The sequence below is a fragment of the Rattus norvegicus genome, chromosome 6, assembly GCF_036323735.1.
Source record: "Rattus norvegicus strain BN/NHsdMcwi chromosome 6, GRCr8, whole genome shotgun sequence".
Taxonomy (NCBI): Eukaryota; Metazoa; Chordata; class Mammalia; order Rodentia; family Muridae; genus Rattus; species Rattus norvegicus.
In genome coordinates this window covers 96,094,053-96,353,138 of record NC_086024.1, presented here as the reverse complement: position 1 = coordinate 96,353,138, position 259,086 = coordinate 96,094,053, and the positions used below count along the sequence as shown (strand labels likewise).

General features: G+C 44.3%; 1 protein-coding gene and 1 long non-coding RNA gene across 12 annotated transcripts; both read right to left on the bottom strand.

The window, feature by feature from the left end:
- Positions 1-33,966: 33,966 nt before the first annotated feature.
- LOC120103547 (uncharacterized) lies at positions 33,967-40,312 on the bottom strand. 2 transcript variants are annotated; one of them, XR_005506019.2, is made up of 3 exons: positions 40,056-40,312; positions 38,700-38,741; positions 33,967-37,859 (listed from the first exon to the last, which is right to left on the bottom strand). It is a non-coding gene; the product is annotated as an uncharacterized LOC120103547 (long non-coding RNA). The 2 variants fall into 2 exon arrangements; XR_005506020.2 differs by having other exon boundaries at positions 33,967-36,709.
- A 26,777-nt stretch (positions 40,313-67,089) lies between these two features.
- Daam1 (dishevelled associated activator of morphogenesis 1) lies at positions 67,090-227,618 on the bottom strand. 10 transcript variants are annotated; one of them, XM_039112261.2, is made up of 27 exons: positions 227,318-227,575; positions 195,481-195,528; positions 163,688-163,907; positions 143,113-143,202; positions 119,361-119,432; positions 113,952-114,046; positions 111,351-111,684; positions 110,461-110,571; positions 110,243-110,346; positions 108,964-109,030; positions 108,634-108,751; positions 108,164-108,302; positions 107,827-107,885; positions 104,031-104,218; positions 103,294-103,593; positions 102,901-103,008; positions 96,573-96,602; positions 95,492-95,598; positions 88,594-88,678; positions 84,475-84,581; positions 82,854-82,942; positions 81,941-82,109; positions 78,730-78,837; positions 76,835-76,895; positions 73,594-73,725; positions 70,376-70,546; positions 67,139-69,783 (listed from the first exon to the last, which is right to left on the bottom strand). In XM_039112261.2, exons 3-27 carry the CDS (start codon positions 163,868-163,870, stop codon positions 69,574-69,576), a joined length of 3,237 nt encoding a protein of 1,078 aa, XP_038968189.1. In that variant the 5' UTR covers positions 163,871-163,907; positions 195,481-195,528; positions 227,318-227,575; the 3' UTR covers positions 67,139-69,573. The 10 variants fall into 10 exon arrangements, with proteins under 10 accessions (NP_001101500.1, XP_038968189.1, XP_038968191.1 ...); XM_039112263.2 differs by having other exon boundaries at positions 227,454-227,569; XM_063261925.1 differs by lacking the exon at positions 96,573-96,602 and having other exon boundaries at positions 227,454-227,618.
- Positions 227,619-259,086: the final 31,468 nt, after the last annotated feature.

Below are 259,086 nucleotides of genomic sequence, written 5' to 3'. Positions count from 1 at the left end.
GTTATTTTTTCTGAAATAATCTGAATCTTTGGGCTAATGGCCCCAGTCAACCTTATTCTTCACTCCTGCTTCAGAGCAGGCGAGCAGAGTTTGAGTCATCTAGAGTTCCCTTGAATAACAATACCCTAGGCACCTAGACTCTGGAACCCTACCTGGGAACCCTCTACCTAGACCAGCTCATGAACATTTTCCTTTGTCAACTCAACCTTTCTGCATCTGTGAGCTTCCAGTGTACTCTCAAACATTTCATCAGCCCTAGCAGCTTGTTGGATGACCTTTGTTCCTACTTTACAAAAAGGGATGTGTATGTGTGTATACATATACTAGTATGTATTCATATATAATTGATAATTCAGTCACCAGGGTAGGAACTAGCTAACCTGGACTTACAGCATTTCGTAGAAGCCAGGTCCATCTTCACCTCAGGAATTTCATTCTCTCCCTCTTCCTCTGGCATCCTCGGCCTTCCTGCTCCACCAAATCCCCTTCATGAATGCTCCAAGCAAATTCTGTCTCTCACATGAGAGGGGGGAAAAGGTTTCCCATCTATCTTAGTTACTTTTACTTTGCTTTGGTAAGACACCACCACCAACACAACTTATAAAAGGAAGAGTTTAATTTGGGGCTCATGGTTCCAGAGGGTTAGAATTTATGACCATCCTGGGGAGCCTTTCAGTAGGCAAGCATGGTGCTGAAGCAGTAGCTGAGAAAGAGCTTATACCCTGACTCACAAACAGGAAACAGAGATAGCCTACTGGGATTGGCTTGGACTTTTGAAATTTTAAGGCCTTTTCCCAGTGACACACTTCCTCCTCCTAATCCTTCCCAAATAGTTCTACCAGCTAGGGACCAAATAGTCAAACATATGAGCCCATGGGGACCATTCTCATTCAAATAGACACACTAACTCCTCTCTCTCTCTCTCTCTCTCTCTCTCTCTCTCTCTCTCTCTCTCTCTCTCTCCCTCCCCCCCCTCTCTCTCCTTTTTCCTTTCTCTCACCAGACAAACTCATCAAAAGAATTGTCTATCATTTTACACTTGATCTAAGTCATAATCTACAGATTTAGGGGCACAAGAAAGTCATTATTTTTCTGCAACTCAATGTTTTTCCTAATCCTTTATTCTGCCTGAAAGAGTAGTTCAGATGTCAGCATAGGGAGTTCCATGTCAAGACTTGGTATACATCATTCCCCCTTGGTCACCCATCCACACTGGTGTCTAGAACATCCATCAATCCATCTCTGGCCTTTTATTCATAGTCATCCCCACTTCAGCCCTGAGTTCTGTTGTTTTGACCTAAGGACTTAACAGATGGGATGTTGTCTTAGTTAGAGTTTTACTGCTGTGAACAGACACCATGACCAAGGCAACTCTTATAAGGACAACATTTAATTGGGTCTGGCTTACACGTAGTTCAGTCCAGTATCATCAAGGTGGGAACATGACAGCATGCAGACAGACATGGTGCAGGAGAAGTTCTACACCTTCATCTGAAGGCTGCTAGTGGAAGACTGATTTCGAGGCAGCTAGGATGAGGGCCATAAAGCTCACACCCACAGTGACACACCTACTCCAATAGGACCACACCTTCTAATAGTGCCACTCCCTGGGCTGAACATATATACAAACCATCACAGATGTAAATTACAGAGAGCTTACTGAAATGAGAGAAAAATATTGAATTTGTAGCATTTGAATTATGTGAATTTGTTCCAACATTTTTCTGCTTGTCAGACCAGCTTAACAGACATTCTACCCACCCCAGGTAGGAATATCAAGGGATGTGCCATGTCCCCCAGCTCTTAGAATTACTATGTAAATTACTATGATAATTTCCAGAAAAGGCAAAGTCACAAGTTCTTAAGTCCTCAGCTATCCAGTGAACTAAATTCCAGGTGAGTGCAGTCAAGGAGTTAGTTCTTTACTTCTACCCCAGCCTTCAAGCTCACAGGTTTGATGTTTTACCTCAGTTGTTCTCTATGGCAAATAGTAGAGCCTGGTTGTTTTCAGCCAAGCTCACTTGGAAGATACAGGTCTCATTCTAGGATAGGCAAACGGAGAAGGCTGGAGACTACTTTTACTGCACAGACAGACTATTTAAGTAAAGTTTCTCTGTAGAGAGAACAGGCCACCCTCTCTGCCCCTAGCTTCAGCACTGTAGATCAGAGAGCTTGTCCAGGGATAAAGTGAGGCTTTATACAGAGAGCCCTGAAATTCTCCACGGGGGAATTAACATTATTAGAGGCAGAATGAAGACAGGTGAGTTCAAGTCTAAGGGTATTCTTAAAATCGACGAGCTTTGAGGTAAACAAAAGGCCATTCACTTCCTCAAAGATAAATCACTGGCCAGCAAAGTTATCACAGAGAACCAGGGGAAAGGGTGCATAGGAAGAGCCCTGGGCAGGTACAGTTAGTACAAACACTGACTGTAACAACCAACTTCCTGTGTATTCAGATTGTGGAGCATTTATGCATCAAAAATAACAACACAATCCCCCCCCCAAAAAAACAAACAAACAAAACAAAAGAACAACAAAATAACTGTTGCTTGCAAATCTGACCAAGACTCTTGTGGGCAGCAGGGTAAGAAGGCAAGGAGTCAACACAGGCTCCAGGAGTCCAGCAAGTGGCTAAAGGAAATTTGTTTGTTGCAGGAACAGGGCAAACCTTTATAACCACCTCCCAGCATCTCATTGGCTCTCAAGTAGCCAGATGTGCTTCTGTCTTTTTCTCAATGGCTCGCTCCATCATCTGATCAAGCATCAGTGGTCTCTAGCTGTGCTGGCAGATTCTAAGTCGGCTCAGGGAGGAAGTAGGGTGCATATGAGGCATTGTGGCTGGGTCTGCTTGGCTAAGTTCCTCCTACAGATAACAATAGAGCAATTATCAAATTTAGTGACACTGAATCATTAGGTGTGATCAGGTAAAGGGACAGAGACCCTTACCGAGACCACTGTCATCTGGGGGACTGGGTACACTCAGCACTCAAGGCAGTGCTGAGGAAGCTGAGGCTTCACACAGCAGGGCAAAAAGCCTGCGTCCGGCAGCGTCTGGCAGTCTAGACAGTTACCTAATGAGCTGGCAAGCAACACTGAGCCCCGGGCAAGTGTGGCCAGAGCCTGTGCTCAGAGCTGCTGCTGAATTTTCCCAGGATTCAACAGCTCTTACTCCCTGACCTGTGTCTAAATGCCCACTCCCAACAACAGATGCATGAAAAATTTACAAAAACAAGAAGTATAAACCGTACCTGGGATTGGAGAAAACAGAAACTGCCTATGAGAGACTGGATTCCTTTAATGTAGCCATCAGAAGTATGTTCAAAGAACGAGTTTTTATTTTGTTATGTTATTTCCCATTACCGTGTGAAGGTCAGTGTGGGATTTTAGCTCTAATGGTTCTTTTATGAACTTAGATGCTTTTGTGTTTAGTACATAAATGTTTAGAATTGCAACATGCTCCTGGTGGATCTTTTTCCTTTGATGAGAATGTAGTGTCCTCCCCATCTGATTGGTTTTGGTTTGAGGTCTATTTTGTCAGATAGTATAATGGCTTCACCTGCTTGCTTCTTTGGTCCACTTGCTTGGAATAACCTTTTCCATCCTTTTACCCTAAGGCAATGTCTATCCTTGATGGACAGGTGTGTTTCTTGGATGCAGCAGAAAGATGGATCCTGTGTTCTAATCTATTATGTTAGCCCATGTTTTTTCATTGGGAAATTGGGACCATTAATATTGAAAGGTATCAATGAGCAGTGTTTATTGATTCCTATTATTTTGTTTTTTATGGTGTGGTTTTAGCCCCTTCTTTTGATATTTGGGATTGTTTTTCTTAGGTGTGTTTAACATCTTCAGACTGAAGTTTACCTTCTAGTGCCTTGTGTAAAGTTGGACGTGTGGATACCACTTAATTTGTTTTTACTATGGAATGTATTTCTTTCTTCATCTATTGGGATCAATAGTTTTACTGTGTATAGTAGTCAGGTCTGGCATCTGTGGTCCTTTAGAATCTGTAGAATATTTGTCCAGGTCCTAATAGCTTTTAGAGTCTCCCTTAAAAGTTGGGTGTTACTCCAATAGGTCTGCCTTTACATGTTTAGGCTTTCCCCCTTTCAGTTTTTAATATTTCTTTTTTGTTCTTACATTTAGTGTTTTGATTATTATTGGTTGTGGGAATTTCTTTTCTGTATCTATTTGGTATTCTGTATGCTTCTTGGACCTGGATAGGCATCTCCTCCTTCACATTACGGAGATTTTCTTCTATGATTTTGTTGAAAATGTTTTTGTGCTTTTGACCTGAGTTTCTTCTCCTTCCCTGTTCCTATGGGTCTTAGATTTGTTCTTTTCACAGTATGCCTGGTTTCCTAGATGTCTTGTGCTAGCAGGGTTGTTTTGGTTTTTGTTTCTGTTTGTTTTTCACTTGACATTTTCTTTGAGGTATACATTTCTTCTATCATCTATGACTTGTACTCTGCTGGTGAGGCTTTTTGTGTTAGCCATTTCATCTCAGTCTGAGTTTTCTTTAGTGATCCTGTCTGTGTTTTTATGCTGATTCCTAGGCACCTGGGTTGGCGTCTTAATTTAGTGGGTATTTTGTTCTTTGGTTTGTGTTGCTTTCTTATGATCTTAGGAAAGTGTAGCAGCTGTGGGTTGTCTCACAGAGAGTACTTCTGGGTAGGTGGGTAGCAGAGAAGAATAAAGGAAGACTAGGAGAAAGACTGATGGGAGCTGTCAGAAATTGCCAAGGGAATCCTGTCCACACCAAGAGGTAGGGTCGCTAGTTAGTGTGGCCTTATATTTTTTAAAACCTAGTTTTGATAAGGGTTCTTACATGCCTTAACCTCCCTTCTAGCCTACCATCCACCAGAAGTAGAGCAAAGGAGAGGTCAATAGGGCAAAGGAAGATATGGGCCTGTTTAGAAATGGTTCTTTGGAGTGAACTCAATCTATGCTGTCAGGATATCAGCAGTTGAGTTCCCACAAATCAGCAGCAGCAGCTCAACCCACTTGCACACAACATTCACGAAGCAGCAATGGCGGTTCAGTCCAGAAGAAACCTCAGACTTCAGAAGTGGCAAGAAGCCACCTGGACACTACCAGGAGCTCTCTCGTGTGTTTCTCTCTATGAAGTCACAGCAAATGATGACAAACAAAGAACAACAAGGTGAACCAACGCCATACAGCATCATCAGCGAAAACCAGTGTCAACGAAGCCCAACGATGACTACCAGAGAATGGTAAGGCACACCAATACCACACAGCATTGTCCACTGTCTGTTGAGTTCTACTTACACCCTTTTCATACATCTCAAGGTCTCACAAACATCCACTCTAGCAAAATATCACATGCCATTTTTCCAGGCTGCTTCCTGAAAAACACCATTTGTATGTTCTCAAAAAAAAAAATCCTCCCATGTGTCTGTTACAGCAAAAGTATCCTCTCATAAGACAGTTTCCAGAAAAGCATCACACAACACAACTGAGTCTCCAAAGAAACCAGAAACTTCCACTTCAACTTAGTTGGAGGTGTGGTGGGAAGAGGGCATCCTGTAGGTAGGTTGCACCAAAGCGAACAATAATCTGGAGGAAAGAGATGGGGAATCCTAGGTCTGAATCAATATTTGGAGTCTCTGGGGAATGGAGTTGAGGTCAGGGAGAGGGGATCCTGTCAGCAGGTTGTTATTGGGCTGAGGGTATTAATGGAGGACAGGAAGGGCCATGTTAAACACCTACTCCAATCCCTTCTAGGACCTGCTGGAGGTCCCAGTTAGAAAGTATTTCTAAGTATTGGTGACTGACACAGAGGAATGGTGTGGGCTAGGAAGGTGTGGGTGTTGAGGTGTCCACAGGGAAGAGGAAAGTTTGTTCCACACCAAAGTTTGGGAGAAAATGAAAGTAGGGTGGGGGAGATGCACCTGCGACTGGCTGCTCTAGGGATGGGGTGAGACTGGAGAGAATGTAACGGAGGACAGGAAGAGGGTCTATTCAGGAGGGAAGAGGGAGGAATAGGAAGATTGCCTATTTAGGACACACCCAGCCTGGTGTGTTCACCTGAGGTGTCATATAGAGAGTGCTTCTAAATACCAATGGTTAACACAAAAGGATGGAGAGAGGGTGCTAAGAGGGTCCACAGGAAGAAAGAAAGCTGCATCTGCACAAGGGTCAGTGTAATCCCCAGTAAATGTCACCCGAGTTGGATAATATCTCAATGTAGTTTTAATCTCCACTTCCCAGATGGCTCTGAACATTTTTCATGTGTGTGTTGGTAGTTCATATATTTCTTCTTTTGAAAACTAGTCAGTATATTTGCCCATGTTTTGACTGAGTAGTAACTTTTTGTCTATATGTTTTGGAATCATGTATAAAATCTAGATAAAAATCCCCTGCGGAATACATAGGGCATCAAGATTTCTTCCCTTTCTGTGGCTTGGCTTTTCACCTGCTGACTATTTTCTTGACTTTACAGAAGGATTTTCCCCCAATAATTTATTATATTTTATTCACTTTACATCCTGATCACAACCCCCTCCCTCCTCTCCTTCCAGTTTCACTCTTACAGCACCCCCCATTGTCCCCTTCCTCTTCTCCTCACATATCCCTGGGATATCTAGTCCCAGGCAGTTCAGGTAGGGGGGAAGGGGATCCAATGGCAGGGAAGGATTTTAGTTTAATGCAATCCCATGTGTCAATTCTTGGAGTCATTTCCCAAGCTATTAGAATCTTTTCAGGAAGTCTTCACCAATGCCTACACCTTGGTGGTTTTCCCTGGTACTTTCAGCATTTTGGGTCTTACACTAAGGGCTTTGGCCCATCTTGTGTTGATTTTTGTATAGAGTGAGAGGTAAGGACTTAGTTTCATTCTTGTGTGTGTGAGTGCCCAGTTGTCTCAGAGGCTGTTGAAGAAGCTGTCTTTTTATCTTTTTGACAAATTTGGGTGGTTGTAACTATATGGGCTTCATTCTGGGTCTCTGTTGTGTTTAATTAGTCCATTTGTCTGGTTTTTGTGTGTGTGTGTATGTGTGTGCCAGTACCCAGAGAACAAAATCAAACCAGGACAACCCTAGGAGGGACAACACTATTTATTATAAGGGATCTATAGCCAGACAATGGTTCACACCTTTAATTCTAGCACTTGGAAGGCACAGGACTTTAGTGTCAACTCTTGGGAGGCATAATCTTTTGGTTTTCCTCTGACTCTCTAAAACTTTTCTTAAGGTATAAATATTATCTCAAAATCTATAAGATTTTTATGTGTCTACAAACAACAAAAACACTGCACCTACTGAGGTGATCATGAGATTTCTGCCCTTAAGTCTTCTTCTGTGTTGTGTTATACTTTTTTGGTATATGTTATGCTGAACCTGTCAAGGCCTAGAATAAATATTAAGGCTTAGATGGAATGTGAAGGCCTAGGTAACGCTTACCTGGCTAGCCTGCCACTGCAAGGAACCTTTCTCATGTTTCTGCTGTTCCTAGGAAACTTTCTAATGCCAAGATTGGTTACACATCCTGTCATGCTCTGTGCCCTTGGAAACCAATCACAATAAAGTCAATAGAACTGTCAATTAAATTGAACTCTTCTATTGCTGATGTAGGGTGTGCTAGACACAGTCAATATAAAGAAACACATGAATGAGATAAAGGGAGACAAGGAAAGAGAAAACGAAGGAAGCAATACTAAATGAAAGGAAAAGGCAAAGAATGCTATGGAGGGGGCAGGCAATAGAGTTAAAAGAAAAGAACACAGTTCCCCAATAGCAAAAAGAAAGTAATCAAAATCAGTTATGTATAATCCAAGAAGTAAAAGTAGAAACGTAATTTTTTTTAAAAAGCACTATTAAAAGCATAATTTTAAAGGCGGGAGGATTACAAAGAGAGAAAGCCAAAATGTTGGGGTTTGCTTTCTTGGTTCTCTAAAACTGGAGTCTGCCAGGTGGACATAGGAGTTGTCACTTAAACTTGGGGACTCCACTCTTTCTGACAGTTTACACTTGTGCGGAGCCTGAACTGGAGAAATGCCAAACGTTCACAGAGTTCCCTTCATTTTGGTAACTCCCTTTCTTTACTGGTGCTCTCTGCTATCACACCGATCTTTACTCTCTGTGAGGATTCACCCACCCTCCTGAGACTCCCTGATTCAAATGTCCCACGGCGGCCAGCGTTTTCACCAGAGGGTGTCTGCCAAGTGCACTGGGACTTGAGGAAGCACACACAACACTGAGATCTCTACGACAAACCAGTCTCCGTCCTTTAAAATTCACTCACGTCTGACAAGGTTCCAGGGGAAATAAGACAATTTACTGAGCTGCCATGGTCAGAGCCTCCGCGCCGGTAGGTCTGATATGCAACCTGGTCTCAAGAGGCCGATGAAACCGACAATTCAAAGAGAAGAGCAGAAAAAGGAGATTTATTCAGTGTGGGCATGTTGGGAAGAGGAACAACGTAGACCGCTGACCACTAACTAAGTCTATCTTTGGGTTTAGATGTAATTAGAAGGTGAGAATTGTACACAACTAAGCAGTCCTGGTCCAGCCCACGCCCATCAGTCTTCCCTACAAGGTGGTGTGGCGAGAGCCCAGTGAAACTTCTTTCCAGGAGGCAGGCTTCCCCTCCGGCCCGTACCAGGAACCCAGCCTTTGCCTTCTTCCAGTGCTAGACTCCTGATAAATTTTCAAGCGCTTGGAGTTCATTGTTTTAATTGTCTTATAACTAAAGGTAGGGCACACATCTTTCTCCTACCAGCATGGTTACAATTTAATTGCCTGAAATACTGCTACTTTCCAGAAGATGGCTCCATTATACAATTTTCAAAGCTGGAAACTTGTGAACCACTTGTAAAAGTGTGGTGCATTAAGCATTTTTAAATGTCCTTTAAACGTTAGTAAGGTTTTGTAGGGAGCCCTGGAGTCAACTCAAGACACCCCAAGACCAAATTCTCAGCGCAAAAAAGATTTATTTGCCCCAGAGGGACAGAAGACAGGGATAAAGGACAAAGATGAGACAGAGGACAAAGGAGAAGAGGAAGGGAACAAGGAAGAAGGGAGAAAGGGGGAAAGGAAGAGGGGTAGGGGGTGTTAGACCCAGAGGACAAAGGACTGCCTCTGGATAAAGAGGAAACAGACCTGGCCCATAGGAAAATGGCAGTTTGTAAAGGTAAAAGAGGAAACTACATTAGGATGACCTGTTTAATTTTAATTGAGCATGATAATTAGGTGAGCCAAGGATGGCTTATGATTGCTGGACTTCTGTACTTTGATAGCTGGACCTTGGCAGTCAGCCTCAGGAGATGGAAGTGACCAAATAAGGGAATAGCTTGGGGGCATGCTTCAGGAATGTAGTCTAATGGGTTTAGCTAGGCAGAGGGAATGGGGAGCCGGGCAAGGCCTGCCACACCCAAGTTTGCCACGTCTGGGTGGCTAGAGTGCGTTCAGGTATATTTTTTAAAGATTTATTTTTTTTTTAATTCTGTGTAAACGGGGGTTGGAGAAGACATGTGATGTACGGGTGCCCACGGGGCTCAGAAGAGGGCATTGGATTGCCTAGAGCTGGGGTACAAGCGTGGAGGAGAGAGGGTAACTCATGGGAGCCGTCTTCTCAGCCAGAGGATCAAACTCAGGCCATTCCAGACACCTTTATCTGCGGATCCATCTCACCAGCTCTGAGTTAGGTAATATAGTATAGATCATATCATTTTAAAATAGCCTACGTGTGCTGGAAATATTTTAATAGGAAATAACATTGAGTATATACATTAATATGCGTTTCAATTAAAATGTCTACTATAGTATATTGCTAATAGCAGGTTTTCTCGCACTCGATCCTTTGAAGGATAAGCATGGATACTGAGTGTTCAGTTCATGTTGTGCTTTAACTGATGACTTCATGTCCTTTGCTATGGGCAGCGCCTGTCATGGCAACTGAGAAACAGAGGTCAAGCTTCTCAGACTTAGAGAGCGGTATTGGGGTAGCCACTTAAGAGCATTCGTTTTGTGAAGCGTAATCTTTTCTTCAGAGATTGGAATGGAACGTTTGGCGTGGACAACATTTAGTGAATGCTGCTGTTCAGACCTTGGCTTAGACTATTTCATTCATTTCACTATCTGTGGCTTCCGTAGAGCGAGCAGTGTTCTTATCACATGGATAAAGCAAAGCGTCAGAGATGAAAAGAAATAGTTTGTTCAAGATTCCTTAGCTCGACAGTTGGAGAGCTTGGGTGTGCGGGCTGGTTTTATGTTAACTTGACAGAAGCTAGAGTCACCTGGGAGGAGGGATCCTCAGCTGTTGTCAAGCCTGTCGGCCATTTTCTTAATTAGTGGCTGACATTGGAGGGCCCAGCCCATTGTGGGTGGTGCCATGTCTAGGCTGGTGGTCCTGGATTCTATAAGAAAACAAGCTGAACAAACCAGGGGAAGCAAGCCAGTAAGCAGCACCCTCCATGGCCTCTGCATCAGCTCCTGCCTCCAGTTCCTGCCCTGCTTGAGTTCCTGTCCTGACTTCCTTTGATTATGAACTACGATGCAGAAACAGAAGCAGAATAACCCTGTCCTCCCAGCTTGCTTTGGTCAGTGTGTTTTGTCACAGCAGTAGAAACTAATAAAGACAGTGAGTAAGGTAGACATGAACTCACTGACCTTGCCCTCTGTGCCTAAAACTTAGGTCTCTTAGGAGTGTCCACTCCACCTGAGTCCACACTGCTTCCCTGACAGAACAACCACTCTGTTGACGGTAGTGAACCGACAACCTATATGAAAGCTTACATACAGACTCACCTCTTTGGAGAAACAACCTTCAAGGTCTCTGGGAAGGGGAAGTTGGCCTTTCAGACTTGTATTAGCACTGAACAGACAGACAATAGACCACACAGACTATTAGAAAGTAGGAAGGGTCAGGTGCTTGGAGATCACCAAAGTAAGGCCAGGGCAGAAGGAGAGTGTTTCAGTTACTGGTCCTTATTTTAATGACACAGGACAACCTTGTAAGGGTGACTAGGGAAGAGTCAAGTAAATACAGCATCTTGTGGGCTTGGTGGGATGTATTAAGAGCAGGAATACAAACACAGCCTCATGGAAACCTGCTACTTCTCCTTCTCTGCTAAGCATGGCCTGAGGTGGGGCCATGGAAGGTCTCTTATGATCAACACTGTGGGGTGAGAAGAGAAGGGAGAGGAGAGAGCAGAGGAAATTAATGAGGGGGAAGAAGAGAATGAGGAGAGAGGAAAACAAAGAGTAATTAAATGGGAAAGAGTGGGGTAGGGAAAGAGGGGGAGAGAGAGGGGGAGGGGGGAGAGGGAGAGAGCCAGAAAGTGGAGAATCAGATGATCAATGAAAACTGAACATTTACATCTTTGACACACAGCTAGTTTTTTGGTTCTCACATTTGAGGCAGTCTCACTGTGTAGTGCAGGCTAGCCTCAGCCTCACTTGGACAGGAATCCTCCTGTCCCTGTGTTCTAAGTGCTGGAGTTGCACTCACGCCCTGCCGTGCATTGGGGCATGAGTGCCCCTTACTGTGATCACTAAGCCGTTGTGCTAGGCTCTTACACCAGCACCTCCCCTGTGGAAAGTGACAAGTCTTTTGGAGCAGATAGGTTGAGTGGAGCAGCATGTGCTGACTACAGGACAGTAGGTTGCAGATTCATTCTCAGCTCCTTCCGTTGTTTTGGGTTCTCCATAAATTCAATCCATAAACCCAGCTAAGTAGACACAAACTATGCTAGACTATTAAAATGCACCATTATCTCAAAAAAAACCCAATTTAATTTTATTTGTTCTTTGGCTTGTGTGATTTAGCTAATATTTTTTGCATTACTGAATGTCTACATAGTTTTAAAGAGCTGATAAAAAGCTATTTGTCCATTTCTATACAGCCTACCCAATCAGATCATGTATATAAAAAGTATTGCTTAAACATGTAGGGGGTAAGGGATGGGAACCAGAGTCAAGACTGCTTTTTGATTTAAGTTGATGATCAGGATAGATGCAAGACAAAGTAATGTGCAATGGAGAATTCAGTGCTGGATACAGCGTGAGGTGGATGAGCTGAGACTTGATCTATCTTTTAAAAAGTCGGATGTTCACATGTACTAAAGCATTCAAACAGGAACAGAGGTGAACTTGAGGTCAGTGCTGACAAATGATTTCTAAACAGTTTCCAGATTAATTCTTTGCCTTTGTGTGCCAAAAACGCTAATCAGTTTTGTTCACTTTTAAATTATCAAACTGCATGTGTGACAGTCAAAATATTTGACAATCAGTGTGGCAGTGACACAGACATGGGCGTTATACTCTCAAATGTCTTTTTTTTTTTTATGCATTCTGTCTGAAGAAATATTCACCCTAATTATGGGGAAATTGGTGTGTGAATAAAAGGTAATTCCAATTCCTTCTGATCTATTAAGAGTTTAGATTTGGGGGAAACAGTATGACCAACTACTTCCAGAGATAAGATAGCTGAGGTGAACAAGAACATCCTTGCTGGGCTTGACTTCCATATCTGGAGAAGTTCTCCACACTGCTACAACCCTGTGATGAAGTTCTGATTGTTCTTGTGTTGAAGAGATGTCGAGGGTATAGTTTGAAAGAATTGCCTTTGTTTAACTATACAAGGGTATATCAATAATCATAGTAGGAGACCTCTTCCCCAGTGGAGGGGAATGCAGACTATGGGCCCTTGGGTGCTGGCTTCTCCAAAGTCAGAGCACACCTGTGCTTTGGATTGCTCTTCTAACAAGAAGAGTTCTTCAAGAGGCAGGACTGATGTTACAATGGAGAGGAAGAGAAGTGGACTCCATGTTGCCCGTTGAAGCATTTCTTAGCACCAGCCTACCTAGCCTGGAGGGAAAGGGCAGCTCTTAGCCTTGAGGAGAGTTCAGACTGCACAGTGATGAAGAAATGGGCCGTTCCTGTAGAGAAGCCACCTAGACCACTGGAAGTCCTTGTAGAAAGAATCTCTTATAAATATCACCTGTCAATAAAAAAGCTGATGGCCAATGAGCTTAGGTAGGAGATAGGAGGTGGGACACTGACAGGAAGTGAGAGGATTCTGGGAAATAGAGATAAAAGAGAGACAGGGGAAGGGGTAGGGGAGCAAGAGAGACACACTTGGAGATAGACCAAGAAGACAGACATAAGACAACAGAGAGACAGAGCTGACGCTAAGAAAGAAGTGGGCCAGAACTGAAGGGGAGATAATTAGTCACATGGTAGACATAAAAGTGTTTAAATGGGTTAAATAAGTTATGAGCTAGTCAGAAAATGAGCCAAAGCTTATGGCCTAGGCATTTAGTAATAACTAATTAATCTCAGAGTCATTATCGACGAGAACTAAGGGACCAGAAGAAAAAACGGATTTAAAAATTATTTTTACAAGTCCTGGCAAGCACAAGGAACATCCAGAGTGAGCACTAATGGAGATGGAGAGTGTGTGTTACAGCCTTAAGGTCATCCGTAACTGTGGAGACTTTCTAGGTAGGAGACCACCACCAAGAGGAAGCTTTGATCCAAGATGGTTATATGTGCACAGTAATGAGGAGTGACCATAACGCCTTATTAGGCCAGTGCCTTACCATTGACCTATACCCCCAGGCCTGGTTTTACTTGTAATTTTTGAGACAGTCTTCACTGATTTGCTCAGGCTGGCCTTGTGTTCTTCCTTCCTGGGCTTCCTAACCAGTAGAGATTGCAGACCTGGGTCTACCAGATCCTGCAGTGTGATTGTGCAAACAAAGCCAATGGCTCAGGTACCGCACGAGGCACACTGTGGTGGGTGATGTGATATTCCGTCCACACACACCCTTCTGAACCAACACCCTAATTCATCGGCTACCACAATTATTGCTTCTTGATGATGCCAAGCAAACCCTTTTCCAAGAATCATCACCCATTGGAATAAAATTCTTTCTTTATGCCCACGTCCAATGTGAAACTCATATCCAATGACTGGTCCATGTAAGGGTATGTAGATAATTTGGGGACATTCACAAAGGCCATCCCAGTTCCTGGTGGCAGGAGCCGAGGTCCTCTTTTAACAATGTCATCCACAGTTCAACTCAATTTAGCAAATCCGGCTTCCTACACTCATTTTTATTCTACAATAAGCCTCCTGTGTACAGAAATATCTGCTGTGTGTTTTTCCTATGAAACATAAGGAAGTTTCCTAGTAGGCATTTTTAAAGTCTGCATTAAAAGTATGCTATAATTATGTTAAATATCAAACCTCATGAAAACAAACATTGTATTTGGCAGCAGAATAATATTTGGCAATTACTTTAATTTTATCTCTATTTTAAGTAATTAATATGTGCTTAGCTAAATAAAAAGACTATTTTTTGTTCTTTTCAGAACATTTGAGGTTCATAAAAAGCATCATCGATGGCAATAAACTTTTACTCTGCCATGTCTTAAATTTATCTCCTACAAACTTTTAGGTTAATTTTGTAGTCCTGAGACACCTTAAGCTTTGCTGCCTTCCAACTTCATGTTTTTGATGGTCTGACTTAGTTTTCTTTTTTAAAGATTTATTTCACTGTATATGCATGCTTGTCTGCACATGCACCCCATGCATTCGGGTGACCCTAGAGTCCAGCAGCAACCACTGGGACCCCTAGAACTGGAGTTACAGCTGGTTGTGAGGTTGTTTTCTCATCTGATGATTTTGAGGTCATTGCTGGAAACAAATGGGTCATGGTTATGGAATTTTATTGATAGGCTCTGTGCCACCAAGGGGAATAGATTTATTCCTTTTTCATTCCCAAACTGGGTTACCGTAATGCCAAAGTAAGTTTTAAAACAGAGCTAGACAGGGGCTGGGGATTTAGCTCAGTGGTAGAGCGCTTACCTAGGAAGCGCAAGGCCCTGGGTTCGATCCCCAGCTCCGAAAAAAAAGAACCAAAAAAAAAAAAAAAAAAAAAAACAGAGCTAGACAGACAGGAGGCTTCTGGTGCTGCTCTGTCTTGGTCTGTCTCTGTCTGTCTCTGTCTCTCTGTCTGTCTCTGTCTGACTCTCTGTCTCTGTCTGTCTCTGCCTGTCTCTCTGTCTCTGTCTCTCTGTCTCTGTCTCTCTGTCTCTGTCTGTCTCTGTCTCTCTGTCTCTGTCTCTCTCTGTCTGTCTCTGTCTGTCTCTCTGTCTCTGTCTCTCTGTCTCTGTCTCTCTGTCTCTGTCTCTCTGTCTTTGTCTCTCTCTGTCTCTCTGTCTCTATCTCTCTGTCTGTCTCTCTGTCTCTGTCTCTCTGTCTCTGTCTCTCTCTCCCTCCTTCCCTCCCTCTCAGTTGTTTTCTGGGCGTTTTGTATTTCCTAGTGGATTTTGGAGTTAACACCTCAGTGAGTCCCAGGTGAGATTGTGGTAGAGATTTAATTGATTCTGTAGATTAATTTAAGCCTGTTACCATCTTACTGCTAGTCTTACTCAGTGAACCTATCTCCTTCTTTCAAGTGTCTCTTCACCGGTTTCAACAAGTCTTCACAGTTTTCAGATAGAAGTTTAAAATTGTTTTCAGTTATATCTGCTCCTAATTATCTCATTCCGTTTTTCTGTTTTTTTCTTTTTGGATGCGATTGTAAATGGAATTACCCTTAATTTGCTTTGACTCTTTGTTGCCAGTGCACGTCAATACAACTGAACTCTAGGTTGACCTTTAATCTGCAAGCTTGCTGAAGCTTTTATTAGTTCTGGTAACTTTCAAAGGAGGATGTATTGGTTTTTGCATGTTTGTGTGAGAGTCCGCAAATATGCCTGTGTGACACACCCGTGCCTGCGACCTAGAGATCCAAGTGAGCACTAGGACCAAAGTCACATTCCTCTCCTCGGTGAGAACCTCAAGTGTTCTTAACAGCCATCTGCCAGCCCCTGGAGTGACATTTGAGTGAATTTCTTTGGTGGGTTTGTTGTTTGTTTGTTTTTGGGAGATGGGGTTTTTCTATGTAATAGCCCTGACTATCCTGGACTTTGTAGACCAGACTGGCTCCTAACTCACAGAGATCCCCCTCCTCTGTCTCCTAAGGCTGGAGTTAAGGATTTGAGCCACTATGTTCAGCCTGTTTGTTTGTTGTTAAAGCAACCCTAGCTGGCCTGGGACTATCTAAACCAGGCTAGCCTCAAACTCAGAGATTCATGTCTTTGCCTCCAGAATGTTGGAATCAAAGATGTTAAAGGTGTGTGCTACCACACCCAGGCCTTATATATACACAAAGTCATGTTATCTGCAAGCAACACTTAGTTAACTGGTCCTCTCTGATTGGGTGCCTTTTATTTAGTTTTTAATATCTGAATGCAGTGAGTGCTCTATCTGGTTTCTGCTACTTTGTGGGTTCTTTGTTTTCTTACCCTTTATCCCACTAGTTTCATCCCCTATCACTAGATAGGAGATAAAGAAGGATAGATGGAGGGAGGGAGGGAGAGAGAGATCCCTCAATCTAATTTCTTTCCTCTTGTTTCTTCTTTAAGCACGACTACTAACAAACCACACACAAGTTCCCTGACTGACCACCAACCACCAACCATGCCTCTCTCAGGGCCTTAGCATTTATTTATACGCCCTCTGAAAAGTTCCCAGAATTCCAAACATACAATTTCAGGAACTATCTGCGGCTGACAAAACTACGCCTCTGCCAGAGCACTAGGCAAATCATAGTTAGCTGCTGTGAGCAGTCCAAAGCAACCCCATATCCCTACACCTGGGGTTAAAGCAAAAAGCACATTCTTACAGTATTTCTGTGTTAAAAAAAAGAAAAAGAAAAAGAAAGAAACATTCCAGGACCCTCACTACATATACAATGTGCTGCTTACAGTGTTCGAAACAGCAAGAGTAAAGCAGTCGTCCCTGCCTTGTTTCTCGTCTTAGGGTGCACGTGCAGATTTCCTGTGGCGAAGACAGCCTTGAGTGTTTAGTGCATATCTTTCCTCACCGTGTGTAAGCGCCCTTGACTCCCTACAATTTTTACCATGGAAGGGCTCAGCTAGTATAATTATTTTAGACATTTGCTTAAGTGATTGTGTATTTTGTCGCATGTTCTAATAACACGATTGGCGTAGTTTTGGATGTTACTCCAACCGCACATTCCTGTGGTAAGAACTGTGAAACAAAGACAATGGTGATCGATACTGTACCATTGAATTCTCTGTTTCCCACTTGGATCTCGATCTTTTCTCCGTCTGTTCTCAGCGCCAGTTTTGGCACATTTGTTTGTAATTGCTACATCGTTCTGCTGGATTAACCCTCTCATCATTGCTCCAGCATAGCTTAGATGCCTGAGAAGCAAATCGACAGATTCCTCAGATAACTTGCAGGGAGTCTGCTTCTGCTGAACTAGATCTTCCCGCCGACTTGAGGAAAGTGCAGTTTAAGCAAGCGATGGAGTTCGGGAGAGAAACGGGTCTCGGAAAGGGTCTCCGAAAGAACGCTGCGGGTCTCCGTGTCAGTCAGGATGTCTTCCGCTGCAAGAGATAGCTACCTCAGTTTAAAACAGCTTAGAGGATAAGCATGGGCTCTTCATTCATTTATCTAATGGGAAGGTCAGACTGTTTTTTGTCAACTCGAGTCCCTTGTGTGGAGCACTGAGCAGAGACGCTGGTTTGAATGGCTGTTTGCTTGGTTCTCCCAAGAACAGTGCCTGGTAAGCTACCACGAGTGAGAGCCAAGGTCACTTGCTGCATATAGAGTATGGCTTAGGGCTGCTAGGGCTGCACCATGGGCGGACTGTCTCCAGACTGGCTTCTGTTTCAGATAGGAGCAAGATCAGCGAAACAAAGGCAACAGTTTTTCCCCAGCAGCCATTTAGCAAATGTCCGGAATTCCACCCTGCTGGTCAATGTGAAGTCATGTGTCCCCCCCTAATCAATGTATGTGGGAAATTTAGGCGCACTGCTGGATCTGGGCGTGAAATCACCCCCTCCCAACCCTAAGTTATACCAAGGGGATGGGAAACTGGTATCAGAGAGATACCACAATGCTTTCTGAATTCTTCTTTAGATAAAATGTCAAATCACAGAGACCAGTAACTGGCTTTGTAATTGTGACAAATCCCAGGACTTGCCTTGGTGTTTCTCCTTTTCAATAGTAGTAAGGAAGTAAAAACTACCTCCTTGTGCCAAAATAAAGTGATGCCCAGCATATCAAACCAACAGATCATTACTTTCTCCTTTTACTGAAAATATTATTTTTTCATACAATATATCCTGTTACAGTTTACCCCACCTCTGTCTCACCCACTCCTCCCTCCTCTCCCCTCCCATCCAGATCCACTCCCTTTCTATCTCTCATTAGAAAAGAACAGGCTTCTAAGAGATAACAAAATATACCAAAATAAAGTATAGTCAGATAAAACAGAAACCATCACGTCCAGGTTGGACATGGCAGACCAGCAGGAGGTTATTTTATAACCACGTTACACAATTACAATTAGTTGCTTGCCAGTCTCTGAAATTCTCTTTGTGTTGCTGAGCACTGCCCATGGCCCAGTGCAGGCAGCTTCATGAAACTGGAAAAAACAAACAACAGTAGCAACAGCAATGCCCCCAGCCCCATCCCACCCATTAATCTGAAGGGATCTGGAGGTCCCCTCTGGCCACTGGTTGCATGATAACAGGGTCATTGTCAGGCAAGGACATATTTCAGGATCCGCATCTTCCTTAGCTGAGTGTGAACTTCCAAATCCAGGTGAATTTGATTCTAGGACGATGAACAAACATGGAGACTCTAATGGCATTGCTGGATTTAACCTTTGAAGCTATTGGAGGACAGTGGGTGGTAGGGAGGAAACTTGCATGTTCAAAATGTCAAGAGGATAAATCTAGAGATGATACCCTGTCATAGAAAAATGGAAGAGTTTGTTTTTTAAATAGCTGGCAGATGAACATTTAGAAAAATAAGGTTAGTCAAATTATCTTCATTTTGAATGTATTATATATGGGAAAGTCGTACCTACAAGGCATTGTGATACCTTGGCAAGTCACTGATGCAGTGTGTGTGTGTGTGTGTGTGTGTGTGTGTGTGTGTGCGTGTGTGTTCATGTGTGTGTGTTCATGCATGTGTGTTCATGTGTATGTTCATGTGTGTTTGTGCGTGTGTGTGTTCATGTGTGTTTGTTCATGTGTGTTCGTGAGTGTGTGGGGCCTGGAACTTAATATGTAGCCTAGAATCCCCTTAAACTTGTGATCCTTATGTCCCTGAGTGCCTAGTGCTGGGGTTACAGACTTGAACCACCACACTTAGTTTATGTGCTGCTGGGGCTTTGTGTACGCCAGGCAACCATGCTATAAACTGAGCTACCTCCCCAGCCATCAGACTAATACCTCGGTACAATTAAACAGAAGGAAGGATGCTCACACTTATGCTCTGGTTCTAATTTCCTGTTGCTGCTGTATGGAACCAGCTACCACAAACCATGATTTAAAACATTACAGCAACACACACCAAATCTTTTCTCATGGGTTGGGAGGTCATAAATCAAAAATGAATCCTGTAAGAATAAAACCTAGGTGATATATAGGTCTGACCCCTTCTGAGGGCTTCTGGTGTAAAGCCATTCTGGCTTTCAGGGGTGGCCAGCATTTTTTCACTTACAGCCAACTCATTCTAGTCTCTGTTTTCATTATCAAATTGTCTCCTCTTCTTTCTGACCTCACTCTTCCCATAAGTAAAAACCCTCACGATTGTGTCTGGTCTATCTGGAGAATCCAGAATCTTCTTCCTGTCTCAAGCTAAATAACTAAGTCACACATGCAAAGTCCCATTTACCACACAAGGTCTTCAGGATTAGGATGGGGGCCTTAATTCAGCTTACCACAGTAAGCAACACGTATTTAGAAATCATGTCCTAAATTATCTTACATACTGAGGAGGGACATGCCACCAACCAACGAACAGCCTCTTGTTGCTATTCTTTGTATCTACTGCTTAGTTTCTCTGTCACATGACCTAAATACCTATCCAGCTTAAAGAAGGCATAACCTTGAAAAGTAGGCCTAGTCCAGCACTGAACCTGTGCTGATTTGTGGTATCAAATCAAGTGAGTATTTTGACTGAATTGGAAGAAAGTTGAGCTTTAGAAAAGGTGAATTTGACTTTGGCATTTCTTCACAAGCCTGCAAAAGATGATCCAAGGGAGGCAGGAAGGCAGACTGGTTCAACATGAGTTAGTAGCCAGTGTTGGTTCAAACTTCAGGAGCCTGACCCGAAATGGTTAATTTTAGGCATATTTAAGCACAGCACAATTTGTTGAAATTTTTTGTTCTGGCGATAATGCAATCTTGCATGCACAGCAAAGCATACATACATCTCTTTGATTAGACGTTATTACATTGAAACTCCTTGTGAAGTACAAGTAACACCTTCCAGAATGATAGGTTTTATAGATTGAGAAAAACAAACTTAGGATAAGGTCTGGTCTCAAACCGCACAAAGCAAACAGCACCAGACTAGAAAGCATGTCTGTTCCCAGCATTCTGGGCAGATAACAGGTCCTGCATCCCTTCCTTTGAAGGGACAACCCCATAGCTTAACATTCCAGGTTTCCCTAGTGCTTACCTATGCACCCTACATAATGGGACAGACTGGCTGTCTTTGGAATGATTTGTCCTTCTAGTGTGTCCATGGTAAACCATGGGCTAGTAGCACAAACAGCATAGCTGTATGGAGTTGTCAGACTCATAGATAGATCATAGAGAGGGCATATTTATGATGAAAGAGTATTACGAAATCATACATTTCCATGCATTTGTAAGAAGTAGCATTTCCATGTGCCTTTTGCTTTTGTAGGTTTTGCCCAATTGCAGTAGCGTATGAAAGGACAGTATAACACTACAGCCAGGATAATGGTGCCGACATACACAAGATGGAAAATATTGTCATCTGCAAACTCCCACAATTTGCTCTCTTGTAGCCATCATCAGCAAACTCCCACAATTTGTAGCCACGCCCACTTCCCATTCCAACTCTCAGCCCCCAGGGTTGCAAATCTTTTCTCTGTTTCTACCATTTGTTATTTGAAGAATGCTACACAAATAATGTAACACAGATGCAACCTTTTGACATTGGCTTTATGACACAACAAAACTCTACGGAGTCTCCTTCAGATGTTTTTCATGTATCAGTAACAGCTCCTTATGACGGCTGAGTAGTATTCTGCCATGTGGACATACCACAGTGTATTTAACCATTCTTCCATTGGATGACATCTAGTTCTCAATGGGAGCCCGTACACGTGGGGCTTGTATCCACACTCAGGTCTAACTTTCTGTTCAAATAGAAGTTGTCTTTGCCCAGAGAAGATGTCCAAAAGTACAACGGTGCTTCTCAGTCAATGTTTGGTATTTCTAGGAATTGCCAGCCTGTGTTTCAGGATGGCCATGCTACTTCATATTCCCTCATCAGGAGGGAATATGGAGGTTTCTGCCAGTCCTTAGCAACATTTCGACTTCTCGTTCTTTTTTGACTTGAACAGTGGTGGTTGGTGTGCAGTGATATTTCACTGTGGTGATTTTTAATTTCCCCAGTACCTGGTGATGACTCTGGTCTTTCCTTATCTCACCCATTACCGTTAGTGCGCCTCTGGGGCTACGATGGTGAGGGCACAGCGACCGCAGGAGTCCCATAGTCTGCGCTAAAGTTGCCCCAATTCTCCGTCTTAGAGCCTGGGCTTCTGAGCCACTTCACTTGAACAAGCTCTCCTTCGTTACAAGTTAAACGTGTGCAAAATGCTTTATAGGAATCACTATTTTGGGTCTGAAGACATGACTCAGCGGTTAAGAGCACTGGCTGCTCTTCCAGAGGACCTGAGTTCGATTCCCAGCAACCACATGGTGGTTCACAACCATCTGTAATGGGATCTGATGCCCTCTTCTGGTGTGTCTGAAGACAGTAACAGTGTACTCATATACATTAAATAAATCTTTAAAAAAAAAGAAATCACTATTCTAGCATTTTGAACTATCCACTAGCATTTTAAAATTGTTTCTTTAATTTTTTTATTTATTGGTTGACAGTTTCATATATGTATGTTGGAGTCCCACTCACCTCTTCCTTTTATTTTCTTTATTTTTTCAACATAATGTTTTTATTGATTATTTTGAAATTTCACAAAATGCAGCCTGATCACACTCACTTCCCAGTGCCCCCATGTCTGCACCCTACCCTGTGGCCTCTCCTCCACAAAGAAAAGATCCCTAAGTCCAATGTGTGTTGCTTAAATACTCGCTGGATCATGGTCAAACTCCCAGTGGCCAGTCCCTTAAAGAGAACTGAGTCCTTCCTCACCCAAACCCCCTTCAGAAGCCATCAGTTGTGGAGAGGTTCCCTTCAGCATCCTTATCAAAAATTTTAAGAGTTCTCTTCCATGGCTTCTTATCTAGGTTGTTACTTTTGGGGGGGGAGGGGAGGGTTTGTCACCAAAGCCTTTCATGCTCTTCATCTTCCAGAAGGGCAAGTAGCTTGGGCTGCAGCCACAGTCACTCTATGGTGGGGGCTGGTCAGCAGGCATAGGATTGGCCCTAGTCAGTAATAGCATCTGGTCCTGCAGGACTGGGTCCTCAGCAGCTTGTAGATGAAGTAGATGTCGGGGCAGAACAACTCAAAACACTGGATCTGAACCCAGACGGCATCACCCCTGGTCAGCCAGGACCCACCCTGCAGGCCTCCTGGGTAGTGTCCCTAATTTTATTTATATATAAACCACTGAGCCATCTCTCCAGCCCCCATACAAATGACTTCTCACAACTCCAGGCAAAACGTATTTAGAATTGCATTTTCCCTGGCATCTCTCATGGTACAACAGAAGGACTGCCAGAGATGTGACACACCTGAGGGTGGTGGTGGTGGGGTGTAAGTGTGTAGCCAGACTGTTGCTAACTTGCTTAGTGGTTCAGCTTGCTAGAGTAAGGCCATCTGAGGTGACAGCCTGCAACAGGACATGAGCCAGTGTAAGCTACATCCTCCCAGAGGGCTGAAAGATGGACGTTACTGCCCCCCAGTTCCCAGGGGACAGCAAAACCTTCCCAACAGTCTCATGAGGCAACTGGGACTCCCAGCTGCCCTGGCACGTATGAACGGTCACTCTCTGGAGAAGCATGAACTGGCCACAATGGGACATTTTTCTCTTATGTTATCATCCACCCTCGTTTTTTTCTGCTGGGAAATCTGTGAAAATTCCAAGATAGGTCTGGTAGGGGACAAAAAAGCAAAATATGCGCACGTCTTCATTTTGCACTCAGACCTTCCCTAGGTATTGCAGTCTCAATAGTGACGGTTGAGGGGCTTCATACATGGTGGTCAGAAGGATCTCTGGAGAAGTTCCATTTGCATGTGTATGCTGGCTTCCTTCCTCCCCATGTGTGGTAGAATTAGCTTGGAGTCATCTCGTTTGGAGTAGCCATGTTTTATGCTCCCGTTGGAACCTGGGTTCAAAAGCATAAATGCATGTATAGGAAAAGCACTCACTTTAAGGCATAGCTCAGCTACTGCTGACTAGCCCAGAGGGACAGACGGACTTGGGTTGCCTCAGTTCACGCATCACTGGATTCTTCTTTATGGGCCCAGCCAGAAGTCTAACAAAACTGGAAGCAGGAGTGGGGTACCGGCCAATTCATCTTTCCCATGAAAAAGTTAAAAGAATTCCCACTAAACTTACTTGAACACCACTCAGAGGCAAAGCATTCCTAGCCCAGGGCTGGCGAAGCACATGCTCCTTCTCCTGGAGGAAGCAGGGCGTCCTCGTGCCTAAGAAAATACGAGGCTTGAGCCTATCTCCAAAGAACTATGGAATCAGGGCACCTCTAGTATTCATCTGGCCCTGGCCATTCCACAATAAACAGAGCTGAGAGTACAGAAGCAGAAGAGTGGTGTTGTTTTAAAGCACGATTGGTCTGTGGCCTGGGTGGCATGACAGCATGCACATAATCATTCACGCAGAGCCAGAGAAGCAAGGAAGTTACTTTGAAAACAACAAAGAAAGCCCTGAGTTTTGCATGCAGGTATTTTAATCATCATGGTATCTTGTTGGGGAAAACATCACTGTGTTATGTAGCTCGTAGCTCATACGTGAGAAATGAGGTGTGGACAGGTCACACAAACAGTAAGGAGAAGTCTAGAAGCTCAGCGACAGTTTGGCTCTTGGTCTCTTGCCCTTAACCACTCAGTAACATCACCATGATATCCAGCGCAAATGGATCTTCTGAGGAATTAACAGACTGGGGTTGGGGGAGGGTGATGAAAGACTGAGACAGAGGATATTCCTGGGAGTCAAAACTTTTGCTCAGTCCTGAAGGGCAGGAAGGAGTTGGGAGAAGAAGGACCAGAGACAGGAAATGGGAAGATTCTCCCAGAAAGAGAATGGGATATGCAGTCATGTAAAGGAGAGACAAGACACAAAGCCAGGAAGCTTGGCTGTGCTGTGTGCTCAAACACTGAATTTGGGTTGTACTGGGAAGGGGATGGTGCAGAATTGGAGGTCATAATTATGACTAGAGATCTTTCTGTATGCCGAAGAGAATATGACTTCAAAGCTTAGGGGAAGCCAGGCATGGACGTTCAGCAGCTCAGAGGTAACATTTGCCTTCAGAAAGAGTGTTTTGTCTCTATGTGGAATCATTGGCAGAAAATTATAACCAGGAGTAAGCAAAGAATGAAGACAAGAGATGGTGAGAGCTGCTGGGAACCAATGCTTCAATTCAGTAAGAAGAGACCCAAGTAGAATGAAACTCAGAGGAGTGACTCAAACTGGAAAGTAAACAGACAAGGGTGTGAGGACAGGGTGACAGGTGTGCCTCACACACACACATGCAAAAGTGGCCTTCACTCATCAGGATAAAACAGTGGAGGAAGGAGACAGACTAGAAAGGACAGGAGTACGACTTGGAAATGATTGCATTTGACGTCAAAACTGGGCATCCAGATGACTGTCCCAACAGAAGCCTAGTGAAGTGTGACTGGGGCTAGAGAGACACTTAGGCTCAGGAAATAGTTTCCAAGTCATTCAGTATTATTCAAGCTATGCATTCAGCCAATTTTTATTGTTTTCTCCAAATTCCCTCTCCATGATTGCTTTTTGATGCTGGAGCTGAAGCTTGTAGACCATGTTTCTAATGTGCCAGTTGGCCTCTTCTGGGCTCCTGCAATAGAAGGAGAACAGAAACTAGAGAGAGAGGGTGTGAGCCTGCTATGGCATCACTTGTTTAAGATGTGTGTGTGTGTGTGTGTGTGTGTGTGTTTGAGTGTGAGGTGTGTATGTGTGTGTAACTGTGTGAGTGTATATGTGTGAGCTCTGCGTGAGTATGTGAGATGTGTGTGTGTGTGTGTTTGAGCTCCGTGTGTGTGTTTATGTGTGGGGTGTGTATATGTGTGTGAACTCAGTGTATGTGTATGTGTGTGAGTTCTGTGTGTGCATGTGTATGAGTGTATGTATGTATGTATGAGGTGGGGGGGAGTGTATGTGTGTGAGCCCTGTGTGTGTGTTTATGAGTGTGAGGTATGTATGTGTGTGTAACTGTGTATGAGATGATTGTGAGTGTGGGTGTTTGTGTGTTTATGAGTGTGAGGTGTGTATATGTGTGTGAACTGTGTGTGAACTCTGTGTGTCTATGTGTGAGGTGTGTGTGAGTATATGTGTGAGAGCTCTGTGTGAGTGTGAGGTGTGCATATGTGTGTAACCGTGTGTGAGTGTATGTATGTGAGCTCTGTGTGAGGTGGGTGTTAATGTTTCTGTGTGAATTCTCTCTCTCTCTCTCTCTCTCTCTCTCTGTGTGTGTGTGTTTATGAGTGTGAGGAGTGTATTTGTGTGTGAGCTGTGTGTGTGTGTGTGTGTGTGTGTGTGTGTGTGCGCGCGCGCGCGTGCGCGCCACATTATACAGGTTCCTTGGGAGGCCAGAAGAGGATATTAATCTCCTGGAACTGAACTTTCAGGTGGCTGTGAGGCACTTGATGTAGGTGCCAAGAACTGAGCCTAGGTCTTTTGCAAAAGCAGCAAGTATTCTTAACCACTGGCCCCTCTTCCCAGCCATGAGCCTCACTTCACACCAGGTACAGCTCTGGGACCAGTGTTAGGAAAGCACCCACAGAGCCAACTTCGTCTTGTCCCATTTGGAAACTCTGGTTCTGTCATTTGTCTTTTCCCCATGGTTTGTACGCAGGGAACTTTTTGTCTTAGTTCTGGCTTTAATAATACAAGCCTCTTCCTGTGTTCCTTCAGCCCAAAGGTGGAGTTGTTTCATGTAGGAACCACTTTGACATACTGAGAGTTCTCTCATCTCCGCTGCCTAGTGAACGTTTTACCAACTTAACAATTCTTCCACGATAATCTCTCAGTTGATGTATCTGGTGTGGGTCTATCTCCTAGTAGACCCTGGCTGTCAGAACTCCGAGGACCATCAATATTTGTGAGAGTGGAGAGGACTAGAAAGCTGGCAGGAAATTCCAAAGACTCTGTGCTCCTAAGGAAATGAACCAAGCAACAATGAAAAATAAAACACTCAGACCATGGTAAGAGGTGGGGTGGGGTAAGACCCCCACTCCCTGATGAGGAGGTATTTAATTCAGAGTACAGACACGGGGAAGGTGTTCATGTGTCTGTAAAGTAACCCTAGTGAAACTCACGGGGTCATTTAAAATAAAGAAGAAAAAAGGGAGCAGTTAGGAAGAAGAATATCAGCAGAATTGGGAGTAAAACAAGAAAAATGTTTACAATACATTATTAAATACATGTGTGGAAATGTCATAGTGAAATTCATATTGCAATCAGTATTATATGATATTTTATATATTATATAATATATTATAATATATATAAATATATATATGCAAACATAAGAGGACATTTGGATCAGAGAAAGAGTGAAGAAAGGTGCAAGACTCCAGAGCAAAGTGGTGAGAGCAGCTTTGTGCCCTTGGAGTGAAAAGATAAAAAAGATGAAGGTCGGCAGGAGCCAGTAAGCTTGCTGGGAGGTTGGACCACTGAGAGTTCAGCTGAGGTGAGGCCATGTGTCGGGTGGAGGAGACAACAACCTTTGCAACAGAGATGAGAATGTAGTAGGGAGGTCAAGGACAGCCTGAGACAGCACAAGGCCAGTGTAAACGCATCAGTGAAGAGATGCTTGAGACTACCCTGTCCATGTGATGGGGCATCTACTCTGTCCCTGTGCTGGGGTGTCTACCCTGTCCATGTGCTGGGGTGTCTACTCTGTCCCTGTGCTGGGGTGTCTACCCTGTCCCTGTGCTGGGGTGTCTACCCTGTCCATGTGATGGGGTGTCTACCCTGTCCATGTGATGGGGCATCTACTCTGTCCATGTGATGGGGCGTCTACCCTGTCCATGTGCTGGGGTGTCTACTCTGTCCATGTGATGGGGCGTCTACCCTGTCCATATGCTGGGGTGTCTACTCTGTCCATGTAATGGGGTGTCTACCCTGTCCATGTGATGGCGTGTCTACCCTGTCCATGTGCTGGGGTGTCTACCCTGTCCATGTGATGGGGTGTCCACCCTGTCCATGTGATGGGGTGTCTACCCTGTCCCTATGGTGGGGTGTCTACTCTGTCCATGTGATGGGGCATCTACCCTGTCCATGTGATGGGGTGTCTACCCTGTCCATGTGATGGGGCATCTACCCTGTCCATGTGATGGGGTGTCTACCCTGTCCCTGTGCTGGGGTGTCTACCCTGTCCCTATGGTGGGGTGTCTACTCTGTCCATGTGATGGGGTGTCTACCCTGTCCATGTGATGGGGTGTCTACTCTGTCCCTGTGATGGGGTGTCTACCCTGTCCCTGTGCTGGGGTGTCTACTCTGTCCATATGCTGGGGTGTCTACTCTGTCCATGTGATGGGGTGTCTACCCTGTCCATATGCTGGGGTGTCTACTCTGTCCATGTGATGGGGTGTCTACTCTGTCCATGTAATGGGGTGTCTACTCTGTCCCTGTGCTGGGGTGTCTACCCTGTCCATGTGCTGGGGTGTCTACCCTGTCCATGTGATGGGGTGTCTACCCTGTCCCTGTGCTGGGGTGTCTACCCTGTCCATGTGATGGGGTGTCTACCCTGTCCCTATGGTGGGGTGTCTACTCTGTCCATGTGATGGGGTGTCTACCCTGTCCATATGCTGGGGTGTCTACCCTGTCCATGTGCTGGGGTGTCTACCCTGTCCATGTGATGGGGTGTCTACTCTGTCCATATGCTGGGGTGTCTACTCTGTCCATGTGATGGGGTGTCTACTCTGTCCATGTGATGGGGTGTCTACCCTGTCCATGTGCTGGGGTGTCTACCCTGTCCATGTGCTGGGGTGTCTACCCTGTCCATGTGCTGGGGTGTCTACCCTGTCCATGTGACCAAGCCAGCTCAGTCAGTCAATGGGTTCTCCAGGGAGGGAGCAAGGATTAAAAGGAAAAAAGACAAATAGACAACAATGTAGCATGACCAGTGCTGAGGCTGAAGCACGTTTATTTTTTCCCAGTCAGCTTTCATACCTAGGTACTTGCAGAGAATAGGGTCAGTTCTTAGATCAAAGACAAAGTAAACAAACAAGGTAATAAGCAAAGAGATCACACCAGGCAAAAGGAAAGCCACCTGGTCACTGTTTCTAGGGCCTTGTCAGGATGACCAAGATAAAAGGAATACCACACATTCCTAGGCTGAGTTTACCATGAGCTTTGTATTAGCCCAAATGTGAATATTCTTATCTGAGCCTACTTCCTGAGCACAGTGACAAGTACTTGCCAAATTTCTATAAGAAGCACCAAGAGCTTTCCACATCCGTGTGCTGGGGTGTCTACCCTGTCCCTGTGCTGGGGTGTCTACCCTGTCCCTGTGCTGGGGTGTCTACCCTGTCCCTATGGTGGGGTGTCTACCCTGTCCCTATGGTGGGGTGTCTACCCTGTCCATGTGATGGGGTGTCTACCCTGTCCCTGTGCTGGGGTGTCTACCCTGTCCCTATGGTGGGGTGTCTACCCTGTCCCTGTGCTGGGGTGTCTACCCTGTCCCTGTGCTGGGGTGTCTACCCTGTCCCTGTGCTGGGGTGTCTACCCTGTCCCTATGGTGGGGTGTCTACCCTGTCCCTATGGTGGGGTGTCTACCCTGTCCATGTGATGGGGTGTCTACCCTGTCCCTGTGCTGGGATGTCTACCCTGTCCCTATGGTGGGGTGTCTACCCTGTCCATGTGATGGGGTGTCTACCCTGTCCATGTGATGGGGTGTCTACTCTGTCCATGTGATGGGGTGTCTACCCTGTCCATGTAATGGGGTGTCTACCCTGTCCATGTAATGGGGTGTCTACTCTGTCCATGTAATGGGGTGTCTACCTTGCCCATGTGATGGGGTGTCTACCCTGTCCCTATGGTGGGGTGTCTACCCTGTCCCTATGGTGGGGTGTCTACCTTGTCCATGTAATGGGGTGTCTACTCTGTCCCTGTAATGGGGTGTCTACCTTGCCCATGTAATGGGGTGTCTACCTTGTCCATGTGATGGGGTGGGAGGTTTTGCTTTGTTTTACCTTTAAGGCACAGCAGCCCTTAATGGAGCATTAAAAGCCAGACAGTGGAGGAGACTTGGGATTACAATATGTGGGCATGTGTGGGTAGATGCAGACTTCCACAGGAGCTCAGGAGACCATGTTGTTCATAGGAATGACACTTGTGGGGAAGGGGTTCCTACAGAAACCACACAACACTGGTGTGTCGGGAGAGTGTTGGGGAGTTTGCTTCTCTCCATTATCTAAAGTTGCACACAGAAAACACCTTTAAACATGCCATAGCCAGAGAGAAGAGGCTCCCCACAGAGACTGGACTCTAGTTTTAGCCTTAGCTAAAACCACTATAGCTCATCCTTGGGTCCAAATTAATCGACAAACTCCTATCGTCAAAAGGTTTCTGAGTCCATGTGTTTTAAGTTCTTATTTAGTCTATGTAAGGAACTTCATTTCAGGGCAGCATGATACAAGAGTTCGGAGAACTCTAAAGAGTTGGTATGTAATGCTGGAGGTCTGTTTGGAACATTATTTTTCTACTTTTGGTGTCTTAGGATTGAGGTCAAGTCTGACCAGCACCCTCATGCAAGCCACTGATGAAAGTGACAGAAAACACTGTTCCTGCTAAAAGTACTAAGTTCATGAACTTTCCTAACTATTGTCTTGAAAATGCATTTTTATATAGCTAATTTTCCCTTAAGATAAAACATAATTTTAAAAATTGGTATTCACTACAGCCGGATAAAGTGCTGTTTTTCCTTAATGTTGGCAAGTAGTGATTAATTTTAGCAAAATTGCAGATTTTACTAGGTATCCTTTATTACATTCTCCCCAGGGAAAATGAGGGGTTTTATTTAAGCATATTGCTTAAGGGAAGAAAGAAAGCTGTTAAATTTGTAAATCAATTTCACATAAGTTCTGTTTACACTAATTTATCATATATTTTACACATAATGGTGCTCATTCTTTGCATTATCCATGACAACTAAAATATTTTTTCTTTACTAATTTCTATGTTTCTAGGATGGAGCTTAATCGTTGATAGATATTTTCAGATTTATCTCTTACTTTTGTGTTTCTGGTTGTAAAAAGACATTTTCATGACCAATTGAAGGGGAAATTTCTGGTTTTGTTGGAGACCCAGTAGTGTCACGTGATGTTTTTCTGGAAACTGTCTTATGAGAGGATGTTTTGCTAAGAACAGACACGTGGTGTTTTCTGGAAGCTGTCAGATCTGATGTTTTGCTGGAGCAGACACTTGAGAGGTCAGAGAGGACATGTGACATTTGAAAAGAGTGTAAGTGTAACCCAACAGACAGTGGATGACGCTATTGCATTGGTTTGCCTTGCTTTCTTTGCTGATCATTGCTTGTTCTGACTCTGTAGAGAGAAACACACCAAAGAACTTTTGGTGATGTTCTGGCTGCTTCTTGCTGCTTCCATGGTTTCTTCTGGATCGAGCCATTGCTACTGATTTGAGTGTACTGGCTGCTGACAATGAATATTGGAATCACCTCAAAGAACTACTTCCAAACATGTCCACGTCCCCCTTGTCCTATTAGCCATCTCCCTTCCCTATTTTTGGTGGGTGGGTTATAAGGAAGTTGAAGCATAAGTTAAGCATTTAAGTAGGTTTTGAAAAATATAAGCCAACAATGGATCATACATGTACTTTAAAAGCACTCCTCTAGACCTACTACCTTGTACATGGATCTTATGTTACATGTTAAACATGTTATGTTCTCATGCTAAAAGTTTGTTTTAAAATGACATAGGAGGAGGCAGAGGCAGCTCAGTGGGTAAAGATACTTGCTAGCAAGCCTTAGGACCTCAGTTGACTCCTGGGACCCACACGGTAGAAGAGAAAAAACTGACTCCTTGCAAGTTGTCCTCTGACTTTCACATTACACACATACACACACACACACACACACACACACACACACACACACACACCACACAAATAAATAAACAAACAAGCTGAAAATAAGAAATGCAAATGACATGGGAAGAACAGTAAATCTAGAAGTGGTACAGTTCTATAATGTAATCGCAGAGGCACTGGCGATAAAATGTATACATATAAATATATAGAAAGATGTAAATCCATGTAAATGATGAAGTGCTAAAAGGCTTCGTCTGATCAGCAGCGTGATTCTGCCAGGCTCTGCACTGGCTGCAATCTCGTGTCAGGGTCTGGGAGGTGAGCATCCTCGTGACAGCCTTCATGACAGTCCTCATACATCCTCATAAAGACATGATGTGGGCAAAGAGGCAGGGAGGAAGGCAAATTGAGGCTCACTTTCTAACCCATGCTAAGTTGAATTCATTCGACCTGACTAACTCCTCTCATTCAGTTTCCCTGTCTGAAAATTGGAGTAGTTGCCTCTGCAGGCCCTGGAGAGACAGTGAGGGTTACAGGTGCTCAGTGCTGACACCCAGGGAGCCAGACACATTATAGTCTCCATCCTGTAGCCTCTGGTCCTGGCCTTCCAGGTGACCATGTTGGGAGATATCAAGGGATACTTTGGTGCAACTTACGGGACATATCCCACTACCTGGACATTTTTCTTGGACTGATGATAAACTTTTAAAACATAGAACTTTAGAGCCCTGATGCAATGGGATATGAGAAAAGTAAGTCTGTGTCTGAAGCTGGGTCCGTCAAAGTGGAGGACCATCGGTGGCATGACGGACTCCCACACTGCTCTCTCACCAGAGAAACCCCCAGGGTCTGTTGCTTATTCTGAATGAAAAAGACAGAAAAAAGCATTTGAATGTTAGAATAACCAGCCTATTTGCAAGAAGCATATGAGAGCGCATTCTCTGTCAACAAGGCTTGGCTCTCAGTCTTTCACCATGATGTCGTGTTTGAGGCCTGCTGGCAGGCTTGTTTCATCTGTGTGTATCAGAGCTATGAGAAATCCACAGTTGTGCTGTTGGTTTAGGCAAAGGCTCCCTGCAGCCTTCTCCACAGTGACCGTTCTTCCCCTGCTCACATCAATTGGAGTCTCGGCAGCCCTTGACAGACTGTGATGGATTTTTGTGCTTCAGGCCTTATTAGACACACAGCACTGGTCCCATTTTTGTTTGTCTCATTTATGGCCAATCGAATCTCCTGTGGAAATCTTGTCGCCCTTCATCAGCTGACTCCAGAGTCTCTATCTGGGTCCTCTCTTGTACATTACAATCCTCATTTCTTTCTGCTTGACAACTTCACACGGGTGCCTCGCAGATGCAGCCAGCTCCTCGTTGTGCCAGCCTGCCCTCCCCGCTAAGCCTATCTTCCTGGCTCGTGGTATTACTGGTCTCTCAGCTGCACAGACATAGATCTGTTATCCTGCCTTTAGTATACAAAATATAAGGGGTGAGTAGAGGTTCAGAATAGCCGATTGATACAAACCCTTTGGCAGAGACTCCTCATTTAATTGTGGTATGTTCTCAGACTCACATGTCTTTCCTCATGAACGCCAACTTGTGCGTTCCCATCCATGCACAGCTCTGGGTGACACTGTGCTTTCTCTAGAATGTGAATAAAGCTTCGTGTTCTCTACCACATCAAGTGCCACTGCATCAAAAGTTCAACCTCTGTCTTGTTCCCTAAGAGCCCCACATCGCAGACAAATCCTTTGAAACCCACTTTTTGCTGAGCAGTTTTAGACACTGTCAGAAACATTTACTAACACATTACCAGTTAGTCTTTATAACATTTTGATGGTATTTATTTCCTCCCTCTTTGAAATAAGGAAACAATCTTAGAAAATTCAGTTAAATTGCAAAAATATTATGGTTGGGAAGAAGCATTGGGGAAATTTAAATCCAAATTATTAAACTATTAACACTAGAGCTTTTCCCTTATTTGGTTTTAGATTCATGTTTTCTCTCATGTGAAATTCTACAGTATCCATTCCATGCAACTTACATATCAAAACCTTACTCATTGCCCAAGACATGTCAAATAGCATTTCTTTCTTGAATGTCTCCTGTTGCCCTCACTTGGAGGTCCTGTGTCCTATCTTTAAGTGGCTACTTTTGGATACATTCCTGGTACTAGTGATTGGCTGAGGGTTTTCAATCTCATCTCCACTAGGCCATGGGCTTTGTAAGAAAAGCGATTATGAGTTAGTTATGCCTGTCTCCCTGGGCCTAGCCCAAAGCTAGCCTGTCTTCTTCTAATTGCTCGATGTACAAATGAATTGGCCTACAAACACAGACAGAAGATGCAGTCTTAGCACTGATAAAACATGGTGTGAATGCTCTGAGTCAGTCCCTGTATGCCACTGGACACCACAGTGTTCTTTTATAATATTAAGTGGGTAAAGATGGCCCAGAAAGCAAGCACCTTACTAAACATTAGGTTTTAATAGTAAATAGGTTGTACGGTCTGTTCATCTGAATAACGTGCTTCGTCGGGTTATGAGTGGATAGACACTGTTGCTGCCCATCTTGTCCTTATACAGATGCTATTCCACGAGAGACAGTGAGCAAGTGTCCACTAACCCCTGACGGGAAACAGAAGACCAAAGTATAGGCTTAGAGTTTTAAAAACCTACTTTTAATAAAGGCTCTCAAATGCTTCAACCTCCCTTCTAAAGGGAGAAAAGGAAGGGGAGAAAAGATGGTAAGTAGGACAAGGGGGTGCGGACTTAATTGGATGTAGTTCCTTAGGGCGTTCCAGTCTCCATTTGTCAGGATACCAGCAGTCCAGTTCGGTAATGTCAGGATACCAAGCATGAATAAGAAGCAGTGGCATAAACTAGCGGAAGCCACCAGGCCTCAGCCAAATCAACAAGAGTCAGTAATAGTGACCAGGACCAGCCAGATGCCAGGAGAAATTCTCTGCTGTGTCTCTCTCAATGAAGCAAAAGTCAACAAAGATAAAGACTCATGACCAACAAAGTGTGGCAAAGCTAGCTTTGCAAGTGTGCTGTCATTGTCCATTGGGTCCTATTTAGACTCTTTCCAAACAGCATGTGTGCTCCCATGGGTCTTCCCTTAGCACAACAACATGTGAGTCTGCTCGCATGTGAGTCTATATTACCTGACATATCCAGAAACTTCCACTTCACAAAAGTATGGGCAATACCAAAGTCCAACTTGGTGAACCAGTAAGTTCACTGGGGTAACTAACAGGAGTGTGAATAAGGAAGGAGCTACTTTCAGGAACAGAAATGATTCAAAGGAGGCAGTAGCAAAGCTCACTCCTGAGTGGATGACAGCACATGAAAGCTCAATACCCTGCAGGGAGCTCAGCAGGCTGGAGATTGTCCTTCCTGGGTAGCTGGACTGGTCTCTGCCTCTTAGGCAGATTGCCTGGTCTGAAAGTGTCACTCACTCAGCAATCTTTACTACTTGCATAAGCTTGAAGAGTGAAGAGATTATCAGTTTCAGGGACATCCTGAAGCTACTGAGTTGTTTACTTCCTGAGTTTTAAGGAGCTTCCCTACAGGAAGCAACGTATCATCTTCCTTTAGAACATCATGAGTCTTAACCAGTTTCCCTCTAAGATGGGAGCCTCTATCTCACAGGAAATGCTACATAGCATATACATCAGTGTTTTTCTCCAGGGCAATAACTCAACTCCTGTGCTAGGCAAATGAATTATGTGGTTAGTGTTAGCAACAAGACAGGCTTTTTATCTGAGTCTATGGAGCAATGATAACCAATTAATTATGAAGTCTGGAGCCATCCCTGTCCAATGTTAAAAACCCAGCAAAATGACATGTGAAACTCATGAAAAGGCACACCAATGCAAAAGTTTACCCAGCATTATACATACAGTTCAAACACTGAAATAACTCAAATGTCTACTAACTGACAATGGATAAATAGACGTGATATAATCATGTCATGGAGTATTATTAGTAATAAAAGGAACTAAAGTATTGCTATGTGCTACAACATGGATCAACTGTAAAAACTTTCGGCAGAATGAAAGAACCCAGCCAAAATGGCCATGTCTTGTATAAGTACTTACACGGAACAGCCAGAATAGCCCAAGCTATAGCTACAGAAAGTTGGTTAGCAGTTGCCTAGGACTTGAGAGGAAGGCTCCGGGTGAAAATAGAGAGCTATGCTAACGGTTCCGGATTTCCTTTTGGGGTAATGAATATTCTAATACAGACAGTGGTGGCACATGCGCAGTTTAGTGAAGGAGCCGCCTAAGGGCCGGGCGCTAACCAGCTGTGCCACTGGAGCTCAGCGGCCAGCGAGCATCCTGGAGGCCACTGAATTGCCTGCTGTAAAAGGAGCAAATTATGTGGGATGTGAAATATAGCTCCTGGAAGCTGTTATTTGTTAAGGCTGTCAAAGCAGCGGAGCAGATTATTATGGAATAGGGAGATACGCTAGCCAGTGGTTACAGCGGATGCTAAACACTGAAGCAGAAGTTCCGTACTTGGATATCAGACTTCTGCCGTCTTACTATGGATCATAAGATTAAACATTGGTTGGTTTAGATCAGGAAATGCTCTCTCTCAAAATATTTCTTTACTCTTTTGTGTCCTGAAAAGACAAAAATGATCATTTTATCATTTGTCTAATAGGGTCCTTTTATATTTTTATATTAATTTTGAAAGGCCTTTAACACAAGTGAGCCTTCTCATCTTCTCTCCACATGTATACATTTGGATGCAAACAGTTTTAAACTCATCTCAGAGCGCTGACCCAGACCGTAGGGTGAAGGCTGTAAAAAGCAGCTCTGGTGTTAACGACTGCTACATGCTATAGGCCAGCTGGGACCTCACAGAACGCTGGGCCACAGAAACGCTGTAAGTGAATGGCAGAGAAACAGTCTATAAATAGGAAGGCCAAAGATTATCAGCCAAAACACACAGATACTGGAGAGGCCACACAGAAAGCCGTAAGGGTACCATCAGGATACTGTTAGGGCAGAGTGATCTCTGCACCCACAGATGGCAGTAAAAATACTACCTTCCCCTGAGCTGAAGTGAGGGATTAGCTTAAACCTCCTTTCTCCCTCTCTGGTTTCCAGCCAGCTCTCCAGAGAGAAAAGCTGGCCCTGGAAAGATGAGGGAGTGCTAGCTCTTATCTGGGATCCCCACTTGCTCTTAAAAAGCCAACACACAGGAATGGGGTGGGTGGTTCTGGTTTGTAGAGAACATCTTGCTTCAAAGATGTTCAGAGAGCCTAAGGAAACTCCAACCCACAATACCCGGGTGTGAGCCCAGAAGAGGAGTTTGCGCTTTCTTGCCATGATTTTCAGGAGGCAGGCTGAGAGTCTTCTCCTCGCCCAAGTCTTCAGACTTCCAAGTTGCTGCGCCTGCATTTTGGAGTGAATTAATTTCTTTGAGGCAGAATTTCCCTCCTCTTTGTCTTTAACCTCCTCCTCATTGCCTCAAGCTCACCTTTGTCTCCCAGGTTTCCCCAGCTCCCTCAGGCAAAATTACTCATTTCCCACTTCCACACCCCTAAGGCTTCCTCCAGCAGAGCCTTTAAAATTGCTCAATCCTCCCTCCCCAGAGACTAAGGGCTTCAAAAATGAGGATTACAGTAGACATTTTAAAACTCCACCACTTAGCATGTCTGGTATATAGTTAAGTACTTAATGGATGTTTTTCAAATTCCACGAGTAAAAGATCCTAATATGTCCCCTGAGAATGTAAAGTGGAATCTTGGCCTAGAAGGGACAAGAAAAGAATATGGTTGAGCTCTCTCTCTCTCTCTCTCTCTCTCTCTCTCTCTCTCTCTCTCTCTCTCTGTGTGTGTGTGTGTGTGTGTCTGTGTGTGTGTGTCTGTGTGTCTATGCATGTGTGTTAGAAAACAACATTGAAGTGAATAGCCAAACCAACAAGACCAATAGTCTCTTGGGAATATCTCTGGCCCAGCGATGGATGGATATAGATAAGGTGGGTACATGGGTGTGTGCTGGGAATAATCTTCAAGTCATATGATCATGGTTGTATTTACTTATTAGGGCTGGATAGCGGAACAACACAGACTGGATGACTTTAACAACAGGAATTCACTGAACTCCATCTTTAGATCTAAGCAGTGTTGACAGGGCTGCTTTAAACACACAGTCAGATGGTAATTGGAATCGGCAAATGTGGAGCCTGGATGCTCACACAGACTCTAGCTAACCTGGCAGGCCTCTCCCAGGATGTCAAAAGATTCATGATGCCTGAGTTTGCGCACTGCACTCTGTATTCCTTAGGTTAATTGGGTACCACACATGAGAACCACCAGTAGTGTTAAAGTTGGCACCGCTCTGTAGTAACCCAGGTTGGCATCATGCATGAATCTGGAAAGGGAGAGGTGGCCAGCTCAAGTCTTGGTCCTTCTTTATAGAGTGAGACACTGTCCAGCTGAAGACGTGTGTCCCTGTACTGGGCTGGCAGGAAGGTGGCTGCAGGAGCACATCATATGGGAAGTCATGCTGCAGAGAACGGCCCCAGCTATCATGGCTGCTCCTGGAAAGAGCAATATGAGAGTCACTTCCAGGGATGGAATAAGTCGAGTCAAGGCTGGCCCTCCAGAGGTACACGTCTCTGCTTCGAGTTCTTATTTCCCTGTGTGAGGTTTCCTAGGAGGTGCTCACTTGGGATTCTTAATCAGCGTGTACACCGTATGGCCAATCTTGTGCCAAGCGACTCAAAATGTATGGGTCAACCTAGGATTTCTTATGTCAAGCATTAGGGTGTGCAAGCTACTGATATAACTGGCTGGAATGAGAGAACGTCACCTGAAGTTCTGCTGGTCTGGGGCCTCAAGAGCAGCGCTCAGCCTTTGCTTGCCTCTGTGTGTGTGTGTGTGTGTGTGTGTGTGTGTGTGTGTGTGTGTGTGTGTGTGTGTGCGTGCATATGCATGCGTGCGTGTAGAGCATGGAGACATGCAAGCTTAGGTCTTTACACCACATGTAGTGCTCAGACTGCTGGATGCAGAGCAGGTCAGTGCCATCCGCCCCCATTCACCTCTGAGCTCCTTGACACAAACTCTTCCATTTCTCATTCTATTTCAACTTTCCTTGAAGTTATAGCAAAAATGAAATTCCCCTTCTGTTCTTTCTTTTTCCTTTTTTTCTTTTTTAGTGCCTAAAGTTTTTTTAATCCTGATGTTGCTCAATGCTGCTGATGGAGTAAGGTTAGAAGGGAGCTCTTGAAGAAAGCTGCTGGGGGTGAAACGCTAAGATGTTTTCCAGAAGGTTCCTTTTGGCAGTCTATAATGAGAAAGTTATGAGTTCTATTTCTAAAAATGAACCCCAAGAGAAAAATGAGAAATTCTGTCAGAGGTTTATATTAAAGAATATTTACCCGAAAGCTGGTCATGGTGATGATGTTCTTGTAACCCAAGTACTTGGGGTGGGGTGGGAGACAGTAAGGAGTTCAAGGTTATCCTTAGATATGCAGTAAACAAGGATATACCCTAGACTATACAACATTCAAAACACACACATTTATAAGAAACCATAAAATTTAAATATTAGATATTTAAAATTCTGTTGTATCACACACACACACACACACACACACACACACACACACAAAATCCCCTATAAATTATAACATATATTTTCTTAAGCTGATAAAGTAGGATGTGGACTGGAGAGATGGCTCAGTGGTTAAGAGCACTGACTGCTTTTTCAGAGGTCCTGAGTTCAATTCCCAGAAGGTGGCTCACAACCATCTGTAATGAGATCTAATGTCCTCTTCTGGTGTGTCTGAAGACAGCTACAGTGTACTCACATACATAAAACAAATAAATCTTTTTTTAAAAAAAAAAACCCTCTCTCTAAAGAGAAATATACTGTATTGTTAAAAAAAATGATTATTTTTAGGTCGGGAGTTCCCACAGGGCTGAGAAGTCAGAAGACGAGAACTCTTGAGATGTTGCCACCCAAATCTTCAGAAAAATTGTGTCATGATTTTCACCTTCTCTGGAGCTGGGCTCAGCCCATTTGCAGGGTTGAAAACCTGAGTCTGGGGTGGAGACTGGAGGTAGGAGTCATACAAGAATTCTGTTGAACTGTTGGGAAACTGCTTAGGGCAGTCACTGGGCTTCTAGAAATGTCTATTTCAGAGATAAGGCCGCCTGTACTTGCTAATGTGGGCCAGTAATTCTAGCCATTGAGGCCAGGCAGGGGGACTGTGAATTCAAGGCCAGCATGAGTAACTCAAAAACAGAAATAAAAAGAAAAGAAAAGGCCAAGGACTCAGCTCAGGGTCTCCAGGAAGATATAGAACAGAGGGGCCCTCCGAGGCCCCTCTGAGGGCCAACGAAAGAGGTATCTGAGTTTGAAAATCCCTCTGTACTTTTCCAAACACACCTTTACTAGGACCGGGTGAACAGTGCAGTCAGAGAAGTTTGGTAGACAAAAATCTGAAGACAAGGCTGTTATCCAAAGGTGATTTCCCATGGAAACTATATTCTGAGTTTTAAACAATGAATTCCAATCTGCACTTCCAGTATCCAGGCAATTCTTCTATCTGAATGGTTACCACATTCTCGGGCTTTCAACTGGAATTGAAAATTCCCCATCCCCACTCTCATGTAACTGAAAGTCCAGAAAACCTTCCGTCTTCTCACAACTGAGAAGACAGGTGTCTGCTGCTAGAGGCCCGACTGCACTGAGTCTGAAGCTAAGTTATGTATCAGATTGGGGTCTTTACTTCATAATTGTTGGGGTTTAAATCTCGGCTCGTGTCCCGCCAGACCACAACAAGCCAACATGGTTCCACGTGGAAAGGTTTAACGAGAGAAGAAGAGTAGAAGAGGGGAGAAGTAAAGGCCGGCCATAAGCATGTGGAAGGAGGGGGGCGGGGTAAAAGGGACAAAGGGGAAGAGGGCAGGAGAGCAGAGAGAGCAAAGGGAGAGGAGGGGGCAAGCAGCTCCCTAAATAGCGTCAGGCAAACCTGGTAACTGTGGAGCAGAGCGAACCTGGCTGTTGCCAGGTAACTGTGGGGGTGGAGCTTAGACAGAATACCAACAATAATGAGCTGAGTCCGCTCCCTTTATATGGAGGGATGGCAATGGAGTGAAGGAAAAGGGTCTATCTTGGGAGCCCTGCTCAGTCACGCTAGTCTGTCTGTCCGTCTTTCTCTCTCTCTGTCTTCCTTCCTTTCTCTCTGGAGACACGGCTTTCTACATGCCACATAAGCATTCTGCCACTGAGCTACATCCTCAGCTAGACAGTTTGAGTTTTGGAGTAATCCCTTAAAGTGTTATACATTCATATTGCATAAGCCTTTTATAGATAGACATGGAGTACAAAATAATAATGGCTTGATAACACTGAGTATGTACACAGGCAAATAAATGGGCTATCCCCTGTTCATTCCCCTTATTACTGCTATATACATAAAGGAGGCTTTAGATGCGATGTGGAACCAGGTTTGAAAAAATAACGTCAATGAGAGGTGACTTGGGCTGGCAATGACTTCCAAGACTTTCTCTTGATTGAGCACAAATTGTCGCACAATGAAAGGGACTTCTTAGGTGTCACTTTCTCCTTTGCAGAGTGAAGAAGACAAGAAATAAAAGCTGCAAGGACTATATTGCCCATTCACAGCTTGCACCATAAAGACTTTAACTGGATTAGTGATATTAAAAATGTTTTCACTGTGAAAGCCCTTGGTTCTAAACAACACCCTTTGTACTTAGTGAGAAGAAAAGGCAGAGTGCCTCATATGGTTTCTAGTCTAGAAAACCCCAGGTTAGAAATCTCCATTGGTTAGACTCCTTCCTGTGAGTGAACACGGCTTCACTTTGGGTTTTCAGAACTGCTGGGTCAGCTGAAGACCTGTGTGTCAGAAACACAAAGCCGGTGGGTTCTGTGTGGTAAGAGTGAAAAGAACCCACAAAGAGTGTTGTCCAGGCTGGATCTGGCGTCCCTTACCCTGTGAGCTATCAACAATAACTACCAGGAGAATCAGAGATGGACACCAAGAACTAAAACATTAAGTGAACACTTTAGTGCCTGTGTGGTCCCCTCTGACCCAGAGTCTGTGACTGGTGCATGGCTGTCCTGTCCCTTGCAAGAACATTCCCATGTACAAGGCAGAGTGTGGCTTTTGTCCCAGAGGACTGCAGGCTCTGTTCTCATCTTTAGCTTTGTCATTCTAGAAGGGAATAGCAGAGTCAACACAGAAGACAAAAATATTGGAATAATGGCAGTGGTGTGCACGCATATGTGTGTATGGTGGTGTTGCTGTTTTGATTTGTTTTTTTTTTATTAAGTATTTGTTAAAGGCACAGAGTTTTTCCTCAGTTCCTGGATATGTTCTATATGACAGTCATTAAATATCTTCCTTTACTCAAGCCCTCATTTACTCATGTATATTATATAAGCAAAAACGTCTCCTTGAGTTTTAAATAGATTTGTATATGGGATGCTTATGACAATGCCTGGTCTTCATAAGTGGCAGCTAATGTATTATTTGTAAAGAGAATTCTCTCTTAAGGTCCAATCCTATTATAGGGCTATATTCTAATGAATTCCACCTCATACATTCATTAAAGTTTTGCAGCATGGCAAAAAGACACAGTTCCCTGGGTTCTAAATAACTCAGACCAGGAGACCAACAAAGTAAATGGTCACCATTCACCCATGTTATGACTCTCTGCGTCCTGAGGCCAAGGACGTTGCTGCACAGATTATGGCAGGGGCACAGCAGTCGCTTGTCTTTGACTGCACCTGAGGCAACACTGTAGAGAGTCCTGATGCTCGTGCCTTTCTCAGGCCTCTTCTTTAAAAAGATTTCTTGCTGATGACGTCCATACAGTGTCACAAAAATGCTTCGTTCTGTACAATTTTGATTGTATCCTGTCTGGGGTGGTTGCTATGACTCCGGTACGTGATTGTGATGACTAAGGTGCAAGTCGGTTTCAGCCAAGGATGTGCGGTGGGAATTATGAAACCACAAGCTTCCGGAAGCAGCTCAGCGCAGAGGATTTTAAAACAATGGATGACTGGAGTCTGGGGGGTGGGGCGGCGGCCTCACTCACGTAGTACATCACAAGCACATTATTAGGAATGGGAAACGGGGAAAGAACTGTTTCTGTTTTGACTTACAAACCGTCCTGGTGTGAACAGAGTTATGTCGGAGAGGGGGCATTCCTGCTGCTCTCTTGCCAGAGCATACTTCCTTCCTGTTGAGTGGAAAGTTTAGTCTTTCCTACCAGACGCAAATGCAGCATTCAGAAGCTCGGAGCCAACCTTCCAGAAGTCTCCGATCTTAGCCGATCTAAAATCAATGAGCCAAAGGCATTTGCCAACCAGCACGAATCTATTTTTTTTTTTTGTTCCTTCACATGGTTGGTTGCCAGCTGGAGTTTTCAATGGAGAGAAGAGACTTCCAAATGTAGAAGCTGTGTACACAGACTGGGAAGAGAAGATATAAGCATACAGGCTACGACCGGCTCCATGGGCCGAGGAGAGAGCCGCGTAAAACGAAAACTCAGTTTTGTGGTTCACAGGCTCAGTAGAGCTGAGAAGCTGGGAGTAAACCCTTACCCGGCTGGAGGTTTCAGTCGACAAGCTTCTCTGCACCCAAAGGCACAGGCCCACAGAGTTGTCACTGGGCCACCTTTGGAAGAGCACAAGATTTGTTGGAATGATTTCGGATACAGGACATCCTGTGCTTATTGCTCTAGGAAATATTACATAAAACTTTTGGAGTATTTTCCTCTTTCAAATTGAGATTTGTCAAGAGCGCCAGGCTGATAAGGAGTTTACTTAGGAAATGACGCAGCGAGGGACCACATAACAGGCCCCACGTGATCTCACTGGGCTTCTCAAAGTCGGTGGACAGAACTGCTGACTTTAAACAGCCCAGACACCGCCCCATCCTTTGCCCATGTTGGGATGCTCGTGCCATCATGGAAGCAGATACGTTCTTGGAAGCTCCCAAAAGCCGAGAGAGAATCTGACGGTCGTAATGGCCCAGGTCTGTTAGCCTGTACCGGAGAGGAGGCTGAGGAAGGATTAGCACGGGGGCCTGGAGTTGTAGTCAACCTGGGCTACAATGAAAGACACTTAAAGAAAAACCAAACAAAATGATGAAAGGAATGATCTAGAAACCAGAGCTCTTGGGTCCATCTGTGGACTACTGGAGTCTAATATGTCACAGGAAATTGAGACCATTTCATAGTTACCCTAATTAGCAACTAAGTGGACATGAACTAGGTCCTTCCTAAAATCAGGAAGTTAAGTGAGAAAGTCTAAATGACTGGTCTCCTTCACTTAAAAGATCTGAGGCTGGAGCCAGGGAGATGATTCAGTGCATAAAGTATTTGCTTTGTATTCATGAAGAGCTGAATTCAAGTACCTAGTACTACAAAACAAAACAAAACAAAACAAAACAAAAACAAGCAAGCGTGTCTTTATTCCTAGCACCTGGATTAAAACAGATGGGTGAGTCATGAAGGCTTGTTTCTAGCTGGAATGGAAAGCCTCAGTTTCAGAGACAAATACACTCAAAATGTCAAATGTCTCAAAAAATTAAGACGAAGATTTGTGGAACACACCTGGCACCTGTGGTCTCACATGCACCTATATGAGTGAGTATATTTACAGTACACACACACACACACACACACACACACACACAAACACATACATGCACACACACGGAGGAAGGGATATAAAAGGCTCTAGACAAAACTGAGCTGACCTGGCACATCACAATAACATGTCTGAAGAAAAAGACACCCACAGAAGACACTGGGCAAGCATCCAGTGTAGGGTGAGGTGCAGCTTTGTTAGGCCACACTCTGTCCAGGGCGTTAGCTATTAGACCTACTGCAGACTCTGTGGAGCTGGCAAGTTTCCTCCAAATCACCCTAGTTGTAAGAAATTCCTGTGGATCACATGCAGTTCCTTCATTCTTTTTATTTTGTTATTTTGTAATTAAATTGGTTTTGTCTAGATTTATTCTTTCATGTTATATGTATGTTTTGCTTATGTGTGTGTATTCATACCACATAGGTGTCCAATGCCCTCTGAGTTCAGAAGATGGCATCAGATCCCCAAGAGTTATGGCTATGAGCCACCATGAGAGGGAGCTAGAAACCAAATCTGAGACCCATGAGAGAGCACCAAGTATTAAACACTGAGCCATCTCTCCATCCTGTTTTCTAGCTTTTGAGGTAAACTGTCATTTCTCTTTTATCCAGTTCTCTTTGCATTGACAAACACACCTTTGCCCAGGAGTACAGTTTTGACCACATTCTTTGGGCATTGAAGATATTTTAACACAGGGCCATCTTATATCCTTGTTCTCTTGAAATGATCCACGTGACATAGCTACTGACAACCATGCCGATTAAGCCAATAAAAAGCGTTGATTCTTTTATTTAATGGCCAGACCAAGAGAGGTGCTCTCACCTCTGGAAAGTCTTTTGGAGCCCAAGCTCAGGGTACAGTGTTTCTAAAGGCACAGGTGTAACCGCATCAGTGCAATGGGGACGGGGAAGTACATTAGTGACAGTTGTCTAGTAACGTCTGCTTTCTTTGCAAGGCTGAGCAGTATCTTCCAGACACTATAGTGTGTCTGGACCATGGTCAAGGTCATGGACAGTTCTAGAAGTGTCACCAAGGTGAATGTGGCTGTTGGGGGTGGAAGGACTGAGAAGTGACTGCCAAGGTTGGTGTGGCCCTGGTGGGGACAGAGGCCCTGTTTTGAGCCCCCAGGAGTGTTGATGGCTGCTGTGGGCTTGACGGCTTGTTAGTGTAATTGTGAACACGTTTTACCTTCCTCCAAGGACTGTCCTCCCTGTTGGCCTTAATGACTCCATGAGAATTAAAAACAGCACGTGTCCAGGAGTCGAGGGTGTGGCTATGTCTCAGTAAAGTGGTAAACTCTGGGACCTTCAGGACAGCCATTAAGGCTATGGGACAGGGCTCTAAATATATGAGTTCAAAATATAGATAATTTCTCAACTCTGCAAAATATAAAGATGAGATATGACTTATGAGGCTTCATGAATCCAAAGGAAGAGAAGCAGCTACACTATGGTCTCACCCAGCTAGCGTATTGTCTCTGCTTAACAATGGCAGACAGAGCTCTGAAAAATTTTTTTTTCAATGTTAAGAAAAAAGATGTATGCTTGCTGTCTCTTAAGAGTTAAAGGGCTGGAGTCACAGGATACTGATTCATAAGATAATCAAAAGGAAACCTGGAGTAAATGACTGGATCGATGGATAAGTAAAATAAAAGACTGGACCTGGGTTCCGCAGGAGATGAGCTATCTAGAGAATTCTTTTAGGAAAAAAGAACTGCTTGGAAACACACACACACACACACACACACACACACACACACACACACACACATACACACGAAAGCAAGCAGAGTATAGACAGAGATCTCTTAGAATAGCAAGCAGAACACAGGTCATCAGCTTGGATCCACGATTTGACTTGAGTTCTTCTTCCTCCCCCACTCTCAGACACCCTTTCCCTCAGAATCCCTCTCCATGCCCAGGCTGGTCCTTAGTAAATGACCAGACAGGCAAAGTAACATCAAGACAGATGCACTAACTTAGTCATTTCAATTTTATAAGGGAAAATGGCTAGATTTAGCAAATAAAACACAACCTCCCCCCAGTTAAATTAGAATTTTGGGTACAGAGCATGTAAAATTTTAAGAATGTTATAAATGAAACAGCTTGAAAAATGTTCACTTTCTATCTAGAGTTAAAATTTAGCAGAGACCACGTACAGCTCAGTACACAAGGTTTCTTACTACCATGCTTTTCAGACAACCTGAGTTTGATCCCTGGAACCTATATGTTGGAAAGAGAGAACGGACTCCAGGAAGTTGTCCTCTGACCCCCACAGGTGTACACGCACGCACACGCGCACACGCACAAATGTAAAAATAACTTGAAAACTGAACAAATATCCTATCTCTTATCTGTCAGTCCTATAAATATAGATCTAAAGGTAGTGAGAGACCAGACCAACTCCAATTTTGGTCTAGGCTCCATTAGAGAATTCGACCTGAGGTTAAACAAAGAGCCTCCAGGTCGCTCACTAACAAGCCTTCACCTAGCTGTAGTCTCTAGGTCACTCCCCAACGACTACCAGTCAGGAGAAAGCAGAAGTTACAATTGTACCTGAAGATACTCACTCACTTATGAAAGTTTGTAGTTTGTCTCCCAGCACCAGCCAATCATCTTAAAGGGCAGCAAATTCTGTTAATAGCCCTCTGCCCAATCAGATTGTGCCATGGTGGAAAGCCCCTTGCATGTTTGCTTGTCTCTATAAACTCTTGCTTCAAACTGGGCTCCGGGTTTCACTCTCCTGCCCTGTTGCATCAGGGACTATGGTGTGGCCCAAGCTCGAGCTTGAATAAGGATCCTAGTGCAATTACTCTAGGTGGGCTTTTTGGGGTCTCGAAATCGGCTCAGCAGTAGCTTTGGTTTCGGCCCAACAACTCTTTGGAAGATTTTTACCTCAGATGGACATGTTTTGTGATATATATTTAGCTCTTCTCGTTAGATTCTATTCTGTGTATGCTTGGTTCAGCTTTAGGAATTCTTAGACCTGAATGGTCTTTGAAAAGATTTTACCACTAGAGATTTTTCTGGCGACGTTTGAAACCTCCTTGAGGGAGGAGAATATCAAGTACCGCCCTCCAATTGGTAGGGGCCATGGGAAAGTCCCTTACACTATGCTACTGGCAAAAGCTTCACGACTAAGAACTATTCTGGCTTTTGGACAGGGAGAGCTTAGAGGACAAAATGTAGCTAACAAGATAGATGGCCTCTTGAGAATAGCTTACAAAATTAGGATGCTAGTTGTTGCATCCAGAAATTGTGTTACCTGTTGACTCTATACTAAGTTTGGGTGGTGTTTTCCTTCACGCGGCGTCTCAGCCGGGTTCCAGAGGGAAAGTCTGACATCATATCTGTAAAATACTTGGCATTATTCCTTCTTTCATCCATCTTGAAGACAGTATTAAAAACAACTGACCACTGTCTGGACAAAGAGGCACGGCAAGATTCAGGTTTCTACACGGTTTGGATAACAGAAGAATTTGTTCAGCTCTTCAAAAAAGCAAGATTTTGCCAGATGCGAACGCTGTTATTTGGGTCTGACACACATATAAAATCAAGAGATTGAGCAAGACCATGGGGACATGGGAGAAGAGCATTAGCAGGACTCCTGCTGTGTCCAAAGCAGTTGGTCACAGTGACGGCTTCAGCTATCTCTGCCTTCGCCATGAACAGAGTAGTCAGCCTGTTAGGATGGCTTCTCAAAGGGTGCTCTGTGTCATGGTCCCTCTCTCCATGAAGGTCTTATATACTTTTTTTGCTTAGTGAGAAACATTAGATGAAATTGTGGATTGAGTTTTATATCTATTAGTAACACATTCGGTCTTTATGCCAGCACTACATCGATCTGAAGACTTGATCAAACATGCTGTGTGAAGGGGTGAGGAACCTTTGATCCTGTGTAGATGGAGGATGCCTACAAGATTACCCATCTTGTGTTAATAATTGGTGTTGGCCCAGTGTGGTTTCCATATTTGGACACCACATGGTAATCCTTGCTGTGTATCCCCACTGTTCAGATAAAGGTGGCCCTGGGACACCTTTCTAACAAGGTGTGGCTAAATCACAGGTAGGAAGTGGATATCTCTAGTCTTCTGCAACCAACTTGCTGGGCTGGCTTTTCTCTCCATCCATCCAAGCTCTTGCCAGTTAACCTATTTGAAAATAAAGCACATTGTTCTCCCATTGTATTGACATTGAAAAAAAAAAAAAACAACTGTTTCACACAGTGGTGCATGGGAAACTTTGCCACATGGACTTGTGTTTGCTTAAAATAAACCACCACCATGAATCACATTGTCTGTGTCTTTTTTTTTAAGATTTATTTATTTTATGTATATATGAATACATACTGTCGCTCTCTTCAGACACACCAGAAGAGGACATCGGATCCCATCACAGATGGCTGTGAGCCACCATGTGGTTGCTGGGAATTGGACTCAGGACCTCTGGAAGAGCAATCAGTCCTCTTAACCCCGAGTCATCTCTCCAGCCCTTTTCTCTTTAACCTTTCAAAGGCAGAGATGGCTGCACTGTGTGCCATTTATTCCCTACCCCCAACCTCAAGACAGGCTTTCTCTTTGTAGCCCTGGCTGTCCTGTCTCCCTTTGCAGCCCAGGCTGGCCTTGAACTCAGAAATCTTCCTGCTTCTGCCTCCTGAGTGCTGGGATTGAAGTTGTACACCACCACCTCCTTTCAATATGCTAGTATCTTGCTCCAAATGCTGCAAAAAACACTCAGAAAGCAAAATAAACATCTTTTGAAATTGTGTACCTAATATTTTATGAGTAGTGTAGGATGGGGGGACCTAATGAAAATATTGTTTGCAAAATTCACAGTGAAAAGTATTATGCAAAAAATTGAAATAGAGACTAAGTATGGGTTCTGGGATGGCTGCGAGTGGTAACGATGGGGTGGTAAGGGCATCATTATTGACAGGGTTGTATGGTTAGAACAAAGCTTAGAGGAGGAGGAGGAGGAGGAAAAAGGAGGAGGAGGAAAAAGAGGAGGAGGAGGAAAAAGGAGGAGGAGGAAAAAGAGGAGGAGGAGGAAAAAGGAGGAGGAGGAAAAAGAGGAGGAGGAAGAAGATGAAGAGGAGGAGGAGCAGAATGAGGAGGAGGAGGAGAGGGAGGCCCACACAAAGACTATGGTGTGGGTTAGTGCTGTTCAAGAAAGAACAGAGAAGGAATCCAATGTGTCTAGAGCAAAGGAAGGAGGAGAGAGAGTGGAAGAGTGGATGCAGTTGAGGTCGAAAGCAGGCGGTGTTTGGCCAGTGTTCAGATGCATTACAAATGTCAAAGAGGTCATTGAGGGAATTACAGAAATCACTTCCAGTGACCTGGGAACCTCTGCTGAGTTTAAACACAGCAGTGTGAATTTGTATTTTCTGTTAAATTTATTGTTTATTTATTAATTTATTACTTATTGGAGAGCATCTTGCTATGCAACCCTGGCCTCGAACTTGTTATATAAACCAAGCTGGTTTTGAACTTGCCACAAACTTAGTTTCTCCTGCCTCTGCTCCCTGAGCACTAGAATACACAGGTATGTAACATGATACCCAGTCAAGTTTGCTCACAATCTGAAAACACCTCATTGGTTGTAATGTTGAGAATGGACAGTTCAGGGTACAGGTGAGCAAGACTAAGAAAGAGGACTGTTAGGAAGGAAGGTCAACAGTCAGAAGGTGCTGAAAACTCAACCAGGGAGACAGGTGAGTTCTGAAGGAAAAGCCAATGAGAGTGGCTACCCCAGGGTATGTGTCATGTGACAAGGGAAGGCGAGCCCTCCATGAAGGACGTGCATAGTCCACCTGCTGAGTCTGAAATATCTTCTACACTTCCAAGAAGAGACATTAAGTTGGATACATGTAGGACTCTGGAAGCCTGGACTATATAAATAAACATGTACGTTTTGAATATGCACACAAACACCTACACATACCTCGTGTACATACACAATCTCAAAACTCTAACATAAACATTTGCATTGGAAAAATATTCTTAAACTCTATTTTTCCAAGTTGAACATAGAAACAAGAGAATCTCCCTCTAATTATCTGTGGTGTATGAAGAATGGAAATTGCCCTTGATTTTACTTCCCTTAACCTTCATGGAAACCAGGGAAAGGGAAAGACACTTTCCTTCAAAAGGCACGTGTTTTCTCTTGCATTTGGATGGGAAAGCACAAAGTCAACGTTGATATCCATAGATTGGGTAATGTGGCTGGCAGGGGCTGGAGGGGCACTGAAGTTGCTTCAGGTTATAACATAACTCAATGCCTTCCTCAGTCCTCCCCTTCTCCCACCCTCCTCTTGTCCCTCTGTCCTTCAGCATCAGTTTTTTTTTCCCCTCTCACTTCCAATTCCTCCTATCTGGGGCCCCTCTAACCCAAATATTTTGTAATTGTGAGGGTTAAGGAGTAGCTTGGAATATGTATTACCCAATTCTGTTATCCCTGCCATTCCAGAAACACAGCAATGTTCCACCTCTAATATAAGTAAGAAAGAAATATAGTTGCTATTAATGTGTCTATGCATTGATTAATTCCACCAGTCCGTGCTGAGGGCCCACACTTACTAGATACTTTTTTCAAACACTGACTTTAGAACAAAATGTATCAATACTGCTAGTGTGCAAAGAAGACTGGCAGATAATATACAAAATGAAGGAATAAATTGTATTATTATATTAGAAAACCTCATAGTGACATAGAGGCAGGTATGAAATACTGACTTCGTGAGGACAGGATGATTACATAGGGTGATCAAAGGACAGCACCATGAGAAAGTATCCTGAAGGGAACCTGAAAAGGACCTGAAGGAAACTATTTGGGGTGGGGAGACTATCGCCTGGGAGAATGACCCAGAAGAGCTCTGAGTTCACACATCCCAGAGGCAGCTAGGAGGCTCTGTGTCCCAGCAGTGGCCTCTCAAGCATAAAGTCTCAGTGAGAAGTGAGTTTGGTCTGGAGTCGAGGGCTGGGTAGTAAGTACAGCATTACAGAGCCTTGGACTCTTACTCTCAATGGAATGGAGCCTACTGACTGGTGGCTAGGGAACTGCTACTTTCTGTAACAGTACGTGATAAAATAGCAACCCTTCACTCTCTCTCCTCATGTCTCTCATAGTTGTGGCCAGATTGTCAATGCTAAGCCTCATTAAATACACAAGGAAGAGAGCAATCTCTGCTGGGCGATGCTCAGGCAAAGCGAGATGACAACGGTCAGGGTCATTCATACTGGCATGTGGGATATTTTGGGCACTAAGAACACAATCTTGGGGTTACAGATTATCTTTGTTTCCAATTTTAAAGCTAAGAAGGTCCATCAAAACCCATGTGTTGACTGTTCTGATCTCTACTAATTTTATTCCTAACTCAAAGAGACTTTCAAGTTTACAGTTTGGCATGGTCTTGAACTTCTTGGTACAAAGAACTACTGGTCTCAAAAAGGCGTCTACACCCTTGAAACATGTGAATCTGCCCTTTCCCAAGCAGAAAGGGGCTTTGCAGATATGACTAAGGTCATGACTGAATGGGGAGGTTTCCTGCTTTATCTCCTGGATCTAATTGAGTGGCAGGAGTCTACAGAAAAATGCCCTGACCTTGCACGTGGCAGAGGGAAGGACCTTCCAACTGTAGCTTAGTAAAGCTTTGGCTTCCCTTGGTGGATTTGGTATAAGTCAAGAAATTTGGGTGACCATTTAAAGCTGGGAAAAGCAAGGGAACATATTTGCTCCTAGAGTCTTCAGAGTCCCTGCCCTCACATTCCACTTCCCAGGGAGATCCATGTCAGATTTATGGCTGATGGAACTCTGAGATGATCAGATAATAACTGCTTATGTCATTACAGATGTCTTGACTTGGCACAACAGAAATAGGGCAGCATGTCTTGGCCTTGTATCTTTGGTTAATACTTTTTTGACTCTTCTTCAAGGATAATTATGTATACTTTGGACTTAACATTTTCTATGTTGTTCATAGGTTCTTCTCAGCACATTGACCTTGTGTTCCTTTCTCTAAGTATTCCTTACAGTTATTTTGTTCTTTCCTAACCTGCTTATAATGCTCTTTATCACCTCTAATGCAGAATTTAATCTCACTGATTCTTATACTGAATCTTATGTACACGTGTGTTACATGTGTGCACACATCTACATTTCTCACTCTGTGGAAAGACAACAGTAGTTCATGACCAAGCCACCTCAGTCACTCAACTGGGTCTCAAGGGAGGGAGTGAGGACTGAAAAGAAAAAGACAATTAGACAACATTATAACATGACTCCAGCCAGTGCTGAGGCTGAAGCAGGTTTTTTTTTTTTTTCCAGTCTGATTTTATACCATCTTAAATAAGAAGGTCAGTTCTAGGGCATAAACAAAATAGTTCAGGAACAAACAAAGCATAAATAAAGATAGCCAAAGAACAAATAAGGCAACAAACAAAGCATAAATAAAGATAGCCAAGGAACAAACAAGGCAATAAGCAGAGGCCAGTGATCACTGTTTCCATGGCCTTATCAGGATGTCCAGGATAAAGGGAATGCCACATTCCTCAGCTGAGTTTACCTTGAGCTTTGGATTAGCCCAAATGTAAATATTCTTATCTGAGCCTACTTCCTTATTCTAGCCCAAAGTCAAATTCCTGCCTGACCCTACTTCCATGTCCTGACCCAATGTCAAATCCTTGCCTAGTTTCTAGAAGCCACCCCAAAGGCTCTCCACAAGTTCACTTTGCCATTTCCCATTAAAGGCCTTAGATTTTTTAGAAGAAAGTGCTGGCTCTGTAGCTGCAGCAGGGTTGGTAAGAACACAGGTTCAAGCCTGCCAGGAGAGGCATGGGGGGCATCCTTACTAAATATGGGGTGATCAGTGTTTAAAAATCATTAAATGATAAGTTAAAAACCGATGCAAAAATGGATGGTAAATTGATGGAGGAAGTGGGAGGGTCCTGCTATAAATGAATCCTAAGACCTAAGTAAGTATGGAGTGTTGGAGCTGAACAATCATTAAAGCCTGGCTCTGATGAGGGTCATCTGCTGATGCTATGCTGATGGGGAGTTGCATAGGAGTGTATAGCGTTAACTAATTGTAAAGAAAAGCCAAAGAAAACTCCATGGAGAGACGGCTCAGAGGTTAATTGCCCTGGCTACTCTTCCAGAGGTCCTAAGTTCAATTCTTTCCCAGTAGCCACATGGTGGCTTATAGCCATCTGTAATGAGATCTGGTGCCCCCATCTGGTGTGCAGGGATACATGCAGGCAGAACACTGTATACACAATAAATGAATGAATGAATAAATAAATAAATAATCTTTAAAAGAAAGAAAGAAAAGAAATCTCCAAAACTAGGGGTTGGACTGAGTGGGCAAAATTATCCTACCACAAGGAATAAGCGAGCCTCTGTGTGTCTCTGTTTAGGACATCCTGACACTAAGAACTCAAACATCTCAAGTTAATGAAAAGAAGCACCAGATAAACACAAAGCAAGGGAAGTGGCGTCACAGTGTGGGACTCATACTCTTTGGTTCATGACTTCCTCTCCATCTTCCAAGACAACAGTCACCTGAGTCTGCCCTCTGTTCTTATCCTTGCGCAATCTCTCTTGGACTCTGATGGACTGTGTTGGGCCTGCTTTGGGGACCCGAACAGTTAATTTTGCTACCTGAAGATCCTTAATGTAATCCCATCTGTGATGTTCCTCTTCACGGGAAGGTAACTGCCACACGTTCCTCACAGTTGAACACAGATGGTTCGTGTGTGTGGGAGGGGGTGAGGGAGATGACATGGTTACTCCATGTACCAGAGAACGATTGCTCAAAAACACCAGCACCATAAAAGGGAGCAATGCTAAAGACCATAAAAAACAGAAGAACTATGACCATGGGGTTCAGCATCTATCTTAGGTCCCTTTCTGGAGGGAAGGAACAGGAGCCCATCACTACATCAGCTGACACGCGAACACTGAGGTTGTGTCCTGATGAAACATCACTGTGCGTTTATGAAGCCGACAGATGTGCTGTTATGAGGCAGCCCAGGGACCACACTGACACTCTCAAGGCAGAAAAGAATGTCTTTACTGCAAGGAACCTTTCCAAACCATGCAGCCCTGAGCTTACAGCTCTTTGTTTTATAGGCACAAAAGCCACATCCTGGTCGTCAAACTTCAGCTAGTATGATGCACACCTAGATGGGGCAAACCGCCCTATATTCTTCTATTGTTCTCCTATGATATTCATAGCTACCTGTGGCTGTGTCAGGCCACGGGGGTCCAGTTCTTCTTCTTCATCCATCTTCTCTCATCCCTGTCTCTTCTCTGTGTGCATAAGCCACCCTCGTTCTCATTCCTGTTAGTGGGGGACAGGTGTCCCAGGCTCAGTCATAGGTAGACTTCATTGTGGGGACTAAAACTGTGAAGAGCTTAGTGGTCAGGAGCACACAGCTCTAGGCTACCTGGAAAATCTACTTCCACTGCAAAGGCAGATAGACTGCTTAGCTGAGGTTGTCCCGCAGAATCAGAGGTCAGGACCTCTCATGAAACAAGGAGGTCTCTATATGACACCGAGAAAAACCTGCTGCTTCTATGCCAACAAGTTAGGGGTAATTAAAGAAAGTTTAGCCATGACTGAAAAAAACCTTGGGGGTGGGGGGAGTCCTTGGTCCCTGGTGCCCTGGTTAACTACTCTACTTACAGCCTTTTCTGGGCCATTAATCCTTTTGCTCCTAGCTCTCACTACAGAACCACACATGCTCAACTACCTACTTAACTATGTAAAACAAAGAGTAAATTCTGTTGAAGTGTTAATTTTGAGGGTATGATAAAAATCCCCTGCCCCAAGATAAGTACACTATTTGGCTCATGCCTATAGAACCACTAGGGAATGTAACAGCCCTTCACACAACTGAAGCCATGTTAGAGGCACCATTAAAACCCGCATGCATGCCTGTGGGACCAAAGACCTAATCTACCAAAGACCAGTCCATAGTTCTGGGAAAGCCCCCAAATGTGCGCTGACCTTGTTCTTTGACCTTGCTCTTTGGCTTCTGTAGTTCTGCATCTTACTAGCTGAAGTTTGACAACCAGGTTGTCATGTTGACTCCAGGTTCTGGGTCAGGATCATTTTCCTCTTATGTGTAAGGCTGGAATTGTGGGCAGGCTCAGACATGGGCTAGGGCATGGCCTCCCAAATCCTCTGATGAATAGTCTTCTGGGCTTATTTTAGGGTTTGTGAGGACTTGAGAAGAGAATAGTTAGTAATCCCCACCTTATAAACATCTCTTAGCTTAGGGAGAAGATATGGAGGCATCTCAGACATCATTTCAAATGGAGTGAAACCTTGCCAATATGGGGTACACCTGGCCCTTAGGCAAACAGTAGGAGGTTAGCCCAATTTTCACTTGTCTCATGGAAATATTTAATTTTTTCTTTAAGGACTTATTTATCCTTTCTGCCTGTCCTGAGCTTTGCGCCTGTAGGCACGGTGTAGTGTTCAATCATTTATGCCAGATTTTGGGAAACTTTGGTGGTGAAGGCCCAACTATTGTCAGAGCTCAGGATGAGGGGCAATCAATCCAAACCAAGACATCAATGCTTGGAGTAGTTTCTTAGTGAACAATGAGGCTATGTCCATATGGGCTGGCTAGGTTTCCATCCATTCAGAAAAGGTATCCATGCAAATTAACAAATATATATGTATCCGCAGTAACTGTGGGCTTCGTCTCTGTAAGTCTGTGCTCAGTTACTTCTGAAGGTGCTTCCTTGGGTTTGTATTCCTTCTGAGACTTCTCCTACCCACTTTGGGATTTACTTGTGTGCAAGTGGTGTATCTAGGATGGACAGAATGTCTTTGGCAAGATTTCCTAATGGAGAGATATAATACTTCATCAGGATGTCCCTAGATGGGTGGCCTGGTGGCATTTGGCAGCCATTTGTCTTCAGAGAGCAGCAAGGAGAATGGCTATCCCATAGATCAGGAACTCCATCCATCGTCCTCTTATTCAGGATCTTTCCTTTTTGTCTACTTGATTTTTTTTTTCTGGTATGTAGTTTGGGCACAGGAGAAATTTGGGTTCAGGCTGAGTAATCTAGATCTGGAGAGACCCACCTGGTTCTAGGGCAGCCTTCCAGGTGGCTAAGTCCTTGGGCCTCTGAGGGAATGGCCTTTTTGATGTTCTTTGTAGTGGACAATGGCTGCCTCTTTTGACCACCACATGGCCTCTAACAGGGCCAGGCTTTTGTTTGTTTTTCACTTCCTTTCTGGTAGAGGTGAGGAGTCCCCTTTCCCGATAGAGGACCCACAGAGGTGAGGGGTCTCCTTTCCTAATGTAGGACCCACAGACAAGACCTATAGCATTGCATACCCACGGTCTGTGTACCTAGTGACTTTGTCCTTTTCCCAACAAAGCATCTCAGTTACCATCTGAAGCTCAGCCCTTTGTGCTAAAGCTCCTTGGCTGGGATATTGGGCCCACACTGCCCAACACAAGATGACAACTGCAGGCCCCAGCATACCTGATTGTATTCTCAATAAAGCAGCTCCCATCTGAACAAAACAGTTCCTGTCTCAGAGCCAGACATCTGCTAGGTTAGGTCTGATGGATTGCACTCTATCAGTCACTTTCAGGAAATCATGGAGGGGCTCTGTTGGATTCTTGTCTGGCTGTATGCTGTCTGGGTTTATCCTGAAGTTTTACAGAATCAGAAATGGGGCTTTGTCCAAGAGAAGCGATCGATAATGAGTTACTCGTGTGTTGGACACCCACCACTCTGGGATCCCCCTCCAGAGTGCCTCTACTATAGGTTAGGAACAGTCCTGGCCCAAGTCAGCTTGTCAGCTTACTTCACTAACACGGTTGTAGTAGCAACAGCCTGCAAATGAACTGACCAATTAACAGAAACAGAATCAAGTCTTTTGGATAGGTAGACCTCTGGCCTCTTCCAGGGTCCCAGTGCCTAAACAAAGACTCCCTTTTCAATACTCTTGGACTTACTCATATACAAGTGGAAGATTTTCAGGAAGGTTAGGGATGATGCAGAGATAAGGGCCTTCTTTAAGTTCTTGAAAGCTCTTTGTCAATCGTAGTGGCTGTATGCCACTGGTATTAGTGTCTTAGCTAGTTCTGTGAACATGGTCTCCACAACCATCAATACCCTACTGTCACCAGAAATTCTGCACTTGTTTGTTTTAGGCATGGGATCCACAGGATGGCCAAGATTCAGCTCTGAGGCAGTGTTTGACTCCTTCCAAGTTATGCCCAAACACTGACACACAGTGTACATAGTTGGACTTTACTGGCTGTAGTGGCTAGTTTTGTGTGTCAACTTGACACAAGCTGAAGTTATCACAGAAAAGGAGCCTCAGTTGTGGAAATGCCTTCATGATATCCAGCTGTAAGGCATTTTCTCAACTAGTGATCAAGGGAGAGGACCCAGCCCATTGTTGGTGGTGCCATCCCTGGGCTGGTGGTCTTGGGTTCTATAAGAAAGCAAGCTGAGCAAGCCATGGCCTCTGCGTTAGCTCCTGCTTCCTGCCCTGCTTGAGTTCCAGTCCTGACTTCCTTTAGTGATGAATAGCAATATGGAAGTGTAAGCTGAATAAACCCTTTCCTCTCCAAATTGCTTCTTGGTCATGATGTTTGTGTAGGAAGAGAAACCCTGGCTGAGACACTGGCTGAGACTCCGTATCCTAAGACCTGCAGTATCTCTAGCAGGACTTCAGTGGTCTTCTTCCTTGCCTTCTCTGCTTTTGAAGCTATGAGAAATTCATCTTGTTACAGGACTCTTCAGACACCTCTGCTGAAAAGTCAGGAGATGAGCACTCAAGGTCTCACAAAGAATGTGGGAAAGACATTTTTGAAATCTTGTCCATGTCAGTTGGCCTGTTAAACTTCCTCTGGGATCAGTCTATTCAAAGGTAACCATGGGTTGGCTCTAGGTGCCAATGGGAGGCAAAAGAAAGCATCTTTAACTCCAGAAATGTATATTCTTGTTTCTCTGGTGGTAGGAGACTCAGAAAGATGTAAGTGTTAAGAACCAGAGGGTGAGTGGTTTCTCTCCAGTTTTTGATCTCCCCGATTTCTTGCATAGGTTGGTAGTCCTGAGTGCCCAGGATTTGGATCTGGGGAGTGTATCAAGGGAAATGACAAGGGATGAGGGATGAGTGCTTCCTGTGGTCTGTTGGTGTGTTTAGCAATCCTTTTCTTGGCTTCCCAGATCATAGGGTACTGTGAGTAGCAGTTTTTAGTAATTGGATGAAAATTGGTTCTCTGTAGAGCTAATCTTGGTGCGTTATCCTCAGGGTATTGTTTTTGCAAATGTCTCAAAACTTAAGCATAGTTTTTTGGTATCAAACTTGGTTGGAGGGGATGTTCCTGTGGGAGGGGGCAAGCTGGAATATGATTTGGAGGCTGAGTAGGATTCAAAGTTCGGCGAGCAGTGGCCTCCACAAAGGACTTGATGGTCCATAGTTTTTGTAATAGGTTTCTCTCAATTAGGGGACAGAGGCAGTGTGAATGACTAAGCAGTGAGAATATCCTGTCTCAAGTCTACTATCTGAGAGGTTATCCAGGGAGAGGGCAGTCTGTCTAGTTGTCCTTGGACAGTTGTCTGTCAAGAGGTCACTGATCCAAGAGGCTCTGTTAGGACTAAGTGGGTCCTTCCTGTGTTAATCAGAAATTTAGCAAATTTTCTCCCTACCTTTAATGTTACTATGGACTCCCGCAGGCTTACCCCAATGGAGAATAGGCATTTTTATTTTCCTTTTTGATTTGGGCACTCTTTCTTTTAGTAACCTTTCTTTCTTACAATAAGCACATTGGTCCTTTTCTGGCTTCTTCCTTTCCTGGTGTCCCCAGTTTCCCATTCTGGGATCTCTTTTATTGATCTCCATGGAAACCATCCTACTGCTCAGGCCAACCTTTTTTCTTCTAGAGTTACAGTCCTTGAAAACCCTTTGAGTAATTTCCAATAATTGGAACCTATTTATATACCCTCAAACTATTTTAACTTTTGAAGTTCCTTTTTAATGTCTGTAGCCAACTGTATAACAAAAGCAATATTGTTGCTCTCTGGTCTTTTGGTATTTCTGGGTCTATATGGGTAAACATCTAGTAAACCTCACAGAGGTGCTCCAGGAATCAAACAGATTATTGGAGGTGTTTGTATAACCTCACTTACCTTAGACAGATTGATAGGGCTTGGTGAAAACTGTCCAGAGCCTCATTACATAGGTTGCTATTGGTTTTAGTCAAGTTAGACAGAGAGGAAAATCTGCTCGCTTTGGGGCTACATTGTCTAACAGCAATTCCTTGCCTAGCCCAAAGGTGGCTTTCCTACTCTCAAGCAGGATCTTGTCCCTTTCTTTGGCTATGAAGAGGGTGGCCAAGAACTATTGTCAGTCACAGTTGTGGTCTCCCTATAGCCAGAGCCTCTCTGCATGTATGGAGAAGGGATGTAAGGTAGAAGAAACTGTCTCCCTCACACAGCACAGCTGGGGGAACCACTTCCCTCTCCCTAGCATGACCTGGCTGAACCTAGAGTGCCTGGATTCCCAACAATAGGGCATGGGTCTTAAGCTAGGAGAGTGAGTCTTCAACCAAAGACAGCAATTGGTAAATATAGGGGAAACTGGTTGGGATGATGGGCAGGGCCTCCAGTCACCACTTTCCAGATGATCTGAAGTGGCTGAGGGTAAAGAGATCCTTCATTGGACCACCTGACTCCAAGAGGCTAATCAACTTTCCATCAGGTCTGGAGTTTCCCAGGTGGGTGAGAACCAGACTTTATTCATCCTTGTCCAGAAAACCCACTTTGAAGTGTTTTAACAAGCATTTCAGTGGTGTCTTGGGACTGCTTACTCCCCCTCCCATTTTAGATCTGTTTCTCCAACTAACAGAACTGACAGAAAACACATAGAGACACAGACAGATAGACAGACAGACAGACAGTAAAGACAACCTGGGGTACCCACCACACAGACTTAAAACAGGAGTCTGGTGATGTCTCACATGGATCTCAGACATTGGAAGTAGGGCTGAGTCCAGTCTTTACTGAGTGTTCTATTCAGAAGGCACAACAAACAGACTTACCTCTGGAGGCAACAGATTCAGGCAATTTTCTGTATTTCCCCATTCTAGGATAGGGGCATCAGGAGCTTCTGATGTGGTAGGACCAGAGGTGGGAAAAGTTTGGGGGGGGGGTTGGAATATCTCAGGGTGTACTCCCCCTAGAATCTGACCATTTTCTCCTATCACCCCAGAAGAGATCTGATACTCAGTCTTTGGGAATCTTTCTGGGGCCTCCAGAACATCTCGAGGTTAGACCACCACACAGACACTCTTAAAGCTGAAAAGAAAGTCTTTATTGCTGGCCAGCAGCTGCACAGGGAACTTGCTCAATCACGTAGCCCTGAGCCTCACAGCTCTTTGTCTTATATGTACAGAAGCGACATCCTGCTGACCACACTTCAGTTGGCAAGCACAGCTAGCAAGAAGCAGAACTATAGAAGCCAAGAAGCAAGGTCCGTGCACTTAGTACATTAGTTTCCTGGAACTACACTCTAGGTCTTTGTCCCTATTTTGTCAGGTGTTAGGGCCTACGTGCTGGGGTCTAAGGTCAGATGGTGCCTCTAACATGGCGTCAGTTGTGCTAAGGTCTAAGGGCCTTTTACAGTAAAGAATCTCCACTTTCAGAAAATATACATTCCAGTGCTCAGAAATGAAATGACATTTTATACGTATATGTATATTTCAAAAGGTCCAGGAAAAACAATATGCGTATAGATATAGACAGAACATATTCAAATGAAATGATGGCATATTAACAGCATGTGTCTAGGCAAACGGGGGACCTTCATGTTGTTTGAAGAATCCTCATCTCTCCAGGGGGCTGGAGAGAAGGCTAGTAGGTCAGAGCACTCGCTCTTCTAGAGAACCTGAGTTCAGTTCCCAGTGGCTACATTAGGCTGCTCACAATTTCTAGGCACTCCGATACCCTCAGGCCCCCTCAGACACACGGCATACATCTACACATACATAAAAAAAATAAAACTTTAAAGAATATTGTCAATCCAAACTGTCACTAAGTCCCCATAATAATGGGCGTGGAGTTCGGGGCATTCAGCTTGGAAGTCTGGATACTCCAAGCCCAGTTAAAATGTGGGGCACTGGTACATTCCTCTCAATAAACAGACCTTGACAAGGAAAAAAAATGTGGGGCACCCAGTGAGGAGAACAGTGATCTGTGCGGTGAATTTGTCTGCTACTTTCTACACTTCACCTACTGTCTTCCCGGCTCGCCGCGGTGACCTCCATGCTAGTGATGCACGGGTTAGTGATGGGATACATGTATGTGCTTTTGGTGACGTCCAGATGGGCCCTGAAGGAGCAATGTCACTACTGTGGTCTAATAACAGGAACCCTGCAGTAAGCCTCATCACTGCTGAAAGGTCACATGAGCTTGGTAATTACCCTTCCACCCTGCCCTTCGCAAACACAGGGCAAGAAGCCAGGCTTCATGGCTGTGGCCGATAAACAGCAAAACCAAAATGGTTTGTTTAATTCCAGTTAGAACATTGCCTGCTATGACTTCCCAGGACCCACGGGCCACAGGCCTCAGAGGTGAGCAGACAACATCTTGCAGGGACTCTCAGAACTGCTCTCCCCTGATTCTAGGAAGGAAAGCAAGGCGCTTGAGGAACTGATGTAGTTTCAGTGCTCATGTCTGACAACAACAGAGAGAACTCTAGAGCTCAGCTCTTGGGTGCTGGGTGTTGTTGAGTTGTTGGTGCAAGGAAATGGAATAGGCAGACAGGAGGTGGGGACAGCCTTTGGTGGCATGTCCTTAGTAAGCATAGGTAGCTCCGGAGAGTAAGGGTCTCTTCGCCACAGTCTAGGGAGGGAAAGGCCAATCAGTGTCCTTTGGCACAGTGCTCCTCATGCAGCCTCTTGCAGACACTGGAGGAACAGCTTTTACTCCAACCCCACCACAAAAATGTCAGGTCACAGAGCGGCTCGACTTCAGGGTCAAACAGCTCACATTCAAGGCAGCAGTTAAAGATTGTTTCCCACAAGGGGCCTAATGAGGCTCTCTGACGTATAGTCACTAATGAAGCTGGGAAGGGAGGGGAGAGGGAAAGGGAGGCAGAGAGAAAGGGATGGGGGGAAGGGAGGAAAGGACAAAGAGAGAGGGGAGAGAGGGAGGGACAGACTGAGGGGTTTTCTTGTGAGTCTTCTAATAAGAACTGGAAAAACCTACCTTAAACTGCAATCTTAGAGGTTTATACATTGAACTGCCTGAGTGTCCGGCATACCCAAGGCCAGCCTTTTATTTCTTTTGGTTTTTAAACAGTTCAGCAATGGGATAATTGGGTTTTAGGGTCTGGGCCAAAGTCTTGAAGAATTGCTGTGTAAATGTCAGTCAAGGAAGGGTGAAAAGCTACTTCACTGGGCTTTATACTTTTAAACATTTTATCTATCTGACTGTCTATCTATCTATCCATCCATTCATTCATCCATCCATACACACACACACACACACACACACACACACACACACACACACACACACACACACGTGGTGAGGACACACGCTCAGGTGTCATGGCAGCAAGGTCAGGAGATGGGGGGCAGAGGCAGGGAACAACTTGCTACAGTCAGTCGTCTCCATCCTAGCCAGCATTAGGCATTGTCTCCTCTGGGTTTGGGCCACTTTAGGGTGTGGTGGGATCCCATCACTTTTAATCTGCATTTTTTCCCTCTTGATACCAGTGTGGATCATCTTCTTATAGGTGTTTTTTTTTCTGTGAGGTGTCCAGGTCTTTGGTTCATTTGTGGTCACTGAGTTTTATGGGGTCTTTGTACATCTGTTATCAGTTGAAAAAGCTTTCTACTAGGCGATGACTCAGTTTCATTCTCTTGACTGCTTTTCATAGAGCAGGTTTTTTTCTTTCTCTCTTCTTTTGGAGATGCTGGGGTCTCAAACTCATGGCCTGGGGCATGCTAAGAGAGAGCTCTATCTCTGGGCTGGCTGGCCAGCTCAGGGAGTTTGGATTTTTGTTTCTTTCATAGATGTTTTTGCTGGTCATCAAAACTAAAGTCAAGCTAGATTTTCTCCCATCTTTCCCCCAGTTTTTCTTACTTCTGTTTTGCATTTGGGTCTGTCTATAACTCTTTAGTTTTTGTCTTTGGAGGAGAATGCACTGTAGCCTGTACCCAGGCCATCTGTTGCATTATGTGGCCTTGGCTCCCCTTGTGGGAACATCAGCTGTTGATCTTAAGTGGCTTCTATGTCTGTTTCCTACTCACAGATCTCTTCCAAAGGCCCAGCTCTGCTCTCCTTCAATGCTGTGTTGGCCATTAGGGGGTCTCTGGTCTCTTTTAGGGGTGTCCAACCCCCCGGAGCTACATTTGGCACATGAGGGCCATAGCTATGGCCCATCACAAAAGAAGCTCATTTAAAACATAACCATATTTTCCTCTGACATGATTGTGCAGTTTCTAAGCACGATGTTTGTAAATGATGTTATTTATATAATGTCAAGACACTGCACTTGCTCAATAGATTCTAGATACAGCTTGTTGACAAGCACAGAGTAAGTTACTGAATTTTGACTGAGATGTTATCGGATCTGTCAATCAGCAATCTGGAAGCCCAGATATGCTAACACTGAGCTTTCTATCTGCAAGCATAAACTATCTTACCCTATGGTTTTCAGTTTTCTTCTGACAGCCTTACTCCCCCCACCCCCTCTAAATCTCACAGAGATTTTGTTAGATCTGTGCCTATAGACTGTATTTCATTTTGGGAGGTTCTTTTATGAACAGAGTTGTATGTTGAATTTCAAGCTCTACTTGTTTATACCTGGCACACAGGGAAATGATGGACTTTCGTGTATTATTAACCTGGTGTCCTGTAGTCTGGCTCCCCTTTTAAAAGTACCCCCTTTCCTTTATAGTTTTTGGGAGCATCCTTTCCGGGAAACACCTCCGATTCTGGAATGAACAGACAAGCCCAAGGCAATCAGATTTGGAATGTTTCTCTACTCTGAAGGCAGGGATGAGGACATGAACTACAAATGCTCCCTGCCTTAAAGGACTGTAGATTTGTCACAAAAAGGTCCAGCACGACCCTAACGGGTATGTGAATGAGCTGGGAAAGTGGCACTGGAAAGAAGTGTTATTAAGCCACTTCCCTTCCTCCTCCTTCCAGCAGCCACACAGGGAAGCAGAGAGAACTAATTAGCACAAGTATAGAGTGTGACTGTCCTCTGAGCAAAGCAGCCACCATCTTGGGGAGCGCACTGAGCTCACTTGCAAAAGGACAGTCCCAGCTAGGCTTGTTGACTATTAGGCTGTTTTCAACTTGTGGGTCTCCAGCAGGGGTTACGTATCAGAGATCCTGCATATCAGACATTTACCTTATAGTTCACAACAGTGGCGAAACTACAGTTATAAAGTAGCAACAAGGGCTGGAGAGATGGCTCAGAGGTTGAGAGCAGTGGCTGCTCTTCCAGAGGTCCTGAGTTCCATTCCCAGCAACCACATGGTGGCTCATAACCATCTGTAATGGGATCCGATGTCCTCTTCTGCTGTGTCTGAAGACAGCAACAGTGTACTCGTATATAATAAATAAATCTTTAAAAAAAAAAGTAGCAACAAAATAATTTTATAGTTGGGGCGGTGTCACCACATGAGAAAGTATATTAAAGGATTACAGCATTGGGAAGGTAAAACATACTGCTTTATGCCCTCTCGTGGAGGGTGGGAAGGCCACTCTCTCACCTGGGCATCCAGCTGCTCGCTACCCCCTATTGTATACAGCTCAGCCTAATTGCACATGGCAGGGCTGGTGGGGACAGTAGAGTATATTGGCTGAAGTCACTCCTCACTCATGCACTGTATGTGCACCCTATATACTCATTGATTCTCCAGAGTGAACTTGAACAGAATGGTACCTCCCTCCGTTTCTCCTTCGGAATTTAGAAGTGGTAGACGGTGGTGGTGGCGGCTCTCCCTGAGGAGAAGGGGTAGATGTTGCTTACGGCATCCCCTTTGAGGAGGAATTTTAACCCCACCAAGTGATATGAGCAAACCCATCTCTTCTTAGGAACTGTTTATTTTCTCTGAAAACCCCAAACCTATCAACGTTTGATGGAAACGCAGATCTCGTTCGCTCAGCAGGTTGGAACAGGACCTGAGGCCAACATGGGCTTTGAAGAAAACTCCTGGTAAGACAGTGTGATGCAGTGAGGCCGTCTCAGAAAAGGTTAAAAAAAAAAAAAAAAAAAAAAGAAAAGCAACCTTTGATTGTACTCATATTGTTTGTTTGATACCATGGAAACACAGGTGATTAAAAAAAAAAAAACGATAAAAAAGTGCCAGGGACGAGATCAAAGGGCAGCTAGGGCATTTTCTTCACTGTCTGGATAATGTCAAAACATTTCTTTTATGTGCATGAATATTTTCCTTGCAGGTTCCTGTCTGTGTATCACGTGTGCACGGTGCCTGAAGAGGCCAGGAAGAGGTGTCATACCCCCTGGAACTGGAGTTACAGAGGGTTGTGAGCCACCACGTGGGTGCTGGGAATGGAGCCCGGGCCCTCTGTGGGAGCAGCCAGTGCTCTCAACCACTGAGCCCCCTCTCAAGCCCCATTCTGCATATCAGTACTGTTTCTTCTCTGTGCATGTATGTTTCCTTTTTCTAATAGACACCCAGAGGTAGAATTATTGGTTTCCCTGCAGTAAGTGCTCTTAATCGCTAAGCTATTTATCCAGTCCCCTCAAAAAATGTTTAAACTTAAGCAAAGTTCATATCATTGGGAGGGGGCATACAGATATGGAGATGCAACACAATATAAATACAATGTAATAAGCAGAACTCAGTAATTAGAGCCCACACATGAACCAGAGGCAGGAAGTCCCAGTCTGTTACCTCGAATACCGTGAGGAAGCTGGCATCTACCCAACTACCCAGCAGGGAGCTGCCCAGCCTTCAGCCTTTCCTGTGGTCTCCACCTGATGGAAACACCTGAAAGTTTTCCCTTCCAGAATCTGGCCTTTGAAATGATTATGACCATACAAATGTGCCCAAACTGGCTTGGAGAGATGGATCCTCCTTTATGGTCCAGAGACTGGAGTGAAGATCCCAAGATTCCACGGAAAAACAGGGCAGGTATTGTGATGGCCTACAATTCCAGCACTCAGGAGGTAGAAATAAGAGATTCCCCTAATAAGTTAGGCTAGCCAGAATCAGCAAGGTAAAACTGGTGAAACTCTGGGTTTGGTGACAGCCTCAATATGGTGGAAATTGATTACTATATCAGGACTTCATATGCATGCCCATATAAGTGTAAACAAACTTGTACACACACACACACACACACACACACACACACACACAGCCTCACATATCTAATTTACAGCATATAAATCCACATCAGACTGCAGAAAATGGGCAAAGTTCTAGATGGGTCACATGATGGACTCTGCTAGAAGTGATCATCCCCCCAGCTACCGCCACGGCTGGGTGAGTGAAGACTAAACTGACCATAATGATCTGGAGCCTTCACGTCTTATCATGTCTTTACCCACATATGGAGGGCTAGCAAGGCATGTAGCCCCACACTCACGGACAGACAGGAGGCAATGGTGTGCTTGCTTTGCAGGAGGGTGGTCTGACCTGCAGATGTCTCTCCTGCCTCAACTCCAGCAGCAGAGAGCAGCTTTAGTACTGTGCAGTTACCCTGTAACTTAATGGCAAACAAAGCTGGCGGCAGGAATCAGAACACCGAGTCCGAAGATCAGGAAGGTCAGAGGGTGGCGGGCTCGATGGTTGTTTTCAGCTTGACTTCAGAATGGAGTGAGGTGAAAGGAGGCGACGTCTTCCTCCACGCAGTAGTGTTTCTCATACTGATGCACATCACGGTGTCTCACGACACACAGGTGCTGATGTTGGAGACGGAAGCTGCACCTAACTCAGACGCATGGACGTGCCCCATAAACAGTACAGAGAGAGACAGCAGTGCAGCCTGGATAGAGAAACACCGCTGCACTGGGACCTGTGCTCCTTTAGCTCCAGAGTAAGCACACTTAGAAATACATACACAGATCTGCTTCGCTGACACGCTACATTTAAACTCCATGATAGATTGCACTAAGATGTCTAACCTTGCTATTTTAATAATACATAGAAAACACATCCGTAAACCCAGTGAAGTCATCTTTATTGCATATTGCTATTTAAAAAAATGTACAGTCTCATAGCACACACGACACCTTTTTTTCCCTTGGTTCTGTAACAACAGTCTTGCATCTAAAGACTAAATGGGTCCAACTACTAAGCTAGTAAGATACGAGACATTGATTAAGTTTAGAAATTATAATGCTTTTCTTTTTTTGGCATTATTTAAAAAAATCTTTAAAATACATACTCAAGAGAGAAAAGTGACTACTTACACCAGCACCAGTCTAAAAAGTCCATTTTTTTTTTTTTGTAACAATGGCACATGAAGTTACCTGCACAGTCTTTAGGAAAATAAACCGGAAGCTGGGAAGGGCAAAGGTGGCCTACCAGGAGGGCTACATGGAAGTGAGGAGGATTCTAAGAAAGGCAAGGGGACATGCGACACAGACTTGCTCTCTGGTGTGAGTCTCTTTCCACAGTTCCAAAACTGAGCTGGACCAAACTTTTCCTGCTATCAATAGAAAAGAATATACAAAGAGGCACTTTAGATCAGGAACAGTGAAATCCATCACTCCACCCCGCTCCTCCTCCCCAGGCTGGCCCGAGCCAGGTCTGCATCGGCACCACTGCCAGGATGCTTGCAGACTGGGGTTAGCTCGGGGCTGGGAGAGTCAGCTCTGCTTTGCACCTGTGACTGCCTTAGTGAAGAGCTATTTGCTTCTACATAATGGGTAGAAAAGTTGCTAAGTATGTGATGAAGAAAAACAAAAAATGTAAAAACCACAGCTCTTGACAATTCTTAGAGCACTGTTTCACAGCTTTCACACAGCACAGATCCCTTGCCATCTGCACTAAACAATATAGTCCATAGAGATTATTTTTTAAATAGTATGGTTCCTGTGTACTATGCACACTGGTATTCTACCGTCCCTGAAAACCCCATTTAGAGTGAGAATTCATTGGTGGGCAGGGACTCTGTCTTGCTTACTACCACTATAGCTCTACTATGCCCGGTACATAGTAAGTGCTTAATAAACAGTTGATACTTTACTGAAAACCTCAGTTTAGTGAGTAAATAATATTGTAGTGCAATAGGGAAAACTACTCTCTCCACAGGAAACCCAGCCACAGAAGGACAGAAGGAGAACAAAGAGAAAACGCTAGTCCCTCCCCACACCCTGGTACAAATAAATAAAGCAAAAGAAAAGTAGTAACAGTCCTCTTTACATACCACATAAGTTAAGGATACTAGGAGTTGGCAGGCCAGTGGTAAGCGTCCATATTTTATTTTCTACTGCTCATTGTTTTTTTTTTTTTGTTTTTTTTTTTTTTTATCATTTCTCCCTGAGAGCTTTATTTTTTGGACTGAAATTGTACAGGTAGCGTCACTGACACACAATTTAAAATGACAACACGTAACAGCGATCACTTCAAATATTTTTGAGATAAATAGATCTGAGCATCCCTGTAGATACTGTTGACATTTCGTGTCCATATGAATGCCCTTTATCCCAGGACATGCAGCTCGGCCTATACAGAAAACAGAAGACACCCCATAAAGCACCCCTATGCCTTTAAGAACACTCTTCAGGGTTCTTCCACTAAGTCTCGGTGGGAAATTTCATTTGTCAGGTCTACAGAACTGTATTGTTAGGTCAGTGAGGAGGCTCTGGCAATTCTGGCCCTAACCCAGGATCCAGGAGGCATCATTTAGAAAGTGTGTTTCCAAAAAAACAAAAACAAAACCAAAGGAAGAAGTCATCAAGAGCACTTGGCAGAAAAATCGATGAAATTAGGGGGAAATTGGTGTTCAAGTTTTAAATGTATAAACGAAGTGTGAATGACACCCTACATGATATGAATGTGTGCAAGATGTTCTCAACAGACGTTTGTACCCCAGGCAAGTGTGTACCCCAACAGCAGCATCGGAACCTCAGAGCTGTTCCGCTCGCTAGTCACTCACTGATGTGGGCGCGGTGCCTCGCCCACGAGCGCTGAGCTCAGCCCAGTCTGTTCCAATTCCTTTTCCACCAGTGAAAATCGCCTCACTACATCAACTGTGGGAACCATAAAATACTTCACAAGACAAGCTTCTCTTAACTTCTTCTTTCCTCCCCCCACCCCCCTTTAAAGGAATGTCTGTCATCTGTTTCAGGAGAGAGTATTGTGCTTCTGAACAGGCATGGTGTTCAGGGAAATATGAATGCATACACAAAGAGTTTCTGGGTGCACACATTAACATGAACTTTTTAAGCATACACATAGGTCCCCGGACAACACTTAAGACTTGTATGTACATTTTCACATATATACACATACATTTACACACACATTCACACCTTCACTCACAGATGAGAGAAGAAATCGCCACTGTTTTGGATCGAAAGGCAGTGTAATGAAAAGTTCTAGTCACTCCAAAGGGCTGCTACGGCGCTTTCTAGAAAAAGATGCAAGGAAACTAAAAATTAAGTTTCGTGATTGGTCGCTCGCGGCTGCTGTCCGTCACCTGGTTGGAAATGCGTTTCCGGTTCCGTTTGAGTTTTGAAAGGTCTTTGTCGAACACCTCTCCTGAGCGCAGAGCCGAGACCAGGTCGTCAAACTCGCCACTCTCTTCACTGCTCTCCTTGGCCTTCCTCATCTTCCGCTCCCTCTCCCGCTGCTCTTTGAGCTGTGCATAGAAAGAGCCCTCTTAGGGTTAAGGTGCACTGTTTTCAGCATAGAGGAAAGGATTCTGGGGCACGCGGGAGCGAATGCATCTCTAAAGTGAGCTATGTTCAGCTATGGCTGCTAACCTGTGTGGGTGAAGTGAGGGCTCATGGGAAAAGCATCGGACAATGAAAAACAATGCTTACCGCTTCTAGGTAAGTTCCATTATAGCCTTTTTTTTGTTTGTTTGTTTTGTTTTTAAAGCATTTGAGGCAGTAAATAGATAATTTATGGCTTTTATAAAGGTTGTTAATGTCCTTTTGCAAATTTATGATCGTTTATTGAAGGACAATTATTTCTAAGGAGATAAACTCTCAGGATGCGATCGACTCTTTCAGCCTTCCGAAAGAAGCTGCTCAAGGGGACTGTGTCGTGCTTAGTCTGAGCTACCTGTGGCAGTCGACAACGCTTGATTTTCCTCTCCCTGAAAGTGCTGAGGAAACACAGGGCTGAGGCTGGGTCACAGCTGGATGCTGGAGCACCTGTCTAAAGACGACCCACTGAGACACTGAGGCAGACCTGCCAGGAGGGCCTGCTGAGGGAGCCCCTCTCACCTGAGCTTCCAGGCGAGCCCTCCGCTCCTCCTCCTCCTTCCTTTTCCTCATGTTCTCATTTTCCTGTTTCGCTTCTGTCACAGCCTGAAGAAACTGATCAAAGATCCCAAAGAACTCATCTGGCTGGATTTTGCCAGCCTCTTCCCCAAAGTGCTTCACTGCTTTAGTGAACTGGAGAAAAAAATTGAAAAAAGAAAATTCAGTATTCCAAGAGAACGGAGCTCATAGTCAAACTGAAATCTCTGGAGAAGGCTGAGCGCTCAGACACAGCCCTTCATTTAGCCCTGCATGCACCTACTCGTTTCCAAAGCAAGTGGACACTCCTGATTCCAGAGCTAAGATTCCTGTCCACTTCGTTTTAGCTGAACACCTATGAGCTCCTCATACAACTCTGGGTTAACTAGACCGTAGTAAACAGGAAGGCAAAATACTGTGCAGCAGGATACCCAAGACAGAGACTGAGAGCAAGCCCTGCAGGGGTCCGAAACCATGGCCTTTAAGCTTCCCTTTGAAGTAGTTTAATTCCACTTATTGGGGCCACGTGGGGAACACGGAAAAACAAACAGGACCAAAGACTGCTTTCTCCTACCCATAAAGAATGCTAATACAGTCTTTAACCCCCCCCCCCCCCCAAAACAGCTCTAATGAGGAAACAGCTGGCTGTGGACTCATTAATACTATCTGAAGTTTGTGGCTGATATTATTTTAGGACAATTCTACCACTCAGAAATCTTTTTAATGTCTCTTGTTCAAAGCTGACTAAAACAAAGTTAGGGCTGGATAATTTTAAAAGTTTAAACAAAATATAGAGCAATAAAACAGTATGTATGTCTCTTTAAACCTCTTAACTGTTTTTGGTTCTCTGAGGCCTGTCTGTTGTAACTTAGAGAGCTGGCTTTCCTAAGTAGTCTTGGCATGACCTGGATGACCTGAGGACAGCGCCGTTACTGTCAGCATCCTGTTCCTATGGTAAGGCCATTGATGTTGGCCCTGTGCAGCCCAGCTCAGAGATGAGGCTCCAGAGTCCACAGAACTGTGCTAATCAACTATGTTCCGATAGAACCTTCTGTTTTCTTCAGATCAGACCATGGTAAGTTTGATTCATCTTCAAGTCCGTGGTTCTAATTGACTTGATTTTTCTTCTGTTACCTGCATTACTTACATTGTTAAGGCTTCCGATATTACAGTAATATTATGCATGCTAAAGAATGTTTACTGTGTTTTTATATATAACTAAGATATGTATATTTTACATATTTTATAATTACTTTATAGTTTAAACTTTAGTTATTGTGTGTGCATACATTTCAGTGTGCATTTATGCAGTGGTGCCCATGTGGAGGTCAGAGGTCATCTTTTGGAGCCAACTCTCCTCATGGTGGGTACCAGGATGGAGCTCAGGTGGTCAGGTTTGCATGAAAAGTGGTTTTACCCACTGAGACATCTCACTGGCCCTCGAATTTTAATACATAGTTTTTTCCCCCAACCATTTTCTCTTAATGTAGAGCTGTTCTCAGTGTTTTACTTATTTGGAAATATTCTATTACAAAACAGAACCCTTTAGGGAAAAACATAACATTCTTCACACACCACATTAGAGTAGTCTAGCTTGATTCATGGTTTTATAAGCTGATCTCTAAAAGTTCTGGTATGAACAAGACAGCAATAAACAGTCTACAGCTGAGCTTCTCAAGTATTCAAGTTCACGAATTTTAAACCATCACGGATGATCTTTTTATCTAGGAATTCTAGTGAGGATGAAGTCATATATATTTTAGTTTTAGGAATCTGAGGGAACCTCAAGCCAGATTAATGTTCCCACACACAAAACCACAGAGTTTCCTGCATGTGTTTAAAAAAAAAGATAGCCCATTGATTCTGTGTTTCAGCTCCTCGATGAGGTAGGCAGGGGTCCCTTCTTTTCCAAACACAACAATGGACAGGAATCTCATGGTGGCGGTTTGGACCACACCTATGGATAGTCTGTCTTGTTCTCACTGTGCTATGTCAGAGTTGGGTCCCCAATAGTGGCTCTGTGGCACATGCTGTCTCTTTATTGGAAAGGCTGGAAGGAAATCCAGAAATTAGCTGATGTCTGTTAACATACCCTCTGAACTTGAGCTCAATTATCCACACAAAACAACGCAACCTGACCACTGAAAATGATGGCTGCTAGTCAAGTTTGAAGGAGAGACTTAAGGAAAAGGAGTATGCTGAAAGATTGTGCTGGTTAGTATCAACTTGATACAAAGCTAGCCATATCTGGGCAGAGTGGAACGTCAGCCAAGGAACAGCTTACAACAGACAGGCCAGTAGGCAAGTCTGTGGGGCATTTTCTTGATTAATTGATGTTAGGAAGCTCAGCCCACCCTTGGGCAGGAGGTCCTGGATTGATGAGGAAGCACACTGAGCAAGCCATAGGGAGCAAGCCCATAAGCAGCATTCCTCCATGGCCTCCGCTCCAGTTCCTGCCTTGAGCTCTTGCCCTGACTTCTCTTCATGATGGACATGTAAGCCAAATAAACTCTTCCTCCCAAAGTTGCTGTTGGCCATTTTATTTAGCACAGCAACAAGAATCAAACTTAGAAATGGATTGTGTAGAACTCTGTGGTGGAGAATGGACCTAATATTATCTATGAATAGTGAGAAGCTACCCAAGACTTCGAAGATAAAACAAGAGAGCATGATTAGAAGTGTTGGTTATTAGCCAACAAAACCCTTTCTCAGACAAGAAAACAAATCTTAGCAAGTATCACAATGAAATGTCTTACTAATGTTCCTTTGTAATGATGGTGTGAAGTGAAAAGCGTCACTGTTGATATGCCCTGTGTATTGGCCTCTGTCCCCTTGAAACATCCTACGCAGATATATGTGGCCTTGGTCATACCTGCTCCTAGCACTCATCTCTTACTCTGCTTCCAGAGATGAACATGTCAATCCAGTGGCAGCCAGGGCAAAGGTGCCACCATTCCAATTTGCAAGGTCTTGCTAACCAGAAGGCAACATAGGCCTAATAGATACTAAGGACTACCCTGGAGATGAAAATACAACTGTTCCACTGAACAACTGGATCTGGAAAACAGTCATCTACTGCTCATTTCCTGACTGTGATGTCCGAATACTACTCTTGATTCTTCCCAAATAGACTGCTGTCCTTTAGCACCACACAAAAGCTCAGGGCAGAAGAACCACACAAGGACGCACACAGGGAAGCTTACCAGCTCTTTAGCTTCTGCTAGAAGATCTTCTACGTCTGAGAAGCTGAAGCTCGCCAGGGTGATAAACTGGCTGACAACAGACACAAACTTGTCTCCAGGCTGCGGGGGCTGAGACTTTTGATACTCAAGTTCCTGAAACACAGAAAACAGATGCTGATGACCCAGGTTTCACTTGTGTACACCTTGTCTCTTATTCCACAAGACTCAAGTAGAAGGGCCCAGATAGCAAATGCATCATCTGAGAGATCTCCCGTCAGTTCACTTCCCCACCAAGGCCACACCCATGTTCTGAGTATTTTAACCAAGGTGATTTCTCATTCTAGCTTTAGAAGGAAACAAATACTTGATTAAAATAAACAGAACCCAAACCAAACAGTAGGATTCAAAGTATTTATGAGACTGAGCCTGCTGGTGCAGAATTTTGTTGTCTTGATTTTTCTTCATTTTGTTTGGTTTTTCTGTTTTTGTTTTTTTTTCTCCTTCCTCATCTACCAATTCTATTTACTTCCTAAGCCATGGTATCTAGGTCAGCAGAACTGCAGCTGTAGCTCAAGGCGACAGACCCATCCCCCTCCACAGACTCATCCCCCTCCTTTCTTCCTGTTCACACCAATATCAGGTCTTGGTGAATAGGCAGGTAGGAAAATTAATCTTTTGTTCATTTCCCACGTTCTCCACTACCATGGTGACGACCACACAGAGGACTGAAGTCAAATTTCGGTTGTGAAGTCAGCCATTTCGAAACACATTCTGAACAGCTACAGTTCCTCAGCATTGCTATCCCCACTGCAGAGACACAGGGAGCTTAGAGGACATTTTATTTCTTTGCTCAAAAGGTCAAGGAGCTGATCAATGACAGGAGCAGAATTTGATTGCAGTCTGCCCTCCCAGTCCTATCAATATCAGACTTGCTAAGGGGACCAGGACTTTCCCGAACCTGCTTTGGCAGAGACAGTGTTCAGCAGGAGTGTAGTGCCCGAGGGCTATGGGTTCTGGTTCAGTCTACTGCTGATACTGTTCTTAATGGCAGGCTAAACGGAATGACAGAAGCAGAAACTCAAACTGTAGCCAGCTCTGACTGAAGACATCACCACAGTTTTATACCTTGGTATAGATGTGTGAGTGAGCGTGTGTGTGGGCACGCTCCCCCCTCCCCCAAAGAGAGAGAGAGAGAGAGAGAGAGAGAGAGAGAGAGAGAGAGGGATTGTGCTGGTGTAGGGGTGGTGAACTATCTTAAAGGATATCATTATCCAATCAATCACTGTCTCTGGATTTATCTCTGACACTTCACACTGCATCACTGACTTGGACAAAACACAGTTAGGACACACGAATATCCGGGTGAGTCAAGCTCTGCTGCTTCCTCGTGTGTCCAGTTGTAGACTGACATTTCGGCTGCAGGTGCAGAGACAGGCTTCTGTCCTAGCTGGTGACTTCACTAACTTGATAAAAGCCAGGGTCATTTAGGGAGAAGGGATCATCAATGAGAAGATGCCCGCACCACCCTGGCCCGCACACATGTCTTTGGGCATTGTTTTGACTAATGATTGCTATGGGAAGTCACAGCTCTTTGTGGGCTCTGAGAGCCCTGGGCAGGAGGTCCTGGGTGGTGTGAAAAAGCAAGCTAAGCAAGCTGAGCAAGCCATGAGGGCCAAGCCAGCGAGCAGCATTGCCTCATGGCCTCTGCTTTGTTCCTGGCTGCTGTTGCTGGCCCTGTCTTGAGTTCTTGCCCTGACTCCTATTGATGACGAGCTATGGCATGGAAATGTAACTAAAATAAACCCTCTCCTCCCAAAGCTGATTTTGGTCATGGAGTTAACCATGGCACAAAGAAACCCTACCATAGACAGCTTCTGTGGTCCCTTTACTGTTAGAACAGGATGCAGTCAGTATACACCACTCAGGAGATGTAGTACAACTATGCCTTAGCAAGCAAAGCCACAGTGTGTCCTGGGAAGACCACCTTGACCTGGTGGCCTTCTGACACAAGGTGCGAGAGAGTCCATCTCCTGGCTTAGGGACGGCACAACTGCTGCTTGGGTCTCAAGAAGTCTACAGGAGAAGGAGAAGGTGACTGCTGGAGTTAGCAAGCATCCCTGCCAGGCTGGGCCTTCTCAAAATCCATGGAGAAATGTCTGGTCTGGGTGTTCATAATAGAATTGCTGTAACTCAGTCCTCAACTCCTCAAAAACATGTTCCTGATCCTTAGTGGAAACATTTTTTAATTAGTATTATGTCTTCAAGGAATTTAACAGTGTCTAGGATATAGTTTTGTGATTAAAACAAGAGAAAGGAGGGTACCTTGGCATTTGGTGATAAATTACCTACAAGGTATTTAAGGGAGGTGCAAATTTCAGACTGCTTCTGAATCAGTAACCTCACCCAGTACAGATCCAGCCAACTGGGCAGGGCTGTGAGTGTGGCTCCCATCCCTGGACTCGGTCCCTGGCAGCCACATTCGTGCAGACACTGTGATGGTGGCGTCCTAGCTCTACTGTGCTACATTCTTCTGACTCCTCTGTCTTCCACACATTCCTGTGGCTCCCTTTTATCCTCTGTACCTGGGCAGCCTCCCTCCTTTGTACCTTTTCACACCATCCTGCTTCTAAGCCATAGCTGGAGTTCATCTCCTCTAGTAGGAGCACTTCCTCCAGGACATGCCAGTCAATCACAAGCCTCCAGGCTAGCCCCAGTCCAGCCCTTTCATCAGGTTCCTCTTTGATCACCACACTTATCTTGACAGGGTCCTGCTGAGGGAACTGGCTGCTCTCATTGCAGCATTGGAAAGCAGGGACTCTGGGTCACTATGACCTTGTGCCTTGGACACAATATTCGATACCCTAGCATGTGTTTGGTGAAGACTCACCAAAGGACCAGTTTGGAAGTAGCAGAGAGGTTCCCATCAGCCTGTGGAATGTCACATCAAACGGTAATAGAACATGAAAATAGAAGATAGCCTCACCTGGTCTACTCAGTCATTCTAAGGCCTGCCTCCTCGGTGAATTGGTGACCCTCCTCGACCACTTCCGGCTCCCACTGCATCGAGCCACTCAGGACATTTGGCTGCATGAAACTGAGTTCCTACCCTGGGCACAGATTGTGCCTGCTTCTTTGTGGTCACTCTCACAGAATCATGTTTATGCTGGTCAGAGCACATGCCAAAGGCACTCCTGGGCTTGAGGTCTGCACACCAGCAAAGTAGTGAAGAGGCTGGCGGGTATGGTGGGGAGCAGGTACTCACCGTCTCCACAGCTTTCAGGCCACTCCTCAAGGTGCTGATCTCTTTGTCCAGCTCAGTCATGCTGTTGGAGAGAGTGACATCTTAGCAGTCAGCTTCCAGGAGTAATACATTTGCTTGAGATAGTTCATGCTTGGAGGCAGGCATACGTTTAGCTTATAAACTGTATTTCTGGGACAGTGGGATGGCTCAGTGGGGAAAGGTGCTTGCTGCCAAGCCTGACAGCCCCAGTTTACTCCTAAGGACTCACACAGTAGGGGAAAACAGTTAGGACTCCCAAAGGCTGTCATAGAGCATACATATGTACACACATACATGTGTGTATGCACACATGCACACTAATAACTATGATAAAATAAAAAAATCCCTACCTTTCATTCTCAGACTCACAAAAGCTACAGCATTTAAAAAATGTAACTTATGTATATAATTTTAATTTTTCTGTACATTTTTTGTTTTCCTCTGCCAGCAGGTATATTTAAGTTAAAAATAGCAGAAGAAAAATGTCTCCCCAAAATATTTTATGTCTGAATCACAGAACACCTTTGCTTCAGCTAGTTGCAGTCTGTAGAAATGAGTGTTTGACACGTCTGGGTAAGAACCTCATTCAGGGGCTGGAGAGATGGCTCAGTGGTTAAGAGCACTGACTGCTCTTCCAGAGGTCCTGAGTTCAATTCCCAGCAACCACATGGTGGCTCGCAACCATCTGTAATAGGATCTGATTCCCTCTTCTGGTGTGTCTGAAGACAGCTACAGTGTATTTATAATAAATAAATCTTTAAAAAAGAAAAAGAAAGGAGAAAAGACCCTCATTCAGTCAGGACTCTGAAGCTCCCCATGACTGCAGCAGTGTGAAGTGTACTTAGCAGCAATCAGCAGGCATTTTCTGAGAGCTGTCCGGGTTTCTTTTCATTTTACTGTCTTCTTTGTTTTTAGTGGAGAAAGATTCCTGGGCCTTTCCTATGCTTTCTGTTTCACAGCTTTTAAACATTAAAGATTAAAGCTCAATTCTCACAACCCCCACCATATCAAAGAGCTTGCCAATAGTCCATTCACTCAAATAGATTAATTTCTTGTGTTACCTACTCTGTTTCTTATACCAAGGTCTACACACAGAGAGAACAAGCCCACTCATTCTAGGTGGTATATTCATAGCAAAAGGCGCAGCCTGTCAGAAGGGAGGGAGGAGAGTGTGGGAAGCTGCCTATTTCCATCTGAAACACAGCACAAGATTTGTAGGGAAAGTTTGGCAACTTCCCATTTTATTTTTAGTTTCTTGATTTGCATAAGGACTGCTTCCCATTAAAGGGCTGCTTGGTTCCAAGGAGTGCGCATCTGTGAAGATGACTGTTGGCCCCCTCACACGGAGACCTTCCAGACCTTCCATTTGCTTCCCCTGGAGTCCTCCTCTGACTCAGGGTTACCTGTGTTCGTTCAGAAGAGCTGCTCTTCAGAAGCATTCGTGAGACCAACCCTGTGGCCTCACAAGTAGGCAGGTGCTCTACCACTCGGCAGCATGGCCGGCCTTCGGTTTACTTTTGGTTGAGACGGTTGCACTAGGTTGTCCAGGCCAGCCTTGACCTCACTTTGTAGCCCAGGCAGGAATTGCACTTGCAGTCTGGCCTCTGTTTCCTGAGTCAGAGGCCAAGAGGCCTAGCTGTTAGCTATACTCTAAGAAGGTCAGGTTTTACACAGCAGGGCCATGGGTGTTCCGAAGGATACTACAACAGTATACATTCTCTAATGCCTTCGGATAATTTGGCTGTGGTTCAAACTTTCTATGCACAAAGGTCAGAGGGAAGGAAGGAGAGGGCCACTTCAAGCGTTTACACGTCAATGCAGTGCCAGCCGAGTGGGCTGCTCTGAAGTCCAGCTGGCAGGGCCGTCCTTGTACTTACTTCACTTTCGCTGCTTGAGGAATATCCCGCAACTCTTCGCTGAGATTCAGGACCTTGGGGTACTTATTCTCCACAATGGTTATTAGATAGTGCAAGAGGGTAATGTTCCTAAGATTGAAGAAAAGGAGAACATGCAATGTCATTAATATGGTTTATATATTCAGGGGCAAGGCCCGGCATACACTCAGAATTGGTAGCGTGGCGTGAGAACAGTTGTTGAACCCATCAAGGAGAGCAGCTGTTTGCAAGTCTAGAACAACTCGCTGCTGTGGTTTTCGGTGATGCTCACTTAAGGTTTCATGCACAGGGCGCCCATTCCAGAGCAGATGCTTCAAGTGTACCGTGACTGCCATCACGTCTGTAGCATCCCTGCAGCTGTGAAATCACTTCTAATTTTAGCAGCTCTTCAGCTCTTAACTTGATGACCCTTAGTAGGTATAACAGCTGTTGGTGCCATTTTCCTGTCTGGTGATGACAGGATTGAACCTTGACTGACCTAGATCGGGAAAGGGGGTGTCTGATAATGGTATCAGGCAAAGCCGTGTTAGTCTGGTCCCGCTGTCACCAATTCTACTGCACATCATAGTCACCTGGACTCCAGATGCCTGGGCCAACACCATAATTGGGATGAGGTGGGGCCAGGCATGGATATTTGTTGAAATTCTCTGGTAAGTCTGGCTTAGACAAAGAGCTACTCATCTGTCAAAGTTGTGATGGTTACAGGTATACAAATACATTTTTAGTAACATTTCTACAATCTAGGCAGTTTGTAAGTTTACAAGGTGAAGCCGCTATTCCGCAGCCACCTGCACCAAAGCGAATCAGAGTTGCCCAACAATTTTTTTCCCATAAAATGTAAAGCATTTCCAGTGCTCTGTGGCTTTACCTGACAACACAACCCTGTTCCCAGGTCAAGGGCTCAAGTAGGTTTTTTTTTCCCCCTTATTTTTGTTCCTATCAGTATTTAGAAACGTTTCCACTAAAGCAAAACAGTGGCCAATACTTCTGGCCTCTCAGGATTCTGTGAGCTTGCTACATCTTATTATTGAAGTTTTACTGTTTATAGAACCTACCTCTCTGTCCTGAGCTTCTCTTTTAAGGGCTGAAAGTGGAAACGAAACACCACTAACTGTCACAATAATGCTATTTTCTTCATTATTTTAGAGAGATGTTTTTTTTTTTTTTTTTATTTAGAGAAATCTCCACTAACTTAATTGGACTATTTAATGTTTTTAGAAATTAAACCCAGACAAGGCTTCCACATGTCTTTGCTGTCCAAATAACACCTCATTTGCCCAAAACCACTTGAGAGTGAACAGCTGAACAGCCACACATCTGGATGGTCCTGGTGGCTACTGAATCAGCCTCTTTGTGCTGACTGCACGGTCACGTGTATAGTTGACTCAAGTGAATGCATGACTGCTCCCTGGCCAACCACTCCACTAGGGCATTGTACCTGCTGGGAACTACCTTCATTCAGAAGCAGTCAGAAGAGAAAAAAGATTGGAAATAAGTTTTATTTATTCTTTTGAGAAAACTTGTTTGTGTAAATTCTATAGTCACTTTAATAAGCAGACACCATGTAAGTACCAAATTATCAGAAGGCGAAGGATGGGTGGATACTGACTTTGCATGCGTTTGGGTGCATGCATGCATTGTGGGAAGGTGAAGAGATGGTGTCCTTTCAAAGACAGCTGCTCTTTATATGCAAATAAGAGGGTGCAGGTCCCCATAACAGCCTGCAAACAAGATCCCACCCCCAACCCTTACCCCCTCACCCCCCCCCCCCCACTCCCAAGTGGGAAAAGCACAGCACTGTGGAGACCTGCAGATCAGGGGTTAAATCCTCGACCAGGCTGGGGGGGGGGGGGTGGGACAGCAAAATGAGCCACTTGACATTGCTTTGGTTTTCTTATCTGACAACTCCTGGTAAGTAACTTGGCCCTGCCACTGACAAGCTATTGTGACAATCAAATGTGAAAGTGGTCCAAAAAGCACTGGGGGCTCCCGCTAAGGAAAGGACAGCGGGGTTTTATATAACACAACAGCACTCTGTCTCCATGATGTAAAAATAACAGCTTAACACATGGCTTGCTTCTTTTATCACAGACCAAGGGCTGCTGTACGCTATGGGCTGCTTGCTATGCACTATGCTTCACTAACCCTATAGGAAATATAGGGCAAGAAGTCTCATTAGTGAGGAGTAATTGGGGCGAGCGGTCCGTCATGCTAAAAGGATTTGGTTCTGAGAAGCTTTACCTTAGGAAGAATTGTGCAAGTTCCTTTGAAGCCAGTGAGAAGCTCAGAGAAACAAAGCTCTTGGGCAAACGAGGGTTAATGTGCGTGATGACCCTACCTGCTCAGGACACTAGGAGCTGGCACCTTAGCACTTCTAAGCAGACTGTTTACCTCAGCTGTGGTGCTGTGCACATCCTAGGACAGACACATCTTAATGAGCCTCGGGATGTGCAGCTAAATGCGACTACCTTCACAAGGCTGTTAGACCAGCCTGGCGCTGAGACATTCCCCGGCTGTCCAGTTTCTCCTCTCTCTGAAACACAGTTCTCTGTGGAGGGGAGAAACTACAGAGGTCACGAGACCTCCAGAGCAGGAAGGGCTGTGACTTGGTTTTGGCTGTGTAGAGGTCCATCAGTGGCTTCTCTTTAGTATGATACACTATACTTAAAAGTTTAAAAACTTTACATTTATTTATTTACTTAATTTTGGTGTGTATGTGTGTGTACGCACCTGAAATAGCATGTATGTTTGGGTCAGAAGACAACTCGTGGGAGTCAGGCCCTCAGTCTTGGGGAAAGCACTCTTACCCACTGAGGCACTGCACCAGCCACACGAGTTAGTTAGCTACCTTGGAATAGATCAGTGGTTCTTATCTGAGGGTTGAATATCAGATATTTACATTACAATTCATAACCAGAAAATTACAGTTATGAAGTAGCAACAAAATAATGTTATGGTTGGGGGTCAACATAACAGGAAGAACATATGAGGGAGTTGAGAACCACTGGACTAGACAGTGTCCCTATGCAGAGAAAATAGATGAAGGACCCAGGAGCCTGAGGGCTGCCTCTGCTTGTGAGAGGAACGGAAGAGCAGGAGCGTGGTCAAAAGCCCAAGGCTGCAGGGTCCAGGTGGGCAACTCACACACTCAGAGCACCCAAATGCCCCAAACGATGGAGGGGCACACACTTACTTGTCAATACTGGATTTTGTATCTGCAATCTTGTTGAGGCTGGAGATCTTGAATCCATATGCATTGCCTCTTTGTCCTTTATTCATATAATTTCCAAAAGCCAGAACCACCTCCAGGAGCTGCTTGAGGGCACTGCTCCTGAGTACCTCCTCTGAGCTGGAGCGGATCGCTGTGGAGCAAGATGCCCAGAACACACTGGTTATGGCTAAGGCTTTCGGCCTCTCTGTCCTAGAGCAACACATCTTAACAGACACTCGGGGTCACTACACTGTGACCAAGCACTTTCGAAACATGCAGATCAGAAAGCACAGCTAACAGCTGCCATGGCAGGAGGTGCCAGAGAGAATGGAAGACTTCCTTTCCTTTCCCAGCCCTTCTCAGGACTGACTCCCCAACCGTAAGCACTTAGGAACAGAACAGACAGCAGAGCAAGTCTGTTTCCAGCCTTCCCTTGCAAACTGCATTGCCTCTTGTGAGTCCGATGAGTGAATGAGTCTGCTGACAGAACTGGTCGGTTGTTGTGCATGGTTCGCCGGTGTTACATCAGGAGTTGGAACTCACGATTCTGACTCCACTGTACGTTCTGTAACTGATCTTTAGTGTCATCCACATCTCAAACATAGCAGCCTAAACTCCACCCTTAGAAAATCCTAGGAAGGCACGGCTACGAGAATGCTAATTATAGGCTCCACGCTAGGAGTGGCAAATTCATTCCTTAGCCATGTTCATGTGGTCAAAACCCCAGTCCCTAGGAGAAGCTCAGGCCATGTGCAGGAGCTCCAGGCCCCAGGCCAGGCCAGGGTGTGCAAGACAGAGACCTTATATGACCATCCATTGGCATTTCAAAAGAAGCAGTTGTTTACTTTGGGCTCTTGAGACAAACAATATTTCCTGCTAAGCGGTCTGACCTTACCTTCTACTTTGGGCTTCACTTCGGCCACACGCTCTGCAAACTTCTTTTTGAAGTACAGTGATTGCAGTCGTTGCTGGTAATGATTAATTCTGTAAGAGCAAGGTGGGTTGATTAGCACTCAGTATGAGGGCCCATTTCTCTCGAATCAGCATGGGGTATTTGGGTGACTGCCTAGGGCCCTTCACTTCAAACTTCCCTCAGGGTACCCATGGCTCTTGTGAAAACAGAGGAGATGAAAGGATTCAAAATGTAGACTCTCCACTTCCCCCACTTCTCTCAAGACTCTTAACTTTTCACAGTCTGGCCTTTGGCAAGGCTACAAAGACTTGTCCCAATCATACAGTCCTCATTCTCATTCCTGAACCTTTTGCTTTACAATCAGCTGGCTAAGCTAGTCTCCCGAAGGCCAGCAAGCTTAGCCTTCCAGATAGCGCTGAGAGGAGCCAGGGAACTGCTAGCCTCTATCTGTAGGGAAGCTACAAGAGCCTTGCTGCTCCTTGGGGTTGGGGGTGGGTGGGGTGTTGCAGCGTTCCTTCTCATGAAGCTTCTGAAACTCATGTTTAACCTGCTCATTACAGAAGGTCCAGGGGTCAGCTTCCTTTCTAATACCACCGTGTAACCCCCAAAGACCTAGGTTTGCAGCCCAGATATGCCTCTTAGTAGGTGACCCTGAGTGAGACCCATCTGGGATTCCTTTCTCCTGTGGGTAGATGAAAACATACTTCTCTTCTGGAAGTCTCTACAGTCAGGGATGAGAAAACACTTGTAAAGATCTGGACATGCTTGAGAAGCAACAACTACTTCTGGTAGTCACTAGCTTGCCTACACTGAGGGCTGCAGGGCATAGCGTCGAAACCCCAAAGTTTTCTTTTCTTCAGCAGTAGTCTCCGAAATGGCTAGTTGTGTGGGAATAATACAGAACTAAACCTGACCACAGCAGGAATGGAGAATGAGGGGCAGACTCCCCTTGGCAGTATCTACAGGCTCATGGCACTGAGGGGAAGAGCTCTGCCTCAGGGGCTACTGGTCCTTCTCTAGTATGGAATCAGTTCACTCGACCTGGAATGGCAAAGAGACTAAGCTCACATGCCAAACCCAATTACAGAGCAGTGGCTGCCCCAGGGGGTTTCTGGAAAAGGGTTCAGAAAGCTTGCTAAGGCTCCATGGGAGACTGTCATGACTGATTAGTGATGTTTGCCTGTGTCTTACTCATTGCCAGAACCTGTGATCCCACTTCCTCCTATTTTTCAACAAACTTGTCATCTCCCTCTAATTTATAATACACCTGAGATGTCAAGGTATTAGATGCTGATACTATCAAAGCGTTGGTGAGAATGACTATGATTGGATCCAGGGAACACTATAGCACGATAAGACTGGAGCACAGGGGCCCAGAGGCCTACAGGACAGCTGTGAGGATGTTTGGATGCTGGCTCATTGGGACAAGAACTCCCCCACAAGTGAGGAACACATTCCACACAGCTCATATTTGGAAAGATTTTACAACTAAAAAATGCTGCCAGACAGGTGACTGGCTCAAGCTGTTCATCTTGAACTGAGGTTTAGTAATTCCCTTACTGAGGCAAAGGGGATGTTTCATGTCCAGTGTCTTCCAACTCACCTGCTCATCTCAAACAGGAAGCGATCAGCCTTGGCCATCCGGTCCAACTCATGTTTATGTTCTTCTAGCAGGTCAATGTCGCTTTTCTCAGGCACGAATTTCAAAAGCTGAAAGTGCACGTGCACGAGAATTAAAGCAGAGGGTTAGAAAAAGTCTCTGTGGTAGGCTTTTATTCTTTCAGCTAAACATGAAATTTTAATTTTTTTTTCTTAAGTTACAAGCACTGCCAACTGGCGAGCAAGGCATAAGGAATGGTTATTTAGATGTTGACCTGATAGCTGTTTTAAATTGATCTGAGAATCATTTTCCATTCAGATAAGGACTGGTGACAATTCCCACCAGAATCTACTTCATGTGGATGCCCTGGTGGGACCCCAGAGAGTAAACCCTGTCATCAGAAGAGCATGAGTTCCAGAGACATTCAGTAACCTCGGCCGGCATGGCAGAGCAAGTGTGCGTAGTTGACAGGAACCTTGGTTCTCTGAATCCCAGAGTTCTACACACTATCTTACTGTACCATGGTGGGATGAATAATTACATTGTGTTTTTCATTCACCTTGCTTACTTTTTCTATTTCTTTAATCCCATCTTCCTTACTGATCCTCGTAGAGCTCAATGAAGGAAACAGTGGAAACTGTACTGTTTATTCCACATTTTACTTTGGAGGATGAGAATGAGAAGTGGAAGAAACAGCAGTGATACCGAAAGTTGAAAAGCTACTTCCTGTGCAGTCTGCCTGCCATTCAAAGTGCACACATTTGTGTACATTTGTGTCTGCAGGGGATTGGGTATGCATGTTATTTTCTAGATCCAGTTCTTTTTTTCCTCCCCCAAATTGAAATGATACCTTCCCTTAACAAGGTGCTCCTTTGATAGATTTTCAGACATTTGTTGGAATCTTTAAAAGGCAGCTGGTTTGGGGCTACCACAGAGAGAGAGAATGGGAATTGCAGAGAAGGCATCTTTGGGAGGTGGCATTCAGTTGAGAATATGTTCAGGGCTGGAGGAAACCAGTACCCAGGGAATGGGGGTGGGAGGAAGAGGAGCCCATGAGGGGCACTAGAGGTTCAGTTGGAGAATCCTGGGTAGCATCACAGGGCCAAGGCAAGAAGGCTTCACTATGGAGTAAGCAGCCATTGATGTCAGACATCAAGACCAAGACAGAGAACTGCCAAGTGTCCTCTGGCTTGGGCAGCAGGGAGGCTGTGAAAGTCCTCAGCAATCAGGCTTTTTTAAAAAAATTTCTTTTAAAGATCTATCTATCTATCTATCTATCTATCTATCTATCTATCTATCTATCTATCTATCTATCTATCATGTGAGTACACTGTAGCTGTCTTCAGACACACCAGAAGAGGGCATCGGATCCCATTACAGATGGTTGTGAGCCACCATGTGGTTGCTGGGAATTGAACTCAGGACCTCTGGGAGAGCAGTCAGTGCTCTTAACCACTGAGCCATCTCTCCAGCCCAGCGATCACAGTTTTAAGGAGGGGAAGAGACAGACGACAGCGGGCTAATGCGTGAACAGGAGGATACAGATCAGCTTTCATACACTCTGACTGTGCTAGGAAGAGAAGGCAGTGATGCTGTGTATGTGCGCTCACTGAAGACTGACACTTGGTCAGCTGGGGCTGAGGCTGAGGCTAAGGGTGGGAGTAGCCATCCCAGATGGGCTCCTGACAAAAGGAACAGCTGCACCAGGGAACAAGGACAGCTCCCTTGCCTCAGGAGGTGGAAGGGAAGAGAAAGGAGAGCATATGTCAAGGAGTGGAGCAAGGCCTGCTGGCCAGGTATGCTGCTTTCTAGGCATTTCTTTCCCCAGGTTCAAATGGCGACCCTGAACAGGACATGTAGCTTCATGCTCTGTGCATAGGGGACATTGTAGGGCAAGGAGGAGAGAGCGAGATGAAGGGTGTTCCTCTTCATTTTATTTTGGAGTTTTATCTTCTGAGGTAGGAAGCCCCCTTCTACTCCAGACATCTTTTCTCCAGTTTGCCAGGATTATAGCTGGTCTGTGATCCAGAAAAGGCCATGTATCTGTGACTTCCAGAGCACAGGAAGAGGCATGTGCCCCACCCCTCCACCCCGGTCCCCTGGCAAGTAACTGGCTGCACGTGGATGTTTTCCAGAGGGTGTAGCTAGGAAAGCACCTGGGAACTGATAGCCTCCGGGGAAGAATGGTTCACCGACCTCAGCTACAGCCTTAGCCCCATGGTCACCAGCGACAGGCAACATGGACTGCATGTGGCCTTCATGCTGCTCCACCCAGGGGTAAGGGGATGCTGGGAGAGACATGTGTCTTGAAGAGAGGTATGTGGAAGAACACCAGACGGAGGGACATTACGATTCGGAGGGAAAGAGGAGAGAGAGCGTGGGAGCTGAGCAGAGAGCGAGGAGCTCACAGAATTATCAGGAGAGACCAGGTCAAAATGTCCCTGGCCAGATGCTGCATCAGTGGACAGATTTTCTTCCTTGTTTCTTTGGAGTGTGTCTTATTTGCACTGCAAGCCCTTTTGGCAGGCTTTGCGATGCTTTCCCTCAATGGGCATTCTGCTGGATGCAGTTCCATAGTACATAGACCCTGGAGAATTAGAGGCATGTGACTTTGTGGATAGAGGCAAAGGACAAAAGGGTCAAAGCAGCTTCACATGGTTTGTCACTGCTGGTAGTGACCTGACAGTGGGGTCACCTGGAAGCTGGGGCAGCCGTGCAGTGAGGGGAGAAGAACAAAAGGGATCTGGAAACATCCCTGCTTGGGAGAATACTTTAAACTGTGCATCCACAGAGAACCATGGGAGACATGAAGAAAAAAAATCATTAACATTTTGAAAATTAAACCGAATGTTTAAAAAGCAGCTTGAAGAGTTGTTCCACTGGAATTGTGAGGTTGTCACCCAGGACAAGTCCAGCCACAGGTCTGTCTTGCTTGGAAGCTGTTGCCACCATCAAAAGTGCACACAGAGACAGAGGGGCAATCTATGAAAAGTGGACCTGAAACAGCCCTTTCTACACTCAGAGCTGAACATGCTCAGCCTGTAGTCATGGTTGCTGGTACCCATGGCTGACCTTCAGTGGACCTGGCTCTGACAAACACAGACCTTTAACCTGATCACCGAAACTCAGATTCTGTCCCAAGGACAAGGGAGTGGGGCGGGGTGGGGGGTGGGGGAATAGCCAGCCTTAAAGCACTTTGAGATGGCCACCACAGTGCTCAGAAACCTTCAAGTTTTAAGGGGTCAGGGTGACAGAGACAGATAAGCAGCTTTGGGACAGTCGGAGTGGCTGGGCAGAAATGCTCCAGAACGAGTCACCACTGGCTGCTTTCCATTCAGGGACCTGGCATTTGCTGCCATCTATGACACAAGATGGCAGACATGAATAGAGGCATGACTTAGCTCTAAGTGAGGAGATAGCTCTCTTACCATAGGACCGGTAGGGCTGCTTACAGCAGGCGGCTGTGCTGGGATTAATAGTGGCTTTTGTGCTTGTGGGAATGCTGAACCAAGATGCAAATTTAGTAATTAATAGTTTGCAGCGTGGTTTTTGTTCTCAGAGTGCTTGTGGGATCTTCAACACTCCCTCAAAACACCTTTCCCACACGCTCAGCAGATTTGTATGAGATAGTAAGACAGTCGGTGACCTGAAGCCTGAGGGACAAAGTCCGAGAAGGGTGGACCCCAGGCATTTAGTAGACTTGCTTCAGGATTTCATTTCATTTTCATTTATGAAAGAGAGACAGAGTGGGGGAGGGAGAGAAAGCACGACTGACATGTGACGTGGGTGCCTTTAGACAGCAGTAAGGGTGCTGGACCTCCTTGAGCTGGAGTTACAGGTGCTGTGAGGCACTGAGTCACTCTACATGGGGACTGGAAATGAACTTGGGTCTTCTAGAAGAGCAGTGCTCTTAAGCCCTGAGCAAACTCCCTATCCACTGTTGACAGCCTATGACATTCCTCCTCCAATTTTTCTGAGAAACAATGAGAGTAAGAGTCCTTTAAAGCAATGTAATTCAGAGATGAGAAAATTATCTGCTAGCAACAGTAGGTTTTCCCAGAATCCTCTTGGCTGCTGAAAGTCTGCTACTACCTGGGCTCTGAAAGCTGTGTGGCAGCTCACCTGTTCTAACATGTCCTTGGGCAGGTCCTCCTGTTCATCCATTGTTAGAATTGCTCGCTTGATTTCGTCATTGGATAACTTCAACCTGGAGAAGGCATATTTTATTTTGTTAACAAGGATTGTTACACTTTAATACAAGACCACTCACGCTGCTACACCAGCTGCCGGTTTTCAAGTATGGATTTTCTCAAATTCTCGGCAAAAGCTTATTTCCTGACAACACAGGAAACTAAAAATAGGATTTTGAAGCAGCGTAAACATTCTTTCAGGGCTCTGTAATGTTCTGCTGACATGGGGACAAGCTGCCATGTTCTATCACTAGTTTCCTCAAGGAACGTGAGAGATGAGGAAAGTGGTCTTCTCATACCCAACATCCACTCAACCCCTGACCTCATTGTATGCCAGAGCAGTTCCGGGTATGCTGCAAAAACAGATTTTGACAAGCTTAGAAGCCATATAGGCGAGTGAGGAGTTGAATGCATTAATATACAAAGCGAAATACATGATCACTTTCTAGGCCAGGGATTTTCACACATTTAATTTTATTTAATTTAAATTTGAGGCTAGGCAATCAGGGGCAATGCTGTTTGATTACTGCTCACTGGCTGGTGCAGGAGATGTAACTTGGAAGGGATCTTTACCCTTCTATGGAACCCTCTATGCATTCACTCAACCTTGCAGCTTGTGTGGGAGATGGGTTGAGCATGTGTTTCCTATCATAAGAGTCTTGCTGTTGATAGCCCAACCCTCCCAACAATTAGAGTCACCGTGGAGGTAAGGATATGTGCCCCAGTTCTTTTTCAAGGGTCTGGTGCTGTAACATATAGTGATGGATAAGAATGCTTTGGGAGGGGGCTGGAGAGATGGCTCAGTGTTTAAGAGCACCGACTGCTCTTCCAGAGGTCATGAGTTCAATTCCCAGCAACCACATGGTGGCTCACAACCATCTGTAATGGGATCAGATGCCCTCTTCTGGTGTGTCTGAAGACAGCGGCAGTGTACTCATATATAATAAATAAATAAATCTTTAAAAAAAAAAAAAAAGAATGCTTTGGGAAGTGACAATAACCACACCCAGTAAATGCCAAAATGTCCACTAGACAAGTATAATCCCCCTTATCCCCTCACCTGGGCCGCGGCGCCACATTCACTCCTGTGCTGGGTAGAGACAGACTGCCCCTGCAGACTCCTGCAGGCTGTTTCAATCCCGGCACAATCACTACTTCTCAAGCATGTGCACCAGCACACAGCAGGAAATCCACATCATTAAGTGGAACGATTTAGCCAAGTTGGTCTGGGTGACCAACAGAATACAGGAGGTCTGTACAGCACCAGATCACCTCTGTCGAGGCCAGTCCTGGATTTTAGGACATTACAGGCTCTTGAGTCAGTAAAGTGCCAGTACCATAGTGTGGGCACACAAAGCAAAGGAGACCAGCCTGCTAGGAAACGCCTACGGTCACCGCCAGAAGAGCCTCGCTTACCACTTCACTATCACTGGGTGTGTGCATCGCTGAGTGCCACAGCACGTATGTGGAAGGCAGAGGAGAACTGCGGGGATGGTTCTCTCCTTCACGGTGTGGATCCCTGGGACTGAATGCTAGTTCTTAGGCGCATCGCGGGTAAGTTACCCACTGAGCTATCTTGAGAGGGTGGGGGCAGTTCTGCTCATAGGAGAAAACTAAATGAGCTCTGTGCCTTTTCACACCAGTCTGAGGAAACTGTTTTGAGCCTTTCGTGAGAACAATGCTCAAAGCCCTGGGCTTGAATTTCACTAGGTACCCAGATGGACGGAGTCTGAGGCTGCTTGTCTTTGAAATTGTATATATTTATACTCCTCAATTTCCAGAGGCTGTCTGGACTAAACTTCCTCTCAACGTGGCCCACAAAGAGACAGGAGACTTAATGAAAAGTCCTTAAGAAAATTTATGTGTTAATGGAACACCATGCACGTGGCCTGCTGGATCAGACAAAGAAACCCTACCTCAGGAGTAAGGCGGGGAGAGTACCTGCCCCCCAGCATGGCTCTCAGTCTTCGAAGTTCTTGGTGTCATCTGTCACCCTCAGAATGAGCCTTTAATCTCTGTAATTTAAGGACCCTACTGATTCTAGCCTGTTCACTGCTCTTAGAGCTTGGCAGTGCTCTTGGTGTTCTGCCGGGTGACAACTCTTCTTGAGGCGTCTGCTTCCACTGCCCGATCTTGGCAGGAAACAAACCAGCCACCTTAAAATAGAATTTACTCCAGCTTGCTTTACTTGGGTATTTAAAACTTTGCCTGGAGAATCGGAACATTGAGGGGTAATTAGAACAAGCTAGGGATAGACAGCTAGATCAAGCCTCTCATCAGTGGGTGTAAGTCAGATCCTCCTACTTAATAAAGGAGCTTTTTGTAGTTTATGATACCCAGGTTGCCATGTCAAGAGAGGAACGGGAAAAGAACAGCTGTACTCAGGAAGTGGTCATTCTGCAATATAGACCCCACTTGAGTGAGTGTCTGTCTGTCTGACTGTCTCCTTCCTTCCTCCCTTCCTCCCTCCCTTCCTTCCTTCCTTCCTTTCCTTCCTTCCTTCCTTCCTTCCTTCCTTCCTTCCTTCCTTCCTTCCTTCCTTTTTCATGGTGTAGGTAGAGATGCCTGTTTTGGTGATTAAAGCAATCTGCATTTTAAACTGCTACATGCCATTCATATACAGACAGTAGAAAAAGTTGCTTACGCTACTGAGGAACTATTATAATAAAAAATAATTAAACTGGATTTTAGTATATGTGCTGCCGAAGCGAGCACTAAACTGGATTTTAAAACATAAACACATGGGAGACAAGTTCTTAATGGCTTCTGATTCTGAGGTACACCATGGCCATTCCATTCTCCTCATACATGTGATAGGCAGGGTACTGCTGTCCCTCCATTGAACAACTTCTCTTCCTTCTGCTCTTACGAGCGAGCGTCAGGTGACCACAGTCACTTAAGCTGTAAATACCTACTTAGCAGGCACAGCAGTCACCTGCTTTGGGTTCTAAGCCAGGTGGGCAGCCGGTTCCCCTTACCTAACTTCTGCAGCACATACGGACACTGTAAAGGCTATCCAAATACTGGGGTATGCATGTATTTGAAGACACAACATAGAGAATATGCCAGAGCCTTTCATTGCCATAGGTGTTGGTGTAATGATTCTGTGACATAAGTCCTCCATCAACAAGAGAACAGATGGACAGACAGCTGCCTTCACAAGGGAAATAAGCAGGGAGAAAAGGCACTGCATGTGCGGAAAGTCAGAAAATCTTGACATAATTTTTGATATATTTCTGGTTGTCCCTAAGTACAAAATGAAATACCAATTCCTACCAAAGGCTTCTCAGTTCTGTCAGTTCTGGCCCCCACATGTCTTACCAGGACAATAGAAAGAGAATCCTATCCAATGTTCCCTTGTAACCAATGCTCGATCCTTCTTACCTTACACTTCAAACTAAGCAAACTTAAAACCATATTAAAACACACTGCTCTCCTTGGGAACAAACCCCATTCTCTGATGCTATCATATATAAATGACCATTAGCCAAGCAGTGACCATGGGGGCTTCATGCATGTGAGGTTAATTCTCATTAGCCCACTGCAGAACTACTGTGGCCATGATCCTCACTCTATAGTTATGACTTGATTATGGCTGACTTGACCCCTAAAAGGCCCAAGACTGAACGTGAAGCTTTCCTGCCGGGCTTCACTGACTACAAATGCCCATCCCACGGTCACCTTTTACAGCAGGGTTTGGCTTTACTAGTGTGAAGTCTGCTTAGAACTGCCTTCCTTACTCTCCAACATCTCCAGTGCACACACTTTGAGACACACTTTCTCTAGCAGTCCTGCTAGAGCTTCTGTCTCGTATGACCGAGCTCTCTGTTCTTCAGTAAGGACACTCACTGCAAGCCCTGAGCTGTGCACCTTCTCTCTAGTAACAGTGTTCTGCTCCAGTCAGCCTCGAGCTGTCAAAGGCAGCAGTGTCATTCGATTTGCTTTCTTCACTGTGATTAACTACTTGTTGTGAAGATGTTGAAGGGAGCAGGGACACATGTCACTTCAGATGCTGTGATTCATGGTCTCTTATCCCTATCATTATGGGCCCATTGTGAGGCAGAGCATCATGGTAGGGAGAGCAGAGCTAAGCAAAAGGCTCGTGTTGGGATGGGACTGGGAAGGAGCAAGATAGACAGGAAGGAGCCAGAGACACGATATGCCCTCACAGATGTACCCCAGTGGCGTCCTTCCTCCAAGTGTCCATTCCCCTAGTTTACACCCACATAATCCAATTATGCATCCATCAATGAATGAATACATTGTTATGTTCAGAGCTCTTGAGATCCAATCCCCTTTTACAGTCCAGCTCTGAGCTGTGCACTGGGGATTAACTCTTCAACCATCTTAAGGGGAGAGCAAAACCCACAGCACCACCGTAAATTCTGGTGTAGAGGCACCCAGAACAGTAGCGTGCAGGCAAATGCCCCACGTTCTACTGTCTTAAGAAGTACAGACATGCTTTTGTGCATACCCTGCTGCAGCAAGTCCCTAACTGCTTTTTGTATATAATAATGAATTGCCCAGGAAAGACAGATTAAAATCTCCTAACTCGAGAAATTGAAATAAACCACAAATTAAAATGAATCCAGTTTAACTTCTTTTACTTTTACCTCAGCAAATATCTTGGCCACATAGGAGGTTTTAACAACTATTACCAAATGAGAAAACATGCACTGACATCCCGAAGGAGAGAAGGGCTCTGACATGGCTAACATGAAATCACTTACTGAGACTTGAAGTTACATTGCTAGCCTTACCATACCATTATGTTGTGCTCACTATAGTAATCTATTAAGAATTTCCATAGGCAGTCTAACTAGGTTCCAGGCAAACTGTCTTGGAGAGAAAAAGAGAATGTTTATACACATGCAGGGCTGTATTACTTTACCTTAGGCTCTGTGACGTTTGAAGTATCGGTATTTACACATCCCAGATACAAAATAATTCCTTTGATAATGGGTTGGGAAATTGGCCAGAGAGAGTTGTAACCTTCTCTGTAGCCTGCGTAATTATCCTGGCTGGCACTGAGCACTGGGATACGTTCTTTAGGAGGAATGAGGTCTCAGTTTGTACTCTCCAAGCATTTCAACACCATAGAAATTCAGAGTCATGTCTCTCTTTGTCAAGTGTTGTGTTGAAAGTGCTCTGGACAGCAAAGACACAGCATAGAGGCAGAGGGATTCAGGTTGTGACAAAACAACATCTTGAGGAGGTGTCTCAGAAGTAAAAAGGACCAATGCTTGATTCTCGGCACCCACATATGGGCTCACAAACATTCAGCATTACATTTCCACGACATCTGACAGCCTTTTCTGACTTCCATGGGCACGAGGCACGCACAAGGTACACAAACATACGTGCAAGCAAAAACAGTCAAACACACAAGATCTTTAAAAAAATACCACAACCAAACATACACCTTTCCCCAACTCTTCACTTACATTTCTAATTAGAAATGTTATTTGGGAAATAGTAACAACATAAATATATGCATCATGGAAGAAAGTAAATAGACACTCTAGTGGTGTCAACGTAAGGCAGAACCTTTATCTAACTCAAGCATGGCTCATGGTGGAAAAGTGAGGCTAAGGGGCTGGCCATTTCTATAGCTTCCACTCAGAGCACAGATGAAATGGGTGGTTCATGTTACCTTACAAGTTGTATTAAAATTCAAGGATCTCATGAAGGTTCAAGTTCTCTTTCACTAAAGGAAACACTTGCTCCTTGAAGTAATAATATACACCCAGCCAACAATTAGGCTTCTATGCTGAAACCAAGCAGCAGCTCTTTGTGTTCAAAGAAACTCAGTCTATGGCTAGTTCAGTAATAAGGGCTTCTACTTTTCATATTAGCTCCCTCCAAGAGTCACCTTACACCATCCCGGTGCATACACACCATTCTTCCCACCAGCCCAGTGCACACATGCCATTCTTCCCACCAGCCCAGTGCACACAGGCCACCTTCCCAGTCTGCAGCTTATCCTTTTAGGTCCCACTGTCAGCATCATTTGTGTCTTCCCGCACCTCTTAGCATTAGTTGTCATTGCTTAACGACATACCACAAAGCTACCTGAAATGTAGAATGACCTACAACATTGCCTGAAGTTGCAATCAAGATTCAGGCTCCCAGTTTCTTTTTTCACTTCAAGTTCTAAGGTCTTAGAATTTACAAGTTATAAGAAAGATTTCTGAACAAGGCTGAATTAGCATTTCACTGAGATTTACATATCTTTATAAAACAAAGATGTTCAAAAGGAGAATGAACTCATGTAATGTTGAAATATAAAAAGGTGACATTAGAAAGCAAAATAGAGCCAAGAGGGTACACGCCTTGAGTCCCAGCACTCAGGAAGCAGAGGCAGAAGCAGAAGCAAGTGGTTCTCTGTGAGTTCAGGGCCAGCCTGGTCTACAAAGTGAGTCTAGGACAGCCAGGGCTCTATTAAACAGAGAAGCCATGTCTCCAAAGACAAAACAAAACAAAACAAAAACAACAACAAAAAACCAAAAAACAAACTAGAGAAGCAGGAACACAGCTCCTGACTCTGTGACAGTGTGACTCAAGGGCTAAACTATGTCCATAACTAAGAGATGTCAATGAAGTCAGTTCATTTCTTAGGCTTCTGGAAAGGAAAGACCAAGGGTCAGCATCCAGTCTGAGAGATCTCTCCAGGAAAAGTAACACCAGCAAGTGTCACTTCACCCTATACAGAAGGGGCTTGTAAGACCTGTACTTCAGCAGAAAATGAATAAAACTAAACAGAAAACACGTGGTTCTAAACTAAGTGGAGAGCTGGTCCCCCAGCCATGCTTATTTAGCACCAACAGTACCTCGACAGAAGGATGTTGCAATTCTGAGCTCTCCGACCATCAATCACTGACAGCTCTTTGACTTTAAGTTTGGAACTCAGTGCGTCATCAATGGCATCTGCTTCTTTCTGGAAAGAACACAAGAGACATCCATCAAAGTCAAATGTGGACAGTCAGGCTCCTAACACAACTTTTCTTCCACATTCTCTGTACACACACACACACACACACACACACACACACACACACACACAGACACACACACACACGAACTGAGCTGAGCTGATGAGGCAATGTTCTGAAGGTGGTGCAATCAAAACGAAGGCCACTCTCTACTTGGCAGAGACAACACAAAGCTGACCACCCACATTTGAAAAAGCATTATTAAGAAGAACAAAGAGTCTCCAAGTGGAAGATGTTAAACGTGCATAAATTATCGGTGCGTGATGCTGTTCTTTTGTTCCTCAAATCTCAATGAACAGCAGACAGAAGAACTGTCACTGTGAATCAAGCTCAGCAGAGCCTTGCCATTAATGGTCCAGTCATTTATGGGGTCCATTCATCCGAGAACCATTTGCAACCCTTAGCAGTCAAGAAAGTTGAGAAATAACCCCCAAACACCTTCATGTGTAACGGGAAGTCCCCCAACGCTGTTGTTTCCCAAGCCTGACAGGAGGGCAATAGAAGGGGGGCAGTTGAGATCTGTTCAGTTACCTGAATTAACAATTGAACACTACTTGCTTATTTCAGTCATTCATGATGGCCAGATACAACTAAGATGGACCAGGCATAAAGCAATTAGATGCAATATGAGGTTTGAGGTGAGAACGTAGGCTAACTTGGTAAGTAGCCAACTTGGTTAGGGGCTATTAAAAATGCACTATGACATTTAAAAAATATAGAGAAACCAGACAGCTTTTGAATTGTGTCACAGTTCAGGAAGCAGAGGCGGTATGAATGAGGCAGTCCAGAAAGAGTTGAATCCCAGAGAGGAATTACCTAGTCACTGAATTACATTATCTAAGGAGACAATCAAGGGATTTCAAGCTTACAGTGAGCCAAAGAGCTGTGTTAAGTAAGGGTTATACAGTAGCTTACTTACCTGCTTGGAGTTATTGTTCACAAAGAACTCCTACAGCACGGCAGAGGCATAGAAAAAGCAAATCAGATACATGCAATTCAGAAACCACAGCAGCAAACAGGGAAAGTCAAAGCAGTCAAGGACATTGGTGGAGCAGGGCAAGAGGGCAGGAGATGTTTCCTGCCCTTGAAGTCCTTAGCACAAGTGAGCCAGTCTGGCTGAAGATACAGTGGAGATTGCAGTGTAAGAGAACAGGTGGCATTTGCTACACACCATTTCAAGTGCGAGCAAATCAAATGCAGGAAGGAAAGGGCTCGGAAGGACACGGAATAATAATTCTTTAAAACAACCACTGGACTCCCACTTATTTAATGTGGTGCATGCATGATTGAGAGTGTGGCTGTGTACGTGTGTGTGCACATGTGAATCTGGGCAGGAGCATGTGTATGTCTATATAAGCACACAAACACACATGATGCTCAAAACAAAGGCACATACACACATTAGGCAAGTACTCTACCACTGAGCTATATTCCCAGCCACCATGTTGAAATTTTCACTTGAAGATTATCAATTAGATTCATCATCTTGACTGAACAATTGCATTGTTAGAGGAAATGTGCTTCTCTTTGGTGGAAATATCGGTCTTCTTGCATCATAAGGAAAAGTTAAGAAAAAACAGTGTGTCACCCACAGGAGTGACACCAACACTAGTGCCCCTTCCTAGAGGGTACAAACCATGGCTGCAGGTGCTGTGTGGAGGGGTGAGGAAAAGCAGAGCATAAAAACCGAGAAGCCACTGATGCAGTTATCAGTGGCCATGTCCCAGGGGTTCAAGCATGTCAAGGCTGTTCAAGCAGACAAGGCCAATAGCTTTTTCTTGAAAGAAGTTTTAGAGAAGTCTTCAAGTAAAGACGGAAAGAAGAGCTAATGGTATGTTATGAGAAAGTGGCAGCCTCTCCTGCATACTTTTTAAGGCAGGAGAGAAAAGCGTCGGTGTGCAAAACACATTGCAGCTTTCAGGCCAACAGTGTGTACAACTAGCATTTGCTCAGCAGATTCCTTAAGGTCTCCCTGGTCTCGGCAGCACTGCCAAGGCCAATTTTACACAGATGAACTGTTTCACATAATTCTTCTGGTGGGAAACTGAATGCCCCCACCTCCTGGTCTGCCTATACAAGGAGGCCTGCTTCTCTGGAAAGGCATTTCAAAAGCAAGCTGATAACCACAACTTTTCTTCTGCCTGATATCCCTGTTTTCTTTTGCCCATTATGACTCAGACTTTCTACTGTGAAGCTCTTTAGGACTCTTCTAATAAAAACAGTTTTAAAGGCAGAAGACTGTGGTGCAAACAAAGACTATGAGGGCAACTTAAGCAAAGAGAAAAGTACTACTTTAAATAGACCCCGCTCTCACTGGCTTCTCTTCAAAAGAGAAATTTTTATGAAGCTTTTTGGAAACTCAGGTTATACCTTAAATTCATTCACACTGTTGAGAAACGAAGCCGATTTGACCTCTGGAACAGCAGTCTGTGGAATCAGGCAGTTGTGGTTTACTGGGTTTATGTCCTGGGATGGACCGGTCTATCTAGCCATTACTAGGGTGAGGGTTAAATGTAATGGCCCTCAGATTAAAATTCCTATGCAGTGCCTGACACATCTTTATGAGCCAACATTTAGAAGCAAACAGGACATAATTATTTTAGCTTTTGAACTGACAGGTCACACCCCGCACCCTGGTCTTCCTTTGACTGGGTCTGTAGAGCGGCTGGTCCATCTGTAACTTTGAACAGCAATATGCATGGCAGCTAGTCGCTAAATGGTCCAGCTTATCTTTCCAGGGAGACTGAAGAACGCCATGAGGGCTTGGCAACTGTTAGCCTTAAGACAGGACTTCTTTGAAGACCCAGTAATTAACACAGTACAAATGAAATCACAAATGGGATGGTTTCATTAGGCAGGGCACACTAGACATTATGAAACTCCCAGGCTCACGTCAAGCATGCAAGATTCTGTTTAAAGCCTATTCCCTTGGAGATCAAAAGGGAATGAATATATATATAAGCTTGGAATAGAACTAGGAGGTCGGTATTTGAATTTTCAGGGACCAATGCTTGTGAACTACTATAAACTATTCTGCAATGAAATGATGGCTCAACCTTGCATAGAAAATGAATGGATTTTAATCCTTTCCAATTCAAATATATACTAATATTTATATACAATCCTTATTTGATAATTCTTACTGTAGACCTTCAAACTACTTAAAAACTATGTTTATTTTTTTTCATTTGTGTATGTGTGTGTGGGTGTGGTGTGTGTGTATGCGAGAGTGTGTGCACATCCATGACATAGCATATGCCTGGAGTTAGAAGACAACTGTGGAAGTCTAGAGGCTCCTCCCATATAGGTTTGAACTCAAGGCCATTAGACTTGGTGTTACTTTACCTACTGAACCATCTCCCCAGCCCTACACTTAAATAAATAAGCAAATACAGCAATAATAGGCTTTGCAGTTTTTCTTGTCTTTTGGTGCTAAGACTAAAAGCCATGCTGACTGAGAGCTGGAGACACAGTTCTGTGAGAGAGCGCTCGCTTTGAATGCATGAAGTCAGAGATTTCTCCAGCATTGCAAAGCAAAGCAAACTGACATAGTTGAAGAAGGGGACAAAACTGTCTTATGACTTTTCAATGTGAAAATTAGATGCAAAAACTAACTTGAGTGTAAGAAAAAAAAGGAAAAAGTCTTTGACTATTCTTAAGAAATCTGTAGATCTGGCTGAATATTCCAAATATTCAGGACTTAAAATGTTACACTCTAGCATTGGAGTTAGAGAATGGAGCCTGGCCCAGTAGCTTTCTTTTGTTCCCTAAATCAAAGGATGATGGCTTTGGAACGTTACACTGTGCGGGGATCTTAGGCTTCTGAAGGAAGTGCTGTCCTCAGGCAAAGGACAAGGCAGAGAGAGACACCGAAGACTTGAAGATTTCCTTTAGCAAACATAGTGTCTTCAGCTCATTTCCCTCTATCTAACTGTAGATAGAAATGAACTGATGGCGTGTCAGGACGAGATTTCCCATTACAGATGTGAGGATTATTCAACTGCATCTCCATAAAACTATCACACAGCATCTGATGTTATGTATTAAACTAGTCTCTTGGGGCTGACCTGGAGAGCATGTGTAATGTAGTTCCAATGAGGAAAAGGTCTTGAGATTCAAGGAATTGACTTTCAAATGAACTTGTGGAACATGCACAGGGGAATAGCTGCGTGCTATTACACTCCACTTCGTGGGAGGCATGGGCTCGCACAGTTGGCTCTCTATATCTTTAATGCATGCACTTAAAACAAATCCCACCCTCTACAGCCTGGTGGTGTCCCAGGTGGGAGAACAAAGAGAAGCGAGAACCCAGCAGTCTGTGTCCCGAGAGTACAGGATCTGCAATATATGACTGTGGCCTTCTTCCTAGAGCTGGGGTGAGATTAAATAAGGAAATGACTACAAAAGCTCCGTGAGCACTAAAGTTTACGGTTGATGAGAATAAAAACTGTTTATATCACACCCAGTACCAGAAACATAACCAGTTCCCAATAGCAACCACCATCTTGGTCCATATGGCAGTTACTTATGGTTTATCACATCTCTGCCTTGTACTATAATTATATCGTGAGCTCGTGTAAAGGTTGAATGAATTTGAATCATCTTTGACATAGTTTATATCTAAAGGAGACAAACTAAATACCTGATGTGAATGACAGAATAGCATATAAGCTTATAAATATAGGCAAATGTATATATTTATGTAGGTGTGTGCATATATATACATGAATGCACGCATTCCCAAAGTGTCACTCCGTATTTAAATTATGTCAAAATCAGGCTCTGGTGGTCCTATCAGACGCCTGTGGTGTGATGTGTGTGTGTTCCTCTGAATGCCTGAAAATTCATCTACACAAACAAATGGCTGAAGTCCAGAGTTAGACAAGTTTCATAACTCTGGAGGAAGAAAGAGCCACCATAGAAGAAGATGGGTTCTTGGTATTCATTTGGTACTAGAAATAAGGGCAGTTGAGTTTAAGTGTGGTGATATTTGCATATTGTGTTGCCACGCCTGGAATGAACACACACAGGTCTTTGATGCTGTAGTTCTGGGATGAGGGGATAGCCTCATTTACTCTGACCTACATATTCCAATTAAGATGCCTGTAGCCTTTCCTTTCCTGACTCTCAACAATGTAAACGCAATGAAGGGGCTCAAGTTACCCTCATTTGGGAAATAAATTGATGGTTTATCTTCTATTTTTATACCAGAGTGGGAATATTTAAAATGCTCAAGAGGCGTGGTATGCTGAAATTGTCTTCTGAAAGTAGTGCTGGGAATATGGTTGATAACCCGCCCTCACCCGTCCCCCAGTGTTAAGAAGAACTGAAATGTTCTGGTCTATCCTGTCAGGGATGAGTACTGATTACTTAAACAGTGCTGGTTGCTAGGAAACGGTTACTCCGTTGAAGAGCTTTCTGCAATTGTCTCTCCCAGAACTCTTGAAAACTGTCCATATATTTGTCCCAGAGCATTTTGGCAGCATCCTCCTGCACTTTCTGCTGAAAGCCGGTTAATTATGAGGCTTGTAAACTTGGGCCTCTCAACCACCTGCCTTCATCACAAATGCAACCCACATGCTCAGACTTGAATAGAACCATGTGGAATACTTGCTGCTTTCCCTCCATTTAATACGCTTTTCTACGTTTCCAAACCTTCGCCTCAGACAACCTGGGGTGTCAAAGAAATGGGACTTGTATCCAGATCACAAGATGACTTGAATTACATGGAAATCCAGGGGCCTCTTTCCGAGGACACCAGAGAGAGAAGGAGGACACAGAAGCCAATCAGGAATGAAGTGGGCAGAGTAGCTGTAGGACACAGGCTCTGGGCACACCTTTGTTTGTTCTTTGAAACATAAGGTGCACTGTTCTCTGAACGACCCCTCACCTCCCTTTCTGTCACCTTCCCTAGCTTGGCGCATACAACACTGAGCATGGCATCTTTTTACTTATGAATCGGACTGGGTGAGGGCTTCTGTTTTAGGGCTAATAGCATCATGGCAGGCAACGGACTTTATTTTCCTAGTCTACTGAACCATCATAAAAAGGCCTGCACAGACACTCTCCCTCTCTCACAGCAGAATCCTCTGGTGAATAACACCCTGTCTCTCACGCAAATACATTAGAAACCATCTTGAAAAGAAATTCCCGGCTTCTTTCTTCTCCAGCCTCTGTCCATCTCTTCTTTGGTGCCTTTCTGAGGAGCTAAGCCAAGGAAGCAGACCAGGATACCTGCTGCTTATTTAAGGATGCTCTATCCTGCTCATTACTCACACAGGAGTGGCCACCAGGGCAGCTCTCAGGAGACCCCTGTGCACTCACTCGTTGGCCCATCTAAAGGCAGTGTGCCTATTCACAGGGCTTCTCCTTTGGCCTACCTTAAGATCCTTTCTCTCCATACTCCTGGGCTCAGTTTCCCTTCTCCAGGGCTCTGACTGATTTTGCCTTTTATCTTTTCTTTGTTTCCCAAATTCTCTACACCCAGCTACCCTGTTCTAACTTTCTGCCTACACTTGAGACCTTTGGAGAAAGCCCTCTAGAGCAACAAGAGAGTCTACACAAATGTGACCAGAGCTCATACTAGGAGGCCACCTACCAGGGCCCATGTGTGTATGCAGGCAATAGGCACACACCATGTTCTGGCTACCACTGTGGAAGGACAGTAGTAGCTTTTCTGGCTCTACTGGTATCATTACCACCTTCACACTTGCTCAGCTCGCACAACCATACTAGTGAGTCTACAATGTTCATGACGTTTGGGGAAGACTCCTCCGTAGATTCTACTTAGCTGCCAAATTATAGTTCTTACCAAACTCTAAACTTCTAAAGAGTCTGTCTAGTCCAAAAAGCATTTTTCCTCTGAGACTAACCATTTGATATTTCTGTTAACTCTGACAGCCCAGCATGGTTTCTGAAACAAATACTGCAAGGGGACACTGTCTTTCCTATGGATTCATTTTGAGTATGAACAGATAACATATAGTGCTGTCTATACATACATAAAGAAGATGTAGATGCACTACGGTAGGAAGCTTCTCCAACAAGAGTCCACATGCCTTCAAGTGGTCCACATGCATTGATAGGCCACAGGACATGCAATGCAGCTATGCTGCTTTGCAGAACACCTTGGGGAGACCAAACAGCATGGCTCCAACGCACTCATGCACCTTGGTTTCAGCAGATGGCCCAGGGACCATGCATAAGAACACAGTACTTTGGGGCATCTGGAGGGCTCATGTTGTTACCTGCTGTCTTTGGTAGGCAGAGAATGTTCTTTCTAGGTCTTCAAGGTCTAGAATTTTGAAGACTTTTGTATCATCGATTTCAGTCCATACTGTTCCTTCCAATTTGTTCTAGAAACAGTAAGTTAACAAGTTCCATGACTGGCAGTCACACAGAAAAAAGAATATGTTTTTATTTTAGAAGTACTACTACCTCAAATTTATAATTCTATAGGATGCTCCAGTGAGCTGGTTTGAAGCAATGTGTAATTTTTACAGAAACATTATTAACTAACACAGGAGCTAGGGCATCCACACTAGATGGTCAAGCTACCCAGCAGCAGGGATGTTTCACCTCTGAGGATACAGAGCTGCAGATGCCATCCACTAATCCACTAATGGGAACAAATGGCTTACCTCAGGCAACTTGGACCAGTTGAAGGATTTCAGGGCATTGGTGGGCTGGGGAATATTTTTCTTCTTGAGTGTCAGACTCACTGGAGCACCAGGAGGTGGCAGGATTCCTCCTAAGGGAGGAGGCCCTGGGGGAGGAGGAGGACCCCCAGGAGGGAGGGGAGGTGGTGGAGGAGGAAGTGCTCCACCTGAAAGGAGAGGGGGTGGTGGGGGAGGGAGAAGAGAGCCCAACCCAGAGGGAGGAAAGGGTCCTCCTGGGGCTCCTGGTGAGGGTCCTCCTGGGACTGAGGCACAGACGGCCCTCTGAAATGAGAAGACCAAGAAGAGTCAACTGAAGAAAATCCATGGAATGACTTTAAGAATCTAATCTTGTTGAAGGAATGTGCAACAAAACACCCATAATTTTGAGGACATGGTTTTCAAGGGTGGATAGATCTTGACCCTCATGTTTTTGGACACATAGGGGCCTGTCCCTGGAGGCTTTGTACCTCTCATTTCTTGCACCATCCCATGGTTTGGTTTTATGGCGTCCCTTTTCTAAGAAGCTAATGTGGTCTTTCTTTGTTCTTAGGACAATATTGGTGTCTCAGGATGTTAGTGGTTCGAGTCCACACTACTGAGATCAACTGTGAAACTGTCAGATCTCATCCCTGTAGCAGTACTGTCTATTTTAGCATTAGGCCTGGGGTACAGGAGGGTCTTGGTCCCCGTGTAGGCAGGAGGCAGGTTTCGGCCCTCACCCTGTTGAGCTCGTGGAGCTGCGCCGTGAGGTCTGCCACCTGCTGCTTAACCTGCTTGTGCTCAGTGGTCTCCTTCTCCAGCTTCTCCTTCATCTTGTTTAAGGTCTGCATCATTTCTTCCTTCTCTTGGGTCTTGGCATCACATTCTCTCTCTTTCTTCTCCAGCTTCTGTTGTAGCTCATTGTGCTCTGTACAAGAGAACAACAGGACATGAAAACTGAGTTGTCAGAGAGAAGCATTTTCTTAAAAAAAAAAAAAAAAAGTGGGCTGAGGACGACGTAGAAGCTGTGGTCAGACTGACCCAGGTATCATTCTTCTTCTCCACTGAGGGACAACTCAGAGTTAAACAGTGCCCGTGCTGGGAAAAGGCCTCATACAACTACTTTAGTAACTACATTTTGGGAAAGACTAAAGAAGAGATCTTAAAGCCATGGTTCTAAAAATGAAAAACAAAACAAAACAAAAAACAGTTTGATCAACTTCTCATGAAAAATGGTGCCTTAATTCTGAGTCCTGTCATATTGGTGGCCTACCAGCCATGATTATTGAAAAGAAGGCCCCTTCTCACATATTAGAAATGGCTCAGGGAGAAGCCCAGCTCTGGGAGATGAAATTTATTGGCTTGTTTCCTGCTAGCAGGAGAAGGGTTCTGTGCTCCAACAGAGAGCTGCTAGCAGGCCTAGTGTGCGCTGTGAAGCTGAGTTACACCCCAGCCTTCCTGCAAGGCTACCTCAACTACTCTGTGATTCTGGCAAGAGATTACCAAAACTAGTAAAAGCAAATGTTACTGTCTCCATATCCACTATCTTCAGGGTAACAGTACTGATTAGGCATGGGAACCACAGGACTGAGAGGACACAAAGTGGCTCTCAGGTGTGGTTTAATAATTTCCTTGGGTGTGGAAGGGTCAGTCAGGGTCAGAGGACGAGGAAGGAGACAGAAGGAGGCATCTCATTCAGTGTAATGACATGCATTTTGCCAAGGAATATAAAGCTTTGGGAGGAGTGATGGGTTTCGGGAATGAGAAATAGTGAGAGTTAGGCTGCAGGTTCTTATTTCACATGCTTGCCCTCAAAGCCTCTTCTTTTTATGTCAACAAATGCACTAGCGATACTGCCCACTGGGACTAAGCCTCTTACTGTCTCTTTCTGAGGTTCCCTCTTCTATGGCTCTCCAAACTGGAGTTTACAGGAAGGTGTGAGCCATGAAAATCCTTGAGTTTTGCCAGCATTCAAATAAAAAGAAGCTCCAATCATGTCTACCACTACACTGATGCCTGACTCCTGGTTCACATCTAATTCTATTTCCTTCTTTTATTTCCTCTTCATTCATCACTGACAGTTAAGAGATTCGGGACATTCCTTCCCCAGTTTCATCATTAGTCTTTGACAAGTCTGGCTATGTCTCAGATGCAGTGAGAGCTCTTAACAATTTAAGACCTCTGGCCAAACCCCTCTGCAACCAATCTATAAGGTAGGCAGGGGTGGGGGTGGGCTGGGATAGGGGGCAGGGCTTAGGAACCAGTTGGAACAAGTTCCTTGATGGTCCTGAGGTAATGGCAGGTTTGGGAAGTGCCAGCCTGAAAACTGTCTCCCAAACTGGCATCATTTACTATCCATCCACCAAGGCTTTATTGACACCTTCTCAGAGCCCTGGGCTCCATATTCTTCTCCCTCAAATATATTCTCCAACTTTAGGTCCAAACAGCTTCCTGTCTCCTCCTCTGACGCTGTCAATAATGCAATCTAACTTTGCCAGCTGAAGCTTCCAGAAAAGAACTCATCCAATCTATAATTTCTCTTCTCTTCTGTTTGACTATAACTTCACTCACCACCCCATTCTTCTCCCTGACCTTGGAGATTTTCTCCTGTGCCACCCTACCCCGAACCCTGTAATGGCTGCTGTGTAGTTAGTATGTGCGACACTATGCTAACTTTCCGTTTATTTCAATTTTAATTTATTTTTCACTGTCCATGTTGTGAAAGAGGAGATCACAGGGAAGAAGGTGGGGGTCAGACTCCCACTGAGGGCCAGTAAAATTGAAAATACCAGAGACACTAAGGTATCCCCTGAATGTATGGCTGGATGACCCAAAATCTCATGTCCCAAATGCTCTCAACTGTAAGTTCACATCTACACACACTAGAGAGCATTCTTAAACATCCACTCACCAACTGCCCTCACTGGCTTTTGGTAGCTGTGGTAAATAGCAGGACAACAGCAGCCTAGGGCACATTTTATCTTATACTTCCAGGTCTTAAAGTCATTGAGGGAAGACAACACAGGAACTTGAGTAGGAGTCTGAAGCAAAAAGCTTGCTCTGGAGGTCACAGTCAGCTACGTTTCTTACACAGTCCTGGCCTACCAGCCTAAGGATGGCGTGGCCCAGGGTGGGCGGGGCCCTCATACATCAATTATCAACCAAGAAAATGTTTAAAGACATGCCCACAGGCCACTCTGATCAGGACAATCCCTAAATGGAGACGGCCTCAGATGACTCTGGGTTGTGTCAGGTGGGCAGCTGAAGCTAACAAGAGGATGGACTGCACGCTCCTTCATCTAATTATTCTCTTTGTCCTGGTCTTAGTGCTTCTCTGCTTTCCGTCCACAGTGGGTTCTGGGATGTATACTCAAGATTCCTTGAGAGCAACGTGGGTGAATAACAGCCACAGGGAGAGCATCGGCCACAGGGACAGTTACCTTTCCACTACCTCTAGCGGCTCTGAGGAAATGGGATGTGAGAAAAAGGAGTGCTCAGGCCACCTCTTGGCCACTTGTTTCAGGACAGCAGATCCTGGATGACTGTGGCTGTATTTCCCCAGCTCTGACTAAATGACTCTGACAAGTGGAAGGGAGTCCATCATCCATGGTGAGGTGTGGGGGAGTGTGGTTGCTTTCTCAAAGGTGACTTTATTGCTAAGCTTCTGAAGGAGGGAAGCGGCAAGCTGTATGCTTCTGTGAGTGGCGGCACCAGGAGGAACATAAATGTCTTTCCCATCAGAGGCTGAGAACATCAAAAGCATATTCCACTACCACTAGTGGCTGGCCTGCTAGCACCCATAACACATATCTACAGCAGACATTAGTTTTCTACCTGGTTTATCTTCCTGTGACTGCTGTCACATTATGGCCATGGAGAGAACTGCTGGTACCAAGGTGCCTAAGCTTTTGTCCTAGGACTCTGAAGAAACCCAAACCTTCTTGCTGTATTTGCTCAAACCCTAAACACTGTAAGTGAAGCGCGGCTGTGAGGTGGGGGCTTGCATGCTCAGTGGTTTTAAAGAAATCTTAATTAATGAATTCTTTAAAAAAAAAAAAACTTGAGTGTGTGTGTGTGTGTGTGTGTGTGTGTGTGTGTGTGTGTGTGTGTGCATGCATGCAAAGGGCACACGCTGAGGGCAGAAGTAAGAATCGGTGTTCTCCAGCCTTCCATTCTGTGGGTCCTGGGGATCCAACTCAGGCTGTCAGACTTGGCAGCAAGGCCTTTACCTACAGAGCCATGGTAGGACCCTTAAAGAAAGGACCCACAACTTTAATCTTTGTTTTCAATTATAAGTTCTAAACAGCAAATGTTACAATCTTTTCTAAAGTTACTTACCAAATATAAAACTAAAGGATGGATTCTTGGGAATAGCAAGAACACTAAGTGGTTTGATTTTTAAAAGTCAATGTAAAATGCCCTAAGGTGTGAAAACCGAAAGGCTACTTGAGGCACCGGAGTGAGTCTGGAACCTTATTTCGATCTCTCTAGCACCCAGGTCTCCTAAGCAGCTTCACCGCCGCCAGGGCCGCTTACCTTTCCTCATCTTCTCTGCTTGCTCTTTCCATTGCTTAACTTCGTTTTCATTAACCAGCCTGTAGAACAGATAAAGGCAAACTCGTTACAGAAAACAAAACGTGTGCATTGCCAGACATGGTCTCCCTGGGCACACAAGCGGTGTACTGCACAGAGTCCTTGGGAGAAACCAGGGAAACCCAGATGTCACTTAGATGGAGTCATATGTACGTGAACTCATTTTGACCCCAGAACAAATTTTGACCTTCATCTCCCTCCGATGTTATGTGAGGTAGGACAAACTGAGTACCTTTCGCACCCTCATTGTCTCACAGGCAGCAAGATGAGAGGCACTCACATTCTTACGACGTTCTTAATATTAAAGTTTTCCAGAGGTGTGGAGTCGGGGTCTTGTCCTTTGTCATTCTGGATAACTATCTGCTGTATGATTCTGTCTAGCAGCAGCCAGTACTGGACTGTGTTACCACTCCTCTTGTCTGAAAAGGAAGGGAGGGATAGAAAGCCATGTTCCAGCTGTTTGTAAACTAGGATGGATTGCTGTCCACAGTAGGCCTGCACCCTTTAGAGCCCCAGACCCGATCAGGGGCACTCTCCATGTGTTGTAAGGCATGCATTTACTCTGAAACCATTTTGTTTTGAGGATTTCATGACTGCCCTTAATCTGTAAGGAAACAAACACTGGAGAGCCACAAAGCTGAGGCTTAGGGTCCCTGGTTATGCCCCAATCCGGTTAGTACTGCTGAGAATGCAGAGCGCTTTGGACACTGTCCCACGTCTCCATGGCACCCACGCCATCAGGGCACTCACAAGGCATCTGCAGGCAATGGTGCAGAATGGACATGAAGTGGGGGTAGGCTTCGCTGTGGGTGAGCCTCCTCCTGGTCAGCTCAAACATCTGAGTGGCGCTTTTTGTGTCTATGTGAACCTAGTTTGTAGGAAAAACAAAGTCGGATCAAACATCCAATTGCTTGGTTCTCCCGATAAAGGAAGATGCAAATACAATCGAACCCTGCCATCTAGGTGACAGGACAGGACGTTGACTCTGCTCTCGGGTTGCACTGGTCCCCGCCAACTCAGACCATGCATTTCAAGAGGCCACTTGAAATGTCACACCAGAACCATTATGAGAATACATACCAGTTCAAATCTTTTGGCAAATTCTAGTTCATCTTCATTTCGGAGCATTTCAAAAAAGTCTAAGTGCCTGAAAGGAAATTGAACAAAAATGACTAAGAGTGGGAAATCGAAAGAACACATGCAGAGAGGGCTCAGGATGGTTGAGTGTAGCTCCAGGCACACTGAGGTGGTGTCCTTACTTAGGAGGTAGCTACAGGGTTGGCTCAAGCCCAGGCTGACTGCACAGAGTGCCTGTCTCACAAAGCAAAGGCAGGAGACTCGGTGAGCAGTGAGTAACAGCTATAACATGTAAGGTGCCAGGGCTGACCCTCAGCCGAGAAGAAAAACAAGAAAGAGCCTTGCTGGTTTCTAGTGCTATTTCCTAAAGAAACACAGCAACAAAACTTGAATGCCTTTGCTTAAACAGAGTTTTTCTAATGAGTTAAATGAAATCATCAGAGGAAAAAGTGTGATAATTACCCAGTAGGTAATTATCAAATGAATAGATGCTTTACCAAATCTAAAAAAATGTCCAGATTCCTCTTGCCAACCGTTTTCATGGAAAACAAGGTCATATACCCATACCTGGCTTGCTGGCTTGCATTTGGCTTGGTGGTGAGTTACAGATCAGAAAAATAGTCATATCATTATTTATTTGTGCAAATTTTTACTAACTCCTTACTCTGGGTTCTACTTTCCAGAGATGATGGGGACAAACACAAAATGGTAAGGGGGATGGAAGCACAGGGAAGGGGAAGAAGTGGATAGCAGCTGGGGTGCTCTCTGTAGATAACAAGTGACCAGAGCCCTGGTGGAAGGGCGTTTAAAGACACACCACGGAGGGGTCCCAGGGCAAGAGTGGAGAAGGGCATGCTGGGGTGTGTGGATGAGGGAGGTGGTGGTGACTGTAAGCATCTCAAAGCTACTGGGGATACCTTAGAAATGGCTGCAAACGGACACTACAGAATGCCTGTTAGCATCAGTGAACAACTTCACAAGCCTGAGAGTTAGCCAGTCCTCACGACAGGACGAGAGGCTGTCATTGCCCTTACCGCCATTTTTATACGTATTAAAAACAGTGAAGTTCAGTGAGTGATTTCAGCAGGACAGATTTGGGCTGCACGAAGCTTTCTATATGCCACGCTGCTTTCCTCAGGGACAAAGTTCACCAAAGATCATAAGGATCTGAAGTGACAGGCTGTACGAGCTGCTGATGTGACAGGCAAGCTGGAAGCAGCCCGTGGGCTGGCACTTCTCCTGGCACTGCACCACCCTCTCAGGCTGTAACAGGGGGGCTTACCTGTCTAGTGTTGAATTCTCATGTTCCCTTAATTTATCTATAACAGGCTGAATTCCTAGCATCAGAAATTCGTAGCGAAGATGGAGTCTGAAGTCCAAACTCTCCTGAAAGTAAGAGGACGACACAACACACATTTACGGTTTTCCAACTGCGCAGCCACCGTGTCGGGAAAGCGTTCTTTGACGCATGTGTGCAGGGCTGCCGCGCAGGCTTCTTACCACTCCGGCTCCCTGGCTCAGCACTGCATTGATGAACGACATGATGGCAGTCTTGAGACTCACTTCATCCCGATAGCGCCCAGTGCTTTTATCCAAGTCGTTGATTAACGTCTGTCAGTGATACAAGTAGAAAAATAAGGGTCTAAAACACTGCCAAACCCACCTATGCTCATTTTAAGAAATGTTATTTTTAATGCTTGGAGGTTGATATTTTTGGTCAGAATTACACTGATTCACAGAATTCAGGTTTTCACAGGAAGTATATACAAAGTGCAGGAAACACTGCTTCCTTATCCCCATCTGAGTGAAGATATGAGGACAGAATCTCACTGTTAGTTTTGATCCTAAATGAAGAATAGTAACCTGTAGATTTTTCAGGGACCCTGTGTTCAGTGTATTCAAGAGATGGGAGCTTTCTACATAAGACACAGGATGCCAACACAGGTTTTTTTGTTTTAAATGTATTTTATTAAATGTATTCACTTTTATTGTGTTAGTGTGTTGTCTGCATGTAAGTATGTGCACCATGTGTGTGCTTGGTGCCCACAGAGGTCAGGAGAAGTCCCCAGATCTCCTGCAACTGGAATTGATGGGTGGTTGTGAAATCACCACATAGGCGCTGATGCTGCACCTGGGCCCTCTATAAAGGCAACAGGTACTCCAGGCCCCGCGCCACAGTTTTAAGTTCAGTAAATCTCAGACCCCAGACTGAACACCTGCAGACAGCATATTCTAGTTTCTGGTTCTTGAGCCTAAGAAGGAGGGAATGTTTGGGGACGAAGTGTGAACGCTCACTACTGGGGCAACAATCAAGTAATCCACCTCAGGGCCAGCAAAGGTACCAGTTTACTTAAAGACAAGAGGGGGAGTGAGAGTGCCTGGGGGCCTACCTGGAAGCGGGTTCTCTCGCTGGCATACTTCTGATAGTGCAGCATAGCCTGCAGAACTTTCTTGTGGCCCCCAGGAACCAGGCACACAGCGCCCAGGATTTCCAGCACGGCCACCTTTGTTTTAATGTTCTCTGTGCTCAGACTCTGAGCAATTACATTAATACTCTCAGAATGAGCCAGGACGTGGGCCCGGCCTTGAGAGTTGTTCATTAGTGCCTTTATACAGCCAATGAGGGAGGTATGTATCCGAGACTCGGAGGTCTCATAGTCCATGGTCTTCAGAAAGTTGAGAATACATGACAGGCCATCCAAGTCGATGAATCTGGTTACAAACCTGTCAGGAAGAGAGGTGATCAGATTTGTCCCTTTGTGCTCTTGTAACCATCCCTGATAGAAAAGCCCAGGGGAAAGGAAGTAGACTCACTTCCTGAAGAACCCAAAGGCTTCCATCAATGAGGCCTTTGTCACTCTTTGGCTCTTCCATGGCACGGACCCAACAGCCTGTCTAACGAGACTGTTAGAAAGGACCCCCATCGGAGGCACGTGTACTTCAGCTGCTACAGCGAACCAACCAAATGATCATATCTTCACACAAAGCCAGGTGTAGCAGCCGCTTAGCATATATATCTTTCCCTCCTCTTCCTGGCATTGGGGATTGAACTCACACTTGCTAAGTGCTGCCATTGAGCTACAGCCCCATCCCTAGACTCTCTCCTGTGCTCTGCTAAAAGTCATCTGCGGATCTGAGTCACTGCAGCATATCCTTGCAGCGTATTCTGGTGGATTGGCCCTAACCATGGCCACTGTAAGTCAAAGAGCAGCATCTTTCAATCCTACTGCTCATCAGATAAATGGGCTTTTATTCCTAGGTGTTTTACAGCAAAACCCTCCTTTTATATGACACGCTACTGGAATCCTAATATATAAAACCTGTTAAGAGCCAAGGCCTTATACTGTGAATTAATTTTATCACTATTATAACCTTTACTGTGGCTGATGAGGATTCGCAGTGCATGTGTGCGTGTGAAAGGCCCTGACCAGTGCAGAGATAATACACCCTGCTTCCCTGACTACCCAAGGAGCTTCCACACTCTCTCCAGGTACCCCTCAGCTTGTGAGAGTTCATGATGGGCCAAGAAAGGGCGGAGTTCGTCGTCATGACTGGATGACCCCTGTCAAATACTTGCTCAGTGCGCGGTGCGCGGTGCATGTTTATAGGCTTGCACTTTATTACTAAATACAGCATACATATATAACTCCACCCAACCACGTGACCCTTTACTTATGGCACTAGTGTTAGTGAAATGTACCTGTAAGAAGACCCCCAACACCTCACGAGTTCTGGAGACCTTAGTGGGCAGTCATGGTGTAGGAAGGACAGAGTGGAAATGGTTACCAGAGATAATTCACTCCTTGCTAGAACCCATCCATCCATCTTCCTTCCTTCCTCCCTTCCTTCCTTCCTTCCTTCCTTCCTTCCTTAAGAATGTTTAGTGCCAGGAACATAGTAATGTTTATTCCTATACTTATCAAGGATTGATGAGTCTAATGATTTTTGTTAAAGATTTATTTATATGAGTACACTGTAGCTGTCCTCAGACACACCAGAAGAGGGCATCAGATCCCATTACAGCTGGTTGCGGGGCACCATGTGGTTGCTGGGAACTCACCTCAGGTCCTCTGGGAGAGCAGTCATAACCACTGAGCCACCTCTCCAGCCTGCATCTTTATTTTTATAACAGTTTTACTGTCACGCAGTTCACATTCCATGAAATTCATTGATTTAAAGAGCACAGTTCAGTGGTCAAAAACCATCCCATAGTCTGTGTTTTAGTTACCTATCTGACAGCTGATGGGGATATGGGTTATTCCTACTATTTTATTAAAAAGCTATTTTGCATAAGACTGATAATGAACATTTGTGCACAAGTGTTTAGGGCCAGCCCTCAGTTTCCTGTCTATACACCTAGGAGGCCAGCTGCTGGGTCATGTGACAACACTATGTTTAACGCTGAGGGACTAGCTGCCCTACTACAGTCCCAAATGGCTGCATTCACATTCCCAAGAGCAATGACTAATGGTTGTGACACCCTGTGCTCTAGCATTCTCTCTCCTCTCTCTGCTTCTCCTGCCTCCTCCTTTAAAAATGTCCATCGTAGGCACCATCTGCATCTCTTTTAAAAGGAAAGCACTTATCAAACGCTCAGTGATCAAAGTAGCTACCCATGGTTCTGTTATATGCTTTTAAATTTTAACAGTCCCAGCAAAGTTTGACCATTGCAGTAAACAGGAGAGGGCAGGGAGAGGAGGGAAGGATGGAGGGAGAAAGGGAGAGAGGGAGGGAAGGAAAGAAAGAGAGAGGTAGAGGGGGAGGGAAGGAGGGATGGAGAAAAGAAGAGAGGGAGAAAGGGAGGGAAAGAGAGAAAGAGGGAGGGAGGGAAAAAAGGAGGGAGAAAGGGAGAGGGGAAGGAGGGAAAGAGAGAGGGAGAGGGAGGGAAGGAAGGAAGGAAGGAGGGAGAAAGGGAGAGAGGGAGGGAAGGAAAGAAAGAGAGGTGAAGGGATAGGGAAGGAATGGGTGCTGTGCTACCCAAGGAAAGGCACCTCATGGGCTTTGTCCTCAGTGCTGTCTTTAGACTCTCGATGGTTTTACTCCTCTCTTCTTCTTCTTCCTTCTCTAAAGCCAGCAGAGATTTTCTCTACAAAAGAAAACAGAAGTTACTTCACTATTACCAGGGTGTCTCTCTCTCTCTCTCTCTCTCTCTCTCTCTCTCTCTCTCTCTCTCTCTCTCTCTCACACACACACACACACACACACACACACACACACACACACACACAATGCCAAGAGCTACTAAGGCAGTGCCTCTCCAGCTGCCTGACGTGGCAGGTCTGAGGAAGCCTGGGATGCCTAAAATTTCCAGGCAATGTTGATGCTGCAGGAACAAGACTCTAGATAAGCAGATCGTAGTGATGTTTTTTATTTACCTATTGTTCGTCTGTGTGTGGTACTACATATATGTATATATCTATGGTTCAGGTGCCACGAAACCAGTAGAGAGTATCTCTTGAGTTCCCTGCTCTAAAACACTGCCTTATCTCTTTTTAAGAAATATTTATTTTCATTTTATGTATATGGCTGTTGTATCTGTATATGTGGATGTCATGTGCATGCAATCCCTGAGGGAGCCAGGAGAGCAGGATCCCTTGATTGCTTGAACTGCTGTTACAGATGAGCCATGTGGGTGCTAAGAACCTAACCTGGGTCCTATGGAAGAGTAGCCAGTGCTCTTAAGTTCTGAGCCATCTCTCCAACCCTAGCTGCCATATTCTCGAGAGGGTGTTTCACTGTATCTGGATGTCATATGTTACATGGTATGTGACTATGACTGTTAGTATTAAATGTCAGCTCAACAGAACCTCTAATTGTCTGGACGATAGCTCTAGGCTCACCTATGGGAGATTATCATGAGTATATTAATTGATACTGGAAGTCCTATTTTAATTGCCAGTGGGATGGTTCCCTGGGCAGGATATACTGGACTGTAAGCAAGCTGAGGACTGCCTTTTGCTATTCCGTTCCTGACTGGGATAAGACCAGCTGCTTCAAATTCCTGCTGCCTTGACTTCTGTAGCGTGATGTTTGAACCCTTGAGTCGTAAGTTCCAATAAACTGGCGTTAGGATGGGGGCTTTGGGGCTTTGTTTTTCTAAGAGTATTTTATCAAAGCAATTGGGAAAGAAGCTAAAGTACCATCTCCTGAGTCCTCAGGTGACATGAAGTCCTGAAACCCACAAGGTTTACAGTCTCTCTCTTCCTCTCATCCATGACAGCCTAGTGTTATCAGAACAGCCCCCTGACCCAGGTCCAGTCCAGAAGCTTTCACCCACACAGCCGTGGGCGGGTCTCACCTCCACCTGCTCTGTATGCACTCTCCTGTCTCCTTGGCCTTACCTGTTATCAACTCTGGTAACCGGCTGTGGACAGTAGGTGAGCACACAGAGAGATGGTTATCTATGTGACCCAACGATCCCGTGTTTCTTTTCATCTCCGTTCACAAAGCATCTGAGAGACTTTATCCTTACCATGTTTCAACCAATAGCACCAACATGAAGTATATGTTAATTAAAACCCAACTTGACTTTGTGATGAGGAAAAAGTGTCAGGTCTAAAGTGAACGAATAACTGTGTCATTTATGCGGCTGGGGGCAGGGGCGGTCTTTTTTTTTTTTTTTTTTTTTTTTTTTTTTGTTGTTGTTATTGCTCTGCTAAAGCTGTTCTTTTGTGGTGATGTGTCTTGACAGCTGTCACCGGAGGATAGTGGATGAAGAAGCTATGTACAGAAATAGGCAATGGATTTCTCCAAATCGCTGTAAGAGCCATCCTGTGGAAAACTCTGTGAATTCACGATGGCATTCAGTCCCCAGTGGCAGCTGGACTTCTCTAGAGTCCCCACTGCTTTGAACCTGCAGCTCACAATCAGGCCTTGGTCACTCCTTGCACTAGAGACTAACTTCATAAGATCATGCTGAACTCAAACTGTGCTTTACTGTGGGTCTCCCGAACGAGACAAAGGTGCCTGTGCTCCGCTTGTGAGTGATGCTGGACAGCGAAAGCGTCTGAGCAGGGAGATGGCGGTGTCTTTCTCAGAGGAGGGAGATTTATGAAGTGCCACAGAAAATTACACTGAACTCCCTTCCCTAATGAAGGGGGGATTTTTAGCTCAGGTTCACAAATCATCTCGAGAGAATTATTATTATTTTTTTTCAATAAATAGCAACAACATGAAGTAGGCATATGTTAATTAAATCAGAAGGGCCATGATTATTCCTTAATGTGAAAGCATTAGATTTGGATCTGAGATCACATTTGTGTGACAGAAATAGATGAACTTGCCATCCCAATGATGCCTTCCATTGAAAGCCTCAGCTGTTCAGGCTTTAGAACTTTCCTTTGCAGGCTGGAGAGATGGCTCAGTGGTTAAGAGCACTGACTGCTCTCTCAGAGGTCCTGAGTTCAAATCCCAGCAACCACATGGTGGCTCACAACCATCTGTAATGGGATCTGATGCTCTTCTGTTGTGTCTGAAGACAGCTACAGTGTAGTTGTATATATTAAACAAATAAAGAGAAAAGTTTCCTTTACAACTTACAGCTGCTATGGTGATAAGCCTTTATTTCTAGAGTTAGTCTCTAAATCACACAAGTAGTGCTATGCATATGGGGGTGTGGGTGGAGGTAGGGGAGGGGGGGTATTGTGATAGCCCTCAGTGTCTGCTCACACACAAGCCAGCAAAAGACAAAGTACACACTGGCAAGGGTCTTCCAGGGAAAGCTGTGCACAGACCGGCACAGCCACCTGGACCAGAACCACTTTGGTCTGAAACACTCCCTTGCTGTGAAATGGGCAAGGTGAACGCTGCATCACATCTTCCCCCAAGGCCCCCGTCCTAATGCCAGTTCTCCTCTATCATAGGTTCTTTGACTTTTTAAAAGCTGACAGGTACCTCGGGGTCCTTTAAAGAACAAAGCATTCTTGTTATGAGGCCTACGTAATGTAACATAACATGTTCCCAAAGGCGGTTTCACAGCAAGTGTGGCTGTTCTCAGCCTGGACCGTTTTTATCAGACTCTAGAGGCATTAAAGAAAGCAGATGCTTTCCCTTCCCCAGAACAGTCAGACCACAGTCTCTACAGTGTGTACCTAGGGGACAGGAAGAGTCCCATCCCCCAGCCTCTCATGTACCCCACCGACTTTAAAACCAAGAATGAGAGACTAATTGTGAGGTTATCTTTGGGTTCAGACAGATGGCTTAAACCCCTAATTAGATGACCACTTAATTTAATGACCTTGGGCAAGGTGACTTGCCTCTAGACTCAGATTCTGTGAGTAGCGTGGCAGCACTGCCTGTCATGTGAGGCAGCTCAGTAGTAGCTGCCACTGATGCTGCAGATGACAGATGATGACAATGTGGACAAATGCCTCTTCATGAGTTCCCCAAGCACAGCCAGCGCCCTGCTCCGGAGAAACTACGTACCATCGCTGTCCCCAGGGACAGTGTGTGTGTGTGGGGGGGTTGTGTTTGCTGTGTGCTGTGGGGAAGCCTCTAGCACAGATGGCAGCCAGCACTCGAGGACCAGAGGCAACCAGGATGTTGAGAGAGGACTCAGCAGGGTTTCTGCTGTTCCAGGGCTCCCTCCTTCTTTAAGTAAGCCCTCAGAGTTCTGGGACCTGGCTAACCACGGCCAGCTAATGTTCTGTATCTTTGACCCTAGAAAGATAATGCCTCGGGCCTAATGAAGAAGCATTTCAAAGCTTTGTCAGGTGTCTGACACATGAAGGAAGGCAAAGTCACACAACCTAATAGCTTTGTGATGTCCTGGGGAAGACTTTAGATTAGGAACCAAACCATTAAAGTATAATCCACTCTAGAACACTGCAAACAAAGCTGTCTGGGGAGAGGAGGAAGCAAGGAATTTGAAGAAGGTCCCATGCAGGCATATCGAAAACCCTAAAACTCAAGGCTAAGCCGACCCTAGACACAAAAGTCACTAAAGGACAAATTAATAGAACTTCCCATATCCAATGAAAGGAAAATCCACACTACTTAGTACTTCTCCACTCAGGGCAGGGAATTCATTAACTTAGCGTTTAGACATCAAACAATGCCAACTTAATTACACCCAGAGACAATCTGCCTGACAGCTCCTTTTTTCCAATAATCAGGAAGAACTCACAAACAACCTCTACGTGTAAGAAATGGTGAATGGCTCTAAATTATCATTGCTTGGGTGGATGCACAGAGAAGTCCCTGTCAGTCATCGGAACTCCCCCATTCTGTTAGCTTATCCACACTGACAGCGATGTCACCATTTCCTCACTGCTGGGGCAGCAGTGTATAGAATGGGATTTGGTGGATATGGGATACGGAACGGATTTTCTCTCCTCTTCTCTTTCTCAAGGCAACCCTGTGACTTCTTCTATAATTTGTACAGTCCTGGTCACATCTACTGGACTGTTTATCACTCAAGGTACAACAGCAGAGTAAGAAACAGAGGAAAGAAGAGGAAGATCCTGAAAGTTGAGGCCCTACAAAGCTTAAATAAGAGCTTAAATAAGATAGATCCTGGTCAGTTTTTAACTTTCCCAGTGGGAGCAGAGTAAAAGCCTAGATCACCTTAAAGGTCTTGGAGTAGTAAGACAATTCTCCATGAGGACCTGGGTGTAGGCAGAAAGAGGTAGAACTACTTTCTGTTTGATACTATCAACCTAAAGTTGGATACAACCCATTCTTAAAATCATGAGTATGCCGTGTGAGGCAAAGACCTCAACCTTCAGTTTTCATCAATGGCAACATGATTTAAACTACTAAGGCTCAAAAGCTAATGACTTATTTTCTGTCATTAGTTATGATTAGTAGATGATCTTCCAGCTGCCTGAAGTGCTAACATTTCAGAGGTCAGAATTCAGATACTGAGAGCGCATTTTAACTGACAGCCATAGACCAAAGCTTCCCTGGGGCATCCTGATTATTACATCATTTCATCAAGTCACTTTATGATTCTCCATATGAACCCATGAAATCAAGAGGCCAGGAAGGAACTAAGTTCCCAGAGAGAAGGAGATGGGTGTGAACACAATGAAGGGACAGTTCAGCCACACTACTGTTGGACAATCCTACCGTCCACAGGAGTGTTGCAAAGCTCCCGATATATCAGTCACAGCCAAGGCGAGTTCAACTTGAGTACGAGCCACATTTCAAATGACATTTCCTCTTATAACATTAAAATCAAGCATGCTTTAGTGTGTGTAGATTCTATTTAAAACACTCTAGAAAAGTCACTTCGCTAGGCAACAGTCCAGCTCCTCGTCCCCAACACCTCAAACACTGAGTGTTTGGAATGGAATTGGAAAGGTAACAGCATTCAGAAGGTCTTACTCAATCAAGCTTGTTGTGCAACTGTGTACTCTGCACTCTCTTTTAGACTGTCTCAGAATGTAATTTATACTTACAGCAGCCATGGAATTGAGCTGATCAATGTAGAACTCGGGCCAACTTGTTGCTCCCTTGTTTTCTTCCTGGTCCTACAATAAAGAAAAGAACAAAACAAAGTAAGAAAAAAATAAAAAGGTAATATGTTGCCAGAGGCCCATGCAGGGCAACACAGCTGATGGGATCAGGATGGCGGTCTGCAAAGTCACTAGAATACAGGAGACGCTTTTTTAAAGTATTGGGTCATCTACTTGAGTAGGATGGTCTTCCCAATCCACATAAGGGGGTATGGGGTAAAGACGAGCTAAAGTTTCACATGTGACAAAAAGACACATTCTAGCCACTGAGGGAGGGAGTGTACATGGGAACTGAGTTCACACCAGGGAGTAACGTACTTCCTTTAGGGACATAATGATACTGAGAAGGATGTGACACAGCTATATGTGACCCAAGAGTGAAGGAGGCTGGCCTTAATAGTGACCAGAGGCATGACCATCTGGTGACTAGGTTTTTCCCATCAGTTATTCAGATTCCAGCAGACATTAAACATTGTGAAGTAGGATTTCATTTGATGTGGCTGAAAGTAGGTTATTGACTCTGGATGGAGGTAATCAGAGGACACAGGTCAGTCCCAGGCAGTTCTCCTGCTGAGCTCGCTCAGGAGCTTTGTTAGAGAATAGAGTGTGTCTCTGCTAAAAAGAACTGAAACCCAAAACCACCTCAGCTAGATGTGTCCCACAACCCAGGCTGACCTGGAGCCAAAACAGCTGGGCCATGTGTGGGTGGAGCTCGCTGACATGGCTCAACCTCACCTCCCACAGCACCTGTCAGCTGTAGTCTCTGCTGCACAGACGCACGGCGTGCTTGGTTTCCAGGATCTCTGCTGTGCTGAGAGACACTCACTTACACAGGGCTGTGGGACAGCATTTCAGTAGGTTTCCATCTTTGCACCCCGGGAGCATCCTGATAGAATGGGTTATCCTAGGAGAAGACGCTGCCGGGGTCACACACGGCTGTATGATGCTCAAGGAGTCATTGCTGGCTTCAGTTAGTCTCAGCAGCCCATACATGCACATGCATGCATGCGCGCGCGCGCACACACACACACACACACGTCCTCGGAAGAGTGATTTCTAGGAGGAACTTTTAGTTTTAGGCTTAGACCTTATCTCTAAAAATCCCTCCCTTTCTCCATCTTTCCGTAACCCAGACTGGCCTCAACTATAGAAGCAACTGCAGAGTGACTTGGTTTCCCAGCACTGAGATTATAGCTATGAGCCAGTGTTACGCACACGCCTACCCTGTCTCTAGGCTTCCACTTCCAAGTGGGTCTACTTAGGCATCATAAAAGAAATATAGTTCAAAACTATTTTCAAGTAGTTATAAAAAGAAGGAAAATGGCTGTTTACAGGGCCACCCGAGTGGGCAGCAGGGGACGCAGAGCTGGATGAGGAGGGCCACGGGTACAGCAGTGGCTTTGAAGTGGGGCAGGATTACACTCTTGTGATTTAAAAACATTCAGAAAGCCTGATGAGTTTTAAGAACGGCTCTTGGTTATAATTTAAAATGTAAATAAAAGAGCTAGAGTGGCAGTATAAATGCTGAACCTAGCTTTCCTCTTAAAAGAAGCATTAAAATTAGCAAAACCCTGCTGTTACCAATGTATTTAACAAGCCAAAACCTTCAGTGATATTCAATGGTATCTGAACCTATAAAATGAAATAGAAGGTGCCAGCTCTTTCCATTCTCCCCAAATCAGGGCAAACTTCCAAAGCAAACAAAATCAAGTCCTATGTCCAAAGTTCCACAAAAGCCTGTCTGTTGAAAGCTCCATAGTCCTGGATACAAAACAGATTATTTTAGAAACTGGAGACTAGTACATAGAAGGAACACTTTGCACTTTTGAAATGTCTGAATAAAACTAACAGTTAAGAGTAGACACTGTAGTCAAACGAGACCCTTTTCACTTCTGATGTCTCGGTACTGAGAAAATTATACACACCACGTGTATGAACGTACTGGTTGATACTGCTCTGGGAGTAGGAGGCAGGGGGATTCTTGGAGCTCTTCCCTTTGGCAATGCATCTCCAACTGCCTGTGCAGTCCTGGTCCTTTACACAGAAGGATGCAGTGGTAGCCAGATGGAATGCAAGTCTGAGTCTGTGCTCCCGTGTGAGTGAATGCTAAAGTCTCTAGTTCTCACTGAGAAGTCAGAAAGAAACAAACCAACTCTCCTGGTGGGAGCTGGAGGGAAAAAAAGAGTGAACATTCTAAACATAGCCTGGACCCTGAGACATGCCAAGGGGAAGACACTTCTAAGTCGTGCGCTCTTCCTGACAGCACGTGTGTCCTTGCTAAAGGGAAAGTGTGCGTCCTGTGCCTCTGACATTATCCTCTGGGCCAGCTGTCTCAGTTCTGGTTCCTTCTAGGGAAGAAGCAGGTAAGACATCAAGACTGTAGATACACCTCGTGTACTGGAACCCACAGCAATACTGAGCACTGCCACAGCTCATCAGGTACCAGACCTTGTTCTAAACACTGTCTCCTCCTTCAGTCTGCTTCCCGATTCATAGTAAATGTTAGCACATTGTTCTGACCAAAGAAGAAAGGGGACAAGGAAAGACCAAGCCACAGTACTGAAGGGCATGGAAAGGGTACTGGGAGAGGATCAGGGCACATTCTCTCCTAAGCTTAGACATGAAGCGCCTCATGAGCCATGGACGACAAACGCAAGGCTGCCTTTCATTCTTAGCCATTTCACTGTAGGAGAACCAGGATACAGCAGCAGACAAACAAATGTCACCTTTCCCAAAACTTTATTGCAACTTCTACCACATGTGACATTTCTGAATGCTGGTTCTACGGTCTGATGTCTCACTCCATGTCACCTCTATTTGGCTCTCTATGCACTTTTTGAGGAACTCCGTAGTCCCTCCTTGTGCCTAATGTATACTTACCTGTGCACAGAGAGTGTCTGAAAAGCTTCTCTCTAGCCTGTCTCTTCCATCATCATTCACAAATACAGGTGGTCTTAGCTTCTAACCCCATGGCTCTGGACACTGGGACTGCAGAGGAGCACCTCCCCCAATTACTCAGCTAAGCCTCTCTCTCCCTTTTCCCTTCTCCAATCCCGTGACATTTCTCTAAGCGACAATATTAACTTATTATTGTCTGTGAAAAAGAGAGGTTTTTTTCCTCTCAAGATGTTCCTCTTTTAAGATGTAGTGAGGTATGGCAGCTCACATTTATAATCCTAGCACACGGGAAACTGAAGCAAGAGGATGGGGAGTTTGAAACTAACCTGGGCATTGCAGCAAGATCTATTTAAAAGACAAAATAGCCCTCAAGACAGGTTATTGATCACAGTTCGTGACACTGTGAAGTTCCCCTAAGTAAATACAAATCCTGGATTCATATTAAATGTTCATTTTAGTCTACCCAAAGAAGGGACAATTCATGTTAAGATCTTCTTTTGTGTCCTAGTTAGCTTTAACGGTCAACTGGACACAATCTGGGGATAATCACCATAGAATCTCAGTTGAGGAATTCCCTAGATCAAACTGGCCTGTGGGGCATCTTTGGGGGACTGCCTTGCTTGTTAACTGACTGAGGATGACTCAGGCCACTGTGGGCAGCATATTTTCTGGGCATGTGGTCCTAGGCTGTACAAGGAAACCAGCTGAGAATAAGCCTTCAGGCAGACTTCTTCTGTTTCCTGCTGTGCCTCTGTGTGATGTCTAGCACTGTATTTTAGGTTTAAATTACTGTGCTTAAGAGATCTATAGATCAAAAGTGCTTCTAACCTGTAAGCCCCACTTGCCCAGGGGCAGCTAATGTCCTGAAATGCTGGGGGCTGATGTTCATGTAAGATAACAAACCTTGTCCTTTTGCTTCTGTACAGAAGCTTGGTTGCCCTCAATTGCACAAGATGTGTGCTTGATTACACGTAGACAGGAAGTATGTACTCTCGTGGGCTTTTTCTTTATAAGCTACTAAATTATATAATTCAGCACCATACTCTGATGGGCAGCTCCAGTCTCGGGTATGGCCTTGGCCAGTAGCCACAGTCCTAGCCAGCACTTAATAAAGCCTTTTATTTATTAAAATTTATTCATGGTCGTGGAGAATCTCAGGCACTGCAGACCCATACTGCCTCTTTGGCTGTGGAATGTGTTACTTGGTCAGAGGTAATGCTCTGTGGACAGTGAGCAGGCATCCAAGCTCCTTCTTGAGTTCTTGTCTCAACTACCCTCATTGATGACTGTAGTCTAAATTGAAATGACTGTACTGTGTCATGGTATTTAATGTAGTAGTAGAATGAAAATAGAACCCGAAACACTTTCATTAATGGAAATTATCTTTAGAAGTTCTGCTAAATAATTAGACCACAAACAAGTGTCTGAATTTATTAAATTCTCTGGTTTTTGTTTGATTTGGGGAATATTTACATCTGCCACTTATTTTTCGAGAGATGGAGTGATGGGAAGGCCACCTGAAGATGGAATTCTAGACTTCCTTTTTATTGGCTCAGCTGACTCAGTGTGGGTGAGTGTGAATATACCGGGGGCTATTTTCCTTTTCTGAACACTAGGAGAGGTCAGAATGTTTCTGACGTCACTAAAAGCTCTAAGAGTGACAGTGAGACATCATGGGGGTGCAACCTCTACTGTACCTAATGCCAAACCTCAACTTCTAACATCAATAACTTGACATTAATAATAAGTGCTAATAAGAAATTAGCACTGTCCAGTGATTCAGTGGCAGAACTACTCATTGTCAACAGTCAGTCCAACTGTCACTCAGTAGCCACCCAAGTCTGTGCTGTCTTGTCATTACTGTCCTGTTTCATTAGGAAGCCTTCAAAGAGAGATAGCAGGATACTAATGGCAGAGGTTTCCTACTGGACATAGCTCGCCTCTGACACTCTGCCTTTACCTCCAGCCTGAAAGGACTATAAATCTAGATACTTTAGGAGGTGAAGATGTCCTTTCTAAGCTCGTGTCATCTCCAAATGGTACATTTTCATTCAAATCTCAGGTCAGTGTCGAGGAATCTTCCTCCATTCATTTTAAAATGCAGAAGTAACTTTGTTTTTCTCAACATCACTTTGCACGGAGAGTCGTTTGGCATTGCTGCTTAGCTTCACTCACTCTGGGATAAGCACAAATTTGCATCTTAGACTTGTCCTTCACTAGCACCTCCACCTTGACTGTGTTCTAGACATGGAGGTGAGACAGCCATCCCCGAGGCTTGCTGCAGGGCTTTGCTTTCGCATGACTGCCTCTCAATAGTGTTATTGTGAGGCCCTAAAACCACAAATCCAATACAAACCGGAACTCTGGAAAAAGTGCACACAGAACAAGTTCAGTAAATGTGAGCTGTGAGGATCATCAGGACACTGTCTAACTGGAGCCGTTCTTAGCCCTTATTACGAGACTGAACAACAAAGGATCAATCGAGTATATTTTGGCATTAACCATTCAAACAGAGAAGTCTACTAGCCTTTGAAATTGAGTTAAATATACTTTCAGAAATGTAGTCTATACTGTACAGTAACAATTACGTGGGTATGTGATACAAAAGTTTTCATTGCCTCACTTTATAGCAAACAATTAAAGGGGGACAGATATACGGAGAGGAAGAGGCATGAACACATTCCTTTCGTGGCAGCTGAAGTTTTTTATATCTGTAAATAGAATTCAAAGTAGAATCACAAAATTAAGTATATGTAAATTTCTTTGAAATTATTATAGGATCCTTCAGGAAGATTGAATCACAAATGATAAAATACAAGTGCTATATATTAGAATTTTCTATAAGATGTTCTCACTAAGGCCCAGAATAAGCTTTGCAAAAGGATAATCAGTTGTGAATGGCATGGTCTACGGTTGTTCCCCATAACACTAAGCACAGGCTGAAGCAACGTTTATTCAGCCAATTAAAGGGCACGACTCTGCAAGTTAACCGCCAAAAACCCAGAAGGTTCTTAGATAATATATGTTAAGGAAAGAAGACACTTTCCCCTGTCTAGAGTGGCTGAAACACCTTACCATGTGCAATGCTATGATTGTGTCAATGAGGGAGGAAATAGGTTAAAGTGTAATCAAGAACTGCAACCAAGGGATGTGTCAGAGTAGGTGAAGTAAATTTACCCCAATGGCTTCCATTGTGCAGGAAAGGTGACTGAAAAAAACAGTTTATTCCTGTGTAAAGGCAATGCCACTAGAAGCAAAGGATTAAGACAATGCCTCATTTAATGAATAGCCACCTTCTTGCATGAAATTGTCATTATTTCTAATTTCATGAACCTTGTTCTACAGACTAATGAATATAGTGGATGCTAAGTAACCCATCTTGTGTCTAGAATTTTTAAGAGAAAACTGGGCAGAAAGGACAGATGGATTGTATAAGTCTGTCTCCATGATCCAGGAGTCTGAGAAAACTCAAGTGAATGACGAGTTGGTGGCAGTGCTGAGAGCAGGTCCAGTGAGCAGATGGAAACAGGGGTGCACGAGGTGACTTTGCAGCCTGTCTCTTCCACCTTAAGACGAGTCTCAGTGGCACCTTCTCAGAACACACCAGCATGTGGGCCAATCAGCAGCAAAGGGTCAGCAAACTGCTCTAAAAGGCCAACAGGTGTCTCTCAGGCTATGTACAGGACATGGTCACTGCTGCTCCTCTGCCTTGTGTGAGAGGAAAGCAGCCATAACAGAAACAGAAACACACGGGAACTGCCACGGTCAGTAATGGCTTCTTTACAAAAACAGCTAAGTTGACAGAGGTGGCACACTTGTCGACATCTGTGCTGGCTGGGACTAACACAGCTTTCAAGAGGGCTGAAGCACATCAAAATCCTAACATGGTCACCAATTACATTCCATGCTTTCTCCTCTCCCTAACACTGCTTTACCTCTGCAATATCGGCCGAAGTTAGGATTGACTCAGGAAGTGTTTGGAACCTGTCAATGTTTCTAGAGAAGCATTATCTACATGCATATACAGTCTACTCCCATGCCAAACTCATCATTCTCTGAAAAAGTTCCATCCAACTTTTACAAATGGTATAATTGGAGCTTCTGGCACTGAAGACTCATAGAACATCTTAGAAAAGGGCCATGGAAAGAAAGGCTGCAAGAGCTAGAGGACCAGGACATCTGCTATGAGATTGTGTTTCCAAGAAATGACAGGGAGGCTGAATGCATGATACTACAACAATATGGCTGCCTGAAAAAGATCTGAACAATGCAAATACCAAGAGCTATGGCACCAGGGTGGGTAGAAGTCTCATCATACCCTATCCTTAGACAGAGAACTCCTGGCAACTGATGACTGCTGAGACAAGGGGGTTGAGTTTTTCTAGGAGTTTCTTAGTTGTCTATTGCTGTGAAGAGACACAATGTATAAATGAAAGCATTTAACTGGGGGCTTGCTTACAGTTTCAGGGGTTAGTCAGTCCCTGACCATCTTGGCAATAAGCAAGTAGGAGTGGTGCTGGAGAGTAGCTGAGGGCTTACATCTTATCCACAAAGAGAACCACACTGGACTTGGTGTGAGCTTTTCAGACCACAAAGCCCTCCTCCAGGGCTATACCTCCCCCAACAAGACCACACTTTCTAATGCTTTCTGAATAGCCATCACTGGAAACCATCCAAATATACGAGCCAAGGGGGCCATTCTTTTTTTTTTTTTTTTTTTTTGGTTCTTTTTTTTTTCGGAGCTGGGGACCGAACCCAGGGCCTTGCGCTTCCTAGGTAAGCGCTCTACCACTGAGCTAAATCCCCAGCCCCCAAGGGGGCCATTCTTATTCAAACCACAAGGGATGAATCTCATAACTGGTTAGCCAGTATCAAGTTGTCAGTCCTGAAATCATACATACATACATACATACATACATACATACATACACTCATAGTGGGTTGTACTTATATATTTATGCAATATGCATGTATGTATATATGTGTGTATGTATACACATGTACATATGTATGTATTTATTTGTAACCACAATAATCAAAGAAAAGAGGCCATCAATTTGAGAAAGAATAATGGGGGAGGATAGAAGAGCTGGAGGGAGGAAATGATATAATTATAGTTTAATTACAATTACAAAAAATAAAACACATTTTATAGAAAAATAAACCCAAGCTGGAACATAGTGTAGCATCATTAGCTCTTTTACGCTCTTATACATACCCCCAATTCTTTCTATTTGCTCTTCTTGTTGAGAAGATGACTAAGAGGTTCCCAAAGCTGAGCTCCCTGGACAGTTGCTTCCTTTGGTCCTTACAATACCTGCCTTCAACTCCTAGCCATGAACAAAATGTATACTCTATATGAAGCTTGCCAAGGGCAGACAGTCAACTTCAGGAAATAATCTCTCCACTGTCATGTTACAAGATACTCATATCACTGTTATTCCCAGCCCTGTTATATTTTTTGACCACTGCCACAATTACACATCAAGTACATCTGTTACCAAAATCCGGTTGGACCCATACACAGGATGATTACAGAACAGTGGCTTTGCCATCTGCCAGGAAGCCAGCACCTCCTCAGCCTCAGAACACCAGTCATTCTTCTGAAAAGAACCAGGATGACTTGTGAAGACGACTTTCAGAATGCTATAAAATGTCTGCATGCTTTTAAGGAAAGCCCATAGAATTATTTGGGTGGTCTTTGACCCTAAAGACACCCTAATGGAGTTCCTCTCATTGTGTCCCCTTGTAAAGTTAATAAAAGGTGACTGATCACTATAAGAAGGGGATCAGAATCATGCCATCTTTTGGAAACAGCACTCAAATGAGCTGAACCCACAGATATCTATCTGTAACTTGAGGCATTTGCTGGCCTTACTCTTGCCTCTTGGGAACAGCCTGGAGAAAGCCTAATCTTTCCCAGGAATAATGACCCAGCAGGTATTTAAACAATTTGAGTAAGTGACTGTACGTCCACACTGAATCTTCTCTATTGGCTGCATAGCACTGTTTATCTTCCTCAGTCATAAGTTAATCACATGCTTTCCATAAGGCCTTCTGACTTGCTCGCCCATTGTTTGCAGAGAGGACTCCCACAGATCTATTTCCATGGAAGGGCTCTTCTCACATATTTATATCAACAATGGACCACTCAGAGCAGTCTCTAAGAAGATTTCTGATCAGAATCTCTCCAAGAGGAAACAGAACAGGCCCCTGCACTCCTGACAGTCCCAGTAACAACATTTGGTACTAAAAAAGAAAGACTGTGTATAAAGTAGAGAACACAATGGCCTATGTTTTATCAGGTTTTTTTTTTTTTTTGAAACAAAAGAGGCCATATACTACACACGCAAGTGGTTTATTTTGAGAATGAAGATGCTTTGTCTCTAAAACAGAAATCTTATGTTAGCAGAATCAAGCATGGGTGACAACTGCCACGGCTAAATCTTGGACAAGACACCATGAGAAGTGTGAGCAGTGGTGGAATGTTTTTCTGGCTTCTGCTTTCTCTGCTCTTCTGTACAAAATGCCTCTTAATACACCAAAGGGATGTCTTCTAGGCTCATAAGAACACTTCTTCAGACCCTAGAACCTCACCCCTTCCCTTCTCTGGTATCTAGTAGAAAAGTCCAGTAGAGCCCAGATAACGTTCTCATCTTCCCACAGAGCCTCTGGCTAACTTGTCCTGTACTCCCAAATAAAACAGTCTTAAAGACCTCACATAAATCTGAATAAAATGTCAGCATGAACTGCTATCAAAGGTTTTACTGAGCTCATTAGTATGTGAGGGAGTTGATATTTGCCAGTTCAAAACAGAATACAAAGACCATATATATATGAAGATGAAATTCACAAAGTCAAGAGGGCAGCAATCCACTGTATCAGACACAATTTGCACTTCAGTGGGTGAAATCCTTTGATATTCTATCAAGTTTTTAACAATCCCTCAATCAATATTGTGAACCAGAGCAAAAGGGAGGCTGGAGAACATTTGGGACACTAAGAGGAGATGTTAAGCATCTCCCGCACTTAACTGCAATTCAGCAGGGTTCCTGGTTAAAAAAGACATAGCCTGTGAGGGTGAAACATGAAAGCCGCTGTGCTTGACTAATACTCTGCTGCAGGCTCCTATGCCCAAATTATCAAAGGCTCAGACTTGCCCAGGATTCTTGATGGAGAGTATCCCCTCCACCAGCCACTTCACTTCTATCAGTGTCTGTTGCCATGTCTGCCATGTGTCAGCCTCTCATGTAAGACCATCATGTTCACTGGAGGAGTCCTTGGTTCTCTATCCTCTCCTAGGACTTTATCCTCCACATATTCAGAAGATGTAAGCCTTCCAGAACGAGGCATCCAATACAGCCATGTGCTCAGTGGGTTTGGAGCTTCTGAACAAAAAAATAAAAAAGAAGAAGGAGGAGGAAGAGGAAGAGGAGGAGGGGAGGAGGAGGGAAGGAGGAGGAGAAGGGGGGAGGAAGAGGAGGAAGAGGAGGAGGGGAGGAGGAGGGGGAGGAGGAAGAGGAAGAGGAGGAGGAGGAGGGGGAGGAGGAAGAGGAAGAGGAGGAGGAGGGGGGGAAGAAGAGGAAGAGGAGGAAGGGAAGAGGAGGAGGAGGGGGAGGGGGGGAGGAGGGGGGAGGAGACGGCTGCCCCAGAATACAGCTTCTCACAGTATGGTCTGGAGCCAATGCTGGCTACAGTAATACACAGTTGATGTACTAGATCCTCTGATCTAGTTTTTAAAGTCAAAAGTCTGTGCAGACAGCCAAGCCCTGCAAAAACATTAACATTATATTGCTGAATCTGGGACCTGAGCAGTCAAGCAGAATTCCTCGATATCTTTAGACGCTAAGGGTTGAACCTGGGCCTTGCACACGCTTGGCAAGCTCCCCACCATTGAGCTACACCTCCAGGTCAGAATCCCCCTTTACCACATGAATGATCTGTAATACTGAATTAAATCTCAGATGAAATTCATCCTCCATCTTTCTGTTCTTTTACTCAGGAGTACAGAGTTCTGTCCTGAACAAGGGTAAGTCTATACAGAAATGAGCAAGCTCTGTTCTTTCCTCATCAGGAGCCATGGATGTGAGACATGGGCCCCTAGTGGATCATCCACTTGTTTTCCTAAAGCTGAGGGCTGAGAGGTTCAGAGATGAGCACCAGCTCAGCTGGAGAGACAGCTCAGTGGTTAAGAGGGTTTCCTGCTATTTCAGAGGATCAGAGTTTGGTTCTTAGCATCCATGTCAGGCTGCTCACATGTGCACGTGCGCGCACACATACACACACACACACACACACACACACACACACACACACACAGACTCACACACACACACACACCCTCCCCACAACTGCTATCAACAACAATACCTATTGCATATCAATTCTCTCCAATAGTTACCAATAATCCCAAGTAGCTAACCCCATGTTTTCAATAAGCTCCACTGTTTATGAACACCTCTTCTAAGTTCAAACTAACTGGAATCCTACTTGAAGCCCACTGGGAAGAAAGCTTTGAAGTTTCTTCCATGACAGCATGTGATGTTACACTGATCTTTTCTATACATCCTGACCTTTATTTACTCTGGTAAGCCTCATGAGAAAGTCACACTGCTATTACTTTTTAGCCAACTAGAACAGCAATAAGACCCCTCTTCCCCCTCAAGAGGTCTGGTCACTGTGGAGCAACAACACAAAGCAAGATGCCTGTATTTCTCAAACAGCTCATGCCCTGCCCTCTCCGGGTTCCTGAACAAGCCCCAGCTGACTGCTCTAAGCAGAGGCTCATGAGTCTCTAGCTGCTGAATTCAATGGGGAACATTTCCGGCTGGCAGAGCTAACAAAACAGCTCCAATCCTCACCTAAACCCAGGAGTCGAGATTTACAGTGTATTTCCCAGACTGAGACATTAGCTTCATTTACTTTCACAGGTCATTTCTTTGGCAAAGCACTGCAGCGCATGGAATTCAGCTGAAACCTGGAAGGCTGCACAGGTACAAGTTCAGCATCTGAACTTAATTCTGGATGACAATCCCCTCTCATTTTCATGACAAAGAAAAAGAAACATCGTGGGAACAGTACTTTCAGAAGTGATGCAGGTCTGTATTCCTCTATGACACTAATGTGGGCAATAATACAGAACAAATGGTTTCAGTAAGCTTGTGAAAGTCACTTTTGACCCATATGTCACCATGTAGTGCCACAGACCCAGGTAGAACATGGTCTGGTTGGAGGTTAACATGCTCAGGCATTGAACCCTATGCAGCCTGGAAGTCCAGGGAGAGGTGTCTCTGGCCTTTTCAGCTCCACATCTTGGTACCAGACTTAATGCTACTAGGCCAGCTTTCAAGAGGCTGTCAGGCAGGCTCTGGTATTCTTTAAGCTGCTCCTGGGAAAACAGTGTTTTATGATTTGCAGTATAAAGCTTAACGTACACAAAAAGGAGAGGGCCCTTTGGAAACAGTAATTAAATTACGAGGCAAATCTGGGCAATGGTGTGCATATAGAGGCATATCTCCCTCAGGGAGGGAGTGTCCTGGGAAGAACCCCCTTCATGGGTGGCTCCCTAGCATACTACTGAATTGATGATGGCATTTGGGGGTGGGGGTATAGAGATATAAAAAGCCCCTGTTGGAAGATATCACTTTGTCATTATTAGCTCTATGTGGGTAAATGGAGAAGCACATCGTACAAATGGAGGAAACAAAACACCTTTCCTTCTCTGCAGGGCAGATGGTAAGCCTGCACAAGTCACAGGTTCTGTAATGTGCAGAAGGGCAGGGTGTGTTGAACTGTAACTTGTGGAATCCTTCCGTGCATTCCCTTCCGTGATCCAGAACAAGTTTCCCAAATCACTAGGCTCTGGTAGAGGGAGGAATTCTGGGAACCCTTAATTAGAAGTGACAAAACCTAATTCACAGGGAAACATAAGACCTCTTCCTACCTTCCAGAGAGAGAACTCAGCAGCAGGTGTGCCTGACCGCTGGGCAAAACAAAAGAAACACACACAGGAAAGAACTTTCCTTGTCCTTTATCTTCCTAAGGGGCCACTTCCTTGCATTGATGTCATTCATGCATCTACTTCCTGGAGCTCGTGAGTCAGGCAGGCTTTGAGCAGTCTCTCTTGGAATGTGGGGGCCACCAAGAGTCTGTAGAGAACCAGGGAGAGTGAAAAGCAAGGAGTATCCCCTGTAAATCTGACTACTAGATTACTGAGACTGGAAAAGCTCATAGGTTAGAGATGGTTAGGGGAGAGGCCGGGTGAAAGCATGGAGTATCCCCTGTAAATCTGACTACTAGATTACTGAGACTGGAAAAGCTCATAGGTTAGAGATGGTTACGTATGCCAATTTCCCCCAACACTCACGTCAGGTACTGCCAATCAATTTCCTCTCTATTTCTTATCGAGACCGTTCATCTTTACTGATCCTTCTCCAAGTGCTTCAGGCTTCTATCTCCGGTTACTCGGTATTGGCAATCAAGATACACTCTCCCCACCCCTTACACTTGACTTTGTTTGCTGGCCATTCACCTACAGTATTAAGTATTAATATTGTATACAGTATTGAGGATACCATGAGAGGGTGTGAACTTATCAGACATGTCTCATATGCTGCAGGTGCCTTGGGATTCATCAGGGTGATAAGCAGAATTGCCAGATACTTGTGGCTTCTCAGACATAAAACACAGTGGTGTCCCTTTCTGCAAAGCTACAACTGTCACTAAGACTATTTGCTCATATTTCCCACCCGAACATATCCTGGGTTCTACGGGTTACAATGACAATTTGTTCTAATGCCTGGTGAAATTCCACACCAGTGGTCTGCAAAAGTTTAGGAATGGAAATGAGGTATGCACGTGTACTTCAATGTGCCCGGAAGTCACACTTTGAATGCTGTTCCCTCATAACCCTGCCTTTAAGCGCTCTATGGCACAGACAGAGGAACCCACAGCACAGTCAGGGAGTCCAGCCTCTGCAACTGGCACACTGACCTATACCAGCGCTGCCACAGGAACCTGCTTAGGAGTTAATGATCTGGAGTACAAGGGGAGCTGCTGTGTGTGTGGCAGCGGAGAATAACTGCTCTCTCTTGGCTTCCATCCAAACTCGATGTTCCAAGTCTCTTCCAGTGGTGGGAGCTGAGGCATAAGCAATCTTCACGTTGTCAGGCCAGGAGGCAACAGGTGTGGTGGGGGAGCTGGGTGCTGTCTCCGTAGCCCATGTCTAGATGCAGAGGAGAACATCACAGGAAGCCATCCCATTACCCCACATAACTTGGTTGTAAGTGAACAAATACAGGGGCCCCCATCCTCTTCCAGATGGTGCTATCTACCTACAGGGAAAGGCGACCCAGAGTAAAGCCCTGCTATGTGCTCAAGAAAGGGACAGGATTCACAAGGGAGATGATGGGTACCTGTCCTGTATCTCTAATTTAGTAAGAACAAAGTGTCTATAGACTACAGGGTCAACAGCCTCCAAACCTAGGGGCAGGGTGTCAAAGCAGAAGCTTGGGGTTTAGACATAAGAGACAGACAAGGAAACCTCCTGAATTTCCTTCCCTTTCCTTCCTAAGACAAGGACTCAGGCACCTCGGCCTGGTCTCAGATTCACTTAGCTGAGGAGGACCTTGAACTTCTTGACTTGAACCAGTTTACCTGTTCTTAGGCACCTTCAGCTCCCAATCTCCATTCCCCTATCCTAGTAAGTCAGAATATGGATGTTGAACTTGAGTGATACACCTTTCAACACAGTTCACAACATGGAACTATAGCCCTGGGCTCCGACATACATCCACCTGGGTAGACTGTGCATGCGCACCACTGCAATTCTCCTGCTTCTACCCCCAGCCCCGAGAGCAGGGGCACACACCACCACACTGCTTTATGGGGTGCTAGGGATTAGACCCAGGGCTTTGTGTATGCCAGGCGAGCATTCTACCACCTCTGAGAAACATCCCAGCCCAATCCCTCCACTCTTGAAAATCCAGAAGAGTCAAGGAATAGGAGGAGGAGGAAGAAGAGGAGGAGAAGGAGGGGGGGAGGAGGAGGAGGAGAAAGGAGGGGGAGGATGAAGGAGTGGGAGGAAAGGCTTTCAAAACTTTTGTAAAGAGATGGTAAAGATGAAGATTCTGGCTTCAGTTAGCATAAGAAAGAGCAGTGTCTGGCCAACAGCCACAGTGTGTGTGCACATGCTGATTTGGCACCAGTGTGTTGGCCACCACAGAGGGAACTCAGGCATCAGCAACTTCCTATGTTTCAAAATGGCATCTATCAGTCAAGAGCTTGCTAAAGGTGGAAACACTATTTGCCTGGGTAGGGACCTGAGGGCACCAGAGATCTAAAGGGTGGAAGAGTGTAGCCACACTGTGTAGCTTCTGTTGTGGCCAAAGCAAAGAAACAGTCTTGAGGCAACTGTCCATCATTACATACTTGTAATACTTCATATTTTGTATAGCTTCATGGGTAATTGAATGGAGTGCTTTTTGTTTCCTGAACCTTGGATTTTGTTTCCAAAGAGCAGTGTCTTTTCTCCTGATTTTAATTTCAACTGGATTGTGAGACACACAGGGAAAGTAAAACATTTCAATGACTTCTCTGCAACAGAAACATTCAGACTTCTGTGCAGTGCTGGACAGATTGTGCAATTTCATTCCCTTCCCTTAGGCAGTACTGCCTCTCAGGTGCACTCACTGTGGATGTGCAAATTTATGACTTGAGTAGAAAGCTATCAGACAGTTAGTACTTTTCTTTCTTTTCTTTCTTTTTCTTTCTCTCTCTTTCTTCCTTCCTTCCTTTCTTCCTTCCTTCCTTCCTTCCTTCCTTCCTTCCTTCCTTCCTTCCTTCCTTCCTTCCTTCCTTCCTTTCCACATGAAAGCCTGTTCTGTTAGCTACAGACATAACTCTGCAGAATGGAGGACTGAATTTTAATGTCACAACTTTGAACAGAGTCTGTAGCGGAGCAAGGTGCTGTACATCTGGCTCCCACTGACCATTTAAGTTGGTTAGTTACATATAAGTTACTTACACAATCAGTCCACACACACACACACACTCACACACTCATACATACATACACTCACACACTCTCATACACACTCATATGAACACACACACACCACTCATACACACTCATATAAACACACACACACTCACACACACACACCACTCATACACACTTACACACACACACACACACACACTCACACACACACTCACACTCACACACTGTGGTCTCAAAGGAACCTGAAGCTTCAGGAAGTAAACAATGCCAGGGTTGTCATGACAACAAGCACTGTTTGCATTTTGAATATATACTTTTCCTCCTGATTTTAATAGAATGTGCCTTGCCATTGTTATATTCAAATAGGCTAAACTGGCTTGCATACTTCCTGGCTGGATCCTGACAGGTATGCACAGGACAGCTACTCACACAGGAGCTGAGGCAGTGTCACCATGGTTCTACAGTTCTTTTTTTTTTTTAAACTGTGTGAGGTTTAATTACAAATAAAAGGATCACATCTTTTTATTCTCAGGAACCTCTCCAATTCCCAGGTCTTCTTGATCCTGTTAAGTATGAATAGCCATAGTTGGTTAGGCCAAGACCTGGATTTCGTCAAAAACACTCTTCAAAGCTGTTGATTATAATTCAAAGAGATACAAAACTTACCACCTCTGTTATATTAAAATAAAAACAAACCCCAACAAGACAAGAAGTTGATTTTGAAAACCCCAAATACTCATAGCTGCCTGAAGAGGAGATTTTGATCATTCCACTTAAACAGACACTGTCACACCCACGGGTCATCAGGGCTGAGATCAAGATGACTGCATTACTCATTTCCTCCCTGTCTTCTTGTGGCTCTCTGTAGTCACTGCATAGAAGCCACTCAAAGCTCCTGAAAGGTCTAAGGAGAGCCACAGGAAGGGCCGGAGAGGTCCTACAGCTCTGACACTGGGTAGCTCACCTAGTGACTCTCTGGGCTGCTGTGGGCAGCGGCAGGTCAGCAACTGTCCTAGTGACCTTTCCTATGTCCTTTTCATCATGCCTGGGCCAGACATGAGCATGTTCAACAGTGTCAGTAGGACACCCACATTAATGTCACAGGCAGTGAGGGAGATACAGCTGTCATTCTGCACTTTACACCCCCCCTTCCCTCCTGCCCAAGGACGTGCAGTTTCACACCCGATGCAAAGTTAGAGCCTTGCAGAGAGCTTCGGCAGCTTCTAGGACAGCTTATGAAGAGATCCCTATGACAAATGCAGAAGACTGACTAACCATAGCTTCCTATGGGTCCCGTTTCTCTCACTGAAAACTGACTGATTCAAAGGCATTCTGTATATTTTTCAAACAAAGAAATTTTGTTTTTGGCAATCAAGATAAAGATATTTCAAGGCAAGGTAGAGAATAATGAACTATCGAAAAATTTAAAAATGTATAATAATACATAATGTATATAAAAAAAATAAAGTAAATCACCCAGAATCTTTCCTAAAAAGCTGTCCACACGTCTGTCCACATGCCCCTACAGACTTGTGACCACTCTAATTCCATGGCTTTAGCGCTCATTTCTTAACCTCAACATTAAGTGCTGGGAGCTTTCCCTTGTCACTTAGATGTCTTGATGCACTGGGCTGCTTTCAGAGACACTGCAGAGAACACCCTCACCACTAACTCCCCTACTTCTCAGATCCCTTCCTCGAAGAGAAGTGTTCCAGGCTATGCAGACACACTCATGATTAAAGAACTACAGACGTACCTGAGGCCAATCAGGATCTCAGAGTTAGGGTCTTATTTAAACTGCATATCTAGCAACAAAGCAAGGGGAAAGCCACATTGTACACCTGCCCTGCTATGTCTCTTAGTTGCTGAAGCATGCAGAGAAGGTAGATCCTGTGGGGAGGAACAGGCTGTCGAGGTGAGTGTTAGTGGGAGGTCTTGGGGCAGCTTCTCTTTACCAGAACATGGTAATGCTGCAACAGGTAACATGGCTTTACCCAACTCACACCAGTGTACAAGTTCCTATTTCACTTGAAGCCTCTTAAAGCTCTCCTAATAGGCCTGTATCTCATCAGACACAATTAGACAGAGTGAACAGTTTAAATGAGGAGTGCAGGGGAAAGTACAGAGTGGAGGTTATGGAGGGGGAAGGATAACAGTCGTGAGAACACGGCTCAGACACTGAAGGGGACCCATCTGTGGATGAAGGATGTAAGCATGGCAAACCTCTAGGGAACCCAGGAGTAGTCAAAGCGGTAATGGGAAGTCACTGGAGTCACAGCCAGAGAGGTAGGTCTTTCTTTTCCTGTTCTGTGATGCTTATGACAAGATGGCAACCATTTGGTTTTATTGATATCTGCTTCTTCCAAACCCATTTACTCTAGGAAAACTGACATTCTTGTCTAATCTCCCCCAGAATCTTGCTGATTCTTCCTAGAGCAGACACTGTATGTACCCTAGCTAATTATACACTAACCTGGACTTCAGCAACACATTGCTTCACTGAGTCAAACGCCAGGCCCCCAGAGCCTGTCATTTCTTACTGCTTTGCAGCTCAGGAGTCTCTACACAGAACACACAGACACAGAACAGACAGTCCTGAAGGCTGCGGGGTCCGGAGATGCTTCTGGCTGGACGCTACTGTGTCCCTCATGGACTCTTTAAACTCATGAAAGCAGGGAAGGCCAAGCTCGTTATTTCTAACCAGGGTGGCTTCTGCCATGTTCTTTATCACTTTCCAGCACAAACCAAAGTTAAGCATCACAGGCTGGAAACCAAATCAAGTACTTGTGAAGAAGCTCAGAAACTGGGCAAAGGTGGAGGGTTGGCCCGAGAGATCCAGTGTCAGGTTTCGGTTATTTTGCTGGTTCCCTTTCACAGATCCTGACATCTAGTACAGTGGATACTTGAAGAGCCCATGTCAGTCTACTGCATGGCGAAGCAAATGAGCAAAAAGAAAGAAAATAGTATCTACCCTCTTCAATACCCCAGCACCACAGCCTGTGGTTAGGCAAAATCTGACCTTCTTCAGCTGGCTTGTTTGACAGCTGTGTAGGAAAGGGAGGGCTCCTTTTGTCTTTAATCCCATGACCTCAGAATATGTACCCCCTATGTCCTATTTTGATACAATCACCCCCTCTGCCCTTAAAATGCTGACTGCCCTAAATCTCCAAGAGCTGAAAGGACAGCAACCCTCCTGCCCCAGCAGCACAGTTTTCGTCACCACTGCTGTGCTGAACGGAGAACCAGAGAGCCTGGGGGCGATTAATCACCATAAACAAACAAACAAACAAACAAAGGACCAGTCATATTTCCCTCCCTTACATGGCCTAAAAATGTACTCAGGACCAGATTAGCAATATACAGAGATCAAAATGGTTGGACCATAGCCAAGATGGAGAAGAGCCCAGTCCTAGATTGAGTTAACTAAGCTAGATCAAGCACGCGCGCGTGCGCGCACACACACACACACACACACACAGATCAAGCACACACACACACACAGAGAGAGAGGGGGGGGGAGGGAGGGAGGGAGAGAGAGGTAGAGAGATGCGCATGCACACATTCAGGAACAAACACAGAAGAGGAGGAAGGCAGTGGAAATTCACCTTTCCCAAAGTGGTTCCACAAGACACACAGAAATGCAACAGGAAGACTCAACTCATGAGATTTGGGGTGTTAGAGATCAGGAGCAAAGCAGGCAAGATTAGGCACACTTGTGAACAGCTGGTATCTCCCTTGTTAGCTATATTCTCTGTGGCAGAGTATATACAGCCCAGTTGGCTCTGCAGGCTCTGGAAGAGAGCACTGCCGAGATTCTCAACACTGGGGGAATGACACTAAGGACAGAAGCTGAAGACTATTCCTATGCGTGCAGTCACCACGATGCAGTGAGCCACACTCCACTGTCACCTCTGCAGAACTCCTCCCTACTGTTCCCAGGACTTAAAACTCATGTGAACAATAAGTAAATGCAGCACGGCCAGATGCCTTTCATGGTCAGATGGTTCATTGTTTTAAAAGCTTCAGCCTAAAATCCAAAGATTGTTAACAGATGCAATTTCTGGCTAGAGACTGGGAAAAACCTCATTTAAACAAAAGGATATGTTGTGATTGGAGCTAAAAAGGAATTACCTCTAAAGATAAGAACCACAAACATTTCCTATTTGAAAACACCCCCAACTCCACCGACAGGACCTTTTCTGGACCTTTCATGCAAGTTTAAGAATTTGACAATGGATTGCTGTGTGTGCAAACCAGGACGGAGCAGCCAGCGCGGCAAGTGTGAGAGATGTGTTTGGATCTCAGCGAGGCCACAACATCCATCACTGACACTCCCCACACCAGTCAACCAGGCAAGGTTCCACTTAAATTTCTTTCTATCATTTTCATCCCAGAAATACTTTCATTGCATTTTGGCTTTCGAAATACGTTTTCAACCAGAGACTCAAATAGATAAGTTTCCTAACTCACATAGTTGATAAGCAGAGGAACCATTGCTGGAATCCAAGCTACTGCTGGAAGGAGAGACAGAGGCTGGCTGAGATCTGCCTGGCCCGGAGCTGTTCTGGCCTTGTGCATCCATGACTTCTGTTCACTTTTGCACAGGGAACATGCTGTTCGTAGTTCCTGTGGTCTGTTTCTGTTGGCTGTCATGGGCCCTCACCTTATGGCTTCACTGTGTGGGTGAATGTCTATGCTGCCCTGGGTTCTAACCTTGAGAGATGGACGTCTAAGAAGCCATAGGTGTAGCTTGCCCTCAGCCTTAGAGAAGGATGTGGTTTGGCTTACTGGTGATAAACCTGGGTTCCAAGGGAAATAATCTGTTTTAAGGCAAAGGACGGCCTCCATGGAGCCCATGCTATGAGGTGAAGAGCATATGGTTAGGTTTCTGTCATCAGTCATTCATTACACGCCTCTCAGTTGATTGATGTGTCCAAAGGCTCTGGTTTTAGACCACAGGCACAATATCGTTTTAACAACGGGAGACATTCTAGTCAAGATGATCTGGAGTCAAGAGGCTAGAAAAGTGCTTACCTCACAAGCAGAAGGTCTTGGGTGTGGACCCTCGGTAGCCACAAAGCCAAATATGACAGGTGGTACCCATAATCCTAGCACTGGGGACGCAGAGACAAGGGAGTCCCAGGGCTTGCTGGCCTGACAGTTTAGCAGAATCAGCAGGATCCAGTTTAGAGATAGACTATCTCTCAGAAAATGAGATAGAGAGTGATTGAGAGAGACAGTACATGTATACATACATACACACACACACACACACACACACACACACGCATACACATGCACAAATACACACACAGACAGACAGACACATGCACACACAAACACACACACATCCACACACACACATGCACACACAAACACACACACACATACACACACACATGCACACACAAACATACACACATCCACACACACACACACACACACGCATACACATGCACAAATACACACACAGACAGACAGACAGATGCACACACAAACACACACACATCCACACACACACATCCACACACACACGCACACACAAACACACACACACACGCACACACACACACACACACACACACACACACACACTGAAACCTGCAGAGGGGTCTTAGAAGCCAGGACAGTGAGCAGCAGCTGTAAGCCTGGGCTCATCACCATTTTCTAGTTTGTCTTCTGTAATGTAAGGGCAGGTGCTTACATGATTAACTTTTACTTGCTATCAAGGATGTAATAAAATATGAGGAAGAAGAGAACCCCCCCCCCCGTAAGCTGTCCCCACTTACATTTCCTTTTCCATCATCTGGGACATATACTCAGACCTCAATTTGCAATGTCTCATAATTTAGGGTGAAAAAGTCTACACCAGGACTAACCAAATAGAACATGTCCTCTGTTTATGGTGAAGCGGTTCGTTGGGCAAAAGCACTTGTCCCAAAGCCTGACAATCTGAGTTCGATCCCTGGGTCCCACAGGTGGAAGGAGAAAACTCCTGAAAACTGTTCTCATACCGCCAGTCACATGAGTGTCATGGCATGCGCATCCACACAATGAACAAATTATCAGTTAGTAACATAAGTAAATAATTGAAGGAAAATGATGACTTAAATTCATCTATCAGAGCAGGACTAGACACATCCTACTTTCATTCATTCTAAAATCTCTCTAGTGATGAAGCATGCTGTTTGACCTTTCAATGTAAATATCCTGAGGTAACCATGTCCAATGTGGAAGAACAGAAACGGGACACACTGATGGACCAGGACCCTACCTACGGAATGATGAGGACGTTAGGGTTATAAGCTGGGCTGATCTGAAGATGATACTGAGATGTTAGAGCTGGACAGCTCTTTCAGCAAAGGCCACCAAAAAGAAATCTGACATGGCATTTACCTGTTTTAACTGCACAGGTGGAAAATTAAGTATGCGTTACATGTTGTGGCACTCTTTGTGGTACCAGTGAGGTGTTACCACTCTAGTACAAAGTATGAGAAGAGAGAGCTGCACGCATCAGAAGAACACAGTGGCTCAGAAGCATCTGATGTCAGCTAGAGAGACAAGGAGGATTCTCTGCGGTGGGTGACACACCAGTGACCCTGGCAGAACACTGAGAGATAGCCACGCCAATAGATGGAGGCTCCAAAGTGCATCTGGCCATGATAGAAGGCCTCCCAATGCTGGTTGCTGCCATTTGTTGCTGGGTCCCTAGGTCAAGCGTGTAACCAGGGTGTCTGCTGCATGTTAGAGAGAGCAGGCTCTTTCTCTTAGGGGGTGGCTCTGACCTGGACATTTATTTAACCCACTTAGTTCAAATCTCAGATAGAATTGGGGGAAAATGCATATGGGGATGGTCTAGGAATCTGGTACAGCTTTTAAAAAATGGGAGCATGAACTTCATTCCAGTGCTCTCTGCCCAGTGATGCCCAGTACCATGGATGCAGACAGAAAGGGTTCTAGTAGTTTCGCTGCCCCCAGTGTCCTTTGCCCCATCTCCTGAGCACAGCTTTTTTTTTTTTTTTTTTCCTGGAGCTGGGGACCGAACCCAGGGCCCGCGCTTGCTAGGCAAGCGCTCTACCACTGAGCTAAATCCCCAACCCCCTGAGCACAGCTTTTAAGTGTAAGAGACTAACCAGAATGAAGGTGCAGCCATGTTCCTAGCAGTGAGCCTTGAAGGAATATAGAACTCTGCCATGGATCAAACAGTGGGTGAAACTCTTGTAAGCCAGACACCCTGACTTCAATCCCTGGGACCCACAGTGGAAAGAGAGAACATATTCCTCTGAGTATATTGTCCAGTGAACTTCACAGATGTGCTGTGGGATGTACACAGCAGACAGACAGTGTGTTCTGCTTCTCTTGTTTCTCATTGTCCACTATGGAATGCGAACTGGCTGAAGAGCTCTTCGGACTGCGGGGACAGCAAGGCCACCTTCTAGAGGCAGCAAAATGTGAAGTTTTACTACAGTATGTAAACAAAGCCATGACACACATCTATTTTCACCACCGTGCAAAAACCGCTATGGGAGGAGCATGGGAGATGCTTCTGCCTCATAGAAGCCTGTGTTCTCGTAGGTCTCAACTACACAGAGTTATGAGTAACAGTGACAGGTGTGAGGATCCTCGGGGCTGCTATAACAACATCCGAGAAGTACTTCCCTATATGGAGCCGCAAGGCTATAATGTGACACGTTCATACTGGTTTCCACAGCATAAAGAGCTGTCTGATGAAATGCGGGAGCAAAAGGACTCAGGGGTGACATTCTTCTGGTTAATTATGATTGGTGAGTATCTTACCTTTTTCTTGCTACAGTATATCTGCCACTTTTTCTCTGCTGGAAGTGCAAACATGGCCTCCCTATGTTTGTCTGTGAGGTCGAGTTCATCCTGAGAAGAAGAAGAAAACAAAAAAAGATTAGTACTACATCGATCAGTATTATCCCTATAGAGAACATTGACACTGTCTTCAAGGAGAAAAGCAATTCACCAACACACACTTCAGATGGGAGTTACTTCAAGGTGTGCTTTACGACTACTAATGTAGCATCCTGTGGCCAGACAGCAGCACCACAGGTGGACACAGCACAGCACTCCGGGTGCCCAAGATCTGGGGGAAATGGCTAGTTTGGACCTTAGCTGTTGCTAACACTATATATATATGCTCCACTGAGCGAGCTGCAAGGCTGTTAAGCCACAGGAATTTGGGATTTTCATATTAAAAATGATGGTTTGCTGCTGACAATCTTCCAGACAGGACAGTGATTATCAAAAATGGACTCTTGGGCTGACCACTGGATGACTCACACATGATAGGAATGAAAATGTACCAGACAATAACACTGAGACAGATAGAGTTTTTATTAAATGCCAAGATCTTTTCTCTAACCACTCCACAGTCATTATCCAAAAATGGATTTGTGGATGCACTGCTGTAATTTAGATTCTGAATGTCCCCCAAAGGTCCATGTACCAGAGAGCTGTTCCCCAGGGTAGAAACTAGAAGAAACATGACCTTAGGTCAGTGGGGTATACCCCCAAAGGGGATTGAGGGACTTGTCCATTTCCTCCCTCTGTCTCCTGGCCATAATGTAAATGGCTTTGCTTCGCCAAGTTCCCTTTATGATAATGCTGTCTTGATTCAGGTCCACAACACTGACGCCAAGGATCATGATATGGAGTCTCCCAAACTGTGGGAGGCATAAACCTTTTCTTTTTATAGGCTCATTATCTTAGATGAGGTTTTTTTTGTTTTGTTTTGTTTTTTTGTTATAGTGATAAAACTGATTAAGGCAGCAACAGAAATCAAAGCCTAGGTTTGGGTAATAGATTGGTACAAAGGGGAAGGAACCACAGCCAGTTTAGCTGAAGCACTGAGCTATGAGCATCACTGGGTGGGAGGTAGAAGGCCAAGGAACGCCTTTATTATTATGATTTTATGAGAATGGGTGTTCTGCCTGCATGACATGCACACCTGATGTCCATGAAGGTAGAAGGTAGCAGCTCCCCTGGAACTGGAGTTACAGACAGTTGTGAGCTGCTGCACGGGCACTGGGAATTGAACCCAGATCCTCCGGAAGAGCAGGCAGCCAGAGATTTTAACCACTGAGCCATCTCTCCAGACCTGGGAACTTTCTGTCTAATTTTGAACACGACGAGCCAGTGGGGTTTTGTGTAAGTGCCTGGTATCATCACCATAACCCTCAACTAGAATTTCCTAAGGATTTTATGTACAGACTGACATTTCCTATTTAGTTCTCATGATGAACCTAAAGAGGGCCACTCACTATCACATCTCCTTACAATAATAACCTCCACTGTAAGAGAGCTGAGGGGAGCCGAGGGGGAAGACTGGACACTTCCTCCGTCCGACACACGCTGAACAAAGCAGCTAGGGTCTAACCCAGAGCTGTGTGTCTCCAGGGTCCAGACTCTCAGCTCCTCAGCTCAGTGCTCAGAAACATTAAGCCCAAGGGGTGGAGAGCTTGGGAAGTCAACTTACAGACATTTATAACTAATGAATAGCAGCAAAGAGATAATGAATATGGAGGACTTAGAGAGAGAGTCTTGGCATCTCCATCCATAGTTAATGTGATTATTGGTATTGAGCGCCTGGTTCATTTTCCTTCCCACAGGGAAGGTTATCTATCTAGTTGAGGGCTGTACGTGGCTGGGTGTGGATAAAAGATAAAAGCTATAAATTAGGGTTCAGTAAGGTTCTGGTCTCTAAAGGCAAGTTCTCCTCCTGAATGGCTTGTGGGCGTATCTGCTGTCAGTTCTCCTCCTGAATGGCTTGTGTGCGTATCTGCTGTCAGTCATACTTGGGGACATGCAGGCACAGGTCACTGGCATCCTATCTGACATTTTACACTCCTATGATGACTTTGTCATCAAGTCGCATTACATCCTCCTTGAAAAGATTTTCCCTTTGTCTATTCACAGTGGAACCACCCAGACATATTTATGTCCCAATAACCCTGCTCGGGGCTTCTGGCTCAGCCCCTCACACATCTTCCTTGTCTTTGCAGTCTTGACTACTCAGCATGCCTGCTTCTCTTCAATCATTCCTCTTCCAATCCTGGGTGAGCACCAGAATCACCAGAGAGCTTCTGACCTCACTGACCACTAGCATGTAGGCCACATGAGAGGTGCAGCGGCATGGGCATTTCTGTTAGGTTTCCAAGGTATTCTGATGCTCTGGTCTAGGAACCATGCGTTAGAGCCACTGCCTTGAAAATAAACCCTGTGCTATGTCAAGCATCCAGTCCAGAGTCTTCATGACTTCCACGATGCCTGACAAATTAATTACCCATCCTTCAGCTGGACACTTGAAGCTTTCCAATTGAAAAACTTTCTCTCCCAGGGTAGCTTCTGATTAATTCTTCACTTTAATCTTATTAATACCTGTCCCTCCAGAGCTTCGCACAGGCCAGCTTCCCCCTCAGAATCCCACCAAGTCACTGCTTCCTCTCCAGAGCAGGCACTAACTCCTCCTATGAGCACTGGCAACGACGAAACACTCAGTAATGCCAGACACAGTGGCAGCTGCACTGCTGCCACTCCTCTCACTTGAACACAGATCAGTTGCTAGCTAGTTTTAAGGGTGAGATAAACAGTTAAGTCACCAAACCATGCACACACACTCTCTCTCTCTCTCTCTCTCTCTCTCTCTCTCTCTCTCTCTCTCTCTCCAAAAGAAGCTGTCTAATGAACAGCCAGGGAAGGAAAGAAGAACTTGTACAGAAACTTTCATTATGAGAAACATGTTTAAAATGCTGAAATTCTGGCGTGCAACTTTATATATGGGAAGTAATTATCTTCCTTCCTTTTAAAATTTCCTGTGAGTCACACCTGCTCTGAAAAACAGGGGAAACAAAGCAAACATAAATCACTTCCGAGAGATCAGCTCAAGTTAAAAAAACTGTTCAACAGTACCCAGCTTAGTTTGGGAAAATGCTCTTGATTTGAGGAAACAACACATATTAACTACATAACAGCACCGTTTTTCCTGAGTATCGGTGTGAAAAAAATGTATGAACCCTACAACTTTAAAATTCATAGTGTGAACAAAACAGTATTTGATTTTGCTGAGTTGCAGATATGACCTATTTTAATCTGTGAGAGCACAGAGGAGCTGGGGCGGACAGTCTAATGCCAAAAGAAAATATTCACAGAACAAAAAACAAATTGCTGTAGTGTTCCCACAGAGAATTTTGATCTACAATAAGGATATGGAAAAGAACACATGTATTCTGACAATAGTAGCTAACGACTATTTAACATTTTCCATATGTCTGTTAGTAACATTTTATGTAAATTAATTTATTTTAACTCATACAACAATCCCACCAAGTGGGTATTATTACTAACCCATTTTCTGAAAATCTGGGTCATGGAATGGTGGAGCACCTTGCCCCAGGCACAGAACTAGCAAACCATGGAGGCGGGACTTAAGTGCAATCAGATTGTGGAGTCTGTACTCTTTCACAGTACTGTCTAGTTCACCAGCAGGTAGGTGGGCTCACGTCGCAGAATCAGGCCTGAAGAGGCATCCATCAAGGGTCTGCTAGAAGTAAGAGACACGTTTTATTGGCAGCTGTCCCTGAGTCCAGCTTTTATTGATTATAATCTTGGGCGAGTGACGTGGCCTCTGACCTTCAATACCTTTATCTGAGGACACAATGTAAATGCTACCCCTTAGTCACCTCAGGAATTCATTCACGAAGAAAAGATAGTTTGTGCTGAGTATCTAGTCAGGCACTCAGGTAGGTTTCAGGACAGTAGGGCATCACCTGCTCACAAGGACAGAAGAGAAATTGGAGGCCAGATGAAGGATGATGGCATGCTAAGCTTGTTGTGGGAAAGTTGGTACAGCAAAGGCTTCTCCGGGTAAGTGACATGGTCAGCAGGAACTAAGCAGGCAGTGGAGACAGTGAACAGCAGCCACAAAAACCACACTCGACTTGGTCTTTATCCTTAGAGTCACCAAAGACCAGTGGTAGATTTCCAGGCAAGCCAGCAAAGATTAAAGCAGATAACTTAAATTCAGGAGTGCAGAAATACAATGTACTGGATATAGAGACCTTCACTGGTCCATTAGAAAGTTTCTCTACTCTGGCATCCTATTTAATGATGTGTCCAGAATGCATGATTCTGAGGGTTCCATCAGCAATCTCTTACCTGGTCTAGGACCAGAGCCAGGCAACATAAAGAATGCAAAGACGGGTAGATGGGTAAGACACACTGGCTTCAGGTACTTATAACTTCTACAGAGATGGATAGGGGGCTTTCCAGTTCTCTTTCTTCGCAGGAGAAAATACAAGCTGTAAGCAGGTCGGGTGCTCCCTGACAGGGCCCTTGTTGGCCTGCCTCACCTGCCTGCCCACCTCCAGCAGTTCTGACCACATGTCCTCAGCCCCCGAAACTCTGCATATGTAGTGTGTGTTCTTTCTCTTATATATTTGGTTGTGAGCCTAGCCTTTACCGGCTGAGCCATCTCTCCAGCACATGTGTGTTCTTTCTCAAGTGTGCTCCTCCCAATGCATCCCAGAGCCATCCTAGCCACCCCAGCTCTCCCAGAGCATCAGCCACCCACTTCAGATGGTTGGTCTGACTGCCCTGGGATGGCCAGTTCCTCAGTGCCCTAAAGCATTTCACTCCACCATGCTCAGGTTATCGGCAGGCCCCTCCCATTGTGAATGGTCCCTAGAGGACAGTAGATCATCTTGTTCTATTCATCTTCGCATTTACTGCCAGTACCTGATACAATATGACACAGAAGGAATGCAGGAGGAGGGAAAATATAAGGTAGGAGGAAAGAACGGTCAGGATGGGAGCTGTAAGGGATATCCAGGTGGAACCGACTGAAGTTACAGATTAAAGCCGAGGGCCTGGGAGAGAGCTCCATGGGGAAGGTCCTTGCCATGCTGGGGTAAGGGTGGTTTGAATTCCCAGAACTCATACAAAGCAGGGTACAGAGGGAAGCATCTGAACCCTGTGCTCCTACAGGGAGTAGGCGGCAGAGGCCTCAGAAGCTCACAGTTCAGCAGCCTGGTGTAGACGGTCTCAAATAAGGCGGAGGCTGAAGAAGTACTTGAGGCTGTCCCCTGACCACCACATATGCATCATGGTACAGGTGAATCTGAGCTCACACACATGCATGAACACATCACACTCACACAAAAATAACACAAGCTATTCTTGTCACTTGTTTCCTTCTAAAGCAGGATCTTTTTCAGGCTAACCTGGAACTCATTAAGTTTCCTAGACTGGCCTTATATTTGTAGCAATCCCCCTGCCTCAGGAGGGATTCCCTATAGGAGCATAGGGAATACAGATGCTTGCCTCTGTGCCCTGCTTTATATGGGTTCCGAAATTCAAACCAATTCTTTATCCCTGCATAGCAACCCCAAATGTTGGGATTACGGCATGAGCTACCATGGTTGGTTTGTAAAAGTAGTGAGAATATTGCCTTTGACGTAGCAGAGGGGCAGGAGAAGGTATTCCAGCACCTCCACATTGTCGTCAACACTTTGCACCATGTCTTTTCAATGTGAGCAGTCTTTGTTTATGTCGAATGCTATCCTCGACAGACCTGTTTTGCATTTTCCTAATGAACCTAACTTTCCATGCTCTGATTGCCTGTTCTTTTGCATTCGTTTAGTGACTTCATTCATTTTGATAATTATTCCAGAAACTGAAAGAGACAACCGTGGATTGTCGGATCACTACGTCTTATATTTAAGTAGTATCTCTTTATATAAGTTTTTAAAATAGCAGGTAAGTCTTATAGAGTCAGAAAAACCTGTTTTCTTAGGGTGGTGACTACTGTATAACTATATATTTATTAAAAGTAGTCAAACTGTTCTACAATGTGTAAATTATACTTCAATGAAGCCTCAGAAACACACACAAAAAAAAACCAAGTGTGCTGCTAAGAGTGACAGGAAGACAAACGGAATTCCTGGGGGCAGAGACAGACAGCACATCTGACATCACCAGCAGATGCACTGCCAGCTGAAACCTTCACCGAGCTCTGAAAAAGAAAGCAGCCTGTGAGGGGGAGGGGAAGGCTGCATGTCCTTCAGAGCAAGCTCCGAGTCCACCGTTCTACACACGACTTTTATTCAATACCACAAGTCACCTCAACAAAATACCATCATCTTTGAACATTTTCAAAAATTTTATTAGTATAGATGGCATTTAGGTCAATCATTCCCCAAGTCCTCTTAATAATTAATTTAATAACTTAATAGTTTAATTAGGTGATGCATTAATACTAATAAGCCTTTTTTTGCTTCTGTCAGGTTAGAGTTGTTTGTGTTGTTACTGAGAAAGGATTTCATGAAATCGGTCTCGCCTCAAACTCACTGTGCATCCAAGGATGGCCTTAACTGTGGACCTTCTGCCTGCATCTCTGGAGTGCTGAGATCACAGGGAGTACTGGATGTTGGAGACTGAAGCCAAGGCTCCGTGTTCTAGCCAAGCACTTTACCATCCAAGTGGCATCGTTGCCCTGACTTCTGTTACTAGCAGCAGCACTATGAGGAGCCCTAGTCCTGGGGTATTGGGTTTGCCACTAAGATTAACAAGTGTACAAAGCAGAAAGCCAAGAGCACCAGGTTGCGTTTGCATCTCACCACACCTCAGCCTGGATTGGCCTTCTCCTCATATAGGTCACAAAAGCTTGCTTCTTCATTTTATTCTTTTGGGCTAGATCTTTATGTTAACTGACAATGACCTAGTGAGTGACAAGAGAAAGCTTTGTGCTGACTCAGCACCATCCCTCTCCCTAGAAAGCCTGTTTCCTAAAAGCTAAAACTCACAGAAAACCCCTAAAGACTCCTCTCAACAAAGATAGAAATGGTCTTTTCACCTATTTATAAAACATGTATTTTTTTCTAATATCTTGAACAAAGACGTTTTTAAATGAAGAAAAGAACTCTGAAGGAGGGCCAGCTGTGGGAACCACAGTTCTAGGCTTAGCCCTACCAAAATGTACTATTAAGCCTGCACTCTGACAGAGTGTGGACAAAGAAATCTCACTGGCCCTACACTTACCCTTTAGTGTGACCAAGTAGCTCAAGGGAGAAACCCACATAAATCAGAAAACAATCAGCACAGAACACATCAATAAAAGGAAACACACTGATTTGCTAGATAAAGCAAAGGAAGGCATTTTGAAATAATATACAATAAAGGTCTTGAATGAGTAGGAAGATTAGTACTTTATTACAAACTCTGTTTTCCGAGATTTAAAACAAAACAAAACAAAACAAAACAAAACAAAAACCCTTTTTGAGGAGGGCGAGAAAGAGACATGTGGCAGAAAAGACTGGGACACACCAGGCAGTGGAGGTTCGGGAATGCCTTCTAAAGGGGAAAGGAGAAAAAAGAAAAAAAAAAAAAAGAGCTAGTCATGGAGAAGCACCGGGGGACACTAGAACAAAATGGGTACCCCCCTTCTTGTCGCACTTGGCTCCACCAATTCCACCCAATAACAGGAGACAACAACCATGGGGAAATTGGAAACGCCAGACAAGACACACTGTTTTCTGAGATTTTAAGTGACTGAAATGTAAGATTACATATAAGACCTTCAGCCTACTGGAGGTTCTATAGGGTGTGGTAGACCAGTAGTCTATTTCTAATGAGGTCAGCTCACCCACACAGGGACAAAAATGTACAGAGTGACAGAGGTTAGGATGTCATTTGTGCAATACCAGAATTGGGGGTGGAGAGTAAGAAAAACAAGGAAGGAGAACTAAAGCCCTTGGGGTACTCCTGCTCAGTCATTCACCATCACCATTTTGTGTGTTTATTATGTTTGTAGTTTGTTTTGTTGTGTTTTGTTTTGCTTTATAATTATCCTTGACAAGCTAACCTTCCATCTGATTGCATAGACACAGTTCAGAGAACTCTCAAGTCTATGACTCAAACAAGTCTTTACTGTCCTACAAAATTGCCCATGGCAAACAAATCCAATCCCCAGACTCTAGTCACACCCAAGTTCCTACATACTGAGTGGGCTGTAACCTTCTCTGGAGTACCTCAAGGATACACCAGCACCCACAGTGCCCTCTCAGGATGGAACCCTCTTTTCCCATAGTATGCTCTACAATACTGGAGGTCAGAGGCTAGAGGGTCAGAGGTACATGATAACTAGAAAAGACCAGACGAGGAATGTGGATACCAAGGTGTGATCCTCTGATGGGAAAAAAAGTCACTTTTATGGATGTATGGAGGAATAAATATACTATTAAACAGCAGTAACTCATTAAACTTACAAACCTCCACCCCACCGCGACCTGGGGCTGTCATACCCAAGACTCATGGGTTGCTAATATCTCTTAAAACTGATTCAGAATGACCCTGAGAACACTGTTGGGTGGTAGTAGTTGAGAGACTCCTGCTCCTAACCAGTCAGGAAGGCCAGAAAGGAAAAGGTCTATAACACAAAGCTTTCTATCCAGAAAGGCCTGGGCATGTTCACAGGTGGATCCTGAGGGATTCAGCCTATGGCACTTCTGCCAACACCCTAAGTCATACACAGACCGCCACAAGATGACTCGCCATCTCTTAGGTATGTTCTACGTCTGAGAGACAGACACATTTTCATGTGCTACAGACAAACAAGAGAGAAACCCCACAAGCAAAGGCTGACCAACAGAACACCTAGCATTTTGCTACTAATGCTTTACCGACTATTTCCTTTCTTTCCCCTCATGAGCAGACAATACAAACTCTATCCCATTTGCTAGACAAACTCTACAGCTACACCTAGAGTCCTTCATCTTTTGCTATGTGACTAGAAACCCATTGGGGTGACTTCAATTTTTAATTAATCTGATCGGCATCAGCCAGCCAGTCCTCTAAACCAAGTAACTGCTCTAAGCAGCTAAATCGTTTCCCCAGATAGAGTCAGAATTAGACTCTAGTGCAGCTTCAGTTGAGCAAGTATGGAGCACTTCTAAGCCGTGTTTTTCCAACTGAATGGAGAGACTGAGCCAGCCACAGTGACAAACTGTAAGACACCCCAGAGGCCAGTGGGAGGCTGGAGCCAGAGCTCCCTGCAGGTCCCTCCTGCTCATCCCAGTTCTGCTCTTAGGTCCAGGCCCCTCCCACACACTCAAGAGACTTGTTTGGCAGCTCATCTGACACATTTCAGCATTAACTGGGTCAAAAGACAATCCAGCAGAGGCTCTTCCCACAGCATAGTTACTTACTTACTTCACCAAGTAATATGCACTGGAGAAACTTTGTTCTCTGTGTGTGTGTGTGTGTGTGTGTGTGTGTGTGTGTGTGTGTGTGTGTCTGTGTGTGTCTGTGTGTGTGTGTGTCTGTGTGTGTGTGTGTGTGTGTGTGTGTTGTGGGGGAGGGTTCATGTGGACATGTGCACGTGTGCTTGCAGGTGTTCATCAATAAGGTGGAGCTTATTGATCCAGACAGATGGGCCAGCCAACCACTCTGGAGTCCACCGGCCTGCCCGTCCCCAACTCTAGTGCTGGCATTAAAAGCCACACTGCTGCACTGGGCTCTTAGGCTGGTGCTGGACATCTGAACTCGGGACCTCACACTAGAAGACTGAGCTACCCTCCCTAGCCCTTGGTAGGCAGATTTAGGAGTAAAATGACTTCTTAAACCTTCTTTTAATTTGGTCCCTTGCCTGCAGGGCACTCTGACATTACCATAGTAACAGCCAAATGACAAAGATGAATAGAAAAGATGACAGTAGTGGGGGAGGGGATGCAAACACATCAGCCCAAATGTATCATCACTATTCCAAGAAACAGTCGCAGAACAAACCTGTCGCTGGAGTATTCAGCAGTCACGGGTGTGTACACACACACACACACACACACACACACACACACACACACCCCACTACTTAATACACATTTCACATGCTAAGCTTTAACCACCAGGATGCACTCACACAGCATCCAGGCAAGAAGCACACATTGTGCACCCACCCTCTGGACTAGGCACTCCTTCCCGGCCCTGAGACCCCATAGTTAGGACCCTCAGATGCTGGGACATCCGCACCACCCTGCTCTCTGAAAGTGCACAGCTGCGTCTACAGCCCAGGTCTGACGTGAAGCGATAGCCACTGAGGATTAAACTCAAGTTAACTGGCAAGAGAACTGGGAAAGGGCTTTCTGGCTCCTTCTAAATTTGGTAGTTGCCCATCTTTCCAGAAAACAACCCCTATGTTTATTTCGTTGGCTTTCAGTCGCTGCATTGAACTTTGTTCTTGAATTTTGCAATGTGCAGAAGTAAGAAGCTGGCAGCTGTAGAGTGTTTTTAATGAATCCATTTAAAACTGGATAAGAGAAAATATGCAGCTTCTAAAAGGAGGGATATTTTTTTCAGCAAAGAAAATTCCAACTCTTTATCCATGAGCCAGGAAAAGCATAGCTGAAGACAGAGCTGGTCACTGAGCTCCCAGGGTGAGAATCGAGACACGGTTTTGCACGCAGAGGCACTCTGAACAGGAGGTGAGAGGGGAGGGTTGTGGGCGTGGTGTGAGCACATTCACAGGTAATCTAAAGCTGAAGCATGCCCTGCTCATGCTAGGCTAGGGTCATGGTACGGTGAGAACAAGTGGTGGTGCTGACAGCATCAGAATAAATTCTCAGAAGTTGTGTGTACAAACCAACAGATCTTCTAGCCATTGCTACAGCACATAAGGTGCTTTTAAAACACAAGGTGGGGAAATAATTAGAATGCTATACTTTTGTCTATGAGACCGTCAAATAACTTTTTTAAAAAATGAAGTACAAGAAAAAATTTCACTTGAAAGCTTACCCAAAGCCTATAATGACGCACAGAGATCAAACCAGCCCCTTGGCCGTTTAGCCCTTAAAGCTGGGTTAGTGGGGTCAAGTACAGAGCGGGTAGTCAGTACAGAATCTTGGCTATGTAATTTGCACCTGGGAGCCGAAGGACTAACTTTAGTGGTCATGTTTTCAATTATAGCCCGTAGTAAGCAGCTATACACCACTCGCAGTCTCTTTAGGTTTCATATTAGTAGAACTGATCAGAACCGAAGGGATCTAAAGCTATTTTCTCAACAGCATAATTAATTCATAGAGTTACAGTGGTGTTTGCTTGTTGACACTCTCCCTGTAGCCCAAGGCTGACTACAAACTCCATGTACAGCCAACGATGGCCTGCCTCCATTTCCACAGGCCTAGGACAGGTGCCACCCCTCCAGCCACCATTTCAATTAAACAAGAAGATGTTCTCTTTCTATGTCTTTATGTCCTCTCACCCCATCTCTTTCATCTAACATTAGGAAGAATTTAGAGACTGACAGCAACTAGACTGACAACACTGTATCAAACACAAAGGAAAAAATTATCTAAATTTAATAGCTTATTGTAAAATGTCTTATAATGATCTTGGGAAGACAAAATACTCAGGGTTGGAAGGGATAGTCTTTCCCTAAGCTTTGATCAATCAGAAGACTAGAAGGAAACTTACAAAGACATTTTGACCATAGGGAAATTTTTTAAGCAGACAGGTCTAAGCCAAAACAAAGAAATACGTAACATCTACTGGGTAACACTCTGCTCCCAGCCTTCCTTTGACTTTAGAAGCAACACAATGTTCTATTAAGAACACAGCAGACACTGGTATGTAAACACACAGATCAACGTTAGTCTCTATTATAAACCATTAGCTCCTCTCAGGGTCAGAGCGATTAGTTTATCAAGTTCTGCATTTATAGTCAACTTTACCTCCTTTAAGCCAACTGCACATTGGCAGCAGCTCACAGCATAGTGACACATACGCACACGTGCACAGGGACTTTAGCACGGTGCACACTTACATCTACACTGCCACTTCCCTCTGTGATGTAATGCAAATTATCACACTGGCTTGAGCAGTTCTTACCCAGAACACATCACGCTAATTTACTCAAAAACACAAAGTGTCATTGGAAAATCGACTCAATTTTTTTTTCCTTCACTGACAACTGACTATGTCCTTTACCTAGAGATTCCCTTTTATCCTTTATTAGTCTGTCAGTTGAGAATAGACCCCATGGGACCACAACAATCTGAATCCCAAAACCTTCCTTTGATTCTGGTTCTTGGCTTCTAGACAACTGAATGCTCTAACGGTATCCTACATATAAAATCTGATTTCCTTTGCTTGGTTACCAGAAATCTTAATGCTCCAATTAAAAAACAGTAGATCAAACTCAAGATTCCTTACAGCCAGTTTTTTCTTCTCTCCGTTTAAAATTCCATGTTCCCACCACCCAGATTCTCCCCATCTTCCAGTAGAGATGGGGAATAAGTAGCTCTTGTAAGAAACTTTCTATTCTTAGCCATGGTTTTAGTTTAGTACAAAGGCACATTTTAAAAAATAAGGAGTTAAAACATGATGCACTTTCTCATTGATTCTGATAACAGAATAATCAATTTTATTATTTAAAAGAGCTTATAATAGCCCCAGGAATAAGAGGAATGATTTCAAAAGCTTTAAAAAGGAGATAATTCTCATGGCTAGTGGGTGGGGCAGAATAATCTATATTCTCAAAAGCTTTCTAAAAAACAAAATAAACACACTCAATCACACCCCAATTTAATAGAACAACCTATATGGGAGTGTACTGCTAAAGCCCAGGTCCAGTTGTAGAATACTGCTCATTAAATCCACTGCCCCAGTCTTGGTTCTTCACCAGAACATGATGGTAAGACCCGGTCACTGGGAACACCATATAATTGGGTTATAAAACATAAAGAAATTAATCTGGTACTGACTCAGAAGCTTCCTCCCTAATAGTTAACTTTCACATGTCAGAAAATGCTATGCAAGCTTCTGAGTCATCAACAGTCTTTCCTAGCTATGGACTCTGAGAGCTACAATAATGACTGATCTGGTAAAATATGCTCATTGGTGCAAAAGTGTCAGCAATGTTACAGGAGTAACCAGGAGCTTTCTGATTGGATGTAAGGCCCACTGCCCAGGGCTGACTCAAGCCCAGTATTGTAAACCTGGCCAAGAGCACTTGGCTGGGAGAGCCTATTATTGCTTTACTAAACAGAGGTGCATCAAAATGTTTTCTAAACACATATCAGTACTCCAAGAATGTACCTTTCAAACCTCATCAGAAAAGCTTATTACCGTGGACAGTGATTAATACAGAGACTCACAGGATGAGTTAACTGTGGAGTGCTCAATCCTACGGAACGATGATATATTATGTGATAGTTTGTATATGCTTGGCCTAGGGAGTGGTACTATTAGAAGATGTGGCCCTTTTGGAGTAGGTGTGTCACTGTGGGTGTGGGCTTTAAGACTCACCCTAGCTGCCTGGAAGCCAGTATTCTATTAGTCAAATTCAGATGAAGATGTAGAACTCTCAACTCCTCCTGTACCATGTCTGTCCAGACTCTGCCATGCTCCCACCTGCCTTGATGATAATGGACTGAACCTCTGACCCTGTGAACCAGCCCCAATTAAATGTTGTCCTTTATAAGACTTGCCTTGGTCATGGTGTCTGTTTACAGCAGTAAAACACTAACTAAGACATATTCTCTATCAACATTGCTCAGGGAACACAGCAGAGAAGTAGGCACAGATTGTAAGAGCAAGACACTGGGAAGTGTCTTAGTGGGTTTCTGTTGCTGTGATAAGAACTATGACCAAACCAGTCTGTGGAAGGATAGGTTCATTTCATCTTACAATTCCAGATAACACCCCAGTGCCGAGGAAGGTCAAAGCAGGAACTAAGGCAGGAAACTGGAGGCAACAGCTGAAGCAGAAGCCCATAGAAGTGCTGCTTTCTGGCTTGCGCAGCTCGCTTTCTTCTATACTGCAGACCTTGCCCAGGAATGACAGTACCCCTGGGCTGGGACATCCTGTGTCAATCATTAATTAAGGAAATGCCCCACAGGCCAATCTTGGGAAGCCATTTTCTCCAGTAGGATTCTATCTTCCCAGGTATGTCTAGGACTGTGTCAAGTTGACAAACAAGGACCAGCACAGACAGACTAACTGTATTCAAGGCAGGCCCAGTGCACTCATGAGCTCACAGCAATGTGATTGCCTGCATAAGACCTACCCAACATCAAACCAGTCATAACCCTAGCATAGATGGAGTGGGGGCTCACGAAGACCCCTCTCTAGCTGAGGATCTTTGACAACTGAAAGCTGTGGAGATAGGAAAGTCAGTGTTCTTCAGGGACGTAGATTGACCATGCTCTAGTGGATGGTCCTACACCCATACACATATGGACAGCAATGATTAGATACTGGGTTAAGAAAAGAGGACAGGGAGTACAGAGAAGAATAGAGGGTAGTAAGAGGGATTGGAGGGAAAATGGAGGGTGGATGTAACCAAATGCATTGTACATATTGTGGAAGTCTCAAAGAACGAATGAAAGGATTTTAAGAAAGTTTCCTGAAATTGGATACAAATGCACTTTAGTAGAGACGGGAAAAGACTGAGCTATGCACATGCCAAAGAACAGTGGTGCTGGAAGAGAGACTGGGAATTTTATTCCAGGAAAACCTATCATGAAAATTGGGTGAATAAACCCTCTTCCAAAAAAAAAACAAAAACAAAAAACAAAAACCCCTCATGTTTGAGCCTGAGCTGCCCTTCCTTTGCACTGGGTCAAATGTGACAGGAAGAGGCCAATCTTTCAGAAACTGGGTCACACATGACAGGAAGCAGCCCCTCTCAGCACTGGGTCAAATGTGACAGGGCTGCGTGTTGAGAGGCCTGTCGTCACTGCTCAAGAGCATCATCAAGGGCGGTGTTGTGTCCCCTTGGGATCTAGCACAGACCAGCACTTAGCACACACTCACATCAGAATAATCAATCTATGGCTGAGTAACACACTGTCTGCTTATCCTCCAATACAAGGATGCTTGATACTTGATAATACAAGCTAATTGAGCAAGACAATTTACAGGGCTGTGTCTAGGGCTTCCCAGATGGTTAGATGAGACCATCTAAGTATGGGGTGAACACAGCTGCATCTAATTGTAAGGCACCACTGCTGTCACAGACCCGTTGTGCTCTTTATTTTCATCTAGGCAAAGAACAAAGAGTAAGAAATGGAGGGGTAAGGGCGGAGAACAGGCAGGGTAGAGAACAGGGTGGTTCAACTGGCATAACACACAGTTAGTGCCAACTGATCAGATACATCAATGAGAGACTCAGTTGTAATAATCCATGAGTTAGAAATTATCAGGAAACCTTATTTTACACAATACACATAGACCACAGACTAGAATATATGAAAAGGTGGGAAAGAATGAATAAAAACAAGTGTTGGCAAAGATGTTGAAAAGTTGATACAGATGATAGATAGATAGATAGATAGAAAGATAGATAGATAGATAGATAGATAGATAGATAGATAGATAGATAGATAGATATCAGGTAAAATGGTTTAGTAGGGTAAAGACTCTTGTGGAACATGCCTGATGATCTGAGTTCAATTCCCAGAAATCACATAAAGGTGAAAATTGATTTCACAAAGTTGTCTTTATGACTGCCATAGGTATAGCATATGTGCCCACATATACACATCACATAACACACACACTCTCTCTCTCTGTCATGCGCATGCATGCACACACGCGCGCGCACACACACACACACGCACACACACTCATTTATTAGAGAGAGAGAGAGAGAGAGAGAGAGAGAGAGAGAGAGAATGAGTGTGTCTCAGTTTGGCCACTTTAGAACAGTCTGATAGCTCTCAAAATTAAACAGAATCTTTTAGGTCTAAGCTTGTCTACTTGTAGGTCTGGACCCATGAAAGCCACAAACATTTACATGCAAAAAGTTCCATATACATGTTCATAGCATCACTTTTCATAATATTCTTGCTGGCAAAATATAAAAATAAATATCTAAAATGGATTCTTAGAATGTGATGTATCTCTAAGATGGGGTGGTTTTGGCAATGATCGGAAATGAAGAACTGGCATTCACACAATAGATGAATTTAGATATCATGATATTATATAAAAGATGCCAGTTATTAAGGTCTACACGTTGTGATTACATTTGTTCAAACTGTCCAAGAAATTCCCAAGACAGAGGCAGTTCGAGGGCTTTCAGAGCGGACGCCAAGTGACAATCAATGGACATGAAGGTTGTGTAAGGGCAACAAGAATGCTTAGATTGGTTTGGATGGTGTCTGCAGGTAGGGCTGTGTATATTGCATGGATGAACATGGTGAACAGGTAAATGCATTATGGCGAATAATACCCTAAGAAGCAGTGAGTTGAAGGTACAGGAGGTGGGCTGGTGTAGCTTGGTGGGATAGCACTTGTCCAGCAAATGCAAAGCTCTGGGTTTGATCCCCAGCAGAAGAAAAAATGGTGTGGACCAAGTGCCTCCAATTCTTACTGCCCTGCTTGTCTTATGGCCTGGCTGTCTCTTTAAAGGTTCACATGCTCATCAACCTCCTTCCCGGTTTGCTTCATTAATGAGATGATAAGGCTGTGATATGCTGTCCTGAAAAAAAGTCACTTGTATCACTTTTTAGGAATGTCACGAGTGACTCATCAGACAGGATAAGGGATAATAACCCACTCTGATAAGATGCCTTCCAGCAGATGCAGAGGGAAAAGGGGCCAGCAAGTCAGAGCTCACACAGCAAACAGATTAGATTCCAAGAAAGGGGGAAAACTGGACATTTGCTGAGAGTTTTGTTCTCAGAAAAGACTTGAATTATCTCCCATCCTGCTGTACTTAGTTGTAAACTATAATTCATCTCTCTCTCCCTCCCTCCCTTCCTTCCTTCCTCCTTCCCTCCCTCCCTCCCTCCTTCCCTCCCTTCCTTCCTTCATTCTTCCTGTACTGGAGATTGAATATAGGCCCTCTCACATGCTAACCCATACCAGTGAGATATACACAAAGCATTCCACTTATTTAAGACAAGGTCTCATTATGCTGGCTTTGAACTTAGAAGCCTCCTGCTTCAACCTCCCAAGTAGCTTGGAATCTAGTCTTGTAATACCAGATCCACTAGATACCAGCATTTTGATTTTGGTTTCTGATGTTGTTTTAGTTATCTTCTTCAATCTTTACAGAACCTCTCTCACTGAGATTGTGTGATCCTCATTTTCTAGAAAAGGAATCAAGCTCAAATTCAAATAGAACCTGCCTTGAAAGAAATTCCTCCTAGACTACAGGCAGAGCAGGCAGCCAGTTGTGCTGACTGATGAGCCAGGCCCTCTCTGCCACCACTCCCTTCCTGGTATAAGGGCACAGCACTTGTATAACTGCACAGGAGGACCCAGAGGAAAGACTTCCAGCAGCTTTGAGCCCACCTCTGTAGCCTTGGGCCTCCCCTGGCAATTGGAAGGGTTTGTGGTCTAAGTCCCTGAAGTCAGAGGTAGACAAAAATCCATCGTCACTCACCAGGACAGACACAAACCTCAAGATAATTTGTTTTCCAATGGTTTTGGCTTAAGGTTCTGGTCTGGCATTGGTTTTTTAACAACTAGCAGCTGTAGGCAATTTTCTCATACACAATAGAGACATCAATAAGCAGAGAGCGGAATTTTCTCCCTCTGAATGCAGAGAAGCGGTCTCCAAGATGTACATGGAGCTGCCACCGCCAGCTCCTGGGTAGGTCTCAATTCAGGAGTCTAAGAACAAGCTGAAGGGAGCACAGATGCAGGCTATGCAGGGATGCTAGCTCTCCCGGGGCACCACAATCCTCAAGGCCTTCAGCTACCAGGGGCGCACCTCTCCTCAGAGATACACTTTCGGTTGTAAAGCAGTATGAGCAGGAAATAAAACCAAGCCATAAATGCACCGTGACTGCCCTTCTCCACAGCCACATGGCATATGATTCACAGCCCCTCCCTGGGAGAGGACCAGGCATCCTCTGGCCATCTCGGTGACCTCAGCCTTGGCCATGTGACTAGTGGTGCCAACCCCTACAAAGAAAGACACTTTCTTAGCCTGTGTTCTCAAACGTGTTCATGTGATTTGTGTTGGCAATGGGAAGTGGGCCCCGGGGACATGCTACTTGCAGGCTTGGATACTGCTGCTTCCTTTCCAAGAACAGGACTGCAGCTGACCTGGGGAGAGCAGGCAGCATTCATGCAGGGGGAGGCTTTGCTGGTGGGACAAGAAGGTTTCAATGCCACAGCAGAGCCAGCCACCTGCCCTTCTTCCCCACCTTCAGTTCCGGTGGCAGATCATTTGCTGAGAGTCTCCCTGGCTATATTCCTCATCCCCTGTTGTTCATCTCACAACAAGCACACACACGGTCCCTGAGGAGGATTTGCTCTTCTGGTCATACTAGACCCTCCTGATCCATCCCTCTGCTGCTATCAGCAACGGAAGGCCAAGTCTAACTTCCTTTGTGTGTGTATTTTGTTTTTTTCCCCCATTTGGGATAGGGTTTCCACGTATCCCAGGCCTCAACTTGGCCTTAAACTTGCTATGGAACCTAGGATGACCTTGAACTTCTGATCCTCCAAGTCACCATGCCCAGTTTATGCAATTCTGGGGACTGAATCCAGGCATCGTGGTTAACCTTCATTGTCAACTCATTCAGACCTGGAATCATCAGGGATACACAAGTCTGAAGGTGTTTATGAGGTTGTTCTCTGAAAGATTTAACAGAGCAGGCGAGACCCACCCTCCGTGTAGGCAGCAGCAATCCATGGGCTGGAGTCCTAGAGTGATGCAAAGGAGAAACGTCCATCTCTGAGTCTCTGCTTCCTGACGTCAGACAAGGTGACTAACGAGCAGTGCCACACCCCTGCTGCCATGCCTTCCTGTCACTGTGGACTGAAAGCCAAGGAGGCTCTTCCTCCCTTAGGTGCTGTGTCAGGAATGCCAGGCAGGAACCTACAGATTGAACCAAATCCCTTACCATGTATATTCACATGTGCATGAGTATGCATGTGTGGGCATGTGTGTGTGTGTGTGTGTGTGTGTGTGTGTGTGTGTGTGTGTGTGTACTCGTGTGCTCATGTGCAGCCCAGGCTGGCCCTGAGTTCACAGTGGGACAGAGATGACCTTGAATTCCCAGTCTTCCCACCTCACTTCTCCAGTGCTGAGCTTGCAAGCATGCCCCAGCACAGCTGGTTATAGCTTTCTGATTTGAAACCTAAAATAAAGTTTTTCATAAAGTAGAGATGGGAGAGTGAATAAAATTTTCAATATCATAAAGTACAAACATGCAATCATAAGCTATCTCTTTTTATCCTAATCAACTCTGCTCAAAAATAGGCTCATTTCTCCCCGAGACTAAAATGCAAACCTCAGCTCTGCATCTTCCCTTCAGCTTCAGATCAGCTGGCTCATCTTCCCTTCTCAGTTCTTATCTGTGAAAGCTGCAACAGCAGTGTCAGTCCCCTGGCGGGCAGCGACACGCGCTATTCTCTGCACTAAGAGTCAAGCAAGAGGCCACACTCTCTAGTTCCGGTCACACAATCAACATGGTCCAATGAGAACAAACTCTACTAGGAAATGTTGGCCATGAGGAGACAGCACTCCTGTGACGTCACTGAGCACCTTTAAGAGTCAGGCACAAGACCCTACCTACTGTGGCCTATTCTGGCTTCTATATTGCATCAAACCTGAGAGGAGGTGTTTCCCCTACACTTTTCAGAAAATGGGCTCAGAAAAATCACATGACTTTCTATACACAAATAGGCAAACTCAGAGTAGTAAACCGAGGCAAGGCCTTGCTGATCTCTGCACCAGCTCTCTTTAAATTATGCCATAATGTCCTCTTGACGTGAAGATGATGAGTCGGCCTGCATCTCTTGATGAGAAGGTCCTACGCCAGCTCCACAATCTCCTCTGAGGACAGTGGCCTCTGCAGTGTGATGGTATCTATAAAAAGTTTCCCACAGCAGCTGTTACTCCAATCCTATCATTAGTCTAAGTAATGATGCTGTACTTAGGGACTAATGTCTTTCACGAAAGATCAAAGACAAGCTGGAAAGCATGGCTAGCTTTCAAATTCCACTAATACTACTGAATGGGAGTGTGTGTGTTGGGGGTCGGAGGCTAATGGGGGATACCAGAAGGTATGAAGTAGATGCACAAGTTACTTACACACTCAAAGTATGAGCCTGAGGACTAAGAATGAATTAGGAAGAGCAAGTGTGAATATACTACCTACCACTATTTGAACACTAAATGTTGAAATCCCTCTGCCTACACAAGGCACCAACCAAACCCTGGGATGTAGAGTCATACAACCCTTTTCAACATACCTTCCCCACGCCCCCCACACACACACACACTTCATATCTCAGTGAGGACAGTGAGGGTTCAGACACAGGGAGCAAACCAAGCCATCACCCTCTCCTCTTCTCCCTTGACTTATCAACCATGATAGCATGGGCATCGGAGACTCACCACAAGTTCACTGAACATGACATCCAGCTCCTCCACAGGGGGCATGGGCAGTGCTGGCTCCATTGTCTGAAGTGCAAAGTTGCTATCATTCCTAAGCCGATATGTGATTTCTGGGTGGTCATTGTTTCGGAAACAGCAAAAGATAAATGAAATCCCCCTTCCGCCTCTCTTCCTTGGGGCCATGGTTGAATTTTCTCCTATTTCTTGATATTACAACACTCTGTGAAAAGAAAACATGACATGGTTGAGTATGACAAATAAAAATTTTGAAAAATCAATGTAATACAAAAGAGAGTTCCCGTGCTTCTGGCAATGTGTAGACCCTGCAGGAGAAAGGGGTTAGGGGCGGCATCTCACTGGGAAGAGAACTCATGCCCTTCCATTCGCTTGCTGAATGCTTCCTTAGGCCACCTGTGTACCAGTGCAGTTGCAGCCACTGCACCCTGCACCACTCTCTGACCTGTCCTGCCCATGGCCACTCTTTGTAGGAAATCTCTTTTCCTCAAAAAACCACTGTTTCTAAAGCTTCTCTTTGTCACAGACAGAAACCACTACAGAAAAACCATAACCAACCAAAATGCAGAGCCCAACTCCAACGGACACATCAACAAAACACTCCCACACTTAAGGCTCAGGGACCATTGCAGAATAGGGACCAGGAAAATTTTAAGAGCCAGCGGATCGGAGACTTTACTGTGAGATTGGGTCTCCTTAGTTACATTACATCACAAGCCACACCCATCAAGTCTTGCCAACGTGACTGCCCAGATGTGAGTAGAACAAGGAGGACATCAACAACCAGGCCAACTTGCATTTGGAAAAGCCCACAAGGCCTCAGCCTGACACAGAGAACCATAGGCAACTGAGAGAAGCTGGGAATGGGAGAAGTACTCTTCCCAAAGAGCTTACCTATTGGTTGCCTAGTGCCAAACGGTCAGCCCTGAAAACACGCAACATCTGTACTCAATAGGTTATATTTAGGAACATGAGTGTATGAAGATACATACGTATATACATGCATGCAGTAACAATTGGTTAAAAAAAAAACAGACCATGAATTTGAAGGAGAGCAGAAGGGATTTATGGGAGGGAGGAAAAGGAAGGGAGAAATGTCATAATTATACTACGATCTCAAAATAAACACCAACCACAGGGAGGAAAAATCCAATGATTGATTTTTCTTTGGTCCCTAGGAAATCTCATTATCCTTTTTCACCTTAGAACTTCATAGTTTTTTCTTCCATTTATTTACTTATATTGAGGGGAGGCACGTGTGTGTCACAGTGCCTGTGTGGAGTCTGGGGACAATCTGAGGGAGTCGGCTCTGACCTCCTACCACGCACTAAAGTCAGGTCTTGTGGAAGCGCCTTTACTTGCCGCTCTTCTTGTCAGCTCTCACGCATCCTTCACTGTCCTGCTTCAAACTCTCCTTTGCCCCTGCGGGTTGACTCAGTAATACTGAATAAATGCTCAGGCATTTCTGTGGCTGTCACATGTTCAGGTCTAAGTTCTCTATGCCTGTGTCTTCCTGTTAGATAGTTATCACCGTAACTCAAGCACATGACCTGACGTACTTTGTCTAGTGCCAGAAACAGGAGTCACTCTGTAAATGTTTATCATTATTGAAGTTAATGGCAAATCAAGGGAAAAAAATATATATGATTAGAGATTTTCAAACAGAAAGACAAAAGAATCCACCAATAAAGGAAACATTGAAATTAATTATAGCATGTCCACACACTACAATATGATGAATTCATTAAACAGAACAAGACATCCAAATATATAAGTAAAAAAAAAAAAAAGCGAATCTCAAATGCCACGTGAGTATATACTCTACACTGCAGGATTACAGGGTGTTTTCAAAAGATTTATGAATATATACACAGATACTAATGTATGTATCTCAAAGTAAAAAGGGTTGGGACTCTGCCTTTCTATCTTGTACCCCTTTGAGTTTTTACCATAAAAGTATTTTTTTTAAAGAGTTGAATTGCAACCCTATTTTGTCTCAGAATTATTTCCAAGGGATACAGTCTAGTGAGAGACCAAGTTAAAGAAAGCCCACATCCCCAATGCTTGCACTACCACGGAGTTAAGAGCAGTCTCGCAGACAGGAAAGCAAGCACTGGGAGGCAGCTCAGTGAGTTCAAGGCTTCCCTCATGAGCACAGTTCAAATAGGGAGCACGGGCCCAAGTAAAAGCAGCATGGTAAGCAGGCCCAGAGCCCTGATTTACCCCTATCAGGAGGTGGGAACAGATAGGAGAAGCCAGCTCTCCACTGGCTAGCATAGCATGCACAGCAGGGGATGCACACCATGTCTCAAGCATCATGGAGGGTAAGGAAGAGTCGTGGACAGGTGACTTGCTGGGCAGCCTATAGAGCGGTGGTTTTCAACCTTCCTAATGCTGTGACCCCTTAATACAGTTCCTCATGCTGTGGTGACCCCCAACCATAAACGTACTTTGTTGCTACCTCATAGCTGTAACTTTGCTACTGTTATAAATCAAAATGTAAACACCTGATATGCATCCCCGAGAGGGACGGTACAGCTACTATAGAGAATGCCAAGCCCTTCCGGAAGCAGGGGCAGCTGACTGCAGAGATGAAATGACACCTTGCTGACAATTACTGACAAAGCAGTCTGTCCACTCACACAGATGACAGGCACTTCCTAAAAGACAAGAAAAGGCCCAAGGGGGAGGAAAAAGCCTACCTCTACCTATCCTTGAGTGATCTAAGTGATAATACAGAACAGGTTCAGAGTTGCGTTTCCATCTCAAGGTGGAATTGAAAGCCAACCGATCCCAACTGTGAGAGACCCAGGCAGCTCTCTCTATGAGAGGGGTAAAGTAGCAGTGCACAGCCGAATCCTCCTAAAAGCACCAGCACTTTCTTGACGAGGCCGGAGGTTTGTGTACAGCAGTTATCTTTCATGTTTCCTGCACTAAGCTTCCATCCTCGGGGGCGGGAAGTGTCAGGTCAGGGAGGAGGGAGTTCCTCACAGCAGTTGCCAATAATTGGAATTATCCTATGTTATTTTATGAAGGAGGAGCCGTGATAGTATATACTTAAGGAATGCTGAATTTTAATATTCAAGCTCATTTAAAAGGGCACTACACCAAAAAGTTTAGAAACACTGGGGGACGTGAGAATGAAAGTTGGGCTCTTAAGTTTGGCCTGAAGAACAATGTATTATACCGGACTGTTGAACTTAATACAAAGTAACACAGGGCATTGACTAGAAACAATTAAAAATAGTTACTTCTGGAGAGATTTTTTTTTCTGTTTTTGTCCTTAAGTTTTAAAAATAAATGTTTAAATGTCATTTAAACATTAAATATCAACATACAATATCTTGCAAATCTGTGTGTAGATATCACCACCAATTTTATGGTTTTCTCATTAATATTTTGAATAAATGTTCTTATACATAATTAAGACTTCCAAACACCTCTGGGGTGGAGCTGTCTGATATGCAGGAGTGTGCATGATTTCTGGGCATCTGCAACTCCAAGTCCTTAGGCCATGAAGGGAAGGAGGGATGCCTACAGGGCAACCATGTTGGCTCTGAAATAAAACCTGGGCTGAGACATCTAACGTCTTACTGAACTGCAGCATGCATTCCTTTGCCTAAGGTAAGCATGTATAGTGTTAAACAACTCATATGCAGTACTGGGAGTCCTCTGACAATGTTTGTCAGCTTCTGCTGTGCCCCATACACAGTGAGCACCTAAGGATTCAGACATGGGAACTTAGAGCCTGTGAAGAGCAGTATGTCAAATTACTGAAATGAAGGTAATATGGCACGTCCTGCCAGACAGCTCCAGGGAAACCGGCAGAAAGAACCCAGGGAGAATCTGCAAACAGTTCTTAACAAAAGAGCAGGGAAGTAGGCCAACCCGGCCTGGGAAACAGTGCCCAGAGAGAAAGGAGCAGGAGAGAATTAGGCAGGAATGGCCTGAGGCAGTCTATTACATCCTCAATCTCCCAAGGCAGAGCCCTGGGCCCTCACTTCCTTGTTCAAAACTCTGCTCATAGCTCCTCAGTACTATCCTAAAGTGGCTTTCAGTGCTCCGCACCGGATCTCAGCCCAATTTCCCTGTGTTTTCTGTCTTGTTACTCATGCCCTACTTTATTCACAGGCCACTCTTCATGTCCCCCGATATCTTGTACTCCTCTCAGTTTCTTGTCCCTTGTTCTCATGACTTTTGTCAACATCTTTCCACCCTGTTCCAGAGCAATTAGGCAGTGAGACACATCTGTGATGGGCAGATGGCAGCTGGAATCTGGCTCGGCATATTTTAAAGCAACTCATCAAAGCCTTAAAACAGGTACACATTCTGACCTAGTATTTCTGCTTCTGGGAATATAGAATATATCCTTAAATGTTCAGAGACACAAAGATGTTTACACACACACACACACACACACACACACAACCATTATCTAAACAGCCAAAAAACAGAAACACTTAATAAGTGACAATGATGGAAATCACCTAAAACACATTATTATAGTACAAAGATGGTGGGTCACAGTGGCCCCTATGTGAGAAGATACTCAGTGACACGGTCATAACTATAGATTTGTAGTATCACATATTTATTTTAAAAATCCACATGGATGAGCATAAGAAGGATCAAAGAAATTTATCGAAACATGAGTAGCAGTTGGCTCTGTGGCGTGTGTGGTCACTTTGGACTTTTAAGACATAGAGCCTCTAGTGTACCCCACATCGTTACAATAAAGACGTGCTATTTTCACCATTAATGAAAAGAGGGTTTTTTTTTTTAAGAAAAAATTGATGCAATTATTTACTGGCTTTAGAAGAGGGACATGAGTGTTAAAAAAAAAATGCCTGTTAAAAAGACTCAAAACAGATGTGTCAGGTCCCAAATTCCTCCCCTAGCACTTCTAAAAGAACCAAGAAGAGGAAGAAATTAACCAAGGTATGGTGATGTGGACAACTAGCTTGCCAGAACTCCTGTGGGAAGGACTGGTTGTTTCCCCTGTAATCTGTTGCAAATGGATTTTTTTATATATATAATATATAGCACAGATATCTCAAATCAACTATGAAGGCTCTAGCTTGGTATTTCTCAATCTGTGGGTCAGGACCCCTTTGGGGGTCCTGCATTTCTGATATTTACAATACGATTCAAAGCAGTATCAAATTACAGTTATGAACTAGCAACCATAATTTTATGGTTGGGGTCATCACAACATGAGGAACTGTATTAAAGGATTGCAGCATTAGGAAGGTTGAGAACCACTATGCCAGCCAATCTCTCGTCTTGTACTCCACACAGGTAGGCAGTTGGTGCACACTAGGTCAAGGGATCTCATTAAACTACAACTCTTGGTGTTTGTCTTTAGTCTGTGTCAAAATGGTAGGAACCACAATGTCTTTGGAAGCCAGGTCAGTGTCCTGCGGAGCCTGTTAACAGTAAATAAGATTATTCAGGTCAAGGTCTGTATGGTGGGTGGAGTACTTAGACTTCTGGGAAATAAAGGCAAGAAAATGAAATAGATAGAAATATGCACAGGGTAGCACCTGGAAGGTCCTAAGGTTCCCACCCGGGCTTCGAGGTTGAGAAGTTTACACACATCTTCCAGGCAGTCTTGCTAAATACCCAGCTAGACTTGTCTGAACCGTCATAGCATTTCAGGATGCCACGACTGACAGTTACAGTAATTTGTGATATTGATCTTTCTCCCCTCTTTGAAGAGTCTATTCCATGAGGACAAAGACCCAAGGCGAGTGCTGCTTAATGCCTCACACACAGACCACCCAAACATTTTGGGACAGAGGTTTTCCTTTGCGTTTTCTATGTTGATTTACATAACTCAGGCTACACAGCATTCTGGTCATATTGAAGGACCAGGAGATAGTGTTAGGACCTAAACTTCAGTCCAAGACAGTTTCCAAATTTTAAAAGGAAAACACCACCTATAAATATTAGAGTATGACGGGGTGACTAATCCTAACATGGGCAATAAGTTGCAGTCTACAACAGGTCAGAACCTGATTGAAATAATTTTAGTATAGAGCACTACTTTGCCTTGACGGCAATTTGTGCTTAGCTTCAGTAAAGCCCAAAGGTCAAGATTTCCTCACTGGAAAGCCAGTTCCTCACTGGAACCACAACTGATTAAATGCATCTTTAAATTACCCATGATGCACAGAGATAGCTGAGATGTCCAACTGGCAGCCAGTTCATCCACATATTTGGATGGCCACTTCTCAGAGCCGCATCCCCAGATACAGATCAAAACAGGAAGTTAAAGCAATCATCCACTTGACCTCTCAGGCAGGAGCCACTTGCACAGGCTCTCTCCCCCTCAAGCACTTCACTGAGCACAGATCCAACTGCTTCTCCAAGCACGTCACACCCAGAACCTTTTCCCGTCACCTCTGGAAAGATGAAGCTGAGGAGGCCGGAGCCACTGGAGAAGCTTGAGGAAGAGTTGGTTTGCTGGTAAAGCAAAGGTGTTCACACAGGAAAATCTGGCCGGCAGGGAGTGAGGTGTGGGATGTGCAGAGAGAAGTCGGGGAAGTTGCTTGCTCTGTCAGGCTGGATCCCAGGCTCCACCCTCTCCAACGTCAGGGTATTGGCCTGAGGCAGCCACCTTTCACCTCCCAACAGGATGATTTCAATAGTTTCTTCTCTCTGGCCCTTCGTGTTCAGGCCAGATGGTAGACCTTTCCTGTGCATGGCCAGACAGTAAATGCTGTAAGCGCTGTAGAAAATTTGGCCTCTGCTACAAACACTGAGTGCTGCCATTTTCCAACAGAAGCAGCCACAGACATATGTAAACATGGTGAGCCCACGTTCTAATAACACTCCACTCTAGAAAGTGAAACATGAACTTCATGTAAGGTTATAACGCCCAAGGCTGGGGATGCAAGTCAGTTGGGGCAATGCAGACTAACATGGGCAAAACTCAGGGTTTCATTCCAGCACCATGGAAAATGAGATCTGGTAGTGTACACCTGAAACCCCAGCACTAGGGAAGTACAAGCAGGAAAATCAGAAGGTCCAGGACAATGAACCACAACGCGGTGAGTTCAAGACCAGTCTCAGCTACGTGAGACCCTCTCTCAAAACAAAGATTTTTAAAAACTCTAAAGATGTTTTAGCATATCCACAAACAGTATTTTTAAAACTTTTTTGCTACCATCAAATATGTGAAAACCATTCTTAGTTCACAGAACAAAAAAGGAAGGTGGTCTGCCCAGGCAGGCCCTGGACCGCAGGCTAACGAGCTGTGATGCACCGTTGAAGGCACGCACTTCATCTACTGAGCTGATCCAAACAGTGCTCAGGAAGGCCTCACCTGATGAGTGACATTTACCTGAGACCTAAAGGATAAAGTAGGAGAAAAATGTCAGTAGAAAGGTTTCCAGACTGGAGGAGTGTGTGCACTGGCCTGGATCAGGGAGGTGACAGGCACAACTGAGTCAGGGAGAAGCCCAGGATGTGAGTAATGAGAGCTGGTGAGGGCAGAGGCCCAAACTCAGATGGCTCACACGCTGCAATGCCAGCCCCGGCCGACTGGATTTTCCTGCCCTCATCATCCGACTTCCCAAACACTGCGTAAGCTTAGGCCAACCACAAGTGGACACATGCCGCCATCAGTCCTTCGTAGTAGTTGCATGGCTGAGCCCATAGATTATTAGACTAGGCTGTTTTCCTTTTTAGGTGCACATATGTGCACACACAGGACAACTTTCAGGGATTGGTTCTCTCCATCTCCCATGGGTTCCAGGGCTTGAACTCAAGTCATCAGTAACAGCAGTGAGTGAATGTCTTTATCTTCTGGGCCATCTCAACGACCTATGCTTTCCTTCCTCATCAGACCATTTTCAGGATTCATTCCGACAATGCCACTTTTATGGGACAGGGACACTACTTGCCACACTACTGTACACACACAGCAGTGCTTTTCACATCTGTTTTTCCGCTAGTCTCAGAGATGCTGAGAGCAGGGACTAAATCTTGTTAGACCTTGGCGATCAGTGTCCTTTTAATAAATGCTTGCTGAATACAAAGCATAAGTGTCTACATGATCAGATGGCCTGACCACAACTGTCTTTGGATCGATCTGGTTTTACAACACCAGAACATTTATAACCAACGGGAGCACTGAGCACTCCTTAGCCACTAGTCAGGGTTTTGAAGCTGGCAATAGCTTTGCAGATGTGACTCACCCTCCAGGTGTTCAACATTTCCCTGGAGCAGAGCAAAAGAGTTTTGGGAAAACTGGCTGATCGCTTCTCTGTCACCTCATTCACAAATAAGATCCATAGGAAGTAGACTCACCACAAAATCCTTTAGGTAGTTCCCCAATTCCTCACGCTTAAAAAATCCTTTGCTTAAGAAAATATTTTTTTTATTCATTATCTTCATTGCGTCCCCTCAACATGCCAGACAGAGCCTGAGACATTGCTGGAGCTCCACTCTGGGAGTTCACAGCCTGGAGGACATGACGGGGACCAGGGCAGCTGGCCCGTCTCTTGAGTAGAGAGGGCATGTGTGGTTGCTGAACGAGGAAACTGTGTGTCACTTTTTGGCTCCTTTTTAATGAGATCAATCTGAAAGAAAGGATGAATTCCACCCTGACAGCTGGGCCCTCACCAAAACACTTCTCTAATCTCAGCTTTTGGCACTAGGGCAGAGAAAGAAGTCACCTCTGGGACATCCCGATGCAATCCATCTATAGCATTACCGATGACTATGGCTATGCTGAGCACAAGGAAGCAATTAAAGCTAAAGGTCTGGAGCAGGTGCACTTTGCTGAGCAAAGGGAGAAATGCAAGCCATCTGTGGTCCTGCTCAAAGTCAGACTCATTTGTGCTGCTCTTCAACAAGACAAGCAAGACCTCTCAGTACCGCAATGGTCAGAAAATAAAGCCAGTTTTAGGGGATGGAGAGGAAGATGATTAGGCTTTTTTGTTTTCTAATGGGCGAGAAGCTCCAAGTGTAAGAGCACCCTTGCTAGCACGTTCCCTTTGATAATGCCAGGGACAGCACAGGGGATACGTAACATTTGCTTTCCATAAAGCAGGACACACGAGTGCCCCATGTAAGCTGGACTGATTTGTACAGTGTTTAAATTGGTTCATCGGAGACCTCTGCCACACATTTTAAAGATGTCTGTCCATACCAAGGGAGCAGATGAGATGACTCACTGGCGATCTTCACAAGGTTTTTCTATACCTAGAGCTGGTACAAAGGAAACTAGGCCTACACAGGTGGGGACCAGGAAAAGAGCCAGCAGCACAAAGCTCCTGCTAGCCACCCACTACCCTAGGAGCCAACAGAGTTTCTGCATGTACTCACAAGTTCAGAAGGGACCTTCTGTCCTCCAGTTCTGCTATTTTAGCCAAGACACTATTTGACAGTAAATTCTCCAGTTAAAGATCTCAACACCAAATTACAAGCATTTCAAATGATCTCTGAAATTTCTGAGTCAAAATAAGTCTAAGTCACACGCACAGACAGAGGTCCAAGGGCGAACTCTGCGTGCATGAGAACCTTATGGAGGGGCGGGGCTCTGTCTCCACTCCAGCTGCCGCATCACTTGCTTTCAGTGCCTCCTCCAATGTCAGTTTAGTTTTCAGGGCACCCAATGCAGTCTGGGCTACAGCGATCCTACTCCAGACCTCTTATCAAGAACACGTGAAAGGGAAAGACAGCCTTGCTTCTTTCTCTGGCTATCCCTCTCCTCTCACATTCCTCTTGTCTGGTTTCTCTTCCCAAGGACAGCAGATTCCAAATGCCAAAGAATCATAGGATACAGTCAAAGGTTGCAGAAGCATCCGAAACCCTGCAAGTTTCAACATCCTTTCCACCAGGAAACGGAAAGGGCGTTGCAGTGGAGAGACAGCACCGCCCTTCCCCACACACTCGGTCCCTAAAGGATGTTCCATGTCTTGGAGTGGCTCTGGGAAATTCACTCAGTAGTCTCTGCTCGCTCATCCCAGTGTTCTCTAATGCAAGAAGAAAATGAGGAGGGCATCCCACTCCGATCCCACCCAGACACCTGGGAAAACAAATTCCTAACATCCAACAGCCAAGGACCCCTTGATGATTAGTACTTCTGAGTCCACTGGTCATCCAGGCAGGCACAGAAGCTAAATTGAAAATCCAAACCTATGGATTTTCTTCCTTGGGTCTTCCTTAGTTCTCTCTAAATGAGGGGGAAGGGGCCCAAATTGCACAAACACCCTCAGACCAGACCAGGACTCAACCAGCAAGTACATACATTCTTTTTTTTTTTTTTTTTTTTTTTTTTTGGTTCTTTTTTTCGGAGCTGGGGACCGAACCCAGGGCCTTGCGCTTCCTAGGTAAGCGCTCTACCACTGAGCTAAATCCCCAGCCCCAAGTACATACATTCTTAATTGTGCTTCCAAGTCCCTGCCCCAGATCCTGCCAGAAACCCTGCCCCCTCCCTCACCACCTTTCATGGGGAGAGCAGACAAGGACACCACTAGATTTTCACCCTGAAAAACTGGCAGGTCTAGTGGTATGACTCAATATGTTAACCTCATGGTTCACAGTATAAATCCCTAAAGCCAACAGAACAGTGTTCTTGGTGAGGATGTCTGTGTTGTTCACATGACAGAAACCATCGTCTGGGAGCCAGGACAGCTCAATCATCTGGGAGAGAAGCCAAACCAGAAGTGTCACAGGAGCTCTCTCTCTACCAGAGGAGTCCCAGCCTCACTGTGGAGCTGAGGCACTCACTGGGCAGCAGGCCTGCTGCTAGCCTGGGAATTGAGTCAATAGGCAAATTACAGGTGAAGGCCAAAGTTCTCCCACTGGGTCCCTGTCCTCACTGTCTCTGTAAGACCCACCTGAAGCCTGTGCAAAGGCACCTTTAAAAGTGGAGGTTACAAAAACATAAGCTAAGACTTCCTGGCCAGCTGGGTTCCACCAAAACCTCAGTTGTTTAAGAGGACAAGTTTTACTCCTTAACAAGCAAAACGATGTAGCTTTCTGGTTCACCCCAGAGCTTTCAAGAAGAGCCCAGGGTAAGACCATGCGTCACTGGGGAAGGACACATGTGTTGCAAGACACACTTGTTCCTTCCTTCCACGTTCTGGTACATGGTTGACAAGAGGGCCTCCTGAAGTCACAAACTCCAAGTCTATGGCTGGCTCTGATAACAGCCCACAGCAACCACAATGCAGGAACTTGAGTTTTAAGGACAGTACGCACAAGCAGACAAGCAGTGGTGTTGGCCACATAGAACATTAACTGGTATATGACAATGGCTGAGGAGACACTGCTAACTTCTTACTACTGGAAATAGTTCTGGCAAATTCTCAGAGAGAAGTTGAACAGATTACACATTATGTATATTCTCTTTGATGACTATGTTTGCAAACTTCAGGGCTTACCAGATAAAGCTATGCTGGAGATGCCATAAACCCTGACCCTTGAAGAAGTGACTTCTGCTCCCAGCCCTCACTGCCCTTAAGCCAGAAGCTGCTCAATCTCATCCCTTCTTGATATCCTAACAAGAGTTTATCAAGAATACATAATCTATATTTCCACACAGGCTTTCAGAGAGAAAAGCAGCTACCAGCATTCCTGTAAAACTCATTCAATGGACTCAAAATAGAAGAACGATTTGCTCAGAGGCCCTTTTACCTTCCTGGTAACAGAAAGCAAGTTTGAAAGAGCCCTTCTTTTATGACCTGTTTTCACACCAAATTACTTTAATAACTGCATTTGCAGGGGAGGAAACAGAAACATTACCTGGGGAAGACTCTTAGTTAAACTTAGCCTCCTTCAAGGAGCCCATTGTCCTCAGAGTATGGGTGACTGAGGTACTGGCAGCCCGGGAATTGTGACTTGGGTTCAAATCCTAACTTAGCCACTTACAGAACATTAGGAAAGATATTTGTATTTCCTGACTCACTTTTATCATTCAAAGAAAAGTTGTATATACTTTTGTCTCCTCTATTCTCTAAAAAAAACAAGAAAGAATTGATCCATTATATTATTTAAACCTGGTTAGATGAAACCTCAAACACAAAACCAAGACAAACATTGAGATGGTCAGAGTCTGCAGACCAACATAGGAAAAACAAAAGCTAGATCACCTCAGGTGTGAGCTTCCAAAGGAAATGACTGTTTGGTGCTGTCAGTTCCCACTCACTAAATAAAGACTTGGTAGAGCTTGATTCCCTTCCTGTCTGTAGAGAAACTTTCACAGGCATTGGGCTAAAGACTGCGCAAACGCCGTGTGCCGCCACCTTCAAGTGGGTAGCATCAGCAAGTCCTGGTGATGTTTAATGGACACAGAAGAGAGAGTGGGAATAAGATTAAGCAGTTGCAGGGAGGGAGAACTTTTATTTGTGGGACTCAGCTGACCAGACGCGTCTCTGACATCTCGGCTTGTCTCAGCGGAACACATTCCTGGAATGTCACACCCTAATCTCCACAGCACAACTGCCATCTCGAAATCAAGAGCTCTGCAGGTTGGCCAGCTGATCCACTCACTGTGGGAAATTCCCTGAGGTTTGGGGGCAGTGTGGAAAGGGGTTTAAAATAAAACTCTGCTATGAGTTGTAAAGTCAACTGTCTCTCACTCTCACCCACACTTGCATATGAACTACCAGAAGCCACACCCAGTTGAGTCACTACAAGGACACTGACATTGGCAATTCAGAGGCTATCATTCCACAGTGTCCCCAGTCACTGACCTCATCTGCTTACTATCCATTTTCTAAGTCTGAAGGCATCTCCCCTGCCTAGAAAAGTATTTGTCAATTGATCACCAAGACAGAAAATCTATTGTAAACCCTACCTTCCAAAACCCAGAGCCTCTGGAATTCATACTTTCTTTTTTTGCCTGAGAAAGATCATTCTGAACACATATGGATATAGGCACCATGTGGGACTTCAGATGTCAGAAATGTTTATGGGAAGCTACTAAGTATTTGGCTCTTTCTGGGCTTCAAATTTTGGAGTTTCAACCTCAGTTTCCCCACGACATACGGCTCAGGAGTTTGTTTTGGGCAACAAGGTAAACTCTGTCCATGCCAGCCTGACACTTATGCTTGAGAGGAGCACAACAAGGCAAGGAACCACCCAGAAACCACAAGGGAGAAGACGCAGTCACAGGATGAAATCGCAACTCCTCCCAAAGAGTCACCCTGCCCTTCACAAAAATTCCTCTTGCAAACTTTATGTAATAAAACTTCAAAAGAGGTTTCAATTTTATGCAAGCTGAAGTACAACACTGAGGCAGTAAAAGGGCCGCTTAGCCCCTCTGGCCTGTTTGGGTGAGGGCACCCAAGACACGCTTCCGCTGATGTTTCCATGTAGAAAAGTCAGCTTGTCACGTTGGTCTTCAAGGCTCAAGAAAGACGACGAGTTTTAAAAGGTACAGAGAGAGAGAGAAAGCTTTGACATGGACCCTCCCCAACTTCTTTTCAGGTTGGGAATTTCCACAAGCAATTAAAAGAGAGAAAAACAAACAAACAAACAAACTCTCAAAAATAAAATTAGAAAAATACATTACAGGGTCAGGGAGACAAACAGAAAGAAAAACCCTCAGCCCCATGACCTAATCTGCCCCAGGTATTGTCAGCTGAGCTAGTCAGTAGACAGCAGTCTACTGGTTTAATGCACTTACACTTTAGCCTCAGCTAACAAGTCTCAAATTTAACCTATAGCTATTCCTAGGAAAGTCACAGCAACCTTTTGGCAGAAAGGACACAGGGCTCTTGATTTGTGACAGAGACTCATATAGGTGGTCTGGTAAAAATTAGATGCCTATACCACACTAAAAATATCAGGAGCTCTGGGCCTGGGGCCCAGGAGCTGCTCCTGGGGATCCCATGGGTGACTAGCATACAGCTGAGCTGAGAGCCAGTGTTTGACACACTGTGCTGGGGTTACACAGAGCACGCTAAGCATGGGGGCTGATAGGAAAAGAGCTAATACATGCAGACAAAGGACAGCACACCTGATAGGAGCCATGGAACACCAGAGTCCATGCAGAACCATTTCATGATAAAACTGAAAAGAACTACATTTCTCACAATACAGACACAGGTTTTTTAATATACAGCCTTCCAAACGCCCTAGGTACGTGGATGCACAGAGATAATTCCAGAACTGCTTCACGTATTCACTGTCACATGGGTTAAGTATTTAGCCCAAGTCCTTGCTTAATAATCGGTGACTATTACTTCCATGTAGGTCTAAGTGTGCCTTGCAGTGCCTGTGGGAAAGGAGCTCAGAAGAGCATCCCGTAGTTGTCAGTGAGCTACTGAAAGTGCAGTGTTTCCAACTTTCCTCCATGACCTCATCAAAGCTTATGTCTATAGCTGAATAATTCCCGGGCCTCTCAATTGACCCTTTCATGCCGGCATTTTGTGCATACTTGAAACGCATGTCCTTAAAAGCAGATACCATCACCATCAATATTGTGACTAACAGATCTACCACAGTGGCCCACTTAGGTTTTTCTATGTCAATCCACAAATCTAAAACTTTCAATGCAATGACAGGTATAACCAAGATCAAATATAAGACGTATGTTCTCGGGACTTCACCAGCTACAGGAACGATGTCAGAAAGATCCTCCCGAGGTTGGCCTCCAATTCTGCATATCCCGAGAAGCAGCTCACAGAAAGTCTGGCTTACAGAAGCCACGACAGTGGAAGTCCTCCAGATGGCTCCAGGGATGGTTAGGAGAGAACCCGGCAAATGCTACAACTTAGTGTCTGGCTCCATTTCAGTCCTAGCTGTGCGGTGATGGGAAATTCTGAGAATTTCAAGAATACACCCTAGAAAAGGAGTCTTCAAGATGCACCCACATGGCTGAAGTTACTGATTACTTGTTATGATTCTAAGATGCATCAAATAAATTTACCTACAGACATATACACTGAGGAACACACACAGATGTGCACTCACACACATGTACACGCACACACACACACACACACACACACACACACACACACACACGTACACACACAAACACACACTTCCAACCAACGAGGAATCACTGTGCTTTAAAGCATGCTTTCAAGAAAACAAAGCCATGCGAACCGCAAAACCTCTACAGAGTGCAGTAAGACCCCGACCCTGGAGAGGGGAAAGGCAGAAGAAGCAAGCCGTAAGGTCTGGGGAGCATGCTCCATGGGCAGAAGAGCTCAAGTGTGGGGTGGGTGGGCTGTGAACATGGATCACCTCTTCCCAATAGACAATAAACACAGAAATAGCCAGCAGTGGCAAGAAGGAGCGTGTTTTCTCAATGGAGATTCCTGTCTGTGCTAAATCCTCAAGAAGTTAGTCACACAGCTAAACAAACACTCCCGAAACTACAGGAGCCAAACAGCAAGTGAAGAAGGATCGCTACTAGATTTTAGTCATCGTAAGTGGGTTACTGCGCTCTTATTTTGGCCTGGACCAAAACCAAAGCAAAATAAAAGCCTTTCTAAAGTCATCAGAAGGGAAGTGCAGAGGACGCTGACTCTACCCAGTGTGTCCTCTCCACCCAACTTGGTAATTTTCTAGATATAGGTGTGAACACTAATTGCTTTATTGGGCAATCAGTAAGACTGGACACTACACACTGTCTTCCTTGCAAAATCTGTTCTGAATGAGATGGCACAGACTGCTGTAAACCTCACGCCTGGGCCATCACCAAGCTTGCTGTATTGAACTAAGGCTTATAATTCACACTCCAGGTTCTCAGCGATATTCTGAAATAGCCAAAGTTCATAGTAAGCAGCTAAATGTGGGGACCATCAATGTAGAAATGTTACCTCCACAGTATAGAGTAAACATTAAAAACAATGTCAATATACTATAATTATATAATTTTCACTTGTCAATTATATCTGAAATTTAAAACATGACACATTTTCTGATATGTTCAATGGTCTAACTAAAATCAGAAGTCCAAGTTGCATAGTAAATATATCATATCAGAATTGTAAAACAGATATATTTGTATGAGAATACAAAGAAGTTTAACATGATATGTGATAACATAATAAACACCCAAGCCGGTCAGAGGTGGCTCCCTGAGAAGAATGACAAGGGCCCTGATGAAAGAAAGGTCTTCTCTCAGCCTCCTTGACCCAAATTTTCCTTTGACATGAGACTTGGATTAATTTTTCTATCCTCAGTTATCAAATATAAATATCAATATATCTCTGAAGTGTAACGAGGGTTTTATAATATTTGTTTTGCTTTATTTTTTAGATTTATTTACTTGTACTTTATATTTATGAGTGTTTTGCCCACATTTATGTCTGTGCATCGTGAGGTGTGCCCAGTGCCCACTGAGGCCAGAAAAAAGATGTGAGTAACTGGAGTTACAGCCAGTTCGCTGGGCATCAACGCCAGGTCCTCTGCAAGAGCAAGAAGTGCTCCTAACTGCTAGGCCATCCTCCAGCCTCTACATAGGCCTTTGAAAATTCAATAATATTCTTCAACAATGGTAAAAGTCCTGAGCCCTTTAAATCACAAAACATTTATGAAAAGAATTTTAAAAGGCATGTAGATGGAGTCCCCAAACTGGAAGATTACTACTCTCGTAGCACCCAATCAACAGTTTAATGATATCTCTGTTCAAATTCCAATGACATTTTTTCTTTGCATAAAAAGAAAAACCTATTTCAACAGAAGTGTGGACTCTCAAATGACTCTGGAGAGAAGAGGACAAAGCTGGGGTCTTACTTTCCTTCATTCCAAACTGAAGTGCAAAGATAACCCAAGTGGTGAGCTACTGACACAAAGACAGACACACAGACCAGTGGGACAAAATGCAGCCCTGAACAGGCCTTTGACACGTGATCAAGCCATGCTCGTTCCCAAGAGCACCCAATGGAAAACAACAGTCTCTTCATCAAACGGCACAGAAGAGCAACCTAGCCACACACAGAAAGGTAATGTGGGGCTACTGTCTTATACCAGATACAAAAATAAATAAATAAAAATAGACTGGAGACCCAGTATCAAGTCCAAAACCAAAAAAATAAAATAAAACAAATTGAAAGTATAGGTCTTTATGACACTGAACTTGATTACTCTTGTTGGACAAACAACAGAAGCAGTCACAGAGACACCTTGTGAAACCTGGCCTGTTCACAGTGGGCAGTGAAGAGGCGGCCTGTGGAACCTGGGAGGAGGTTTAACATCCAAAACTCCTACACCCCAACACCACCTCCAGAAACCACTGTAGGACAGACAATGGACCTGAGGAGACAGTGCGCAGTGCTGGCATGCACGTAAAGGGAGCATCACTATACACAGTGCCAGGTCTAGAGCAGTGCATGTCTGCATCCATTAAACGGCAGCTACTCAGAGAGAGGAACAAACCAGCACATGCAAGGCCTAGGACGTGGTGCCTCCACTGTAGCTGTGGAACAAAAGTACAATAACAAGAGGAAACAGTAGGAGGGCCTGAAAACCTCTAGTTTTACCAAATGAATAGGTTTTGGACTGTTTGACAATAATAGGAATATAAACAGGGTAATTATTTTTAAAAGTAGGCAATTTTCAATCAAGCTTCCTCAACATGCCAGGCAGTTTTGATCGACTTGAATCATCAACTCCACCACCAATAACAGATAACCCAGAGCCTCCCCACCCACCCATCCATCCCCGCCTGTGTCCCTGCTGCACATGTGCATCTAGAATACCCTGTCTCTGTGATTTCCCACTTCACTCAGCTCCAAACCCTTAGTCCTTGAACCATAAACAGCCAGTTCAGCTGTGAAACACAAAGACAAGCAAAGCAAGGACTTTCTCCCTTGGAGTGTCAATTCTGAGCCGCTCACTAGAAGCCTGTGTCAGCCTCACCTTAACTGCACCCGCAGAACTCATAGCTACTTATTTCCACCCTGACTTTATACAGTTCAGAACCCCTATGTCAGTGCATTTTTGCTCCTAAAATAAAACTGCATCTTTCTCTTCAGAGCACGCAGGTGGTAGACCCCAGAACATCATCATCAAGATTTTAAATACATAATAAGAGGATTTTTCTGCTTAGGTCTTTTATCAGCAGGACTGACCCAACAGGAATTTATTTAGTAACTGAGAATTCTCTGAGTCAGGCTTCTTAGATCCTCCCTATAAAGCCATGGAGCTGGCAGACACTGCATTCTGTTGTGTAGACCTAATCTTAAACAAGCATGCAAACACAGTCACCGGAAGTGAAGACTCCCCTTTCTAAAAGGAGTATCACGTGGAAAACAGACAGCTGACCACAAATGATAACAGCAAATACTGGTAGCAGTTGTTAAAATAATAAGAAAATTAACACCCAAATAAAAGGCAGGTATAACTTTCAAAGACCTCAAAATAGCAAAATAAGGAAATGTGGACTTTACGTTTCAAGGAAGCATTCAGCCCACTTGAAGATATAACAGGGGAAAAAAACGTGCTTACCTCTAACATAACACCTCTTCCTCCCTAGGCTCCAAGTCTTGTTTTCACTGTGAAGCCATCAGTACCAGTTACCTAACAGGTATAGTTCTCATCCCGTAAGAATAATCCCCCAGGACAGTCTGCCTGCATCAGGTATCCGTCCCTCTTGGTCCATAGCAAAGAGAATTGTGATAAATGCTCTCCTGGATGCTGGCCTTTAGGAGCACTGCTCTTAGAAACGTAGAGCTGCCTTACTAGGGAGTGTTCGGTAAAACCCAGTGGAAAATATCCTGGTTAACAACTGTACCTGCTCATACTGGAAAATCAACCAGGACGGATGCCAGCAGACACTGAATCAACACACACACACACACACACACACACACACACACACACACACACACACCAAACTAGTTTTATTCATAGGCACAATTATGGGCAGGCAGGCATGAATCATCCTCTGCCCATATACATAAGAAATTCCCAAAGTGCAATTCAGTGTGGGATGATAATCTGCAGATTTCTCTTCATTAATTAACTAATTAACTAACTAATTCATTCATTCATTCATTCATTCATTTATTCATGGAGTACTTGCTCCCATGGAGTCTTGTTCCACAGAGTGAAGGAGACAGATGCAAACTTTATCCTTAGACCTTAGTTTACAACCACATTGGACTCTGGGCTTCTATTCCATCCCAAGTAGCTTTCAGAGAAGAGGGGTTGGGGTCAGACTTGCCCCTCAACTTCAATAAGCAATAACAAATACTCTGTTTAAGTAACAGTTCAGTTTGTCAGTAACTTCCAGGTTCCCTAACTGTGAAACACTGAGGGGCGGGGAAACCCCGTGCTCTTGAGAGATGTGGTTCAGAGGTGCCTCTGGGATGTAATATCTAAGATTTCAAACTACATTTGCACTTCTATCTACAAAGGGCTCACTGCTGTGGGATTGCTCTTTCTCCTCTTACATACAACCAGAACACTGGACAAACAACTGGGCAGAAGCTGTGGTGACCATGCTGGGAGATGGGGTTGGAAGCACAGCTATGGCTAACCAAATACTATGGAGGAGCAGGTAAGCTCCTCCTGCCACAGGACAGGGAGTACTCATCTGTACACAGGCCTGGGACACACACAGTCCCTGACTGGTATAAGACCATTAACATAGAAGACTTTCCAAGGGTCCTACACTCAGGCCACATTAGACAAAGAACCTCGAAAGGGCCTTTCTTACCCCAACTAACTCAGCTGCTTGTCAGAACAAGATCCAGCACTCTCCAAGGAAACCTACATGAAGGGGGAGAACCCTGCAGCAGCCAGTCTACAGGTAAATGTACAACCAGAGCTGCCTGCTTCCGAGCTTCCCTGGACACTGACCTTTAGGGTGTGGTGACACTAGCAGGGTCAGAAGGTCAGAATCAAAGCAGTTCCCAACCTCCCTAACTCCCAGTACCTTCTCAGAGTTACTATGAAATCAGAACCAGTTCTTTGAATTGGCATCTTTTTATATGAGCCTATCAAAGAACTCTGACCGTGTCAGCATCCATAGAGCAATTACTTACTAAGTGCTTTTAGTGTAGATTTCAGGCCTACATGTCTGAACCTCAGTTTCCCAATCTGTAAAATAAGAATATTTTGTTCAGATTAAGCCATGCCTATAAATAGTACCATGTCGTCTTTACTGTTATCGTCACCGTTACTATTCTGCCTTCAGCTGCAAATGATGCTGAGGTGTTAATGGAGAAAAAGACAATTAAGTTCTTGCCCTCAGAGAATTTACACCTGATATGAATGGTGAGGAAAGGAACACATTACAGAAAAACTGTCAAAACATTGCCTGAGAAATGTGATCTAGCTAGATAAAAAGAACATGGGTCCAAAAGAAACCTTAGGCCTTTCTCGGCCCTGCTCCTGGAATGCTCTGTGACCTTGTTTGAGCCTCGTTCTGAAGTCAGAGGGTCCACTCCACAAGCACTTCCTCCTGCTTTTACTTCAGCAGTCAAGCAAGAACACAGAGATCAGAGCATCAACCCTCCATATAAAATGATTAATGGTGCAGAGGAGGGGCAGGAGGACAAGAAGTCTGTGACCCTGGAGGGAAGTTCTGTGTCCAGGATTAGCAAGGAGGATGCACAGAACTGCCAAGTCGAGCCCCAAGGACACTGAGGTCCCTCTGAACAAGGGGCATCGGCCCAAGTCTTTCTGTTCATGGCTGGCAAACTCTTTGGGGAGCTAAATACCCAAGAGAGTGGAGAGGGAAGCAGCTCCTGCTGGCCCCAGGGTCTGAACACCTCCCTCAGAACAGGGTTCTCTCTAACCCACAATTACTTCATGGAAGAAACATGAAGAAATGGGGAAGCAGACACTTCACTTCACCCATTAAGTCATTAGCACCCACCACACATTGCTAAGCTATTCAACTACAAACACAAAAAAACTCACAAAATCGGTTCCAACTGTTGAAGACACATAATTTTAGCCAAGTCTTCAAAACCATTTTTCTTTTTCCTGAATTTCATTCAAGAGAGGTCCCACTGGAGACATGAAGGCAGGGGAGAGTGAGTCAGGAGAACCTTACAGCAAACACTGTTGAGGAAGAAATTACCAGGTCTCCCAATGTTTGGCAAAAGGCAAGCCAAAAATTTTGTAGAAATTTTAGGACAAAAACCCTCTACCAGTGATATGCATGATTTCAGGATTTCGGATTCCCTATAGTACACCATGTACCTGTATGCCGGACACTCAAGTTAAAAGTATGCAGAACCAAAGGAAGGAGCTCTTCAAGTACATAAGCACACACACATGGAGAGACACAGAGAGGGACAGAGACAGAAACAGACACACAGAGGGAACAACCATCTCCTCACCCATGTAACTCCACTGATGAGCTTCATCAGATGGCCCATGCCTCTCAACCCCTGAAGCCATGGCCAACAATCAAGGACACCCATGTTGCTCATCCTCTGGACAGAGACTGGTACGGAGATGGTATGGGAACCCAGGAAGACTTAGGGGTCTTTAGGTAAATGGATGCTGCAGAAGAGAGTGCTGCTTTTCCCTTGAATCACAATGAAAAAGGCCTGTAATTTACAGTAGGTGCCCTTTCTAACATAAATTAGAAACTATCCCCAAATGAAGCCAATAAAGATAAAAGCAGGACTCAGGGAGAGAGGTAAGAGGGATGAGCAGGACTGGTGCCATCCTTTAACTACCAGCTCTATGTGACTTCAAGTCAAGTGCTCTTGCTCCCACTATGTGACTCAGTAAACTCCCTCCCCGGCTCTTCAGGCCAATGTAAACAGAATATCTGCCCCTACAGTGTCTTTAAAAAAAAGACAACAAGGCAGCTCCATCTGGTTAAACAAGATGAGCATCTCTCAAAGGCTAGAGTCCTTCTGGACAGTCAGTATTCACCACCTCAAAAAAACTGTACTCATGTTAAAAGCCTGGTGCTGTCTCCTGCTGTGATAAAACACCACGAGAGAAATCAGAAAATCGGCTTGGGGAGGAAAGGGCTCATTTCAGGCTATAGAGAAGTCAGGGCAGGAACTCAAAGGGGAACCAGGAGGCAGGAACTGAAGCAGAGCCTAGGGATGAAGGCTGCTTGCTGGCTTACTTTCCAAGGATTGCTCAATTTGCTTTCTTACACTACCCAAGACAGAGGCACAGGGGAGGCACCACTACCAGTGGTCTGGGACCTTCCATATCAATCGTCACGGCAAATGCAAGCCTCCTACAGCAGCCCACGTGCAATCTGATGGAGGCATTTTCTCAACTGAGCTTCCTCTTCCAGACAACTCTAGCTTCAGTCAGCTGACAAAAAAATTAACCAGAACAGGAGGAGAGACCATAGATTTATAAAAAGGAAGATCCTGTCTGGGGGAGTAGTGCCGAGGTAGAGCAGCTGCCTAGCACATGCGAGTCCTTGGGTTCTGTTCCCCACAACTGACAGCAGAGGGTGGGGGAACAGCAGTAGAAATCCCACCTCCTTCAAAGTCCACCTAGCCATGGAGCCACAAACCCAAACGTGAATGTCTCATTGCATAGAAGGTTCTACATGTTTTGCTGGTCACAAATGCGCATGGCAAATGTAGCAGTTTCTGGCTGAGTAAATTTTGCCAGGATGACTTCCCAAGACCCTTACGCCTGTCGACGGCTTACCCATTGAAAATTAGAAATTACAGAAGTTTTAGTATATATGGTGCTAAAAATTTAAAGTTATCCAAAAGTGAAAATTACCTTTACTGCTAGTTTGGGAGTCTTCAGAAATAATACTATCAGCATTTCCTACCAGGCCATAATTTGAAATGTTAGACATACATACCTAACCCCATAGGGCACAGGGCTTATAACACAAGGCACGGTATATAACACAAAACTGTAAGAGGGAGGGTCAAGCAGGCAGCATAGTAAAACCTAGGGGCGGTGTCAAGGGCCTGGAGTTTCCACTCTCAAACCTACAAAAGAATGTGTCACAGGGAAGGTATCAGACTAGGTGGGGGGTGAGGAGCTGAGAGGGAGGGCATGAGAGGAAGTCGTGTGTTCTGCTCTCCACGTAAGATGCATTAGCCACGCCCTCTCCCATCTACTCTCCCATCTAGAAAATAGCTAAGCATAACACAGGGAAACTACGTGTGACTGGACATCACTGTCCTGTTTTTCTAACGTGGGTGTGACAGGTGGAACTGCGGCCCTTATGTGGGTTGACAGACAGCTGTCCTAATTACAGGTTGGAGTACCTATTTTATATAACCACAAAAACACCTTGTGTTAAACATAGGGCACCACCTGGTTTCTTTTTTTTTTTTTTAATTTAGAGAATACTTTATTAGTTTTTGTAATCAAACCCACGTATATAAGACCTTACATATTTAATACAGTGTGTTACCCCTGTACAAATGGAAAAAACTTAAGTTCAACATTTCTAGACCAATATGGCTGTTAATTTCTGTACAGTGCCAACTCAACACAGTAAACGGGGATACTTTTTTCGAAAGTTGACAGCACAGGTAAAGTTATGGCTCAGCCGTTAAAGGCTAGGCTCACAACCACCTGGTTTCTTAACAATGTAAGTTCTGCTCCTTCAGAGACTATTTATTTCTTTATGTATTTGTTTGTTTGTCGAGAAAGGGACTTGTGTAATCCAGGCTGGAATCATGGGCGTGCATCACCATGCCCAATTCATGCAAAGTTGAGGATCAAGACCCAGAACTGTGCACCCAGGCACATACTGCTCTACTAGCTACCTCTCCAGACTCCTTAAATACTCTGGTAATGTTTCCGACAATCATGGGAGAAAGAGTTATAGGTACCAGGTATCATTTTTATTTCTCCATTATAGATAAGTAACTATCTTTCTAAAATTACACTTACTAGGGAGGGGGCACACGTCCATGCACAGCAGCGGAGAGGAAGGGAGGAGAGGGAAGAGTTAGATCTCTACTTCATGTTGCTTCAGTCAATAAGCTTGGAGATAAGCACCTTGCTGAGCCATCTCTCCAGTCCCTTAAGTGGCCCACAAGGCCACTCTCCAAAGTAGCAGAGCAGAGACAGGAATTTAAGTGGATTTCCCCCAATATTCTATACACCAGCCATCCCATTCTAGAATGATCTAATAACAGGGAGCTAAATCTCCTTGATCCAAAGGCTACAATGGAAGAAATATCAGCAGAACACGCTTGCAATGGATAGCTACTATATGCTACCAGTATACTCCTGTTGCTGGATAAGGCACTATACTTTCAAGATGTATCTACTGGGGAAAAATCACTCACATGAAGACAGCCTAGGTCTTGCCGAGGGAGTTAGAGCTTCATTAAGCCTTCAGTCCATCTAACTGCCTCGTAAGCAGCTGAATGGCTCCAGTTAGAAAAAAGAACTTCAGAGGCCACACTGTGGGCTTCTTGGAGCCTCTCAGAAGCCACATGGAGGAAAGGGAAAGAAAAGAGAAACTGAGACCCAGACTTTGGGGCTCTCTAGATAGGTAACAATGAAAGAAACCACACTGGACTTCAGTCATTACAGACTGACGTCCTTCCAGACAGAGCGACAGAGACACAGCAGCAACTCACAAAGAGGTATTAAGTGTGGCAGATTCAGAGGAGAGGGGCAGGCACTTCAGTGAGAATGATCTTGGAGGGCTTTTGAAAGAGATGAACTATGACGATGCTTCAGAGGACGCTTAGGTCTCAGAAGGGGAACCGGAAGGCTGGAAGGGAGCTGCCTGGGCCTTATGACAGACACAGTCTGCTATCTACCTCAGGATCTCCAAACTCACCCCTCATTGACAAGTTCACAAGAAGTCTCACTAAAAAGCAAAAAGGAAAAAAATGATGAATGACATCTGAGGGGCTCATCTTGGCAAGAACAGTGACATGAACACAGATGGTGATGTGCCATGTTTGTCTCCATATGGCCACATGTTCACTGATGAAAAGGCCTCAGTGCTGCTCTTCAAACTGCCATTGGTACCGCCATGAGTGGTCCTGAAGAAACCAGTGATTCTGTAAAAACAAGTTAGGAATATACTGCCTGGACATATGCCAGTAGCTTCAAAGACACACAGGCCTCCCCGTGCTTCCCATCTGAGCTAAAACTGAGCAATCTAGTTTAAATATAATCGCACATTCGAAAAAGGGCTCTAGGTCACCTGATGCTTAGGTAGGGACCAGAAAAGACTAACTACTTCCTCCAAGACGCACACTAAATTGAAGATGCAGCAATTAAATGAGATGCGAGGAGCAATTCTGAATAGATTCTTGATAACTGTGAGGCCTTGATTAGCAAATGAAATCTCAAATCCTATAGATAGCTTTGATATCCACATGCACATGCCCACACACCCACACACACGCACAGCCACACTTCCTTGTGCCCACATGCCCTCATGCCCACATAGCCCACTCACACACCCCCACGTCCGCACACCCTCACACAATCATAGTTGGTAAACAAAAACAAAAAACTGAACCCCTTCCCCCAAGACCTTTGGCTTCTAATGAGGCTATTTAGTGTGTTACATCAAGATGCCTGCAAGTCCAGTTCTAACTGTCCAGAAGAACTGACAGAACGTTAGCTCCAGAGGGAAACTACTTGGTATATGACTGAGGACCTGCAATTCTTCAAATGTCTCGAATGGCACGCCAGAGACTTTCCCACTGACCAGCTGGCTCCTGCTTCAGGGAGTAGTGTAGGAAAAAGAAAGAGTTCTTTGGCTTTAAGAAAAAGTCTTACTGAAGGCCTGTGTCAATCCTGGTTTTCAACACATTTTGTAAACACAAGTTCTCAACGGCATATTCTTCCTTTAGAGGAAAAAGTCATGCAAACCACTCTATGGTCTCAGTTCACTTTGCTTCCTAAAGGCACTATTTATGAAGATTAATCCAGAGTAACTTAAATACAATCTTATGTTGGCTTAGCTTGGCCAAGGATGGCCAATGAACTTTCCAGCTTCTGACTCTCCTGGAGTTTCCTCAACTCTGCACCGTTAGATGACTGCCTGTTGTTTCTCTTCCATGACAGTCGGTGGGTGCCCTGCCACCAGTGGAAAGGCTCTCTTTGGGAATGTGTCTGTAAGTTTACACACAGTTCATGTTTCGCTTTCTTTCCTAGTGGAGCAGGAATAGATACAGCTGTTCAGTTGCAAACCAGGCAAACGGAGCCTCACGCCAGAGAGCGACTCTTCAAACCCACACCCTTCCCAGAGTCCACAACATGCAGGATGGATAAACATGGGCTTAGCTGGCAACGCCTCCATGATATTTACCAATAAAGATTTACTGCATCACAGCCAGGCCAATGTGTACATGAGTAGTTGCCATAGAGATATTTTGTCTCCCAGAGCTAATACACTTACTATTTAGAAGCTTACAAAAAAGTTTGTCAACTTCGACGGCACATTAAGTACATGAAACCAGTTTGGGGTCATTTTAGAAACCACTTATAAAGTACTCCATTCACTTAACAGTCATATACTGAACATCTTCTGGCGCTATTCTAGACTCTGGAGATCCAGCAGTGAGGCAGGCAACATGAGCCCCTGTAGAAGGAGACCAACATGACTATGTTACATTTCAGATGGACACAGCAGGCTATTTAGAGAGTGACAGGATTCTGAAGGAGTAGATAGTGACTCTTCAGAAGATACAAAGTCACAAAAATCATACTTGGGAAGATCCACTGGAAATGCATGGTCATAAGCAACCAGGCAGAAACATACAGAAAGACTGTAACAGCCAGAGACCAAAGGCTTGAGGGCAGTGAAAGCTAGATGTGCCTAGAAACAAAAGCTGCAAAGGTATCTGAAACACTTTGAAGACCCGTGGACAGGAAAAGGGAGCATGGTGTGGGATCAAAGGCATGGGTAGGAGCCAGACGGTGTGTCAATGACAAATGGCTAGAGCTGTAGTCAAAATAAATGTCCCACTTACAGACTAGACTGCAGCTAGGTTGGGATGGGGCTTGCTAAGCATGAGCAAGGACCCAGGTTTGATCCCCAACACCACAAGAAAGCAATTTCTCATCTTCCAATCTCTGCTGATTGAAAATACTACTGGACAGAAAACTAACATTCTACGTTAACTTATTGCCTTTGATCTGCTAAAAGCTACCTCAAACTTCAAACGCCCAGTAGCTCAAAAGAAACCTGTTAGAGATGGTTCTGCTAGAGGCAATAATCCCCAACCCCCAAAAAGAAGGGAGGCTGAGTAAAGTTCTCACAGTAGAGGCATAAATTGACCATTTAAAATTGGATTCTTTCATGAAAGGGAATTTCCCCCTATTAAGTCTAATTAAGGCTATTTTCCTAAGTCTTCAGGGCTATTCATTCAATGAAGTAAGGTCCTGTCTGCTCCACCTCAGGCACCAGCTGCATGGATGCACCACCCAAACACTTTCCAAGCGGCTGGCTCAGAGATCTGCCTGGTTTACTGAAAGGCGGTGTCCCTGAAACCAAGAGATATGTATGTCCTGAGGTTCATTCAGTTGAGCACATTCAAACTAAATGGGAGTGCTTGGGGGAGACACTGTCAACATGCAGGTGACCAGCACCATCTCCTTCATTAATGTCCTTTTCCTTCTTAGGAGATTTATTGATCTGAAAGGACAACTTCCCATCTTTGGACTCAAGACTAAAGGAAATCAAGGTTATCCTGAAGAAGTCCAAGCAGGGGTGTTCTGACTGAACTCGGATTCCCAGTGGGCAAGCAGTCGAACTTTGGGAAAGCTGGGGACTGTGAAGGATTCCGGGGATAAGGCAGCCACTGGCTTCACTAAAGTTTCCTAATGCCTAGGTCAGTGAAGGTGGCCAAGGCAGGAACCTGGATGCAGGAACTGATGCAGAAGCCATGGAGGTGAGCTTCTTACTGCTTGCTCCTTATGGCTTACTCAACCTGCTTTCCTATACTAACGCAGGACCACCAGGCTAGGGGTGGCACTGCCCACAGCAACCTGGGACCTCCCACATAGATCACTGGTCAAGAAAACAAAATATGGGTCTGGAGAGATGGCTCAGAGGTTAAGAGCACTGGCTCCTCTCCAGAGGACCCGGGTTCAATTCCCAGCTCCCACATGGCAGCTTACTCCTGCCTATAACTCCAGTTCCAGGGGATCAGACACCCTCACACAGACATACATGCCGGCAAAACATATAAAATATAAAATAAAGATAAATTATTTAAAAAAAATAAGACAAAATATAGGCTTGCCCACAGGGGACTGGTGGGAGTGCTGTCCCAATCCAGGCTCCCTCTTCCCAAATGAGTCTAGCTTGTGTCAGCTGACACAAAACAAGCCGACACACTGGGGCTACATGGCACCTGACTAAGTGCTCAGTGATTAGGCTATTTATCAAGTGTGCCCATCACTTCCCAGACTTTACCTAATGGAATCCTCTTTTAAGGGATGCCCTTCGAATGTTACGCTCAGCCTCCAACAACTTAGGGCTTCAAAAGCAAGATGCTTGAATGACACAAACATACAGGCCACTCCACTGAGCCACCTGACTAGCAGTATGATAGCATCTAGTTAGGTACACACTATGACAAACACTGAACTCTCTCACTGCAAGCCTGTGGGACATTGTTTCCAGTGAGATCCGAGGTGCCCGAGCCACATATGCTAGCCAAAGTTGCACAGTTAACGAGGAAGAAAACTGAGACTGGAACCCAGACTCTCACCCCTGGACCACTCTCTTAACGATAATAAAGTTATTTAAATTGTGGTCTTATAAACTATCAAACAGCTGGATATTCAGTTAGCTCAAGATTTTCATCCCCCACTGCAACAATTGGATTCTGTTTCCCACAATCCCTGTCTCTTCTTAGTCCTTGTCTAGATCAGTGTCAGGAATTATTGCCATATTTTATAACTATTTGTACCAATGTTCTATAAAGAGTTAAAATGAACGTAAACTATTTCTTGGGGTGAGTTTACAGCCAAACCAGGAGGCTTACTGTAGAGGTGAAATGTATGCTTGGCAGTATGCAATGGCCTGTGTTCAAGGCTACAGAACTCCACCCCCAACCCCAGCTCAGTTACATCACTCACCACTCACCTTCTAGAAACATGCTAATTTCTCTTAACCTCAGCATCATTTTTCAAAAGATCTGGTTTGCAAAAGATCCATCAGCAGCCAAGTAGACAGCTGCTCAACAAGGAAAACTTAACCCAGACACAGAGAATGACAGACAGAATGCCCCCCCACCCCATGCCGGAGAATAACGCTTCTTAAATTCATGTCTCTTTGAACTCTCCACTGAATTTTGTTAAATCTGTTTTAAATGTTTAATTTGCTGAGGTAGAAAGAAACCCAGGCCCAAGAAGAGACCCCATGTTACACGTGTAATGCATCACAGTCTCTAGCAAGATGAAGCTTAGTGACAGGGTCTCTAAGCTAAGTGGTTTTTCTCTACCAGAAACACTAGTCTGTGTGTTACCCCAGTCACTCTTGCAGCTGACATGGGCTATCTATCAGCAGCAGTTGGTCTTCCTGTGGTCACAGAAACTCACCTCTCAGCACTTGGGAAGGGCCTCTTCCTACACCTGTTCTCTCCTGAGGGGCTGTGAAGTGATGGGTTTGCCCAGGGGTTGGTTTCATCTATAGCAAAACTGAAATCTATTTGCAGGGTCAAACAGTTAATCAATGCAGGGCCTCAGATTTAAAAACAAGGACGGTGTACTGCTTAGGTCAACTGGTATTCTACTTATCTGCCCATATTATTCCATTACCTCAAACATTCTACTATTAAAGTGGGTGGTGGTGGACAGAAATTTATTTTTCATTCAATTCAACTGCTAATTATAGGTTGAAAAACATTCAGGGGATGGAAGCCACTGCCCAGAGTCACATATCACCAAAGGGTGTCTGAGGGCTTGCTCAGAAGGAAATCCAACCCACAACATGGGGTTGAGCCTCCTGCTTCATTTCAACCAAGGAGCACAATTAAGTAAGCTTACAGACCTCTTATCAAGTTTTTAAGACTAAAGACTACACATCTCTTGGTAGGTAAACAAATGGAGAAATCTTTCTATGAGATTGACTTTCAAAGAAAGAATGACTCCACCAAAAGCCAGGTTTCAAGTAATGTGGAACTTTTTTTTCCCCACTGTGTTATTGTCTTTGTCCCCTGACCATCTCTGAAAGGAGCAATGAAGGTTTTCAGTCACAGTTTTATAAACTTTTAAAGACCTCACTATGAAGTTATGTGGCTAAATAGCATCATGTATGTTAGGTTATACAGGGAGAAGCTTAAGGTAGAAGAGGACTTCTTCAACTTTCTCCATTTGTGACTGATTTCACTAAATAATGTTTTGCATGACTCCAAGTATACAGGGACATAAAGTAAGTATACAGACCAAACATTTCTCGATGGTAAATTATAAAGAAATTTATTTCAATGTAATTCTTTGGTACATATAATTTTTACCATTTATGAGAGAAATTTACATACTAATGAAACAGAGCTAATCAACAAGTAATCAACACATCAAGCCTACATGACTCTACGTATAACAGAGAACACACCATTAAAGCATCATCAAGAGTGAATTTGGTAAACGCTATACAATAGCCCACCTGCTGGGGTTTCAGACTGGGCCAAAACACTCAGAAACACACAGAGAAATTTTCAGTGTCAGCCTAGTAAATGTTTTGATTCAACTGTTAGAGGCCACTGTTCGGGTTAAGCTCCCACAGGCCTCAACAGCATAGACCACACCAAAATGGAGTCACTCCTGCTAACTCCCACATAAACAAATTAAGCTTTCAGGAAGCATATAAATCCCCCAAACAGACCAGTTTTTCCAGAAAGCAGTAGTCTGTTTTACAAAACAGGAACTAGGAATGAGCTGATGTCAATCAGTCTGTTTCCAATTGTTTAGTCGCCCTATTCCTAAAGCCTCTGTTAGCAACGAGCGCTCATTCTATTGTGTAGAACGGAGATGAGTGGTAAAGAGGGGAAAAAGCAATTAGATCTATAACTAAATTTTGTATACTAAAACTAAATTTGTGATTTTATATTTTGACATTTCAGTACTTACTGGCTAATTGGCACCACAAGTATTTGCTATTCGGTGCTCATAAGATAGGTTACTTTTCTGGTATTTTGAAAGCAAGCTTTTTTGAGGTGAAAGGGGGGCAGTCCATTCTGCCGAGGACTGGCACTAGGGACCAGGAGAAACGAAACATATCACTGAAACCAGAGGCAAATCCAAACTAAACTAACCCCCTGACCTCCACACATGCTCAGCACAGGGATGTCCAACACAGCTGGCAGGGGCGATGCAGGGTTTCCTCAGATGACAAGCTGCTGTGCGTGGCATGTGCTGCCTCGAGGTACACACAGAGCAGAGTAAGGAAAAGCCATCAAGCTTGGTATACAAATATGACCTTGGCCCCTGAGGGAGGATTTCTGAATAATGAAACCCAAAATAAGACTGAATCTAAAAATAGCCCCTCTGCTTCTACAGAGGTATTTTTCTCTCAGCATTTGTTCCAAATGTGTGGGAAGAAAAGAAACGGCCTGAGTTAAGTGAATTTCCAGATTTCATCAACAGCCACGTGATACTTGGAAGCATCTTCAGCCAATAGTAGAAATATAATTTCCTCTTCCATTTAGGTCTTTATTTTCCTTGTCAGCTTAGTAGACGGACAGCATAAAACTGGGCAGGTATACAGATAGCTAAGTTTTATGAAAAGCTCACGATATCTCCTAGCCTAACTTGGGCTGAGGAAGGTCATTAAATCTTGGGATTTTTGTCAGTGGCAAAACAGTGATTTTTTTTTCCACAAAGAAAGACGAGTAGAAGCTGGTGTGATGTTGACACTGCACTTCGTTTTCCTATCATGCTACACAGCGGAAGGCCTCAGTACTACTGCTTACCTTCCTTTTGTTCCTACCCCATTAACTGAGACTGCACGAGAAGACAACCTGTGGGAAGAAACGCAGCCTATCATTTCCTTTGGAAAGGTTAATTTAATTATCCCAGTCTATGTTCTAAGCTACCTCCAGCTAGCCTTCTCCCCAGTGGCAGATACAAAAACCTCCCTCCTCCTTTTTCATAATACTTCAAATCAAACAATTGCAATGATACTACAGAAATCAAAGCAAGCAAGCAAACAAAACATTTCCCAAAGGATCTATAACTCTAAGGTGTTTGGGCCCAGGTTAAGGAGGAACAATGGTCCTGCCTCGGCCACCTCAGTAAATAACTGAGGCAGAAGGCAGTGGGAGTGACTCACAGAGCTCCACTCAGACAGCCTGCCTCTGGCAGGGAGGGCCATCGGTGCACAGGGGTGCTCTACAAAACCACATATGAAATTTAGTGGGAGAGTTTTCAGTGGGAGCAGTTTCTGGATGCTGGGGAAACCCATTCTGAATAAATGGGAGTTAGGGACCATTCAGGTGCTAAATGAAGGGACCCCAGGCCTACATGGGAAGCCTTGTGCCTCTCTGAATAGTTTTTATCAGAAGAGACAAACACTACAAGAATGACAGGTGTTAGAACAAACTCAAGTTGCAAACCCCACTCCTAATCCCAAAGAAGCCTTCAGGAGCATCATAGACAGAGCGTGTGTTCTCATAGCCAGGTGTCTAGCCCAAAGGTCAAAGTGTGCACAGACTGGAAGTCAGCCTGCACAGATGGCCTGTAAGGAGACCTGGAGGGAGCTTCCTTTCAGAAGGAACAGAGGTGAGGCGACAAGAGGTACCTCACACCCTCCTTGCGCACAGGCAAACCCATTTCTGTAGAGAGGGTCATCTTATGAAAGGACAACAAAAAGTCTGTCACAACTTTTATATTAAAATCATTTTAATACAGAATCCTTGATCAAATGAAAACCCATTTCTGTAGAGAGGACCATCCTATGAAATGGTGACAAATCCCTAAGTAAGAAAACTAGAAGCTGAAGCAGAAACACAAGACAATTACTTTAACGATATATTAGTTGATTCTGGAGAGATCAACATTGTAATGCAAAATTGTGGTTGTCTTACTATTAATCATATAGATTTATGCCACACCAATTCAAGTGGGAAAGTTGAGGCTAGGAAGATGGCTCAATCCATCTCATGACTCCCACACAGATCTACGGCACCCACACAAATAAGTCAGGCATGGAAGGCTTACATCTGTAACGCCAGTGCTTAGGAGAAGGGATGAGTAGAGACAGTAGATCTCTAACCAACTGGTGAGCTCCAAGTTGTGATGGAGTCTCTCTCAAAATACGAGAGGTGGAGATAGAGCAAGGAAAACATCTAATGTTGACATGTGGCCTCCATGAATATACACATACCCACACAAACACACGTACACCACATACAAATTCACATATGCAGACAGGGGTTACAAAAAGAATCTGAACAAAACAAGGATCCTACGGCAAAACAGAAATCATATCTGTCTAACCCCTGGGTCGGGGGATGGGAGCATTTACCATGGACCCATGTAACCAGAGTTGAGCAGCATCAATCCTATGTAGCCTCCCACTATTTTTAGATAATATAAGGATGCTAGTCAGTGCCATGCCCATTCCCAGGTTCTAAGGAAAGGCCCTTAGAATGTGCTTTTAGAGTATGACCCAGCTTTATCAACGTCAACTGCCCGCCATTAGCAAAAGGGAAGGGAAACATCTCACACTGCCGGTAAGAAGGTCAAACTGCATGTCTGGTTTCAGACTTTCTAAAAGTCCTGCTGAAGCACACTGATTTAGTGTCCTCAGCATTCTGACTTCACAGCGAATTATCCAGCCTCTCCCGGCCATGACTATGGCTCCCCTAACCCTGCCCAAAATCTCCTAACATTGAGTATAGATTTAAGATGGACCAAGTACACTTTCTCCCTGACACACTAAATCCTCAGCGCCATCCATGCTTTCAGACTGAGGGCTCTTCATATAGAGGAGCAAACCAGGTCAGCATAGAAGTAGGTAGAGTGAATACCCATCTACAAGAGGATCCCAGGGGACACTCCATCAAAATCACTCCACTAAAAACTGTCCTAAAGTCTACGCATAGACTACTAGAAAGCAACAGAAAGCACCAAGCTGGCCATTCAATTGGTATTATTCATTAACTAAATTGTTATTATCAGGTAACTAAAACACGTGTACCAGTTTGACTCCTTGCAATTGGTTGCTGGTGTTTGCCCCAGTGCTGTGCGAACTGAGTTTCATGACATACTAATAAGATGGTTCAGTAAATAGAATAATTTCATGCACAATGGCCAATCAATGATTTTATTAAGCTTGCTTATGGAGCAGAGGTTATAGGAAGAATGACAGTGGCCACCTCTAGGTAAACACTGGGGGGGGGGGGGGAGACAGCTGCATAAGCATCTCCTGCAGGGGGACCTAATTGAAGGCTGCCTGAGAGACCAAGGATTGCTGGCCCAGACAATGGCAGTCAATTGGGAACTGCTGTTTAGAAAAGATGCTTTCTTGGGACCAATGGGGCTCGGTGGAGGGGATTAAAGAAGCTTGCAGCAAGGTTCAGATGAGCTTGCTGCACTGTTTCTCACCTGCCCCCAGAGTCTGTGTTGCTGACTCCACACCACCTCACCTCCAACCCCCAAGGGCAGGTAGGGTTGGGCAGCAAGTAGTCCAGGCGCAGGCACAAGAGGTTAAGGGGCTACTTATGGGAACACGATGGCTCAAAGGGCAGCTGCATAGCCAGCAGCCCATCATGGAGGCACAAGTTCACCAGGGAAGAAGCTCCTCTCCCCAGCAAGTGTTACTGCCATGTTAGGTAGGAGCCTCGTCAATCTTCTAAGTGTCAGCGGTGAGACTTGTAAGCTTATTTACTTCCTGAGTTTTCTAAGCTACTCCTCTTTCCATGGGTGAATGTTTCAATTCAGAGGAAATCATTATACCTGGGCTTCTTTTATAAGATAGAAATCTGAGAGGACCCTAACATTCACCCAACACCCCTGTCCCCAAATTCAAGACTCGCAAAATGTTAACCTGGTCCAGCATCACCTCAAATGCCTTTAGTCCAGAGTCTAGCTTAAATACCATCTAATTCAAGATGCTGGTGAGACTCAAGGTACACACCAGACGGAGGGAAATCTGCCTCTAGCTGAGCCTATCAAATCAATCAGATTACATGTTCAGGCTACAATGGTGAGAAACAGCAAGTGTAAGTCATTAGAGCCACCTCTACACAGGGAGACAGTCAGTCAGAAGCAACACTGCATTGGAAGGACCAATGAGGAATCGCAGTGTGTGATGGTGGTTGGCTACTCACACTGTTATCTGCATTCCACTTTCCTATCTGACTTTTACACACGACAAACCTTAGATAGTGACAAAAGATAATCTCAGCCAAGTGTTGACTTCAGTTGTAGCCACTGCAGTAAATGTAATTTCATTGGCTGAGAACATGTTGTCTTCTAGTACCTTGCATGAGGCTAAGGATTAGACAAAGGCCTTTTTCTTCAGACCTGTCTATCAGGCCCACGAGAGGCAGTTTGCTTCTAGTTCACAGGTGCATCAATATGCCTTTCCCGGCCCACTCTGTAATGTATGAACTCTCCAGTCCCGCGTTAGAAGCTAGCAAGATCTTAAGGACCTTTCTGTCCACAAGATATCACACTGTTCCACTGCACTGGTGGTGGTATGCTGATAGGACCTAGTGAGCAAGAAATGTGGTTACTCTCGATTTACTGAGAGGAGAATGTCCTAAGCTCCTTGAGGACTATTCACTAAGTAGGGAGGAGTCTGTATTGCATCGACTCCTACTGGCCAGGTCCCCAGTTCTCGGGCTTTTCGACTTGGACTGATTCACACCTTTTCTGGCTTGTGGACCGCTTAAAGCCCTTTAAATTGCTGACAGTTTCCTGTTAGCTCTGCTTGCCTGGACAACTCAGACTACTCAACAGCCACTGCAGACAGCGGTGGGTGTAACTAATGAGGAGACCGTAAGGCACTGTCCAAAACCAAGCAAAAGGTTTAATACCTTAAGATGTGAGAACAACAACACCCCTGACCATGTTTACTGTAGAGTTCACCAGTCATCCACGAAGACAGCGTAAGACAAGAACCAGGGTCATACAGCTCCCCCACAGGGGTGGGCCAAGCTCTGACTTCAGCCCTATTGATAAATTCTTCCAACCCTTGGGAAAAGACTATAGGGGGAGGGGGAGTACAACCCATACAACCTCAACTACGAGGTTTCTGAAGACAGGCAGGAGATGGGGGGCAGGAGTATGAACACCCCTTTAGCATCATATGCTGGGCTGTGGAGCGGTGCCAAGTTCGGAGAGGAATTCAGATAGGGTGTCAGTGTTTGCACATCACCATCGAGAGCATGAGAAAGACTGCAGGTAAGAATTCCCAGGCCAACAAAACTAAAAGAATTTCACATAGACAAGAATGAACTGTTTCCTTAGTAGAAGCGTGTGTGTGTGTGTGTGTGTGTGTGTGTGTGTGTGTGAGAGAGAGAGAGAGAGAGAGAGAGAGTGAGTTTTCACACAGTTCCAACATTTGAGCATCAAATGCCCTGAAGTGTTAATAACTTGGCAGCCAAATGTGGAAAGTTGAGAAAAGGGGAGATTTGTACCCAAGTCTTTTCACATATTTATAAATTCACATTTCATAGTAAATAAAGATAGTTAGCAAATATCCAGACTTAAAAATACCTAGAAGCCAATAGGCATCCATTAAAACCAAAGTAAAATCCAACTTTCCGAAAGGACAGATTTGGTGCAAGATGAAGCCTGTGCGTGTGTGTGCCCTTAGAAAGTAGGGCAATAGCGATAGGCTAACCTCAGCATCCTTTTCATTGATCTTCACAGTACTCATTAGCACGAGATAGAAATGACAATTCTAATGGAAAAGATTGGCAGTAAAAACTTACACACCTGCTACTCAATCCGAAATCGACCTGTAATCCCATTAACCCATCTTAACCTGGAAATGTCTGGAGGCCAAGGTGCACTTCAAACTCATTTAAATCCTAGCATCCGAGAGGTGGAGGCATGGCAATTAGGAGTTCAAGGTCATCCTTGGTTATATAGCAAATTCCAGGTCAAACTAGCAAAATGCAAAAAAGCAAAATGACCTAAAGTGTATAGTGGCCCGATAAGTCCAATAATAGAGTGAAACAAATCATAAGTTGACTCCTCTGACTTGAACCATCAGCACACTGGCTCTGAATCTTTAACTTGAATATACGAGCAGGTCTCAGTAGTTGATGGACCCAGGAGAAGAGGAGACTGAGGCTGCCTAGTGAAATGCGCAGAACTGGGGATGGGAAGGGCTCAGAGAGCGAAGGCACTAGAACACATGCACCACACATGCACGCTCACATACTAATGGCATCATGGTGGGGAAGTATGGGGGAAGAGGCTCACACTATGGCAGCAGGAATGCAAAAGGCCGGAGGTGGAGGCTGAGCAGGAATCTGAGGACAGGACTGGAAGCAGAAGCTGGCTTAGCTTTAAAAAACCAACAAGTGCCTCACTGTACCCATCCAGGGCCATCTCCAAGGTCCCACAACCTCCCGAAACCATGCCACCTGCTCCTACATTCACAATAGCTCCTCCTTCTCCAACCTATCATGTAGTCCAGGCTGGCTCTGAACTCACTATGTAGCTAAGGATCACCCTCAATGTCTGATCCTCCCCTGCCTCTACCTCCCATGATGGGATACTGGGTACATGTCTCCACCGTCAGCAATGCTCCCTTTCTTACACTGCTTTTTTTTCAGGTGTTGTGTTACGACACAAAAAATAACAAATCCACCTTCTTCAGAGCTGAGCACACAGTCAGCACTGCCAAAGGACTTTCGGGGATGGTGAAAATGCCTTATCCCTACACCACCCAACACAGCAAGCAGCTACCGGGCCCCCTATGGCTACCAAACATCTGTACTATGGTGGCAAGTGTGCCTGAGAAGCTGAACTGCTAATTAGTTTAGAACGTGAAGGTGGCAGCTTGAATATAGGAAGCTGTGCTCTGTGGAAAGCATCAGCTCTCAGACTCCTAACACAGCTTCGGATCTAATTAGAAGCCTGTCAGAGGTGAGAACATCAAAGAGACTCAAAAGGAAGGCTTTCTATGGTGGAACTGTGTGCAGAGAATCCCCTCACGGTACTCACGCTGAGGCAGAGCTGCGTGTAATGCCTGATGCCAGATGATTCTAAATCCTTCTGCTGTCAGAAGTCAGTCACTGCCACCCACAAGGAGACGGACCCGTGGTGTGGCAGGATAGGCAGCGCCCTCTATGAGCCCACTGTAGCCAGTAACAAAACGGCCCACCCCATAGGAAACTGCCAAATTCGGACAATATTTTCTCCAAGATCAGGTCAAATACAATAGAAGATGAATTGTATTTCAAAGATCTGTTCAAAAAAAATTGCAACTAACCTTTATGTGGGGGTTGGGAAGGTATTATCCATTTTCAGTTAGGCCACAAACGAGCGTGTGCGTGTGTGTGTGTGTGTGTGTGTGTGTGTGTGTGTGTTTTTAATATTTGCTTACTTATTTTTCAATTGAAGTCACTAGGCCAAATGCATCAATTACTATGAAAATCGCACGACAGAAAACACATCAGCTGTTAGTCTAATAGTAATTTAACACTTCATATTTGATTTGAAATTGATGTACTAAACTGACAGACATAATAAAGGGGTAATCTATATGAGCTTAATTAGCAGGCAGCTGTGCCACACTAACCCATAATAGCAGCAAGGTATTGATCTGAGAGTGACTACAAAGAACATTGAGCAAGTGGGCCCGTGATGGGCTAACGGAGAGACAGGGACACCTGTCTTCCCTTGATCTTCTCTTGACCTGAGACATTTTGGAGACCTCGGGAGGAGCAGTGCTCCAGAGAGAGGAGGTCAAAATAGGGCTGGGAAGGCTCGGGTGCACAGCTACCCTCCTAGGCCCTCCTGGTATAGAGAATCCCACCCATAGGAGAGGGCCCAGCTCAAACCAGGTGCGAGAGAAACCAGAAGGGGTCTCCTGCCATGAGCAAACTCCAGAAACGAAACAAACCATCTTTCAGAAAGTTTTGCACGAATGCAAAAGGAGGGGAATGCCAGACAGGCTGACTTCCCAGGCCACCCGTCTCAGTTACCCTGTCATTTCAGCAGGCAAAATGACCTATGGCTTCCTGCCAACATGTGTCCAAACTAATCAACTGTGGCCAGAAGACAGTAGGAGTTATCACATCTGTGAATCAGAAACAACATTTCTTGGTGCTCCCCTTCTGGCCTACCCGCCTGGTTGGTTGTGCAGGGCACGGGGGCAGGAGGTTACCTGAGACCCCTGCCCTTGGTGTTTACCACCATAGAGCCTCAGCAGAGGTCTTGTTATGCTGAGTTCAAACAGGACAGATGAACAGCCCTCAGCCTACAGAGGCTCCTCCCTGCAGAAAGGCATGAGCTGCAGCTGCCTGCTAACAGCCCAAGCCAGCAGCCAGCAGCCAGCACCCAGCACCCAGCCACTCTTTCCTTGCCAAACACTGGCTGAAAAGAGCTTCATTCAGCTCTTGAGTTACGGCCTAGTGGAGAATGGCAAGGAGAGGCACCAAGAGAGTGGTCCTAAAAATTGATTCCCGGCATAAACCAAAGCCATGTTTAGTGGAACTTTAATAACTCAGGAGTCCATACATGTGTTTAAATCCTCCATGTCTAGTTTCAAAAAAGGCAAACCTTTTCTTTTTCCTCCAAGGAGACAAAAAGCAGAAAAGCAAAATTGCTCATAATGTCATATGCCATCAAACAGGAGGTTCTCAGGCTTAGGGCCAAAGGTTCCCAGAGCTTCAGCTGAGCCAATCGGCAAAGAATTGGACTTTCATTTGCTTCATTTCTTCTAAAATTATCTTCCAGAACCCTGCTCCCTCACCCCAAGGACAAAATGAGATATTGGATAAGGACAAGACAAACATGGTGCTTGAGAAAGATCTGAGATGCTCAGAGATCTGCACTCATTACTGGTGGGAATAAAAAGTAGTATGGCCACCTTTAGAGGACAGCTTGGAAGCCCCCCAAATGCTAGACACGGACTCCTGCCATATTTAGCTTCTTACCCAAGAGAACCAAAAACAAATGTTCACACAAAACTCAAGGAATGCTGATGGTGGCACTACTCAAAGAACCAATGAGTAGAAATACCCAGACGTCCTCAAATAAACAAGGTATGGTATGTCCATAAAATGGAATGAATATACCTTGCAATAAGAAGAATGAAGTACTAGGCATAGCGGTACACGTCTTTCCTGCTAGCTAGTTTGGTCTATTTCAGTCCCGGACCAGTCAAGTTATAAAATTCGATCCTCTCTCAAACAAACAAACAAACAAAACAATCAACAAACAAACAAGGAGAATGAGGTACTGATGCACACCATGCCATGGATGAGCCTTAGAAAACAGTAAGATAAAGAGCCTGGTCACAATAGAGCTCCACTTATTTAAAATAGCCTGAACTGGCTAATCCATCCAGACAGAAAACAGGTTAGAGAGCCTGGGGTGGGTCCGGGGCAAATCTGTTAAACTAGGACAGGAAATGAGGCTGAAATTCTTCCCTGAAGGCAGCATGTTAGTTAACCACAGTTAATACAGCAGACATCTTGACTGTCAAGGCCACCTGGGCCAGCACTGCCTGGTTCTACCAACATTTGAAAGAATCTAAAGAAAAAGCTTTTACTCTCATCCCACACTGCATCAAAGGAAGGTAAATTAACCAACAGCCATGAAGTGGTGGTCCCCTCACCGGCTGAAGAGCAGCTGCCTAACACAGACTCTTGTTAGCCTCTCCAAACATCTGCTTGCATCCTCCTGGACCATGTACAGAGCCAGTTTCCTGAAGTAAACAACCCAAGGAATCAGAGCGAACATCCCGGGGACATTTGGCTTTGTGCTAGCATGCCATGCAGGAGAGGCAGAGCAAAGAACATTAGGTATGCTAGTCCTCCGGGCAGGATGATTTCCTGACAGTCGTAGGAAGTTCCTGCAGGGTCCTGAAACCATTCAGGAAGGAATGAGCTTGAAGTCCAGACAAGGCCAAATATGTCACAAGCGCAATGGGGAAGACAAATCACCTGCAGGGAGAGGAACCATTTTTTGACATGGTATTACCTTTTCACTAATTTTACTTAAAAATAAATAAATAAAATATTTTAAAGGTAGCAATAAGCTTCACCACCTAAGCCATGAGAGAAGACCATTTTCAGACGAGACAGACATTTACGAGTAGGGTATGCAGATCCTGTAACCCCTGCCTTGAGCATAGGTTTGAGTTCCCTGTCATTCCAAGGTAAACAATTTCCCTTTCCATGTAAATCCTTGCAGCACTCACAGCTGCAGCTAGGGTCAGTTTACATGCTCTTGCAGCAGGTCGAGGGAAATGTGGTGACTGCAGCTCTGATAGTCAAAAAGGGTAACCTTGAACCCTTCAGGTACTGCACTCAGTCAGAGAAGATTGCCAGCTGTTTCTGATGCTATCATTTCCTTCATTTCCTCCCCACACCCTCCTTCTCTCTCTCCCTTCCTTCCTCCCTCTTTCCCTCCCTCCCTCCCTCCTTTTATTTCAAGTCTTGCTGTGAAATCCTTTACACACGTGACATTTCATGGAACCCCCAGTATAGATATATCGTACATGGATGGATGATGGATGGATGGATGGACGGACGGATGGACAGACGGACAGATAGATATCTGAAGCCGACAAGCAGCTTTATTCTGTGTGGCACCAGAGGAAGGAAGAGTCTCCCTAGAAGCAACTCTTGGACAGAATCTTGGGATCTACAGCACATGGAATAAACACTCACCTCATTTGTGAAATAGAAAGAAACTTCAGTTACTTTTAGTACAACACTCTTTAAAATTGTAACTGAAACCAAGGAAAAATGACCAAGTGGTAGAAAGTAGTGATTCCTAATCCCAGTCCTAGGGGAGGACGGAGGAGGGATGGAAACATTAAAGGGGTTCTGCATTCATTCATATATAAACATTATATATGAATAGATATATATGAATGCATGCTTATTTGTCCAAATAAATTTATATGCTGTGATTGGCAAGACTAAAAATGATTCGAGTATTAATGACTTCATGGTCATGTGGGGATCTGACTCTACTTTTAATTAAAAAGGAATTATCCTACTCTAAAAGATTGTGAATGACTGATAAAAAGAAAACAATGTTCCTCTTGAATTAAATGGGGTAAGTTGATCTCTTAAACTCTAATGGCAGCTTTTTTTTTTTTTTAAACTTTGGAGTTTGCCACTTTTAATGTCACATCACAGAGGTGGATGGACTAGTGCTGTGGCTCAGTGAGGGGCTTTGAGGCCATGGAGTGGCTGGGAAGGAAAGAAGGTCCCGTCTGATAAGCATTGGCTACGAAGGCTCTATGGACACTGGAAAGCAGAGGAAGGGACAAGCATCTCTTGTATTAACGCACTAGGTGATGTCCAATAGCCATCTGAGACTGGGAGATTAGTGGTGACCCAAGTTCTGACTGTCAAGCTGCCCTATGCTAGCACACCTGAGAGCTCTCTACAGCACAAGCTGTACAAAATGGGGTTGGAAAAGTGTTGGTCCTCCTCACATGAGCTTTCCGTCAAACTGTTCTGTTGTGGTTTTTGAACAAGCCTCACTTTAGAAGAGCTTATGCCTTCCGACCAGATGAGTGTGCCAAATGAATTGTGGTTTTATCATTCCTTTATATACCATGTCATTTGCTATTCTTTTTTAAGCCTGGATATTTAAAATGTTCTATCAAACAAGCTGTATATTTGAGACCATCAGTAAATACAAACCAAATGATAGCTATCCATCTCTTTAAAAATGTATGATGTGGTAATATCAAAACTGTCAAGCTTGAGTCAGTGAGACAGTCCTTTAAGAACCAAAGCCTAGGAAAAGTTATAAATGGGACTCCAGCCATATATTCTACCTTTTTTTTTTTTCAAACAGGGTTTCTCTGTATACCTCTAGTTGTCCTGGAATTCAATCTGTAGATCAGGCTAGCTTCAACTCAATAATTAGCTTATATTAGAATAAAAACCATTGCATTGTGCTACCTCACTCTTGCAAACAAGGAAGTCTATGGCTAGAGGTCAACAGAAGTAGGCTTGTCTAGCATGAACCAGTACAAGACCTCAGGTTCAGTCTTCACCCATCCCAATCCCCACCCCACCCCACCCCCACCCTGAAAAAACAGGAAGAGAGACACACACAAACACACAGAGAGACAGACAGACATTACCATTCTGAATAAGAAAAGTATGATTAATTTGCAATTTTACCATGCATAGAAAAGACTGGCAGGCTTTATTTCATTCCATGTTTGAGTATGTCTGTATGTCTGGCAGGTCAGGACAACATAAGAATGCAAGGTGAAGTAGTCTGTGGTCCACCTGACAGTGCTGTTTGTTTATTCACAGGAGTGAAGAAAATGTCTGTTTTCATTTCAACATTTGGTAAACTTGAAAATCCCACTGCTGCAGTCAACTTCATAAAATTACATACATACCTGGGGTCTGACTGAATCCGCTCAGGGAAATATCTGCCTCACCTTCCCCAAACCCCATTCCCCTGACTAGGAAGAAGGTGCATTACTGCTTCAGGAGGAACAAGCACACAAGACCTGCTCCTTGCATCCTAGTTCTTAATCCCAAGAACACTCCTGCAACAACCACAGTGCCTATGAGTCAATGCACATACATACACCTCCTAAACAAAGCCCCATGTGCTACAGTGTATGAGCATGTGTGCATGTGTGTGTAAGCATATGTTAGTATGTGTGTGTGAGCATATGTGAGCATGTGAGTGACAGCATGTGTAAGCATGTTGTGCATGTGTAAGCATATTGTGCATGAGTGAGTGTGTGTGCATGTGTGTAAGCATGTTATGCATGTGTGTGAGCATGTAAGCATATATGAACATGTATGTGTAAGCATGTGTGCATATGTGTGAGCCTGTAAGCATATGTGAGCGTATGTTTGTGTAAGCATGTTGTACATGTGTGAGTGTGTGATCATCTAAGTGTGTAAGCATATGTGAGCGTGTATGTGTGTCCATGTTATAATTTTTTAAGCAGAGACAGAATAAGTCAAATAATAGTATCTGAACAGAATCATAGTACTAAAGAACCAAGTCAATCTCCCTGTGGTTGGAAGCAGATGAATTTCTGTCTGAGCAAACCCACATGTCAGGTAAGAGGAAACCCTTTTCCCCACAGTATTGACTTATGATGTATTGACATAAGGCCATTAGACTCTGATGGTGCCAGGACCTTGTGACATTGATGCTACAAATGCAACATAGTAGATATTCCAGGGACGCACGTGAGTCTCTGCTTTACAACACCATTTCTAAACAAAATGTACCAGGGATAACATTTCTTTTATCACGTAAACCATTGTAATATAAACTTCTCCCTCTCTCCATAATATTTGGATTATTTCATTGTTCTGCCTCCTACTCATCCAGAAAAGTGCAGTCCAGTGGAAAAACTCTGTCACCCCCTGCCTGCCATGCCTTCAGAAGGGCCTTCTGTGGCCACCCTCCACAACAGAACTGCTGAGAAGAAACCACTGAGGTAGCCTCGAGGAAATGTGTCTTGGTGATAGACAAGCTCTCTGGTACCCTTCAGATACTGGGGAAAGTGTGTGTGAGGATGACTACAGAAAACTGTTGCCTCAGACTTCCATCACCCCGGAATACTTTAGGTTCCTTTATGAGTCCCCAGACATCTCGAAAGTATCCTTCCCATGGCTTTCAGGATTACTGGTTGCATTTATGAAAGTGTGATAATTGATCTCTCTCATGGTCATCTATAAAACATGGAGATTTGCTGGGCCTCCTGGTGCAGGGGGAGAAGTCCAGCTACCTGGAACCTGAGGCAAGAGGATCACAAGGTCATTGCCTGCCTGAGCAACTGAGCTAGACTCGGTCTCGAAATAGAAAACATGAAAATGGTTTAAGGCCTAGCTCACTGCAGGGCACTCACTCAGCATGCATCAGGCTCTGGGTTTAATTCCCAATACCCAAAATGACTTTTAAAGCACCTTTTTTAAATTAAATAGGTAAATGGGTAAATAGATAAATGAGTAAATCTGAGAAAGGAAAAATATAAATGACTAAGGGGAAAGGTTTTACTTAACATCAATTTGCTATGGAAATTAAAGTACACTGTAGTAGAACTTGCTGGCCGTTACCTACAGACAACGGTGAGGCACTGATGTGCTCCTAGGTACCAGCTGTGCTTTTATACCCTGCTGTTACCAACATATAAAACCTTTCTGGATAATAGCTTAGCAGGACTTTAAAACAGTCCTGCTGAATACCTTTGAACCTTGTGCTCCATTTCTAAGAACCTGCTCTGAGAAAATAAACCAAAACTTGAAACATGTTCATTTTAAAGGACAAACATCATGAAGCCAGGGAGGATGATACCATTGTCATCCCGGCACCAGAGAGAAGGGCAGTAGGATCACCTTGAGTTCAAGACCAGCCAGGACTACACAAGGAGACCCTGTCTAAGAAGCCAACGACTGCCAACCACATTTTACAGAGAGGAAACTGTCACCCCAAAGTTTTCGAAATGTGTCAAGAAGATGAAGTGTGTTCCTGATATTTACTCAGAGAAAGGACGCTGAAGAGTGCAGACAGTGACAAAATACAGGATTTATATATTTTCACTGTTTTTTTTTATTTTCACTGTTTTGTTTTGTTATGACAGAGACTCCTGTAGACAAAGGCTGGCCCCCAAACTCACTGTACAGCTAAAGATAGCCTTGGGAATGCCTGATTGATCCTCCTGCCTCTGACCTCCCAAGTACTGGGACTACCAATGGATGTCTACACACTGGGATTTTTTTTTTTTTCATTTTCTCATAGTGAGCCTACAACAATTTTATAACAAAAAGTAAACGTTTCCCAATTAGAATCAGATTAGCTTTGAAAACTCCCCATGTTTATTAGGAAACTCTTATCGGAAAAGGAGCTACTGTCAGGAAGGAGAAGAAAAAGATTTACAAGTAGGCAATAATTACTGGGTATTCGTTCTCTCAGGGAGAGCGGGCTGTGGTCTTTGACCTTTTTGTTTGTACTAAAGCCAGTGGTCTCCAAGCATGTTCTTGGGAAGTGGCAGACATTTTCACCATTTGTAAGCTCAAAATTAATCACAACACAAAGCCACTATTTGTAATTGCAACTTTTACTTTCATTCTCCCAACAAAGACACAGAATTTTCCAGAACATCCAGTGCTGGTGATTAAGTCATCCCTCAGATGATATCATGAAATGAGTTTCATTATTGAGATCTTTAAGTGATAAGTGAATGATTTTAAACTCTTGTCTATTCTAACAAGATATTTATATAACAAGATCAACTCTATTTGAAGTCTTGAATTTTTAATAGGGTCAAATAGTATTAAAACTAAAACTCTCAAGAGCCTGCTGGACCAGCAGTTTCACAGTTCTAGGGCGACATGAGCTAACTTACATAGCGTTTTATGACCCTTAAGGCTATCACCAGCTTGGGGATTCGAGCTGTGTATCCCAGCACTCCTGCTGGCCAGCAGTGTATCCCAGCACTCCTGCTGGCTAGCAGTGTATCCCAGCACTCCTGCTGGCCAGCAGTGTATCCCAGCACTCCTGCTGGCTAGCAGTGTATCCCAGCACTCCTCCTGGCCAGCATTGTATCCCAGCACTCCTGCTGGCTAGCTAGGCATACACCTGCTTATCCACTGTTCCGCTCTCTTCTCTGGTCCGAACATCCTACTGTGGCTCATTAATCAGTAAGCTAAACAAAATTGTCTGCCTGTGTCTATAATTGTGAATCTAGTTTTTCTTTTGCCCTTTGGAAATTATTCTTTTTCACCAACTAACTACAAGTAGATTGAATTTAAAGAGAAGTCATAACACTTATGAAAAATAAGGGGCGGGACTAATTAGATCACGGATTAAATTGTGTTTTCAAATAATTATGGTCTACTCCAGCAAAACAGGCTCAGTCAAAATTCTGCCCTTGCTCCTGGGTCTGCTATTTTGTTGTGAACAGAAATGAAGACTGTACAGTGAGTTCTCAAGAAGCTTAGGATCCAAGACTTCAACAAGGAACAATACCTGACTTGTGACGAGGTGCTGCCCCGATGAGCCCTTAAAAGTTAGGGATGCTGCATGTTGAAATGCACCGGATGTGCAGAGCCCTCAACACTATCACTGAGGACGTAGCAAGCACAACACAAAACCACTATTTGTAACTGTGATTTTCAGTTTCATCTTCCCAGGAAAGACACAGAATGAACATCCAGTGCTCGTGGTTAAGTCATCCCTCAGATGATATCATGGAATGGGTTTCATTATTGGTATCTTTAAGTGAATAACTGAATGATTTTAATGTCTGTCTATTCTAACAAGATATTCATATTCTAACAAGATAATTCTAACAAGAATGCAGTGGCTGATCCTATGGGTTCCCAGGATCTGTGGTTCACACCCACTACCCACCATTGACCAGAACACCACATCTTGCTAGCCTAAAACAAGATCAACATTCAAAATCCAAAGTACACTTTCTACTGAATGTATATTGATTTTACACTCTCACAGAGGCAAAACCTTGCTCGTTAAACCCATTGCTAAGTCGGGATGGCCTGACTTTCTTACCGCTCTCTTCCTTAAAGCAGTCTGATTGAAGCAACTTTTTGCAGTTAACAGCTTGCATTCTGGTAGCTCTCATCTTTATTCATATTTTAAAAATATATTTATTGAAAATAGAGCCCGTGTCAATATCTCACTTTACAGACGACTGAGCCAGCCTCAGACGCACTGCAAGAAGCTGAGGATCACTTCAGCTCCTGCATCTTCACAGTGTAAAACATCCTCCCTCCCTCCCTTTTCCCCTCCATCCCTCCTCCCCCAGGCTCTGTCTCCCTTAAGCTAGGCCTCACAAGCATTCACACATTAGCAGGCACTCCTGGAAGTGTGCTATACACTGAGATGCTGCCAAATTAGATTAGTCTAAAAGGTGTTTGTCTTTTAGTTATTTACTGCATTTTTATATAGTGATAAACATTTTTAAAAATTTTTAACATTTCCTTTAAGGAGCCTACATTTAAATATTTACAATTATATATGAAACATTGCATATGTGTGCATATATATAAATATAAATTAGGCATATATATGCATAATTTCAACTAGTCACAGGACAACAAAGGTAGTTTCCTAAACTGAGTTCATTGTCTCCTGAGGCAGCTGATTCCCCTCCAGCCCAGTCAGCCAGCACTTACCTGTCAGACCCATCCATCTATTTACACACTGTCTGTGGTACTCTGGAACTACAGTGGCAGTTACACAGCTAGATCTTCTAAAATCTGCACTAGCCGCCCTTTCCTGGGAACATCCCAGACCCTGCTCCAAGCTACTGCGAGCACACTTACATCAGTCCAAGTTCATTTTCCTCCTAAATGAACTTAAAATCACACTGCTTCATCTTCATCCAGTGATTGTCATATAAAGTGAATCTATTAATACGAATGTTGTGTTTTTAAAAATATCTATCACATCCCTAAGAACAAAGGACACGTGTTTGCAGAGCCTACAAATGCAACATTGCTAGCAATGCCAGTTAGTTTTAAAAGTTATAATTTGTGATTCCCAACTTTCAAGAGCTAGCTCCTTTGCAGAACTCAAATCTGAATTCTTTCCTGCTATAAGACTTTCTATTCTCTTCTCAAGAAGCTAAAGTGTAATTCAACAAAAAAAAAAACAACAACAACAAAAAAAAAACTATTTGGGCCAAACAGCTAAGGAAATGGAAGCCTCCCTCAACCTCCACTGTTATAGACTGCTTAAAAGACTCCTAACTGAGCTGTACCCTATCAGCATACAAGCACTGCACCGCTCTTTAAACTAAGAATCTAGGGGGAAACCTATGCTCCTCTCTTCCCTGCGCTCACTTCTCTAAATGTCTGTTTCCACAGGAACCCCTAATGATGCCCCACAAGGCTTAGCAAGCGGCTTTCGTGCTTCTACGGTGAACAGATGGCTCAAGGCATCAATTATCATCATTTTAACCAATTTACAGGAACTGGAGGTAACAGAAACAGACTGGACCGTGAGCTCCAGACTTTGAAATTCCGTAGAGCAGCTAATGAAGTTCTCACAGGCAGCAAAGTAAAAAACTGCATGAGACTTAGACAGGAACACACACATCACCACTACCACCACCCACATCACCACCACCACCACAACCATAACCACCATCACCACCACCACCACAACCATAACCACCATAACCACCATCACCACCACCACAACAACCATAACCACCATCACCACCACCACCACCACCACCCCACCCCCACCACCACCACCACCATAACCACCATCACCATCACACACCACCACCACCACGTGCGGAGCTTGTTTGACTCCAGAGTTGAATAACTATTAAACTGAGTAAATGTTTAGAGGACTTAGTTAGCATGCGCTATCTTAGATAACTTTAGGAGTGATGGTGGGTTTTAGCTGTCTTTAGAGGCGGCTTGGTTGCAAACATACTTGTTGCATAAGCATGTGGACTTGAGTTAGGATCCCCATACCTACATAAAAGCCAGGTGGGGTGACATACATCTGCAACCCCATCCCTGAGGAAGCAAAGACCAGTCTAGCCGAAACTGATGAGTTTGGGACTTTGTGTCAAAAACTTAGGTGGAGAAAGAGCGAGGAAGAAACCAGACATTGACCTTTGGCCTCCATGTGCTTGCCAACTGGGCAGGGGATGGGGATGGGAGAGGTCTTGGTCTCTTAAGACATGTACTCTAAAATGCAAAAATATTTACAGAAGATATGATCTGATATCCAGAATTTATGTAGAGCTGAGCTATTGACAATAGAGATGAAAGATTAGCCCTGAGTCGGTCTCTAAGCTGTGCATACAAGGAAGATTCACAAACTCCTTAAACTAATTTTTCTGTTGTGGAAAAGTTGGCATCTTTTATCTTTGACCTATATTTTTATATTTGAAACAGTGGGAAGGGGTAAGTCTGAGGGAGAAACATCTGAGGAAACAGAGAGGGTCTCCATGCCATGCTATCCATTCTGGAGGCTTTTAAATTATGTTTCCATCTTAATAATCATAAAGAGTACATTGCCGCCATTTCTGATGGCTGGAGGAGAACGTAAGCCTACTGCCCTCGCTTTCAGAGGACCCACAGGTAGACGCTGCGGTCATGATACTCTGTCACTATCATGGCGGTACTAAGTTCCACAGTCCAAGGAGATTGTCCATGATGGGGCCTAACCACTTCAGCCCTTTTCCTATCAAATTTTTCTCAAGTTAATGTAGAAAGAAAGGGGGAGGGGGAGTCAGAGACGTTTCCCCTGCTGGCACGGATGACAGCAAACATCATCCCAGTGAACTGATAATGTCACCCTACGTACGCCATGGGACCTGATGTCCTCTATACACAAAACATACTCCAGAACTAGCAAGTCCTTGGTTTTTATCACAAGAAAATGTATTCTGCTAACCACCGGTGATCCTGAAGATCCTGAGCCCCAGAAGACAACAGCAGCCGTGGTTGACACCTGGATTGTAGCTTGCCAAGACTCTTCCAGAGGACCTAGCAGGGCAAATCCAGGTTCCTGAGTGCTGGGTCAAGCCAGTAAGTATGTGTACTGAGTTATTACCCAGCGGTGAAACCAGTATGTCTGGACAGCATCTTCTAGCAGAGTAGCACTCAGTCTCTCCAGAACTGCCTTTGCACGTGGATTCTATTTCCAGGGGTACCGATTAACTTCCCAAACATTCGGCCATTGTTTTAAATTTTTTTGAATCTTTGTTAGTTTCACATCTTGCATCTCAATCCCACTCATCTCCCTGACCCTTCCTACCTCTCTACCATACCCCACCCCCCAAAAAAAGAAAAAAAATTAATGCAGGTTTCTCAGAGGATCATGAATCCAAATTTGAGAGCCTTTGAGCTTCATGATGTCTGACAAATGAAAATACACCTTATCAACACACACATCTCTACAGGGAAGAACTCCTGCTAAATGGGTTTTGTAGTGTGGTATTTCCACGGTGAAAAAAATCTTGCGGACTAATCAAAAGGAACAAGTTTAAAACAAACAGTAACTAGTATAAACGTAAAGCCAACGTCATCATCGCAGTGGGTGTGAAGCAGACAGTGACTAGAAGAACCAGGTCCCACCACAGCAAAAATGGCTTCCTAGCAGTCAGTCTTCCATATTTCAGATGACCTTAGATAGCAAGAAATTGCCAAAATTCTTCTTTGTCCATGGTACACATCTAGCTAGAGGAAGAATCAAGACACATATAATGACAGCAGTGTTAAAGTATGATCTCTGAGACCTCACATTTTCCTCAGGTTCCTTACATGACTATGCCTAACTTCATTGGGACAGAATTTGTAATCCATGAGATATCTGTATAGTGTAGCTCAGAGGTCTTTGTTGTACTAATAAGTCATATAATTAATACCCTTCCCAGGACATCCCACCATCCTCCAGAAGAAGCCTTGTGTTCCTTTTAACTGACATTCTTCCTTCAAGACCATGTCAGGCTAACAATTCTCTTGGAATCTCCTTGGAAACTCTTGGTCCTCCAAGACTCAAATCCATCATTTGCAGAAGAACTGCAAGCATAACAAACACTGATAAACCTAATTGGAGATTAAAGATATTGCTCCTGTAACCATTGCTGTGGCTGCTCCTTTGAAAGGACGGCAATGTGAACCTGACAGGATGGCTCAGCAGGTCAGCGTGCTCAGATGAGGTCTAGCCCTGGAGCATGAGCAGTAGGAGAGGACCAACTCCTTCAAGTTGTTCTCTGACCTACACACACACACACACACACACACACACACACACACACACACACACACCATGACACACAGGACAGACACACACACACATGATACACACACACCATGACACACACAACAGACACACGATACACACACACACACACACACACACACACACACACACACACACAAGTGAATGTAAAAATAAGTAAAAAGGAAAGCTGGAAATGTTCCAAAGAAGCAAAGCATGAGATTCCTCAGAGTGGAAACAATGACCTCTCCACTTGGGAAAGCCCTTCTGCACAAGGTCATCTGTTTATTTCAGAAACCAAAGACACAAGTCTGACAGAGTGGAGCAGGGCTTTTGTATGACAAAGGGAACATAAGTAAAGGGAATAATGTAAACCAGCAGCACTCTGAGGTCCTCAGCCAACATCAAGCGTGTTCTCCACGCTGAGAGAGCAAGGGGTGCTTTCAGGCATTGCTTCCACAGCTCATGGAAGAGTCCATAAATTATTATACATACATTCCTAAATGTTAATTGTTTTCTTGTCTCTGCTATCCTTGCTTAGGAATCAGAATCTGGAAGTTACTGTAGGGCCAGGGAGATGGCTCAGTGGGTTAAAACCTTTGCCTCAAGCCTGACAGAGTTTGGTCCCTAGAAGCTACCTGGTGCATGTGGACTCCTAAGAGTTGTTCTCTGACCTCACAATGTGTGCCATGGCACACACACGCACACAGACACAATTGATTGATCAATCAACCAATCAAGCAATATTCCCCACTTGGTGGTTATAACTCTGAGCAAAGACAAGCTCTTCCGTGGGGATGTGCTGGAAAGGTGCCAGCTCAGGAAGGAAACGGCAGCACCAGATGTGCTCTGCTCTGCGGAGCAGTCAGCTAGGAAGCTCTCAGGGCCTGGATTAGCTGTGAAATAGCTAAGAGCTTTCTAGATCACTTCTGGGTCTCCTCTAGAACAGAGGCTAGGAAGAGCACTCGTGACTACTCCACTGCCCAGCTTTATCCCAAAGACCCTGCTTAGTGTTAAGCATTTGTGACTAGGCAGTTTGTTACCTTTTTTTTTTTTTTTAAAAACAAATGATTTGTTAAAGGGTGCATGGAAGCCTCCCAGGAAAGGATCTTGGGGAAAAGAGAATTTCCAGGTACTTACAGGTTTCAGTTAAATATGATAAAGCCCCACACTTATTAGAAGCACAGAGTCCAACATTTCACACAATATGCACTATGACACCCACAAAAAAAAAAAAAAACACCTTCCTCACATATGCAAAATTCTAAATAAAAAGGTTTACAAAGTTCATACAAATGAATACAAACACTGAGAGTTAACATTTAGACAGACAGACAGACAGATGGCCTGACACAATGTGCAACTAGACCCACACTTCCCAAACCCAAGCTCTCCTGATCTTCTCACATTTTCATGTTAGGACTTTCTAGGGTGACTGTGACAGTCCTGGAGCTAGGGCCCTAGGTGTTGCAAACCAGTCTCCTCATGCATCTCTTTCTCAAGTCAGCCCGGGAAAGCCTAATGGCCAGCTGGAGAACAGACATGGTAGACCCCGAGGAGGGGTGCAGATGACCTCAAAAGTCCACACAGCTCCTGAGAAGGAACTATGGCTGACTTGTTTTTAATTTTGTGTGTGGTCTGCAGGTAACATATGTACTCATTCACCTGTAAAATGTGTGTGTGTGTGTACGCGTGTGTGTGCATGTGTGTGCGTGTATATGTGTGTATATGTGCGTGTATGTGTGTATATGTGTGCATGGGTAGCCAGGTCAATGCCATATGTCCTTCTACTCTGCTCTCTGCCTGACTTTTTTGAGGCTAAGTCTCTCACTAAATCTGGAGTGCACTCAGAGATTTACTACCTCCCCAGCTGTGACTATAGGCTGACACTATCTGTGTCTTTTTAGGTGGGTGTCAAGTATTCAAACTCAGGTCCTCACACTTGCCCTGCCCAACAAGCATGTCATCATCAGAGCCATCTCCCTAAGTGCTGGCTAACTGTTTAATGGAAGCCATGCCTCCTCACACATTATCTTTACGTTAGTGACCAAAAGAGGATCTTGGGTCAGTTAATTAAAGTGCGACAACATTTTCACTTTGAACTCTGAAAGGCAAGTTTGGAGGGTGCCAAAACCCAAGTGAAGTTTGAAAGACATTCTTGTCTGGGGAGTGGGAGGGGAACAAGTCAGGGCGCTTCTCTGTTCTGGGACAAGCTGTTGCTGTGGCTTTTAAAGGCTAAAGCTGTTTTTAAAGCACGCTGGCCTTTGACAACAGCAAGAGCTTTGGCTTCCCTTTCCCCAAAGCCTAGTCTTCCTTATCCAGAGATAAGGTAACTGACCTACAAACCCAGGCCACAGGCTTCAAAGCTGTTTACTCACTGGCGCTGGTGGGCTTTCCCTGGCCAGAACCAGTGTCTCACAGGGTCCCCTGTTGTGACCAAGGACATATCTTAAAATGTGGCTGGCTTCCCAGGCTATGGTCATGGAAGAATGGAGAAATGACCCCAATGGCTCTAATCCCCTGACCTTTCTCTTGGCTTTAACCAACTGCCCAAATAAATAAAACCAGCAGGGGCAACTCCATTTCCCAAAAGAAATCCAGTTTATCCCCTAAACATGCAAGCCTGTTTCAATGTTTAAAGCCCTTGGACCATTTAAAATCTTCTCGCTCACTCTCCACAAGGGCAATTTTATCCTCTAGGAGATGCTTGGCTATGTCTGACTTTGAAGTTGTGTTGCAACAGTGGAGGGGCACCATAAGCATGGATCCATGCATGGATGCAGGTCGGGGTGCGGCTGAACACCGCACTAGGGAGACCCCCTCCCAACAGCATTATCCAGGCCAGTGTTCAATGTGTTGAGAAACAAGGGACCAGAGAAGAAGAAAGGACTGTTTGCCAGAGGACTACTGGTTCATAAACCTTTGACGAACCTCATCTGAGTGTCATTTGGTTTCAATTAAGAATTATATCCCTGAGGCAGTGAGACAGCTCAGCAGGTAAGACTGATGACCTGAATTCAGTCACAGCACTCACAGGGTGGAAGAGGACTGACTCTCTGAGGTGTCCTCTGACCTCCGCAGGTACTCACGGACATCATGGAATTTGCATTTGCAGTCAAATCCATCCTTTCCCTCTCTCGGGCTAGCATCAGCTGTTGACACAGCCCAGAGTTATAGAGGGAGTCTCCTCAGTCACCCTGCCCTGTGAGCATGTCTGTGGGGGCATTTTCTTGATTGATAATTGATGTAGGAAGACCAGTCAGGTAGCTCTAGGCTAGATAACAAAGCTGGCTGAGCTACAAAGAAAGAGCAAACCAGTGAGCAGCAGTCCTCCATGGTTTCCACTCCAGTTTCTGCCTTTCTTCTCTCCAAGACAGACGATGGCATGGTCTCTTTATTATGAGATGGAACAGACCCTCTTTTCCCAAGTCGCTTGGTCGTGGTGTTTAACATAGCTACAGACAGCAAACGTGCACACGCATGCGTGCACACGCACATGCGATCCATAATGTAAAAATATTTTTATAGAATTACACATTTAATGTTATCAGGGGCAAGGAAGTAAAGAGAGAATGCTGTGAAGTAAATGGCCGTGCACGTGGCACAAGGGCAGGGTGAGACCTGTGGTACTTGAAGAATAAGCGCTCATGCACGCATGCCATTCAATGTTTACAAGCACTGCTGAGCCAGAGGTGTAACCTGAAGTGCTTGCCCAGGATGCTCAAAGCCTTGGGTTTGAACCCAGCACTGTGCAAAACAGGTGTGGTAGTGATTCAGCACTTCTGGGGGTGAGGAAGGATGACTAGAAGTTCAAGAGCATACTTGTCTATATAGGCATTTTTAGACCTGCTTAGGACATAGGCAACAGTGGCCTGTGAGGCATTGTTGGGGTTATTCTAGCTTAAAGAGATTACCAGTTTAAATAGAATGGAATAACACCAAAAAACACTGCCTAGCTTCATCTCTTATATCCTCGGAAGTTGCTTCGTATGGTCAGGTATTTGGCTTTAGACCCAGAGGAGAGGGTCTGCCCAGAATGTCCCAGGGCAGAATGCAGGTAGGGAAACTGGAAAGGCAAAGCCAACCAATGATATTAAACCTATGTGCACAGTGCCTCTTACACACAAATTGCTCAGAAAGCTAAATAAATTAGGTCATTACTGTTCTAATAACACTCTACTCCTAACAGTGTGTGATTTTCACCCAGAAGAATTAAATGTGAACACGCTGTCTTACAAATGAGGAAAAAGAGGCCCAAGAAGGGTGAAAGGAATCACTGGGATCACCCAAATCACAACACCACAGCAGGGGCATTTCTTTTCCTGTGTGGAACTGCAAAACATGAGCAGGTAAAAAGGTTCCATCCAGAGTATCATTCAGTCGGAGTCCTGCCAAACATAAGTCATGTACAGATGTTCACTTTAAATCTACTTGTGATTATTCATTTCCTTTGGCCCCTAAAGATCTGTCCCTGAGTGTGTGCATTGGGCAGTCTCTGTTGGAAGCCCCGTTTGCCGTCCCTGAGTGTGTGCATGCTCTGTGAAAGCAGCATGTCCCTGAGAATGCGCATACTCTGTGAGAGGAATTCCTGGCCCAAGAAGACTGTAAACAAAGACAATCCAGAGGGAAAGGGCTGATAAGATAAATGAAATCCAGTAACTCCTGGTCCTCCCTCCACCTACTTCCCTCATCTTGTTCCATCAGAAAAACAACCTGAGCCCTAGTGGGAGGACTGCAGTGTCAATCTGTGCTCTCAGAGAGCACACTCCTTGTGCTGGGCTCTGGAGGATGCCACATCATAAGGCCAATGACTGTGGTTCCCCTGATACTGAACCAGGCCCTGTGAAGATAGTCCCGTGCTCCTGAGAACAGGGTTAGCAAATTACAACCCAGGGGAAAATGGATAGATGGATGAATGAGTGGACAGATGGATATGTACAGATTAGATACATAGATAGCTGGATTTTAATTTTTAATCAGCCCTTGACAGAAAATGTCACAGGCAAAGCAGTTAGTTCCACAGACCTGGAGTTGTATAGTTATGTTACCTACTCACAGAGTCTGAAGCCTCAACTGGGTCACAGAGTTTTTCTAGTTCAATCTAGTCTCCACTCTTGATCTCAAAACTACAAAAGCAGGGCTGGAGAAATGGCTCGGCAGTAAGAAGCCTTGCTGCTCTTGAGGCGGACATAAGTTTGATTGCCAGCACTCAGGTAATGGCTCCCAAACATCCAGGGGACCTGATACCCTCTGGACTCCAGGGGCATCTGGGAACAAGTGATGCTCACAAACTCATGCAGGCACACATAGACAAATTAATTAGTCTTGATTAAAGCCACAGAAGGATAAAAGCAGGTCTGTCCATTTAACCTTCAAAGAACACGCTGCAGTCAGCCTTGGTCACTGGCTTCGATTTCAAGCATTTATTTATTCTTGGTCCTTCCTGACATTTAGCCAAGCACTGGGGGAGCACTCTTGTACAAATTGACTGCGACATACAAAACAGGATGGAGGATTAGAACAGACATGCTAGTGGGGGCTTTTGCCACCGTCATCCTGAGTTAAATAAAAGCCATTAATGCTAGATTAACTACAGTTGTTAATCCAGTGTCTTGTTTTTAAGCCTAAAGAACTGTTCCGGATCATTCAGGTTACAAAATTCTCTGCTTTTTCTACCTTTACCTGCCTTCCAGGGATGGAATTCAAGTCTTCAGATCTCAGCACTTTTGACCAGAGCCATCTCACCAGTCCAGTTTTTAAAAATAGCCCTTAAGATAGTTTGCAGTAAACTCTCAGGGTTCAGGAGGTCCCTTCTTGTTACAAAGTTGCAGATTTGAGCTTAGCTTGTGCCTAACATTTCACTGCTTGGTTTTGTCAAAGTGCTTCGAAGCTACTATCTATGGGCAGGCACAAAAGAACAGTCAGGCTAGGCTGATGAATGCACTATCAACTGCTCCTCTCAGGTAAAAATTTGCAATCTGCAGGAACTTTATGGGATAACAGGGTGTGATAGACAACTTCTATGGACCCAGGGAGTTCAGCAGGGAAGGAAGAGAGAGCCCAGAAGCAACCCCCAAACACTCACTGCTAATACCTGCCATTCTCCAGGAAAGGAAAAACACAGGCTGCAGCCTTTGGCAAACTGTTGGCGAGCTGTCTCTAGTTCTGACCCAATTTTCGCAAGAGGACGGCTAACACAATTCCTTGGCAAACCCTTGCCTCTATCAGGGTCTGAAGAAACTAAACTCTCAGTTCATTTTAGAACATGACACTTTCCTTCGCCCCTGGCAGTGATGGTTGTGCTCTGAATAGCTGTGATACATTATCTAGTCTTAGTTTGCTTTGTAGCCAAAAATATGTATGTGCACATGTGCACACACAGATATACATACACACACATAGACACACACACACACACACACGCACACACATAGACACCATGGTGAGTTACGGGTGTGTGACTCAAAATTAAAGTGACTCTAACCATAATCTAGACCTGTTCTGTCTATCTCTAACAACAAAAGCCTAGCCAACAGCTAAACTGTAAAGCCCATCTCCAAAAAATGAAAAGTAACCATATGTTTAAAAAACAAAACTCAAAGCTAAGACCTGGGCTATCTACGTTTGGAAGTCTAGATTCAAAGCACCCATGAGACAGGCAATGTTTGCCAATTGCACCACAGGTATTTTCTTCCCAGGTGAAAAGGACAAAGAGCAGTTTAACAGGTGACTGGAACTGAGTGCCTGGCAGGAAGAGAAGGAACGTCAACTCGAAACCCGGTGCAGTTTGCAGAAGAAATGAGCTCCAGTTCTTGCTAAAGGTGAGTAACATACTTAAGGAATGCAGCCAGATGGATGAGGTGGGGAGAAAGCTCCCCAAGTCTGTGTCTGACAAAGAGGTATTACATCTCAGTAGCCTAATGGTCATTTTCTCTTCCTGGCAGTCTCGCTAGTACAGTGCCGTTTGCCCATTATTCCCCTAAATTACCAACTTTATGCTTCAGTCAATTGTCTGCATCAAACATTGTCAGTGTTGCACAATATTGAGTTCTATGCCAAAAGAGGATGTCAGGAAGTCACACCAACTACACTGGAAATGAAACTCACTTCCCTAGCTTTCCACATTTAATTCACAATGGTAGCTATGGTTTAAGAATTACAGCTGTTTCCTTGGCTCCAAATTTGCTACAATATAACGGGTCTCTCTTTTGAGGCAGAGAGAGGGAGAAAGGGTTATTTTAATGCCTAAGGATATTCAATATCAGATTGCATGTTTAACTACTGCTAAAGTTTTCATTTTTTTTTTCCAAAAGAGCTTTCACAGTTTACCTTAAAAGGGAGGGAAACTAGGATGCTAGGTGTCTCTTAGCTGTTAAAGTAGGCGTCTTTTGCCCTTTACTAGGTGAGAAGCCTGAACCCAAATGATGGATTCAATCCAGTGAAAAATTACCCTCACGAATAGGGTCTGAAACTGGACAGTCTCCAAAAACATTTAAATATAGGATATAAAAACATTTTCTTTTGTCCGATACTCTGTCTATATGAAATACATGTCTATATGAAATATAGCAAAAAGGAAATTTAAAAGCTTTATCATTCAAGTGCTAATATGGGGTCGGATGTATAGCTCTGTTGCTGGAGCATACACGAAGCCCTTGTTTCACACCTGGCATGAACCAGGTAGAGCAGCACAATTCTAGAATCAAAGCACTTGGGAGACAGAGATCAGAAAATCAAAAGTTCAAACCTGTCCTCTACTGTTTTAGGCCAGCCTGGGATACATGAGACCCTGTCTTAAAAATTGAGGGTAGAGGTGAGGTGGTGAGGACAAGGACACTTGTTGCTATACCCCTAAGATTCAACAAACTCAATTCATTCCTTACATTGGGAAAGCAAACTCCCTTGGAGATACTCTGTTCTCTGCTCCTGAGACAGCGGAAGGGGTACCAGAAAATAAAAGGTGAATGCCACCGTTCTCTGCTGTGGGCAGAATATAGGTCACTGAGATCAACTGGCATCTCACCTTTAACTGTCCTCCTTTCAACGGGGATACTAAGGAGGTTAGGACATAGTCTCTACCAGCAACCTAGTCCACAATATACATAAAGGACAATACACTTGCTAAGTAACTTCAAAATCGATAACCCTGCCTCAGCCTGTTTAGCCAACCAGACTTACAAGCCACAAGCAGAAACAAAAGACCACTGAAACTGAGCCTAAAAAAATCCCTTCAGCTCCTAAAACAAAAGGAGTGATGTTGTGAGTATTTAGCCACAATTAACCAGGAGGCTTCCTTCCATTACTGAGTTAACACCACAATTCACAATCCTTATACCAAGGCGGGGGGGGGGGGGGGGGGGGGGGGGGGGCACTTTCATTTCGACTGGAGTGTCCTGTAGAGAAAACAAGTTTGGCAAGCTCAGTTGGCAAAGTTTTGTTGTTTTTCTCCTGAATAATTAGAAATATAGACTTAAGACGTAGAAACATGAGAATAGAGGACGCAAGGGAAGACCCCCTACCCAGTGACAATCTCTGAGGGGGCATTTTCTGAACCAAACACCTGAAGCTCTCAATGGTACAGAGCTCTGTGGGAAATGCTTAGTCCTGCCAATCCAGCTGTAACTTTGAAGTGTTTTCACAGAAGAACCTAAGAGCCTCAAGCCAAAGCCATACTCTAAATATTTACAAAATGAAACTGTTTCAGTCTTAACTGGGTTTTGTTTTTAAACACCTTATTTGTCCTGAGAAACCTATTACTAACACTAGAAGCAGCTTTTTAAACAAAGTAGCTCAAATAAAACTATACACAGCACATTCTCAACACTCAGACCTATCCACCAAGGAGAGAGAGCCAGGATTCAAATTCCACTCAAGAATGTGACCTACAATGTCCCTTCTCTATGGCCCTTCTCAAGATGGTTTTCCAGACCCACAGGATGTGACCACTGCATAGCAACTTTACCAATGCCAGACAAATGTCCTCTCCTAGGGCTGGCCTAGGACAGCAGACCCTGTTTATAGAATCACTCTGCCCCAGATGACAGACTGCTGTCTCCCAGCAACTCCAGGAGCCACTGGTGGATTGACAAAAGCGTCTAACTATCTTTGCCTTTGTCTTTCTTTGTAGTTTCCTGCCATCTGCCCTCTGGGAAAATTATCTGGGCCAAGGAGAGTACTACTAATAAAAGCATCTTGTTAAGTGTACTAAGAAATTATAACAAGAAAAAACAATAACCTATGTGGGTGAATGTATTGCAAAAGTAATTATAAAATAGCAAAATGTATATCATTTTTATACTCATGGAAAGAATTGTGGCAAGGTGTAAGTATTGACAAAAAAGGGGGGCGCTATTACAACAAATTACATAACTATCAGAAGAAAGAATACAAACCTTGGATTCCTGATCCTCCTTAATAGCCATTTTTACAAGTGCTTATTAAAAGACCTGGTCCAAATTCTGGAAGGTTGAGAAGACAAAGAACTTGCCTTCAAAAAGCTTAGCAACAAGAAACATAGACAAGTATGCTAATAAAAGAAGGGTATTTTGCTGTTATCACATAGATCCTAGGACAAAAATAAATACATAGTAAGAGAGTGATAACTTTTGCTATTGCTGCCTCATAGTGATGTAACTACCTACCTAAGAAGGTGAGCATTATCCACTTGGCACAACAACCCAAGTATTAACCTGCACATGAATGCACTTGCATAGACACTCCTGTATACACACACCCCCAGCCCCACCCCCGATCCTGAGAGATACCACTCTTGGATAAAATGCAAGCAGGAGATGAAAAGACAACATTAGTATAATTTAAATGCCTTTTGATGAACTAAGTTACAAATAACTACATTCACCAAGAATCTGCAAACCACAAAATCTAAACAACCAATTGTAACTACAACATAAAAGTCCAGACGCTGGGATAATAGGAGTGTCAAGTGTATTATAAATTTAAAAATAGTACTATAGCCGTCCTGTCCATTTTGTAACGGTAACCCCAAGGATCTTGGTTTGGGGACCAGCAACACAAGTTGAAGGTTACAATATCCAAGCTGGGTTTAAGCCTTGTGTTATTTGGAGGAGGGGCCATTTTCCAAGTGGCAAGACTTTAAACCTAAAAGCAATGTTAGGAATTCTCTGCACTTCCCTGTCTACATTACCAGTGAGATGACAGGTGCCCCAAAGGTTAACTGTGAGCCCACAGCAGGACAGCACATAAAGCACGGCCGCCCACACTAGGGCTCCTGTTCTCAGCCTCCAGAGCTTCACAATAAGGATCGTCACTGGCGTTTAAATTTTATGAAAATGATTGCAATGTCTGTGCTCTCCATACCTCAATTTCAATTATTAATTGCTCTGCCATTTACAGGCAATGGCACCTTCAGGTAATTGCAGGCCAGGGAGCTGTGTAGGCCTGGGAAGAGTGACCTTGTTGATTAAACTGCCTCCAACGCTATTAACTATGATGATGATGGAAAGATACGGTTCACTTGTTGGGGGAAAAACATCTTCCAAATTTAGTTTACCTAAGAACAAAAGCCCCAGACAATTCGTTTTGAGATGATGTATAGGCATGTGTGAGGAAAAGGGTCCAAAATTACGGTGTCCACGGTATGTAGGACGGAATATGGGGAGTCCCAGAGCTGCCAGGAGGGTGAGGAAGAGGGAGCAGCTGGGCCCAGGGCAAACATTTGACCACACCCCCCGACCACACCCTCCCAGCTGCCCGCAGAGCCACAACGAATTGAAACAGCAGTGCGAGCTGTTAAGATTCCAAAGGCACAAGTCGCCATGGCAACCAGATTCGTCTTGCAGGCAAACTATGCTTCAATTCACTAGGTCCAGCTCAGATCTCAAGAAACTACCAATTCAATGGGGGCAAAACCGTCACGGGCAACATTTACTCTGGATGCTCTCCCAACACCGATGGCGAGGGAGAGGAACTCGAGAGCAGTTATCTATTTCTGAGCACAGTAAAACATTTTATGGGCAGGAGACAGAACATCCCAAACCTTGATAGTAAGCAACGTGCAAAAGATCGTAGAAGGGTTTGATGAATGTGAGTAAATGAACGAATGAAGCTGACGCAGAAAGGGAGAAGAAAAGCCGGAGGACTTTAGAGTTATCCGGCCGAGCCCGGCCTGGCCTCGCTTGGCTCTCCTCTCCAGGTAGAAGACAAGCCAATCACAAACAGCTGGTTTGGGGCACCAGTTAGATAAACCCGATTATCCAGCCCTCCTGCCCCAACGGCGAACCTTATCATTAGGTTATCCACCACCCCATCACCTCCATAGTTCTAAGGAGAGCGTCTAGCCCACGCCCAGGTGCCCTTTGCAGGTCTCGATTCCGCAGAGCCAAGACTGGGATGCGCCCCCCAAAGCAGGACGCAGGGAACCCCGTCCAGTCCTCCCGGAGACGCAGCCTCCCCGCGCCGCAGCTAGCCGCCGGCTCGCGGCCTCCGCAATGCCAGGTTTCCCTCTTCTTTCCGCACACAGTAAGCTCGGACACTGCCCGGATTACAGTCAGCCCCTCCGTTTTGAGTATGGCTTGACCCGAAGGTGATAGGGATGGTGGGGTGAATCGCAGCCAACGCCGTGCCCACGGATCTCTCAGAGCCAGCGGCCCAGGAGCGCCGCCCGCTGCCACAGCTCCCTCAGCCCTGGCCCCGAGGAGCCTGTGGCCGGGAAGCGAGATGTACCGGACCGGCTTCACTGCCACCCAGCGCCTCGGAAAGAAAGAAGGGAGGGACCCCATCCTCCCGGACGCCTTCCTTCAGGCTCGCTTAGCTCCGTGCCGCGCTGCAGCCATTTTCCAAAGCCTAGATTGGCAGCCCGAAGCTGTCTCGGTCCTGTTCCCACCCAGACCCAACCTGAAGGACAAGTTTAATATTTACCTACTGGCCCGGGAGCTCCGGGAAGCAGCAGGAGGGCGCGCCGCGAACAGCGCGAGGGACCAGCACTCCCACCCCGCGCCACGGTGCGGTGCCGCTAATGAATGAGTGCGGCGGGCGAGCCGAGGCGTCCTCTCACCTGAGCAGCCGCTGCATGCTGGAAAGGCCGCTCTGCGTTCCCGGTACAATGGGATCCGGTTAAACAGTTCCCTTCACAGCCGCTCGTAGGTTACCAACTCGCAGGTGACATCATCCTCGCCTCCTCTGATAGGATACAAGATGGCACCCACTGCGCATGGACGCTGTGACGGGCCCTTAGGATTCTGGAAGTTGTAGTCCCAATCCTGCAGACAGAGTGAAACAGCATCTACATCCTCGCGATCAGAAACTACATTTCCCGAAGTGCCTCTCTGTCCCTCTGTGCCAGCCCTCTCCCCGCCCCCCAGACCCGCCCCCTCCCCGCCCTCCAGTCTAGCAGAACTAGTGGTGGTCAGTCAGAAGCCTAGGGGCACACTGTTTGGACTGGAGGGCGAGGCACCCGGCGACCGTGCCCTTTGACTTGACCTCTGATCCTACGAGCGGGTAGGCTGCAGGACCAAGAGGCGTCCTGAACTCGCGCACACCCACCAGGCACTTCTGTTCGGTTGGGTTCTCCTGCCCCCATCTGGGAAGGGTCCATAAAAGCCTTTCTCTTCCTTCCCACCTCAAAACCACTAATTCATTGGACTCCAGAGGTTCTGGGTTGAACCCCGAGCCAGTATTTCCCCTTGTCTCCAAGGATCAAACAACGCCAGCCGCGAAAAAGAGGCGTCTCCTTGCACCACATTTTGGGTTAGTTCACCTTTCTCCTCTTTCCTTTTTTACCTTTTAAATCAAGATCGGGTGGTCAAGAAAAAAGCTGGGAAAAGCTTAGTTGACTGACCTGAGAAAAACCGGTGACTGTCACTAATGAAAATGCAGTCTAATAGAAGACAGAAACAATCACCACAGCCCTGCGTCCGCAAGCCTGCTGCTGTGTCGATAACATAGCCATGCTTTTGTTCATCCCTGAAGGGACTTCCCGCTCTGGTGGCTCTCAACTCCTCAGAAGATAACATGCATATCTAAAAGTTTTAGTTAATTACACATATAAAATTTTAAAAACCGCAACACTCCCTCCATCTTCATTCCCCACACATTTCCTTTCAAAATTATCAAAAATTTAAGACTTGAAAGCAAACAGTACCCTTCAAGAATTGCCCCGTTCTTCAGACACCTATATCTGCACTAAAGTGTTAGCAAAGGAATTTTTACTCTTCTGGAAGATTTTGGTTTTAATACATAAAGGTTTTCTGTGTCGTGATCTCATTCAGTGAACACCAAAGGTGAGAAACTTAAATAGAGGAAACAAATCTCCAAATGCCTTTTGTACAGGGGGAAAAATGTATTAATTCAACGTTCAGTGGCAGAACTGTGTTTAGCTCACATGCCCTCTTCCACCTGCAAAATTGGCTTCTCAGGAAATGAGGGCTGACAATTAAAATTTCCAACAACTCTTCACTCAATTGCTGGTGGAATATCACCCCTTATCTTCCCCTTTCTGCTTGAAACACTAAGGTTCAAGTGAAATATTCTTGGAACTGGAGGAGTATCTCAGAGGAGAGGGCAAGTGCTTTGCAAAAGAGGAGGATCTGCTGGATTCTGATCTTCTTTTAACAAGCCTGGTCTGTACAGACTGGAGCCGTTTGCCTCCACAGAGGCAGGATAACTTTGTTGCTCTTCTGATCTGTCCTATCTATTTCAAATATTATCTTAAGTGGAACCTAGACAACACAAATGTTCCTTTGGCCATCAGACCAAGGGTACAAGCAGTGATGCTCTTGCTAATGGGTAGACTTAATGGGAGTGCACAATTGACTGTGGGAAAATATTCAGAAAGAAACCCGACCTGGCACGGTTCTAAAGGCTCCCCCAATCTTATAACTGTGGAAAGCTTTTAGGTGGGAACATGATCAGTGAGCTTGAATTTTACTGAGTCAATAAATTGAACTCGGAGTCTTTCTATCAGGCAGGGTTTATCCTTATAGATAAAAGCATGTTGTTAAGGCACTGGGAGAAATAATTTTATAGAACGAATACCCTCTCGGCAAGCTCTCTTAGTTCTCTGCAATAAAGAAAAAGAATAAACTCTTGTTCAAGAAAAGGAATCCATTCTCTATAACAGTATTACAGGCTGTGTCACATACCTCCATATACAGCATGCAAAATAGACTACAAAAGAGGGAATTTGTGATTTGTGTGTGTGTGTGTTGTGAGAGAGAGAGAGAGAGAGAGAGAGAGAGAGAGAGAGCACTTTCTATCAACCAATCCTAAATATAGATAATAGAGGACTTGGTGTTGGAAAATGGTTTTCTGTTAAGTGGCGATGAATTTAAACTGATCCCTGCACACCGTTGCACTGGTAACCAAGGTAAACAAGAGTGCTCTTTGGCAGCAGAAATGCTGTCTGTAGACCTGTAGACCTGAAGTCAGTGGAAGCTTAAATCCTTCCACAGTGGCACAGAGAAACTCATATTCTCGAGAAAACACACACACACACACACACACACACACACACACACACACACACACACACTCGTTGTATATGTCCGTATTCAATTTTATGAAACTCAGTCTAAGAAACCATGAAAAGCATTCATTCTTTCTAGCTTGATTTATATTCCAAGCCAGAAAGGTTTCTTTACTTTTTTCCCCCTTTTATGTTTAAACAACTGATCCTGTCCTGGAATTACCTTACAAAAGACCCCACCTCACCCACCGATTGAGGACTATGAATTAGAAACACCTGGAACCATCGAGCATGGACTATCTGTGGAGAGGACGGGAGACGAAGACATTATGGGGCCCGTTGCTGATATTTCAAAATAGTTCACCTGTCTCTGGTTACAGGTTTTACTTCAGGGAGGAAATAAGACACCAACAGAGAAAAATGAACATTTGTCACCTTCCATGTGTTGTCGAGTGTCAGCTTGGTACCTCACAGCAGCTAAGGATGTATGTTGAACCGGGCTTGGGATTGAGTTATTTTACTGTGGTTAGACCTGCGACTTTGCTTATACGTGTTACATATTCTATCTGAACCTGTTCCCTTACTCGTAAAAACATTTCATGCTTCTGTGCATTAGATGAGACAAGTAGAAATGATATTTTTATGAAGCATAGTTGAGGGTTAATAAAGATGTTTTAAAGTCCACTTAAGCATGAGCGTTAAGAGCAAGACAGACTCCCAGAAGAAAATGGAGCACCCCAGAAAGTGTGGGTGTGGACTTTGTAAAGAGCAGCAGAAAGTAAGGTTTTCTCAAATGCATGTTCAAGATCCTCACTAGAGAATTGCCATAGGCTGCTGCTTGCTCTCCACAAACTCATAATCAGGGCCTATTGCCGAAGACAACACTTACAAATCCCATTAAACACAGGGAGGTTGAGCTGGTGTCTAACGAGAGCCTTCATACCTGCTGACTACTGTTCACAGTTCTGGAAGGTACTCAAGGTAAACACCAACACCTCTACAAAACCTCCTGTATACAGTGATGATTTGCCTCTATGATACGCTGGTGCGATGGTGGCATATACATTGTAGGAGTAACCAACCACTGTCGGATTGGATTTAAGGCCCACTCCATGAGACGGAACCCATGCCTGACATTGCTCATATGGCCATGAACCTGAAGGTAGATGAGTCATGGACCAGGTGAAAACCAAACTGCTATTCTGCTGAAGGAACACAGCAATGAAGTAACTCCTAACGACATCCTGTTACACCCTCAAACCAGTGTACCGCTCAAAGAAGCTTTCAAGTACAGTTGATGGAGCTAAAACCCATAACCGGACAATATGCAGAGGGCGAGAGAGCTTGGAATTCTCAGTCCTAAATGGGGTGTCCTGACCAAACCCCTCCCCTTAGGGCTCGGGAAACTAGGGGAAAGATGAGGCAGAAAGAGCGTATGAGCCAGAGGGGATGGAGGACACCAAGAAAACCGTCAGTGTCTTCCAGGCAAAAGAGGACGGAAGAACTTATGAACTCTCCAACTATAGTAGCACACACAGAGACGTCATAGGTCCAAACCAAGTCAGGTTCCAGCATTGAGATGAAGAAGTAGACTGGAGCTCCCATCTCTAACCAAGAAGCCATCTCTAGTTGAAAATGGCTTTCAGGGAAAATTGGTTTTCTCCAGCAGAGTCTCCCTGGGTATATAAACTTAAGGGCATAACCCTTGCCCAGCAGTAGATGGAAATGCAAAATAAATTCTATTTTTGTAGACTTTCCATCTCATAATGCTTTGTTTGGTTTTTTTTTTTATCTTACTGATCTTCTCTGTATCATTCCAATTTTAGTATATATGCTGCCGAAGTGAGCACATGATCTTCTACATATAATAGTTTCTGATTTTGTGTTTTTATGGGTTGTGTGTGTGTGTCTGTCTGTGTCTGTATGTCTGTCCATCTGTAAGTCTATGTGCTTCTCATGCTATTTCTTTGTTATTTTTTGTTTTGTTTGCCTTTGTTTTCTAAAGGGAGATTTGTGGAGTTGGAAGAGTAGAGAGACACGGGAGGAGATGAGGTAGGGGAAACCGTGATCAAAATATGTTATATGAAAAAGTTTATTTTCAATAAAAATAGGAGAGAGGTACTAGGAAAAAACACTTCTGAAGCTGAGAACTATAAAGATGCTAATCATCTACAATTTTCCATCATGGGCTTAATTTTGAAATAGTTACTGAAGTCTCATTTAAGTCAATTCATATTCATGACAGTGCATGGTTGGGAACTGTCTTACACCAATCCACCAGTTGACCAAAGGAACTTAGAAAGAACAGAGAGGGAAATCTCCAACATGGAATGGTGCTGTTCCTTGGCCCATTCTTAGATATGCAACTTCTTTTCCATGGGGCCCAGCTTTCTAACTGGGTCCCCAGTTTCCTAAGGAGCCTTTGCCAAGCTTCCCAACTAGGAGAGTCACTTCCAAGAATGGAGGCAGCAGGAAGTAGGAGGAAGGGAGAACCTCACTCTTCCTCCTCCTCTCCAGAGAAGCCCTGGGTGATGTTTCAGTCAGGAGTGGGACATTTTCCTCCTCAGAGTCCTGTTTCTTCCAGGGCCTGCTACTGTGGGTTAGCAATCGCTTCTCCCTCCTTCCTCCAACCTGGGAATGAAGAAGACCCCCTGCTGCTGCTGCTGCTGCTGCTGCTGCTGCTGCTGCTGCTGCTGCTGCTGCTGCTGCTGCTAATTCCTCAGATCCATTTGAGGCTTCTGAGATATTTGGTCACCAGTGTGGTCAGGTCTCTGTTCCATATTTGTTCTATTCATTAAAAGTACAACAGTTTGAGAGTTTTGATGAAATGCTCGTGTCTTTGGTAAAGTTCCTTCAGAGACAGACAACAGAAACTTTCTATGGGCAGTTTATGCAAACAAAAGAACTTAGGTAGTGATGGTCTTCTGAAGGAAAAAGAACCAGCCTATCTCTAGGGCAGTATGATGGAGGTTTTCAGATGTCTCCAGTAGACTGGTCTCTGCACCATTTTTGTTTTGTTTTGTTTCTGTAGGATTTCTGAGTGCTGCTGATTGCCCAGTCTCAAGGCAACTATCCCTAGATTACTGCCCAAAGTCATGACTCTTGAGGTGTGGCTTCCTAGAACTTCGCTTCAGAACCCATGAGGTACACAAGTGCCCACCCCTAGCAGGGACAGTCTCCATTTCACAAGTCCCCCAGCTGTTCCTGACACACATGGTGGCAGTCCAGTACCTCCTCTGTGGAAAGGAGATGCTGTGGCTCAGAGAGATAACTCATGACCTACTTCTCTGTGCTCTCTGTATCTAGGAGCCTTCCTGGAAGACCCCGAGCATTGTGAACCTCACTGTGGCTTCAGGTGATGCTACTCAAAGCTGGTAAATCTGCCAGCGTCCTTATGATAAAAAGGAGAGGGATGTTCTGGGCCAACATCAATTTAGCCTCTGCAAAGGGACTTGGGAAAGCTTCATTTCACTGAGAAATGCTGAAGGATAGGTTGAGGGAGATGAAATGATCTACAAAGGCAAGGCCAGTTACAGCAATACCATGCTCTACTGCTTAATACATAACCAGTAAATAACTCAGCCCCTCTGTCAGCTGCTCCTATAAGACCTGCCCTGCTTTTGTTCAGCCACTGACCCTCCATGGCTACTTTAAATTAATTAAAATTGACAAAGGGGATTAGAGAGCTGGTTGAGTGCTGGCTGTTTTTCCAGAGGAGGAAGAATTCAATTCCCAGCACCTTTTGTTAACTCCAATCTCAGGAATCCGATGCCCTCTTCTGGCTACTGTTGACACTGCAGACATAAATTCAGGCAAAATAAAATGAATAAAATGTTAAAACTGTTCCTCAGTAACAATAGCCACACCCAATAACCACATAAGGCCAATGGCTACTCTACTGAACCTAACGTGTGATTTCATTATTTCTAAAATGTGCAGAACTACTCTATGCCCTTTTACCATAATTTTTTCACTTTTTCCTTCATCTTTCTAGGTAGAGAGAAGGGAAGAGAGAGGGGGATGAAGAAAAGAGAAAAAAAAATAGAGCTTACCACTTTAAGCTCTACCATATGTAAATCACTAGCCAGTAAATCACCAAAAAGATACATAGGGAAATGGCCAATGCTTTTGTGTAAGCAACATACGCACACACACACACAGCACAACACACACAACACACACACACACACACACACACACACACACACACACACACACACCCCACTACACACCTTGCAGCTATACAAAATCAAAGGTGCTCAAGCTTATTAGGAAACATAAAGACCAGATCGGATGCTGCTAAATGCCATCATGTATAGAAACACACAGGGCAAACTGACGTCATAAAGGAGCAAGCTTTGATGTGCCCCAGTACAGCTTGAAATAACGGGCTGTCTTACAACCCTGCCACCTGGAAATGAAAATTGAAAATCAACAAGTGCTATTCACATGAAAACCAGCAATGGACTTTCAAGTTGAATGAAGGGTATATATCACATGATTGTACTTCCATAAAGCAATAACTTAACTTCACAGAACGTGCTGAGAGCCTCTGAGGACTGACTCGCATGTGCTCTGAACTTCCTGGACCGGATGCTGCTGGTTTTGAGTCCTTCAAAACTTACTCCTTTGTATTGTCCCTGTCATGAAGTTCTAAGTTTCTGCAGAAGATCATCTCTATTCCTGTCCCTGGGAATAACAAGGGTATTTTAATAAATACTTGAGATAAAGATTGTCCACGCACACAGTATTTGGTGTATTGTGAGATCCATTTTATTGGGGTTTCCTAATGATGACAGTTGTCTGTGTTCTCTTTAGGGAATTTGGAAAATACTGCTGCTTAAGCATGTGATCACCTAAGTCTACCAATCAGGGGTCGCCCCATCCCCTTTACTGAATTTACATAATTAGCCCTTGATCTTTAGCGCATCATCAACGATTTTATTCTGCACCATGCATTAACTTTTTTGTCTTTTTATTTTAAAGGTAGGGTGTCAGGTATCCCAGGTAGCCTTGCACTCAGTGTGCAGCCCAAAGATGACCTTGAACTCTTGTTCCTTCTGCTTCCGTCTCCCAAATGCAGGGGTCACAGACATGTCCCACAACACCGAGCTGTGACTATATCCTCTGAAGTAGAACTACAGAGCAACAGCAAAATATTTCCACTTAAAAATCCAGTGCCCACTGGAAAAAATTTCCTGAACAAAACACCAATGGCTTATGCTCTAAGATCAAGAATCGACAAATGGGATCTCATAAAACTACAAAGCTTCTGTAAGGCAAAGGACACTGTGGTTAGGACAAAACGGCAACCAACAGATTGGGAAAAGATCTTTACCAATCCTACAACAGATAGAGGCCTTATATCCAAAATATACAAAGAACACAAGAAGTTAGACCGCAGGGAGACAAATAACCCTATTAAAAAATGGGGTTCAGAGCTAAACAAAGAATTCACAGCTGAGGAATGCCGAATGGCTGAGAAACACCTAAAGAAATGTTCAACATCTTTAGTCATAAGGGAAATGCAAATTAAAACAACCCTGAGATTTCACCTCACACCAGTGAGAATGGCTAAGATCAAAAACTCAGGTGACAGCAAATGCTGGCGAGGATGCGGAGAAAGAGGAACACTCCTCCATTGTTGGTGGGACTGCAGACTGGTACAACCATTCTGGAAATCAGTCTGGAGGTTCCTCAGAAAATTGGACATTGAACTGCCTGAGGATCCAGCTATACCTCTCTTGGGCATATACCCAAAAGATGCCCCAACATATAAAAAGGACACGTGCTCCACTATGTTCATAGCAGCCTTATTTATAATAGCCAGAAGCTGGAAAGAACCCAGATGCCCTTCAACAGAGGAATGGATACAGAAAATGTGGTACATCTACACAATGGAATATTACTCAGCTATCAAAAACAAGGAGTTTATGAAATTCGTAGGCAAATGGTTGGAACTGGAAAATATCATCCTGAGTGAGGTAACCCAATCACAGAAAAACACACATTGATAAGTGGCTATTAGCCCAAATGCTTGAATTACCCTAGATGCCTAGAACAAATGAAACTCAAGACAGATGATCAAAATGTGAATGCTTCACTCCTTCTTTAAAAGGGGAACAAGAATACCCTTGGCAGGGAATAGAGAGGCAAAGATTAAAACAGACACAGAAGGAACACCCATTCAGAGCCTGCCCCACATGTGGCCCATACATATACAGCCATCCAATTAGACAAGATGGATGAAGCAAAGAAGTGCAGGCCGACAGGAGCCGGATGTAGATCTCTCCTGAGAGACACAGCCAGAATACAGCAAATACAGAGGCGAATGCCAGCAGCAAACCACTGAACTGAGAACGGGACCCCCGTTGAAGGAATCAGAGAAAGAACTTGAAGAGCTTGAAGGAGCTCGAGACCCCTTATGAACAACAATGCCAAGCAACCAGAGCTTCCAGGGACTAAGCCACTACCTAAAGACTATACATGGACTGACCCTGGACTCTGACCTCATAGGTGGCAATGAATATTTTAGTAAGATCACCAGTGGAAGGGGAAGCCCTTGGTCCTGCTAAGACTGAACCCCCAGTGAACGTGATTGTTGAGAGGAGGGCAGCAATGGGGGGGAGGATGGGGAGGGGAACATCCAGAGAGAAGGGGAGGGGGAGGGATTAGGGGGGATGTTTGCCCGGAAACCGGGAAAGGGAATAACACTCGAAATGTAAATAATAAACACTCAAGTTAATAAAAAAAAAAAATCCAGTGCCCAAACGTCCAGATATTTGCAGCATTCCTTATAGATGCTACCTGCATGTCCTTGTATGTAAGGTAATTCTCTGCATGAGAGAATTGAATCATGTCCCAGAAGCAACATACACTGAGACAAATTCTAATGTAAACGACTGGTTGGAAGGATGGGAAGGAATGGATGTCCAGGAGGAAACTCTTGTGTTGCCTCATTTCCTGTAGGCCCTGTTGCATGCATTAGTCTGCTTTGGCTAGGACACAAAGCACCATGGAATGTCATTGTCACACACAGTCAACTCCTGTCTTCAAATCTGTCCTCCTGAGGGCTGAGGGAGGGCTAAGGTTTGCCTTTTCAGCTTGCTTTATTGATGACCATACCCTCTGTTTGTCTCACCCTACTGCCTTCTTTGCCGGTGTGTCTGTCTCTGCTGCTAGGTTCCTTCCTTTTATAATGACTCTAGTCTATTGACTTATCTTTATTTTCCAAGGTAATGTCCTTCTTCCTGAGATCCGGGACAGGATTTAACCTGCAATGCTCAATATGCCGACAACACAATTGTATAATCAACCATACAGACTTGGGAGCCGTAGAGTCTTATCAGGAAGTAAGAGGCAACCTAAAAGTCAGAAAGCAGCCACCTAAGACTTCTCCTAAACAACACAGGCAGAACACACTCAGTGCCTCCCCCATGACTTGGAATCTGGAAGCTGTCTAGGAAGGGTTTAAAGGTGAAGGTCACCCCTTCAGGTACACAGTTCTGCGCCCCCAGGTCAGGAGTCCTCAGATGAAACTCAGCTGAGCTTCCCATGGTGAAAAGTCCCTGCCTGTACATTTCAAACAAACCCTTCCAAGTTAGCTTTCAAAACATCCCCTGCCAAGGGGGGTCATACCGTTTTCATTTTCTCTTCTCTTTAAGCATCTAATCTCAGCGTGGACTCTTTAACCCTCACGTGGGCAGTCTGTGTGAGGCAGAGCTTGGCATATAAGTTAAAGATGGGCCGAGCTTTTGGAGGAGAGAAGGAATTCTGTTTACTTTTGTTTGGCTTGTTGTAATTCTCTTTGCTGGGAATTATCCTGGCAGATACATGCGGCTTTGTGCAGAAATATTACAGTGGGTAGGATTTGTGTGAGAGCCGTGTTTCACAGCGGGTTACACTAGCATTTAGGCACTGGATTTGAAGATTAGGGGCGACTTCAGTCCTGCCCTACATGAGAACCCGATGGCGGGGAATTTCTCATGGAAAAGCCACACTAATACAATATGTCACAGCGTATTATCATCGTGAGAGTATTTTCTATTCACCAAACTGTGATTGTAACCCTTCCCCCCTGGGATTGTCTATGTCCCCTCCCTGTGTCTCAAGCTCCTAAAATAATATTTTGGGTTGTCAGGAGACCAGCCATCCAGAGAAAGAGGAAGGAGCGGTATCAGAATGGTTTATTCTGGCTCGGCCCGCCTGCCCGTGACAGGTTTTCTTCTCTGGGATTTATGTTATTGTTCTTTTAAAAATTATACCCATTTAAATTCAAACATGGTTAAATCAAAGCAAAATACAACCTCATTACCTTTCACACATGTGAAACAGTGATTTGGAATAACAGGGCCACGTCCCTCTTGACTTCTGCTCGAACGTTAGCTACCTCTAAAGCTGGGCTACCTTTGCCAATGAACCACCAGAACTTGAGCGTCTAGTAGCTTTGAGTAAAGTCAACACTGGGGTGGGAATTTCCCAAGAAAACCCAGATGGTTTGGAGATGAGCACAGGGTTTTAAGAAAAGTTTGCTTGTGTCCTGGGCTCTCGAGTGACTGGTTTGCTACAGTTGTCATTGCAGGAAGTCTTTTCTCCAGCACAGATCCCTACTCGATATGCCGGTAAGGAGCCTCCTGCTCAGGGCATCTCCATGTGATTGACTAGACCTCAGAGCATTGGCCCTTGAGAGGCGTTGTCAGATTTCAGGAGATTTGTGAACCGGTTGCTAAGGGAAGTCAAAATTTAAAAATAAATAAATAAAGCAAATAATCAAGCGGTAACTACCCATAATCCCAGCACCCAGGAAGTAGAGGCAAGAAGTTTGAAAGTTGAAGCCAGCTTGTGCTACATAGTAAGACCATGTCTTAAACAGAAACTATGGAAATCTCTTTGGTAGAATGTATGTGTGGGCCCTGGATTAAATGTCCAGCTTCACAGAGATGAAGATGGTGTAGCCCAGCCCTTGGAAAGTGGAACTGTGCTGGCTCCTGGAGCTTGCCAACCAGGCAGTCTAGACTACTTGGTGAACTCCAGACTAGAGAGAGATTCTGTCTCAATAATAGTAATAATAATAATTATAACCATTATATTATTACATTTATTATTATTATTACTATTATAAACCAGGTAGAAAATTCCTGAGAAACAGCACCAGACATTGTTCACTGGCCTCCTTACACACATATACACTCATGCACACACACCTGTGCACACACACACCTGCATGTATGTGAACAAATAATAATGATGATGATGATAGTGGCATGTATCAAAAGCAGAAATAATCAGTATTCCAAAGTTGTCAGTTGATCATTGTTGCTTCACTAAATGTTGTCTATGATTTTGGTTTCCTTCTGGATCAGACATGATGTGGATAGATTACTGTGGCAGTCTCTTCCGAACAGTCAGTGACATCAGACTCTGTCGTGGTGAGGAAATCTATAAATGTTACAAGCAAAGGATTCTCCTAAGATTCAATGTTAAGCATTGATGGTCTCTGTTCCCCCAAGCTTCAAACGAAGAGTGTTCGCTTCATCTAACTGCTGTGCATTCTAACTGATCTGCATTCCTCTCTTGTGACTTCATTTTGTCATCGATGTGTAGAAGTGGAGATCCCAAGAATGTGTCACTGTGGGTGACACATGGGGACAGAAGAAAGGGTGGCGTGAGATTATGTGCAGAGAAGAGCCCAGTTCCTTGTTGGGTTTAAAAGATCAGAATTTTCTCAAAGGGAAAACAAGAACTTGGTGATAAGTTAGCAGAGGCTGGCGATTCCAAACCAGGAAGAGAAACCAGTGAGCCTGGGGTGTAACAGATTGAATATGGAGAGAATTCTGGAACAGCTATAATTCACTGAGCTGTGTGGCCACACAGAAGCTTAGAAAAGAGCACCGCATGCTGTGCTTAGAAATGTTTTCATTAGCTTGCAAATAGTGTCTAAGACCATGAAGAGCTTTATAAAATGAAATGTTTCCACAGAAAGGGCTGCTGTTTATTCTGGGCAGCCTAATTATCTTGAGTAATAAAACAACTTGACAAGAAGTTTCAGTCAATGAGAGGATGCAGTTCTATCATCTATCTACCTGTTGATCAACCTATCAACGTATCTATCATCTATCCATTTTAGTTCCTATCCTAAAATTGATTTTTCTCCCCCAAATCTATTCTGTGCCTATTTTATCTGTTTGCATTATTCTTTTTTATTTACAAAACAAACAAGCAAAAACCATCAGTGTTATAAATGGTGGTGAAGTTCCAAGGCCCAACTGAAAAGGCAAATACATTCCAGAGCAGAATGGAACTGTTACCATTGGTTTGATGAGCATGAAAGTCTGGTTGGCAGGCACAGACCTGTGAAAGAGAAACAGGAGGGCCCTAGCCTAGTTTGCCCTCACTGGAGACAGAGACGGTGCCCCTGGGAAACTTCAGTCAGGTGAAGTTTGCCTTCATCTCTCGCCTGTTGTTACTTCAGGAGCTGGAGGTGTCAGAATGGCTGAAAGACAAGGAAATGGCTACTTGGTCCTTGTGGGTTTGCTGCACAGCCCTGTCCCTGTCATTCTTAGAGCCCTGTAGTCAGGGAGTTCAACAGGTAAACCTGCATATGGACCAGTACCAAGCTCACTACAACCTCCTGTAGGTCTGTCCACACTCCACAACTATTCTACTCCAGGTTTCCCTAACATAGCTCATCTCAGGTATCACTGAACAAATTTACACAAGTGTTTGAATGACTGAGGCCTAGTCTTCCAGAACCCTTTGAGTTTTTAGGAATGTTGCAAAGGCAAATTGTCTTTAACGGATAATATGGCAGGGAACCTTTAAACACCACAGACTTCAGTAGCTGTCAGGGCAGGTGACCTTCATATCTGTGCCATCCCTGTGGGTTTTCATCTACCCGACCCCTTCCTTGCTCTTCCATGCAATGTCGGTTTTAGCTACTGATTTTATTTGTTTAATATTGTGGCGGGTCCCTATGTATGTGCATGTGTATGTGTGTGCATGAGCATTCGTGTGTGTGTGTGTGTGCATGTGTATGTGTGTGCATGAGCATTTGTGTGCATGTGTGTGTGTGTGTGTGCGTGTGTGATATAAGAGTGAATGTATGTATGTGTACTGTGTGTGCATGTGTATGTGTGTGCATGAGCATTCGTGTGTGTGTGTGCATGTGTATGTGTGTGCATGAGCATTCGTGTGTGTGTGTGTGCATGTGTATGTGTGTGCATGAGCATTCGTGTGCGTGTGTGCATGTGTGTGTGTGCGCGCGCGTGTGATATAAGAGTGAATGTATGTATGTGTACTGTGTGTGCATGTGTGGGATGTAAGCGTGCGAGTCATGTGCACAATGACAGAGTATCAGTTTGTGGAGCTGGTTCTCTTCTTCCACTTTACTTTTTTGTGGAAATTGAACACAGTTTTCCCAGCTTGCTTCTGCTCCATATGCAGCTTTACCTGTGTGTGGTTATGTGTTATTAATTCTATGACTTATTAATTCTAACATAGACAATGCCTACAAGGATGTGTGTGTGCCACATGTGTCTGGTGCCCATGGAGGTCAGAACAAGGGTGATGGATCCCCTAGAACTAGAGTTAATGGTTGTAAACCACTATGAGTTTGCTGGGAACAGAAACCTAGTCCTCTTCAAGGACAAGGGCTCTTAACCATAGAGCCTCAATTTGCATGTAATTTACATATCGTGTGTGTGTGTGTGTGAGTGTGAGTGTGTGTGAGTGTGTGTGTGTGTGTGTGTGTGTGTGTGTGTGTGTTTTCTAGATTAGACATTCAGGGGTCCTCTGCAACAAGTACTCTTAAGAACTACTGAGCCATCTCCCCAGCCCTAAGCTTAGTATTTTTTTCAAAAAACAAAAAAAACAGGGTCCCACTTTGTAGCCCAGGCTGGCCTGGAACTTGAAGATCTGCTTCAGTCTTGGCATCCCAAGTCCCAGGGTAATATAAATGTGCCTCCCTTGCCCAGCTGTTAAATTTCTAAGTGCTTTTTTTGTAATGAAATGTGGTGAGATTTTGCTGCGCATTGCAAATGAAATATTGTGATTTCCCAGAATATTATACTATGGTGTTCAGCTTTTTATTGTGTTTCTTTATAGGAATTAAATGGAGCCCACAAAGCATTTTGGGGGAGAAGTGAAGGGTGTCCCACAGAGGCATACTTTTAGAGACTTGCTTAATCCTTCAAAATGTGTTTGTGATTTTTTTTTTAAAACAAATTCCTCCCTTTGACCTACAGATTTTCTATAACAGGCAAAAGCTGGATTTTGGCTAATCCTTGTTTTGATAATAACCTACTGGTGCAAGCAACCACAGAGGAAATATTTCAAAATTAAATATTATAATCTCATAAGCCTTTCAGGCTTATACTTTAAAATCTCCATGTTCCCCACAAAGAGTTCTTGTAGGAGCTGAAAAGCTTCTGGCCACAAAGGATGGCTTAAGACAAATTGGGTGTGTACACACAAAAACTGGAGGTAGGTTACAGATGTATGCATGCATGCTTGACCTACTGATCATTAAGTAAGGGGTATTCAATTTGTAGTTAAACGTACAAAGGAGTCATAACATGTTCTAGTGCTGCCTAGGAGAACACGTCCTCCTGGGCTCTAACAATCTATATTCAAGAGCTGGGGGTATAATTCAATTGGTAGAATGATTGTCTAGTTGGTAGTTTGAATTGGTTTGGCCCCTTAGGTTTATGTGTTTGAATGCTTGGCCCATAGGAATGGCACTGTTAGGAGGTAAGGGCTACGATCACTAATTGGTGACCACATTACTAAAGGGTGAAAGGGGACCCAGGGAAGACAAGAGAGTTCTGACCATCACTAACCAATACTGCTAAAGGAAATTCAGTATCAAAGACACTCCACTTTGCAGAAACTTGGAGTGTATTTCCTTAAAGAGGAGCAATGAAATTAGAATCATAAATAGAATATATAGAATATTCAATATTCCTCACAGGAAGACCTTGGTCTCTGAAGGGAAATCTGGAAAGCAAGGATCGGAGAAGGTGTGACCTTGTTGAAGGAAGTGTCTCACTGTAGAGGTGGGCGCTGAGGTCTCCTATGCTCAAGCTCCACCCAGTGCAGAAAGAATCCAGATTCCTCCTGGCTGCCTTCTAATCACAATGTAGAACTCTCACCTCCTCCAGCACCATGTCTGCCTGCACGAAGTCATGCTTCCTGCCATGATGACAATGGACTGAACCTCTGAAACCGTAAGCCAGCTGCGGCTAAATGTTTTCCTTTATAAAAGTGGCCTTGGTCATAGTGTCTCTTCAGAGCAATAGAAACCTTAACAAAGACATCTAGCATGCGTGGAGGCCGAGTTCAACCCCAGCACTGCATACCACAGGTCTGGTGATGCAAGTCTGTCATCCCAGCACCCGAGAGGAAGAAGCAGGAGAACCACAAGCTTTACATCAGCCCTAACTACATAGCAAGCTTGAGGCTATGCTTGAGCTCCATAAGACCTAATCGAAAGAAAAAAAATCTATATTCACATCTAAAATTCTTGCTTTCCAGATTTCCCTTCAGAGACCAAGGTCTTCCTGTGAGGAATATTGAATATTCTATATATTCTATTTATGATTCTAATTTCATTGCTTCCCTTTAAGGAAATACACTCACTTCAAGTTTCTGCAAAGTGGAGTGTCTTTGATACTGATTTCCTTTAGCAGTATTGGTCAGTGATGGTCAGGAGTCTATTGTCTTCCCTGGGTCCCCCCTTCACTCTTTAGTAATGTGGCGATCAATTAGTGATCATGGTCCATCTACAAATATGACACTAATGAGAATACACAAGCACGGACAAGCAGCCACCACATGTGGCCAGCAGAAGGCAACTGGCATTGGTGAGAATCACTTTAGATCATTTCTGAAGGAAACTGGTTACTTGCTCCGTAGTGGGCAGACAGCCATGCAATCATAGGATCGAACATATTCCTGACCCTGAGGGACTGAGAGACTAAGAAGATCAAACTAAGAGAAAACCTCTCATTATGCCACGGGAATTCCAACAGAGGGGTTTCTTAGCCATCTCAGTGAAGGTTAGAGAGAGAAGTATTTTGAAAAGGCAAACTGTCCTGTTTAAAACAGATTAAAGACAATGGCTTTTTTGCTTGGTGGCACCTGCTTAGGTTTCATTCATAAAGCATGACTGTTGGCTAGAAGTGTAAGGCGAGACAGTGCTTGCCAGATTCAAGTCTTCTGAGTAGCCACATCCAAACCCATGCAAAGGGAGTGAATGGGAAGATGGTTGGACAGCGGACAGTAGACTGAGGTCAGGAGCCAGGAGCTCTGGTATACCACAGCAGAGTGCTGACAGACAGTTATGTGCTATGAGTCACAAGAGGCCAAAGGAAAGGATGTTCACCGTAAAGAAATTATATTGGGGCTGGAGAGATGTCTCGGAGGGCAAAGTACCTGTCAAACAAGACTGGCAACCTGGGTTTAATCTCCTGAACCCACGTAGGGTGGAAGGCAAGAACCGAGGCTACAAAATTGTCCTCTGGTGCATCTACCCCATACACACATCATGAACACAATAAAGATCAGAATAAGGAACGATTTTAAAAGACAAGGAGTAATATGTATTTGAGTAGAAACCACACAGACTATACACACAGGGAAACACTATGGGGTAGCCCACAAACATGTAAAATGTTTCTGTGTTTATAAATTAAAGTTTTTTAAAAAGCTAAGGTTGGGGCTAGAGAGACGGCTCAGCAGTCAAGAGTGCCAGCTACTCTCGTGGAGGTTTTAAGTTCAGTTCTCAATACCCGTGCACCAGCTCACAACCGTCTGTAACTCCAGTTCCAGGGGATGCAACAGCCTCTTCCAGGCTCCACAGGTATCGGGTACATTCATATTCTTGTACAGACGCAGGAAAACACTCATGGCCATAAGACAGAAATAAATAAAATCTTAAAAACTAATATTGCGGGGCTGGGGATTTAGCTCAGTGGTAGAGCGCTTGCCTAGGAAGCGCAAGGCCCTGGGTTCGGTCCCCAGCTCCGGAAAAAAGAAGCAAAACAAAAACAAAAACAAAAACAAAAAACTAACATTGCAACTTATTTCTATAGCCTCAGCCAATGTATAGAAAAATAAGGTCTGTGCTATTATTAAATGGATCATCTTAAAATAGATATAACTAAAGTAAGCTAATAATTTAATTTGAAAAAGTACATACAGAAGAAATCAACTTTAACATACTTTAACCACACACGGGATATTACTTTAAAGTACGATTTAAGAATTAGTAATTAGATAATCTGCACTTTTTTTTTATACAGAGTCTTTAATATCAGTACATGTTTTATACTTACAACATGTCTCAGTCCAGATCGATCTAATTTAAGGGACCAATACCTATGTGAGGCCAGTATTACCATGGGGAGCAGGGTTAACCTAGAACAGTCACCCCGGAGGGTAATCTGTGTACTATAACTCAAACATAATGGAGATGTGAGGTATTTCACTTGCTCCACGTCCACCTGCCATAGGCAGAAACTGGGCGCTGACAGAAAGGGAACAGTTTCTTTACACTTAAAAAGGTTTTGGTTTCCCAAGGATTGGTCTGAGGAATTTAGGGACCGGAAAGGAGTCCTTTGTCAAAAGCCGGCTTTCTTTGTGGTGGATCTGAAGCATTCTTTGCATTCTGGGGAGTTTGATTGAGCATTCTGAGGAATGCTCACCTCCTTTTGGGAGGCCTGGGCTGGGCTGTTTGCTGTGTCTTCTGTAGTTTGGATTGAAAGGAATTCATTCTCCAGTCCATGCCACCCTTCTTATCTGGGACTACCTGAAGTAATGCACCCTGGAAGCATGTCCTTCTGCCCCTGGTCTCCTTTAAAGGGCCCACCTCCCGCTCTTCCTTGGGGGTGTGAGTGAGAACAATAGGTTCCATCTCTCTGGTGTTCCGACATTTTCAAAGCCCCACTGCAGTTTGCCAGGATTGGCACCTTAATGAGGAACTGACTGGAAATCTGAAAAATCAGAGATCTGACCAGTCTCCCAGCAAAGGCTTTCGTATTTCAGTATGCAAAGGGATCTGTGAGGGTACCCAGAGCTGGGGAGCTCCACTTTTCAAAATTAATTAATTAGTTAATTAATTATATTTTCCCTGAGACAGGATCTTGTCATGTAGCTCACGCCATCTTGAACATGTGCGGCCTGTTTGTGTTTGTTTGTTGTAAAATATTAACATTAGACGAATCTCTGGAAGAGGAAACCCATCAAATGCCATCGGATTGGCGTGTAGGCAAGCTTCTTAGGCATTTTTTTGATTATTGATTGATGTGGGAGGGGCCAGATCACTTTCGAGCAGCGCCAGTAAGCAGCAGTCCTCAATGGCCTCTGCATCAGTTCCTGTCTCCAGGTTCCTGCTTTCAGTTCCTGCCCTATGTCCCTCAAAGATAGCCAATGGTGAAGTGAAATACGCTTCTTTCCTCCACAAATTTTTGTTTGTTTGTTTGTTTGTTATAGTCTTTGTCTGAGCAGTAGAAACCTAAGAAGACTCTGTGTTCTGTGTAACACAGCCACTCTTAAACTTATCGTCTTTCAACCTTAGTTTCCCAAGTGCAAAGCTTGTAGGTGTTGCACTGCTATGACCATAGGAGCAACAAATTCTCCTCCTCCTCTTCCTCCTCCTCCTCCTCCTCTTCCTCCTCCTCCTCCTCTTCCTCCTCCTCCTCCTCCTTTTCTTCTTTATCCTTTTTCTCTTATCATCATCAGCGGCAGCGGCAGCGGCAGCATTAGTTTTTTGAGACAGGGTCTCACTGTGTAGCCCAGGCTGGCCTGGGAGTCACGATGCTGTGAGTCTCCCCTTGAGCTCACAGAGATCCATCTGCTTCTGGCTCCTGGGTGCTGGGATTAAACGTTTCTGTCACTACACCTGATACGGAAGTTTATTTTTTTTAGCAAGCACGTCTGCCACTTCTGAACCAGGTAGCCCCCTCTTTGCAGCTCAGAAACCCTGGCGAGGACAGGAAGCCAGGTTCCCAGACATTGAGAGTATCTTTGTGTCTAGCATTGCGTTTTACCACAAGCTTGGGTTCCGTTTCTTTGGCGCATTAAAGGGTTTGCCTGGGCAGCATGAAATCCGGAGCGTCTGTTTGTGGGAAGGACATGCTTTTGGGCACATGTTTATAAAATGAGAGCAGTGTGGACACTAAGTGGAAACCCTGAGCACTACAAGAGGAGTGAGTTTTGCTATTGACCTTTCTTTTCCACACACTCGAGGTTTTTGTTTTTTGTTTTTTGTCATTGTTCGTTAACTTTATTTTTAATTGGTAAGGCATTTTTAAAGACAAGTTAGAAAATACAGGTAAGCAGAAAGTTACCTCTAAACTAATTGCTCAGAAATCATCACTTTTTAATGATTCCCTAATAAAACTGCCGTTCTTAAACTTTAATAATTACTTCAAACTTTACTGTAAGCTTAAAAACGTCTACCTATATTTCACTTGTTAAATTGCGCGTGCGCGTTTGCGTGCGCGTGCGCGTGCGCGTGCGTGTGTGCGTGTGCCTCATTGAGACAAAGGGATCTTGCTGTGTTTGCGGCTATGCAATGTATTCCAGGCCTGGAACTTCTGAGTGATTCTCCCGTCTCTGCTTCCTATCCGGCCTTGGGATCACTGATACACATACAGTACTGCTGCCTCTGGCTATTTTAAAATATTTATTTATTCTATGTACACAAGTACACTGTCGCTGTCTTCAGACACACCAGATGAGGGCATCAGATCCCATTACAGATGGTTGTGAGCCACCATGTGGTTGCTGGGAATTGAACTCAGAACCTCTGGAAGAGCAGTCAGTGCTCTTAACCGCTGAGCCCTCTGGCGTTTTCTTCTTCTTCTTTTTAAATGTGGGTTTCAGAGATTAAACTCTGATCACCAGGTTTTAGAGGCAAGGGCTTTTTACCTGTTGTCCTAGTTAGCATCACCCGCCCCCTTGGTACTACCTGGAATCACCTGGGGGAAAAAAAAAAAAAACTCAGTTAAATGATTGTTTTTATCTTGTTGGCCGTTTGGCATTTCTGTGAGGGATTGTGCTAGTTGGTGACCAACGTAGGAAGGCCCATCCTACTGTGGGTGATAAAATAGGTGTTCCTGGGCTGAATAAGGAATCTGACTCTGAACCCGGGGCAAGTGAGCCAGCAAGCTCAGTTCCGCCTTCCTTTAGGTTTTCTAATTTGGGCTCTTAAGTTCCTGCAGTGCCTTCACTCAGTGATGTACTATGACCTTGACTTGTAAGCCAAATAAGCCCTCTCCTCCCTGTAGTTGTTTTAAATCCGAGAGCTTTACTACAGCAACAGTCACAAAACCAGGATGCTGTGGAGCCCCACCCCTGTGGAGCCCCACCCCTGCGGAGCCCCACCCCTGCGGAGCCCCACCCCTGTGGAATCCCACCCCTGTGGAACCCCACCCCTGTGGAGCCCCAGCCCCGCGGAACCCCACCCCTGCGGAGCCCCAACTCTCAGTGCTGTTTCAGTAACAGTTTTCCTATGATATAATTTAATTAACCCCCAACTTAGAACTTGTAGAGCTTTTCTCTTTTTAGTGGTGCTGAGGAGTTAACCCAAGGCCTGGCACACGTCTGGTGCTACAGAGTCCTGTACCTTACATTCTCTATTTGTACAATATATGTATTAAAACGTTTAGGAACACTTTGTTCTGTTTTTACAGAAATCATCCTGTTCTCCTTACACCATTCTGTAGTTTATTCTTCTTATTCAGTGATGTTTTTTAGGTCTATTTTCATTTAGTTATCTATAAGTCAATTTCTTTCCTTTATATTACAACTTTACCATCTCTTATTCATCAATTTCCTACTATGGCGGGAAAACCCATTTTGACCCCCACAATGGTTTCTATATTACTAGTAATATGCAAATGGTGTATGCCCTTTTAAAGATTTCTTTTTACTTTTTATTTTTTTGTCTGAGTACTCTATCTGCAGGTACATCTGCATGCCAGAAGAGAACATCAGCTTCCATCACAGATGACTGTGAGCTACCATATAGTAGTGTACATGTTACTTGTATTTCTCTCTGTGAATAAGTATGCTCTTCTAGACTAAATACCCAGCAGCACGACAAAAAGCATTGGGGGAAAGAGTTGAAAACAGTCATTTAAAAAAATAGATGAGGGGTTGGGGATTTAGCTCAGTGGTAGAGCGCTTGCCTAGCAAGCACAAGGCCCTGGGTTCGGTCCCCAGTTCTGGAAAAAAGAGAAAAAAAAAGTCTTTAAAAAAATAGATGGTATCATATTTATCTTCTAAACTGTGTATTTAGCTTTCTGTCAGTAATATAAATTATATATATGATTTCCAGAACTTTGCCAAAACTTGCTACTGGAAAAATAAAATTGTTGACTTCTAGATAAAAGATACCATATTATTTTAAATTGTTAGGTTTGTAATTGGGCTAAACAATTTTTATTAACTAAATATATACCTGTATACAATTTTGTAATTACAATCTTGGAAATAGTTTCTATGTGGTCAAAGGCTACATTTAAAGGTTTCAAAAGTATTTAGAAATTTCCATTTAAGAGTTTTGTAGCTATTTTTGCTCCTATAAAACCATGATAAAATAATCTATTTTCCATGTTATCACAAAGCTCTGAGTACTCATTTTAATCTTATTATTACAAGTTGATTAGGGAAGTAAAAAGTATATACTTTTTGATTTTTTTCTTAATTACTGGCAAGATTAGTGGTTTTCTTTCAAATACAGGCAGACATACTTCATTTATAGACCATGCTTCATGTTAGCAACATTTTTAAACATATTTTATTTTCATTTGAAATTATGTGTGCATGTGTATGTCTGTGTGGAGATATATATACATGAGTGCAGTGCCGATGGAGACCAGAAGAGGGCATCACATCTTATAGAACTGGAGTTACAAGCTGTTACGAGCTGTGTGAGTCCCCGGCCTTCAACTCAGGTTGTCTGCCTTAGGCTGCAAGAATCTTTCCCCTATGATCATCTTCCTAAGCCAATTTTAGCAAATTTGTTATGTTGAAAAGTTCCATTTTCTACTTACCCATTGCCATACAGTAACATATGTGTGTGTGTGTGTGTGTGTATAATTTTTATCTCTATAATATAATATATATTATATATATCCATTTATCTCCCTTTTAATTCTGCTAATGCCTGCTAATTCTAACAATGCTAATATATAATAATGAACTTTGTTACGTATTATAAGCACATATTTTTCTATTTAAGTACTTAAATATTGACATATTTAGCCTAGTCCTTCATCCGGGTTAGGCAAACCCTATCACTGAACTATAGCCCCAGCTATAGTTATTCTTTTGAGGCAGGGTCTCATTACTGACCTTGGACTGTGTAGCCCGGACAGACCTTAAAGCTGCCTCAGCTTCCAAGTAGCTAGGATTAAAAGTCCGTGCTTACATGCCTGGCTTAATAATAACCATTTCTTTCTTCAAAAACAATATTCATTAGGAAAAAATATAAAAAATACCACTACATTTAAAGAACAAAGTAATGCTCATGCAATTATATCAACTAGAGAGAATTCTTAAGTTTTTATACACATAGAACCTAACTATATTATTTGATGATCGAGTAACAGCATGCTTATGAATCTTAGTTATAACACTACATGATTATTTATTGAACCAGTATCTTAGTTTTAATTTTTTCTTCAAATACGATTGAAATTTAGAGAGGGCAAGCAATATTTCACAGGCAGTCCTTTCTCAAAGGGAGAAAGTACGCTGTCTTCCTCAAGGGTCAGTTCGCTCTGACACTGAACGTGTGTGTGTGTACCAGTGTTGACAGATGGGATTACCTTGCCTCTGTGCTTCTCGGTAGTAAGGTATGGGTTTGGGGCTGTAGCTTTTGCCCTGCTTTACCCAGGTCCTCAGTCACCAAAGCTATCAAAGCCTACCCAAGGGTCACAAGCAGATCACATGTGCTTCGTGTCTTCCAGTAATCTTTCTGATCCTGTGATTCATAGAACGACCTTCCAACTCCAGGGCACATAAGAATTACCAGAAAGACCTAGTCAAAACACAGATCGCCTGCTCTAGCCCCGTGACTTCTGATCCAGCAGGTCTTGGTGGCAGCGGGCGGTTTGCCTTTCTGACAACTTTCCAAATGCTGCTGGGCCTGGGGGACAAGGCTTAGAGAATCAGTGGCTTGGGCTTTCTCCCCACAACCCACCACACCGCAGTCACTTCCCAGCTTAAGTCCTTTTATGGTTTCCTCCTGTCTACAGGACAAAGTCCAGACTTCTTGGCAAGACACTCAAATCTTTTTTGCTCTGGCCTTGAACTGTTTTTCTCTGGGTCCACTCTTTGGGATCCAGCTGGCTTCTCAGCTCTTTGCTGCAGGATGCTGACTTGTTTGCACATTATCCACAGGTCCTGTGCCCTCTGGGAAGGGCAGGAGGAGGGTGGTAGGAGAGAAAGAAGCCATCATACAATTTCCCTGGGCTCCTCGACTCAGACATTTCACAATGGTGTTGTTCCTTTACCTAAAACTATACAGACTACAGTTACAGTGCTTACTGAGTTCTGGTCATTTTCTCCTTCATGAGTTCTATCAGGTCAATGGATCATAGCAACCTGGGATGTTCCAGTCAAGTTTCACCATCCCTTTTGGGTCCTTGTAGCTCAGACCACAACTCTGGGGACAATGTCTTTATTTTATTGTCAGTTGAGTCTCCCCTCTTCGGTTGCTCTTCTCTTGCTGGCTGGCTGGGGTTTTCATTTAATTCCCAGTCTCATTGGCACTAACCTTCCAGCTCCATCACATGCCCATCATGTGTGCCCCAAAGCCCAGGCAGTGCACAGGCTGTGCCCTTTCATCTTTCTTTATATGACACTCTCCCCTCCACTCTTTAAGACGCAGATCAAATGTCAGTCACTCCGTAAGGCTTGCCCACTTCCCATCCAAACCTGGCCCTTGTTTCTGTACTCGAGTACAGTGCACTTCTACTGAGAAATACCACATGTACCTTAAAATCCATGCATTTGAAGTGGCTTTTCATTTACACGGATATCACTGTGATGCATTTGATAAATCCCATCCCCGTTAGCAATCTCTGCTGACTCTCCATCCCTGTTACCCTGACAGCGACCTCTAGCCTACTTTGATCTCTGGGCTTTGGCTATTGTAGATATTTTACAAAAAAGAGATCTTACAATATATGATATATTGTGACAGGCTTTGTTTATTCAGGGTAGTGTTTTCAAGGCCCTTCCACGCTGTGGCAAGTTTCAACACTAGATATTCAGCCGTGTGTTTATCCACTCCCAGGTTGATGGACAGTACGGTGGTTTCCACTTTGAGGCTATAGTGAACAGCGTTGGTATAAACACTTGTGTACAGTTTTGTCTAGACAGATGTTTCCATTTATTCTGTGTAAATACCTAGGAGCGGAATTTCTGGGTCGGATAGCAACTCTGTTTCGATGTTTGAAGAACTACCACAGCTCCCCAGAGCGCCTGCACCAGTTTCCCTCACTCCGACTCCAGCAGAGCACAAAAGCCCCAGTGTTTCCGCATCCTGCCCAACAGTTGTTATTGTCTGTTTCTAAAATTAGAGCGATGCTACTTTGTGTCATGGGGTATGAATTATGGTTTTCATTTGCAGTTCCTTAATGACCCGGGAAGGTCAAACGTCTTTCCATGTGTTTCTTGGCTGTTTGTACGTCTTCTCTGGAGAAATGTCTGTTCAAGGGTTCTTTACATATTCCAGATATCAAACCCCTTGTCAGAGTTACACAATTTGCAAGTCCTTTCCTACAGCCACATGGTTTGTAGTTTCACTTTCTTGATGACGTCTTTCAAAGCACTACGATGTTTAATTTCACCAAAGTCTAACCTATTTTCCCTTGGTTGCTTGTGTTCTTGTAGTAACTAAGAAACCTTGCTTAGTATAAGGCATTCTCCTTCTAGGGTACCATAACAAACTACTGGAGGATGGATGACTTAAGCAACAAGGAAATATTTCCCCTCAGTTCTGGAGGCAAGGCCAAGATGCCAGCAGAGTTGGGTTTTGATTTGACCCTACTCTGTTCTCACACAACCAAAGCATGTTAACCAGAAAGAGATATCTGTGGGGGCCTCTTTCTTCTGTACACCAAAACTTTCAGCTAGTGATCCTACCCTATAAGCTCAGTTGATCTTATTTATTTACCTAAAGGATCTACTCCAAATTCAGTCAGGAGTGAAAGCTTCGTGGCGATTAATGTTAGTAACTTGACAGCTTCTAGGATCCTGTAGGACAAAAGACTCTGGCACAGGTGTAAGAAGTTATCTAGGGCAGGTAGCTCTCTGAGCATGCCTGTTGTGGGTTATCTTGATCAGGTTAATTGATGCTGGAGGAGTAATACCATTCCTTGGGCTGAGACTTTAGGGGGAGTTTTAAGGGTAACGAAAAACAATGACGACTTGTTTCTGTGCCATCTGAGAGTTTTACAATTTAAGCTATTATGATCTCTGGCCACTTTTCATTTAATTTTTGGTGTGAGATAGGAGTTGAATTTTATTCTTTGCTTATAAATACACATTTGTTCCAGTATCATTTGTTGAAATTACTTGGGTTTTTTGTTTTGTTTTAAGACAGGGTCTCAATATATATCCCTGGCTGTTCTGAAACGTGCGATGTTGACCAGGTTGGCCCTCAATTCACAGAGACCCTCCTGCCCTTATTAATGCTGAGATCAAAGGGATGTAGTACTGAGCAGATGGCGATTCTTGAAGGAACTTGGCACCTTTGCTGACGACTGAACACTGAGTCAAGGAGTTCTGGGCATTTTCTGTTTGGTTTATGATGGGTCTTGCACCATTGACATGATTCAGTACAATGTAGAAACCTCAGGGTGCGGTATCAGATACTTTTGATGACAGAGGAAGGACAGACATGCGCACAAACCAGCCCTCACAGACACAGGATGTGAATGGCTCTCTCTAATGATAAGATGCAGATGATCTTTAGGAAGGAACATCATTAGTTGTTATCATGAACCAGTTTACCCAATTCAAAGGAAAAAGGACCCCTAGGGAGAGAAACAGACAAACAGCTTTCATAGGTGAATTGGGGGCAGGAAATCTTCTGCACTTGCATTATCTGTGGAGGACAAGTGTGTAGCACGGCACATGCGTGTTCTGGTGTGTTAGATCCTTGGAAATAATTTCCCCAAATAAAAATACAGAAGAAGGAGTTGAGGGAGGAAGACACCTACTTGAAGCTTGATCAAGGACCAATCCGCTCTGGGAATGCAAAACCCAAAGTTATTATAGGAGATTTGGTTATTTAGTTAAAATAAGATTGTGAGCTTGAGAAATACTTGGTTGTCGATCTAATCAAAATTAACACGATTGTTTATTTTATGTGTTAACATAACCAGGGCCATTTGGTGCGGTTTCTTGGTTAAACACTCACCGGTGTATCTGACAGGGCATATTTAGAAAAACGTTTCGTGTTTGACTTGGTAAAGGAAGTGAAGTCTATTGCCTTCTGCGCTCGTTGGGTGAAGCAGAGTTCATTCTCCAGTGCGGGGTCAGTGGAGAATATCTTGTTGATTCTAGTTCCCAGGGAAGCGTAACTGAAACAGAGGCAATGACAAAGTATAAATCAGACACAAACCAGGACAAATGAAATCTACCTTCTCTAGGTTGGGGCCCTTCAAGATCATTTTTACGATGCTGTCTTCTGGGCACAGCACGTCCATTGCATTCAGGAACTCAGGGAAGCTCTGCTTAGCTGCATACGATCAAATCAATAAGACCTGTCAACATCCCAACAGCCAGCATGAACCAGTGGCAACCAGAACAGAACCGGAGGCCATAAAGGGGCAAGGAAGAAGTGTTGAGAGTGTCTATGGACAGAGGGTATGGGAAGTTGGGGCTACATATAAACAAAATAAATTCCTTTCTCTCTTTTTTCCCCAAGATAAGAGTTTCTCCACATAGCCCTAGCTGTCCTAGAACTTGTTGTGTAGACCAGGCTGGCCTGAATGAAACTCACAGACATCTACCTGCTTCTATTTCCCAAGTGCTGGGATTTAAGGTGTGCACAACTACCCAGCTACCTTTTTTATATGTATGAAAATTTCAAAATATATGCAACATTTTTACATACATAAAAAAATCCAGCCTTTTTCCATATTCCTTATCTCCCTATAAGTATGTAGTAGTTTGATTAGTTTCTTAACTATTTGTAGTACCTTACTGGTTCCCTCACTAAACCATGGGTTAAATAAACGTTTTCATAGGCTTACTTTATATTTTTATGAGAGTGATGATCCTGTCTTCTTGCAAAGACTGTTCTTTAATACACAAAGCACCAGAAAAAAGTGCACACTTTTGGGTCATATAATTTTGTGCATCCATAGCACTCACGAGCTGTGGGGCAGTGCCTTTCCTCTCTAGACTGATGAGTCAGAATTTAGACATATCTTTCCATTATTCTCAACCCCCTTCTCCATAGCATCTCATTGTGTTATCTCCCTGTCAACTTTGGGTCTTGGGTGTGTTTCTCTCCTACAGGTACTTAAGGAAGCATGAGAATCTGTCATGGGAATGGGCTATGGTTTTGTCCTAAGATTATTCACCTCTTTCAACGTTTTTCTCTTCTCTCTCTCAAATCTTGCAGCTGTGATTACAAGACTTAATTTCTAAAATCTCGTTTGTTGTTCTTTACATTAAAAATGTATTTATTATTATTATATGCATGCATGGTGTGTGTATATGTGTATGATGTGTGTGTGTCTGTGTATAGTGTGAGTGTGTGTATATGGTGTGTGTCTGTGTGTGTGTGATGTGTGTATGTTTTTGATGTGTGTGTATCTATGTATGTGTATAGTATGGATGTGAGTATGGTATGTGTCTGTATGTGTATGATATGTATGTTTATGATGTGTGTGTGTGTCTGTGTATAGTGTGTGTGTGTATGATGTGTGTGTCTGTGTATAGAGTGTGTGTGTGTGTGATGTGTGTATGTTTTTGATGTGTATGTATCTATGTATGTGTATAGTATGGATGTGAGTATGGTATGTGTCTGTATGTGTATGATATGTATGTTTATGATGTGTGTGTGTCTGTGTATAGTGTGTGTGTGTATGATGTGTGTGTCTGTGTATAGAGTGTGTGTGTGTGTAGGATTCTGATCGTGTGTATTTATAATGTGTGTGTATATGTGTGTGTGTGTATAGTGTGAGTGTGTGTATATGTTGTGTGTCTCTGTGTGTGTGATGTGTGTATGTTTTTGATGTGTGCATCTATGTATGTGTATAGTGTAGATGTGAGTATGGTGTGTGTCTGTATGTGTATGATGTATATGTTTATGATATGTATGTGTATCTGTGTATAGTGTGTGTATGATGTGTGTGTGTCTGTGTATAGTGTGTGTATGTGTGTGTGTGTGCGCACGCGCATATGTGTGTAGGATTCTGCTCTTGTTTCATGAACACATCATCACAGGTCTCAATTACAGTATCAGTAATATTTTTTTGGAATTGTCTTTGCACTATCATTTTATATTCTAAAAAAAAGGCTGTCTTTTGTTCATGCTTTTAGCCCAGAACTCCATCCTTTCTGTTGGGTGCTTTCCTCCCAGGGCAGTAGTCAAATCTGAAGGTGGGTGCTGAGAGCTGTATACATTGGGAGCTTTAAGTATATTGAAAATTCCTGGTATTTCTTCTCTTTCGATTCTTTCTTAAAAATCTTCTCTCCATTTTTCCTGCTCCCAGAATGATTGACTTTTCCTTTCTTTTGAGAGTCAACTCAAGCAATCCCTCTTTTTTTTGGTGTTGACCCTTCCCCATTATTTTCAAACATCCCTTATCTCCCCAAATACACTATAAACAGCTTGAAGATAGGCATACTTTTGGGGTCCCCTCTCTCTTATTTGTGCCATGATGTATACATACTGTCAACACCTAAGTGAGCATTCTGTAAGGAATGACTGCATGCTTGCCCACCTCTGGTATATATTCTATGAGCATTTCTCCAGTTAGCAATGCCAGAGAACTCATCCAAATGTCTTATAGAAAAATAGGTCTATTTTTATCCTAAGAATAATGCTAGGTCATTGTTTTTGTGATTCTTTTTCAATATCCAAAGATCAGAAGAAAACATCAGCAACTGATAAAATATTCAGCAAGTATTGATAAGCAAAAGAACTGTCTTCATATTGATAGGTCTATTCAAAGCATAAAAATAAATGACAGGGAGTCAAGACTAACTGTGGAGGGAGAAGGCTTTGCATGGACCTGCTGCAGGGCTAAGTGGGCACTTTTTCCTCTTAGAGTCATTTCTCAGAAAGTCGAAATCCATTGACTTACAGATGAGAAATCGAGACTCAGAGAGATTAAGCCGTTCATCTAAGACCATACTCTTGGATTTTAAGATTAGGTCTCTCTGGGCCCTAGGTTTGAGCTTTGGAGGACGGAGACAGGTAGAGAGTTCATCTCTAGAGGACATTGGGTACCCAGCTCACCTAACTCCCCCATCTTTGACATGAGATGTTTATGTCCTCGGGATGATGCTCCACCCATGGATCCAGCCCTCCACATGCCAGCCCCAGCAAGCCACCTGGAGGCAAAGCCCTTGCCTTTGTTTCCACCCTGGTAAGTGTCCAAAGTGCTCAGGGCATAATAGCGTATAAGGCTGGCTTTCTATTTTTTATTTATTTGCTTTTTTATTTTGTTTTTGTTCTTGTTTTTGTTTTAGACAAGGTCTAGATGGCCTGGAGCTGCTGTGCAGACCAGGTTAGTTTGGGATCCTACAGGTTCATCTACCTCTGCTTCTTCAGTGGGATTAAAGGACAATCACAACCAACTTCAACTTTGTTTTTATTAACACAGTTCTTAGCTCCAGTACAGGCATCAGTAAGATATATCCCCTCTTGCCTACGGCTGCATACAAAGCTGTCTGTTCATCTTAATTCACACTAGGAAATAACATTGTACTAGCTTACCAACTAACTAAGTGTATTTTTTTAAAAAAGTATTTCCACAGTTGTACCTCCTTAACTCTTGCTGTCATTTTCCTGAACTTATTCCAACATGGCAGATGAAAGGAGCAGAATAGGACCCCTTGATCCCTCACCTTGTCTGGGCATCCTGTGGCTACCATTTATGGAGCCAAACTCACATCAACTTTGCAGGGCTACATTTCATAAGCAGTGCTTCAAACCTGCAGGAAAGTTCTTGAACTTGGGTTGTTTTTTCCCCAGGTTGTATCTCCATATAGCCAAAGTGGAGAGCTTATCCGTAGATAAAATGAAGCACAGGGGCTCTGGTTCAGCTAATTTTAAAATATTTTTTTCTATTCCCACATTATATGCTTTTTTATGCAAGTTATTTTGAAATGGGTTGCAGCTAAGATCTTTGTTAACTAAGGGATATCATGCATGTTCCCCACATCTGTTTAATGAATTATTACCATATACATAGCAATTTTCTCAAACTATTAATCATTAAACCTTTCCCTCAGGCATGAAACAAGGCTTTTATTTCAGGGCTTCTTAAGGTACTCTTTTCACAGAGTAAATTATAAAAGCTCAAATGTATTCATTCCTATTTTAGAATTTGTGGATTTAATCTACCATGAGACATTCTGACTTCATAAAGAAAGGAACTACATTAACAGCGAGTGTTACTAATGTAATACTTCCTCTGGGCACATAGGTTAGCCAAAACCACTGAGCTACCTTTTAAAAGAAATGCATTGAGAATGACTAGTTTGTCATGCAGCTGAAGGTTTATGTGTATAAAAGCATCCCAGTCTAGGTAATATGTCCTATGTAATGGCAAGTATAGGGTTCCAAGCAGGAGATTGGGGTGGGCGTGGCCTGCCATCCCCCTCAGTTGGGAGATGAGTTACTCATTCTCAGTCACTGGAAAAACTGGAAAAGTGTGTTATAGCATTTACAGCGACTCTCGGATATAATTTAACAGTGTCCCTTTCTGTTGGAGAAATGTGACTCCCCAAACATAGCAGGTAGCGTCTGACACTTATTTAATCAGGACCTGTGGTACATATCTGATACAGAAATAAGTGAAGTAATATATTTAAAGGTTGCTGTCCTGAGGTTCAATGCTCCTCCCACTCAGCCCCCATCCTCTTTGTGTAGAGGTCAATACTTGAAAAATCAGTTCTCTATCAGTGTAGATGTAGAAGTCACGCTCCATCCCTCCCGACCTCAGAGAGGCTCTGCTGAATTTGT

Bases quoted from the DNA above. Each gene is read 5' to 3' on its own strand.
- Daam1 (XM_039112262.2), bottom strand. From the start codon at position 163,870: ATGGCCCCAAGGAAGAGAGGCGGAAGGGGGATTTCATTTATCTTTTGC. The intron at 96,603-102,900 runs GTAACAACATGA...GCCGTGCTGTAG, and splicing joins CTGCCTACCAAAGACAGCAG to GAGTTCTTTGTGAACAATAA. The intron at 82,110-82,853 runs GTAAGGTCAGAC...CTTGCTCCACAG, and splicing joins AGTGAAGCCCAAAGTAGAAG to CGATCCGCTCCAGCTCAGAG.